The 288,358-nt window shown below is 47.6% G+C and overlaps 1 protein-coding gene and 1 non-coding gene across 2 annotated transcripts; one reads left to right on the forward strand and one right to left on the reverse strand.

Moving 5' to 3' along the window:
* Positions 1-16,350: 16,350 nt before the first annotated feature.
* Positions 16,351-189,495, reverse strand: LOC147663089 (beta-microseminoprotein-like). The gene is made up of 4 exons (XM_086950685.1): positions 189,358-189,495; positions 173,103-173,196; positions 28,930-29,032; positions 16,351-16,604 (listed from the first exon to the last, which is right to left on the reverse strand). The coding sequence occupies exons 1-4, from the start codon at positions 189,358-189,360 to the stop codon at positions 16,472-16,474; spliced, it is 333 nt and encodes a 110-aa protein (XP_086806811.1). The 5' UTR covers positions 189,361-189,495; the 3' UTR covers positions 16,351-16,471.
* On the forward strand, positions 76,722-76,820 carry LOC147663090 (small nucleolar RNA U13). The gene has a single exon (XR_015305434.1). It is a non-coding gene; the product is annotated as a small nucleolar RNA U13 (small nucleolar RNA).
* Positions 189,496-288,358: the final 98,863 nt, after the last annotated feature.

Consider the following 288,358-nt stretch of genomic DNA (forward strand, 5'->3'; position numbering starts at 1 on the left):
CCTCTAGAGGGAGAAGACATGTTACTTTGCTAAAACGCGGTTAATCCTAACCAGAGCCTCAGCATCACAAAATGGATGCTGCTGCCACAGACACAAGTCTGACCTCCTACTGCTGACCGAAACTTGGCAGGGGAGGCCTGGACAAAAGGTTTCCTGTCTCAGGGAGGTGTCACATCACCCCAGACAGGAGAGAGTGGATTATAGCAGGGAGGGTTGAAGGAAACTAGACGCTGCCTGGGGAGCACAAGGCTTCCCATGCATAAACCAGTCAAACCGGTTCTGGGGCACTCCAGCCCCAGCTATGGTGCAAAACTGGACAAAGGGAAAGGGGTGTAACCACCCCCTTCCTGGGTCCCACCCATAGGAGGGACCTAGCAGGTAATCCAGCCCACAGATTTGGAATAAAGGTGGGAGCAGTGGCAATGCACATCAGATTATCCTGACTGAACCTTATGAAACAAAACTCTGGACCCTTCGACATCCTACTCGATGTAGAAGACTGAAGAATCTCCCTTGTGGTCAAGGAGTGACCACCCTGTGCAAACAGGCACCATCCAGCGCCTCACTGTTTGCTTTGTTGCAGTTCCCGCCGGAACTCGAGCAACAGAGATCAACAAGACCCAGCTTTCCTGCCTTTCAACAGCCCGATCCACAGTCCCAGCAAATCTGAGACCCATGGAGGCGACCTGAAGCGTGGGGCTGGCCATCTTGGAAAAACCACAAAGTGCTTACTGCACAGCTACCAAGGCTACCTCCATGCTGTGCATTAGGGTTTGAGAAGCCCCAGCCCTGAGCAGCTTTTGCACCGAAGCTCACCTCTCTATACTCACCGAGTGCTGCGTGGGGCCCTTCGGCATTTTCCTGCTCAACGAGTTGGTCCGGTCGCTTGCCCATTGGCTAGTGGCCCCAGAACCGACGAACCTTTGAATTTACACTGTTAGTATGGGTGCTCCAGACTGGCCCTCGCTCCCCTGAAAAGGAGCCATTGCTCTGACCTTGCTGGTCCGAGTAAGAAGCAATCTTCGAATCCTGCGTGGTTTTCATTTGCCAAGGTTTTTTAGCTCTGATCCGGAAGCCGACACCACCGACAGCGAGAGCCTTTGTGGGACAGCTTGTGATCCACTCCTGGACATCCTCGGTGCCCCAGAGTCCACGTGGCAGCGGAGACAAGCTTCTCAAAATCCACCTGATTGCGCCCGACATTGTCTTGTTCCTTCCTGGTTCCACCCTGGTCACTGCTGAGTGACCCAGACTCTGTCCCCTCTGCTTTCAGGTACTCTACATCTTCGATCCACCCTTGGATCACACCGGACAATTCTCTACTGGCCGCCTGCAGCATCTCCATCCCAAGGCACCATCGAACTGCTCGACGAAACCCGACACATTTTGGCACCTATGCACCCGCTTCCTGTGGGTGAGGTAACTCATGAACGCCGGTGCTCCTGTAGTGGTTTACACCTCTAGTGTCTGAATCTAAATTTTGGTAGTTCTAGTCCAGTCGGAAGACTCCTAAAACAGTAACTTTGTAACTTTTACGCACCATTGACTTTGCATTGGTGCAATGCGTGTGTTTTAGCGCTGCACCCGAGTCCCGCGGGCCTCTCCCGACTTTATCACTGCTAGTCCCGAGTATCCCCAGTGATTCCCAAGGCCCTAGGCCTTACCACTGTTTGATTAGTGATACTTATACCACTTTTTTAATATATGGTTTGAGTGGCCACCGGCCTCATCCATAAACGTGCAACTTTTATATGTTAAACTGTGCTTTTGTTTAAACGCTTGTGCTTCTATGCTCATAAAGAGTATAGAGGATTATTCTGAGAATAAATACATATATTTTTATAATATATAACTTGTGTGGTGTCCTTTCATTTGATATTACAGGATTGCATATGGTAAAACAGCTGGCTTCACATGCCCTCTTGAGTTTAGCCTGAAGGCTGCTTAGTCCATGCTACCCCTAGGATCGCTTGTCTATAAGGTTGACTTACAACCACCACCATAAGGGATTGTTTGGACTGATACAAGGTGCCCACAGAATTGTGGACATCATACATCAGGCCAACTTCTCACACTGCACAACTTTCTGCTGAAATGAAACGAAATACACATATTCTGTTATTGACGAGGGCCTTTGCATCAGATGCAGAACAAATAGGAAAGAAGAGAAAAACAGGTGAAAGCGCTCGCAATTTGTCACTAAGCCCCGTCTTTTTCGGATTGGGGGCGTTTTTTTAGTTTCTTTCTCCCCTCTCATCCATTGGCTTTTTATTTTTTATTTTTTTATTTAAAACTTTTTATTAAAATATAAAAAAGTAGAATATACATGTTGGCATTCTTATATACAGTACATAATGTGGTACGCTTCGCCTTCGTGTTCTCCGAGGGGAGAGAGGAGAGAAAAAAGAAAGAAGAAAGAGAGGGGGGGCCAGAGTTGTATGTCCTTGGCTGGGCTCGTGTCAGCTTTGCGTCTAGGAGCTCCCACATCTCTGAGCGTATAGTTGATGGCCGGCATTACCATCATCTTTATTGTTTCGATCCTGCCCCACCAGCTTATGTATTTGGGTCGCAATAGGTCTAGTCTTTCCTTTATCTTCTTCAGGGTTGACTCCTCATTGTGTTCTAGTGTGGATGTTAGGTCTCTCCCTAAAAGCAGGCCTAGGTATTTGAGTGGTTTCGTCTGCCACGCCAGCCCTGAGTCTCCGAGTACCTCTCTGGTGGTGTGGATGTTCATTGGCTTACATTCTAAATTGTCTTTATTGAGCTTGTATCCCGAGGCTTCGGCGTATTCTCCTTTTGTGTCCATGAGTGCTGTTATTGACGTTGACGGATTGGTGGTTGTGATGAGGATGTCATCCGCGTATGCTGCCAGTTGGTATACAACTGTTACAACGAAGTTTTTACCACGCACTACCATTACAACACAGGCATTACCACGCATACCATTACAACGCATTGCGCTGGGGGGTGCTCTAGGATAGGGAATAAGTATAATTTTATATCCAACACCTTCCCTAGTGTCCACGGGGACTGGAGTTGGAATATAAAATTATACTTACCACTATCCAGCACCTCTAAGCGCTATGCGTTGTAACGGTATTCGTTGTAAATACCGCGTTGTAATGGTATGCGTGGTAAAAGTATGCGTTGTAACGTCATACATCCCTGCCAGTTTGACGGTTCTTTCTTTGATTTTGACGCCTGCTATTTTGTTATTGTCTCTTATTCTGGCTAGTAGTGGTTCTAGTGCTAGAAGGAAGAGGCCTGGTGAGAGGGGGCAGCCTTGCCTGGTGCCTCTACCCAGTGTGAGTCTTTCCGATGTGCTTCCATTTACTACCACTCTTGCTTTTAGTTCGTTGTACAGGGCCATTACCATAGATCTGTATTTGGTCCCTAGCCCGAACCTGCTCATACAGTTGTTTAGGAATGGCCAGGAGACTCTGTCAAATGCCGTTTCCGCGTCTAGTACTATCATCACCGCCTGCTTGCTGCTGTGTGTTGTCTGGTTGATGAGATGGCACAGTAGTCGTGTATTGTCTTGCGATAGTATGTTTTTGATGTATCCTACTTGCGAGTTGTGGATCAGGTTTGGCAGGACCTTGTTCAGTCTGTTGGCCAGTATCTTCGCGTATATCTTACAGTCCACATTTATGAGCGAGATCGGTCTGTAGTTCTGCGGGTATTGTGGGTCCTTCCCCTCCTTGGGAATTATTATGATGTTCGCTTTGCCCATGGACTCAGTCATCTTGCCTCTCTGTATGCAGTGGGTGTATGTTTCCGCCATTAGTGGTTTTAGTTGTTGGCTGAAGGTTTTGTAGAACTTTGCCGTGTACCCGTCTGGACCCGGTGCCTTGTTTGGTTTGAGCTGGTTGATGGCTGCTTCGATTTCTGTGTCTGTTATGTCCACTTCTAGTGATGTTCTTTCGTCTACAGTGAGTTCTGGCAGGGTGGTGTTGTTGAGCATGGCTGCGCCGCTGTCTGCTTTCAGATTCTTGTCCTCGGTGTATAGTTCCTGATAGAACTGCCTGAATACCTCGAGTATACCTTTGTTTGTCGTTTGGGACTTATTCTTTTTGTCTGTTATGGCTGCGATTGTGTGTTGCCTCTGTTTTGCTTTTAGGTATGATGCGAGTTGTTTCCCAGCCTTGTTGGCGGCACATACGTTTATGGATTTGAATTTGTTCAGCCACGTGCCAGCTCTTTCGCTTAGAATCTTGTTCAGATCATATTTCTTCTTCGTTAATGTGGTGAGGGTATTCTTGTCTGTTATGTTAGCGCAGTGCCCTCTCTCCAGCTGTGTTATTTCCTCTTCCAGTTCGCTGATCTTTTTGATCCTGCCACGTTCATTCTTGCTTTGATGTTGATCAGTTTCCCTCTTAGCGTAGCCTTGAGGGCATCCCAGATGGTACCTTTTCCTACCTCATCGTTGTCATTAATGTAAACAATGGGCGTGTTTTTTTACATTCCAGCAAAAGGAGAAGAATGAGAAAGAACGTTAAAAAACACGCCCCTCAATCCGAAAAAGACGGGGCTTAGATGAAAAAATGACATCACTGAAACCTCTTCTCCAATGGCTGGCCGCCGTTTAGGAAGCCAGCCAATGGAGAAGAGGGCCGGCGTTAACCCCTTCCATGCTAATGACGAACCCCAGCCGTCATGCACTACGGTGCTCGTGTGCTGATGACGGCTGGGGTTCGTCACGGCCTGCCCCTGTTCGTGTTGTTTACAGTTTACAGATTAATTATCATTCATCTCTGTTCATAACTTTTTGATTTATTTAATTTTCTGTATCTGTCTCCCCAACTATATGTTTTTTGAGTAAATATAAATTTCTCTGAATTTCCATCTCTGTGTGTTCCATTGTTCATCCTTCCATTGATTTATTTCGATTGTATTTTTTGCATGATATCCTGTGGATTCCTTTGAGTGCGTTACATCAGTACAACACCATTGTTGCCTGAATCAAATCCCTTGTAGCACATTTTGACTTTAACCATACAGTGCCCAAGCCTACAAGGGTTAATTAGGTTTCCCCTGCTTACAACTTGTTATATGCGCAGATCTTCATCTGCTGTGGGTCACTTCTTTAAGTGGTTATCCTTTAGAGAGTTTTCCTTTATCCAAAACTCTGATTCCCCCCCCCCCTTTTTTTCCCCACTCTTCAGTCATTTTAAAACTTGGGTCTATACATGTCTGAATCCGAGACCCTTTCTTACACAGATGAATACATTTTGCAAATTTCGTCTGGACCTTCCCTGTTAGGAACTAAAGGGCCTGCTGTTCCTTTGCCTTGTGAGTCTGATCTTAATCATTTGGAGAGACTACGTAAAAAACTGGTACGCACTGAACTGCATGCCAAGTTCCTTACGGACTGTTTAACGCTAATATAATTCCGACAGGTTTACAAATTAGGAACATTCCAATAATTTTTACAGAGGACGAAGACTTTAAATTACACTTTACCTTCGCCTCCAATAAATGCTCACGCACCTGGATGGTGCTGAGTATTAGACAGCCCTCAAACATATTAAAAATCTATTAAAAGATATTGAAGCTCTTGAACTGAAAATCAATTCTGATTCCAATATAGTCAATGCTAAGGCCCTATTGGACAAAATAGCCCTCACGATTAAAGACTTCGAGATTTTCAATTCCCAGAAAAAGACCAGTAAGCTTCAATTAGATATCAAGAGATATAATAAAGAAATAACGTATCCTTATCTAAATAAAGACTTTTACCAACCTCAGCGTCACCAACAAGGCCATCAACAAGGCCCCTTCCGAGGCCAGCAGAAAAGGATCACTTTCTCTGGCACCGATTCGGACTCAGACAACGAGAGAGGTCTGGATCGTCAACAAAGAACAGGACAAGAACAACCATCCACCTCTAGACAGCCTTTTTTAGGACAGGGCCAGAGGGGACAAGTCCCTCCAACTCGAGGCCAACAGAAACAGCCACGCAGAGGATGGGGTCGCAACAACTATACCCCAGGGTTCTGACGTATGAGGAACCAATACTACAAGTGGTAGAAGATAATGTAAGTCTACCTATTTTCAACCTCTCCAAACACTCCCTAACCCCTACTGAAATATCTGTCCTCTCACATGGTTTTTCCTTTGTTCCAACGCACAAAAATGACTTGTTCTCCACAAAGTTAGAACTTTATAAGTTCTTTAGGGCCATTCGCCTCAAGAATTTCTTTGCAAACAAAAATAACATTCTGTCCTTTGATGTCACTGGCTTACGCCCGAACTCTACCTTCTTTCCAACGAACAACTTGATAGCTAAAGAAATCGTTACTTTTGAAAATGCAGTAATGATTGAACTCGAACATCTATTCAGACATCCCAAATGGGTCCCTTATAATCTTAACAAAGAACAACAACAAGCATTATTCCATCTACAATCCCTCCCAGATACCATCTTCAAACCAGCTGACAAAGGTGGAGGCATAGTTCTTTGGGATGAGAAAGCTTATAATTTGGAACTACAAAAGCAATTATCTGTAGTATCCAATTACCACAGACTACCATGTAATCCTACCTCCAAATTGGAGAAAAAAAATCGAGACTTAACGCTGGAGGGAGTCAACGGAGGTTGGCTCAGCGATACAGAGGCAGCCTTTCTTATCAACAAGGCACCCACTGTCCCAGCGATTTACATACTGCCCAAAGTTCATAAACATCTAACCTCCCCCCCAGGACGCCCTATTGTGTCAGGGTGTAACTCCATCTTAAAACCCCTGGCACAATATGCAGACTTTTTTATTCGTCCTTTTGCCACAGAAAACAAAAATGACATCAGGGATACAATGGCAGTAATCAACAACGTTGAAAATATTCCATTTGATAGCGAAAATGAACTTTTGGTGTCCATGGACATCGAAAGTTTATATACCAACATTCCCCAAGAGGATGTACTAACCATTCTGCTATCACTCTTGGAAAGCAGACCAAGACCACATGTTGTTCCATCAGACTTCATTATTGACTGTTTACGCATTCCTTGATGTGAGAATTTCTTCATTTATGAGCGTACCTTTTACCAACAACTAAAAGGCGTAGCCATGGGCGCGTTTTTTGCGCCAGACATAGCGAACATCTATGTGTCGGACTTCGAAGATAAATATATCTATGATACTAATAATCCTTTTGCAGCCTATCTGCGATGTTGGCTGCGCTATATAGATTACATTTTTTTCATCTGGCATGGCAACTCTGCAGAATTAACTGACTTTCATAAATGGATTAATTCCAAAAACAACAATCTCCAGTTCACAATGGTGGTCTCTAACAATCTCAGTATTGACTTCTTAGACATTTCCATCAAGTCTAATGACGATAAAACCTTGTACACAACTCTCTTTACCAAACCTACTGCAAAAAATACCCTTCTTAAATACAACAGCTGTCATCCTCAAGCTCTACGCGATGGCCTACCTTTTGGCCAGTTTCTACGCTTGCGTAGAAATTGTTCAAAAAGAGCTGATTACTTTAAAGAAGCGCAACAACTTAAACTAAAATTACTCGCACAAGGCTACCCAAATAAGCTGTTGAAACGGTTGTTAAAGCGAGCCTGGTACAATGATCGTGAATCACTTCTCCAAGTGAAAGTGAAAACCACGGAACCCAAACTTGTATGTGTCACCACGTTTGGCACATTGAGCAATTCCATTAAAAAACTAGTTTCCAAAAATTGGTCACTTCTATCAGACCTTCCAGAATTAGTCGAAAAACCGATGATTGCCTTCAAAAGAGGCAGAAACCTCAGGGACAGACTAGTTCATGCCTATAACAACAAGGAATCTAATTTAGTTGACAATATGAGACAATTGAGTCCACTGCAAGGACACTTTAGATGCAATCACTATGCAGCCTGTTCTACTACGGCTAACATTAAACAGTTCAATTTAAATAACAAGACTTTTTTGCTACACAACTTCTCTAATTGCAATACAACTAATGTTGTCTATTGCATAGAATGTCCATGTGGTCTCAAATATTTTGGTAAGACGACACAGCCAATCAAGAAGAGAATCCAACAACACCAATCTAGAATTTGCTGCCTGACGGAAAATGCCCCACTTGTCGACCACTACTCTGCTAAAAAACACAGTGAAAAAGATCTATACTGGTGGGTTGTTGAGGTCGTTAAACCTACGATCAGACAACCTAACGTTGACCAGTTATTGACATTAAAAGAACAACGCTGGATTTGTCTGGCAGACTCAGTTAAATCTGGTCTGAATTCCTGCACTGAATGGCATGCATTGGCCTGCCTTGTTTAAATCCAGTAACCCTCTTTGATCTTTCACGTACCCAATAAAATGCCAACCTCTGTAGTTTTGTGCATGTTATTGTATTATGTTTAAACCAGCTGATATGTCATTTGAAATTGTTAACTTACTTTTTATTTCAAATTATTACAATTGTTTTGGCATCACAAAGTAGGACCATTCACACTAATACACTAAACAAACTGGTCCCAACCCAAAATGGCGAGGGTTATTGTTCTGATCGGCTCATATTTAAACTTCAGTTTACCCATGCACATTTGTTTTGTATTGAAATATTTATTTCACGTGCAATTGTTTTCTATGCATTGAAATACTTATTGCATGTGTGATTGTTTTCTATGTAATCACACTGAGATATTTCACTACGATAAAAATCGCTTTTCCTCACTCAATATGGCTACCACTGCAGTTTACTGCCTCTAGTCAATGAACCGATTATGCTATTAGTTCAAGTTCATCACCGTTCCCCGGTCATTTTGCGCCTATAGCCAATCAGCCGGCTATGCCACTACTTCCGGGTCACCGAGTTTAAATAACCACCTCCCGGTCACTCTATGTTTTTTTTTGACGACCCTGCGGACGGACTTATGATGTTATTCCCGTAATCGCCTACAAGTAAGTGAACCCAACCAACCTCTTTTCCCTGCCCAACTTAGTTAAGTAATATCTTGGGCCACGCAAAATCATTTTGCCTGCACGTTCCTCTTACAGAACGTGCCAATATCGTCTGCTTCTGGATAATATAATTTAACGCCCCACGATATTCTACTGTCTCTCGATGTATTCGAGCTTACGTATTTTATCCCTTACGATAACATCGATATAGATGCCATTTACTGTAACCGATTTTAGTGGTAATGACTGCCCTGAATTAAAAGACTGGCTACATAAACAATATGTTTAATTTCTACAGAACGAGTGCATCACGTCGCTTTCACCAAGCGCTTTTTGAGTATCGGTCAACGGAAGTGGCCCTATTTCTTTTAACTATTGGTAGGCATTAGACTCTTTACATAAACCTTTAGCCTTCGATTTCAAGTGCGGTTTACTAATTAATAATTTGCACCTTTCAGATTTCATTTCAATACTGTGCCTCATGCTAATCCATCAATCCATGTGGTCACATTTCTTCTAAACCCAAGGTAGGCACTTCTTGATAACAATATATCCAGGGTATTTATCCGATTTTAGCAATCACGCCTCAATTAAGGTTTCATATTTTTCCAAATTTTGCACTGTGATATTGTATTCAGCGCCAACCCACTTTCCAAGGCCACAACTTTAAAGCACATACATTTCAGGTGACATATCGGCTGTGTTATTTCCTGCAATTACCAAGACCTAAATTCTGAGTATTCAAGATGTTGTTTTTGCTCCGATGGGACCTAATTGTTAAGATCTTTATGTCTGTTAGCTAGGTTTTCAGAGATTAAATGTACAACATGACATAACCTAGGTCTTTCTCTCCTCTATGAAGTATGCATCCATGTCTTCTCTACTTTGAAGGTGCCCAACTGTTAAGACTTCATGCTTTGCTAGACAATCTCTCCGAGCTAAATTAAATAACAAGATACGCACTATGCTTTTTGAGGGATGTTTCCATTCCCGTTTCTAGGTCGTCAAAATGTCAATCTTTCTTGTTCAGAAACAAGATATATGATGTATGATTAATTATGCTTTGTTTATTCTTTTAATACTTTGCACATTTGTTGATTAACTTGATCAGTTTTTAAAGTAAATTGTTGGAATGAACTGTCTAATGATTTTTGCAAAACATTACCAGGAAGGGGTATTGTGTTTTGTATAGCTTAGACGTTTAATATTAATTAGACACACATGAGTTTTTAGATGTATGTTTCTATAATCTTGTACATACTATATTATTAATTTACATGCATTGTTTTAATATAGGGAGTAATTTCAGCAAAGAAATATTCTGTCCTGATGATGGTCTCCATGACAACTGCCCCTTAGACCGAAACGTCGACACTCTCATCACCTCCAGTCACGTTGCTTTGGCACTAATATACGACCATTCTTTATCAATTAATTTTGGTTGTTTATTTAATCCACCAGGAGTTGATGTTCTTAGTTGTGAATTTGCAGATTAATTATCATTCATCTCTGTTCATAACTTTTTGCTTTATTTAATTTTCTGTATCTGTCTCCCCAACTATATGTTTTTGAGTAAATATACATTTCTCTGAATTTCCATCTCTGTGTGTTCCATTGTTCATCCTTCCATTGATTTATTTCGATCGTATTTTTTGCATGATATCCTGTGGATTCCTTTGAGTGCGTTACATCAGTACAACTCAGAACTAAGTTCCATTGTTGCCTGAATCAAATCCCTAGTAGCACATTTTGACTTTAACCATACAGTGACTAATACACAGATTCCCCTAGCAAAGGGGAAGACTCCTCCGTGCGCTGCTTTGAAGACTGGTAGTCTTATACTTTTTATCCAAAGATTGATAAAATATTCACTGATTAAAGATTCAAAGTTTTTTATTCTTCTTCATTGATATTTATTTGTTGTTTTTGTTGTATGACTCATTGTTTTCATGGTTATAACCAAAGTTTATAAATCCTCATCACTTGAATAATGCCCCGGTAATTTCATTTATCCCAATGCATTTCGGGCTTTCTGGCAGCCCTTCGTCAGGGGATTACACTACGGGTAAAGAAAGTAAAAATCCATCAGTGGTGGTGTATTAAACGGTTGAGCGAAAGCGATGCAAGTTAATAAGTGGTGTTACGCTACAAAATGCCGTGATAATGCTGGTGTGCTTTATATTTAAAAAGTCGTTCACTGTGCGGGTGCCTGTGAGCGCTATAAAGTATACAATCAACCTTCGTCTGCCATATTTAGAAAAACGGGTGAAGTTAGAAATCATGTGATCACTAGTGCTCGGTCCTGTTTAAAAAAGTGAAGTGCAGGTGTCCCCAGTTTAATCTCAAGTGTGGATATGCAGTACTTACGAGGCGTATTCTTAACAGGATGAAACCTGCAATTAATATAGAAACATCAGCGTACTGGTGACAAACCGTGCCCGATTAAAAGAGTAAACGGGTCCTCGTAGGAGGTACTTACTAGGATTAAGGTGATTCTGCGACGTGTCGGGGTTTCAATCTTACTCGGATGGTGATGTAAGGTGCCCGGGTGAAACACTGTGTATAGCCGCCGCGTTGGGGGTCAAAACACTATAGAAGGACTAGGAAGCAGGAGGTGCTTGCGGGCGCCATATTGGAGTGGAGTGTAAAGCTGTAGAAGTTAGTCTGTGGTGCCGGACGTGTCTATAAATGAACTGTACAAGGGAACAAAGTACAATTGACAATTAACAAAAAACTGAATGGAGCAACTGGGCGCAACTTATATGCAAGTACTACGTGATCAACAGCATTGCAATCAACATGTGCAAGAAATGTTTTTAAAGATAGCATAGGAATTCCATCCTATCATTCAACCCGTTCGGTTGCATCGTGGCCATGTATCGGATCCAGTAGTTCTCTCGTTTTAACAAAGTATTCTTGTTGTTTCTGCTTGGTTTGATCTGTTCCAAAACTAGAAATTTCAATTGTGCCACTGTGTGATGCTTTTCAAGAAAGTGTGCTGCGACTGAAGATCTCATATTATTGGTGCGAATGTTACTCTTGTGTTCGAGTATACGTACTCGGATTTTTTCTCAGTGTGTCCTATGTAACAGGAACCACATGGGCATTTAAGCATGTAAATAACATTGGCTGAATTGCAAGTGGCATTGACTTTAGGTTTGACTTTGTAGCCTTTCGTGGGATGATTTGTATAGTTGCCAGGTATGATATTGTGACAATTGCTGCAATTGTGACATGGCAGTAGTCCCTTGTAAGTCTCTGGTTGTTGTGGTTCACATGGTCTTGTCAGGATCTCTTTGATGTTGCGTCCTCGTGTGTATGCAAAGATGGGTGACTGTGCGAATGCCCCTTGAAAATCCGGTTCGGTGCTCAAGAGTGGCCAATGTTTAGATATGATTTTCTTGAAGTGATTACTGATGGTGGAGTATTTGGATACCACCACCATGTGCGTGTTTTCTTTCTTGGGTTTGATCTGAAGTAACTCTTGGCGTGTATTCTTCTTACAGTTGGAGGCAGCCTCATTCAATATGTTTTGGGGATATCCTCGTATTTTGAATTGGTTTAGCGTGTTCTGAAGTTTTTTATCGCACTCTTTGTCTTCTGATACAATCCGTTTGATCCTCAACAATTGTGAGTATGGTAAGTTGTGTTTGAGAGCCGGACGATGGAAACTGTTGAAATGTAAAATTGAATTTCGATCTGTTGGTTTTCGAAAGATAGTGGTGTTGAATTTAGATCCCTGTTTATGTATTTCCACATCCAGAAAGTGTATGCACTCTGTGTCACAATTCCAAGTAAATTGAATTCTTTCATTGATCTCTTTCCAATTGTTCAAAAATTCAAGCAATGTATTCATATGGCCTGACCATAAGATGAATATGTCATCTATAAATCTCAAGTAGAGTTTACCATGAGTCTGCCACCTGGGGTCATTGAGTATGTGTGTGTCCTCAAATGATTTCATGAAAATGTTCGCATAGGAAGGAGCTGAGCAATTACCCATAGAAGTTCCACACAATTGCTGAAACCAATTTTGGTTGACTGTAAACTAGCTGTGATACAATGTAAATATCATGAGTTCCGTGAGTAAAACTTTTAAGTCTGTATCCAGTGTGGACCCTGCTAGTTCTTTTTCCACGGCTTCAATCCCCAGTCTGGATCTTATGGTCAGGCCATACGAATACATTGCTTGAATTTTTGAACAATTGGAACGAGATCAATGAAAGAATTCAATTTACTTGGAATTGTGACACAGAGTGCATACACTTTCTGGATGTGGAAATACATAAACAGGGATCTAAATTCAACACCACTATCTTTCGAAAACCAATGGATCGAAATTCAATTTTACATTTCAACAGTTTCAATCGACCGGCTCTCAAACACAACTTACCATACTCACAATGGTTGAGGATCAAACGGATTGTATCAGAAGACAAAGAGTGCGACAAAAAACTTCAGGACACGCTAAACCGATTCAAAATACGAGGATATACCCAAAACATATTGAATGAGGCTGCCTCCCGCTGTAAGAAGAGTACACGCCAAGAGTTACTTCAGATCAAACCCAAGAAAGAAAACACGCGCATGGTGGTGGTATCCAAATACTCCACCATCAGTAATCACTTCAAGAAAATCATATCTAAACATTGGCCACTCTTGAGCACCGAACCGGATTTTCAAGGGGCATTCGCACAGTCACCCATCTTTGCATACACACGAGGACGCAACATCAAAGAGATCCTGACAAGACCATGTGAACCACAACAACCAGAGACTTACAAGGGACTACTGCAATGTCACAATTGCAGCCATTGTCACAATATCATACCTGGCAACTATACAAATCATCCCAAGAAAGGCTACAAAGTCAAACTTAAAGTCAATGCCACTTGCAATTCAGCCAATGTTATTTACATGCTTAAATGCCCATGTGGTTCCTGTTACATAGGACACACTGAGAGAAAAATCCGAGTACGTATACTCGAACACAAGAGTAACATTCGCACCAATAATATGAGATCTTCAGTCGCAGCACACTTTCTTGAAAACATCACACAGTGGCACAATTGAAATTTCTAGTTTTGGAACAGATCAAACCAAGCAGAAACAACAAGAAAACTCTGTTAAAACGAGAGAACAACTGGATCCGATACATGGCCACGATGCAACCGAACGGGTTGAATGATAGGATGGAATTCCTATGCTATCTTTAAAAACATTTCTTGCACATGTTGATTGCAATGCTGTTGATCACGTAGTACTTGCATATAAGTTGCGCCCAGTTGCTCCATTCAGTTTTTTGTTAATTGTCAAATGTACTTTGTTCCCTTGTACAGTTCATTTATAGACACGTCCGGCACCACAGACTAACTTCTACAATTTTACACTCCACTCCAATATGGCGCCCGCAAGAACCTCCTGCTTCCTATTCCTTCTATAGTGTTTTGACCCCCAACGCGGCGGCTATACACAGCGTTTCACCCGGGCACCTTACATCACCATCCGAGTAAGATTGAAACCCCGACACGTCGCGGAATCACCTTAATCCTAGTAAGTACCTCCTACGAGGACCCGTTTACTCTTTTAATTGGGCACGGTTTTTCCCCAGTACGCTGATGTTTCTATATTAATTGCAGGTTTCCTCCTGTTAAGAATACGCCTCGTAAGTACTGCATATCCACACTTCAGATTAAACTGGGGACACCATGCACTTCACTTTTTTAAACCGGACCGAGCACTAGTGGTCACATGATTTCTAACTTCACCCGTTTTTCTAAATATGGCAGACGAAGGCTTAGTGTATACTTTATAGCGCTCACAGGCACCCGCACAGTGAACGACTTTTTAAATATATAGCACACCAGCATGATCACGGCATTTTGTAGCGTAACACCACTTATTAACTTGCATCGCGTTCGCTCAACCGTTTAATACACCACCACTGACGGATTTTCACTTTCTTTACCCGTAGTGTAATCCCCTGACGAAGGGCTGCCAGAAAGCCCGAAATGCATTGGGATAAATGAAATTACCGGGCATTATTCAAGTGATGAGGATATATAAACTTTGGTTATAACCATGAAAACAATGAGCCATACAACAAAAACAACAAATAAATATCAATGAAGAACAATAAAAAACTTTGAATCTTTAATCAGTGAATATTTTATCAATCTTTGGATAAAAAGTATAAGACTACCAGTCTTCAAAGCAGTGCACTGAGGAGTCTTCCCCTTTGCTAGGGGAAGCTGCGTATTAGTAGTTGAATATTTCAACGCTGTGAGGTTCAGACAGCGATTCCCCTGGAGCACGCAAATGAACTAACCACTTCAGAATACATTCGCAAACACCCAGCGGTGCCAGTCTCATCTACCTTGTTGTTTAACCATACAGTGCCCAAGCCTACAAGGGTTAATTGGGTTTTTCCTGCTTACAACCTGTCCTGGGATTGGGCAACTGAACCTGCCTGTTAGGTAAGGACTAGTTCAAGAATGAATAGGACTAAGAGTAATTAAAATTATCGGTAAGTAATTGTGCACTACTTACTTACCTGGCATGCCAGTATGTTCCAGCCAGAACCTGTTTATTAATGCCCCACCTGATAAAACAACACCCTTTCTAGACAACTGGTAGAAGATCCTTGTGGGTTCAGAGCCCGAAATGATCTAACATCATTTATCCCCATCTCCAAACGATGCTGGTCACTGCCTTTTCATGCACTCCTTATAACCCACTTTTTATCAGGCTTCCAAATAAGACCAATGGCTACATGGCAGGGAATGAAAAAAAAAATAAAGAACGCCAGATCTAAGTTCTTCGTAGATACTGGTTGTGCTCTAACTCTCATGTACTTTGTTCCTTACCCTGTCTGTGTTTTTTACTCTTACAGTGCAGTGCTCTGAAGTGGCCTTAGTGACCTATAGAGCAAACACAAACACCCTTAAACAAATACATGTACTGCTGTACTTGTGCAACACGATACATGCCAACATTTTTAAAAACACAAACTGTAAACATGCAGCATATTGTGATTACAGATCCTTGTGAACAAGGTAAACATTTTACATTGTATATATTACCTTATCTGTACTGTTGATTTGACTTTACTTGGATATTGTTTATTTCTCAAGTATGGGTAAACCTAAATTGTCATAAAATACCTGTGAGTACTTACACACAAACCTTACAGTAGCTATGTGCCCAATCAACCCACCAACTTTGTGCCATAACAAATACTGACCCACAGGAGGGAAACTATTTTATCGACATTAACATGTTGTGTAAAAATCCCTATCCGGTACGCAGATTAAACTATATCCATTGGAGAGAAAATAACTCTTGAGCCCTCGCCTATGGCTATCTTCCTAATCTGGCACCTCAGTGGTACGATATGCAAAAAGAGTTTGATGGAGTACAAATGAAAGAGAACAACAAAGAGGTGCAGCTATATTTTATTTTACAAATGTGTAGACATTATTGGAAAAGGATAGAATAACGAGTATTCATTTTAAACAGTCAACATTATTATTTTTTATTACTTTTGGAGGCTGTATATTTTATCTGCCGACCCCAGCGGAGACTTCGCACTCAACAGTAGGGTCATCTTTTCTGACAACTCTGGTTTCACATGCCTTGTAGTCCAAAAAAGTCCTACAGTTCTTCCTATCGTATTTCACAGGTGTGACATATCTACAATAAAAGAAGAAATGTGAGTGTACCATCATATGGTGAAAAAATACATCTTCATCATGTGGCTTGAGTGCCATCAGTTACCAAGCCATTCTGGTTTGCATGTACAAACCCGCACACAGCTACACGTTATAAAGGAAGTGCTATAAAAGTTGTAAAAAAAAAGTACTATGGATTCAAAAGGTAAAAATAATGTCCTTATATAGTGCTATTTATTTTACTATCAGCCATACTGTGCAGTAGCCACACCGTTCTGCAACATAGCTAAACGACATTGGGAAGGCAATAGCTCTATAATAAGTGAGACCTACTGGCTTTACCAAAGCTGCTTAGATATTAGATCTTGGTACGGTTGGATATGCTTTTAACCCTCGCAGTCAACGTCAAGAAAAGAAAGATGGGGTAAAATGCTTCCTGCCAGCTTAGTTGGCGGATCCCTCTTCAGTCAGGGCCAATGCCAAGTCTTATTTGCTTATGTTTAGTCAATGGAACAGAAAGAAAAATTAGAATGGGTTGGAATGGACCTCAAATAATTTTCAGTGCATAAGGTACACCCAGAGGTGGTTTGTATTGCGAATTTTGCATAGAGACGTAAGACTGAGTGGGGTTAGTGGAAGGCTTGGTCCTATGGAGGCTTGAGTGCTCAAAAAATATCCTGGCTGTTAGTGCCAAAGACAACAGTTGTTTGGCGACGACAGGATATTTATATAGCACTTGCCCACTGATCCTTTCTTTCTTACACACACCTAGGTGTCAGTGGAAAACTTAATATCCTGAGTACAGTGTCAGGCTAATGATTAGGAGCAAGACTAGGCACTTTTTTCAGAATTATACACATTGTCTAGTGCAAATAATTCTAGCACTTCTTCGTCACATTTTTGCTATTTTTAGTAATTTTGTAATATGAATATATTGTACTTTATGTATTCCATTTGAAATACCCACGTCTTTTATCCCTCCATTCATTCTTACATCTTCTGGCAAGCAAAAACATAAAATAAGCATCCATAATGTCAGTCGTTTTCCTATTGTGTAGTGATATGGCTTTTACCAATCTGCACCAACAAAACACACAGGCATGGCTTGGGCAGCCGTAGTAGTATAAACTTACTCAGAGGGAAGCACTGGACTAGGGTAGGAGGAAGAAGGGACATTGCTAGGTTCCCTCACACACATGTTACTGGTTCAAAACATGGATTTGAGGAAGATGCTTCCTCACACCCATAAAACACGGAAACTATATGCAGCAACAGTGCAGGGTTTATTAAGTATAGGTGTGTGGGGGTTGGAGGAGAAATATATGTTTCGGGGTTATATGAGCATCTCACTGTGTGGGGTTATGTGGGTAAATTTGATCGTGTTTTGATATGGGGTGAATATGATGGGGACAGATTGTTATTGCTGTGGTGTGATGATGCAGTGGAAAGAAAGTAGTTACTTGCCTGTAACAATTGTTTTGTAGATTAGATCTCTTCTTGAGCCACATGCTCTACATTTATACCATCCAGTAATCGGGTTTGGACATAGCTTTGAAATGAATATACCTTTTATTTTTGGGGACCAATCTTACCTGTAGCTAATAAGAGTCTCAAGGATATGAACAGTAGGCCCACGATGCCTGAGAAGTAGTCACCACCTCCAGATTCTTTTTGCTCAGGACTTTATTGGCCAAGCATGTACTGAGTATATTTTACTGAAGTGCAAACAATGTGCTTGCACTGACAGGCATGTAACTCTCAAACAGTTTCAAGCTACAGAACTAATTTTACTGGTAGGTAACTAGTTTTCTTTGCAGTATGAGACGACTCTAGATTGTATACAAATGAGGGAGGGGTTCCAATAGGGAAAGGCGAATTTACCACCCGGACCTGGCAGAAGAGGGGTAGCTCGAACGGTGAGGACACGGGAACAAACAAGTAAGTGCCCGCCATGATAACGGCGCCCAAGGGACTCTAGCGGTTACCTTGCATACCGCTTAACTTTATAAGAGAGATAGAGGGGTTTAGCCCGGACCACCACCACTGCTGGGCCCCTTACGATTGCCTGTCCACTAGGAGGCTTAACCAGGGCGGGCCCGTGCAGGTTACTCATTGAGTGTCACTAAGAATAGAAGATATCGACTAGTTCATGAGGTCATACAGACTTCGGTTACTCGCCAAATGCAGCAGCTCAATACAAGTTCTTTGACACCCGGTATTCTTACAGAGGCATACTGGCTTGCGTTAATACACAACGCTGTATTAACTGACAGAGATTTTTCCACTTGAATATTACAGTCAATTTTTAGACAGCCATATACAGCCTGTGGCACGTAATAAGAATGTGGAGTTGTTGTAATCCCCCACCAATTAGGTATACAGCGTGGTTAACACATTTCCTTCCGTTATGAACCTATTAGTTGATAATCCTGTCCCCAGGCAGACGCACTCTTGTGGGTTTCCCTTACATTGACTCACCATTAGCAAGCACGCAGCTAGGGTGAGAGATGTTAGCCCGATTGACCTTGCTAATTGCGCCCAGCCTGATATTACCAGTAGGAGTGCAAGATCATAAAGAGGGACACTAGGCATATAATTCACTACCACTCTCTTGTTACATCCAGCCTTGAGACTACAGAGGTCGTTACCCGATGTACTACCCGCCGGGTACTGTTGTTGTGCATATTCCTGACCATTTACGTGAGTGAGACGCTCCCTAAACACTACAAGAATGCTGCTGTTGAAGATTTTTTAAACTGTATTTTAAACTATATTTTTCCACAGGGGCACGTTCACCTCCGTGCTCACAAGGGGCCATACTTCCCCTTGTTTTTAACTCACAGGCTAGCCTACACCCACACTAGCATGCCACTTTGAGTGATTGAAGTCACCGTTGGTTTTGTGATTCTTGATATCTGTTGTGAATTGCTTTCGTTTGTCTCCCAACACAGGCAGATACAGCGCAAAACAGGTATAACATTGTTTTTACTTTATGGTTAAACATGAATACGTAACTAAGGAGAACACTTAGTGTAGACAGTTTCCCTATTAGGATAATCTTTTGACATAGGTCCTGACAAATCGCTTGTCACTGTACGTTTGCGAGAAACATGTCGACCAATTCCTGCACAAACTAGTCGAGTCTCGAATAAGGGAACATAATTTACCATCGAGTACAGGCTAGTATTTTTCTTTTATTTTGAGCAGGGGGCCCCCAGAATAAACCTGATCCTGGTACCCCTAGCCCCATTTTAAATCACTAATACGTCTACACCACACTGGCCCCACACCCACACTTCACCTAAACGGCTGTTGGATTCAAGATCTCCGCCAAAGAGCCCCTCTTTGAGGTGCCGCCCGTTGGGTATTGCACCGCTGACCCAACGAAGAGCATTGCCAATGATGGAGCATGACACCTGCAAGGGTATGTGAGGCCATTATATCCAACCAAAATGGATGCCCAACTGTAGGACTCCACTGAGACCCTACAGCTCCATAACGCCTGTGTGACCCATACACTCACTTCCACTAGGTACAGTGCAGTATCTTGTTGGTCCAACGACTCTAGATTCACATGATGTGCATTGATTATACACCTTATTTTCTCCTTTGAATGAGGGTGTGAAGTGTGAGGCCCACATAGGTTTTTGATGGGTAGTTGTGAGCACAGATTCCTCACCAAGAATATTCCCAGGTGCCACACTGGATTCAGTGTTTTTTACAAGCACTGCTCTCCACTAGTCAGTATGGCACAATATGGCACCGCACTGACTCCATACCTTCCTGGAATTAAAGGAATGCAGGTGTATATAAGTACCCTCATTCCGCAATGATATCAGTTCCTTTTTTCTGTGCCCATCAATGTAGATCTGAAGCTTGCCACCCAAATTTGTTGGTGATCCAAAGATTTCAAATTGTGCCAGGGACGTGTCTCTACTGAAAACAACTGGTGTCAAGCCATGTCTTCTCTGCACTGCTTGGCTCTGTTCACCACTTGAAGTTGTGCAATAAGTGTTCCAATCTGCAGCTGAAGGCAGCAGGCAGACGAAGGTGAAGTTTAATGTCATCGAGCATAAGAAGATGTTGTGTTTAAAACAGAAGCCCAGCTCCTGCTTCAACTCACAGGGCCATGCTCGGTTGACATCTCAGGGTTGGTTCTGCTTGTAGCCCCCTTCCTGCTCAAAGTCTTCCACTAAGTCAAAGTCAAAAATATACAAGAAATTGAAGCCAAACTCATCCCTATAGTCCGACTTGCAGTCTGGCGAGAATGCGCTTGGGTGTCACTCAAAGGATCCCGTGTCTTTCGACTCTGAACCGGTCACACATGTGGCCCGGGCATGCCTCATATTTCCCAGGCTGCAGTGGAACCTGCTGCAAATAGCAATCATCAAGGATGACATGCTACAAATTTCCATATGCTACCTGCTCCCACTGACATACCTTTGGGCCCCAAGGAGACACAAAGGTCCCCTGTTGAACTTTTCCCAACCATTTCTCACTGGACTGCTTTCTAAAGCCCCTTGCCTATGGCACAACGAGGATGTTCTAGACATTGACTCCAGCCCTACAGTCCAAGCCAGCTCCTTCTATGTCTTTGATGATGCTGACTCTGCCGGCTGTGGTCTCTGATTCGAAAAACTGACGTCAGCACTTGTCAGGCCTCTTTCACGCTATGAAATAACTGCCAGACTCTTGTCCTTAACCTCTCACCTGAAGCCAATACTAGGGCTTGCTTAATGCCTCTCACAACATTGATAATGATGCCAAGGTGGACTACATGCGCCCCCCTCATTAAACTGATGAAGGACTCCATTAAGACTTGCAAAATAACAGTGGTCTAGATACCTCACAAGAGACAAAGGAGCACTCGCCACGTGGTCCAGCAATGGGAAAAAAGCCTTTTTTTGCAGTAGAAGTGTGAAAAGCAACAGAAGTGCTAGACTACAATTACTTATTCTGAAAACCAAAGCCACTTTACTGACTAGTGACACCTGAGGACATTCACTTCATGAGAGACGGTAAACATTGTTTACAAAGATATTTACACATTTGCATGCCATTACAATGCAAGCTGTTACAACAGCACAGACTGGAGTTGGAATAGTAAATAATACTATTCCATAATCCAGCACCCCCCCCCACCCCACAGCAAGTCTTTGTAATGATTTGTGTTGTAATGGTCTGTAATGTAACAACACAGTTGTTGTAATGAACGTGTTGTAATGACATGCGTTGTAAACGCATGCGGTGTAACATGGCCTATTCATGAGAGACAGCAATTCTCAAACTCTTTCTCCCCTGTTGCAGTAGTCCCTAATTAGGGCCCTTCCTCTTTCAGGGTATGAACCTCATATGGAAATCCATCACATCAGAACGATGGGCTTACAGATTTTTCAAAAGACTATGACCTGCTTTTTATTTCTACCTTTTATTCCACCTTCAACAGAGCGATTTGTGGCAGATCATGTCCCTATTTTGATGCCAAATGTCAATCTCCTGCAGGCCAAAGGCACATTTAAGTGGTTTTCAGATTCCAAGAGGAGCAAAGGTGCTATTCACTCTACTTAACCATGCAGAAGAAGGACGCAGGCCTCAGGCCAATACTCAACTGCTGGCCATTGAATACCTTTCCTTCTAAGGACAAATTCAAAATTCTTACTCTGGCTCAGGTACTCTCTGCTCTGGATTCAAGGGCCTGGATGGTGTCCCCGGAATTGCAGGACGTGTATTTTCATACCTGCCCTACAGTCCCACAAGCTTAAATGTGGTTCATGGTGTGGTCAGAATGACAACAAACTTACTTTGCTGTCCTTTGGCCTTACCTTGTCCATCCAGGTGTTTAGTTTAGTTTGTTTTAAATTTATAGTGCTCAACAGCTACCCAAAAAGGGTTTCCCGGCGCAAAGGATGAATCTGTTCTCAGAGGAAAATAACAAAGCAACACAGTTTATCTGTTGAATAGCCTGGTTTTTAAAGACTTACGAAACTGAGTATAGTTCGTCTCATTTCCGAGTGCTGGGGCCATTGAATTTCAGAGCGAAGGACAAAGGGAAGAGAACGATCTACCCCCCATCCGGGCTAGTTTGAATTTGAATGCCGCGTGGAGAGGCGGTGGTCAGGCCGTACCGTCAGAGGTCAGGGATACATGTATTTCCATACCTGAAAGTGCTCCAGGCGGGTTCACTACAGTCGGTCATATACCACCGATGACAACAACTTGGCTGTTGATCTCCTTCGGTTGTCCATCAATGAGCTGCCGTCTCACCTGAGATCTATGCAAACAATTCCCTTCATAAGAGTTATACTGGATACAGTGGTGTGCAAGGTCTTTCCATTGCTGCAATGAGGCCAGGGCATTCAGGACATGATGTAAACATTTCCAGCTTTGTTCTGGCCCACCCCTCGCTTCGGCGAGGAGAGGAGAAGTGCGCGGGATGTAGAGCCTAGGCGGGAGCCTACCCCGCACTGGACTCGGACCGAAGGCGTCGGAGGAACCCCAGGTCCCGCAGCGGCGGAGGAAACGGGGAAGCAGGGCTCCCGCTTCTGCGGTGTGAGCCCTGCGTGTGTCTCCCCCCAGCGTGCCGCCGCCTCGAGACCGGAGTGCAGAGAGAAGATCCCTCCCCCGAAGGAAGCCGGTGAGTAGAAGCCGGCTGGGGGGAGGAGGAGTGAGGTCGCACCCTGCCTGTGCCTCTACCCCGAGCGGCCACACTTGATAGCGGGCCGCTCCGACATCAAGGGGCACAGTTCCATCCGAGCCCACAAGGCTCCAAGGCCATTATCTTTCCGAGTCCCCAGAGGGGAGACTCCAACATGTGGCCAGCATTTCCTGAGAGTCCACGAGGGACTCCAACGAAGTGGGGCATTTCTTTTGAGCCCGAGAGACTCCTATATTCCGGGGTCATTCCTGAGGGTAGAGCGGCCCCGGTTGGCAGAGGGCCGCTCCTCTATTGGGCAGCAGTTCAGTCGAGCCCACGCAGCTCCAGGGGGCATTTTGTTTAGAGCCCAAAAGGCTCCCAGGCTCTCATGTTGTTTTGGGCCTATTGCTTGCGTGAGACCCCCAGAAGAGAGCCAGGAGGCACGCTGGTGCCCGGCTCAGTTCTCCAGCTGCCTAGCACTTAGTGGTCAGCTGCTCCGTTTAGGAACCTTGTGCAATCTTCTTTGGCTGCCTGCGCAGCCCTTGCCCTGACTAGAGTGGTGGTTTCTGCCTGGCTTTGGCGCAAGCCTTAGCCAACCGGAAATCCCATTTCTAACATTGGTGGCAGCGGAAGGGATCCGGATTTGTGTTTGCACAGTACCACAGCGACAACTGGCTCCACTACACAACTCTACATTTTAGATAGTCACATAGAAGGGGATTATTGTTTATAAGTTTATGCTAATGCTTGTTTGTTGCTTGTCAGTGCTTGTTTGCTGTTTCAGGCTCTTTGCCTGACTTCAAAATGGCTGCCGACGATCCCTCGCAGGGGATTGGTCAATATTGTAACACGCCTCGTAACACGCCTGGGACGACTAGCGAAGTACTGTGACTTTGACAAATTTTCAACTGAAGATGCCCTGTGACTAAGAGTCTTAGAAGGTTGTCTCTCCGAACCACTGAGACGCAAACTACTCAAAAGGAGTTACCCGTTGGAAGAAATCATAGAGATGACGAGAGTAGACGAACAAGCTGATGAGCATGCAAAAAAAATGGAATCAGGGAAAGGTGAAAGACGGGAACAAGTATTCAGGACGCAGTCGCGACAAGTACACGGACGATCCCCACCACAGGTTCGTTCATCCAGATCAAAGAGACATCACCACAAGTCCAACAAAGGATACAAAGACACAAGTCACCCGAGGGGGCGGTCCGACAGACAACTCAAATGCTACAGATGCGGATACGACTTCCCGCATGAAGACGCATGCCCAGCACTAAGACAACAATGCCGGAAGTGTGGCAGAGACAACCAATTTGAAAGCATGTGTGGGGCAGTACCAAAGAGTGACCACAGGGGAAGGCACCGGAAACACCAGCCTTCAAACAGTCGTCATCACGTCAGAGCAGTTCAGGATAGACGAGACTCATCCACCGGGTCATCACAATCCATCTGCTACTCTTGCAGGACTTGCCAATCTCGGCGGTCGTCATCGAGAGAATCCCGATCACCATCGCCCATCCTTCAAAACCGAAGAGAATATATATATTGTGTAGCTGACCCTGATCAGCTGAAAGAATACCAGCGGCTGGACATCAAATTTGGCTCTCACCACACCAAGTTTGTGCTAGATAGTGGAGCAACGCTAAACTACTTACCAGTAAAAGAATACTGACGCATGAAGCCACCGCCAAAACTGGCTGATGCCCATGTACAAGTATACACGTGGATGTCTAAGAAGCCACTAACGTGTCTAGGGAAGTCCGCGACCGAATTGTCATACCAAGATCCCACAATATCAGCATACATCCAGGTCATTGAAGGTCCCGAAGCTGACTGCCTCCTGAGCCTAGCCACTGCAGAACGGTTAAAATTGGTGAACATCCTTTTCAGAGTCACTGACAAACCAGCGCTCATCCCGAAATTCCCCACGCTCTTTCAAGGACTGGGAAAAATGAAAAACTGCCAAATAAAATTGCATATAAACGAACAAATCACACCGGTGGCACAACATCACCGAAAAATCCCGTTCCACCTACAAGAAGCTGTGGAGAGAGAACTCCAAGACCTGCAAGAAGCCGATATCATCGAAAGAACTGATGGACCAACACCATTGGTCTCTCAAGTCGTGGTAGTCCCAAATGAAGGAGAAACCAGCCGAGTCCGTCTGTGTGTGGACATGAGAGCACCCAACACGGCGATAGAGAGAGAGAGGCATCCAGTTCCACACATCAGTGACATGATCACTTCACTCAATGGAGCAAAAATCTTCTCAAAACTAGAACTCAACAAAGGGTACCACCAGTTAGAACTCCACGAAAGGTCGAGATACATCACAACATTCTCGACACACCTCGGGTTATTCAGATACAAAAGACTAAGTTTCGGGGTGTCGTCAGCAGCCGAAATATTCCAAGAGGCCATCAGGAGAACAATACATCACATTCCATAGGTCCTAAGCTATAGCGACGACATCCTTGTATATGGAGCAACGACTTAAGAACATAACAAGGCACTAGATCAAGTCTGTCAAGCGCTGATGGAAGCCAACCTCACACTCAACCAAGACAAGTGTGAGTTTCACAAACCAACGCTAATATTTTTCGGACACGTATTCTCCGGAAGTGGAATGAAACCAGACCCAGAAAAAGTAGCAGCACTATATGACACACCAAGCCCAGAGGACGTAGGTGATGTAAGATCATTCCTAGGCATGGCCAGCTATTGCTCCAGATACATACCAGACTACGCCACGCTAAGCTACCTGCTAAGGATGCTCACTTAACAAGGACAGGCCTTTCAGTGGTCCACTCAATGTGAAGGGGCATTTTGAGAGATCAAGAAGACTGTAGAATCAGCAAAGAACCTGGCCTACTTTGATCCGAAACGAAAGATAGAAATCACGGTGGATACCAGTCCTGTAGGACTAGGAGCCATCCTCGCGCAATATGACAGAGACGAAGACAGACGACACATAGTAGCATACGCCAGCAGAAGTTTGACAGACACGGAAAGAGCCTATTCACAGCCGGAAAAAGAAAGTTTGGCTGTTGTCTGGGCGTGTGAACATTTCCACATCTTTATCTTTGGAAAGCATTTTACACTAGTAACAGACCACCAAGCCTTGACCACAATCTTTGGTAACCCGCGAGCAAAAATGCCGCCGAGAATAGAACGATGGGGCCTACGGCTCGAAGAATACATCTACAGCTTAATTCACAAGCCAGGAAAAGATGCAAACCCCGCGGACTACATGTCCCGGCACCCCACCAAATCCAGCAAACCAGAACAATCGATTGCGGATGAATACATCCACTTCATAGTAGATCAAGCGAGACCTCCGGCTGTTCCACTGGAGGCCATCTGTGAAGCGACACACACCGATGCCACCTTGAAAGAGGTAAAACGTCTGATCCAAACCAACAGCTGGAGACACTTGCAAACAAATGAACAATACGACCAAGAGATGGCTGCCTTCAAACATGTCCGCGAGGAACTATCGATAGCAGAAAATGGTCTCATCTTACGAGACACCAGAATAGTGATCCCACGACAACTCAGACAAGGGGTCATCAACTTGGCACATGAAGGACACCGGGGCATAGTAGCCACAAAAAGAGCACTCCGCGAAAGAGTATGGTTCCCAACACTAGACTTGATGGTGGAGACAACGCTCAAAGACTGCCCGCAATGCCAACTAGTGAGCCGTCCGGATCCTCCTGCACCACTGCAAATGTCTCCATTACCAGAGGGTGTCTGGCAACACATTGCCCTTGATTTCTTTGGACCAATCAAATCCAGCCAATACATCCTGGTCATAATGGACGAATATTCCTGATTCCCCATCGCACAACTGTGCACCTCTACGAGAGCATCAAGTGCCATACCGATCTTAGAGGAGGTCTTCGCCACATGGGGCATTCCCCTAGTAGTGAAGTCGGATACCGGGCCTCCATTTAACAGCCATGACTTTGCTGAGTTCGCTCAACACCTCAATTTCACACAGCGCAAAATCACACCACTATAGCCACAAGCCAACGGAATGATCGAACGATTCATGGCCACGATCAAGAAGGCCATTCAGCAAGCAGAACTCACCGGAAAGAATCTTCAGGCAGCACTCAACGAGGTACTGTGAGCCTATCGAAATACACCCCATTCCACCACAGGCAAATGTCCCGCCACTCTCATGCTGGGACGCCCAGTACGCACCAGAATACCAATGATGACCACGGCGACAAATGAACAATATCTTGACTCTGACCATGAGGAGATCACAGCCAGGGACAAAACACAAAAGGAAAAGATGAAGGAAAATGCCGATGAGCGGCGTCACCCGACTCCCCCTCAAATTCAAGAGGGAGACTGGGTGCTTGCACGACAAGAGCAACACCGGAAAACCGACTGCAGATACCATGGAATTCCACTAAAGGTGATACAACAAAAAGGAATCATGATCACTGCAGAAACCAACGGAAGAAGACTTACCAGAAACGTGACATACTTCAAAAAGTGTGAACCCAATGTTAAAGAACTACTGACCGAACCGAAGCTGGAGCCGAGAGAACTCGAGACGACGTCAGGTCACAGGCAGGCATTGATGGAGAGTGCCGATGAGAATGAGAGAGACCGTCCTGACCTCCAGTCACGCCCCAGACGTGTGATCACAAAACCGTCTCGCCTCATCCAAGAACTTTAAACAAAGACAGTGTGATGTGGTGTTTATATATATAGATTTTGTTTCTTTATTCACAGGGGGGAAGATGTAATGACGTCGATGGGACAGTGCCCAGTGACCAAACTGGTCAGGCACTAGGACCGGCCCAAGCAGGGGACGAGGGCGGGAGGAAAAGGAAAGGGAGGAGCTGGGGATGAGGAATTCAGATAGCCGTTAGCAGTTGAAGAGTAAGGACATACAATAAAGAAAGTCTGTGCTACCAACACACTGTGTCTGCCTGAGTTCTTGGGGCTGGACACTATCGCATCATCTGCCAGCTCAGGGCTAAAGATTCTCTGTTCACTGGTACTAAGTAGCAGACATCTGACTCTTCAGGTCATCTCTTCCTTTAACCATCCATTCAAGAAGAGTGATTAACTTATTACTCATTTAATTAAATGAACTCACTCCTACAGTTTCAGAAAGATATATTTTTTGGGGGAAATCTATTGTGGGAACTCTCTTTTCTGATTCCTTCGTTCCATCGATAACACGCACTTAAAAACAGTGCTCTTCAAATGTTCTAAAGAATTACCTGGTCTCCCTATAGTGTGAAAGAATCATCCACAGTGTGATCCAAAACGGGGGTGCGCCTTGCCCCTTGCCAATACCCCCCCCCCCTTGCCGCCCCTTGAAACCTACTCCTAGCCCCAGGTCATAAGATGCTACTGACGCCCGTCATAGAGTGCCTCACTGCCATTCTGATTTTTACCTAACAGCCCATCACTCCTTTTAGAATGGTGCTCCTCTTGAACAGTGCTTGGTGCCCCTCTGAGGTCAGTTCATGCCCCCAGGGGGTGCCGCCTCACCCTCCTCCGGTATAAACACTTCTGCCTTAGAGGAACACATGGAGACTCATCCACTCACCTAATGTTGCGAGCTAGAAAAATTCAACCTAGCCCTAGGAAGCAGCGACAGCATTCCTTCTGGACATCATGAAATACATGCATACATGTTTCTCTGCATTTTTTTGTTCTTGTTTTTCATAACACTTACAGGGAACAGCATTTTGTCTCTGATGAGGAACAGTAGCAACTCATGCATGTCTTCGTTCTAGTTCTTGAACCGAATGGACGCAACTTGCCTTCTATGAAGCAGCCTAGAAAACAAAGCAGGAATCAATATTCAGTCAATTCTGCCATCCAGTTAGCATATAGCCGGTCCTCTGATTTTGTCTGCTATGGTGCACTAGCATTCATAGACATTTGGATTGTTGTATGCTTTTAATGGCAATCTGTTCTTTTCTTGCATGCATGTGTTTTCGCGACGTTTGTAAAATAATTATTTATATGGAACAACATTCATAAACCAGATCAGCTTCCACTGTACATTTCAAGCAGCTGTTGCTAATGTGCACCTCAGTGAGACAAAGAAAAGATATAGAACATTTGGATGAATGCAGATACATCTAGGCAACAGGAGATAGTGGATTCTCTGTGCAAAATGTACATTACACTGAAGTAATCTTGTGTATATCAGTAAATTTGCATTACTCTTGCTACACAACAAAATCCTGAAATAATGCTATTACGCCACATCATGTAATTACGAGATGCTACTAGCAACAAGCATTGGCATAGCCAATAGGTCTCGCCTTTGGGACCTTATAAGTGTTTAGTTATCCAGCACAATATCCTTGGTGCAACAACATCAAGAGTTGCATAGCTAAACACTTATAAGGTCCCAAAGGCGAGACCTATTGGCTATGCCAATGCTTGTTTTAAGGGGGCATCGAAACGGGTCTCTATCAGGCTCTGTTTTGTGCCGTGGCACAGGCGGTCCGTTTTTTTCCAGACTGCAGTGACAGCAGGCACATCGATGTGCGCTGCTCCCACTGCTCTGTTCTCACTAGTGGAGAAGTTACAGCATGATGTCATGCAGGCGCGCAACACCCATTGGGCTCACCGGCTTCAGCCCCCCCCCCCCCCACCCGCCGCCGTCGCCTCCTCTGCCCGGGCTAAGAGGACATGCACTGAAATGATTCACTACCGCTGCGCATCCGATCCGAGAATGTGATTTTTTTCATGCTTTCTGAGAGGCCCAGCACCCCGAGCCAGACAGCCAGCCTCTGAATCTTTTCAGCGAGTGAACCCCCCTGCCCCGACCTCTTGTTTTTCTTTAGAGTGGCATGGAGGTGAAATCCTTGCCTGAAGGCAGGGATTTCACCTAAGCACTTGATGTATTGTGAGCATGGGGTGTGAAGTGCACAGCAGGAGGAAAGGGTTGGCCGGTGCAGGTGACGCTTTTCCTTTGTAAAGGAATTTCTGCTGGCGTCATAGCCCAGGGTGTGCTGTCTGTGCACTTGTATAGATGTGTATTCCATACAAGTGCGCAGACAGCAAACCCTGGGCTATGCCAGCAGAAATTAACTTACAATGGAGAAGCGTCACCTGCACTGGCCATCCCTTTGCCCCTGCTGTCTGTGCACCTCGATGGAATTCACATCCACTGCACTGCTCACTAGATGAATGGTGAACAGGGCAATGGATCTTTCTATAATTTGCATCCAAGGGCACCCACAAAGAAGCAGAGGAGGCCAAGGCAAGGAGAAACCAGGAAACATTTGACCCACACCCATCTACTCTGTGAGACCTTCGGGAGAGGCTGGATGCCAGGACACAGTGCTTCTGATCAGCCAGACTCCACAGTATAGTATCAGAAAAGAAGGCAGCATTTTTTTATGTAAGTTCCAGTAACTTTAATGCATTTTTCAGTGCAGCATTACCTACTGCCGGCGTATCTAGGTTACTGTGAATGTTGTTCTTGCCTTACATACATGGAAACGTCAAAGAGGACAGTCCCCTTCGAATATGCAAAGGTAGTGTTAATTTTTTGGGTGCTAGTGGATAACTTTAGGGTACAGGGTGGGTGTGGGTTTTAGTGTGCCAGGGAGTCATTTTAGGGTTCAGGATGGGTATGGGTTTTGGGGTGCCAGGGGGTAACTTTAGGGTTCAGGGAAATAATGGGTTTGGGGTGTCATGGGGTTAATTTTAGGGTTCATGGCGGGTATGGGTTTTAGGGTGTGAAGGGGTTAATTTTAGGGTTCGCGTGGGTATGTGTTTTGGTGAGCCAGGGGTAATTTTAGGGTTCAGGGCAGGTGTGGGTTTTGGGGTGTCAGGGGGCAATTTTAGGGTTCAGGGTTGGTATTGGTTATAGGGTGACAGGGGGGAATTTATGGTTCAGGGTGGGTATACGTTATGGGGTGCCAGGGGGAATATATGGTTCCGGTTGGGTATGGGTTATGGAGTGGCGGGAGGAATATATGGTCAGCATGGGTATGGGTTTTGAGGTGCCAGGGATCATTTAAAGGTTCAGAGTGGGTATGGGGTTTGGGGGGCAAGGGTGTAATTTTAGGGATCAGTGCAGGTATGGGTTTTGGGGTGCCAGGGGTAATTTTTAGTTTCAGGGTGGGTATGGGTTTTGGGGTGCCAGGGGTGATTTTAGAGTTCAGGGCAGATATGGGGTTTGGGGTGCCAGGGGGTTAATTTCAGAGTTCAGGCTGGTAATGGGTTTTTGGGTGCTGGGAGTAATTTTGGGGTTCCGTGTGGGTATGTGTTTTGGGTTAATTTGAGGGTTCAGGGTGGGTATGGGCTTTGGGGTGCCAATGGGGAACTTTTAGGGTTGGTATGGGTTGTAGGGTTTTAAGGAGATGTGGGTGTGTGTGTGTATGTATGAATATATATATATATATATATATATATATATATATATATATATATATATATATATATATATATATATATATATATATATTACCTACTGGCTATCACCAGTAGGTATATATAGTTAGAATTTTTTCTCTATGGGACTTTTGAAAATTCTATGTCTAATAACTTTGGCGTTTGTGGACGGAATCGGCTGAAATTTTCAGGAAAATGGCACATTTTGATTCTGAGCAGCCCCTGAAAATTTAGGGGGGTTTCGTCAAGGGGGGGCTGAGAAAAAAGGGGGGTCCCAAAACGCGTTTTTCCCATTCATTTTTCCATAGGGCGGTTGGACTCACTTTTAGCTCGAACGGCTGAATGGATTTGCACGAAACTTGGCAAAATTGTAGGGACTGTTAGCCCGATGTGCCTTTGCTAGGTCTCAATATATGTGCTCCAGTAGTTTTTGAGAAATTAACGTTCAAACCAAGATATATATCTGTAACAGCGCTCTGGGCAGCGATCCGGTCCGCTTACTTTTCGCTTATCGGAACTTTGCGCGCAGAAAGCTGATTGGCTCTCCGGTGTCTGTCAACATTCTAAACAGTCCGGAGCGGACGCCATCTTGTCTCTCGGTAGGATCGAGAGAGAAGAAGAGGTGGAAAACGAAAGGGGAATTTAATGAAAGGGGGCAAGGTATCCCCCTCTTGACCCCCTAGGAATGTTGTTGGGGTTATTAAAGGGTCCCGTGGGGAAAATAAAAAAAAAATGATTTTTCACGGTAGAAGCGCGGCCGCGAACTGGTAGCGAAACGGGAATTCGCCATTTTGTGCTTCGTTAATTAAATTACTAGTTATAAGTGGGTGCGGGAGACGTATCCTAATCCCCTATGTTTCCTGAGGGTGGCTGAGGAGGCTGATATATGTTGATACATCTCTTCCAGCGGCTGTGCGTGAGCTTTTTTTTTTTTTTGCTGCGTGACAGTCCGGAGCGGCCGCCATCTTGTCTCTCGGTAGGATCGAGAGAGAAGAAAAGGTGAAAAACTAAGGGGGAATTTAATGAAAGGGGGCAAGGTATCCCCCTCTTGACCCCCTAGGAATGTTGTTGGGGTTATTAAAGGGTCCCGTGGGGAAAATAAAAAAAAAATGATTTTTCACGGTAGAAGCGCTTCACGGGCCGCGAACTGGGCCGCAAACTGGTAGCGAAACGGGAATTCGCCATTTTGTGCTTCGTTAATTAAAGTACTAGGTATAAGGGGGTGCGGGAGACGTATCCTAATCCCCTATGTTTCCTGAGGGTGGCTGAGGAGGCTGATATATGTTGATACATCTCTTCCAGCGGCTGCGCCATCTTGCCTTTTTTCGAATGCCACAATTTTGTCGTGCACGGCAGCCATTTTAGATGCCAGGCTGGTCCCAGGCTATCACCTAACCCTGCGGATGTAGTTTATGGCCCCAGCTGTAGAGAATTCAGACATGCCAATCCTCCTGATTCAGGCGTGTGAGTACTGATTTCAGTGCTAGTCTCCCGCCTCCCGATTTCTGCAAGCAAAAACCCGGGGGCATATTACGAACAACTAGCGATAATTTTTGTCTCTAACTTGTTTAGAGACAAAAATTATCGCCGCACATCGGCGATTTTTATCGCAGATAAACCTTGCTATTATCGCAGAAAAGTCAGCGATATTCATGTATTATCGATCTAATGCTCTTAGCCATGTTATCCACCTCCCATTGGATAACATGGCTAAGAACTGCTCAGGGCAGGTGAAAAGTCAGCGATATTCATGTATTATCGATCTAATGCTCTTAGCCATGTTATCCACCTCCCATTGGATAACATGGCTAAGAACTGCTCAGGGCAGGTGTTAGATTTTGGAGATATTCGCGCTTAGCGCGAATATCTCCAAAAGTTGGTAATAGAAGGTAGCGATGTTAGGGACTGTTTCCAGTCGCTAACATCTTGGCACGCCACTTTGCATGTCATTAGTGATAAGTATCACTGACATGCAAAGCGGGGCCCAAGATGGTCGCTATCTCCTTTTAGTTGTCACTAACTGGTGTTAGCGACAGCTTGGTAATAGGGAAATAATTTTATCTCCGCTTTCATGGCTTTTAAAGCCAAAAAAGCGGAGATAAACCCCCTTGATAATATGCCCCACGATTCCTTGGGGGTTTCAGCTGACAGGGCTTGGTATTGTGTTACATGGTAATTATATTCATGTATTATCGATCTAATGCTCTTAGCCATGTTATCCACCTCCCATTGGATAACATGGCTAAGAACTGCTCAGGGCAGGTGTTAGATTTTGGAGATATTCGCGCTTAGCGCGAATATCTCCAAAAGTTGGTAATAGAAGGTAGCGATGTTAGGGACTGTTTCCAGTCGCTAACATCTTGGCACGCCACTTTGCATGTCATTAGTGATAAGTATCACTGACATGCAAAGCGGGGCCCAAGATGGTCGCTATCTCCTTTTAGCTGTCACTAACTGGTGTTAGCGACAGCTTGGTAATAGGGAAATAATTTTATCTCCGCTTTCATGGCTTTTAAAGCCAAAAAAGCGGAGATAAACCCCCTTGATAATATGCCCCACGATTCCTTGGGGGTTTCAGCTGACAGGGCTTGGTATTGTGTTACATGGTAATTTTTCCATGAAACGTCAGAGGGTCGATGCAGGGGTTCTAGAAGAGGTGATAAACCATTTAAGCCTCATGAACAAGCGCATGGTCTTTTAAAGATTTGTGAAGTACTCGGGGGGGCGGTGTGTGTGTGCCCTCTTTCAGGAGCGGGCGGGGGGGCACTGCCAGCAACTTGCCAGGTCAGGTAGTGTTCAACACGTGCATCACCCTTTCTCTGCCTGCTATTGCGCTCCATGCTTCGGAAAGGTAAGAAAAAGAACGTGCATTTGAGTTTGAAATGTCCGATCCTGCAGCAGCACACTTCCAAAGCCCACACATGACAATAACCCGATTCAAGGCCCCATTCACCCGTTTTTAAAAAAATAGATAACACTCCAACAAAGTAAGGTTATAAAACTTTATTAACTACTAACTTTAACGAACGGAACAAAAACTAAAAACATTTAAACATTTCTCAACACAAAAAGCAACAATGGTTAGAAGCTGTCTTTTGTGCGAATAGTCCCAAGGCAGCACAACGTGCAGAGTTCTGGACGGCACCCAGGTGATGTCGCCTGGGTGCCGCACTGGTTTAGGGATCCTACAATGCAGCACAGAAAAACAGCGTGGGGCATCCCGGGTGGTGCGGGGGGAGGCCTCGTCAGTAGCGGTCTGTGTCCAGTGTCACATGGCTGACACAACATGTACGACAGGCACCCAGGTGATGTCCAGTAAACTGCCGCACTGGTTTTGGTATCCTACAATGCTGCTCCGAAAATTGGCGTGCGGCGGCCCGGGGGGGGGGGGGCGTGGGGGAGCCGGCGTGAACGGGCCTCCCCAGGTGGCGGCCATCTAGCTGAGTTGCGCTCGCTCTTGCGGCCACAGCGTCTCGCTCACCATGTTATTTAGTTGCTCCCACTCTTGCAGTGCAGCGATAGGCGGCTGCCACATGGCTCTTAAAATGGCGGACAGCTCCTCGGTTTTAGGCCTGGTCCACTGAAATGGTCCTGGGACACTTTGGAACTCGGACGCTTGCCTGCTAGGGCTTGGGCTCCATTCTCGAAAAGCGTCCCCTCAGCCGTGAAGATTGTATAAAAGTCTTGGGGGCCCCCGACTCCCGCAGGCTTCCGGTGGGGAGCGGCTGCCATGATTGCTCGCGGAATGACCACGACGGAGCCACGAGATGGTGGTGCTCTCATGCTGACGACAGCTTCAGTCTGAATGATCCAGAAACAAGGTGGGGCTTTCATCGTTTGGGAAAAAAAAATGTTCTAAACCAATGAAAAGTGTTATTTTTAGGTCATATGACCAAGCCTTCCATCTTTAGGAAACCAAAAGTAAAATGAACCAATGAAAAGTTTTATAAACAAGTCACATGACCTGTTATGCGGCATAGGGCTACAAAAAGCGTAGAAAATCCGTTGGCACGTGAGGCGGCGTCAGTAGCGGACCGATGTGCGAATAGGCCGAAGGCAGCACAACGGGCCGAGATCCGGATGGTACCGAGGTGGTGTCCAGCAAATTGCCGCACTGGTGTGGCCATCCTACAATGCTGCGCCGAAAGACGGCGTGTCCAGCTGAGTTGCGCTCACTGTTGCGGTACAGTGACTCGAACGCGCCGAGATCCGGATGGCACCGAGGTGGTGTCCAGCAAATTGCCGCACTGGTGTGGCCATCCTACAATGCTGCCCCGAAAGACGGCGTGTCCAGCTGAATTGCGGTCACTGTTGCGGTACAGTGACTCGAACGCGCCGAGATCCGGATGGCACCGAGGTGGTGTCCAGCAAATTGCCGCACTGGTGTGGCCATCCTACAATGCTGCGCCGAAAGACGGCGTGTCCAGCTGAATTGCGGTCACTGTTGCGGTACAGTGACTCGAACGCGCCGAGATCCGGATGGCACCGAGGTGGTGTCCAGCAAATTGCCGCACTGGTGTGGCCATCCTACAATGCTGCGCCGAAAGACGGCGTGTCCAGCTGAGTTTCGGTCACTGTTGCGGTACAGTGAGTCGAACGCGCCGCGATCTGGATGGCCCAGATGTTGTGTCCAGCAAGTTGCCGCACTGGTGTGGCCATCCTACAATGCTGCGCCGAAAGTCGGCGTGGGGTGCCCCGTTGGCTTATGAGGTGATGTCAGTAGTGGACCGATGTGTGAATAGGTCGGAACCAGCACAAGGCGCCAAGATCCGAATGGCAAGTCCTGGATGTTGAGTGCCTCAGTTGAGAGTTCTGAGCAGTGCTTGTAAGACTGTCTGAAGCTTATTTGCACCTGCTGCAGCTTCACTAGGTCCGGCGGAACTTTTTGCCTTTTCCTTTCTGCTTCTTTTCCTACAATGCGTTTCATCTGAAGACACGACCAGGTCCCTGAATGTGTGCAGGGGGACGCTATTGATTGAATGAAAATGGCGGCTTGACACAAAGCTGACTCAAGCGTTACTGTTGGTGCTATACAGACAAAAATTGGTTTTCAGTTTGTACATTCTTCAGGTTTTTTTTTTCCATCCAAGTCTGATTGAGAGTTTGTAGAAAAATGCCTTCAGATTTTCCACATACTACTCTTCAACATTCTTCCTAAATGTAACAATGTGAAACTCACTAGGAGAACGGCTGTTTCTGTTTCCTTTCAAAATGCTGCCAACAATATTTTCTGAATGGAAGACACCATCTTGTAGCATAAAGGGCCGAAAGGGGTTCTGGTCTGGCCGATGGTTGGTGGAGACATTTTGACTATATCTTGGACCTGCCCGGCCTCGCCCAAAATGGCGCCGGTATAAATGGGACTCGTAACTCCTTGCCCGCAAATGTATATCTAGAAAATGTTATTGTAAGTGGCCCTGTCGTATTTTAATTACAAAATGTACGTCCACCGATTCCGCAACTGTTAGACACCTTTGTTCTTGTCACCTAATGGCCCGCTCGTTACGTTCTTCTACAATGTAAATGTCTCCTCATCATATACGATTTCAGTTTGCTCCGTGGCCGGCCCACGTGGTTATATGCCCGTATTTGTATACTGACATTTTCACAATAAAGGTTTTTAAAACAAAACACGGTAGTAGTATTTACATTTGTAAAGTTTTTACTTTTAGTGACTGTTTTCGAATCAGTAAAAGGCAAGTGAAATAAAGCAGTCCAATTACACGACGGATAAAAGGTATAATATGTAGGAACGCAGTAAAGATAAATGGTCAAGGGCAGTTGTGTTTTTCATGTCTGCAACATAAAGTGATCGATAAGAATCTGATAATCAGGCGTATCGGCGACTAAGACAGCAGGCCGAATCTCTTTTACTCAACGGCTCCGTCATGGAAGGAAGAAACGCCCTTTTTCTCGAAAAAGGAATATATTTTACTTGCAAGACAGTTGTAAATTTTCCGGGAAAGTACATTAGCCTGGAATATTATAACATGTGTTTGAAAAAAAAATATTGTTCGAAAATAATAAAAAGCGTAATTTTTAGGTCATATGACCAAGCTTTTCATCATTAAATTAACAAAAGTAAAATGAACCAATGAAAAGTTTTATTAACAAGTGACATGACCTGTTATGCTTTCGTTACGCGCTGCGCGCCGCGCCTCGGATCACTTCCGGGTGCGCTAACGCGGCGTGTCATAAAACGCATTACGCGACAACGTAGGTCAACAATATAGTCTAAATGTCTCCACCAACCAGCGTTCAGAACACAACCCCTTTCAGCAGTCCAAAAAGTTCTGTTAAATGACAACAGAGGGGACAGGCAACAAGAACCATCAGTCAAAGAGGGGAGGGCAAGTTCTTCTCTTCCGGGTCATGTTGGGGCGCTACCGGAACTGATCAAATTGGTAGTCTATAGTGTTTCTGGATGTTTCAGACTAAAGCTGGCGTCAGCATGAGACCACTACCATCTCGTAGCTCCGTCGTGGCCATTCCACGAGCAATCATGGCAGCCGCTCCCCACCAGAAGCCTGCGGGAGTCGGAGGCCCCCAAGACTTTTGTAGAATCTTCACGGCTGAGGGGACGCTTTTCGAGAATGGGACCCAAGCCCTAGCAGACAAGCGTCCGAGTTCCAAGGTGTCCCAGGGCCATTTTAGTGGACCAGGCCCAAAACCGAAGAGCCGGCCGCCATTTTGAGAGTCCTGTGGCAGCCGCCTATCGCTGCAGCGCAAGAGCGGGTGCATCTCAACTACATGGTGAGCGAGACGCTGTAGTCGCAAGAGCGGGCGGTAAACAGCTGAATGGCGGAAGAGGCACAGTGTAGCAAAAGCGGGCGGAATGGCAACTAAAACGATAAAGGGGCGCCCCACTACAGCTTGTCTTCAGGTCAAACGGATTGTGGGACAAGGTCCAGAATTGAAGAGTCATCAAAAGGCAAAAAGTTCCGCCGGACCCCGGGAGCCGGCCGCCTATGTCGGGGGCGATCTCAGGCTACACCAGTGCTATAAGACTTGGGGAGGGTGTCGGAGCCAAGCGTCTTCTCCGAGTCCATGGCCATCACACCGCCCCTCAGGGGCCTCCGTCAAGCTGTTTAGGAAGGTAACATATCACATTGTTTTCTAATGCAGTCAGGTCCACAAACGACACTCACTTACTTTGAGAATAGTGAAGCTGCAGTAGGTGGAAATAAGCTTCAGACAGTGTTACAAGCACTGCTCAGAACTCTTAACTATGGCACCCAACATCCAGAACTTATGCTATTTGTGAATGGTAGTGACATCGAAGCATCTCAGGGACCAAAACCATTAACGTACTTTCACGTATGAAAATCTTACTTGGGGAGGGGGCAGGAGCGAAGCGCCCCCTCCCAGTCAGCGCCACCACACCGTATGTTGAAAATCTGAAGCCATCGTTCTACAAAGTCAACCAAACTTGGATTGAAAAATCTAGAAAAATGTACAAACTGAAAACCAGTTTTGGTCTGCATAGCATCAGTAGCAACGCTTGAGTCCGCTTTGTGTCAAGCCGCCATTTTGATTCAACAAAGCACAGGCATTGAAAAAGGCTGAAATTCAGAACTCTAAACTATGGCACCCAACATCCAGGAGCTTGCCATCCGGATCTTGGAGCCTTGTGCTGTTTTCGATCTATTCACACATCGGTCCACTACTGACATCATCTTATAAACCAACGTTATGTAAATAGTTTTTTAATAAAATGTTTTACCCTGTTTCTTTGCTGGTGTGTTGTCTATATTTTTAATATTTGCATAGGGTTTGTCGTTATTTTGTGCGGGATGGGTGATGGAGCCGAGCTGTCTTGCAGCCCTCATGGTGTGGAGCTCAGTTCATCTCACTATTTTCGTATTTCTCATGAAGGGTTGTTCCTAATATTTCTATTTTAGCGAGGTCAAAAAGAGATCCAATTAGTGGCCTACTGATTTTGCTCGATTACTTTTATTTTTTTACACGATTTTTCACTATCTGCAAAGACTAAACAGAGTATTGCGACTTTGAGCTTGTTTGTAAATAGAGAATGATCCAAAGAGAACCAATTCTAAAACAGTAAATGCTTGGACAACAATCAATCAAATGGAGAGACAAGCAGGCACGACGGATTACAACGGGGGTAAAGGCCTGCGTTAACTACCCTTCAGTATCTGCAAAGAGAGAGTACTACTAAGACAAAAGAGGGGAGGGGGGGGGGGTGCAGCGTTCAAAGCACATCAGCGTGCATAAATACGAAAAGGTTTTTATCTATCACGTACTTGACATTTTAAAGCTTTTCATATTTGCTATTAAAAAACCAATGAAATTCACAGAAAAAACCATAGGTTATAGTGGATATATAGTTAGGAATTTGCATTTAGAAAACCTTGAAAATTCAATGAAAAAACCATTGGTTTTAGGCCATATATAGTTAGGAATTAGCATTTACAAAACCTTATTTTACTCGCATAAAACCATTGAAATTCCATATATAGTTAGAAGCGCTAACTATATATCGCGCACCCGCAATCCACTGCTGATGATGTCACATATTACATCATTCATGACATGGTCAGTGACATCACTGATGACATCACTGATGACATCTCAAATGACATCACTGATGACAACTCAAATGACATCACTGATGACATCTCAAATGACATCACTGATGACATCACTGATGACAACTCAAATGACATCACTGATGACATCTCATTTGTCATCACTGATCACATCACTCATGTGATAATACAATGAAACTCTTCAGACTCTAATATAACCTTACATACACTCAGTATAAACAGACACTCACAGACTGTCACTCATCCATGGAGTTACTCACACACCTAGTCAGTCATGCAAAGAATCAATCACACCTCCATTTCCTCAACTATAAAGTTATACACATCTTACTTATTCAAACATATAATAACACATATTTATTCTCTTATATAATCCCTGATACAAGCTCACAGTGATCGATACAGCCACTCACACATTCACTGGCTCTTATGTTCAGTTATTTATATATCTCAACTCTCACATGTATTGTGTTTTACATACGTACTTACTTGCACATGTAGCAATGAGAAATCCATTCACTCACCAACACACCCATGCATAGTCAACCGCCCATATAGCTATTTCCACATGCACTCTTGAACTCATACTCCTAGTGAATCAACTGCTTACACATCTATGCACAGAGTCACGCACCTCCCAGCCACCCACACACACACTCAGCCTCCCATTCAAATACTTGGGCAACCAATCAATAACCCATATGGCCACTCTTATAGCTACTGATCAACACATGCAGCAGCTTACACAACAACAAACATACTGATGCACAAATTAAGACAGTTTAGTCACTAACCCATGCACTCAGTGAGACACATTTAATCACTCACTCATACAGTCAGTCATGCACCTACTAAATTCTTCATCCAGACACTTATACATCCACTCATTCTTCAATATGTGAAACATATTTAAACTTTACAGACACATACAATCACTGGATGTTGTGATCAGTGATGTCATCAGTGATGTCATTTGAGATGTCATCAGTGATGTCATCAGTGATGTCACTGACCATGTCATGAATGATGTAATATGTGACATCATCAGCAGTGGATTGCGGGTGCGCGATATATAGTTAGCGCTTCTAACTATATATGGAATTTCAATGGTTTTATGCGAGTAAAATAAGGTTTTGTAAATGCTAATTCCTAACTATATATGGCCTAAAACCAATGGTTTTTTCATTGAATTTTCAAGGTTTTCTAAATGCAAATTCCTAACTATATATCCACTATAACCTATGGTTTTTTCTGTGAATATATATATATATATATATATATATATATATATATATATATATATATATATACACATATATACACACTTTACTAAAACAATAAGCCATATACAGGGATATATATAAACCTATATATATATATATATATATGTATATATATATATATATATATATATATATATATATATATATATATATATATATATATATATATAGTGTTTATACTTACCTGTAAAATAGTTATATTTTAAAACAAAACTTTTACCACGCATATGCCTTTGGTGTAAAGGCATATGCGTGGTATGCACTGGGTAACAGCACTTAAGTTGTTACAACCGCGTTGTAAAGTCATGCATTGTGATTGCATGTGTTGTAATGGCATACATTTGTGCGATGCTGAAGATGCTATCCTTTCATCCATCAATCTAACCATCCATCCTTTCTGATTTCAATTTACTCTGCCAACCTTACACCCATCCTTTTAGCCATCATCTCAGATATTTATTTACTCTGCCATCCCTTCACCAACGCATCCATCCTCTCACATTTACATTTACTATACTTTCACCCTTGTATCCATCCATTCTGATTTTCTTTTACGCTGCCATCATTTTACCCATTTAATTGGGATTTACCTAACCCACACAAAGGCCACTTTGTGTCGTTTTGCGTGGTTTAGAAACTCCAGAGTAATGAGAGGCAGAGCATTGAGCTGCCTTGAGTTACCTTGCGTTGGGAAGTCGTTCCATGGGTGGAGCTAGGGCATTCCCACACACCTGTCTATGGATTTCACGAGCACATTGCCCTCCTATAGAAGCAATTGTTAATGAACTGGCGAAAAAGGGTCATCGCCTTGAAATGGCATTGTGAAAATTGTTTATATTGTGTTCCTAAAGTGCTTTGTAGTAAAATATATTAAATTGGCCTTTTATTCAGTACGTTCTGTTCCTTTTTCATAAGACAATAGCATATAAATGCATCAAATTAACAAAAATGTGAGCTCTAATTGTTGTCCAGTTTCAAATGCAGAATTCACCAAATTTTTTCGGCCATTTTAGCTCCGCCCCATTGATTAACATTAGCCACGCCCCTTCATTTGCCATGTTAGGCCCCCCACCCCCCGAAATTAAGATCTAGTTGCGCCCCTGATGTCATGCCAGGCGATCGTTATAGGGGAAGGGAAATCCTTTAAGGAGAGTAATTTTCTCTCAGGATTACCCTTCTTTATTAAATTCAGTAGCAGCAACATCGTCGTGGTGTCACCAGGGGTTTCAGTGGAAGCTTTAATATTACATACAAGCCATAGTTGCTGCTTATATATCTTATGCAAATAACAACCATTGACAATCCAATGGCCGTGACTTGTTGTAGGTATGATGTTACTTGTTGTATCATATATCTGGATGCAATGACAGAAACAGCAAAATACAAGTCGGGCGGCACACTATGCTAAGCATAGATTTTTAGCCTATGTGTTTTAAGCCACGCCCTTAATTATATGGCCATGCCCCTTTGAGAGACCCCCCAGTTTTTTCATCCCACTTAAAGCCCTGGGTGGGGGTAAGTAATCAAATGACAGAGAAGACGCGGAACTTACTGTTTCTCAATAATCACGTTAAACAAGTTGGAAGAGCGCAGGGGCCTTTGTAGGCCCATGTTTGGAATTTGATCTGTGGAGGGAGCAGTGGTCCTTTCCGGTTCTGGACCCGTGTACCTTGGCAGGATAGTCTTACAGAGGGCTCTCAATAGCACTCAAGCTTGTTCTCTACCAGGGGGCCCCCGGTAGCCTCTTTCCAAGGTCACGTGATACAGGCTTTTCCTTCCTGCACCGTTGGGAAATCATGAGCTGGTGATTTAAGAGAATAGAATCAATGAGTTTATTTTACCCTTTAACTTTCACTGGAGCAGAGGAAATTTAAAACGGATAACTTTAAAAAAACAAGCTCTGGTACATGCGTCCATTGCCCAAGCTACATTCTATAGTACTGTTTAATTGCAGCACATGACGGCTCACTTGAAATTAAAGTCTGTGATGATGAATTAAACTAACATTAGGGGCACAGCTGTTCCCTCACCTGTCGCCCCCCCCCCCCCATTACAATCCCATCACGGCAGCACCACCACCAAAGATGGAAAAAACAAACATGGTGCGCTCTCCCTCACTGTCCTTAAACATAGCCTCCGATCAGTGTCACTGAGAAGCATTAATTAAATGCAATGTATTCCCCTTTTCGGTGTCCGATGCGGTGCAGAGGAATGCCGGCTAATCAGATGGTGTTAATTGGGGCCAGCCAGTGAGTGCTCATGCAGGGGGCACCAAGAAATCGGTTTGTCAAGAAATGTGAGGGATTATACATTTTAATATTTCTCATTGCAATAAATGATTGAAAGTTGAGCATGCACTAACATAAGAAAAAGCTTCACCCTCACCTTAAAAATCTCAGCAGTTAAGGGAGCACTAATATACCGCAATTTAACAAGGTAACATATGAATTCTGCCCAAAACTTCAACAGTCTATTCGGATGGAGACGGGAGACACTTTATGGAAAGCTTTGCAAGCGGAGTGAAAAGAAAAATATGGGTTAATTTGTTTATTTATTAAAATTTCAGATTCAACAGCCAGGCATATGCTACTAGATTAACGTGTCAGTCCGAAGAGGAAAGAAGCACGAGTGAAAACAGAGAATAGTGGAGAACCACATAACGAAATAGGCAGGCGGTCTCTTAAAACAGACGCTATATAGCATGACGTGTAATGAAGAATACTGGACCCACAGAGCAACCCAATATGTATTTGCCACAACAGATGTATTAATTGCTCAGTATACACCGATAGTGCTGTTCAATGGACTGCGTGTTGCATGAATCACGATGAGGCAATTCCTTTACAAATGTCGAGAATAAAGCGTGCCGAGTTACCACTGCGCAAACAAGCACTACATCTAATGCACAATACCCTTCCAAGCACTGTGTGCGTGGTGCACAGTACCCATCTTAGCAATGCACACAGAGGACCTTTCCCATCCAAGCACGATGTACAGTACACATCCAAGCACAGTACCCCTCCTAACACTATGCTAGCAAGATTTGCAGTGCACAGTACCCATCCTAGCACTGTACGCAGTGCAAAGTGCCATCTTGGCACTGTGTGCAGTGCTCATTACTCATTACCCATTCTAGGGCTGCGTGCAGTTCACAGTACCAATTCTAGCACTGTGTGCAGTGCATTGTACCCATCGCAGCACTGTACACAGCAAAGTATGTATCCATTGAGCTCTGTGTGCAGTGCACAGTACTCATGCTGGCTACGTGTGCACTGTGTGCGGTGCATAGTACTAATCATAGAAGTGTGCGTGGTGCACTGCCCATCAGTGTGCCCAGTGCACTGTAGCCATGCTAGTTCTGTGTGCAGTCAGTGCACAGTACAGTAGCTATGCTAACTTCATGTGGATTGTGTAGCGGTCTAGTGTTTCTGCCCTCGGGCAGATTGCAGGAAGCACCCACATACTATGTAGCACTCTCTGGCCAGGCGTGGCCAGAGAGCTTAAATAAATGGGCAGAGGTCGCTCGTGGCTTCGGGTCCCAAGTAGCACAGCACTGGCGTGGTTGTACATTCTTTGCTCCCGCATAATAACACCCCTCTAATTGCAGCTTGCCCCCTCGAGATCTGGCCCCCCAACACTGGCGACGAGGGTGGGATCATCCTAAACCCCCACCACACGGAGAGAGAAGCGCCGCCGAGGGAAGCACAGAAGCCGCAGGGTATCGCGGAGAAGACTCAAGCAGCGTGCATCCCCTGCGTGCGTGCCCCCCCCCTTGAGAGCCGAACAATGAGCGGACCGGAAAACAAAAGAGGTGAGCGCCGCTGCCGACAAGCGCGCGGACGCCCAAGACTCACCAACAAACCCTGCAGGCGCCCAGACAGCGTGGCAAGGCCCGCAATGAATATCAAGTGCGCGCATGCGCTCTGTTAACAGGCCCCAACGCAACGCCAGGAACACGGAAGCAGCGCACATACGCTCCCCACGTGCCTGCAAGACCGCTACCATGCAATTGCCTCATGAAATAGCCCCAAACTGCAGGCACACACGTAGGAAGCCTGTGTGCAGCCAGTCGATAGCAAACAAGCATTGGCAAACGCAAAGCCAATCCAAAAGCCTGCATTGAAACAGGCAAAGGCAAGAACTGACACCCCCCTGAAGATGCAGAGCCTCGCCACAGCAGGCTGCACACACCAGCAGCAGCCTGAGCGGAAGAACACCCAGGGTTGAAAGGCAAGGCGCACTAACCCTCAACACGCCTTGGCAAGTGCAACAAGTTCTGATCTCCAAACGGCCAGCATGTCAAACCAGCCACCAGCCGCAGTGCAGCAACCCACGGTAGTGCACCTGGCGCAACCACCCCCACCTCCAGCCCACTCCTAGATTCAGGCATTACCACTGTTCAGCGAGTTGATAGAGCCATCAATTGCGGCGCCAAGATGGGCAGTGTGGATTGGGAGACTTAACAACTATTTCATCGCCACTTGTGAAACCGACAAGGCGGTCAAAAGGTCGTTATTGCTGCACTTTGGAGGTGATGAAATCTACAAACTATTTGCACACCTGCCAGACACCGGTGCGCGAGACGATTATGACACCGCTGTGAGTGCGCTAAATGCTAATTTTGACCCCCAACTCAACCCTCACTATGAGCATTTCAAATTCCGGCAGTCAAGACAGAGGGAAGGAGAAACCATGGACGCCTTCCGGGCATGGCTCAGGGAGTTGGTGAGCACGTGCACCGAAGACGACCAAACAAAGAAAGTCACGGCACAGATCATCCAAGGCTGTAGGAACAAGCTGCTGAGAACGCTCATACTCCGGCAACCACGCATTACCCTGGAGGAAATCCTGCTACTCGCACACTCGCATGAGTTGTCCGACGTGAGGGCGACAGCAATGGAGGCCGCACTTAATCCACACGCAGAGTCGCCGGCGCACGTGAAGACTGAGCGAGTGGACACAGTCCGCACACCTACTCAAAGCGGACGCGGGAGGTGGTCTGCTAAACCCGCACAACGTGCCCCGTGTGGGTATTGTGGGAGAGAAGAGCACGCCCAGGACGGATGCCCAGCTCGGGGAAAGACGTGCTCCAAGTGCAGAATTCCAAACCACTTTGCCAGCGTATGCCGAGGAGGATTCAGAGGGAAGGCCGCAACGGGAAAAAGATCAGTAAACAGCGCTGTTAGCCACCTATCATTGGAAGAACCGACAACGTCCCGCACGACCAAGGCGCCATCTCACAACCAACAACGGTTGGATGATTCCTCGACAGACGAGGATGAAGAATGTTATTTCGTATCCTTCGCAAGTGACCTCAAGCGAAGTCGAAGGCCGCAACCAAAGTGCAGTGTCGAAATAGACGGGTCCCCAGTGACCCGGGTGATAGACACCGGAGCGACGATCAATGTAATGAGTATCCAGCAAGTCTAAACCCCAGACTGCAGCTCACTCCATCGAGAGTTCAGATTCTCACCTATGGAAGCCAGAAGCCCCTCCCTCTCCTGAAGAACCAAATATTTACAATACTCCTTCTCAGGGGTCTTACCAATAAGTAGTCCATTCAAGAGTGGCAAAGAAATCAACACAGAATCTGAAATATGAAAAGACATCTTTATTATCATTAATTGTGAGGCTCCGTCGCCCAGCCACTCTTAAAGCAACTGGATGAGAGAGTCTGCTGCATGGCCTTCGCACAGGCCTTTTATACAGAATATTTCGCCTTAAGCACACATTCCTGCTTTGAAGTGCATTATGTTGGAAATTCCCAGGACGTGCATACAAAGCATCACTTTCAAGATAAGTCCAGGCTAAAAAAGGATTGCACACATGCTTGGTTTCCTGTTCCATCAGGCCGGACAAACCCACCATAAAACCTTCAACCCAGATCGATGAACATGTTGTAAAGGAAAAGCAGCAACAGATGGGACGGAGATAGAAGCGGTGGGAATGGTGCCATAAAAGGTCGGACATGTCCTGCTCTTTGAACTTTATTGCGCCAGCTGCTGAACAAGGAACTGGCTTGGGAGGTTAGCCTCAAGCAACAGGGTCAGCTGTCGTCAGGTCATGCAGAAGTCAGCACAAACCCATGCTAAGGTTATGTCCTTTAAATGCTTGCTCTGCCATGGGGAAAGCCTACTGTAAGGGCAATGAAATAACATGGCTGCTATTTACAAGATGAAACCCAAGTGTTCAATGCAAAACCTTCAAATGCACAGTGAATCCATTGGTGTAACATGATGAAAATTCTCATGAATAACGCATTCATTATTTGCGGTTCACTGATACCAAATTCATAACAGAATCATGACATTTGAAACACAGGTTCAGAACCCCCAGAACCACAGAGCATCCTTTTGCCCTTACATAGGCAATAACCTATACTCATGCTAATTCTGAGACCATGTCTATATTTCATCACTCGCTGGTGTTGATGTAAATACTGTACCAAAGAAATTATCAGTAAACTCTGACCTAACCAGTTCATGTTCAGGTAAAATATGAAGCTCATGTGAAGAAACAGAAAGAGTATGTTGGGAAGTTGGTGCAGACGTCAATAGTGTAGGGGGAAACATACCAAAATATAGTAGCCAATAAAATACATTAAAGTATTAAAATAGATAGAACTATACCGCACTTAGAGAACAATATTCTGTAATGTCTGTTTTTCATCTCTTGCTTTTTATCGTCATTCCTCAATACAATCTCCATTTTCTAATGTCGCTCACGCAATCTTGGTAGAGTACATCAGCTGTGATTATTAGCAGGTCATAGGGACACTGCAGGTCCTGCAGGCCTACTGCCACTACTCAGGTCACAAACTGAACCGTTTGTACTCCTACGTGACCCTGCAACTGGCAAATGGTAACCAATCAAAAATTTAACAAAAAACATAATACAATTCAGCAAGAGAAAAAGAACAACAAAAGGTCAAATGCGTAATACTTGCACAGTCCTAAGCAGAAAGCAAATCATAGAATTTTCTAATAACGTTTTATATTGCTTCCTACGCATTTAAGTAATTCATTATATGTTTAAGTGAAACAATAGTGTTCCTGATCAATGCTCTCAGATGAAAAAGGGATACTGTTCCACAGAGAGTGGACTTTATTCTGCTTTTACTAAACAGAAATACTTTAAAACAATGCCAGCAAAGCAGCAAAAATTATTTTCCAAACTTCAAGTCTATATAAGCTCACAAAAAATACCCAAAGTCCATCAGATCCGCTTCCAGTGTTTTCTTCGCGTTGGGCCTCTTCAAGTCAGGCCTTTCATGAGGAGACAATACTGTTTAGTTGGAGTGCCGCTCGGGGAAAACACTCACAGCTCACTCGAAAGTCTCAGTGTTTCAAAACAATGCACCAGTGTCTCTTCTTGTGGCAGACACTACAAATGATGTGCTGTTTATTGATCAAGGGCACAAAGCATCTCGTGCAGATCCAAGCACTATTTAAAAACGACCAGCAAAATCAGCAGCGCTTTCAGGCTCCAACACTCATTATTTAGTGTCAGAGGACGCTCAAGCTGCTCTCTCCTGGGCACCAGAATGTAGTGCCTTTTTCTAAACGTGGATGCTCGGGTGCACTGCCGTTCCACTGGTGCAAAGCAAAAGCGTGAATGTGGCCAAAACTCGGGCCAATGGCTCAAGGGAATGTACACTGACAGAGGTTTACCAGCACATAACAGGTACAGAGCCCAAACAACAAATAAACGAATCAGCTCCTCCTTTCTTCTGCAACGCCTTTCGCAAATCAACTGCCTTGCTTTGGAGGTACTGCTGAGATCGCGCTGATGATCATTGTCCCGCTTCGCGACTTCCTTGTTTGCAAGAAGTGTAGAGCCAGGAAATCTGTTCATCTTAGAGCGGTCACTGATGGGGTGTGAGCTTAGTGTTGATCACAGGTCTGCAGGGAATCACTCTTCCTTTGACTCTGGAAGATTCAGCAGGACCCTAGTGATGCAGGATGTGTAACACAATTGTTAGTTTCCTTCAAATCAAGCACAAAAGCAATTCATGTGTTTTAACAAAAGGACTGGCAAGCAGGTGACCTGCAATCTGCAAGGGAGTGACAATGTGTCATGGGCATAAAATACAAGAGCAAAGGCAAAAAGGGCAAAACAGTATCTTTAGAATCTTCAGTTATGTTCTTTTCATTATTCTCTGTCATCTATAGCTACACAGGAATTCTATCAAGATGAATTTCCTCACACAGTGGCATTGTCTAATGGGGTAAATACATGTGTTCCCTCAATGACTAAGCCTAGGTGTTCCTAAATTCCTTATCTAGAACATCTCGAATAGAAAGATAACATCATTCACATTATCAAAGACATGAAGAAAAAGTCCCTTTAAAAATGTGCATTAAGTGCACTATGCAATACAAAAGGCTAATGATCAAATGTGAAGACAAAGAACAAACACTAGAAAGTCCTGGTATTTGCATGTTTAGAACACATCTAATCCCACCAAAAATTAAAGCAGCAGGAACACAAGAAAGCTGAAAAATTAAAAATAGACATTGGAACCAGCCTATCACTACCTTGACAGTCAGTCTGAAATTTTTTTTACCTGACATGGGGGGAAAAAACATTTTACATAACATGGGGGGTCCCTAGTACATAACTACGGTCTAGAAGTGTACACATAAACAATACACCCATAATGATAAATGGGCTGACTGGTGAAAGGAATATGGGAAAAGGGGAAATGGAATTAGGACACAACTAAAATGACTAATAACTAAGCATAATGCGACATTGGTCAGGGGCGAAACAGCAGAAGAAAAATCTATAGCAAGAACAAGAGTTTGCTTGGGTGCCTCAGACATGTGACACAGCACCAAGAGAACGGGGAATACACAAAAGACCAAAGTTACACAAATTCTAATTCTATGTTCCTGTTCTCTCTTCAGGGAGAGGAAAACAATTAAACCTGGCTTCCTTTCAAGGGGACAAAAGCCATATGCTATTTGAGAAACAAAACATGATTAAATAACGCAATATAACAATTAGGTCACCGTGAGTCACAGATCTATAATTCTATCCTTAGGTCCAATCAAGGATACATAACAATTTAGGGCTGCCTATTCCTTTAAGGGAATGTGCAGTACGTAACATCAGGTGATACACTTTGAACCTGTTATATTTGTTTAGTTATTTATTTTCAATACAGCCAAATGTATAGCCAAAGGTAGGCATGCACTGGTAAAAGTGCTGCCATTATTCCTCACAGTATGCAAACCATATCTGTGAAATTTATCATTATACCAAATTCATCCAATAATTGTGTAGCGGTACATATCGTCATATGGACCTCTTCAGAACACAGGAGAACTTGTGATGGTAACAACATGAACAAAACATACAAAAATGCAGCACCATGGCATGTGTATTTTATGCACTTTAAACCTGCAGCCAAAAACCCAATATTTGGGCCTGTCTAAATTGTCAGGTCCAAACTCCATACAAACTCTACACCCTCAGTTTGACATTGAGCACAACGCAGTTGTCGGTCCATTGTCAAATATAATATGTCATGACAGCTGTAAATACCTCAAACAGAAACATGTACATTTTTTTTTGTTAAAGAAATGACGCAAAAACACATCTTTTGTCAACTAGCCAAACTCACGTGTCTTCTCTTCCTTAGAATAATCCATGAATAATCTGTTGGCAAAAACAAACAAATACACAACACAAAAAAAAAACATTGCAACATACACAAAAAATAACTGTTTATTACTTAACTGTTAATGAGCAAATCTGTATTGAACGTAGGCCTGTAACCTATAACCTTCAAAATTGTGTGAAAAAGGCTGCATGTTATTTTTATCTAAAACTGGATGCATCATTTCGTTTTCTGTAAAATAAAACACAGCTAGCAAACATTGTAGCAGTCCTGCCAAGCATTTAACACGATGTTTAAAGAAACCCCTTTTCATCTCCCCATTTAAATCAAGGTCCTTCATGTTACCACGTGAAACCAGAAACCTCACTTTTAGCAGCCCGTGCAGAGAGGTCATTCTGCATTCCTTGGAAACAAAGGCCTAATTAAAAGGCTGTAAATGGCAACACATGAGGGGCCTTCTCCATAATTTATGGGGAAACACTGAAAAGAGAACATCTCAGCGAGCGCGCTGAGCCAGCTGTTGCAAAGTCTCCCAGCCCCCGGCCTCTGCCACAGTGGAGCTGACAAAGCCAGTAGGCTCTATTTAATCCTGCAAGAATGCAACCTTATTTTGTAAAATAATTTCCCTTATTTTAGGCGCCAAAATTATCTAAATTCCCATAGCATTAAACTACATTCACTATCAATATTCCTGAAAACCTACAGACACACAGACCAGTTGTTTTTAGAGTAAATGCTTGTTGCAATCCTATGGCACACACTTCATCAGTGTTAAATAAGCAAACTGTCCGTAGGCCTAGCTTGAAAGTAGAACCTCCAATCCTGATATTAAAACAAGCCTGTGTACTGGCACATTACCCACTGAATCACAAGAAAGCACAACCTTATATCAAAACCTAAATGCATGCATTTGCTTAAGGCTGAGACACTTTAAGGAAAGCAAAAATGCAGTTTAAACAGTGAATTTACCCAAAATCGACTTTCTGATTTTGGGCATTACAAAATGAATTTTTTACAATTTTCTTGCAGAATATGGATTACTAGAAAGTCTATTACATAATCCAAGAGTCAGGTATCTGAAAATAATAATTTATATGTTATAAAAATGAGCTTGCTTGCGCCTATGGCAAGCGAATTTATACAAATGAATTCTTGTCATTTAAGTGATGCAACATAACGCAAATCACATTTTAATGCTAAGAGGTCATAGCATGAGTGTTACGCTTTATGAATATTAAAAAACGATTTTGGTAGCACTAATTTCTATGAATTATTTTTCCATAATTAATAATTTTTGTCTTCTAATAAAACCCAATTATTTCTCTTTGTGATTGTTTTTACATATAAGAGCCCGCTACATCCCTTGCCTCTTATTGAGATGCATTAACTCACAAACCTGAGCGCATATGCCTAATTAAAAAAACGTCACATTCTGCGTCAATTCTAGGGCCTCTGTTATATAAAAGGGCCTTCATGCAAAATTCCACCCGTGTTGAACTACAAAAAATTGCTGGCTGAAAAAACATTCCTATTCAAATATACTGCAGCTAAAACGTTTTGCCTGTGAACATTTAATACAGTGCATGTAAGTGAAAACGCTGTAAATGTATTTATTTCTGCAAAAACATGCAATTTCGTTTTTGGCTGGGGCCTTATTTATATCCATTAAATGTGAACCACACACATTGTGCTCATCTCAGACATAAACAGAAAGTGTTGAAAACATTTAGGACACACAATGCAGCGCTCTCCAACCATTTCTTGTAAATCGCGTCGTCGCAATGTACAACAAAACTCACAAACAAAATAGACATGTAAACACACATTTTAACCACGCATTCAAACACACATTTAAACCCACAAATCAACACTCAGGACGAAAACAGGACAGTCCGGACTATACGTAGCTGTAAGTCATATTTACAAGAAACACTGCTCAACAGTGTAAAAACCAAAAATACACTCAATTCACTAGCTGCAGCTGGCCGAACACCAAAAATCGTTCTGCATATCCATTCATAAAATTATACAGAGTAAAGCATCCTTATTATGTATTATTACATATTTTAATTCCCTGCGCATACAAAATCACCAAGGAAGAAATATGTTTGTAAATCTAACCTATTTAGATAAACCTGTTAATTCAAACGTATACAAAGTTGGCCAATACAAAGCTTCAAATTCGCTAAGATCAGGCATCTTATAGCTCACTAATCCAGCATCAAACTTCAAGGGTTACGGGATTTACCAAGTCCCTGCAAAGAACAAATACCCTCGGTTTTTGGCGTCTGCAGGCGTCAAATAACACAACAACAACAAAAACGCTAGCAAAGTGTCACTGACAAAAACACTAGCAAAAGCGTCAACAACTAAGGACTATGGGAGCGACCCACATATACTTTATCAAAGCTGTACCAAACAAATAGGTGTCCCAATTCTAACTGCCAATTTCTAACTGCACTAACAGTCTCTTTAAAAAAAACTTACACAAAAAGGGTTGCTCAGTCAGGAGTGACATCTTTTGGAGAGTCTTAAGTCAGAAAAATCAAAAATATGCCAGGCCGCAAAGACAGAGAATCCCCCAGAACCTCCGTGCACAGAGTACCTCTTTTAGTAGATTCCTGTCTTGCCTTCCCCAGCATAATTCTATTCTCTGAAAAATCTCTCCTCCAGGTTGTCACTTCATGATGAAGCCCCTGTTGGTTGCGCCAACTGAAGAACCAAAGATTTACAATACTCCTTCTCAGGGGTCTTACCAATAAGTAGTCCATTCAAGAGTGGCAAAGAAATCAACACAGAATCTGAAATATGAAAAGACATCTTTATTATCATTAATTGTGAGGCTCCGTCGCCCAGCCACTCTTAAAGCAACTGGATGAGAGAGTCTGCTGCATGGCCTTCGCACAGGCCTTTTATACAGAATATTTCGCCTTAAGCACACATTCCTGCTTTGAAGTGCATTATGTTGGAAATTCCCAGGACGTGCATACAAAGCATCACTTTCAAGATAAGTCCAGGCTAAAAAAGGATTGCACACATGCTTGGTTTCCTGTTCCATCAGGCCGGACAAACCCACCATAAAACCTTCAACCCAGATCGATGAACATGTTGTAAAGGAAAGGCAGCAACAGATGGGACGGAGATAGAAGCGGTGGGAATGGTGCCATAAAAGGTCGGACATGTCCTGCTCTTTGAACTTTATTGCGCCAGCTGCTGAACAAGGAACTGGCTTGGGAGGTTAGCCTCAAGCAACAGGGTCAGCTGTCGTCAGGTCATGCAGAAGTCAGCACAAACCCATGCTAAGGTTATGTCCTTTAAATGCTTGCTCTGCCATGGGGAAAGCCTACTGTAAGGGCAATGAAATAACATGGCTGCTATTTACAAGATGAAACCCAAGTGTTCAATGCAAAACCTTCAAATGCACAGTGAATCCATTGGTGTAACATGATGAAAATGCTCATGAATAACGCATTCATTATTTGCGGTTCACTGATACCAAATTCATAACAGAATCATGACATTTGAAACACAGGTTCAGAACCCCCAGAACCACACTCCGAGGGAAAATGGTGGTTCAAGTCAAAGCTGTAGGCAAAGAAGTGACAACAACCTTCCACGTCGTGGATAAAGAGACAGACCTGCTGGTTGGCAGCCACACTGCGGAGGACCTCCAACTAATAGCGTTTGCAAACACAGTGAAGACCCTCCAGACGGAGGACATCTTGGATCTATTTCCACAGTTGTTTCAGGGACTCAGGACCATCAAGAAAGAGCCAATAAAACTCCACATTGACAAGGCGGTGCAGCCCGTGGCACTGCGACACCGGCGGATGCCATTTCATCTGAGGCCCCTAGTGGAACAGGAGCTTCAGAAATTGGAACTCCAAGGCGTCTTTGAAACGGTATCAGACACCACCCCGTGGGTGTCGCCCATGGTCATAGCCGAGAAACCGAAACAACGTGGCCAAATCAGAATTTGCATCGACATGAGGATGCCCAATCGAGCAATCAAACGGGAGAGACATCTTACACCTGTTGATGACATCCTGGCTGACCTAAACGGATCGCAATGGTTCTCTAAACTCGACCTCAACGCCGGATACCATCAACTAAGGCTAGCGGAGGAAAGCAGATACATAACAACGTTCTCCACCCATCTCGGACTCCGCCTGTACAAACGGCTCAACTTTGGAATATCGTCTGCAGCCGAGAATTTCGAGAACGCCATGAAGGAAATCTTGTCAGAACTTCAAGGCGTCCTCAATGTCAGTGATGACATTCTGATCCATTCCCGCAAAGTCGAAGAACATCATCGAAGGCTGAGGGTCACGCTACAAAGTTTGGCCGAGCACGGTGTAACCCTGCACAAAGAGAAGTGCCAATTCTTCCAGAGGTCAGTCGGGTTCTTTGGATACGTGTTCAGCTCCGAAGGGATCAAAGTGGACCCCCGAAAATCACAGGCCATCCAAGGTGCTCCCGCTCCGACAAGTGCATCTGAAGTCAGAAGCTTCTTAGGGATGGCGAAGTACTGTGCAAGATTCATCCCGAACCTGGCCACCATTGCAGAGCCGCTACGGAATTTTACCAAAAAGGAAACTATCTGGAGATGGACAGCTGCTGAAGAACAAGCCTTCACCCAAGTAAAAACAGCGCTACTGGACAGCACCACAATGGCGTATTTCGACCCCGCCAAAGCCACTGAGATACTGGTAGATGCCAGCCCCGTTGGACTAGGGGCACTGCTCACCCAGGAAACGCAGCCAGGTATATGGACCCCTCTCGCGTTTGCGAGCAAAGCTCTAACCTCCGTTGAGTCTCGCTACTCACAGATTGAAAGAGAAGCATTGGCGGTGAAGTGGGCCTGCAACCACTTTCACCTATATGTGAGTGGACACCCCTTCCGGGTGGTGACTGATCATCAACCACTACTCCCTCTGTTCAAGGGAACAGCCCTGCATCCGCCCCCGTGGATAGAACGGTGGGCTATACAAATTCAACATTATCAGATGGACCTGGTGTATCGCCCGGGAGCCAAGAACCCAGCAGACTTCCTATCCCATCATCCGGCACCCGTGAACGAACCAGACGTGGCGCATGTTGAAAAAACTGAAGAATTCATCAACATGATTGCTCAGGCGTCGTGCCCCGGGCCATGTCACTCAACGAAATCAAGGAGAACACTGACACCGATCCGGTACTCAGCAGAGAAGTCCAAGCCCTGACAAAGGGATCGTGGGAAGGATTCCTCAAGAACATTGAGGGCTGGAACGAAGAAGAAAGGGCCCGACTAGGGGCAGGTCTGGTGAGTCCACCGAGAGCTGAGCATTGCAGAAAGCGGATTCATCCTGAGAGGGTCACGGATCGTGATCCTGAAAAGCTAACAAGAACAGGCGACTTTCCTCGCCCATGAGGGACACCAAGGTACGAAGAGGATGAAGTCCCGAATGAGTGAGAAAGTGTGGTTCCCCAATCTCGAAGAAAGTGTGGATGCCCTAGTTCGCAATTGCAGATCCTGCTAGCTCACCAGCAGTTCAGAAGCCCCTGCTCCAGTCATTACTGAAGAGCCAGCGCTGTCACCATGGGCCAGCCTAGACATTGGAAGTTTTCCTGATGGCCGGATCACTGTAGTCCTGGTTGACAGCTACACCAAGTACCCCATAGTGGAGGTAGCCCCGTCGACAAGCTTCACCAACGTACAGCCAATACTGGCCAAAGTGTTCGCATTGTTTGGTTTGCCTCAGGTCGTTAAAATGGATAACGGACCGCCCTTCCAGGGTAGCGAATTCAAAGACTTTCTGAAAGAGCTCGGGATACGGCATCATCGGATTACACCGCAATGGCCGCAAGCGAACGGAGAAGTTGAGGCGCTTCATGAGAACCATTAATAAAGTGCTTGGTATAGCCACGCAGAAGGAAAGGATCCGGAAACAGCACTTCAGTATTTCTTATGAAAGTATAGAAGCACCCCACACAGCACCACGGAAAGGTCGCCATGGTCACTCATGCTAACTGGTCCCTGGCGAGACCTGCTGCCCATGGCTGACACCTTGGCTCCAGAGCCCTACGACCCTCGAGCGACCCAAGAAAGAAGGCACCTCAACAATGACCGAGCCAGACGACGACGGAGGGCTCATTCCAGAATGATGGTCCCAGGAGACTCCGTGCTAATACGGATGAGATGACCCGGAGGGAAGTTCGGCACCCCTTACGAAGAAGAACCATGGGTTGTGAAGTCTACAAAAGGCACATCAGTCACTGCGGAAAAGCAAGGAGAAGTAATCACTCACAACGTGTCGTGGTTCAAGCAAATACCACCAACCACAGATGCCGATCAACACTGGGTAGATACGGCGCCCCTGGAATCAGAGTCCACTCTGACACCCGTCGATTCCAATGTGTCACCGGCCACCGGCCTTGTATCGCCTTCACCATCAGGCAGAGCAAGGAGTGTTGATCGTGTGGAAGAAAGCCGCAAGCGGCCCTATAACCTGAGGCCGAATCATCGGCCCAGCCAAAAACTTGCCGATTTTGTGTGTGAAGAGACATTAAGTGTTTTGTTTGAAAGAACTGATTATAAATGGGATGTAGCGGTCTAGTGTTTCTGCCCTCGGGCAGATTGCAGGAAGCACCCACATACTATGTAGCACTCTCTGGCCAGGCGTGGCTAGAGAGCTTAAATAAATGGTCCGAGGTCTCTCGTGGCTTCGGGTTGCAAGTAGCACAGCACTGGCGTGGTTGTACGTTCTTTGCTCCCGCATAATAACACCCCTCTAATTGCTGCTTGCCCCCTCGAGATCTGGCCCCCCAACAGATTGGACCATAGCTATCGTGGCAGGCTGCGTAGAGCACGAGGCTAGTCCTGGCAGTGTGGGAAGTGGACAACCCCCCCTTCAAAACATGAATACTAACGTGTTACATTTAGGCTGCAAACGTTTTCAACATTTTAATGAGCAACAACTTTCCAACAACGGCTGTATGTTTATCTTACGGACCGGGTTGCGGCTGCCCGGTTAATTAGCTGTGATGTCGGAGAAGTTTACGCGTGTTCTTAGAAATGAGGCCTGCAGCCTGCTTGTGCTTTACATAATCATAACCGGCTGAGAGATACTGCCCCATTGAGTTCTTCCACAAGTAAAGTCACACAACGCAACACACACAGCGAACTGGTCATATTAAATGCCTTGCTTTGCTTCACGTAGAGTGTGGTATAAACATATGTACTTCAGAGGCATGTGTGTGAGGCACGCCCCTAAGCTCCAGAGAACGCAGATGGCCTTTACACACCTTCTTCTGCTGCCTTGAAGAACAAGTGCGTCTCCCTGATGAAGCCTCTGCGTCTCCTCCCGCTCTGCTGCTGGCGCCCTGGAAGTCACCTGCTGAGGCATCCACTCGGGTCTCCTGACGTCCGCCTGTCGAACCCTGGCTGCTTCTAGGGAAAACGTTCGGTGACCTCCATTGTCCAACGGCAAATCTCCAATTGACGGTGGGAGGCAGAGACAGCACAAGCAGAGGCTCATTATCTTCTCCCGGCATTTCCCAGCCGCTGCTTGTGCTGTCTCTGCTTCCCACAGTCAATTGGAAAAACAGCACTGATTTTCACGCATGTGTGCGATGTAAGGCATCGCGCGCATGTGAAACAAAGAGTGCAATTTAGGCCACCAATCAGAAAACAAACAAGCACTGAAAATACAACAGGACTCGAATTTACGTGAGCCCTGTTGCATTTGAAACAGAAGTGTGGGAACTAAAGAAAGCACAAATGGGAGGGGGCTGGGGGATGGTTGTGCTGAAAAAAATTACAGAATGCAGGAGGGAAGGGTTAGAGAGAGGGGAACAAAATGGTTTTAACAGTAAAAGGGCCGATAGCCTCGGAAGAATACTAATGACGATATGGCCGTCAGGAGGCGGGACCAAGAACCTAAAAAACAATCAGAATGCTCAATTTATAATGAACGCCAATGAAACTTATAGATGGAAAGTGGGCGGAGTTTCCCCCAGCTATAGTGTATACTACATGCCTCACAAAGCGATGGCAGGGCTATCGCGCTGCATCACTACGCGAGCCCTAAAAAACTAGAGCGAGTGAACAGGAAGGTGCACAACGAGAATGCAATGCTGCACTTTTGTTGCTTGATCTTTTTATTTTTAGGGCAAATCATGTCTATGCGTCCTGAATTGATACAAAGACACATATAAAGTATATCTCCGAATGCAGTTTTGACTTTAGAGTATGTGTAATTGCATATTAATTTTGCTTAATCAAGCAACAACAAAATGTGCATGAAGAACACTTTCAGAAAGTTCACCATTCTAATGCATGAATACCACTCACTGGTCTTGTTGGATTGCATTAAGCTTCGGGGCCTTTTCCACAGTGGAGTTTTATATCAACCTACTTTCACTGTTTCATTAGTGAGTGCTGGTCCTCCAAATCATATGTTTTCATTTCTGGGCAAATGTATTCAGAACAAGGACAAGGTTTATGGCCATCTTCCAGAAATGCAGGATTCAGAATTGAAGGAGCAGATACACTCTTGGATGCTGTAGATGATCTGAATGGTTCTGGCATCAAATCTTGGCTAGCAGAGGGCTATAAACACTGCTTACCTTTGGCGCTACTTGGCTCGCCAGTCCGTTGTTATTTGAACAGTGGGGGCTGGTGAGATTTAAAAGTGGTGTGGCGGAAAAAAATTATTGTACTGCACTGCAGCGAGCGAGCTTGCATAGTGTGCAAGCCCAAATAACCTACGGAAGGTTCGGGCGGGATTCTCCCCCGAGAAAAGTTTGAAAAAGAGTGGACAAATGGTGTATTTCCAAGCACATTTGAGAAAGCGGGAAGGTTAATAAAGCAATTGTAATTGCCTTGCTATTTCCCTGTCAAGCAGCATCACACCCCTGTACATCTCCGTTCTATGTTAATTGCCTTGCTATGTCCCTGTCAAACACCAGCAAAACCTTGTATGTCTCTCTTCTATGTCCATCGCCTTCCAGCTGTTTTCGTTAATTTTATAATTTGTATATGGTTTGCAGGTGTATAAAAGCGGTACAAAAGGGGGTGGTGATGGACAGAGCATCTGAATCAATCAACCACTCACACCCAGTCAAAAGATCTGGGTTTAATCCATCACCGTTCTTTAGCCCACTCTGCCACCCCAGTTCAGACATGGCTATATGCAAATCAGTCTGATCCAATGCCTCATGGGAACAGTTCAGCCCAAACTGCCAAGCCATGTCTTCCCTGGACCGGAAACAAGCTTCCGAGGAACGGTTTCTGGCATTCCAGCCGTCTTCAGCCCGGCTTGCTTGAATCCAGTGGCAAAGTGAGCAAGGGACTCACGTCTGAGTATACCCTGCCACACTTATGGCGGCCAAAAGCGGTACAAAAGGGGGTGGTGATGGACGGAGCATCTGAATCAATCAAACACTCACACCCAGTCAAAAGATCTGGGTTTAATCCATCACCGTTCTTTAGCCCACTCTGCCACCCCAGTTCAGACATGGCTATATGCAAATCAGTCTGACCCTGTGCCTCATGGGAACAGTCCGGCCCGAACTGCCAAGCCATGTCTTCCCTGGACCGGAAACAAGCTTCAGAGGACCGGTTTCTGGAATTCCAGCCATCTTCAGCCCGGCTTGCCTGAATCCAGTGGCAAAGTGAGCAAGGGACTCACGTCTGAGCATACCTTGCCACACTTATGGCGGCCAAAAGTGGTACAAAAGGGGGTGGTGATGGACGGAGCATCTGAATCAATCAAACACTCACACCCAGTCAAAAGATCTGGGTTTAATCCATCACCGTTCTTTAGCCCACTCTGCCACCCCAGTTCAGACATGGCTATATGCAAATCAGCCTGACCCTGTGCCTCATGGGAACAGTCCAGCCCGAACTGCCAAGCCATGTCTTCCCTGGACCGGAAACAAGCTTTCGAGGACCGGTTTCTGGCATTCCAGCCGTCTTCAGCCCGGCTTGCTTGAATCCAGTGGCAAAGTGAGCAAGGGACACATGTCTGAGCATACCCTGCCACACTTATGGTGGCCAAAAGCGGTACAAAAGGGGGTGGTGATGAACGGAGCATCTGAATTAATCAAACACTCACAACCTGCTAAAAGATCTGGGTTTAATCCATCACCGTTCTTTAGCCCACTCTGCCACCCCAGTTCAGACATGGCTATATGCAAATCAGTCTGACCCAATGCTCAGACGTGAGTCACAGGCTCTCCACATCACTGGAGTCAAGCTATCCAGGCTGAAGAAGGCTGATAGCCAGAAACCGGTCCTTGGATGCTTGATTCCGGTCTAGGAAAGACATGGCTTGGTAGTTCAGGCTGGACTGTTCCCATGAAGCACAGGGTCAAGGCTGATTTGCATATAGCCATTGTCTGATCTAGGGTGGTGTGGAGTGCAAAAAAACGATGGATTTAGGCCCAGATCTTTGTACTGGGGTGAATGTAAGACATTGTTCTGCATTCTGTCCATCAACTGTATTTTTTGCAATTTTCAACCCTAGTGGGCTGGGTGTGCTCAGATGTGAGTCCCAGGCTCTCCACATCACTGGAGTCAAGCTATCCAGGCTGAAGAAGGCTGATAGCCAGAAACCGGTCCTTGGATGCTTGATTCCAGTCTAGGAAAGACATGGCCTGGTAGTTCGGGCTGGACTGTTCCCATGAGGCACAGGGTCAAGGCTGATTTGCCTGTAGCCATTGTCTGACCTAGGGTGGTGTGGAGTGCAAAAGAACGATGGATTTAGGCCCAGATCTTTGTACTGGGGTGAATGTAAGACATTGTTCTGCATTCTGTCCATCAACTGTGTTTTTTGCAATTTGCAGGTGTATAAGGCTACTCAAAAACTATTCCTGTTGTATATCTATAAGGATATTCTCGTTGTAAGCTTTACTAGTAACTAAGTATGAATCTACAATAACTATTGGTTTCTTGAACATAACTTAATATTACATAAAGTATAAATCTTCCCCTGTGTATAGCTGTAAGATTACACTTTGTGTAACACTTCTTGATGCCTAAATGTGAGACTTGACTTTATGTAAGTCTTAACGGTGTATAATTATAATGCTACAGGTTGTGTAGGAGTCTCTAATTTATCACTTAAGTATTAGACTTGATGTGCAACTTCTCGATTAAAAACCGTATAGCTTAACAGTTAATAAAACAAATCTTGATTTCGTATTTGACAATATTATGAAAAGTAGGGTGCATGCTGTTGCATCAACTCTGCTTCTAAGAACTAAAGAAATGAGAACTGTAAATGTAGTGATATTAAATGCTTTGTGTTAACAAATTTAAGAAGCCAAGGGTTACTTCGTTTTTGACCCAGCACTGTGTAATAAAGGGAGGGTAATTTAAAACCTATTAATGGATTTTGAAGTTTTGACATTTGATAACTCATCCTAACAAGCATAGCACAGCAGAATAGCAAAACACATCAAAGCATATCATAACATTATTCAACGAAGCCCAACAAGATAACATACCACAATCCAGTACAGCACACTGGATCTTAAAATAACATAGGTTAATGTGACACGTCACAACACATTACCATAACAAATGACTCGGCATAGCATAACAAAGCATGGTATAGTTTAAGCAACTTAACATAGCACATCATAGCTTAGCCTAAAGTAGCATAACAAAATGTCACATAATATACCACCTCAACATACCGCACAACTCAACAGAACACAACCCAACATAAGAGAAGCAGGCATCAGATTCAGCTTACATTTCCTGCTGTTTTAATCACAAGTAACTGCGAGGACGAAATGCAGGACACATCTTGCGTTTGCCCGGCCCTAAATTAATGTTGTGAAGTCATACAGTGTCCACTATGGGACATTAGTGTTGACACAGTACACATCACCGTATATGTTGGTTATAGACAATAACGTGTTTACAGCGAGTGGGGCAGCAGCAGCTTTTAAAGGGAGTTTGGAGAGAGTTGGAATATCACCTTGTGGCATGTGTGTGTTAACAAATAATAAAATGACAGCGTCAACATTAAGCGTACACTCATACCAAGACCAACAGCAGAATTTGAACGTTAATAACCATAGAAATGTATGAATCCAATATATTTAATGTCCCCATTTTTCCCTCAACATTAGCCACCCAGTTTATACAAATACACATACTTTGCTATCAGAAACAGTGGAGAAATGTGTGCCTAAGTGCCTAACGTCCTGTTGGTGGAATTTTCTCACCTATGTCTTTCACTAAATAGTTTTGAAAAAGCCATTCATCAAGACCAAATTCTGAGAATTCCCTTCCCATTTTTATCCATCTTCCATGCTTTCTCTCACAGTCTTTCTATCCTGAGCTTGTCAATTGCTTTTGAGGCGTCTCACCCTCCGTCCCTCCCTACTGCTCTGCATGCTTCTCACTCCCTTCACCCCACCCATAATTCAACGAATACACTCAGTGGGACTGAGGCTCGAGCCCTGCTTCTTTCGCGTTCCCTCTCGCAAGCTGGCTGCCCAGGTGCCTTGATAATGCAACCTCATCATCCCGGCATGCCCTGCGACGAGCAGGGGAGTTATCATCTCTGAGGCATGTCATGAAAGAGAGACACTAATGAGACAGTTCCATCTCTCTCCGGGGAAGCCAAGTTAGTCTTGTGATCCCCTCTGCCCCAGAATAAGGAAGATAAAACACCAGAGAGATGTGTGCTGGAATATTTATTGTCCTATCCATCAGCCTTGACAGGTTATTAATTGGTACATCTGCTATCTGCCAGTGCTTCTCAACTCGGGAGTCCTGTAGTAAACAGGCACTGCTGTATAACGTGGCAGATAGGCAAACAAGAGACGCAAGAAGGAATTCTGCCCGAGGGACAGTCGCGACCAGTGGAACATGGCAGTCACATGTAGGGGACTCACGGGTAGGGGTCACATGTGGGGGTGTTTTAATTTTTTTTTAACTTACCTTACCGGGTCCTGAGTCACGCACCGCCTCAGCTCCTGGCAGTGGTGGGGTCCCAACAGGAAGCAGCCACAGGCAACCTCCCTACCCTCCCCTAAGCCAATCACAACTCTGAAATGGCAGTGTTGTGATTGGTGAGGCGCAGAGGAGAACGCCCCAGCCGGGCCATTTTCTGTATGTAGGCTGCATGCAGCAGCCTACATAGAGAACAAGCATTGGCATAGCCAATTGGTCTCGCCTTTGGGACCTTATAAGTGTTTAGCCACTCAACAGTTGCTGTTGTTGCATCAAGGATATTTTGCTGCATAACTAAACACTTATAAGGTCCCAAAGGACCTCAGGACACAAGCATTATAAAGAATTTCTACTGACTCAAACAAGTTCAAAGGTACTGAAGGGAAAGCAGCTATGGCATCTGATTCCTGGACTAGAAGGGGGCGTTTGCCCTATTAGCAGTGTTCTCAATAATTCAGATTTGTTGAGTTTCAAATGTAATCACACAGCCTTCCTTGAGGTTTTTGCTGATGCCTGCACATACCAATGAATCATTTCAAAGTAACCCTGGGTGTAGTTTGCGAAGTAGCGCTACGCGAAGCTATGCAAAGTGCACTTCGCACTACGCGAGATACAGGTAGCACTTCGCGAACTGCGTAGTACCCTGTTCACGCGGATTGCACAGTTCCGGATGCTTGTCCACACTGTGCAATCATTGAAAACGGCATCTTGCACAGTGCGAGATGTCTTTTACTGACGCTCGAGTACATTTTTAATCGAGCGGCAGCTTTCTCAACGTGGACTGGTTGTTTCTCATCACGAGCGGTCTTGAGCATAGGCGACCACTCGCAATGAGAAACCTGACCTCCCTGCATTGAGAAGCTCGCCGGGGAGTTTATTTTCCAGGCTGGCGATCAGCAACTTGATATTGCTGATTGCGAACGAGGAAAAAGTCTCACCGGGATGTCATTTTGCTTGCTGTCGCCAACTTGACTTTGAGGACCACGAGCAAGCAAAAAATGACCGCTGCACTACGCTACGCTATGTTATGCGTGTTTGCACTGTGCTACGTGCGATTCGCGAAGTGTGAAGTCACGCTAACTTGGCAAACTACGCGAGCGTAGCGTAGTGCTTTGCCCAGGGTTATTTAAAAGTAGCAGGCCGGCCGCCTCTGATGGGATGACCTCGATAACTGACCGTAAATGCGTCACTCTGCGGCTAGTAACAGTTCAATGCAAATAAAAGAACACAAAGCGCTATTTTTACAAAGAAGATGCTGGCCCTGATGCCTTTGTATGAATGGAGGGAAAAGAAACCTTAAAGGAGGATGAAATGAGCAGTGATTGTTAAACCAATATCCTCCCCTTTTGAGAGACCGATGGTCGGGTCCGGAAAAGTCATCAATGTGCCCCCCAGGGGAGGAGAGTCTGCTATCTAAGCGTGGGTAACGGGGCAGACGGGTTGAAGAGGTGCTCCGGGTAGGGAGGGGTGCTGAAGGCAAGGGGTACAGAGAGGGGGCCCGGGCGATGGGTGCACCAGGCCATTACCTACCGTGCCCCGGGGGAGCTCACGGATCCTTCTTCTTCCTCGTTGGCCTCCCCCTCTTCCATGGCAGGGCTGTGGGCCTGACAGTGGAGCATGCGGGTCTCGTCAGTGGTAAGAGTGCTGACTGCAGCCAGCGCTGTGTGTGCTGCAGAGTCGGGGACAGAGAGAGGGAGATGCCCCCACCGGCTGAAAGGGAACGTGTACTGGGAATTAAAATAGAAAGGGGGAGAGTTGTACTGAGAGTGGAAACAAGGGAACGAGGGTGAGAGACGGGTAGGGAGAGACGGAGATAGGCAGTGAGATCAAAAACAGGAGGAGGACAGAATGGAAAGTGAATGGCTAAGAAAACCCCAGAGAGTGGGAAGGAGGAAGACAGGGACACAGGCAGGGAGCAAAGATAAGGGAAAGGTAAAAAGAACAAGCGTGCACGCTCAAAGTAAAAAAATAGGTTTGACGAGAGGCAGCAGGGGGAGGGGAGAGAGGAGGGGGCCTGCGCCTGTTTCCCTTGCGTGAGCGAGCAGGAACCATCTGTTAACTACAAACAGATGGTTTGAAAGCTTGTTCCCGCAAGGGAATCACCAAACGTGCACGCGTTGCCATTCAAAGCAATGCAATGCATGCACTTTTTTGACTGCAAAACAGAATCGATTTTTAAAGGTCTTTTTCCTCTGCAGCACATGCGTAGGACAGACCTAAAAAGGGGGAGTGCGCATGGCTTAGTTGGTCGGCCCTGGGGCCGACCAAACAGTCAGTACCCACAACAGTGGGCAAGCCACTCCCCCATGCCCTTGAGGAGGACTGCCCACCCACCTGCCCCCAACCAGACACTTCTGCTTTCTCGCAGTGCGAGAAGCAGAAACATAAAAATGGTAGTTTTACCATTTAATGTTTCTGCTTCTCGCACTGCGAGAAAGCAGTGAAGCGATGCCCCCACGCCCCTATGTAGGAGCCGCCACTGCATTTGAACACCGAGACACAGGCCCAGGAGTTGAACATCAATGTGCCTGCCATTGTCTCTCCAGTCTGGGCCCATGGATGTTGTTTAGAGTTTGGTGGAGCCGGAGCACTGTTGGGAAATGTCAGTGCACCGGCCCCACGAAACGCATAGCTCACCTGCCCTAGTTGGGGGAAACACTGGTTTCCTGATGCCAGAAGAACCACATCTCGCTCGCTGTTGGAAAGTTCGGACCTGTGAGGTTGTCTACCATAGAATTGTGGCCCTGCGCTTTTTAGAGCAGTGTGACCATCACTAAATTTCCTTCCTCTAGATGTCTAAGTGCAACATGAGCGCAGGGAATCCACTCAGTGACTCCCATCCACAGGCAGAAAACTCCCTGCACATCTGGCTCAAAGGTTTTATTTTTTCTCAATAGTGAATTACTACTTTTGGGAGTTTGTTCTTGAAAAAGCAGAACAAAATCTGAGGGGGCCGGCCAACATGGCTAACAAAAAAACTACTAATGAGAAGTACATTCATTATTGTCCTCTAGTTATGACTGGAGTGTGGAGCGAATTTTGCTACCACATTGCATGGATACTGAAATAGCAAAATAAAGTTGACTAGAAGCATAATACTTCCTCTCTTTGGTCACTTATTACTTCCCCCTTTTAAAAGAGCACTGTGCTTCATAAAGAATGAAGGAGACAACTCAAAGGGAGATTCCTAAGGGTGCGCAATGGAATCTATCTATTGTGTCTATTGGCAGTTTTCTTCAGACTGTGAGCTATCCTCTGAGTGGATGGATTCTAGAATTTGTCAGCTTAACCCATCCATAGATTTTCTTGGCATAAAACATTAACAAAGCTTTACCACTTTCAATGGAGTCACCACCATAGCAACAGATCGACAGAAGAGAACAAGATCCTTGAAGCAAGGAAATCTTTAGGCTAGTCAGCTCCTTTATCAAGCCAGCGGAGCTTGAAAGCACGATACAGCAATCCCTCTCATTGTGTATAAAGCTATCAGACTTTTTTGATGGTAAAATCTTGAAAGTCAATAACACCCTCAGAACGGTGATAAAGACAGGTAAAACAGAAGGAGTGGGAATCCGAAATACCGAAGATACTTTCTTGACATTTCTCTCTATCTCCCAACAGGAATCCCTGGCAGGGATCCTGAGAAGTAATTCAGGGTCCCCGGAGGATCCGTGCCCCCCTAAATTGTGCAGGGCTCTGGCTCACCTGATGAATCCCGCTCTGAATCATATATGGAACACCTCACTATCCATGGGCATTTTCCTTGATGTTTGGAGACATGCGTTGCTATTACCCCTTATGAAAAAGCCCAATGTGGATCTGGGAGAGCTTAACAACTATTGCCCGATCTCACTATTGCCAGCACCAGCAAAGATGTCGGAAAAGATGGTACAGAGCCAGCTGGCTTATTTTATTGAAGGGCATGACATTTTGCATGACACGCAGTACGGTTTTTGGTCCGCTTTTAGTACTGAGACTGCGCTGTTGGAGGTGGCACGGTCAGTAAAAATGACTGTGGACGCAGGAGCATCAGCAATGCTTGTGCTTTTGCACCTGTCCGCAGCATTCAACACTGTGGATCACCAAATCTTGTTAGATGGACTCAAATCAATGGCTCTGGAATGAATGGTCCTCACCTGGCTAAAGTCCTATCTTAAAAATACGTATGCAGAGGGTCCCTCTCCAGCCCTTTCAGTCGGAACCTAAGCCACTGTGGTGTGGGGTACCGCAGGGTTCGGCCATGAGCCTGCTGCTCTTCAATACCTATCTGGCCCCCTGTTTTTGCTCATAGCAAATTGGGAAGTGAAGGCAATATCATACACAGACGACACCCAGCTGGTGTTTTCCTTCATTCGGCTGACTCCTTCACTAGGTTTAAGGGATTTTTGAAGGACATCTCCTGCTGGATGAACAACAATAAACTTAAGCTTAATGCAGAGAAGACAGAGGTGTTGTTCTTTGGCAAGGCATCTCCTTCGGCAGCCGGAGTTTGGTGGCCAGCAGAAATGGGCTCTCACCTGTACCAGCAATCACAGTAAAAAACGTGGGTGTAAAATGGGAAGCGGATCTTTCATTCCCAACACAAGTACGGCATGTTGCCACCTCATGCTTCGTTAAGTTGAGAAGCTTTAGGAAATTTCTACATTTACTACCGGAGGAGTGTTGTAGAGTCATTGTCCATGCCACAGTGACATCTTGGCTGGACTATGCAAATTGTCTATACTTGGGATTACCCGCCTATCTGATTAAAAGATTACAGATGGTACAAAATCCGTTTGCGATATTAATTAGGCGAGTTCCGTATAGGCACCACATCTCTCCACATATAAGACAGCTCCACTGGCTGCCAGTTGTGAAAAGGATCAAGTTCAAGGCCTTGACCATGGCCTTTTGGGCGCTGCATGGCAGATGTCCCAGCTGCCGTAAAAACAGGTTATGCCTCTACCAGAAAAAATGATCATTGAGGTCCAACTCTCAGAACTTGATCTGTGAATCTCCCTACGCTAAGTCACGCTTTATGGGCAGATCCTTCACGGCGGTGGCAGTCAGTCTGTAGAATTCCCTGCCGACTAATATGAGCCTGATCCAATCTGAACTTGTATTCCGAAACACCTTGAAGACCTGGCTTTTTAGCCATGGCTAGAACTTTTGGTTATGCACCTCTCATGTCTGCCTGTTATAGCGCCGGGACACCTCTATTTGAGGTAGCTGTCTTGCTTTATAAATGTTGTTATTATTATTATTATTGTATGCTGGGGACTATTAAATATGGTGGATGGTCCTCTTCCAGGAGAGTGGAGACAATACCCTCCATTGACCTCACCAGAGGATGGGTCATCTACCCTACTCTAAATTAGGCCTCAGGTGTGGTCTTGCATGTCACCATTGCTGTTGTGACTTCAAAAAGAAAGATACCTACCTGCCTTTTTAGGAGCTTGACTGCACCTGTCATTAGGCCAGGAGACTGTACGGATTCCCAGGATGTCAGCTTGATGGATGGAGCTTGCTCTGAAGTCAAAAGCCTGCCAGATTCCCAATATCAAGGATAAACCAAGAACATAATCTGGGTTTAAGAGCTACTCCAGCTATTTCATACATCAAGAAGGGATAGCAATCCACATTGCTCTTTGGATGAGAAACTCAAGACTTATACCACTAAACCATGAACTGGGGCAAAGAGTCTATTTAAATACTTACATGAAAGATTCCCCTCCAGCTATCTGGGTACAAATATTCTTTTCCTTGTGGCATTTATGACTCCAACTGAAACTTTGATATGTATGATGCTGCGAATGTGTATGAGTGCATAAGTTCAGTAATGCTAGTATAATATGGCATGCAGTGGTGGCTGGTGACATTTGAAAGTGGTGGGTGGAAAAGTTTGGGACGTGTGAAATGGCGCGAGCGAGCATAGTGAGCAAGCCTGCCTGTCATAAAGGGACTCTTGGGGGTTCTCCCACCGAGTAAATTTTGACAATATGGTGGGCAAATGGTGCATTTTCAAGCACATTTGAAAAAGTAAGAAGGTTAATATGGCAATTCTGAAATTGTAGTTATGATATCAATGAAGAGATTTCATATGATAATGATGTAGGTAGCTGCTTATTCAGTATAACCAGATAACTTCATAACAGACTTTGAGATAACAATGCTGAGTACCTCACAGATTATCGAACTTATATACATTCCTTTACAAATGAAATCTACTGAGGAAATACAAGTTATTGTGATTTGTCGGACTGGACGCAATGAGATAGCAAGGAATAAACATTAAAAGGCAGTGCGGAACTCTACTAGGCACTGTACGTCTAATTCAGGGGATGTACCGGAAGAGGCCAGTCGAGGTGCTGCATTGTGCTATTTAAATTCACTGGTTACTTTTATTTTATTATTTTGATTTTTAGCAGTGACATTCCTTGGCGTTTTTTAAGTATGAACTGATCCCAGCACTGTATCTGGCCATGTTTTCACACTGGCGGTTTGCTCTTGGTGCTATATTGGGGGTACCGAATTAAATCTGGGGCTGCTACTGGCGCTGAATTGAGTGCTGTTTTAACACAGTAGTTGGTCTTTGCATTATATTGGGACTGATTTAATGCATTGCCTGCTCTTGGCGCTGTGCTGTGTACTGTTTTACGACTGCAGTTACTCTACTTGCTACACAGAGCACTCTTTTGAGCCAATGGTTGTGATTTGTGCTGAGTGGGGTGCTGTATAATTCAGTGGCTGCTGTTGGCTCTTTCTCTAATACTGATTCAGCAGAAAGACCTGATCAGGTGTCACGAAATCTACACCCAGATGTTAATTGCTTGTGACTTCCTTTTGCATAGTACGCCTCTGCCGCACTCTTCAGTGTAACAGTGCTCTAGTTTTGTGCAATTTTTAAATAATACATTTATATTTTGTTTACATGATTTTAAATGGTTTGCGGGCACACGTACAAAGAAAACATTTTGTAAGTTTGTATTTGCAACTTTTTGCAATTCGTAATTAGGAACTCACAAATTGTGCTGAACAACAGTGTCTCAGACACTGTTTGCGATTCCTAATGGGGTTGCAATTGACCTGTCTCATCGATTTTCATGAGGCAGGACGCAAATTTTGCCCATTGGGAATGGCCTGTAATGGGAAGAATGGTGGGGTCAGCAGACCACCATGTCTGTGATTGCTTTTTAAATAAAGCATTTATTTTTAATTCAGCCCATTTTCATTGAAGGAAAATGGGATGCATTAAAAAAAGAAATATGGAAAGATTTCTTTTCATTTTTTTAGGAGTAGGCAGAGGTCAGTGAGACCACTTCCAGCTCTTAAACAAGCATTGGCATAGTCAATAGGTCTCGCCTTTGGGACCTTATATGTGTTTTGCCAGAGCTATTGGCTTTGTTAATGTGTTTAAGCTATGTTGTAGAGCACTTGTGACTGCCTGTTTAGTAGTAAAATATTGCAATAGTTGGTGGTAAGAGGGGCTCCTACAGCTTTGGTCCTCAGTGTCACTACACCTGCTGCACCATCTAAATAAAGCCTCTTTCAACTGCAAGGTAACTGCAATTTGACTGCCCGTTTAGTAGTAAAATATAGCAACATTAGGTGTTTAGAGGAGTTCTGACAACTAAAACTGACAAATGAAAGGTGGAGATGGCCCACCAGATTTTGAACTTGCTTTCTGAATGAGGAAGAGGGAGAAAGGGGAAGGGACATGCCATCGAAAGAGAGGGAGAGAAAAACTGGAGTATGCTTCAACAGAGAATTCTAGAATTTGCAAGAGTTAGTAATAATCAGCAGAGACAAAAGACACAGAAAATAACATTCTGAAGTATGAACTTGACAATCACTCAACTTTTCATCAATCAGGATCCCTTTCAGGGCCTGTGACTACATGCTTGCTGAAAACATATTTTAATCAAGGATGCCCCGCATTTCTACACTCATGTGAAGAATCACATTCTGTGCCCAATGATTTAGCAGTCACTGTAGGCGCATCTGAGGAATCGCATAACTGCCACTGTGTGATTGCAGTCTGCAACACACGGTGCTTAGCAGTCTACGCAGAACTTGTCTGTTTTTAACAGTGTGTGGTCAATTGTAAAAGATTTGTTATTCTTCTGCAAAACGAGAAAGGGCTGCTGCGGAGCCAACACAAAGAATGCACGCACAGCAGGCAAAGATGTCCCGATGATATTACATTGATGGATGTAGACAGGACTTTGGACTGCGCTGGCTTGTATTTTATTTTGTACTTTGTCGTCCAAATTCATTCTTTTGAGACTAATAAAAGTGGCAGCCAAATGATGTGCTACTGCAATAAAGTAACCTACCTCTGCACAGCACAAAAGTGAAAGCGACCGCAAGACAGGAAAATGTAAATAAGTGCAGCCACTCTAATTAGAAACAGATGGATCTGCGTGCCGCTGCTAACTCCCACAAGGTGGATGCATAGGAGTCAATATTTTGAGAAAAATGTGGGACATGTACCAGCTCTTGGCCAATTGCGTGCTTTCTTTTCTGAATGACAAACACAAAGGCCAATACAATTACTGCAAAAAAAGCCACATGCACATGTTTCAGAAAAGTGCAGACCGATTCCAAGAGGTCATCTCCTAGAGCAGCACATGCGCGCTGCGCTAGGCTCGACCTAAAAACTTTGGCGCTCACATACACAAAGGGGAAGGGGTTCCGTGGAGACCACTACTTGTTTGCAAATGGGTTACCACCTCCTTTACGGAGTCAGTAAAACATTAATGTTTTGCTACTGCATTCTGGTCACAAAACATTCAAATATGCCCCTGCGACTCGCAAGCGAGGGTGTTCTTGAATTGCTCGATTAAAATATGTAATATCTTATAAGTATGTTCACTTCTCTTCCTGACTCCACCAGTGGAATTCAGTAAATATGATGTCATTTAGATTGTTATGTTTGGATTCTACACAGTTGGTCTTGAGCTGAGCACCTAGCCAGGCGCTCCTGGTGGGGCTTTCATCCTCTCTGTATCAGCATGTAACTTATGCTAATAAATCTACCTGAAATCTACCTTCAGTCTGGACTTAGATTATTACATTATTTTGGCGACGTCGGACTTAAAGAACCTACCTATGATGATAATCTACACTCAAGAGTCAAGCTAAAGGATGAAAAAGCGTTTTTAAGAAGTTTAAGAGAGGTCACGCCTGTTTGCTGTTGCCCCACCAGTGTCCAGCACAACGGACAGCTCATCAACAGGCGTGCTGTGTACTGTCATCTAAGAAGCGTCTCCAGCCCACAAGAAGACAAGGTAACAGTGGCTGTGTGTGTAATTTTGGCGCAAGAAGGCATCCAATTTTCGATTTTGAGACTGTTCACTTAATAACTTCATCAAGGAACAGTTGGAAGCGTGTTAAAAAAATAAAGAAACTTAAAGTGAATTTATCTAAAGATGTGTGCTTTACTTGGCTGAAACTGCTAAAATTCATTTCAGTCAATTTCAACAGTAGCAACATTCTGAATTTATGAAACAGAAGAGCCTATCATCATTTTTAATGGAAACATTATTTCTATGTGACTAAAGGAAGACTGACGATTTTTATTAAATTACAACTCTGGAAAATAATCCCCTTGAAGTCAGTCTGTCGAGAACTTGGATATTTGCCTGCTGTGTGTTTTAAAATGACATTTTACCGATTAACTTTTTTTTTTAATGAGAAGAGTTTCAATAGTCTGCAGGAAACATTTGTGGTTTGGCAATATTTGGGATTTTTACCTTTTCTCTTCGACGTGTGCTCTGGCATTGTGGCAGTTGGTTGACAAGAGCAGAGCGATCCTTCCTGACTGCCATCTGTTGTCTTCTGATGACGTCGTGGAATCTTCGAGGGGAGTCTGTGAAGAGTGTCTCTGGCGTGTGCGCGTTCTTCTGACGCTCTGCCCGCGCTGGAATTTCACAGGTCACAGGTCACAATCTTCTAGCGCGCTTCTCCTTGTTGCCTAGTTACCAGCACCTGTAATGAGCTTTCAGCACGTCTTCACGCATGACGCCAAGCGCATGATGTATAACTTCCCCATTTCCATTACAAGCCTGCTCTGACAGGGCGAGGTCAATGAAGAGAACGAACACATTTGGGTTTCTGGACATTACATGGTGAGAGAAGCGCAAGCGCTACTAAAAGAAGTCTCAAGTATTGCCGGTTTCTGTCACACTGAGCACAGGGATTTCTTTTGAATGTGGACCTGTCGAGGTGTCGCAGGGAAGCACAGACGAGACAAAATTATGCCTGTTAATCCTTTGTTAACAGTGCCATCTTGTGGTTATTTATAGTATTCTATCTGTGATTTCTTTTCATTTCTTTAGGAATTGGGATGTCACTCTGTTGATCTGCATTTCGAAAAAGTTCAGTATTTTAGGAAAGGCTTCATGATTTGTGGACTTAGCTCAGTATCACAACAGTCTCTATTATGATTCCAGCGTTTGACAGGGAGGTGGTTTAAGACAAACGTGGAAGAGTTACTTGCAAAGTAAAAAAAAGAGATTCAGTCTTAATGTCAAAGTATATGTATATGTTTTAACGCAAAAATGTTTTCTTTCACAGGGTATTGAAGTTATGTATTTTCTTTTATAATTTGCCAATTAGTTATACTTTCCAACAAGTTGCAATTTATGTAATAGGTTTACGCAATCTTTAGACATTCTACAGTTTTTTTTGTGCACAATTAAGTTTAATCTCGTACAGTGCTGGGTTCTTAACCAAATTATCCGCGAGGTGTGTTTCGGGTTTTCCCCATTATTTGTCTTTAGTTGAGTGGAATGTTTAGTTGAGTGGAACTTTTCCCTCATTTTTGTATGTGCATTATTTGTTTGACATTTCGCCTCTAGGTAAGGTGCGTTTTCCCTCTTTATGAGGTGTGTTAGAATTATATTCTCAATTTTATGCACATTCTGTCTGACCTCCATATGAGGTGTTTGCGTGGACTTAGTCCGGTCTCATCTAGTACACTATTTTATTCTCTCCTGAGAGTTAGATTTGTTTTCAGGTACTAATTTTTGTTCTGTGCACTTTTCTCTCATGTTTATGGGTAGTGTTTGATGGGTGTTGTCCCATTAGTTCTGTGCACTATATTCTTCCATGCTGTATCGTTATGTTACTCTCACCTCCGTCTTTTTGGTTTTTGGTGTGAGTTTGTGTTGTTACTAACTTTACGCATGTTAGTTTCTCTCCGGAGGTTGCCCATGTTAGTTTTTTTTTATACCCTCTGTGGGTGCATGGTTTCCTTGTTCCATGGGTCAGTTTGCTCTGGGCGTGTTTTTCTTAATACTTGTTTGGTGTATTTCACTTTAGCCCAGCTTGAATTTTTCTTGTTTTTTTTCTTTTCTTCTTATATGTCATAGTGAGGGTTGAGTGAGTTTACTCTTTTCCTTCACTGCCTTTTCGTTTTCTCCTGATTTGTGCTGTCCTTTTCTTGCTTACCTGGCCAGTAGGTGTGATTTGTACTGCCATTGATGGTTTTCCTACCTCTTCTTCAACTTTCCTTTCTTTTCGTGTTTAGAGAGGAGGATGAGTTATATGTCTATTATGGGATTTTATATGGAATCTCTATTTTCATTTAGTTTGCCTCCTCATCTCTCTTCTATTGTCAGTTTCCCTCCTCATCTCTCTTCTATTGTCTTTACTTTTACTTCTGGTTCTGCACTCTCTTATGCTTTTCTGTGGTGTGTTATTTTCTTACCTAGGTTTCTTTCTTTGTGTTCTTTTGAGGAAAGAGGATATGTAATATCTTATAAGTATGTTCACTTCTCTTCCTGACTCCACCAGTGGAATTCAGTAAATATGATGTCATTTAGATTGTTATGTTTGGATTCTACACAGTTGGTCTTGAGCTGAGCACCTAGCCAGGCGCTCCTGGTGGGGCTTTCATCCTCTCTGTATCAGCATGTAACTTATGCTAATAAACCTACCTGAAATCTACCTTCAGTCTGGACTTAAATTATTACAAAATACAACACCCTTTACTTCTATGAAATCTGACATTTTATTTTACCGCCCATTGCATGTATAGATTTCCAGTCAGTGTCTGTCTAGTGTGCCCGTCTTTTCTTTTCATGAACGTTGGTTAAAAATCAAAAGTGCTGATAACATGATGCTGCACTTCTATTGCTGCAACGATTTTCTCATTTACAACTGTTTAGTGACAGTTAATAATCAAAGTTATAACAGATTTAAAGTTGTATATTTTGGAATTGCTTTCGATCAGAGTAGCATTTTGGCATACTCAAAGATGGGGCAGAAACAATGTCTGTTTTCATTGAATATTTAAAGTCAAGTGTTCATTTATATTCAAAGTTCATCTCATACATGCACCTTCTTCCCCTGCAACCCTTGTTTTCTTATTCATAAATGCTGCCGTTTCATGATGTCCGCAAGAGATTACAATGTAGTCCGTTCTCTATGTTGTAAAACTAAATTGAACATATGGTGGGCGATCCTTTTAAGGGATGAAACTAGAAACCGGGACACGGATTGGCTACACTGATGCATATAAATTAGTATAATAATACGCCTTTTGCTGTACTGGACTCTCTTTTCTTAAAAAACATCATTAGTTTCGAATGTGACCCGTGCAGATGTAGACACACACCACCGCCACGACATTCTCACCCTCACATTCATGAGAGAATCACATGCTCTGTGTTCCTTCAATAACCTTTACTTCTGATCCTTCTGGTTCTTGCAAGTGATGAGTGGGTTTTCACGCTTGTGCGTGACGTGTGCCATCCCATCCTTGTTACAACAGGGCACATTACCTCTCTGAGTTAGAACTAGTGGTCCTTTGGAACAGTTACATTAAAATTGTTAAAGATAGAATTTCTATTCTAAATAGTTTACTCTGGTTTTTAGGAAAGTTTTAACAACAAAGATCAAATGAAATTGCATATGTGAACACACAATTGGGTGAAGATTAACACGTTTTACATTAGCCATGCACGTTGTCACAGAAGGTATGTCATATAGGAGCTGACAATGGCATCAAGTGCATTATTTGTAATGTGGACTAAATGCATATTTATGCTCCACTGAAGGTAAAGATGTAGAGGCACATAAACTCACGGTGGTGTTAGAACAATACGTTTGTGTGGTACATAATTTTCCTGGTATAATCATATGCTGGATATGTTTTACATGGATTAAACCAAAATGAGCCTTTATAATCTGTTCGACAGTTGCACGATATTCTTTAATAAGAAATACAATCACATCATGTATCCCTAGACTGCCATAGCAGCGCACCTGAAAAATGTTTGTTATTAGAGAGAAAATGGCTAAAGTATTCGCCAGCCCTGGAGCTTGTGTTATGAACTACAGCTGATTCTGTCTTCAGAAACTGTTGCAGTATTAGAGACTCACAAGGCTCAGTGGGTTTCTCAACCCGCCTGGAAGCACAGCAGGGTAAAGGTCAGCCAGCATGCATTAAGCGTCACTGGTAACACCTTGGGCCCCAGACACCGAAGCAGCTAAGCAAAGATGGCAAAATTACAGCCGCTGAATAGTCCAGGCCGGAATGGGTTTACCAACCATAATTCAGGTTAAATCCTTATCCATAAGAACTGGACTGTGTACATCTTCACACTTCTATAATGCAAACAATACCTTTTCTGCAATGTTTGCTCCATTACGGGCGTGATATGCTTGTTGCCCAACAGGATGATGTAAACATAATTATCAGATCCAACTATTTCTGTCCCCTGTTCTCAAAACTCCTCAAAAGCAGAGGGTGGTTTTACTCAGCACCTCCAGGCAAGCACTGAACGAGGCTTGTGAGTGAGACCACCAGGTCGGCCCTCAGCCCCACCCCACGCGACTCCTGGCCAATCTAGACGCTGCTCGTTTGCATTTTATGTTAGAAAACAGCATCAGAGCAGCATGAGGATTGACAAAGGCCAGGCACTGCCAGTGCTCCAAAGGAGATTTGGGGGCTATGGCAACAATCCCTCGGATTCCCCCATCCATTATGCATGTAGGCAAGGGTTGAAGTGCGCATGTCGGATGGGTAGAGCAGGGCACCCGTCTAACCAGACATACCATTTCATCCCAAGGAGGCCCAGAAGCTGACCTGTCAGTCAGCCCCCATGTACACCAGCCTCAATCCCTTTGAAGGAAATCTTTGCCCAGGTCATGCAGGGTACACTGTGGCTAAAAAACAAAATGAAAACAGTCAGCTAACATGATTTAATATGGGGCAAACAAACGGGGACGATGCCCCCACACCCAAATAAAGAAACTGCAGCTGATAGCATGCTATTGCATTTTACAGAGAAAGTGAACAGGAGCATGGGTCAGCTTCTCTGCACATCACACACAAGTTCCAGCAAACTAGAAAACGTGTTGTTGATGAGAAACAGGTTTGCAAAAATTGAGTGGGGCTTGACCGTTACTGTTAGACTGGTCAGCCTTGGTGTCGTATTCCTAAAAACCTTTGCCTTCACTCCTCCTGTGTTGCTGATTTGTTTTGTTGGCTTTAGTTCTCTGTGCACTTTATCACTGCTAACCAGTGGAAAATGGCTGGAGCTCTTCCTTTAAACATAGTAAAATTGCCCCACACCTAATTAGCACATTTCATTTATGTTTATGACCCTATTAAACTGGTACCACATGTTCTCAGGGTCTGTAACTAAAAAGCTACTAGCAGCACTTATTGTGTCACCCAATAAAGTAGACCTTTAAACCATGTCAGAGGCCTGGACTTGGCAAAATAAACCATTTGCCAGGCCTAAACGTTCCTTTTTATGGTCTGGCTTGACAGTACTGTCACTAGTACATGCTTTGATTGGGTGGAAGTTGTGTGCTTCCACAAAAAATGCTTGCCCTCCACACAGCTGTGATCATTTTGTTTATATATCCAGCTGCCTGAGCTTGAACTTTACGAGACACTTGGGATTGTAAAGATATTACCATGTCATTTTATGGTGTTTTTTTCTGGCAGCAGAACAGATGGGAGAAGGCTAGTCATTAATCTACATGGATTTTTAGGTCTGGGTTGACAGTGCAAGTATCATTTGAAATGTTATCCTAAACCAATATTATTCTGCTGTTGTTTGGTTTAACAAAATGCATATCCTTTCCCATTCAGATAGTAGCATTTCATCTTACAGTAAAAGATTACCTTTAAGTCACTCCTAAGGTTAAGGTAGGCACAAAAGGTTCATAAAGCAGGGTGCATTGTATTTAACATGTAGGATGTGTGTTTGAGTTTTTCATGTCCTACCAGTGAAAAACTCATAAAGTCGTTATCACTGCTGCAAGGCCCATCTCTCTCCCATAGACTAACACTTGGTTACCTTATTACATTCAATAAGTGATAACTTTGGATTGGGTTATTAAGCTACAATGGGGTAACCCAGTATCCCTCAGAACCTGGGCAATACTAAAGTATGTAAACAATGGTTCTGTCGGGGTCAAACAAATTACTTCCACAAATTACTGAATTAACTCAGCACTTCATTTCTTTTCAATTGGGACAATCAAAACAAGCCAAAAGCCCAAAAAATTAATTAAATCCAAACCATGTCGGGTATATCAAAGTATTTTATATAAATTATTCGCATTCATTAATACTCTATTTGCATTTGAAAACAATTTGAATATACTGCTGAAAAACAGCGCATCAATTTGTGAAAAAGTGAGCTTCAAGTGCCCAGTGATGTATTGTGCAGTCGTACATTTGTGACTTCATATACAGTGGGGAGAGGGGAAGGGGGTGTTTGGTCAGTCAAATTCTCGTTGTTTAGTTGCTACTGTGGGCTATGTCCGTTAGCTATGCCACAGAATGCCATAAAGATGATCCAAATGTTTTTTCGTCGACGTTTCAACCCTTTTACGGCACTATTCATGGGTCACTGCAGGTCTTCATCAGGACTGTGGGGCAGGGAAAGGGTGGGGCCGAGTGAGCAGCCTGTTGAACAAGATTTATTTAAAGTCAGGTATGGATTTACGTAATTATGAAAATGTTTGGTTTGGCAAAAAAAACATTACAGGACTCACCTCTGGGTGCCCAAGGAGGGTGCTCCCAGGCAGAAGAAGTGACGGGATCACTTGTCTATAAAGAAGGTCTAGGGTCTGATTCCCACAGGTTGCCGTTCTTTGAAAAAGCAGGTAATGGCATTAGTGACCCGTCTGTGACTCATCTTGGTCACGAGTGATTTCCATTGTTGCCTACCACTCACCTGCTGTAACTTGATTAGAACAGAAAGCTTCAAAGTCAAGATTAAATCATCTGTGCCCAGTGCGGAATCATTCTGGGAAGAAGAGAAAGGACCTTTATTTGTGCGGTCTCCTCACTCTATCTAGTGGTACCTGTGAGATTTCCCACCAATAGACAAAGACAGTCACTTAATCGAAATCGCATCTGCTGTGAATGGCTAACCTCTGTGAGTAATATGATTTCTATTGTAAACTTTCTATTGAGTTTCTTTAAAATAAAATGAAACCCCCGCATAGGGAGGTCTGCTTAGTTATAGAAAAATTCGCCACTCGAGCGGGTCAGCGTTTCTGAAGAAGCAAACCCAATACTGACATCTCACATTACAGGAAATCGCTCGTTCAGTCTCTAGCATATGCCCTTAAACTATCTAGTGTGTTGATAATACACATGTGTAACAAGCAGAAGGCTACATGTAGCGCTTACCTTGGGTTAGTCAGTCGATTCACGATTCACTACTACCAACAGGATAACCAAGGGTTCTTTTCAAACAGGGGGAGGCAAGGCCCCAGAAGGTACAATACCTTCTCTGACTCCTCCGTAGGAAGCAGCTCAGACTCTGAGGCAGAAAGATCGTCAACAAGTAATCAGGAATATCAGGGGTCCCATTTTATATGGGACAGCTACACCCGGGGCAACAGAGGTGGGGGGAGGCAACAGAACTGGGAACGACCAAGGAGATGGGGCAGGGGAAGGAACACACAGGGAACATCAAGGGTCCGGTTTTATCAACCAGAGACACATGGGGAGATCTCCACGAGGAGGCAAACGTACAGATGGTAGACCCATGTTTAACACAAAGTTATTTCATTCATTATCTGACCACACCACAGGTAGATGATACCACTCTAAGTGCAAGCAGAATACAACCTGTGAGCCACACAGATACTATAATGAGGCAAGTGAACCACACAGATGAAATATCTAGTGACAGAGTTGAGACTGTGTCTACAACGACTCTAGTACACCAGACTGCAATAACAATGGATGCCCTTGACCCAATAATGAATCCATCGAATCACATTTTGACACCGGCAGAGAGGAATATTCTATCCAAGGGGTTATCCTTTGTACCAACCTCCATACCTGACTCATTTCAAGTGAATCTTGAACTACAACGTTTCTTCCGGAAGATAAGACTGAAATAAATTTTTTATAAAAACACCTTTTCACCTACCCAAGCTGCTACAACCTTTATACCTCAACCAACCTTTACACCTGCAGCATTTTTGATGTCAGACAGGATACTTGCATTTGAGAAGATTGTTTTAGAAGATACCATGCACTTGCTGGACGAGAAGAACTACATCAGATACAACACCAGTAAGACAGATAAATTGCCATTGACTACACTTGGCAATAATGAATCCATAGTGATCAAGGCGGCTGACAAGGGGGGGGGGTGATCGTGGTGCAGAATGTTGAGGACTATGTCTGTGAGATTGAGCAGCAACTACAGGTCCAGGAGAGCTACCAGAAAATTGGAAAAGACCCCACACATGAGATCAAGCAGCAGATAGAGGACACAACACAAGAGGAATGGATGAGGGTTACCTCAGCCAACATGAGCGAGACTTCCTGAACCAATGTGAGCCAAGAATCCCGACTCTTTACACCCTACCGAAAGTGCATAAACGACTGGAGGAACCACTGGGAGACCCATATTATCGGGGTGTGGATCAGTCTTGGAACCGCCTAACCACTTTATTGATTATTTCCTTCAGCCATGTGTCCCCGATACAAAGTCGTATGTGAGGGATAGCATGCATAAAATACAATTGCTAGAAGGCCAACCTTTTGATGGAAGAAACCAAATAATGGTCACCCTTGATGCGTGCTCTTTATACACATCCATCCCTCAGGATGATGCAGTGGAGGTGATCAGAAACACTTTGGAACTAAGACTTAGACTATCTAAACAACTCGTAAGAGAGGGTCCGAGGGAAATGTTTAACGACAAAACAGGCTAATACCCCCTGTAAGACTACCTAAATAACAACAGAGCCTGTAAGTCAAATGGTGCTAAGGAGTGATAATTAACACTGGTGTGATTGCACGGAAGTGAACCTAACTAAAGACTATCAACAGTAGCTGATTAAGTCCTATCAGCCCACCCAATGGCGGAGCCTCATCATGTAGGACTCCAATACCGAGGTAAGTATGCAATCGCCCAGTTGTAAATTAGCGATGCATTACTCAACCGAGGTAAGGTCACCACCGTTGTTAGACTTGAGGGGGAGACTGATATGTGCAGTGCAGGAAAGGAAAATAAAGTAGTGTGTGATTAAAATGGCTATCGAGGCAAACAAAGACCTTTATTAGCGTTTGCCTGGACGTCAGATTAAAAAATAGTGAAAAAACAGTGTGAAAAAATCACTGTTTGACTTGCTTGGTAGAAAACTAAGTAAAATATAAGAGGGCCAACATGTTTCTGCCTTAAATGTGAAGAATCACTGGCATTCGTCAGGGCCGAATTAATATCTGCTACTGCAAGACACTATAATGTGTGTGAAAACTAAGGAAATGTACAAAAAAGTAAACAAAACGGAACCATCCTACCACATCTTGTCAGTGTTGTTGTGGTGATGCGATGGATCTTTCCTGTGGAAGTACAAAAAGGACAAAAGAAGGAAGGAACAATGTAGACATTGCATTTTAACATTGCTCAAAAGTTAAATCTACACCAACCATACTATAGCGGGATGATTTATCGTGCAAAACCAGTGAAGACTCTCAAACCTAAAGCTGGACCATCACTCATTGGTAATAGTCACATGCAAGGTGCATTATGACACGTCACCCAGTGATTAAAATAATGTACACAGTTTTAACACTTACCCAGCAGTGTGTGGGAAGTGGACCTCACCTCACCCGGCAATTGCTCGGACGAATAAGGCACCGCTCTGAACATATAAAGACAATATCTCAAAAGATGCATGTCTCTGGGGTATATACTCCCTATATTCAATAAAACCCACATGCTTTATCAACTGTCTGTCACGTGTTCCCACCCGGTGTCCAGGGTGGCCACGTATAACGAATATTGCATCTATACCTCCAGTGTAATTGAGAAGATGCTCATGAATTTGTATTAAAACAACTACTATTTTATCAACTAAACTAGTAAGTAATGGTATTGATTACTACTGTTTAGAACCAGTGGGGAGATAGCCCCATTTCCTAAAGTCCATCTCAACAGCTGAGCAAAGGATTAAAGTTAAGCTGATCAAAATTTATCAAAATTTAATGGAGGGGAGTCCTTCTGTTCTTATCTATTGACTAGGTGTAGGGATCAACCACTGAACTCCCTAGGTCCATCCTGGCAACGTAACCCTGTCCCTGCTTACCTGTCCGTCGGTACCTTGAGGCTGAAAACGAGCCGAAGGGGAGGCACCGAGCGAACGATCTGGCGTCTTTATATAGCACTGATCTATCTCTAATGAGGCTCAGCTGAGTTACAATAGTGCGCGCTGCATTTGCGCGATATTGTAACTCAGCTGAGCCTCATTAGAGATAGATCAGTGCTATATATAGACGCCAGATCGTTCGCTCGGTGCCTCCCCTTCGGCTCGTTTTCAGCCTCAAGGTACCGACGGACAGGTAAGCAGGGACAGGGTTACGTTACCAGGATGGACCTAGGGAGTTCAGTGGTTGATCCCTACACCTAGTCAATAGATAAGAACAGAAGGACTCCCCTCCATTAAATTTTGATCAGCTTAACTTTAATCCTTTGCTCAGCTGTTGAGATGGACTTTAGGAAATGGGGCTATCTCCCCACTGGTTCTAAACAGTAGTAATCAATACCATTACTTACTAGCTTAGTTGATAAAATAGTAGTTGTTTTAATACAAATTCATGAGCATCTTCTCAATTACACTGGAGGTATAGATGCAATATTCGTTATACGTGGCCACCCTGGACACCGGGTGGGAACACGTGACAGACAGTTGATAAAGCATGTGCGTTTTATTGAATATAGGGAGTATATACCCCAGAGACATGCATCTTTTGAGATATTGTCTTTATATGTTCAGAGCGGTGCCTTATTCGTCCGAGCAGTTGCCGGGTGAGGTGAGGTCCACTTCCCACACACTGCTGGGTAAGTGTTAAAACTGTGTAAATTATTTTAATCACTGGGTGACGTGTCATAATGCACCTTGTATGTGACTATTACCAATGAGTGATGGTCCAGCGTTAGGTTTGAGAGTCTTCACTGGTTTTGCACGATAAATCATCCCACTATAGTATGGTTGGTGTAGATTTAACTTTTGAGCAATGTTAAAATGCAATGTCTACATTGTTCCTTCCTTCTTTAGTCCTTTTTGTACTTCCACAGGAAAGATCCATCGCATCACCACAACAACACTGACAAGATGTGGTAGGATGGTTCCGTTTTGTTTACTTTTTTGTACATTTCCTTAGTTTTCACACACATTATAGTGTCTTGCAGTAGCAGATATTAATTCGGCCCTGACGAATGCCAGTGATTCTTCACATTTAAGGCAGAAACATGTTGGCCCTCTTATATCTTACTTAGTTTTCTACCAAGCAAGTCAAACAGTGATTTTTTCACACTGTTTTTTCACTATTTTTTAATCTGACGTCCAGGCAAACGCTAATAAAGGTCTTTGTTTGCCTCGATAGCCATTTTAATCACACACTACTTTATTTTCCTTTCCTGCACTGCACATATCAGTCTCCCCCTCAAGTCTAACAACGGTGGGGACCTTACCTCGGTTGAGTAATGCATCGCTAATTTACAACTGGGCGATTGCATACTTACCTCGGTATTGGAGTCCTACATGATGAGGCTCCGCCATTGGGTGGGCTGATAGGACTTAATCAGCTACTGTTGATAGTCTTTAGTTAGGTTCACTTCCGTGCAATCACACCAGTGTTAATTATCACTCCTTAGCACCATTTGACTTACAGGCTCTGTTGTTATTTATTTACTAAGACCTAGACCCCATTGGATCCCAACTACTTTCGTGATCTCACTTCTAGAAACAGCAATGAAAAGGAACTACTGCATATTCAAGAGACAGTTCTACTACCAATGCAAGGAGGCGGCCATGGGTGCTACATATGCCCCAAGACTAGCTAATTTGTTTATGGCTAGCTATGAGGAGGAACACCTGACCAACCAACTTAACCCATACCTTAACAAAATTGAAATCTGGAAAAGATACATCGATGATGTTATAATGATATGGTCAGGGACAGAGAGTGATTTGATGGAATTCCATGCATGGTTGAACAATAAGAACAGAGATATACAATTCACAATGGCACACAACAGTGAACCTATTGATTTCCTAGATCTCACCTTCAGGGCAGAGGAAGGACAGCTGTACTGCGACCCCAATCAAAAACCTATGGAGAGAAAGACCCTGTTGATATACGGTTCACATCACTCCCGGAATTTGAGGGATAACTTGCCCTATGGGCAGTATCTGAGACTAAGAAGAAACTGCTCCCAGAGGAAAGATTTCTTTAGGGAATCAGAGGTACTGACGACACGCCTGCAAGCAAGAGGTTACCCAAAGGGCTTTCTGAAACGGCCCAAGAAGAGAGCATGGTACTGCCACAGAGACCAGCTGTTCACAACCAAACAGAAAGCCAGGGAGACAGACAAGATTGTATGTGTCACGACATTTAATACCAAGAGTAATGATATTAAGAAGATCGTACGTAAATATTGGAATCTGGTGGTAGGAGAAAGGTGAAACAAAGCATAACCAAACGTCTAAGCTGGTCGGGATTTTCTGTCACAAACAACCACCACCACTCCATGTTTTATGTTTTATGTTCTAACTAAGAACCAGCCAATGGCGACAATAAGTGTTACATGTTACTTGTGAGCCAGTCCATCCGGACGAACAAAGTTGAACCGTCAAACTCATCACAATGCCCGACGCGATGATCCTTCAAAGAACGTCAAGTCTATATGTTTTGTTAATATATGTAACCTGTAAATACCAATAAAAACATTTAAAAAAAAAAAAAAAGGGGAAAGAACGTGAAGGATGCAGTGGTGAAAGCATTCCTGGAACCTCCAAAACAACCAGACTTGAGAAACTTCCTGGGATTCCCACCAGTGATCGGACATCGCGAATGTGGAGGCTGTAAGGCCTGTGATTTTTGCCTAGAAGGAATTGACTTTACTCATAACAACATAATATTTAAGCTGACACACTTCACAAGTTGCAACAGTACATACGTAATTTACGCCATTTTCTGCCTCTGCCCACAAGTCTATATTGGACAGACAACCCAGAGAGTAAAAACGAGGATTTTACAACACATGAGCAGAATCAGGTGCAGAACAGTGGGAGCCCCCTCAGTAGAATACTACAGCACATGCAATCACACACCTGAAGACATCAGGTGGCTAGTAGTAGAAAAAATCATTCCAAATGCAAGGGGAGGATCCATTATTAAGTCTCTCAACTACAAAGAGTGCAGATGGAAACACTCTCTGAACTCAGTGCAGGATGGGCTCATGGAGAAGGAGGAAACTGCAAGACAGATGGGTCAGCTCTAGTGTACCCCTAGGCTAGTCCCTGCGTCGCCTGAGCATAGAATTGTCAAAATGCACATATATATGTCTAGATGATTTTATATTCACCTTTATGAGTAAATAGACCGTTAATATGTAAGAATGAACATTGTAATTAAGAAATGATTCACAACGATTTGGCTATGCAACAATGTCCAATTGTAAACACACCAGGGGAGCATTTGCATATGGCAGATGGGACAGCTGTAGTGTATCCCTAGGTAAGCCCCTGTGTGACTCGAGCATAGTAGTCGTAATACTAGGCTAAAATGTACATGTATATGTCTAAATGATTTTATATTCACCTTCATGTGTAAATACACTATTATCATATAATTATGAACACTGTAATTAAGAAATGGTTCTGAATGATATGGCTATGTAACCATGTTCACTTATAAATACACCAGGGGAGCGTGTGTGCATCTGATGCTTATTGAAATGTGACCTGAGTATTTACATTTGGCAAGAGGTTTTATGAATACATTAATTTTGACCAAAGCTATCCTCTGTTCCTTAACTGTGATTAAGATTTGTATATTATGGGGCGGAGCTTGCAGGCGTCGATGGTGGACGCTTGAGTGCCGAGCTCTGCGGCATCACCCGCAATGTCCTGAAATTACCCTTTAAAAACGGTGCCCGCAGACTGCTGTAGACGGTGCACAATCCCTAAGGTCCACTAGCATACTCGGAGCCTGGCTTGGGAGAAGTCTGGCGGCCGGAGCTGGGGCAGTGCGCTTTTGAAACTTCGGCGGCAGAGGCCGCAGAGCCCCGAACTAGCGTGGAGCCGACCCCGACCAGCTTCACCTGACGTGCGGCGTCCCTACGCCACTAGGACCGGTGCTGCCGCGGACCTGTGAGTTTGCTGAGACCGCAACAAGCTGGGGCACGGGCGAAGGCAGCGGTGAGTGGGGGAGGCCCTGAGTGCAGCGGACGCCTAGGGGAGCACTCTGCATTAACACTGACGGCCCAGAACACAGCGGGAAGCGGACGGCGCAGCGGAGCCCGGGAGACATTACACGGCACTGGGGGTGTCCTTGGGCAGCCGTACAGTGGACAGCATAAAACAATCAAGTCTACCTCTGACATACTGGAGGGCTGGCGAGTGCCCCCGGGGCTGGAAAGAACTCTAAGACCGGTTAGTGTGATCTGGTGATCTGGGAGAGTATTGGCGCTTGCTGAGGCCCCCTCGCCCTTCGCGCAGGCCGCGGCTGGCAGAGCTGATCGCATGCAGGCAGTGGCGCGGCCTTACAGACTCCAGTGAGAACACTCCCACAGGCTGCACGGGCTATTCTGCACAGGGCCCATACTGTAGGGCCTGAAAAGCACCAGAGAGGCCAGGCACCGCAGAGCACGTTGCGATGCTGAACTGGAACCAGCTCGGGGGTGGAAAAAATTGTTTCCTCAGCACACTTGGTGAAGCGCCCTGCAGAGGACACGGTGCCGCCATTCCGGGGCTGACGTGGTGGGGCACTCTCCATGGGCGGGGTCGCCCGGGGACGCTAGCTGACGCAGGGGGTGGCCGCCCCGCTGGCCGCCTGGACACGTCTCGCGGCGCCCCCGTCTCGACCCGGCTGGTACAACCTTCCCTCCAGGTACAGTGCAACCCCTCCTGGTAGGCTGATCGGATCAGTCCCTGGTGGCGGGAACACAGCATCGATCGGGACTCTTTCCTCCCCTGTGGAGGAAGGCGCGGAGCGGAACTGCAGAGAGCCGCCTCAGCACGATGGGGAAAGGGGATAAAACTCAATCTAAACTCCCATTCGAACAGCGTCGCTCGAAGGCCCCAGATACACAGGACCCGGAAACTGGGCAGCAAACCAGGACTCAGGAAAATTCGATATATTCAGACATTAAGGAATTACTTGTCACCATGGAGAAGGGCTTGCAGGACAGTGTGGCGTCGATAGGAACAAAGATTGATGCCCTTACTTACCGCATGGACAGGATGTCAGAAAGAGTAGACAAACATGCGGAACGTCTTGATATGTCGGAAAGACGCCTGACTGAAGTTGAGGAAGGGTAAATGGAACTAGACAAAGACCGCAACCAAGTAGCTAAGATTCTCCAGGTGATACAGGACAGTTCGGAGGATTTGGAAGCCTGCTCTAGGAGATCCAACATCCGAATCACGGGAGTCGCGGAAAGTACACAAACAGGCAAGATGGAGCTCTTTGTGGAGAAGCTACTGACCACATTGCTGGGAGCCGACGTCTTCTCTACAATGTTTATAGTGGAGAGGGTGCACCGCACATTAGGCCCTAGACCGCGCCCGGGGGCCCCCCGAGACCTATAATTGCTAAACTCTTAAACTACAGAGACAGAGACACTGCGTTGCGGGTGGCTAGGGAGAAGGGTAAGCTGCAATTTGAGGGTGCTAATATCTCCCTATACCCGGACTTCACTGCGAAAGTGCAGGAGGAGCGGCGGCACTTCGCTCCGTATAAACAACAACTCCGGGACCTTGGCTTGGACTACGCCATGCTGTACCCAGCGAAGCTAAGAATTAACCGACGGGGGCATTCCCACTTCTTCACTGATCCGAAAGACCTCCAAAAGGCACTTAAGACTTGGACGAAGGAGCAAAGGAACAGCCCTAGGAGCCAGCCGGAAGAACAGGAACCTACCAGTGCCTGGATGAGCAAGAATGACCGCACAGCACCCCCGAGTTACCCCGCTTTGTAATGACCTGCTGCAAAGCTGGGACGAGATGTAGAAACTGAGACTTGCATATCTGGCATTGCGGTCCTACAGGTAGTTGGGACATAAGAAGACATTGGTTGCCTGTGCGAGCTCTGGTGCTCCGAGACTTGGTGAGATTTTTCCATGATATGTCTTAACATTTTGTAACTGATGCTTTTATTTGGCTTGCTCTGGATCTTTACACACTTGCTCCAGAGCTAAGCTGGCAAATGAGGGGACTGATAGTCAGTGGGCGACAGAGTCGTCGTTTCCGGGAGGGATCACTAGCTGGCACATAAATCTTCCCTGAAGTGGGCCACCGTTAAGAGACATGTACTGGGTGATGCTGCTAGGAGCAGGACTGTGAAACCTGTCTTACTATAATTGTTTCTTGTTCTAATGTTGGTGGCCTCTGCCCTAGCGCTGTTAGCACTACGGGTCCCTGCGAGGACCAGTTTGGGTCATTTGGGTAGTTTTGGGGGGGGAAGTAATTTCAGACTAGGCCAAGTTGGGGACAGTCTGCTGTGGGTGGGGGGGGGGGGGGGGGAAACATGACTGGAGGGGAGACGGGGTGGGAATGTACTGTCCTAATGGTGACACACTTGATTCGGCGTATCCAAGCACACACAGCTCACAACACAGCGTAGTTTATTGTAGACGCATATACAGCACGAGGAGTGACAGCACGAGCGACCTAAACTCCAAGAGAGCTAGCGTGGCAATCCCGAAGCAATGGCAGTTGACATAGATGATACGCGCGCTAACAAACTCAGGGCGCTCACATGGAATGTGCGCGGCCTAAATGATCACAGGAAAGTGCGCAACGTGCTAGCTTATCTGCAGCGACATAATATAGACTTGGCCTTGATTCAGGAGACACACTTCCCCATAGACAGCAGGATCCTACACTTTAGAGGACTTGAAGGCGGCTGCCGGCTTTACTACACACGCCAGAGGCGTTATGACGTGGGTGAACCCTAAATCCAACCTCACACAACAAACACTAGAGGCAGACTCTGAGGGACGCTACGTCATCTCTAGATGCACTGGACTGGGAATGTCCTTACTTGTTGTCAACACCTATGGTCCCAATTTCGATTCCCCCATGTTCTACAAGGAGTTGGCGAGTAAACTTCGATACTACAACCCTGATGACCTTTGGTGGGGTGGATATGAACCTCACCCTTGACCCTACCCTTGATAGATCTGCTGGTCCGCAGCGTAAACCGGCTGCGGCAGCGGTGGAGATACAGGGCGTCATGACGCAACTGGGCCTCGGTGACGCCTGGAGATAACGCAATCCGCAACAGGGAGGTTACACCCACTACTCTGCATATCACAACATACACACCAGAATCGACTACTGGTTGATCCCGGACTCCAGATCGGGTCCGATTGCTGGCTGTAGTGTTCTCCCCCAGAACTCTCCCAGACCACTCGCCTGTGCTCCTGGAGCTAGTGGCCCGAAGCTCCAATATCCCGCCTTTCACTTGGAGGTTCCCCCCATACTCGTTGCTAGACCCAGTATTTAGGGGCGAACTGGCTGCAGCCATAGACCTGTTCTTCGAGACCAACATAGGTTCAGTAGACAGCTTCCAGACTGTCTGGGAGACATTTAAAGTTTACATCCGAGGGGTAGCGATCTCCAAGCATTCGGGCGTACTGAAGGCTATTCGTACGCGACTAGCTGACCTCGAGAAGCAGCTGGAAGTTATGGAAAAAAGGCAGGGAGAGTGAGACAGTGCGGACTGCGACGTGGGCAATTAACTTAAAGTCCTACTCAAGGAATACCACGACGAAGCAAACAGGGAAGTCACTCTACTATATGTCAGAGACCCAGACAACAACTTGACATCGGTACTGAGGGAGGTAGTCCGTTTTGGTGCATTGTCAGGCCTTCGAGTGAACTGGTCGAAATCCCTAGCAATTTCCTGACTCCAGTTACACTACCTACAACAATGGAATACCCACTCACCTGGACCATGGACACGGTTGGGTACCTTGGGATTCAGCTGCATACAGACCCGGAGACATTATTCAGAGCCAACTATGGCACGGCCTTCAGCAAATTGGAGGATGACGTGACTGCATGGTGTAAGCTCCCACTTTCCCTCATTGGGCGGATAGCAATCAAGAAGATGGTCGTGCTCCCCAGATTCCTGTTCTTATTCACGTCCATCCCGATGGTGCTCTCCAAAACTTTCTTTCAAAGACTACAACAAGAGCTGACTAGGCTAGCATGGGTGGGCGGACAGCCAAGGGCGAAATGGTCGCTCCTTACGCTAAAATACAGCATGGGAGGCCTAGGAGCCCCAGACCTAGAACTATACTATAGGGTGGCACAGGCAGCTCGCCTCCATACTTGGGTGCACGGACACAAAGACATACCTCATATGAAGATGGAGACCTTGTTTGCCAGTCCGCTCTCCCTCCCGCACACGATATTTGAAACCACTGACCGCCGCACGGTAATCCTAGATTCACTAGCGTTTACGAACCATGCGTGGAGTAACCTCCTACAGAGGCAGGGCGGTGCATTGCTATACTCCCCTAGCATGCCTATTGACTGGGCACGGTGGCTTCCCCCACTGCGTGAGAAGGGGACACTGGAAGCTATGCGGACACTTGGTATCGAGACTGTGGGAGACCTGTTTGAAGACGGGGTGGTAAAAACTTGGGACAAGGCACGGGCTGGCCGGGAGGTACCGTCTCTGCTGATGAGATTCCACTACTTCAGAATACGTCACTCTGGTTTAGAACTACTGGGAGGAGACATGGCAGAGCCGCCGGAGGTAAAAGAACTCACGTATGTCCTTAAGGCCACAACCTCGACAGAAATTACTCACTCACCCTTATGCCCTGCCACAATCGCACAGGGAAAACACATACACTAAAGCGAGACTAGCCTGGCAAGTAGATTTACAAATGACACTGGACGATGACACTTGGACATACTGCTGCACTAACACTAGGAGAATCTCCCTGAACGGGCGACACAGGCTGGTCCACTTCAAATTTCTCAACCGAATATATTATACTCCGGCCAGACTCTTCAGGTATGGTCTTAGATCCACTGCGGAGTGTGAGAGGTGCCATTCGCAAAACGCTGATTTCCTCCACCTGGCATGGACTTGCCCAGGAATAAGGGACTTTTGGGTCATAATTTTAACAGAACTGAGTACTATCACCAAGATTGTAATTCCCCCTGACCCGGCGATGGCTCTGATAGGGTATACCAAGAAGTTGCCAAAAGCAGTCCGCAGACTAGTTGACATGGGGCTCCTAATTGCATGCAGAGTAGGGGCATGCTGTTGGATGAGGGGACCGAAGCCAACTCCTAAAAGATGGGCACACGATATGATGTACTGCAGCACACAATCCGAGATATATAGCGATCTCCTACCCCCCTCCAGCAGACCTAAGAACTTTTGGGGGCTTTACCAAACCTATTTGACGGCTAGCTCAGACAAAGACCTGGATGCAGAGCCACAGGAGTCCCAGGGGGAGAGTGTGTAGTACCTGATACACACTAGATGTCGAGTGTTTTTTCAGAATCATGGGTCTGAGTCGTGGGACAGGACGATGTAACCTCCTTGCGTTTTCAGATTGGGACAGGCAAATGTAACTGTGTTCTCACAACGCCACCTGCCCTATTGACAGGGTTGTTGGCTAAATGGCTGTGTAACTCTTGGGAAAACGCGGAAGGGTGTTTGATTCCACACTAAACGGATAGTCCACTGGAGGGTGGTGGGTGGAGGGGTTGGAAGGTATGTTCGAAATGGTTGTAACTTGTCTTGAAAGACTTCTAAAATAAAAAAATTAAAAAATAAAAAAAGATTTGTATATTATAGGTTTTAATCTATACCAACATAGCACTGTAAGATTGTGAAATTAAGTCACTATGCGACCTACATAGTGTTAGTACTATAACGCCTCACACTGACCATAAACATTTTTATCCTTGCCTGTCCATGGTAATTTACACACGCAGTGACACATTTCAGGCACCCAAACTACGAACGATTTGTAAATTTGGTTGTTCCAACGTGTCTTGGCCTTTAAGAAACATCGTGGAGAAGTGTGGCTCAGGGGTTAGAGGCGGCAGACCCGGAAGCTGAGATCGGTCCTGGACCAGGGTTCAATTCCCCGCCTCGGCGGGTCTTGGGCTAAAAATTCCACGGACTCGATAATTCTCGCTCCGGTGCCTTCTCGACTCACGGGTTCACACTCTGCGACTCTGGGCAATAGCTTGCTTAATCTCCACAACGGCCCCTCGCGGCGGGATGCCTGACTTTCACCTTGTGGATACCCGCTGGGGCTATCACACAGGGGAATATCAGGACGGGTTCCCTAAGCAAGCGCCGGGACACCCACTGCGGGTAGCTGTGCGCTATATAAGCTCAACTACATTTACATTTCATTTTATCGTTGAAGATACTAGTGCCCATCACGCAGATTATGACGCCGCGAACCTTTTTACACTGAAGGTTACACTGGAGGTTGCTTAGCGAGCATTGTATACTGGAGATTGCCTAGCAACCTGAGCGCGTCAATTACAGCACGTCCTCGTGCTCGCAGAACCAGTTAATACTAGCCGGGAATGGTGCCGATTTTTCACATCTCTGAATAATTTGCCAGGACAAACAGCGCGGAGAAACTCGGCGCGTCTGTCCCCCTTACGTGAATTGACTGACTAACCCAAAGTAAGCGCTACATGTAGCCTTCTGCTTGTAACACGTGTGTATTAGCAATACACTAGATAGTCTAAGGGCATATGCTAGAGACTGAACGAGCGATTTCCTGTAAAGTGAGATGTCAGCATTGGGTTTGCTTCTTCAGAAACGCTGACCCGCTCAAATGGCGAATTTTCCTTATTTAAGCAGACCTACCCTGTTGGACTTGGCCCTTCTGGCAGGTTCACCCCTAAACTTTTTGCTTTTTAAATGTGAATTGGAGGTAGTGATTTTTGGTTTCTGCGCACTTTCACTGTGTCCCAGTGGAAAGTGCATGCGCACTCTGACTGCGTGGAGTGAGGTTGGCCTGCCCTCCCATAGGAATGCATGGGGAATGTATGTTTCCCTGGTAGTTCCTGATGCGTGGGGTGTACAGGTTCGAATTTGGTATGTGCCAACTCGTGAGAGTGAATGCTTCGCAATGATGTATATGGCATGAGTGTGTCTTGTGTACAAATGCCACTTCTAGGAGTTGGCATATTAGTGTAAAATATGCCTGGCGTGTGATTGGCTGGAGCTGGCTGGTGAGCCTGGCTCCAGGAAGGCTGGATGGGTCTGCCCGGTGGTGAGTGGAAGATTAGCATGCTGATGGCTGGGGAGGAGTGTACCTGTGTCCTGAATGGGCTGGGCTTTTCCCCAGACAATGCTGGCTCCGCCCCCTGTGGTGCGACTGCTGACCCTAGCCCTGCCAGTGAATAGAGTGAGGGCTGAGCACATAATGGGTGCTTCAAAACCAGCTGCGACTGGTTTCTCCCCCACCCTGCACTACAGACAAAGGATTTACTAGTATAAGAAGGGGCTGTGTCCCCTTAGAATTTGTTCTCTTCCAGGATCTTGCCTGAGGGGGCTGCTGCTGTTGCTGGGGCCAGGAGGACCGCCACTTGGAGTGTCTCCCTGCCTGGAGACCCAGTGAGCTGGCTCTGGGCCCAGCCTTGCCCCCCTGCCTGCCTCCAGACCCTGCTGGAGCTTTTGCTGTGCCTATAGTACTGAGAGCGCTGCTCTCTTGTCCTTCAGCGCTGGGGAGCGCTGACATTCCTTGCCTAGTGCTTGAGAGCGCTTTATTTGGCCCCTAGCGCTGTGAGCTCTTGATATTGTCCTCTAGCGCTTGAGAGCGCTTTCTCCTCGCTGCTAGCGCTTCTAGCGCTTTGTGTCCTTTGGCCGGTGCCCACCCGGCTTTTGCTGACTTTGCTGCTCTCGTGATTTATTTTCGAGTGCCCACCTCGATTCCTTAAGTGATTTAACCCAGCCCGTGCCCACCCGGCATTGGACCCGTTTCGCCGATTTCTGGCCGAGCGAGTGCCTACCTCGCCTTATATTTAAATCATGAGGGAGCCTACCCCTCGGATACGGACACCTCGCCTGCCTGCCTAAAACGGGTCGTCGCGCTGCCCGCGATGACCCGGAAGAGGTTGACCGGACGGCCAATCCCAGCGCGGCCAGGCGGAAAGTCCCACCCCCACCGAGCCGCGAGACGAAGGAAGCAGCCTGCGTGTCCTGCCCGAGGCTCCCGATCGAAGGGGGAGCCCCGGTAAAAGAGAAGAGGAGCAGCTGCAGCCACAGACAGCCGGTGAGTGTGCAGTGGGGCCCGGTGTGTGGAATCGGGGAGGAGGGCGTCGGGGCGCATTGCCGGTGCCCGCCCCTCCCCTTGGAGTGTACAGTCGGTGGAGGCTCTTTGGGGGCATGTGCATTTCTCTGAGTCCCCCGTGAGGGACTCCAACGACCGGCCCACTTGTGAGGGAACCCAGGGGCATTTCTTCATTTAGAGCCTGAGAGGCTCAGCGGCGCCGCACTTGGCAGTTCCCGAGTCCCCCGAGAGGGACTCCAACGTGCCCGCAGTTGTGTGCAGAGCCCCGAGGCTCCCGCCCCTATTTAATTCAGAGCCCCGAGAGGTTCAGCAGTGCCGCAGCTGGGTTTACGAGCCTGCGAGGCTCGAGTGCCAGTTCCTTGTTTAAGAGCCCAGAGAGGCTCACCGCCCATATTGTTCTTAGAGCCCCAGAGAGGCTCTTGAGTGCTGAGTGCTGTGTTCAGAGCCTAGAGAGGCTCCCACGTTGGCCCCATCATTTGCACCAGTTGCCCAGCAATTTGTGGGCAACTGCTACGTTTAGGCTTGTGTTCTTGGCTGCCTGCGCAGCCTGCCTGACATTGGGACTAAGGGCATTGCAGCCCTTGTGAGGCTAGTTGGCCTATGGACAGTCACAGGTGGTGACTTATGTGAGTTTGGCGCAATTGTTCTTTTGCTGCACCTCTGAATGTGTTTTTATACGTCATGTGCCTTGTTCTTACACCTCTGAATGTGTTGTTGATGCATCATCTGTTTTTCCTTCCTTGATACACCTCTGAATGTTTGTAGGCATCATGTTTTCTCCTGTGTTGCACTGCTGAATGTGTTGTTTATGCATCATGTGCCTTGTTCCTTACACCTCTGAATGTATGTTATGCATCCTGTGTTATGTGCTTATACCCCTACAGGTACTGTGATACTTAGGTGGTTGTTTTTCTTGCTAGTACAGGTGGTGCTAGCGAGGTCCTAGTTCCTTGCGTGACCTGTTCCTAAGGTGGTTAGGATTGCGTAGGTGGTACTTAACTTTTACCAGAGATTACTGGTTGTGTGCTTTATGTTCTATTTGATGCTAAAGTGATTTATACTCTATGTTCTAAGTGCTAATTCTACCAGGTGCTAAGTTCTAAAAGCGCTGATTCCTGACAGTGGTCCTGGTGGCCCTGTCTTGTACATATATCCCCTGTAAATTCTGCCCGTGCCTGTTGGCACATTGTAAAGTGTGTGTTTTATCTAATGTGTTTTGGTGTAATACAAAGGCTATTTTCATATATAACCTTGTGTGGAGTTTCCTTTGTGGTGGACCTTGGGTGTTGTTGCTGGGGTGCGTGCGCAAATACTTAACTCATATCGCCTCCAAGTTTAGCCTTGCTGCTCGCGCCACGCTACCTAGAGGGTGAGCAGGGGTTTTCTTGGCGTGTAACTCCCTTGCTCTGACTTGGGAGTGGTGGTCTCTGACTGACTTTGGCGCAAGCCCTGGCCAGCCAGCGATCCCATTTCTAACATACCCCATGCTGGAGTTTTATTTCATTTTAAAAAAACTCAATAGAAAGTTTACAATAGAAATCAGGTTAGTCATTCACAGCAGACGTGATTTCGATTAAGTGACTGTCTTTGTCTATTGGTGGGAAATCTCACAGGTACCACTAGCTAGAGTGAGGAGACCGCACTAATAAAGGTCCTTTCTCTCCTTCCCAGAATGATTCCGCACTGTGCACAGATGATTTAATCTCGACTTTGAAGCTTGCTGTTCTAATCAAGTTACAGCAGGTGAGTGGTAGGCAACAATGGGCATCACTTGTGACCAAGATGAGTCACAGACGGGTCACTAATGCCATTACCCGCTTTTTCATAGAACTGCAACTTGTGGGAATCAGATCCTTGACCTTCTTCATAGACAAGTGATCCGGTCACTTCTTCTGCCTTGAGAGCACCCTCCTTGGGCACCCAGAGGTGAGTCCTGGAATGTTTTTCTTGCCAAAACCAAACATTTTCATAATTACATAAATCCATACCTGACTTTAAATAAATCTTGTTCAACAGGCTGCTCACTCCGCCCCACCCTTTTCCCGCCCCACAGTCCTGATGAAGACCCATGAATAGGGCCGTACTAGGGTTGAAACGTCGACGAAAAACATTTGGATCATCTTTATGGCATTCTGTGGCATAGCTAACGGATGTGGCCCACAGTAGCAACTATACAACGAGAATTTGACTGACCAAACACCGCCTTCCCCTCTCTCCACTGTATATGAAGTAACGAATATACCACTGCACAATACATCACTGAGCACTTGAATCTCACTTTTTTCACAAATTGATGCACCATTTTTCAGCAGTATATTCAAATTGTTTTCAAATGCAAATATGGTATTAATGAATGTGAATAATTCATATAAAATACTTTGATATACCCGACATGGTTTGGATTTAATAAATTTTTTGGGCTTTTGGCTTGTTTTGATTGTCCCAATTGAAAAGAAATGAAGTGCTGAGTTAATTCAGTAATTTGTGGAAGTAATTTGTTTGAACCTGACAGAACCATTGTTTACAAACTTTGGATTAGGAGGAGATAGAGATATGCTGTTTAGCCTCAAATGAAGTGTGATTTTAAATACTCTTTAATGGTGAAGTTGGATTTTAAGTCACAATTTAGAAATGTGTTTTTTTCTTATTCTAACAATGTGTGCCTTGCCAGTGTCCTGGGTCACATGAGTGTTACTGGGTCTGTTGTTGTGGATTGTGTATTGCTGTCCAACAGTGATTTGATTATGGGATTTATATAGCGCACGAATGCCCAAAGGCGTCTAGTCACTGTGCAGAGGGATGTACCAGGGATTCAGATGGAGATGGTGTAGCTTAGTTTGAGAATAGCCATGTCTTAAGCAACTTTCTGAATCCAATCAACGTTGGGCAGCTTTTAATATTTAGCGGGAGCGAGTTGCAAAGTTTCACTGTACCCAGGACAAAGCTTCTTCCTCCCCAGCGGGCTTTTTTAAATGTTGTTGTCTGGAGGAGTTTGTTATGTGCTGATCATATATGTCTGGATGGAAGGTACCATGTAAGGTGTTTTTTCAAGAACTCTGGTCCATTTCCATACAATGCCTTGTACGGGAGAGATAATGATTTAAACTCAATACTTTTCTTCATGGGAAGCCAGTGGAGTTTTTTTAGACCTTCTGAGATGGACTGAGATTCGGGGATGTTCAGCAGTAATCTAGCGGCTGCGTTCTGCACCCGCTGCAATTGAAGCAGATGTTGTTTTTGAAGGCCTAAGCATAAGGCGTTTCCATAATCTAGTCTTGCCAGGGCCAGCACCATCACTAATGTTTTTAATGCTTCCGGAGGGATGAAAGTGCGTATTTTGCTGATGGATTTTAATGTTAGAAAGACCTGGGAGATGACCTTGTTGATCTGATATTGGAAGGTCTGTTTGTCAAAAAAAAATTGTGCCCAAATTCCTCACTTTATGGACTGGGGTGGGGTGATCTCCCATACTGGGAGGCCACCAGTTCTGTGACCAAAAAGAGGTATGAGATCCTGATAGGAGAACCTCTGTTATAGTCCCATTGAGTTTTAGTCACTTTGTGCCCATCCATTGATTTATGTGGGACATGCATTGACTAAAGCGGTCAGCTGTTTCCTCAGGCTGCAAGATAGGGACACCACGATTTGGGTGTCGTCTGTGTACGAACTAAGGGGCATATTATCAAGGACAGGCGATACATTATCGCCGCTTTTATCGGCCGGAAACTGCTGATAAAGCGACGATAATGGCCTTGATAATATGCTCTATGAATTCCAATCGAAGCCCATGTTAGATGTGTTCACATCTAACATGGGCTTCGATTGGAATTCATGGAGCATATTATCAAGGCCATTATCGCCGCTTTATTGGCAGTTTCCTGCCGATAAAAGCGGCGATAATGTATCGCCTGTCCTTGATAATATGCCCCTAAGTGTGAAGCCGAGCTGCCTGATGATAATGGCTAGAGGAGTCACCTATAGGTTGAATAAAGTGGGGTTTAATGAGGAGCCCTGGGGCACCCCACAACTGCTCTGAGCAGGAGTTTCTGATCTGAACATATTGATACCTGTTGTTCAGATAAGATTTGATCAGCTTAAGGGCAGAGTTCCTGACTCCTACCACTTGGAGCCTTTTGATTAGAATAACGTGATTTACGGTGTCAATGCCGTCGATAGATCCTACAGTATCAAGGCAGCCTTGGCACCGGTATCTAGAATTGCCGTTGTCTCCTCTGCTGCCATGATCAGGGCAGTTTCTGTGCCATGCCCTTGTCGAACCCCATATTGGGAAGAATCCACAACGTCTGCCGACGAAATGAAGGTCGTAAGTTGGGTGTTGAGAATTTTTTCCAGTACTTAGCTGGGAAGGGAATTCTCGCAATTGGTCTATAACTACTATTGTCGCTAGGATCTAGGTTAGGTTTTTTCAACAGAGGAAGAATTGAGACTGTCTTCCACGCATCTGGAAAGATACCTGATGTGATGATTAGTTTAAAAAGTGTACTGAGTTGTTCACTGATATCAACCGGTGCCATTTGATATATTTTTGGAGGGCAGGGGTCTAAAGGTGCTACAGATTTTAGTGAGTTGATCACCTTCGAGATCTGTTCTATATTAGGTGGCATGAAAGAATTCAAGACATTAATGGAGCATTGGGGGGTTATAACTGAGGAGACTACCGTACTATTGTACTCGTCTCAAAGGGATTCAAAAATAGTTTGCACCTGTCTCTAAAATACCCTGCGAGGTGATCACAGAATGCCACACTGTGATCATTTTGTTGTGGTTCAGGTAACTTGACTAGTTCCTTTAATATTGCGAAAAGAGTTTTGCTAGAATCACCTGCCTGATGTATTTGTTCTGAAAAATAACAACTTTTTTTATCTAATATCAACTTTTTATACAAACTCAGTTCTAGGGAGTCTGAGGTTTTATCAACTGTTAAGTAGTTGCTTCTCCAGCGCCTCTCAGCTCTTCTACAGCGTTGTTTCTGTTTACGCAAGGCGTCACAGAACCAGGGCTCCGATTTCTTTGTGCACTTGCTAGTGCATTTTTTTACCGGCGTTAGTGAGTTTTTCTCCTGATTGAACCCAATTAGTAAAACTATCTGTTGCCAAGTTTGCATCTGAATTTAGATCAGGTTTAGAGGCTGCTAGAGTAGATTTTATCTGCTGGGGGCCTATGATCCTCCAGTTGCGTACTTTGATTATCTTATATGGAATATGCCGGCTCAGCAAATGATGTGTGGTGGTTACTGTGAATAGGATAGCCCTGTGGTCTGACCAAGGAATTGGGAGACCCTCTTGTACTATTAGATGGGGATTGGATGTAAATATTCCATCCAGAGTGTGCTTAGATTCGTGTGTAGGGTGCATGACCTTCTGTTCCAATGCGGAGTTGGACATCCACTCTATAAATGATGCAGTGTTATGATCTTCCGGATTTTCCAGGTGGTAGTTAATATTACCTAGTACGCAGTAGTCTTCTGAGCCCAAACTTGATTCTATTATTAGACTGATAATTTCCTCAAATTTACTTTTTGCGCCGGGGGGGGGGGAGGGGTCTGTACAGCAAAGTGCCATCAAAAGTGTAATTAGGACTTAAGGTGATTCTAAATGAAATTAGTTCACAATCAGCGCTGCTACCTGCCGGGGACCCTTTTATGGTTAAAGAGTTATTGACTATAATCGCTATGCCTCCTCCCCGTTTGTCAGATTTGTCATTTTTAATGATTGTAAATCCTTGAGGTATAGCTAGGGACAGGTCAAGATCCATGGTACTATTTGACCAGGTTTCAGTGACAAAGGCCGTTTCTACTTTGTAAGCTGGTTCCTTAGATAGGTCGAACTGATAGCAGAGAGGTCTTGAGGTAATTCTATTGAGATTCAGAAGACTGGCTGTAGAATGAATAAATGTTTCCCCTGAATCTGGTGGCTGACAAATTGGGTTTATGGCGTGGTGTGGCGCCCCGGCCAGGGCAACTGACGCTGGACACTGGGGATCATGGTTCGATCCCCAGCTCCGGCGGCAGGGGTCTGCCAAGCATCATGCAACTCTGGGCAATAGCTCGCTTAATATTCCCAAGGCCCCCCCGTGCCGAGATACCCCTTCGGGGGTGATTCGTGCACTATACAAGTACTGGATTTACATTTTTTTATGGCCTGGGGGCAGACGGGTTTGCCGCTGCTGCATCCTGTTTATGTAGATGTGGCAGTGAATTGGCATGCAGGCGAGTGACTGCCCCCTTTGGCCCAGAAGTAGACACAAGTCTTTCCAGTTCGACCCAGCCCTCCACAACAAACGGCACATGCCGCGCTGGAATGGGGCTTAGGTCCTGGTGCAAGTTGGTAAGTGAAATTCACACTTACATCAGTTCATAAGACTTAAAACGGAGATTTCTAACAAATGCTGTATATTTTAAAAAAGAACCTGAGGAGCGTGTCCAGGTATCGATGGGTGTTAAAGTGCTAGTGCAAAATAGATTAGTAAAGCTTCAAGAGTTCAAAGCATCAAAGGTTAAAACATTAAAACATTAAAAAGCGGCATTCGCCTACTGCTGTTAATTGACAGTGACACAAAAGGGGCATAGGTGTGGACTGGATGGGCCATCATGACAGGATGGTTGGTGCAAAGCTGTTCCCTGCCTTACTTACACTTCAAAAGGCTTGCCTCCAGCATACACAAAGCAACCTGACACTAGCCTGTTGTCACCCTAGATGTCTTGGAGCTTTGATAGGGGAAGTGGAAAGCTTTCCAGAATCAGATGTGGTGGTAGTACCACCACTTCAAGGGCTGGCATCAGGTGTTACTATTGGACTTTCTGAGCGACTAATCAGAACACTACAGGCCCTGTGGGCATTACAGAAGAAGGACTGCCTTGCTCCCCAAAGGACTGATCTGCTGCTATCAGAGAACTTCCCTGCTGCTTGAGGCCTGCCTTGCATTCTGAGATGGATGACTGGACCTGTATTTTTATAGAGCAAGCAGCTGGGTTCTAAAGGACAGCACTACCAGAACTGGTCACAGTATTATTAGTCTATATTGCCCACCTCAAATGATCTGCTGCCAGTAGATCATAAAATATATGTAACACTTTGTGGATGAGAGGCAACATAAAAAGGACAAATCAAATGTACATATTTAGACTGACGAAGTTGGTCTTGTGTCGTTATCCTTCTTTTATTGTCAGATGTCTTCATGGTATACACAGGAATGAGATCAGCGAATGCATTTTGCACAGAGAAAGGGTTTCTTCATGGCAAATACTGTAGATAAGAAAAATAATTCTTTGAAGGTTTTCCAAGGTATGCGTAGATAGTAGAATCTGGTCCAAAAGTAAGAATATCCTGTGTTGGGGAGAAAGTCTTGAGGAAAGAAAAAAGACCTGCAAATCGCAGTGTGAGGGTCTTTGGATAGGAGCCGTGTCCGGTATACGGCGGTCTGCTTTCTTCATCCCAGGCTAACCTGAGTGATTCCAAGGGTCAGATAATTGACCACTTGTTATTGCAACTAGACCTTCCCTTCCTGAGCCCTGGTAGCCTATGTAGAATGAATCACTGATCCCCAAGAGCTGCCAACACCAGGTCCTAGACCCTTGGGTGGCATCAGAGTGCACTCCTCTTCAAGAAAAGGAGAAATCCTGAAGTTTCCCTTCGCAACCACAAATGGGCTTTTTCTTGCCATGACTGCTCACTGTTGAATGGGACCTATGTGCAATTCTAGGTTGATCGTGATAAAGTGGAGGTTGGATACTCTAAGAAGTGATCCCAGTAAAAATTAGAACCTTTAGGCTCAGTTCCTGAATTGGAAGTCAAAATCATACAGCAAGTAAAAGTCCAAGGATGAGGACAAGGAAGAGTCCCTCATGTCAGATCCCGCTAATTCCATTAATTTGGTGCCATTTCAGGCCGAACAGGAACGAGTGGAGGCCATTACATCAAGAGGTCATCCCAAAGTTTGACCTTCAGACTTGGTCTCTGAAAAAATGGAAAGTAAAATCTTAAATCAAGGAAAAGGACACGACTATGGCCGGTGAGGGGCACTCAAGTAGGATACTTCCACCATGAGTTCACGCCACAAGACAAACCTAGGTTTCATGGCCACAGAGTATGATTTGCTGGCCAAACTGATTTGCATTCCAGTCTAACGGTTTACCTTTAGAATGAGTCACTTTTTTGGAAATTAAAATCCTCATCAAAGCAAGGTTGGAAGCAGGGCTCTGTGTGAATAGACACTCTTACCATGAAGTCCCACTATACATGGTTTCAACACAGCAAAACTAAAATTAGGGTTAACCTGTTGTTTTTGCCTACCTAAAATGCAACTCTCATGGGCAGGTCTCAGCATCTTGTTCCAGTCTGGGGATAGATAAAAATGACAAAGTTCCACTATTCTCTAATTAGGAAAAATCCTTCTGGGCAGTGGAGTACCCCCTGCTTCTCCAGGCTGGCTGGTGTGTACTCGGCCTCTCTCCACCCAGGGCTCCTGCAATGTCCATTCTTCTATTGTCAGCTGAGCCCTCCTGTAGTTAGAAGTCGTTTTTTGGGGGTCCCTGAAGCAGGCAAACAGGAAGCCAACCACTTGACTCCTGGACAGCAGTTCCAGTCCATGGGTGACATGATAGTCATTTTCTTCCAGCAGGAGTCAGGAGCCCTCTTCCAGATGGACATTATTCTTCAGGTAGATTCTCCCAAGGTCAGGAATGTTCTGAGGAAGTTATAGTTGATGTGCCAGATTTAATACTGTGCACAAGTATGTGATTGGAGAAATTCTGCCACACAGTCTCTTTTCTTGCAGTCCACTCCTCCCTTTGCAGACCTTACTCTTTGTCTTATTGCAATGTTACCCAGAATGCCCAGTTTTAATATGGCATAGCCATGCTCCTGCCTGGGCCTAGCTGTCAAGGAAAGCTCTGGGAATGAATGGCAGAAGTTATGCCTGGTAGCTTCAAGTTAAAAGAAGATGTCCTAAGATAGTCCTTTGTTCTGCCTTCTGTTCTGGTTCACTCCCAGTCTACTAATTCATGCTAAATGGAAGGTAGTTAGCACAACTCTCTCCTTTCTGGATTCTGAGGAAGGCCGATGTCTTTCGAGCCAGGATCATTAACTCTACCTACAAAGATGTATATTCCAACTCTGGAGTTGTGCTGATTGGCACGCCTGGTTTTAAACCAACTATGGCTCAGGCAGCCCACAGTACATTTTTTGAAAGCTACTTTTCCCCTCAAGGTACCAAAACTCAGATTTTACCATTAAATCTGATTTTGAAATTCAAATAGGAAGTATCTCTGAATGGATGTGCTACAATTTTCCCAAATGGAGATATAGAATTAAATATTTAGTCACACCCACTGAAGCCTGCCCTATGGAAAATATAGGTGAACCTACATAGTGAAAAATGATTATATGTATATTTACAGAAGAAAACAGCAGCCAGCCAAAACAACAATCTAGAAACTAAAGGATATACTGAGTCAGAAAGAAATGAAATAACAAGATAGAAATGACTCAAACAGATAAATTCACCCAAAAAATACAAATATTTCTCCAATACAACGTTGCAGCTTCCGCCTTTCTCAGATAGTAAAATATAGATTGCTCAGTGCCTGTACATCTGACACTGCTGTATTTTTCAAAAAGCATCATGAGTAACAATATAATTTGGAAAGTGGAATCAATGCAGTCCTAGGGTATATTGAGATATGCAGTGATCAGGTGGTATGTCAGTTATATAAATAGGTGTTACTGCTTGAAAACCCCACCTTTCCATGCTGTCTGGCTGCAGTGCTTTTATACTGCTGCTCAGAAAGAGCACAATGGTGTTCCTTGCAGCCATATAGTTTCATCATCTATGTGGATGCTATAGATATAGAGCACACATATGGTATTTAACCCCCATGCTATTGGTGCTTTTTTGTGCCATCTAGCATGGTCTTGAAAGAAATGTAACTAGACCTATTGTATGAAAACAGTTTTACCAATAATGTTTTTGTGCCAAACAGATTCATCACGGCACTGAAAAGCAGTGTGTCACAGTGAACAGAATTATCCCAGAGGACAAATTAGTGCCCAGAAAAAGGAGACAAAATGTGGGGTAACCAAGCAGAAAAGGTGAATTTACTACAGGGTGTTTGAAGTTGTTGCTAACCCAGGAACTACTGGTGTGCCCTTGAGGGCTTGTTTTGATTCTAGCACCCATCTACACTCAATTCAAAAACTGAAATGAGTCTGTAATATTTTGGATATCTGTTGCCCTAGTTGTATGTGGGTTCCTTAACCTTGTTCACCCTTGTGTCCTTGTTTTCTGCTCCAAAGCGATCTGAACCATCTTTCTGGCCATCACTGTTCCTGAGACATTGCCAGATTGAGTTAAGTCTAACCCTAAACTGACAAGATCACTGTCGGAACAGGTGTCATCAGTGATCACAGGGGGTGCTCACAATTCTGTGAACGCCCCTGCTACCAGAAAATCTTGAGCATGATTGGTAGACTGCAACAAAATAGGCCTCTATATTTTAAGCACCCTCGGGACACTGTCGTTGGAGCTATTCTCCTATTATCTGTCCACATCAATAAGCATAGTAACTAAGTTGTTCCTAAACTGACAATTGGACTCTAATTCACTGGAAATTGACTGGTCAGTGGGTCACTAGAACATCAACAACTGGGAGCTCTGTGGCCACCTAAAGACCTTTTGTTGAGTGGGATCCTATTTGTTTGAGTGGTGAGTTGCATTTCTGGGTGTCACCTTTCATTCGGAAAAAAACTATATTTACATTTCAACGCTTCTTTGTAGCAGACTAGTGTCAATATAACAGAATCGGCTAGAGTTCTACCATTTGTGTCCCTGGTGCATATTTTAGACCCCTGAGTAAGAGTCGGATTCAGACTCCAGATCGATCCTAGAGATCCCAGGTTTCACCAAACCCAAGGTTTATGAAATATAAAATGCTGTTACATGTTTTTGTTGTAGAGCTTAGTTTTAAAAGCTTTGTTTTATTTTCCTATTAATAAAGTTATATTCTTTATATAAAACCAAGCATTTATTGTACACTGAAGCTGTTGAATGTTTTTTACTGTGTCATATTCTGAGTTTCTAACCCTCTATATCTTCTAGAATAACGATTGGATGTTTTCTCTCACTATCCTAAGAGAGTCATCGGTCTAAGGGGAGTAACATGGCTACTCACTTTCGAGAGCACTAGTATTGTATCCCTGGTTCGCCAGTGGTCCATAACAGTACTACAAGGGATAATGCACAATTACTACTGATTGTCTCTAGATTACATGCAAACCCAAGTACACTGGGCCTAATTTTGTTTGTTTTTCCTTTGTCTTGAGGAAAACAATAACCCCACATCTACAGACATTTACTACTTGAAGTGAATGGTAAATGGATGGTCGGGGGCTCTATATTTGCCTGTGAGGAGAAAGGGGCAGGGGGCTGCAGGGTTGCAGGTGCCTTTTTACTTCAGTTGGGGGTACTTCGCTGTGCAACTGGTAATGGGGCTGTATGAGTAATAAACACTGGAATGTGAAGGGTGTGATACGCAGGAGGCTGCATCAGTACCTGCGGAGAATAAGGAGAACCACCCTTGAAGAGGACAATTGTGATCATTTGTTTAATAAACAAAACAGTGTGTAAACCTGAAGGAAATGCTTCTGGTGAGTTTACTTCGAAAAGGCTTGTTTTGCTATTTTTGGGCCAAGCTGACAAACATTAGGAATACCAATTTCCTAGTTGCGATTCTCTCTGAATCACAATTAGGAAATAGATATTCCTATGGTATGAAACAGTTTTGGGTTTCACTAGCGATTCCCAGTGGTTTGAAAATAGACCTAACTCAAATATATTAATGAGGTAGGTCGCAGTTTGCAACCCATTAAGAATTGCAGCCATCACAGTGATGGTGGCCTGCTGAGGTCAGCAGGCCATGTCTGTATTGCTTTTTAATAAATCAATCAATTTGGTTAAGTGCAGCCTGATGCATTTAAAAAGAAAAAAATGAAACTTTGGAGTTTCATTTTTAAACATCCTCAAAGGCCTTCCCCTTTGCAAATGGGTTACCACCAGTTTCAAATTGGTGGTAAAGTATTACTGTTTTGTGACTGGAATTTGGTCACAAAAGATTAATACATACCATTGTGATTCCTCATTTGAGAAAGGATGCCCCTTTCAAATACCAAATCGGTATTTGGTAGCAAACACAAATTGTGATTGGGTAACATGTTTTACAGAATCGTAATTTGCCTACAGTGTAAAAGGCTTTTTTGAGGACACAAACAGCCTGATTCTTCAAATCGGGCCGTTTCCGGCTGCAAAAAAGCTTTGTACATCTGGCCCTCCGTCTTTAAAGTGAAGAGGATTAGTACACAATTTCATAACTGTTTTTGACGATTTAAAAAAAAAATTCATAACACATTTGATAGAAACCATGCAGATTTTCAGGTATATATTTTGCCATTTATCAAGTCTCTAGTTAAAAATTACAAGGTCAACTCAGTTTATGCAACCTAGCTTTTATTTTACTTTGGTGATAGGTTTGTGTTGTTTGCTCTAAATGTTTGGAAAGCAGTACACATTTGAAATGGTTGGACAAAATAAAATCTGATAATGTTCTCTTATGCTACATATAAAAATGAGCCAATTATTAAGTTTGCATTAAAGGTTATGTAAGTTGTATGAAAGCATTAACTATAATATAAACTGTTTACATAAAGAATGGTTTACAAATTCACAGTACTTCTGGCACTGCAACAGACATTTTAGCATTCTTCTCCTAAATAAGTAAATCAAAATGTATTGGGGAGAATGATGTGACAAAATATTTTTCCATGCAGCTGGCTATATTACAGAAACAATATGTGTGCTGAGGTTCCACAGACAGACATGCATGTATGCAATCTGATCTCTCTTCTAATTTTTACTGCAAACCTTTTTGGATATGCCTCGGATAACTCTTCCCATTTATGTATGTATATATCAATAACCCTAACATAACCAAAAAGCATCAGAGTGCTGAACATGGTCAAAGGCAAGCTTAAAGTCAGTATGCAATAGAAAAGGGGAATGCTGAGTTGTGGATGGGTAATACATTCTGATATCAGTATTGGTCAAAGAGGTCAGTCTTCAACTCTTTTCTAAATTTGAGCAGTGCTGGGGTGGTCCTGATGGATGAGGAGAGGTTGGAAAATTTCACAAGTTTGGGTGCCTAATATGCTCAGTGTTTGGATAACTGTTCGAGAGATCATGTACTGTATTCTATATATTGTACCTCTTCTGGACAATGTTTGCATGCATTTTGATCAATTTGCAATGGTGCTGTACAATTTTATTATGAGACAGAAGCCTTTATTATGCAGTCTTTTTGCCAGAACTTTTTAAAGTATTATATTTACAGCATACTACATTTCCCACAATCCTGCTCCCTAGCTCTTGAAGTAACAACAAAGAAGACATACACACAACACAATAAAAAGGGCCATAACATGATAGACTTTTCTTGCTGATAAGTTAAGTACTAGTCAAACTGTGCTCTGAACTACTCAAATTTATCAAACTTTGTGCAATTTGTTTATTGTGTTTGTTGAAAGGTCTGAATATTGATTTTAGCTTGCGTTGTGATTTGTTGCGGAAGGCTTTACTGTTTTTTATCGTAAATTTGCCCTTACCCACCGACGGCCTTTTGGCTGGGTACTACACTGGAAAGAATTGTAAAAGTGACATTCTTTTATTTGTATAAGTATTGTAATAGCTTGATATTTGGAAACATTGGGCCACATGTACAAAGCACTTTGCAGTAGGTAAAAGGGCAATCAGGCAGTTAAAGACCACAAAAATGATTTTATATATGCTCAAAGCACCAATTACAATCCATGAATGCATTACTGAATCACTATTTGTGTTTATGTTTTTGTATTTGGAAGCGCCGTGTTTTGGATGTCCTCGTCATATACCGAATTAGAATGGGCTGTATTAATGTTTTGCGTCCTAGTTAAGTTAAAAACAATTGCGACTTGCAAAATTGGGTTTGTACATTCCCTATGCTATTTTTTCATGTGCAAGCGGGTTCGCAAACCCGTTTACATATGCAAAAATGGTCGTACATCTGGCCCAAAGACTGTTGCATGTTTAGATTCTGTGCGGGTTATATTCCCTATCATTGATATATTGAAGTTCAGGCTAACAACAATGAAAGATGTAATGTTAACAGCAAGAACATATGTTATGTTATGTAATAAATATTTCCAAAGCGCAGCGTTTACCCAAGGGCGTCCTGGCGCTAGTTACTTGTCCTTTGAGCAATGAACGTTATGGACACAGGTTTTTAATCTCTTCCTTAATGCCAAGAGATCGGTGGCATTCCTCAAGTGGAAAGGGAGGTCGTTCCAGGCTTTTGCCGCACAGGCAACAAAGTTTCTCCCACCCCACGTTGCTTTTTTTTGTGGGTGGTACTGCCACCAATTTGGCTCCAAGCGAGTGAAGAGTTCTTTTGGGTGCATACCTTTGATACAGTCATTTCAGATGGTCAGGTCCTGTTCCTTGAAGGGCCTTGTAAACCGTGCAGAGGGATTTAAAATGGACCCAATTCCTCACAGGATCATCTTAAAACATTGGCGGATTCTTACACTAGAACCTGAGTTCAATGATATATTCAAAGATCCTCCAATATTTGCATACTCCCGTAACAATAACCTCAAAGAGATTCTCTCCAGAGAACCTAAGAATAAAAGAGAGCCTAAAGGCACCCAACCATGCTTAAACTGCAACAGTTGCAACAATGTATGAAAGGCACATCCATCAGCCACCCTATGAAGGGATACAGTATCAAACTGAATGTCAGTGCGACATGTGATTCATCCAACCTCATTTATTTGTTAAAATGCCCGTGTGGCAAAATCTACTTCGGGAAAACAGAAAGAAAAATAAAAACACGTTTGAATGAACATAAATCAAACATCCGGACTAAGTATGAAAAATCATCCATTGCAATGCATTTTCTTGAACAACAACACAACATTGCACAACTCAAATTCATGGTTCTGGAAATCGTGAAAAAGAAAGAGGGTAAAGACAATAATAAGATGTTACTCCAAAGAGAAATCAATTGGATATGTCGATTGCAAGCCATGAAGCCCTTTGGGCTTAATGAGAGGACTGAATTCAGTTGTTTTTTATAAGCCATCAAAGTGGTGGGATCTAATGCATAATACTTTTCTGCTGCCTACCGTAAAAATGTGTTACATGTAATTATTATGCTAAGTGGACCTAACTAGTAACTACTGTTCATATATAATCACATTACTACTCGAAACACACTAGTCTAAGATGGCTGCCACAGTGTATATACGCCTGCACAGCTCGTACCCTAACAACGTTTAGCACGTGATGTCACTTCCGGGTTTAGAACCTCACCATTTAACGGGCGCAAGTTTAAGCATATCACACACCGGAAGTGTTATGCCAAACCTTTGAAATCCGTTCGGATTTAACTTCTCATACCGCGAGCAAGTAAGTCAGCGGTTGAACCGCATATACTTCAGATACCATTAGTATTCGCTTATAACATTAGCCTGTAAGGCTGCTGGTCGTTAACCTTCCCTCACCATCTTTATTTCAGCCGGTGAACCGACCCAGAACCGGCTTACGTAAGCATTGTTTACGCTTAGGGCAATGCATGATACACTTTACCACATGGGAATATCGGCACACATACCTCCGATCAGGCACCTACACTCTTGTAGAATAATGTCCAGCATGTATATATACTACATCGTCAAATTTGTGTATGTAATGAATATGATGATTGTTATGTTTTGTGAACTGCCTTATGATACACATTATGGTTTATTTGCGTTTCTGCAGCTCCTTGACAAAGGGCTCAATTAGCCCGAAATGCATTGGAGAGATTATAATAAGTAAGCATGGGTGGGAAATCTGTTCCGCTCGCGGATTTTGCGGATTTTCGGTAAATTCGCAATCCGCGAACGCTCGCGAATTTACCGAAAATCCGCAAATTCGCACGCAGCGGATTTTTTTTTCTTGGTGATACAATTTTGCGGCGTGCGGTGTAAGTTCACAATTGCGAACATGTAGGTGCGGCGGGCAGCAACAATCTTGCACTCGCGAAATTACAAAAATTGCAATTCTGCACAAGAAATCTACTAGCAAGCAGCATAGACCTTCTGAAAATGATGATTTTTATCAGAATAACTCCTCAGGTTGACATTTGCCTGCACTTTTTTGGATTTGAGGCCTTTTGATTTTCTTTGGATAACTTTTGGATTAGAAATCAACTTTCTCATATAAGCTTGTTTGGGGCATTACAGTTGCTGTAATGCTGTTCTGCAGAAAAACGAGTTTTGAAAAATTGCAAGCAGGTTCAAAAGTTCAAACTCATCATTAGTAACCATTCTCTGTAGTGCTTCCTGACAAGGGCCCCTCCAGAGTTGAGTTGCTAGTTGCAACAATTGTATGACCCTGCTCTGACCCTCACAGCAGGCTCATAGAATAGCTACAAGTAGGCCACAAAGGTCCTGGAAAAAAAAATTGCACTGCAACAGAAAGCAAATTACAGATAAGGAAGCAGGTGCCAGACTGGAATTTTAAAACAGTGACACATTAAGAAATCAACCCCAAATTAATTCATGTCAGTTGAAGCAGGCAGGTGTGCTTGCTTTTTCCCCCCATAATCTACAGTGATGATGAACCAGAGGGTGGCATTGATGTAACAGAGGGTGGCATGGGTGAAACAGAGGGTGGCAGGGGTGAAACAGAGGGTGCTGGGAACCTGTGATGATGAACCAGACGTAGAAACAACATAATCGTGACCGTTGCGAGCCGACATGTAAGTTCGCAATTGCGAACTGGTACAAAACCCTCGCGAACTGTCAGAAATCCTTGCAAACTGGCAGAAATCCTTGCGAACACAAAAACAAAAAAAATCCGCAAATTCGCGAGAATTCGCGGATTTTGCGGATTGCGAGTTCACAAATTCGCAAAATTCGCTAACGCCAGATTCGCAAAATTCGCCCATGCTTAATAATAAGCTCACGGAGAATGTACAATTTAGATGAATGTCTGACAAATACATTTGATAAGAACAAACAATATTGAATGGAAGTAAAACCTTTGAAAAATTGAAAAATAAATCAATTCTAATAACGATCAAACGTTTTCATTTGGAGTCTTCGACGAAGAACTACAGGTGTGCCCAATGCAGGGATGCACTCACTCTTGATTTGTGCACTACTCAACTGAATTTCAGAGACGTATACGGAAGGATACGTTACTTGCTGGAGCACCCAAACATCCCTAAAAACTATATTCACATTTGTTCACTTTTTTTAAAGTCGTTTAATTAGCTGTGCACCTAGCCTATTTTCTGATTTAAGTAGAGAGTATTACAGTAATCCAGCTTTGACAGGCCAAGTGCTGTAACCACTGTTCTCCGGCTATCAGATGGTAGATACTGCAGTATTTCCTTGATCGTTCTGAGAACGTACGCAGTGAACAATGCCACTGCATTTACTTGGTCACCAATGTTAAGCCTATCATCCACTATTACTCCTAAGTAGTAACTTTTTTGGTGGGAGTAGGAAAAGTGCCCATAGAGTCCGGCCACCAGTTTGTGGTGCGGAAATTGTCATTGTTTCCAAATAGGATGACCTCCGTTTTGCCTGAATTAAGCTTCAGGTAGTTTTGCAAAATCCACCACTAGACTGCTTCCATACATTCTTGGAAGCATTTGCCTATTCCCACTTCCTGTCCTGGCAGCAAAGATACCACCATTTGAGTGTCATCTGCATTGGAGGTGAGACCAAAACCAAAGGAGCTAATGAGGGGGGGCCTACGACGAAACATACACATTAAAAAGTGTAGGGCTTAGAGATGACCCCTGCGGGACTCCACAGGCCAGAGAAAAAGGTTTGGGGTAGTATTCACCCAGAGACACAATTTGTGATCTGTCTGTTAGAAAGTACTTCAAAAGCTCCCATGCTTTTGCCTGGATCCCGCATGCCTTCAAACGATCCATCAACAGGTCATGATGTACTGTATCAAAGGCTGCCTACAGATCCAGCATGATTAGAGCGGCCTTGCCACCCCAATCCACGGCTTCCCTAATCTCTTCTGTGGCTTTTATGCCATGATTACAAGGTGTTCATAGTGGGGGGCGGTATTTAGTGCACACAGTAAATACCAAGACCATGGGGCAAGGTATTTAACACAGCCACTGTCTGCTCATCCTAAGGTCTCCAGACACAGTTCCCAAAACAGAAATTGTCCAAAGGGACAGTTTCCCCTTTAAGAATTAATTAAAAAGTCAGTAATTGTTAATGGTTTGCGACCCACAATTGTGATCCCAAACTATTGACACATACCATTCTGAATTGCATTTAGGAAGGCACACTCTTTACATGCCCCTTCAGATTTGTGATTCGAAATGGGTCAGTTAACCAATTTTACGTGTCGGAAATTCCTTTGCAACTGCAAAAAGTCTTTCTACATTTGGCTCTCAAGGATGGGCTTTAAGGAAGACACTTGCTAGGGAAACCTACCTCTTACCCACTTCTTCGGCTCAGACAGACTGCACATTCTGTACATTGCTCAAGCAGACATGAATTAGATCACCAACTATGATGCTGAGATCTAGTAAGCCATATAAAGAAATTAAGGAGTCTGAGGCCTGCAAAGAAAACTGTGAAATGTTTACTCCAGTTACCATAGGCAACACCAACAGGAAATCTTCAAGATGATTATGCCTATGCAACAGTAGAACTCTAATATCACAAAGGAGTGATCATATATGCGATAAAATGCAGCAGAACATGCTCATTCCACATAACTGATCCATGTTGACAGGAGTTTATCAAACGAGTCCAGAAGGACAGATGTCTTCTGAGCAAGGATTCTGGATTTACTAACCCATATTTCCCCCTGTTGAGATGGTCCCCAAGTCAAGCAGTCCATAAATCATCACCAAAAGGGAAATGTATGTTACAGAATCCCAGAGAATGGTGTGAGGTCTTGAAAGCTGTCTACAATATTCCTTTACTTGTGGTTTATGTGTTGTAAATTCAACCATACCCTGCAAGGTAGGAAAAGAAGATGGGAGGAATGTTGCCTTTGCAAACTTTAACCTGCTGTATTCCTTTGAAGGAAGGTCTCAATAGAACCAGGATTTACAGAAGAATGTTACCTCACTGGAAAATGAATTTAAACATTGCTTACATTCTTGTTTTATTGTTTGTGGTATTCTAAGAATATAAAGATCTACAATGAAATCTTGAGGACAGCCCCTCTTGGTGACTCTCCCAGCACTTTAAGTTATCTTCTATGAGACAGCTCCCAGAAAGTAAACAACAAGTAGCTGTTTTTAATAAGGCAACAGGCAACATTAAAACTGGAACATTCCAACATGTTCTCCCTCCTCCTTTCCTCATCCTTTTCTATCTTGAGCTCCTCCGTCTCTTTGCACATCTGACTTGTCCCATCATACAAAGAGAAAGCAAATGGACTCTGTCAAGAAAAACAAGTGAAAGATGCTATAGATATGAGGAGTGCAACAAAGTACTTTAATTATACTAGTGTACCAGCATGTTTAGGTTGAAAGTCCGATTAATTGTGTATCCTCGTTTGTTACACAGCTCTATCATTCCTCTTTTATAACAGTGCTGCAATCCACATGTAGCCTTTGCAAATGTACCTCATTCTTTCATTGCAGCATAGTTCACCACTTGCTGCTTTTCAAAGACTTGATCTGTCTAGAGCTATGACAACCGACCTCTGTCCAAACCAGCACCAACATATCCTATCCCACTGATAAGATTTGTGTAAACCTCTAACAGAGTACCTTATCCCTGACCTGAAAAAACATTTAATATTTCATCTGTGCTACAATCTAACTAAATTCCAAGTGATGCACCACAATTCTGGCTATTTGGCAGCACCCTTAGTTTTGTTGTTCATGAAATACATGTTCAGTCCTGCCATTGCATCTCATTCCTGACTAGCAGTGTCCTCCAATAATGAAATGCTGACACTTGAATTTAGGTCTACAAATGCACCTCATTCCAAATAAGTATAACTTAAGTTTGAACTCAGAAGACAAAAATACTGCTTTGCCTATGCATCTCACATGCCTATTTCAGACAAGCAGCATCCCCAGCCCAGTAGCACTCACGGGTATACAACAAAGCTTGCTGATATTTCTGTCCACTACTGAGATCCCAAGACAGCCTTATCCTTGTGTACCTCTGCAATGATCTACAGTAGCTTATACGAGGAGTGCAGCTATCATTGTGCTATATGGTGCAGTTGCACTTGAGCACTTGTGTATGATGGGTCTACTGCACTCAAATTATGGCTGTCTTTCACTATCCAGCTGGAGGACAGGGAGGCTTATTTCTCTTGCATGTACTAGAAACCCATGCCACCTATGTAACACCCCTGCCACTAGTTATTTGACTTTGGAATGAGCTCCTCACACAACTACTACAAGAACCTGATCTGGGTTTTGTATAACCTTGGAATTTTTGCATGGCACCTAATCGTACATAAACGCATACTCCTATTGTGCTCATCACAAACCTCATATATAATATTTGTGAAGATCACAGTAGAAATTGCATTGACTATCCTTGCCTTACTACCACTGAAATTGTCACTTACAACCTAACCCTTGTGGATCTAACAAACTGTATTCTCTTGTGAAGATCTGTGAATACACCTGCAGTGGTTGATAACATGAGCATCATTTTAAACATTTACTCAGAATCATCAACTGTGTGGTGTGTGGTACACAGATATTCAATACCACCTGGATATATCTGAGTTCTATTTACAGAGGGGATGTGATTTGATGAAAATCTTCAATTTGTGAACAGTGAGTTCTGGGGAAGTGTGGACGGCAAAGGATGAAGGCAGTATTCTTTGACACGGGAAGTACAGGTGACAATAACTGTAAGTATGGGCGGAAAATTTGCTCCGCTAGCGGAATTTACGAATTGTTGGAAATTTTGCGATCCGCGAATTGCGCGAAATTGCCCAAAAATCCGCAATTCGCAAGTTGGCAGATTTGTTTTTCTTGTTCGCACTTCAAAAATACAATCTCGCGTGCGCTGCATTGACTTACCATGATTCCGCGTTCGCTGATGAGTTTTCCTCCCTGTTTGCGAGCGCTGTGAAATTTTGGAAGCTGGTCGAGCGACGCCGCAATCGCGAACACGTCATTGCGACCTGAAACAGGAAATTGCGAACGCGAACACGTCATTGCGACCCAAAACAGGGAAAAGGCATCGCGAGCAGGCTGGTTAAGAGGAAACAACATGTTCACGACCGTTGCGACCGCATGCGCAAGTTCTCGTTCCCGAACTGGTAAAAAAACACTCACGAACCCGCAAAAAAAATAATTCGAAAGCTTGCGGAATTGGTGGATTTTTGCGAATCGCAACTACGAATTTGCGCAAATTCACGTATCGCGAATTCGCTAATTCCGCCCATGGTTAAATAACTGTCTGGTATGATAACTTGTGAAGCAAGTTATTTTCTCGCACTGTAAAATGTATAGTTTTGATGTATTTGGAGGACACATACTCGAAAACCGGGTGGACCCATTCTATGGCTTAGTACTTTTACAAGGCAATGGTCCAGTCATGTAATAATCTTCAATAACTGTTGCTCTACCATAGTGTACATGAGCTGCAATATCAAAGCCAGTGCAAGTTGTGATTTTTATAGTTGCTGTATCAGGGAATAATTTTCCTAGAAAATATTGTTATACTTTGCTATCTGATGGTTATGTTTTGTCACAGTAACTTCCAATAACAATTTATGATAGGTATTTTCCATTGATGGTATCAGCTTCAGATGTTAATTCTATGTGGAAAGTTATTTTCCTGTTTTACAGCACAGTGTTTTACTGAGGACAGACTCTTCCTCTCTCGCTTTGCTTCAAGGTGGAGTGTATTTATGTACAATGCTCAATATTGATTTGATAGCAGTGACTACAGTAGGAATGCGAAAGACTTCTCTAGAGTCTGTATCCTTCATTTGGAGAAGGTCCAAGGCTATCCCCCAATCGTGTTGCTTGAATTCGTCTTGTTGTTTGTTGTTTTTTCTATACTTGTTGGTCCAAGTCATCGGTGTAGACTAAAACTGGCAGCAGGGAGGGAAATAGGTGGGCGACAGACCTTTCTGAAGTTGGGGAAGTGGGTAATTGTGAGCTCACATATTGAAAATGTGGGAAGGGGAGCCAGTTGGGGATTTTTTGTCTAACTGTAGCAACGGTAACATCCAAGCACTAGCTAAACATCATACACATAATTGGGAAACAATAGGAGATGAACCAGTAGCCTTCACAATATGCGTGGCCTAATGCGGACACCTGACATGGATCCCACTACATGGAGAATCTTCTTCTGAGAAGTCCATCAGTAGCATGTGGTTTTGGTCAATGGAGAGAGATGGAACCTCTGAAGAGTAGCAAAGTATGGCATCTCTGGGAGTGGAAGAAAGTCAGGGTGGTAAAGGAGTTGATAGTGGTAATGAAGGGTGCAGTGGTTTCATGTTGTTGCAGGATGACCAAGTAGTGAGTGGCACAGAACCTGACTGTTTCATATTTTGTTTTGTTCTCCTTTTTTGATTTATGTGTTTAAATTGTCACCTATCACCTTGTCACACCTGTGTGTATTGTTTTGGATACAGGACTGTATCCGACTGGATATTGCAAATGTTGTCGGACAGATAACTTATTTCTTTGCATTAAAATTGTCTATCCGTCTGGGTAGACTATATAGAATCCAGTGTGTTCTATATTCATTCTCAATTTTTCTTTTAAACAAGGACCACAGTTTGGTTACCCTAGGTTCTCGCCTACCTTTTAGGGTTCCCTTGTCTCTAAATAAGCATATTGAGCGCAATCGCAGGATTGCATGGGTTGGCTAACTCCTTTCCCCTGGTTTCCAGTGGGTACCTCCTGTTACCTTTATTTCCCCCACTAAGGATTATGTCAGATCTTGCACCCCTCTACACTGATGACTACATCAAAAAAATACTTAAAGGTCCTTCACTTTTCACAGATTCAACAGAAGCCGGAGGTATAGCCACTATACCCCTTAGTGAACAATTAGAAAAAAACAAGAAAAAGATTGTAAGATTACAACTCATGATATGTATGCTCACTGATTATTTAAAAGCAAACGTGATACCTGTGGGCCTCCAGGTGCGCAACATCACAGGAGTTTTCACTGATAATCCCAAATATATTAACAGCTTCAGCTATATAGGTTCAACTTGCTCTAGACACTGGATGTTTTTAGGCATTGATACAGCCATAGAAGCTTTGAAAATCCTAGATCAAGAAATACTTGACATTGAGAAATAAGAGAGATGAGCTCAGTTACCAAGGGCAAAAAACTACTTGAACGGGTAGAAAAAACAATTAAAGAGTTCTATAGGCTGGAACAGAGTAAAAAATCAGTTAAAGTCAAGAAGGATTTTAATTCATACGTGGTAGAAAGAACTTACCCTTACTTACAGAAAGACTACTATAGCAATCGCACCTACTCAAATCCTCAAAATACCAGGCCTTGGGGTAGATTCAACAGGGGCAACAACTTAGTGGTTTTTTCCGATACCTCTGCTGAATCCTAAGAAAGTTCCGACCAGGGGAAAGCCCCTGGCCCATCGACCAGTCCTTTTAACCAAACCTTTTTAGGCAGAGGCCGAGGAGAGAATCAGAATCAGAATCGAGGTCGTGGCCAGCGACAATGGTACAATCCCCCAGGCAAACGTCAAACACGCCGGCGATTTTACCAGTGGTAAGGAATTACAACATGCCTCAAACAATTCCCATTTTCAAACTTTCTAAACATATTCTTTCCTCCTCTCAACTATCCTTACTAAGCAAGGGATTGTCCTTCGTACCCACTGTCAAACCCAATTTTCTTAAGCTCCAAACTGAACTGCTCCGTTTCTTCAGACGCATATGTCTGCATGCATTTTTCTCACAAAACCCCTCCCCCATGGTCTCCGGCAACACACCATTTTGTCCACCCTCCACCTTCTTCCCAAGTGCCAACATGATCCCGAGTGAGGTGGTCACATTTGAAAAAATTATACTTAAAGATTTATCCTCCCATGAGAATACCAGACGCTTTATTCCACACAACATCTCACTCAAGGAGAAAAAGTCACTGATACATTAAAGAACAACAACTCACTTATAATTAAGTCAGCCGACAAAGGCGGAGGAATTGCCCTACAGGAAATTGACACATACAAATGTGAAATCTTACGCCAACTCACCAACACAGATCATTATTGTAGGTTTCCCATAAATCCCACGACTGATCTCCTGCAAATACCCACGGACGGTAAAGACCAAGGTTTCCTTAGCCAAAAGGAATTTATATTTCTTAACACTGAGTCCCCCCGTACCCCAGTAATTTAAACCCTACCAAAAATCCATAAAAATGAAACCACACCTCCTTGACACCCCATAGTCTCAGGGTGCGGCTCCATTTTGGAGCCCCTCGGTCAATTTGTAAACTATTTCATAAAAGTTTATGTACCACTCATGGATTGTTACGTGAAGGACAGCATGCCCATGATCAATCTGGTGGAGCACCATCCTTTTGACACTGAATCTGACATCTTGTGTACATTAGACGTAGAATCGCTCTACACCAATATACCACAGGTGGAAGCAATGTTGGTCATTGAGAAAGTACTAGACAGCAGACCACGTCAACATAATGTCCCTACAATTTTCATACTAAAGTTACTGGAAGTATGTCTTACCAGAAATTTCTTTTCCTTCGCAACTGAATTTTATCAGCAGGTAAAGGGCACCTCAATGGGCGCAGTTTTTGCTCCAAACTTAGCGATTCTGTATATGGACCATCTGGAAACTTATAGAATTCTCACCCATACTAAGCCATTTTTTGCTGTCATTTCTTTGTGGAAGCTCTACATTGATGATATATTTTTTTTAATTTGGCATTCCACAGAAAACAGCCTTTCCCAGTTCATTCATTGGCTTAATAACAACTGCCAGGGCCTCAGTTTCACACTTACTCACAACAGATCATCCATAGCGTTCTTGGACCTCACCATTTACCATGACAACAACAAGCTTTTCACTAAGTTATACCGCAACCCCACAGAAAGAAACACATTACTAAAATACGACAGCAATCACCCCGGGCACTCTGTGACTCACTTCCTTACTCACAATTCTTACAACTGAGGAGGAATTGTTACCATAAGAAAGATTACTTTCAGGAGGCATCCATACTTTCATCTAAGCTAAATGCCCGTGGCTACCCCAAGCGACAGGTAAGGAATGTTCACAAAAGAGCGTAGGTACTGCCCACGGGAAGTAATACTCACTCTTAAATCCAAGACAGACTAGAAACGCATGGTATGTGTTACCACCTTTTCACCAGTATCAAATGCCATACGTAAATCTATCCTAAAACATTGGACTGTACTTAATGCAGGTACTCTGACCATTGACCGCCCATTGTTTGCTTTAAAAAAAACGCAATATAAAAACCATCTGGTCAGGGCAGCTCTCCCCATTACCAAATAATCACCCACTTTGACTGAACTTTGGGGTTTTGCTCCTTTGATGGGATATAAAACGTGTGGTAATAGTAGTGTGTGTCAGTTTGTCATTGAGGGACAAGATTTCAGCTTTAATGATGTAAATATTAAGTCAAATAGCTTCATAAATTGTAATTCTTGCAATGTAATTTATGTGATACAATGTCCGTTTAAGAAAATTTACATAGGTCAAACAACCCAGAAAGCACAAACCAGGATATGCAAACACCGAAGCCGTGTCCGCTGCAAAACGCCGAACGCACCCCTGGTTGAACATTTCTCATATCATGGACATGATGAGAATGACATCAAATGGACAATCATTAACCAGATCAAACCACCCCCAAGGGGAGCTGATATTGCGAGCCTGTTGAACAAAGAGGAGCTAAAGTGGATTCTGCGCACTCAGAGTATGAAATATGGCCTCAACAGGACCGAGGACTGGACTACCCTTTTGTAAAACCACGAAAAAGCGTGACTGGTGCCTTCCTGGCCAATGTTTAGTTGGTATTATTTGTCTCCATTGGGTTATGAAATCTGTTATTATGCACTAAGTTTCCTACTACTAGCAACCTCACTGTAAATATTTTGAATAATTCACTAATTGCCACTGTTGTTGTAACTGTGTAGTCTTAAATTCTCTACTGTGACGGCACCATTGCTAGCCTACGACTGGCAACAACAGGTATCACTGTGTTAACTTCATTGTCTTGTGTGCGACCCACACCCAAGATGGCCGCCTACTTGCTACATAAGATTTCCCAATTCCAATACACTTCCCGTACCAGCCATGACTCCACTGTAGAAATCCCTTTGATTTACTATCCACTAGCCATCCATGTTGCCTTGTCCCCGCATGGTAATCCACACCTTCCCTACAGCGACCCACACCCAAGATGGCCCCTGACTTGCCACTACGGAGCTTCCATTACGAGCACGCTTCTATCCTTAGCCACCGTGCACAGGCTACTATGGATAACGGTATTTACCGATCCCTGCTGCCGATTCCTTTGTTACGTGGCACCATTCAAGTGCCCCCAGATCCCCCGCCCACTGGCGCCGTCCGGCAATTGTCCAATTCAAGGTATGCGGTTGGTTCTTTATTCTGTGATACTAGGTTCGCCTCACTATGGAAGTTGCTACATTCCCGGTTTTTGCCTCCTCAGGTCACCGGCAACCCGTCAGGACCCGTAAATTCCTCATCAGGTATTATTCCTTACTCTTGCCCTCCTATTCACCGCACGTTGGTTCCGTCCACAAATTTATAATCATTTTTAATTCCCCAGAACCCGGCCAACCTCAGGGACCGCAACAGCTATTTCACTCCGATTCACGGAATACCTTGTCTGTGTGCCTCAAAATAATAGGTAAATTTGCGGTTATCAATTGTTTAATTCACTGTGACCTTGTGTCTCCTTATATTAGTTCTCGGCTTGTCCGTCCGGTCTCACTGCATTCTTCCCGTGTAATTCATTCTTAAAATGTGCATCCTTTGGTTTATGGGAGTCCAGCATGTTATGACCCCAGACACTGCATGGGTTCCTATTGTCGGGCGATCAGCAGGCTCCAGGCAGAAACCAGCTCCTCAGAAGTGTAGACAGTGACCCCCTCTGTTCCCACGACACCACACACCCTGCGGTTAGTAAACGCACACAGTGCGGGCGGTGGCGCCAGAAAAGAGAGAGACCTAAAACCCTTAGGTCTCCTAGTTTGAAGACAGGGTACACAGAAGTTTTATGCGAATAGGAAGTCGCAGTCTGCAGGGGAGAGAAGAAAACAAACATAAAACAGGTTACTAGTAATCTACAAAAAAGGGAACAAGAAATAACTAACCTATGTGTTCTGTACTGAGTGTGCTGCAAGGCTCTTACCTGCCCAAAGTTTGTATCGCACCCAAAAGGTATCCACAACGTAAAAATAAAATACGAACCAAAAATAAGAAGGGTAGATACTTAGGTCTCTCTTGCCAAAGGAAAGATTCCACGGAAGAAAAGAAAGTTCAAAACACAGTCTCGAACACTTCTCAACTCGAAGAGTTCAAAGGAAAATGTATTGCAGGATCGTGATGCTTCTCACCAAGCCAGCAAGGCAAACAAAACAAAGTTCACTCTATTAAATCCGTTCCCAGGCGTTTCCCACCAAGGAGCAGCAGCTGGACGATTACACTCGACGTCCTTTGAATCAAATAACGGAAGAGAAAACTCCATCGGCCATTGTCTCGTCAGTTAACCGACACGCCGAGAAACCACCGCAGTTTACCACAGTATCCGGTAAGCGGGAGCAGGGGCACAGCGAATATCCACAGGACAGGGTAACGTCACTCCTGTGATCCGCTATCAACGGGAAATGAAGAGCGGGTCCGATTCCGGTGTTCACCGCGGTGAGGGGTTCTTGCACAAAGCCGCTTGGAGAGAGGATGACAGAGTAGGTCTCAAGAGCCCGCGCGGCCGCGCTAGGCTCTGAAGCAGTGAGGAGGAAAAAACACGAACCAGTTCACGGGAGCAAGGATTGTATCAGAGATACTAGGGCCGGGACCCAGGCAGGAATCCACAAAAGAAAACCAAGCACCGCCGGTAGGAGGAAGGAGGCATAAGAACCACCCAGACGGCCTCTGATTGGTGCACGAGGAACATGGTCTTCTGCAGAACGCCTCAAGGCATTCTGGGACTTGTAGTCCTTGTTAGGCAAAATTCACTATACAACACACTCAGAACATGCCCTAAGAGCTCCGGGTCCTAACACCTATGTACTACTGGTAGTGCCCAATGCCCCCCGTGGCTAGATCACACACTGTAATTCCCCCCTTGCACATAGTGCATTCTCCCCATACTGGGCTGCTGCTCCCTGGCTCACTCACTTGCAAATAGCCACACTCGGTTCTGACTCCCTCTCGCCCCCCTCACAAGTGTGTACATGAGTCAGTAATTAATTTCGGATTTTTTTGGGAATTTTTCCAATTCTCTCAGTTGAGTGTGGATATGAAAAGTATGACTAAAAACGTGCAACAATAATTCTCAAGTGTTAATTCTTCCATGTTTCTTCTCTTCTTCCCTTCTTTCCCCTTTATTTTTTCCCCCAGTTCTTCAATAATGTTGGTTTGCATGCAATAGTGATATCTCAGACCTACAGTAATTCATGTCCTGATGATGATCCCAGTTATCTATAGATAGGGATCGAAACGTCATTGACCTCTAAAAACAGCGTACACACGAATAATTGCATCCTCAATGTGTTACGTCTGTGGTTACTTATTTAGCTTGTCGCATTATGTATACCTATGAGCAAGCCTCCTTTCTGTTTCGCCTGACTGTTTTATATTTTGTTTTGTTCTCCTTTTTTGATTTATGTGTTTAAATTGTCACCTATCACATTGTCACACCTTTGTGTATTGTTTTGGATACAGGACTGTATTCAACTTGATATTGCAACTGTCCTCGGACAGATGACTTATTTATGTGCATTAAAATTGTCTATCCGGCTGGGTAGACTATATAGAATCCAGTGTGTTCTATATTCATTCTCAACATTTTTTGTGGTTTCCCCGATATATCGACCATATTGAACAGCGAGCTTGACATCCTGGTGAAACTCAGGGCAACCTAGTAGAGAGACTTGTGCCTCACGGAAGATGTGGGAGGTGGACCTCATGCAACCCGAGAAGTAGTGATTGAGCCGAAGCTCAGACTATTCCAGCTAAAAATCCTATAAAGGAACTACTACAATGGAAGCAATTCATACGAAATGGGCATGATTTCATGCCCATATTGCTTGTGATGTGAGGTGGGGGATGGCACATTTCTACATACCCTTTGGGAATGTCTTGTGGTTGCTTGGTACTGGGCTGCCATTTTCAGGGCACAAGAAACAATCCTAGATGCGGACTCCCTCAACGCTGATCTGTAAATTAGGCCTCATGCTGGCGAAGAAGGACATTGCTATGCATTAGGGCAGGCAAGAGCTGCCAACAAAACAACAATGGATTCTAGGCATGGGCTCATATATGGAAGCAGAAAGGGCAGTTTACAGCTGTACGGGCTGCCTTAAGGAGTTTGATATGATATGGGGCGGTTGGCGGTAATCTGGGGGTCTTGGATAGGAAACATGGATACGCAGCCGTGAAACCCTGAAACCCTTCATCAGTGAAGACAAACGCGATCCTATTTGTTGTCAGTCTGGATGCACAATGCTCTTCTTTAGAGAAGTCTTACACAAAGAGATAAAAGTCCTGAAATGGCATAATATCTTCTATGATCCTTTTACACAAACATAATGATTCCCATATAAGTGTGTGTACATAACACACCCACAAGCCAACGCACAAAAAGCAACCTAGAGGTACAAATTTTATAGACAATAGACTGGTAAAAACCTTGGCTGGCAACAAGATGTTAATCTGCAACCTTCAAGCTCCCCATGTTACATTATGAACTTGATGGTAATGCAGAACTCATAGTGAGTGGGGACTGGGTGGATTAAGATTCCAACAGCTACTAGTTATATGGAACCAGACTGTGGCCAAGCCCCAGAGAATGATCCCCTCAGTGTCCTTGTGCAGTGTGCCGACATAGCGACAGATGCAGCGGTGCTTGCACATGCAGGTTTGTTTGAATGTTGGGAGGAGGAGCAGCATGCAAGGGCTATATGGGGCTCTGTTTTCCCTCTCCAGCGAATGGTGTGGGAGCCGATGTCTGTCAAAATTCTATTTTTTTGAGTAATTTCTAGTCTGGTACTAAGTGTTGGGGGCAAAACAGAGCTTATTTGGATCCTCACAATTTATCTTTTGGTAGAACTGTCCACCAGATGACTATAGGCAGAACTTTTTACTTCATAAATTGCTAAGAGATAAACCAAGACTTCAAACTGTTTGCTGACTTTCTCAAGCTCTTTCTTTGAGATATGTAGATCTTTGTGTGTTGTGTGGGAATGTGAGGTATGGCATTTTATGTGTCTAATTGCATGAATAATGCCTAACTCTATAGGCCACAATACCTTTTTATATAGTGCTTCAGACCACAATTCTCTTGATTCTAGGCTCTGTAAATAACAGGTGCTACTATTATCCCATGTAATGGGTTGATAGTAACCACTTTAATTTGGGTAATAGTAATGGCTGATCTCTGTTAATACTGCTTAATTTATTTAGCCCAGAAGAACTCGATTTGGAATTTGTGACTTGTAGATCACTGCATGTTTCACCACTGAAGATACAGGTCATCTTACAAACTGCATTTTTAACACACTTTATAATTGTTAGTAATACCAAAGTCCATTTTAACAACCTTAGAATTATGAAATATTGAGTTCCAATGCGAATGGGGAATCGAACACTTTGCTGTTGGGGCCAATTGCACTCTGCCTACCTGCCCAGGAGACTGGAACAACGCTGCCTGCACCAGGGACCCCACGCTGTCGGTCTCCCTTGCCGCCGCTGCCTGCTTCATCGTGCGGCTGCCGAGGGGGGAGACTACAGCTCCCAGGTAGCAGGGCGGTAGCAACGCCCACTTCCGCCCACCATCGGGCCCGGAGGAGCTGAAAAGGAAGGGGCAAATCCCGCGTCGCGGGACGCGCGCGGGCGGAGCCCGGGCAGAGGGCGGGCCGTCTTAGGCCGTCAGTGGCCGGTGGAGGCTGGGCTGGGCCACCCCCCTTGGCCGTTGGTCTGAGTAAGTGCCCCGATTTACATAAACCATATACTGCGGTTAGCGAGAAGGCTATCGAGTGGTTGTTATTTTCCCACACTTCTTCTGTTACTACCCGTGCTTATTATTTTCCGAATCACAACTCATAATGTCGATACAAACCACCCTAACGGATAATTATCTGCTCAAAGTTGTTAGTAGGATCAACAGTGACAGAAGAAAATCTTTGGGGAAAGGTAATTTTCCTGAGCCACAACTTGACTTAAACCTGGAACCCACCAACGAAATTAACACTTCCCCTACTGTTATAGTCGAGTCTAACGATACTAGTTGCAACATCGGAACAACTTCTGTAGAAATGTTAGATGACTCTATCCCTGTGGAAAACCAACTGGAAAGTACTGATGGTACCCCGCAACCATGCACAAGGGCTACACGTTCTATGAGAGCCTGTAAAAAACTAATTACCAAGCGGGGAGGCCACATGTCCAGGAAGAAAAAGGAACCTACACCCAATAAAATTGTCTGCGACAAAGGGACATTAACCAAGGACAATTGTGTTAATATTAATACTGATCAATTTGACTTGTTGGTGGGTTGCATCGACGGTAAATTGAAGCTGATTATTGAACCATTACTTGCAAAAATTGATGCCTTATCAGCTGAAGTACTAAGATTGGGATCCCAGCTAGATGTGCACGCAGCCAAGTCAGTTCACACTGGACCGGCTAGTAAGGATGCCCTTAGTATTCATTCTGCCCCTAAGCCAATTAATGGGAGGTCTTGTTCTACGAAAAATGCGACTTCTGGCTCCAATATGACTAGTCTGACTCCGCAGGTTCCATCTGCCGTGCCAAGTACAAGTATGTTACCAGTATGTAATCCAGGAAGGGTAATGCAGGCACCACCAGTGATGGCTATGGCTGATGGGTCTGTTGTAGGACCTGCTAGTATAACACCAGCTCCTAAGACAGGCGGGGCAGCCCAGTTACCGGCAATGCCAGTTTCGTCAGCAGCTACTGGGTTTGCAGGGGCCTCTGCTGGCTACAATCGCCCGGCAGACCTCCCACCCGAGTGTGTGCCTTACGTTGTGGTTCTAACTAACGACCCACCCCTAGCACCCAGTCAAGCTACACCTCCTCATGAGCCGCGGGACTCGTTAAAGAATAAAACGGTTGCCTGGCTACATAGACACTGTGGGTTCCCCATCAATTTCTCGGACCAAATTCTATCTACTAGAAGGGTTACATGGGTTGGTAACACCAGAAAGAATTGTGGGGGAGACTGTGTGATTGTTAACTTCAAACACCCCCAGCATGTGGCGACGGTCCTATTAAGAGCTGCTGCAATAACTCAGTACGAGACCGATGTAACCGCACGTCCCTTGGGCTATTTCTATAATTATCTTAATAAGATACCACCTACCACTAGTAGAGATAGGACTTTTACCCCCAATATTGCCTCCAATGGCGAGAGATTCCTTCAACCTAACCCTAATTTTGTTCCCACTGGCGATAGATTTTTTCTGCCCACACCAAACCCTACACCTACTGTGGATAGTTTTTTTCCGTCTAACCCCTTTTTTTCCAACTAATGATGTTAGCTTTTTTCCACAAACCCAGGGGATGGTCTACGAAGTCCCTGTCCAGAACAGGTATCAACCCCTGAGTTCCCTGGATCAGAATGATTGACTTCTTAAGAGGCGGGACCCTGAAGGGGATGCCAACAGGGGTGTCAGTCTGACTAATCCTTGTGAGGTAAATGTGGACATTGAGAGTCAGCAGTCTAATGATATCATGGTCAATAAGTGTAGAGGGGCAAGTGGGTCTTATGTCGCTGAGATCTTTGAGGACCTAGTGAATGATGCTGTTACCAAAAATGGGAGGTCTACAAATGAACATTGTAGCAAAGGCAAGAATTCTAATAATGCACACGGTAGTCCCAATAATGACCTTACCATGGGGATTTCAATCGTTAGTTGGAATATTGCCGGCTGGGCTTCTAAGGCACATAAAATGGAGTGGGAGGGCATTATAAGGTCTTATGACATTTTATGCCTACAGGAGACATGGTGTGTTGCCAAACCTAGTTTTGAAGGGTACACATGCTATAGCCTAGAAGCTACTGAATCAAGGCATTGGAGGGCAAAGGGAGGTTTGCTTTTCCTAATTTCTGTGGATTTACAGCTGACAATTATTAAACATCTGGTAGTCGAACCCCACTCGCAAATTCTTTGGGTCCGCACAATGGACGGCACTGATGTGCTTTTAATAAATTTTTATAACAATATATTTAACAATTTACGGCACAAAGTAATTGAGGAGTTAGATTGTGCCCTCATGAAGCTGATATCTGAGGCAAGATGCACTTTTATTTATATTTGGTTAGGGGATTTTAATTTAACAGTTTGTAGTCTGTCCTCCTCTAGGGCATGTGGGATTCAAACCAATAGTGGGGATTGCATGGCGCATTTCCCACATCATGCCTATGGGGAAGCTATTAATAACGTGATGGCCTCATACGACCTAGAGCTAGTAAGTGCTGACCTAGGGGGTAGTGTTAGTCCCATCCCAACCTTTACTGGGCGGAATAGTGGATCCATAATTGACCATATTATGGTTTCATCTAATTTGGTACCTCACTGCCTGACCATGGTAAGGGATGCTTCATCCCTGAGTGATCATAACTACATCACTATGCAAATTACCATATGGGAATGCCGAGTAGATCGGCCAATAAAAACTTTGGTAGATGTTGAACCACATAGGGCTAATGGGACCAGGCTAAGGTGGAAAGGGGAAAAAGCATCTATAGTGGAACCCATTATTGTAAATAAATGCCTGGCGGATATTGTTATCATCCTGACTCCAGGATGTCCGCCTGCCTCTGTTATGACTCATTTTCTTAACATTAACAGTGTCATCAATAACATCTTTACGGGGACCAGTTCGGGTAGAAGCGGAAAAGGGATAGGTTGGTTTGACCATACAGGTACTGCCCTCCTTTCGCAACTTAAACACGCTCTAGCCCTTACTCCGAGAGATAAGAATAGAGTCAGACTTTTAAGAATTGAATATAAAAAGGCATTATCTAAAAGGAAGAAGGAACTTCAGCAGGAGGCCTGGGATCTTCTAACCAAGTCGGCAGAAACTGCTGACAGTCGCTTATTTTGGTCCACCATTAACTCCCCTTTCCTCCAAGATGATAACAATCCACAGCTCTCCTCCAATGTTGGGAGTGAGGAATGGGTGAAACACTTTTCGGCAATCTTTCAGGAAGATATCATTATGCCCGAGGACCAAAGGCCTTGGCCTGTGGTGCCTTTAGATATCACCCTGAAGGAAGTGGAAAATAGTATCAAATCCAGTAAGGGTGGAAAGGCCCAGGGGCCAGATGGAGTCCCAATTGATGTGTTCCGGGCACAGCCGTTGCTATGGGGACCAATACTTACTTTGGTACTCAATGCTGCGGTTACCACTCTGACTCCACCTTCTTGGGGTGATTCCATCATTGTCCCCATTTATAAAAAGGGGGACAAGGCTCTACCTTGTAATTACCGGCCTATTAGCCTGCTTGACTCCTCGGTTAAAATTATGAGTCGAGTGTTGTTACTTAGATTAGAAGAGTGGGCTGATGAGAACGGGATTCTTGCCGATTCACAATATGGATTCAGGAGGGGGCGAGGGACGCTAGACCAGTGCCGGAATCTAGAATTGTTGATAGGCAAGTATACTAGAGCCAAGCCCGGTAATTTATATCTCTGCTTTGCTGACCTAAGCAGTGCTTTCGACCTGGTAAATCATTCCCTCCTGTGGTCAGTTCTGCTAGATATGGGCGCCCCCAAAGAAATCATTTTCTTCCTTGCAAGATTGTACAGTAAGATGCAAACATGTGTTCGTTTTGGGGTTGGTGGAGAGTGTACTCCAAATTTTAATGTTAAACGAGGAATCAGACAGGGTTGTGTCCTCGCCCCCTTGCTGTTTAGTCTTTTTATCAATGGGGTTGATTCTGCCCTGAAATCTGTTAAAGCTGATGCCCCACAGGTTGCTGGTAATAGTGTCCCTGTTCTGCTTTACGCAGATGACGCGGTTCTTCTGTCCCGAACACCTGTTGGCTTGCAGCGCCTGATGGACAGGTTTACACTTTTTATTGGGAGTAGGAGGATGCTGATTAATAAAAATAAAACTCATACTATGACCTGTGGGACAAAGACGGGAAATAATTGTGCCTTTTTTATAGAGGGGGTAAAGGTGCAGCATGTTAACAGCTTTTGCTACCTGGGGGTTACCTTTTCCAGCGATGGTAGCTGGGGGCAAGAATTAACCAATGTTAGGACGAAAATGAGAAAAAGCTCCTTTGGTATCTTCAAATTTGCCTCTAAATTGGGAGATAGGCGAATTAAGGATATGATGGAGATCTATAAGGCGCGCAGTGTATCCATCGCCCTCTATAGGGCGGGACTTTGGGGTTATTGTAATGTTGAGTACCTGCAGAGGGAAGAGAATAACTTTATAAAGAAATTACTGTGCCTCCCTAAATCTGCCCCAACAGAGTTGATACACAAAGAGGTAGGGGTCGCATATCTGGGGGACCTAGCCTTACTCAGGCCTCTACTACTCTATCGAGCGATTTGGCTCAAGGAAGAGACTGAATTTAATCAACTCGTCATTACGGATTGCCTTGGTTTAGACAACTGGCTGATGATACCATGGCTTAAATATGTTGTGGACAGTTACCTGAGTATTTATGATATTAACTTGTTGTTAGATCAGTGTCCCCCACAAGGTCTTGTTAAACAAGACATGAAAAACTCTCTTAAGTCCTACAGAGCTCTGAAACGCTCAGCCGTGACCAATTCCCTCGTTACTGTTAATCTTTACAATAAATATATTGCTATCGAGGGATTCCAGAATTACCTGAGTGTGGTAACTAGGCCGGCGCATCGATTTGTGCTAACTAGATTGAGAGCTGGTATTGCTCATGCTTTGGTGGCTTTTCCTCATCAAAAAAAGCACCCGGTTGGCCCTTGTCCCTGCGATGGGCATTCTAAACAAAGCACCATGCACTTTATGCTGATCTGTTCGTTGTTTCAACATGTAAGGAATGCATACTTGAAACCAATATTTATTAGGTATGGTATTCGTACTGTGGAGGATGCAATGTGTATATTATACAATATGGACTGCCCTTTTATATGTTTTTATGCTGCAAGTTTTATCTGTAAATCTATGGCTTTTAGGAAAAGTATGATTTTTTAAACATTACTGCTACTTATGCATTTTACCTTGTTGCATTTTGCTATGTGCTTTTATGGTCATCAATTGTTATGAACCGAATAAAGCTTCATGAAATGAAATGAGTTCCAATGCAGACTATGGATAGTTGTTTGCATGGGGCAATTAAAGTCACTTTGTTACTTTATCGGAATTATAGCTTGTCAGCTATGGTTAGAAACAGATCTCTTCAATAGCCACAATAAACAGCTGGGCTATTTTATATGAAATAAAAATTCTGTCACCTATATTATACAAGCAACGCTCTTCTTTATGCACATTAACACTCCAAGCGTTTTTATGATTTAAAACTAGCACCAGACATTACTCAATTATCTCTCAAGTATGTGCAGTGAGTGACTGCACCCACCTGCAAGGGGATTTCTGGGGGTCCATAGGAATCCCTTTCCCCTAGGGAGGCCTTCTATCAGGGGGTGCACTGACAGTGGCCACACCCTCATGCAAATGAGGGAACAGCTTGGATGATGCTAATTGCTAAACAAAAATACCAAATGCAGATTATTATTCTCAGCAAAAATTGATCAATATTTAACTGTTAAAATAAAAATGACAAAATAAAAAATAAAAGGACAGCATTATCAGAATGTTTTGGGCCTTCTTTAAGGTATCCTTACTGAAGGCCTACAACTGAGATAGGTTCTGTCATGCTTTTTCTGGGTGCTAAGTCCATCTTTGTTGTCACTTACTGAAGTGGATAAGTAGCAGTGTACTTTACCATTTAGACCTGCTCTACAGTATTAGGAGTCTTTATCAATGTTTAGCTTCTCTGAAGAGCTTTCATGAAAGAAAACTTCATAATATCAGGAGATCGTCTCAATAAAAATAGAACCATAGTAACTTCCTGAATAAAAAGATATTCCCTCACTAAAAAGTTATCCGTTTTTATTATATAAATGAAAAAGAAATGAAAACTGAAAGTCCACAATTACTGCAATGCTGTGTGGCTGACAGAAGGTAACCTTCCCAAAGGCACACCTGTGATAACGTATGTGATGCTTTAAGTAAGTGTTACCACTATGTGAATACCTATAGGAACAAACATTTGCAATGCAATTGGTCTCGAATTCACGCGAGTTTGAGCTATTGGCATTGTAAATGACAATGCCTTTTACTTATGTTTTGGGTTTTAAAACGTAAATAAAAGGCATTGTCATTTGCAATACTAATAGCTTAAACTCTCGCAAATGCTAGACCTATAGCATTGCAATAAAGGGCCTTCTTGACTGCTTGTTAGATTGTAAACATCAGAGGAAGAGACCGGCCTGTGACGTCTTCAAAGTTGTGATAAATGGTGCAGTGAAGAAGATGGGTAGGTGTTGTGAATTACACAGACACAAAGTGTGAAGTGAGAGTTACATATGATCCGAGCAAAAACACTAACAAGGCGCTCCAACACCTTTCGCTCTGTGATTACACTGTTCCGGCTCAGGAGGAAGAGCGGAAGGTTGGGTGGACTAGTTCCTGTCAGCTCCATGATTTGAGTGTGCAGTGTGACATTGCGTAATGTCATTGCTATCTTTGGCCTAATAAAAAACACTCCATCTGTAGGAGGACCCTAGCTTCACCTCCTGGTGCACGGCAGACTGTGCATTATGGCAGGCATGGAGGGAGGGAGGGAGAGATGGTTTAGGTTGCAACTCGGGCCTCGTACAGTGCCCCTTCTATTACTAGCGAGCGAGAGGTGCCGAGGTGGTGATATTGGTATTGGTGGTGGTGGTACTGGTGGTAGTGGTGGTGGAAGCATTGGTGGTATTGGTGGGGGTGGTATTCAGCAAGTGGGTCCTCCTTACTCTAAATCTATTCTTCTGGCCCGCAGTATGACTATCTGATGGAATACTTCTTTTCTCTATATATGCCCTCACAGTCCAGCCTCAGTCCAAGCCAACACACCATCCTGAACCAACCCATTACTGTCCAATGTTAATCGACAGTCCTAGCATAAACTTAATGAATATGCCCCCCACAGTCACAACTGTTCCTGTTCAGCCTAGACGTGCCTGTCTAGACAAGTTTGTATTCAGAACACCCAAGATTCAAGCCCGAATGGACCTCATCTCTACATCAGCGATAACGTACACATCCATCTGCCCTCCATTTGTCCTCTCTATTCAACTATTCAAACAGTCCAGTCAACTGTTGATATCCACAACATCCAGCATAAATCTGCAATACTTCAGTCTAACTTGCTAACCGCATCCTAAGATAATCAACCCCACCCTGTCATCTGCTCCCCCCACCAATACACCCTGAACAAGCCACTCAAACACAAAACCACCCAAAATGTATTTCAGGATCCATCCTTTTTTTTGGACAGTTAAAATCTGTAACTCCTCATCCAACATAAATATGCCCTCAGTCTAATTGTAATCTACTGTATGTCAGGCCAAAATCTATCCCGAGTCAAGCAACAATTTCCTCTCAAACCATCAAGAATCAAACTCTTCCAGATGAGAATTCGTCTTTCATCTCCCCAACAGCTCTAAATCTATTTCTTATCAAAACCAGGACTTTACAGGGGATATGTACTAGACAGGGCCACATGGACCACTGTCAGGAATATGCACTTTCAGACTTAGTACTTGGTAGAATTAGCACTTGTAGGAATAATAATTAGCACATAGCACATATAGTAATAATAAAATAGAACATAAAGCACACAACCGGTAACCACTGGTTAGAGATAAGTACCACCTACGCAACCCTAACCACCTTAGGAGACTGTCACGTAGGGAACCAGGACCTCACTAGCACCACCTGTACTAGCAAGAACAACCACCTAGGTATCACAATACCTGTAGGGGTATAAGCACATTACACATGATGCATCACAACACATTCAGAGGTGTAGGGAAGGAAAACACATGATGCAGAACCTACATTCAGCGGTGTAAAAACAAGGCACATGACGCATAAAAACACATTCAGAGGTGCAGGAAACACAATTGCAAACAGAAGGAGTCAGGTCCTAGGCGGGACTGAGGGGGGCTGGACCGTAATATAATGCAGAAAAATAGAGACTGCCCACACCTCATAGAATGGAATTGATTCAAAAAGAGGGTACAAGTGTAACTCAATGACACATGTATAGGTACTTTTATTTATACCCACTACTCATAATTTTTATGTTTTTTGAAAATTTTAAGAACAAGAATAAGATATACCAATACAATCAACACAATAATTATACAAATGTAAACAATTATGAAAAACAACAATTCATGAAATACGTAAATACACAGGACAGAAATATTAACACATTTAGTGATATATGGTTACAAATAAATTCCTAAATGCGAACGCGACACGAAGACGTTCAAAATTGAACAGGTATATCCTTTCTTGAAAGAAGATTACTATTCCCTTGTTGATTCACGTCGAGCGCTGTACGACTACCAAGGTAGATCACGCAACCGATTTACTACTTTCTCAGAAACCTCTTCATCAGGGTCTTCAGATTCAGATAACAGAAGTAACAATCCCAGGAAACAAGTTGCTTTTTTAGACAGGGGCCAGCCACAAAAAACCAGATTCAAACCAGCATGGGAAATGCGAACCAGAAACAGGTTTTACAAATCATAGAGAAGCCTGACGTGATTGTGAATTTATCTGACAGAGTCCTAACACAACATGAGAAGTCCGTATTAAACCTCGGACTGAAGTTTGTTCCCAGTCAAAGGACTGATTTTACCAAATTGAAGATTGAGACTCTCGAGTTTTGCTGGAAGTTGAGGCTTCGGGCCTTCTTCTTTCATCAACCTACACCAGTTGACAAGGAAACAACGGGCTTAAGGAACAAATCGAGTTTCGTCCCCCATCAGAATATCCCTAAACACGTCCTGGCTTTTGAACAAGTACTATTAGCATCCATCAACCAAATGGAGAGAACCAAAAAATATGTACCCCAGAATATCAGTCCGTGCCAACGTAAAGCAATACAGAGCCTTAAAGAAGATTCCTCTTTAATAATCAAGCAGGCCGACAAGGGGGGCGCAGTCGTCCTGTGGCCCAGGGACCAATACATAAGTGAAGGCATGAAACAAGTCAATAATTCCACATGGTACCGCAAATTGCAAGAAGACCCCACAAAATACATTCAAGGCCTCATTTCACAGTCACTCACTGAGGGCCAGGAACAAGGATTTCTTGGTCCCAAGGAATTTGACTTCCTAAACAAAAAGTTCCCACGCATCCCAATTCTATATCTTTTACCAAAGATCCACAAGAGCTTGGCTGACCCCCCCGGGAGGCCCATAGTATCTGGTGTTGACTTCTGTCTGGAACCTATATCTAAATATGTAGATTTTTTCTTGAAACCTTTCATTAAGAATGTGAAGTCATTTTTGAGAGATACCACTGACTTTCTGACTAAGGTAGAAGGTACACTTTTTGACCCCTGTACACAAATGATGGTGACAATGGACGTCACGTCCTTGTACACACAGATCCCTCAAGAAGAGGCACTTGAAGTCATCGAGCTGTATCTTGAGATGCGAGAGCGTCCGCACAGGGTTCCTACATGCTTCATCTTGAAGCTGGCAGAAATTGCCCTCAAGAAGAACTACTTTGTATTTGACGATCAATTCTTTATGCAAGTGAAGGGCACTGCCATGGGGTGTCCTTATGCCCCAGAAATGGCAGTGCTCTACATGGCGCAATATGAAATGAAGTTCGTTGACAACAATAACCCATTCAGTGGCAACATCATTCAATGGTGGCGTTATATTGATGACGTCTGGCTCCTGTGGCAGGGGAGCCAGACCGAACTCAGTAGCTTCCACGAATGGATTAACACGAGACACAGCGACATAAAATTCTCCATGGAAGCCAGTAAAACCAAAATGACTTTCCTGGACGTAGAAGTCACATGCCTTGATGGATCCCTGAAGGCCTCACTTTACAGGAAGGCCACTGATAAAAATACCATTTTGCATCACAGTAGCCACCACCCGAGAAATTTAAAAACTAATCTCCCCTACGGTCAACTACTGCGAATACGCAGGAATTGCACGGAGACCAGCGATTTTGACCATCATTCAAAAACCTTCTGTGAAGAAATGATACACAGAGGTTATCCAAAGAAACTACTCAGGCATTCCTACAAACGAGCACGCTTCACGCCGAGAGAGTGCTTGCTGCAAACAAAAGAAAAGAAAGAACTGGACCGTTTGGTATGCGTGACCACATTTGGTCCTGATACGCATAAAATGAGACAAACAATTCTCAAAAATTGGCATCTTTTAGACGGCCTGGAATGCCCCTTTCCCCGTCCCATTTTTGCTTATAAGAAAAACAAAAGCATTGGACAACAAATTGTCAGAGCAGACGTGGCATTGCCAAAATCTAAACATGATATCTTGTCTTGCTGGAATATGAAACCAATCGATGGCCATCATAGATGTGGCAATTGTGTAGCGTGCTCCAGCACAATTGAAGGCAACGAATTTGAACACCAGGGGGTTAAATGGAAGCATTCCGGTTTTTCCAATTGCAAAACTAAAAATGTCATTTATGTCATCCAGTGTCCATGCCCAAAGATTTATATTGGGAAAACAAACCAGCAAGTCAATCTCCGCATAAGCCAGCACAGGTCCAGGATTAGAAAAAAAGTACTCACGGCTCCCATGGTTGATCATTTCATTGATAAATCTCACACAGAATTGGAATTCAAATGGTCAGTACTTTTTACAATTGGTACAGCACAGCGCCCGGCTGACATCGACAAGGTGCTACTCCAAAAGGAAGCATACCTGATTCTCAAATTTAATAGCACACTGACAGGTCTTAACAGCATGTCTGAATTATCAAGAATCTGACTGATGTTTCCGACAATAGCTCATTTCTGAATAGTCATTTACCCCTGATTCGCCTTGCGTTGATCTTCTTTCTACATATAAATAAGGTGGACCCCCTCCTTTCCAGTAATATTGAGCCCCAAAACAATGGCTCACCTCATTTTTGCCTTCTCATTGGGTGTGATTTATATTTTTGAAAACTCCCCTGCAATTGCAAATAGGCTTTATTTTAACTTGGCGCACTGAGCATCGGACATGGGACTACAGATCCCAAAATGCAATGGGACGCTGACCATCCTCGACTTAAAACCCATCCAAGATGGCCCCACGTAACGCCAGGCATTCGTCTAGAAGCCTCGCACTGTGGACATCAACTGTCCTCGGACAGGTAAGAAGCAGCTCCCTTTCTTGGCTTGCACGCATCTAAAACCAACCGTTCCCGGTCCCGGAATTTATTTCCTTTTTCGTTCCCTTATACAGGGCGCCTTGCATACGGAGCTCAATTCAAGCACTCCCTTTACGATACCTGGGCCGCAACGACACCCGCCGCCAACCCAGGTAGGCTTCTGTCCACCCAAATTAAATCATGTACATAAGTTCTGGCAACTCTGAGCCTATGTGACACTCATTCTAATTTTATAGGTCGGAGAACTTCTTCGCAAATCATTTCAGACGGGAAACCCTTTTTCTCCCACAAATACAAGACGCAAGGTACGGGGCTTTTTCCGAAATAATGTGACATATTTTTTTCGGTGAGGTTTATATGACCATACTAACCTCTGTTTTCATCTAACAGGACTTAAAGATGCACAACCTCGATCTCCACCCTCTAAGAGGCGCCGGACGGTGCACATAGAGGTAGGCTTTCACTTATAACATGCCTCCCCATTCTTTTGAGAAAACGAGAATGTATTTTTCTGAAACTCTTAAAACAACACATGCTTTATCCATTTTAGAATCAAACCTTTGAGGTGCCGCCCCCTGTCCACCGATCAGTTCTTAGGAGCCTGATAATTACAGGTGCCCCCCCCCTTTTTTTCACAACCTCATGAATCACACCTATTCATGTGAGTCTTGGCTTTCAATATTGTTCCATTCTTTCTCTTACACAGACAACTCACAAAGCCCTGATGAGGGTTCGAACACGTTTGATTTGAACCTGAAACGCGTCGGCACTCCGCAAGAGCGCATCAAAACATTAAATGTGCCTATGCTAATGAATGAACGTTGCATAAGCTCTTGCTCTTTCACTTCGCTTTGGTTGTCTCAAAACAGGAATTTATTTGTAACCATATATCACTAAATGTGTTAATATTTCTGTCCTGTGTATTTACGTATTTCATGAATTGTTGTTTTTCATAATTGTTTACATTTGTATAATTATTGTGTTGATTGTATTGGTATATCTTTTTCTTGTTCTTAAAATTTTCAAAAAACATAAAAATTATGAGTAGTGGGTATAAATAAAAGTACCTATACATGTGTCATTGAGTTACACTTGTACCCTCTTTTTGAATCAATTCCATTCTATGAGGTGTGGGCAGTCTCTATTTTTCTGGAAACACAATTGCGGCAAACTCACATGAGCCACCACCTGTGGCAGTCCTTAGGCCAACTGGCCTTTGTTGGACGGGACCTGGAGGGTCGGCCGAGGACAAGGGGAGAGGTCTCCGGTCGTACAGACCAGTAACTCCCCCCCCCACAGATGGACACCACACAAGGATAAAGTTTAACGTTCTTTATAAGCAATCTTGAAGTACGGTAGAATGGTACAAGGAGGTCAGGACTCAGGGGTCCCCTCGATTCTAGTCTCTCGGTTGGGAAAAGAGGGTAGCGGGACAGTCTTGTTACCAATCTGGTAGTTATGATGAGATGATGGGTAGCTCACAATCCTCGAGCTTGGTGTTCTAGGAGGACGGGCCGCGGCAGCGCCAGCAGGTCCCGAGAAGATCGTAGGTGGCAACGGTCCACGGCAGCGCCAGCAGGTCCCAACGAAGATGGTAGTTACAACGGGCCGCGGCAGCGCCAGCAGGTCCCGACGAGGATGAAGGTTGCAGAGGGCCGCGGCAGCGCCAGCGGGCAGGACGACAGTTCACAAGGCAGGGCTGCGGCAGCGCCAGCAGTCCGTCAAGGATGAGTTCTTCACGGTGTCTCTCGACTCCAGGATACAACTGCCTTCCTGCTCTGGAGCTGCCCCAGTTATAGGTCTGGCGCCCTTTGATGTCCGGACCCTCGCACTTGGAGGTCGGGAGGTCCGGGATGAGGGAGTCCAGACACCCAGCAGGGGGGTGGAGCCAGCGCCCGGGGAGGCTGGGGGCGATCGGCACCTGGCGGGGGAGAGCCATCGACACCTCTCTCTCCCATTGACCTGCCAAGTGGTCCGTTCACCTCCTGGGTGGATGGTCGTGCCGGGATGTCGGGGCCTGGCCAGGCCCAGGGTTAGGGTCGAGTTGAGGCCACGCGGCCTCGTGGCACAGTGTCCAAGATGGTGGCTGGGCCCGGGCGATGGTGCCGGTGGAGGCCCAGGCCGGTGTTACGGAGATGTTCGGGGTTAGGCGTCCCGCAAGGAACGGGTTACGGGTCACTTCTGGGAGTGGCTTCTGGAGAGTCGGGGTCCTGGCTCTGTCATGCGGGGAGGGAGCGAGCCCCCTTCTGGGGCCTGTCCAACATGCGTCCCCCCCAGCTGAAGGCGGGGAGAGTCACCCCTCCTCTTGGGGGCTCTCTCCGTCGAGGCGGAAAAAGCGGGACAGGCCATCCGCATTTGCGTGATCTTGACCAGGGCGATGCTCCACAGTGAAGTCCATCCCTTGCAGGGAGATGAACCATCGCAGCAGTTTGGGATTCTCCCCCCGCATCTGCATTAACCATTGCAGGGGCCGATGGTCTGTTTGTACCCTGAAGTGGGTACCGAAGAGGTAGGGCCGGAGTTTCTTGAGGGCCCACACCACTGCGAAGGCCTCCCGCTCGATGGTACTCCAGCGTTGTTCTCGGGCCAGTAGGCGTCGGCTGATGAAGGCTACTGGCTGATCGACCCCCTCGGAGTTGAGTTGCGAGAGGAAGGCCCCAATACCATGGTCCGAGGCATCGGTCTGGACTATGAACTCTCGGCTGTAGTCGGGGGCCTGGAGCACAGGGGCGGTGCACATGGCGGCCTTCAGTTTCTCGAAGGCCGCTTGACAGTCTGGAGTCCAGTTGACCGTTTTGGGATGCTTTTTGGATGTGAGTTCCATGAGGGGCCCCACAATGCTGCCATAGTCCTTCACGAACCTCCGATAGTATCCAGTGAGCCCCAGGAAGGCTCGTACCTCGGTTTGGGTGACGGGGGGCTGCCAGGACTGGATGGCAGCGGTCTTGAGCTGGAGAGGTGCCACCAGACCGCTCCCCACTTGGTGTCCAAGGTAGGTCACGGACCCTTGGCCGATTTGGCATTTGCTGGCCTTGATGGTGAGGCCAGCTCGCTGAAGGGCCTGCAGGACCTCTCGGAGGTGGCGGAGGTGGTCTGACCAGTGGCGGCTGTATACTGCAATATCGTCCAGGTAGGCGGCGCTGAAGTCTTCGAGGCCCGCCAATACCTGGTTCACAAGTCTCTGAAAAGTGGCTGGAGCGTTTTTCATACCGAAGGGCATCACAGTGAACTGGTAGTGCCCATCCGGGGTGGAGAAAGTGGATCGTTCTTGAGCCCTGGGGGTGAGGCCGATCTGCCAGTAGCCCGCTGTCAGGTCGAAGATGCTTAGGTAGCGGGCAGCCCCCATGCGGTCAACCAGCTCATCTGCTCGTGGGATAGGATGAGCGTCGGTTCTGGTGACGGCGTTCAGACCTCGATAGTCGACGCAGAACCGGAGCTCGGGGGTGGTGCCCGGGGCGACCGCTTTGGGTACCAGTACGACTGGGCTGGCCCAGGGGCTGTCTGAGGGCTCGATGAACCCGAGTGCGAGCATCTTGGTGACCTCTTCTTGGATGCAAGCGCGCACCCGATCCGGGACTCGGTAGGCTCGGTGTCGGATAGGGGGACTGTCCCCAGTGTTCACGTCGTGAAGGCACCAGGGGGTGACCCCGGGGGTGAGGGAAAACAGGTCTGCAAATTGCAACAGGAGGGTCCGACAGTCTTGGCGTTGCTCCGGGGTCAGGGCACCGGAGAGGCGGACCCCATCCACGGAACCATCTCTCTTACGGGTTCTCAGCAGGTCCGGAAGTGGCTCGGAGTCTTCTTCTGCTCCACTGTCTGTAGCCATCAGGAGGCTAAGCTCTGAGCGCACAAAGTGTGGTTTGAGTCTGTTGGCGTGGAGGACCCGGAGGGGGTTTCGGGGGGACTCCATGTCGATGAGATAGGTGACAGGGCCCTTGCGTTCGACCACCTTGAAGGGTCCTGTCCATTTGTCTTGCAAGGCACAAGGTTCGGTGGGGGACATCACCCACACTTGCTGACCAGGTTCAAACTCAATGGAGGAGGCATGTTGGTCGTACCATTTCTTCATGTCCTCCTAACTGGCCTCAAGGTTGGCTTTAGCGATTTCCCTGAATCGCCTGGTCTGGTTGCGGAGGGTCAGGAGGTACTTGTAGACATCCGGAGGGGTTTTCAGGGGGGCCATCTCCCATTCTTCCTTCACTAGGCTGAGGGGCCCTCGGACAGGGTGCCCATACAGGAGCTCGAAAGGGCTGAAGCCGAGGGATTTCTGGGGGACTTCTCGGTAGGCGAAGAGGAGGCACGGTAGTAGCACGTCCCACTGGCGGCGTAGGGGCTCCTCCAGCCCCATAATCATTCCCTTGAGGGTGCGGTTGAACCGCTCGACTAGTCCGTTTCCTTGCGGGTGATAGGGGGTTGTGAAACGGTAGGTGACCCCGCACTGCTGCCAGAGGGATTTCATATACTTCGAAATAAAGTTCGTGCCCCGGTCACTGACGACCTCCCGGGGGAAGCCCACTCGCGAGAAGATCCCCATCAAGGCTCGGCCTACCACTGGTGCTGTCACTGTTCGAAGGGGGATGGCCTCTGGGTAACGGGTGGCGTGATCCACCAGGACCAGGATGAATCGGTGCCCTTGTGCTGTTCGGGGGTCCAGGGGCCCCACAATGTCTATTCCCACTCGTTCGAACGGGGTGGTGACAACAGGGAATGGTTGTAGGGGCGCCTTGAGTTTTCGGCCGCTCTTGCCGCTGGCTTGGCAGGTGGGGCAGGCCCGGCAGTGGTTGGAAAGGTCATTTCGCATCTTGGGCCAGTAAAAGTGTATCACCAGGCGGTTGTAGGTTTTATCTTGCCCCAAGTGCCCGGCCAGGGGGGCATCGTGGGCGAAGTTTAAAAGGAAGTCTCTGAAACGGAGGGGTACCACCAGCACCCTACTGGCCCCCAATTCTGCGATTCTTTGCTCACTGTATAGTAAATCGTTGTCCCAGTAGATCCAGTGCGCCCCTGCGGTGTCTCCCGCGCTCTGGGCGAGGGCTTGCTGTCGGAGTCCCTCGAGGGAGGGACAGGTCTTTTGCTCCTGCCGAAATTGTTCTTGAGTAGGCCCCCCCTCTTGACGCCACTGAGCCAGGTCTGGAAGGTCCTGAGGCTGAGCGGGCTCTTCCGGGGCTTGTTCCGGGGGGTCAGGGCGGCCGGCGTCTTCCTCTGGAGTGATCGAGGGAGGAGGTGCTGGCCATTCGGGCTCTTCGGGTCTGGGGACGGCACGGGCGGCCATAGACCGGGTTGTTACGCACGCCCCGTCTGGGAGGCCCAGCATCCCCAGGTGTTCTCTTCTCTCAACGGCCGCCCACGGGGAACTCTCGAGATCGTTTCCCAGGAGGCAGTCCACGGGGGCATCATCGCGGACAGTCACCTTCAGCATGCCGGACACTCCTTCCCATTCAAAGGGGACACAGGCCATTCGACATAGGCTCTCAGAATTGTCAGCTGAACGGACAGGGCAAAGGACGTTTGGCAAGATTTGTTCCGGGGTCACCAGGTGACAGCGGACGGCCGTCACACTGGCTCCGGTGTCACGCAGGGCTTCGGCCTTGCGTCCGTTGATGTTCACCCACTGGCTGTATTTTCGGGTGTTTGCGGGTAGGGGGACCCGCTGGACCATGTCTCTTCCCCCTAGGCACGCCAGGACCATGGCGGCAGGTTCCCACTCGGGCTATTCCTGTTCATATTCTTCATGCTCTTCGTACGTTTGTTCTTCTCCTAGGGCGGCGGCTGCGACCTGGCGGGGCCCGGGAGTCTGGTTCTTGGGACAGTTCGGGTCGTTGGCATAGTGTCCGACCCGCTGGCACCGATGGCACGTGACATTGGCTCGGAACCCTGGGCGCATCGGAGGGTTCCCCCGCCCCGCCGGGGGTGGGGTGTTGTTGACTGGAGCTGCCGGGGCGGCATCTCGGCCCCGGCCCTGGCCTCCTCCTCCTCCTCGGGGACGATGAGGGCCTTGGTTGTGTCGGTTCGGCTCGGTTGGCCCACTCCGGGCCACTCGGGTGCTCTCCCATCGGTCAGCCTCAGCGGCGAGCTGCCGAGGGTCAGTCAATTTGCTGTCGAGGAGGTGCTGCCTGAGCTCGACAAAGCAGTTGTTGGAGAGGTGCTCCCATACAATGAGATTGAAGAGTTGCTCGTAGGTGGTGACTCGGCTACCCTTGATCCACCCTTCGAAGGCTCGGCTAAAATAGTTCACATATTCCACCCAAGTTGTACCCGGGATCCGGGTGCAGTCGCGGAACCTCTGTTGGTACATCTCGGGTGTAAGTCCATATCGAGTGAGGAGGGCGGCCTTCATGTGATCATAGGACGTCATCTGATGGTCCGGGAGCTGTAGCAGGGCATCGCGGCCTTCGTTGACGAACCTACCCCAGAGACCGGCTCCCCAGTCACTTCGATCGATCCGGTGGGAGGTCATGGCGATCTCATAGGCCTTGAACCACTGTTGCATGTCGTCGTTCCGATAGTATTCTCGGACGACGTCTTTGGGGATGTGGACTTTTTGTTCCGTAGCGCCTGGGGTGCACGGTTGCTCGGGCACCCCTAGTTCTTTGTTTTGTTTTTGTAGTTCTATTTCAGCTAGCTTGCGCTCGTGTTCGTATGCCAGTCTCTTTTCTTCGAGTTCTCTTTGTCTTTGCTTTTCTTCCCGCTCTTCTCGGAGCCGTAGGTGTTCTAAGTTCAGTTTTTGTTCCGCTAGTTTTAGCTCACCGTCCATCTTGAGCCGGGCCATCTCTAATTCGTGTAGTCTGTTCCTTTCTCTTTCTTGGATCTCTTCCTGTGAGAGACCCGTTCTCCGTTCTTCGGGAGAAGCGGTGTTGATCTCGGATGCTGCAACGTTTTGGTCCGGGGGTCTGTTGGCCCCGGTTTCCGCCCAAGACTCGATGGCGTGCTTGAAATCGTCTTTCGTACTTAGACCGGTGGTAGCAATGCCTAGTTCGATGCAAAATTGTTTTAACTCACGATGGCTGTACTCTTCCAATTTCTCCATCTGGAATTTTTCTGTGGATCCGCTCTCTTTGGTTGGCATTGTGGTTTAGTCGTGGGGTGAGTTACTCTCTGTACGTACGCGTTGATTCGGATCGGACCTGGAGGGTCGGCCGAGGACAAGGGGAGAGGTCTCCGGGGAGAGCCGTCTCCAGCGATCGTACAGACCAGTAACTTCCCCCCCCACAGATGGACACCACACAAGGATAAAGTTTAACGTTCTTTATAAGCAATCTTGAAGTACGGTAGAATGGTACAAGGAGGTCAGGACTCAGGGGTCCCCTCGATTCTAGTCTCTCGGTTGGGAAAAGAGGGTAGCTGGACAGTCTTGTTACCAATCTGGTAGTTATGATGAGATGATGGGTAGCTCACAATCCTCGAGCTTGGTGTTCTAGGAGGACGGGCCGCGGCAGCGCCAGCAGGTCCCGAGAAGATCGTAGGTGGCAACGGTCCACGGCAGCGCCAGCAGGTCCCAACGAAGATGGTAGTTACAACGGGCCGCGGCAGCGCCAGCAGGTCCCGACGAGGATGAAGGTTGCAGGGGGCCGCGGCAGCGCCAGCGGGCAAGACGACAGTTCACAAGGCAGGGCTGCGGCAGCGCCAGCAGTCCGTCAAGGATGAGTTCTTCACGGTGTCTCTCGACTCCAGGATACAACTGCCTTCCTGCTCTGGAGCTGCCCCAGTTATAGGTCTGGCGCCCTTTGATGTCCGGACCCTCGCACTTGGAGGTCGGGAGGTCCGGGATGAGGGAGTCCAGACACCCAGCAGGGGGGTGGAGCCAGCGCCCGGGGAGGCTGGGGGCGATCGGCACCTGGTGGGGGAGAGCCATCGACACCTCTCTCTCCCATTGACCTGCCAAGTGGTCCGTTCACCTCCTGGGTGGATGGTGGTGCCGGGATGTCGGGGCCTGGCCAGGCCCAGGGTTAGGGTCGAGTTGAGGCCACGCGGCCTCGTGGCACAGTGTCCAAGATGGTGGCTGGGCCCGGGCGATGGTGCCGGTGGAGGCCCAGGCCGGTGTTACGGAGATGTTCGGGGTTAGGCGTCCCGCAAGGGACGGGTTACGGGTCACTTCTGGGAGTGGCTTCTGGAGAGTCGGGGTCCTGGCTCTGTCATGCGGGGAGGGAGCGAGCCCCCTTCTGGGGCCTGTCCAACAGCCTTGTTGGGGCTAGGACGCCCTGTGTCCCAGAGTCAGGGGCCTAAACGTGGCAGCTGCCCACTAAGTGCTGGGCAGCTGTAAGGAATGATGTGGCCAACACGGTGGAGCCTCGCAGGCTCTGGCCAAAGGAAATGCCCCCTAGAGCCTCTCTGGGCTCTCAAAACAAAGATACAGCCTCACTGGGCGGTGGGGTCCCTCACGGGGGACCTGGGAACACTTGGGGTGCCGTGGGCCTCTCTTGGGCTCTCAAACCAAATGTGGTGCTTCTGAGCCTCTTGGGGCTCTGAAACAACTAGAGCACGTTTTGCCTCTTCTGGGCTCTTAGGAATGAAATGCCCTGGAGCCTCTCAGGGCTCAACCGCAAAGCAATGCCCCAAGAGCCTCGTAGGCTCTAAATACAGCTGGCACCTTCTGTGGAATCCCCCCTCTGGGGACTCGACACAAACAATGGGGCGAGAATCGACGTGGGACCCTCCTGCGCACAAGAAAGGAACCAATGCCCCCCAGGTCGTAGGAGTCCCGCTCGGGGACTCAAGATGCACCAATGGCCCCTGAGCTTCTCCGGGCTCGAGATGCAGCAATGCGGGCTCTAAACAGAAGGTGCCCAGAAATGCTACACACACTGTGGGAGCGGCCCTCTACCCGCTGGGGCCGCTCTACTAGCAACAGAAATGCCCTCGGGTATCTTGGCAGGCTCTACGCAAAGGTCCTCGTGCTGGAGGGGAGGGGCGGGCACCGGCAATGTGCCCCAACGCCCTCCTCTTCAAGAATGGACCCCGGGCCCCACTCACTGGATCTGCGGGCTCCTTCGGACTCCTCTGGTCGGACTCTGATGCGGAGAGAAGCGCGTCTCCTCTCAGTGCGGTGGAGTCTCTGCTGCATGCGGGCTGCCTTCTACGCTGATCACCTCGGGGCTCTCTCTCACTCTCGGGAGCCCCGTGGGAGACACCAACCACCGGCTTATGGCTCCTTCTTGCCCGCGGCTGCGGGGGCGGGACTTCCGGTCCTTCTCCCGGGGACGTGATTGGCCGGCCAGCAAGCTGTTTCTGGGTCGCCGTGGGCATAGCGGCGGTCCGAGGGAAGGCTTCACGGCAGGAATCTGGGGCAAATGCCAGGTGGGCACCGGCTCCTTTTTAAATAAAGAATAGATTGAGGTGGGCACTCGATCAGGGCCACAACACGGCACCAGGACCAAGTGCCAACAAAGCTCTCCCAGCTCCCCAGCACTGAAGGACCAGACAAAGCACTCGCAAGCGCTATAAGTGAAATAAAGCGCTATGAGGCGCTAGGGACAAACTAAAGCGCTCCAGCAAAGTTCCTAGGCAGGCAGGGGGGCAAGGCTGGGCCAGGGGCAAGCTCACTGGGCCCTCCAGGCAGGAAGGCAGTTCCAAGTGGTGGTTCCTCCTGGCGCCAGCAGCAGCCCCCCTCAGTAAGATCAGGAAAGAACAAATTGTAAGGGGACACAGCCCCTTTTTATACATAGTAAACCTTTGTCTGAAGGTAAGGTGGGGGAAGAACCAGTCGCAGCTGGTCTAGGAGCACCCTTGATGTGCTCAGCTCCTCACTCTATTCACTGGCAGGGCTAGGGTCGTTAGACGCACCACAGGGGGCGGAGCCAGCATTGTGTGGGGAAAGCCCAGCCCTATTCAGGAACCAGGTGCACTCCTCCCCAGCCATCAGCATGCTGATCTCAACACCACCACTGGGCAGACCAATCCAGACATCCTGGAGCCAAGATCCAGCCAATCACGCCCCAGCACCTTTACAGCACACGCACAGCCATGTCTAGAAGTGGCACTTCCACACTAGACACATACACGCCGCATACATCATTTCGCAGCATTCAATCACACGAGTCCGCACATACCAGACTCGAGCCTGTACTCCCCACGCATCAGGAACTACCAGGGACGCATACATTCCCCATGCATTTCTACGGGAGGGCAGGTCAACCTTACTCCACGCACTCAGAGTGCGCACGCACTTTCCACTGGGACACAGTGAAAGTGCCCAGAACCCAAAAATCACTACCTCCAATTCATATTCACAAAGCAAAATGTTTAGGGGTGAACCTGCCAGAAGGGCCAAGTCCAACAAGAATCTACATAGTGCAACATTAGTCTGACTAAATTCACCTGCATTCAAGTGAAAACCGAACGTTTAAGTCCCTCTTCCCTCCCTGAACATACCCGATACAAAGTCTAAAATAACTCACACCTCAGTCCAACCAGACTCTAACTCAAGGAATCCGACTGAATCCAAATTAAAAATAAATACACAACTTCTGATCACTCTTAATTGACCCAGACACTCATGTTTTAATAAATTCATTTACCAGTCTCAATCTGCCACCCTTAGTCCAGCTTCAGTTTACCCTCCCTCCTCTCCACTCTGAAAATACTACCTCAGCAGAACCTTCATGCTACCAAAGTCCATTGTGAATTCAACCACCCATTGGGGCCTAATCTACCCAACATTGGAAGACGGTATGATAACCCCTAGAACAGTCAATACAAACTCCTACCCTTACCCTTCAGCTCAATGTGATTCCTCAACTTCATAACCAGCATGGATTACTCCAGCTACAGTCCAGCCTGAATCTAGTAGTGAAAGGTAAAGCTTGAATCTTCTCCACTTAAGAATCTTCTCTACCTCTCCCCTTAGAGAGAAGGAAAAAAAGGACTGCAAAACTAGTCAGCCACTACGCCCCCGCCTCAGACCAGCATGCATCCACATCTGCCTATTAATCAAACGAATAGTTCCCTCCCTCCAGAACCCCTAACTAAACTACATTTACACTTTTGAGATACGTTTCAAGAGGCCACTTGATTTTCCACTAGTTTAGTGGAGTCATGTAATGCTTGAAATTATCCTCCTCTAGAAAAAAATTGACACCCACTGCCCACCATGAATCTACCTCAACAATTTTCATCACTATGTCTTTCCGACACACAAATTCATCCCACCACAGTCCACCATCCCTCCGTTATCAGTCTGAACAAGGCATCACTTACCCACAGACTAGCCAGAATATGCCCACGATAGTGCAGGCTCCATCAGCCCTAAAGGCTAGTGTGAATCAAAAGTCAATGTAGAATACCCTACTACTGAGCACTGTTTCACAATCTATTTTGACTTGAATGAAACCCCGAAAAAGCAAGCCTTTACCCCCATATGCCCTGACGTACCTTGAACCGCAAGTGACCCCATCCCACCTAAAACTTAAAGGCAGTCAGATATACACAAATATTATAAATGGCCAACAATTCCATGCTCCGAAATGTATCTTCAGTGCAGCAGAAACCAAACTGCCCAGAGGAAGGCTTGAACCTATCTCCTCCTAACCTTCTGTGGCTATACCATCCACCACAGGCAAACTACAACCCAGAGAAACATCTCAAATGTGTCAGTGGCCTGATTACGCATCTATTGACACAGCTAGCAACAATGGCCCTGTAAAGTTATGGACCCCACACAAGACATTTCTTAACTTGGGATTACGGTTAAATTAAATGTCTCATGCCCGCTAGCGGGTGGAGATCAATCTGGAGCAATTAAGGTCCATGACTTAATCATTCTTGAAGTTTTTTTCTTCTGCCTAATATTCAGACTTATTTTAGATTACTCAAAGTAACGTTTAGATTACTCAAGTTAAAACTATCTAAAAGTTTTAAAACATGAATTATCCTTAGGTTAGCACAAACATACACCCAGTTGTATTTCAATTCACAGACTCCCTCAACAGAATGACTTAACCCGTGTATAAACGAACTGTTCTCCACAAGGTTGACTGATAGTGCAGTATAATTCTTGCTGATAGATTCCATTTTACTGATGACTGAAACAAATACATCAACGAAGTGCAAACAAAACAGGCCACTGGCCTGAATCAACTCTGTCCTGTCGTACCTAATCCCACCAGTTCAGCTGAACATCAGCCCTCACTACCCAAACTAAACATATACCCAGAACAGGCTGAGTCTGATGCCTCAAACAGACCGTCAGGAGCATGCATGACACAAGGCCTAATAGTCCTCCCTGACAGCTCCGCAGGCCTCTGCGTTGTCCCCTCGGTGGTCAACGCCGCCAGACATAATTCTATCCAGTAGCGTCACTATGATTGGTGTCACCCAGTGCAGGTAACTCATGGTGTCACCCTCTCACGACTTACATCATGAATCCATGATGCCCCCCAGATACCCTTACATGGCTTTACACAGGGACTAAAATGCACGCGAGTCATGTGCAGTTACACACATGTCCAGGACAGTACAGCACACACACACTACGCATGGCACCAGTCTATCCATGCAAAGTTAGACACAGGTTTACTGGCAGGACAAGAACCCTACATGCCCGTTCAAGGCTACACTGTTTCCGGGCATAGCACGTTACGTCTGCACGGACTCAGATGCGCACACTAACTTATGGAAACATGACACCCACGTGCAACTCATAGTCAGTGGGCAGTACGTTACACTTGCACACAATAGCGCAACTACAGACCAAAGCAGTTTACTGGGTATATCGCACGCTCAGACACAAGGAGCACAGGTTGTAATCGCCAAAGGGCATACTTTCAAACACAGTGAAGGAAAGAATGGGGGTGCCACTTACCAGCTGCAGAGGAAGACAAGCGTACACCTGGTGCAGCAAAACCCTGGTTCACTTCCCCTGGTCGGTTTGCCAGAGTTCAGTCTGCAGGGACTTCTTTATCCTTTGGTTTTCTTGAAATGATTCCTCTTGCCTGCATTGCATGAATCTCAGGGGCAGAATCAATCCACCTCTTTCTTGGTGTTACGTTGGGTAAGGAGTGTTTAGCATGCCACTTTTCTCTTGTAACACACTGTTTGCTACCTTTCACATTTTGTTTGCTTTAGATACTTGCACAAGTGCCACCACTGCCTCTGTAACGTTTGTTCTTGTGCTTGAGTGTCTGCCATATTCTGCAGTATTATACCTCTAATTGTACTTTGTTTTCTCTTGTAATCTGCACACATGTAACTTTTTCTTCCTGTATTGCACCATTTGCTACCTCATGTATTTTGTTTGCTCACAATTGTCACTTTTGCCACATGTAACTTAACGTTTGCTTTTGTAATTTGTTCACTTGTTATTTTCTCCTCATGTATCGTTACAGTTCCTATTGTGAAGCGCTCTGATGCCTTCGGGTACAGTCCGCGCTATATAAAAACGCATAAATAAACTGTTGGGGCTCGAGGACGGCTACTGCAGGAAGGGCTGGGGAAAGGCCCTCTGAATGTCTCCCCTGGAGCGTTAGGAGAGGCAGGAGAAAGCCATCCATCACTGTGGAGACAGGCATGGGCAGCGCTGCCTCTGATTCCGCATTCCGCCTCCCAGAACAATATGCTGCTGTGTGCTCCGATAGTTGCTAATGTTCACATGGGGTGGTTTTATAATTGGATTTCACTTGTTATCGAGGGTGGCTAGTAACTAGTTTCCAGATATTTTGGATGAATTGTTTTTCTCTTTCCCAGATCTGTGCAGATTACGTCCAAACATGTTGCATGCTGCTCGGAGCAGTTAATGTAAATTGCAGTCAATAAATTCTAAGATCGAATCAGATTATGCTTAATATAACGAATGCCGTACTAAGCAGGAATGTGATATGCAGTTAATTCAGATACGTTTAAATTGATGCATGCAGTTCAGAGCAGGAATGACAATTGCAGTTGATTTTCTTAAAAAATGAACTTCAAGATTAGAGTAGATATCAATCTCACTATATCAGTGGGAGGAGTTGGTCACTTTCTTTTCGAAGAAGGTGGCAGATATTCAGGTCTCCTTTTCTCCCACACTGAAACATTTCTCTCAAACTGGAATAGGTTCTTTGTGCACATTTCAGCTCTCATCTCTTAGATCTTGGAACCTTTGTATCCCTCCTCACCACTACTCAGCAAGGCTTTACCCTTGACCATGTCCCCCTTGGTGCTGGGTAAACTGAAAGTCAAATTTATGAACCTGCGCACCCTCCGACTGCCAAGGGCAGGAAACAGGAGCCCTCGTTGCCTGGCACGATGAGCCAGGAGGCCAGGCTTCTGGAGAGCATTAGCAGCCCGCGCTGCTTACACCTCTAAAGAAGCAGATGGATTTTTAAAACGTCAGGTCCGGGAGCCACGTCACGACGTGAGTGACGTTTCGAACGTCATTGATGTCCGGATGCCTAAATCGTAGCCTAATTGGGACAATAATCTTGGCCGGCGGCCGGGTAAGGTTCGACAGACAGAAATATTATTTTGCATTTTGTCCGTGACACCAAAATGCAAAATAATATTACTGTCTGTCGAACCTTACCCGGCCGCCGGCCAAGATTATTGTTGACACAGACCATGGTGTCACCCCTTTTAATGGTGTCACCCGGTGTGGTACGCACCCCCCGCACCCCCCTAGTGACACCACTTCTATCCCCTGGCTTCGCTGTGCCCTTCCCAGTCTATCTGCTGAGACCCTGCCCAGTCCAGACAGTGGCTAAGGGCTACAGCCCAGTGTGTGATGCCTTTCTGCACCTCAACATTGCTCCAGCTTGAAGCTATCCACCACCAGATTGACAAGCACAATTTCTTAGCGTCTAGATACCCTCCCGGGTGATTAGCCATGCTTTAAAATTCCTGTTAGAGGAGGTGATCCTGTAGTGTCCTGCTTGTAATCACAACAGACACTTACTTTGGATTCATGGAGCTTTATTGGTATACTCCTTACTCAACCCTGTCCCTACTCTAACTGCCCCTTTCCTGTCCACACTCCTCCTCTTCCTTCCACCCCCTAGCTCCACCCACACCCAACTACTAGACTGCTCACATCATTACATCTCCCCCTTTGTTAACAAAAGAAAATAACTGACTTGATTAAAGTTCTTCGATTAGCCTCTTGGGCTTTTGAATGTTCCTTCTAGGACGGATATACACTTCAGAGTTTTCAGACGCGGCTTCCGTCTGACGTTCAGGTCTCTGTACTGCATCCACTTTACCAGGTCCCTCTGACTCTCGTTGGTCTGGTATTCTGTCAAGAGCCTCTCTCATGGCAGGTGTACACTTTTGGAAATGTGAGACATTTCTTGTAATCCGTCTTTTCTCTGACTCCGCAGTAATCATTGTACCTTTCTGCTGAGTGATTACCAGCTTGTTTCCGGTCCAGGGAAGACATGGCTTGGCAGTTCGGGCTGGACTGTTCCCATGAGGCACATGGTCAGACTGATTTGCATATAGCCATATCTGAACTGGGGTGGCAGAGTGGGCTAAAGAACGGTGATGGATTAAACCCAGATCTTTTGACTGGGTGTGAGTGTTTGATTGATTCAGATGCTCCGTCCATCACCACCCCCTTGTGTACCGCGAGTGATTACCAAAGGCCCATCTTTGAATTTACAGTCCGTTTTCTTTAGCTGATCTTGTTTAACCACCACACAGTCTCCTTCATGAAACGAAGGAGATTTGGCTCTCCTCCTAGTATCTGCATAGACTTTCATTTTACTTTTACCAGCGTGATCTGCCAGTACCACCTCTTGATGGGCACGTGCTGGAGACACGGGTTGCAGCCCTTCTTCCTATGTCGGGATCCGCGTTCGAATGGGTCGCCCCCAACATGTGCGTGGCAGGACATTTTCCTGTGGTGGCATGTGGGGTAGTCCGATACGCTCTCAGCAACTCATTGAGAGCCGCCTGTAAGTCTCTTTTGTCCATAGTGGCTTGTTGAAAGGTCTTTTTCAGAGTCGCCATGAATCTCTCAATGGTGCCATTGGCCTGTGGCCACAGGGGCGTGATCTTGCGGTGCCTGAAGTTGAGGTGCTTCGCTAATTCACTGAAGTCATGTCCATTGAAGGGAGGACCATTATCCATTTTGAGTTCCTTAGGAACGCCCCAGGCAGCGAATACTTCATCTAGCACAGCAATCGTGCTGGAGGCATTGGCATAGGATAGACAAATTGTGCAATGGGAAACCTCGAGTATTCGTCCATTATTGCCAGAACATATTTGCCTGACTGAAGGGGTCCATAAAAGTTCATGGCAAGCTCTTGCCATACCCCACTGGGCAGCTTCGTCATTTGGAGAGGAGCGGGTGGATCTCTGTGGCTTACCAGTTGACACTGCGGACAGTCCGTTAAGGTGAGCTCCACCATTTGATCCAGCAGTGGAAACCACACCCTTTCTCGGAGAGCTCTTTTCGTCGCGACCACTCCACGGTGGCCCTCGTGGGCTAGGTTGATAACGCCTTGTCGTAACTGCCTCGGGATGACAAACCGATGGTCTCTCAGCAGGAGCCCCTCTGAGGTGGCAGATAATTCTTCGCTGATGTGCCTGAACGCTTGCATCTCTTGACGAACCTGAGGGTCATTCTTTTCTTCCTCACTGTCATGTCTCCAGCGGTGTGTCCGCAGTCGACGGACCACCTTCTGTAGGATGTTGTCCTGTGCTGTGGCTTCCTGTATCGCTTCCAGAGAAACCGCCGGTGGCCGGGCTACTCCTACCACGAAGTGTATGTACCCTTCCGCAATTGAGGGAGGCGAGGCCTGGGATGCTTGAGGATGTCGGGACATGTAGTCCGCAGGATTCGCTGATTTCCCCGGTTGGTGTATTATTGTGTAGGTGTATTCCTGTAGGCGCAAACCCCACCGTTCGATGCGAGGTGGCATCTTGGCTCTGGAGTTCCCAAAGATGATGACAAGCGCCTGATGATCAGTCACCATCGTAAAATGTTTGCCGTAGATAAATACACGAAAATGTTCACAGGCCCAGACAACCGCAAGGCTTTCTTTTTCAGGTTGAGAATAAGCCTTCTCGGTATCTGATAGGCTGCGACTGGCATAGGCCACAATGTGTCGTTGGTCAGAGTCATTGTCATACTGAGCCAGTATTGCACCCAGTCCCACTGGACTGGCATCCACCGTTATCTCCGTCTTCCTCTTGGGAATGAAATAAGCTAAATTGTCCGCTGATTCCACAGCTTGTTTAATCTCTTGAAATGCTCGCTCACACTGTGGGGTCCACACAAACGGTTGTCCTTGCTTGGTGAGGGCTCGTAGTGGGTGGCTGATGGTGGCGTAATCTTTTATATATCAGGCACAATAGTTGGCCATGCCCAGAAAGGATCGGATGTCACTCACATCCTGGGGGCTCTTGGTGTCGTTGAGCACTGTCACTTTCCCTGGGTCGGGCTTCATCCCGGCTCAAGAGAACACATATCTGAAGAACTTGAGAGTGGATTGATGGAACTCACACTTGTCCTTATTGAGGGTAAGATTGGCTTCCAGGAGAGCATGGCATACCCGATCTAGTGCTTTGTCATGTTCCTGGGTGTTTGACCCATACACCAAGATGTCATCACTGTAGTTCTGTGTGTTGGGTATGTGCCTGATGGTCTGGTGAATAGTTTCTTGAAATATCTCCGCCGCAGAAGAGACACCAAAAATCAGCCGTTTGTAGCGAAACAAGCCCAAATGAGTGGCGAACGTTGTTATGTACAGCAACTTTTCATGTAGTTCCAGCTGGTGGTACCCCTTGTTTAAGTCAAGTTTGGAGAAGACTCTGGCTCCATTCAGTGCAGATATCATGTCGCTCAAGTGTGGTCCTGGGTGACGCTCTCTCTCTATAGCGGTGTTGGGGAGTCTCATGTCCACACATAGACGCACCTTCTCAGGATTGCCCCTCTTTGGCACAATGACAACAGGTGATACCCAGGGTGTGGGGCCGTCAGTTCTTTCAATGATGTCTGCTTTTAACAACTCCTGGAATTCATCCTCTACCGCTTGCTGAAGATGAAAAGGCACTCGCCTGGGGTGTTGTGCCACAGGACGCACTTGGTCATTGATGTGTAGTCGAATCAAGCATTTGTTCATTTTCCCAAGCCCTGTAAACAACTTGGGGAACTTGTGGATAATGTCCGGATCATCACTGACTCTGTATAGTATCTCGACCAACCGTAAACGTTCTGCCGTAGGCAGACTGAGGAGGCAGTCAGCTTCCGGACCTTCAATGTCAATGACATGGAAGAGGCTTTTTAGACATCCAGGTAAACACTCTGGCATGTGCCGGACTCAAGGGGGGCGACGGCTTCATTTTATTATACTCAGTTACGGGGATGTAGTTTAGTGCGCCCCACTGTCCAACACAAATTTAGTTGCATGTGTTCCCACGCTTATGTCCAATGGGGGGTACTTCTTTAGTTGATATGGGTCTGCTACCATGCAGACATACTCATCTGTGTATTCTGATTCCAGAGATGCTGATCTCGACTCTCTCGACGGCGACCTTCTCGGTGACCTTCTCATCCATTGGGATTTGTGGGACTCCCTGCTGGAGTGAGACGAGCCAGAGGATGACTTGACTCGATCCTGTACTGCTTGCGCATGATGTCGCCTTGTGTCCGGGCGAGACGATCTTGTAGCTTCTCTCATTCGTTCTTTGCTATATACTCCACACATCACCTCAAAGCGATTCTTCTGTCCACACTTTCGGCATTGTTGACCCATCGCTGGGCACGCATCTATATGCTGGAAATCTTAACCACATCGATAGCATTTTCTTGAGCGTTCGGGTTTCTTCTCTCTCGACTCTTAACGTCTGTGTCTTGTGTACTGATGTCGTGATACTGGTCGGGACTTTCTCTGTCATTCTCTTGATCTTCTGCGAGTGTTGTGGTCTTGCACCCTATGTGCTTGTTCTCTTCTTTCGCTACGCCCCGTCTCCATACTTTTGGCATGTTCCTCCGCTTGATCATGCACTCTGGTCATCTCCTCTATTTCATTGAGATTGTGGCTTTTCCTTAACAGCCGCCTTGCAGTGTCTCTGAAGGACAACCCTCAAGACTCTCAGTCGGATGGCATCCTCCGTTGAGAATGCGTCAAAGTTGCAATACTGACACAGTCGGCGCAGCCTAGATATGAATGTGCTCATCATTTCCTCCTTGTCTTGACGGGCTTGGTGGAATACATATCTCTCATAATCCACATTTCTTTTGTGTACGAACTTTCTGTTTAACGCATCTCGCACTTTGTCATATGTACCTTTATCGTCCGTTGGCAACTCTTTAATCACCTTGCAGACTTCTTTTCCCACTGGATTGCGTAGTGCAATCAGTTTATCTCTGTCCCCCGTGACTTTTGATCCTTCGATGTAATCCTCAAAGTCCTCGAGCCATTCCTGCCATCTGGGGCCCATGCTCCCGCCAGCTATCAGAGCCAGAGGTTCCGGGGGTGCAGATGTGATGCCCCAGTCGCAGCTGGCGCATCTCTGTTTGTTGGAGGATTCGACATGTCCGTGCAGGTGTATCAATGAGACTCACTTGCTGCTCTTTTCCACTGCTTGTGTGCTTGTTTCTGGCCAATGCTTATTGTTTTTGTTCGTTTATTGCTTTCGCCAAGGCTTATTTTTGCATGTACCAATGTTTGTTCGCTTGCTTCTGGCCTTTGCCAATGCTTGTTTGGTCATTGCCAATGCTTGTTTGTTTGCTTCTTGCTTTTGCCAGTGCTTGTTTTTCATTTATCAATGCTTGTTTGCTTGCTTATTGCCTTTGCCAGTGCTTGTTTTGCATGTATTATTGCTTGTTTGCTTGCCTTTTGTCTTCGCCAATACTTGTTTTGCATGTACCAATGTTTATTTCTTAATGTCTTACACTGCCTGGCCTTAAAATGGCCGCTTGCAATCCGCACATAGGGGATGTCCTGATAGCTGCCTGATTCCAAGATGGCCGACGTTACTAAACTCTCAGATCACACAAGACTTCCTCCACTCATTCTCTTGAGGCTGATTCCTTTCCGAGGACTCACCGGCAGCCGGTCTTAGAGGCGGCAGGGCTTTTTCACTGCCTCTCACCTTCTTGAGTTGCTGCAGCTTCCAGGTAAGATCAGGGTGGGCTCCCGACTTTCTTTCTTCAGTCGCGATCTACTTCGGCGGCCGCGTGCCAAGTCTCACGCATCCGGGGTGAGCTCCCGATTTTGGCGCGAAGTAGCGCTCGGCTTCGGTTGTCTTTGGTGCTCGATAGCTCTCGTCATGCAGGGTTCCACGCGATCGATGAATCGTGGAGCTGGGCCAATTACCGCTGGCTTGAGTCTTTAGGCGGCGATCTCTTTGGGGGCACACATGTCGCGACGGAGACCATGTTTCTCGGGCTGCCCGGGACAGGGACGTTTTCCTTTCTTATTCAGGGATGGCACTAACTTTGCTACTACTAAATTGAGAAAAATCGTAATTTTAGGACTTTCGGTATTCACAGAAGGCATTTAGGAGTCCTAAAGTTAGGAGTCCTAACTTTACAACCACTAAATTGAGAAAAATCGTAATTTTAGGACTTTTGGTATTCACAGAAGGCATTTAGGAGTCCTAAAGTTAGGAGTCCTAACTTTACTACTACTAAATTGAGAAAAATCCTAATTTTAAGACTTTCGGTATTCATAGAAGGCATTTAGAAGTCCTAAAGTTAGTAGTCCTAACTTTACTACTACTAAATTGAGAAAAATCGTAATTTTAGGACTTTCGATATTCACAGAAGGCATTTAGGAGTCCTGTTGGACAGGCCTCGTGAAGGGGGCCGCTCCCTCCCTGCATAACAAGTACCGAACACCGGCTCTCCCGGTGTCACCAGAAGAACCACCCCGGCAACCCACAGAAGCAACCCGCAACCCGTCCCCAACGGAACGCCTGCTCCCGAACACCCCGACATCGGCCGGCCCGGGCCACCATCAGCAGCATTGCCCCGGCCCAGCCGCCATCTTGGACACTGCACCACGAGGCTGCGTGGCATCAGCTCGACCCCAACCCTGGGCCTGGCCAGGCCCCGACATCGAGGCACCACCATCCACCCAGGAGGTGAAGAGACCACTTGGCAGGTCAATGGGAGAAAGGAGTGTCGATGGCTCTCCCCCGCCAGGTGCCGATCGCCCCCAGCCTCCCCGGGCGCTGGCTCCACCCCCCTGCTGGGTGTCTGGACTCCCTCATCCCGGACCTCCCGCCCTCCAAGCGCGAGGGTCCGGACATCAAAGGAGGCCAGACCTATAACTGGGGCAGCTCCAGAGCAGGAAGGCAGTTGTATCCTGGAGTCGAGAGACACTTTGAAGAACTCATCCTTGACGGACTGCTGGCGCTGCCACAGCCCTGCCTTGTGAATCATCGTCCCTGCCTGCTGGCGCTGCCGTGGCCCTTTGCAACCTACACCTTCGTCTGGACCTGCTGGCGCTGCCGCGGCCCATCCTTGTGAACCATCGTTCCTGCCTGCTGGCGCTGCCGCGGCCCTCTGCAACCTACACCTTCGTCGGGACCTGCTGGCGCTGCCGTGGCCCATCCTTGTGAACCATCGCTCCTGCCTGCTGGCGCTGCCGCGGCCCTCTGCAACCTACACCTTCGTCGGGACCTGCTAGCGCTGCCGTGGCCCATCCTTGTGAACCATCGCTCCTGCCTGCTGGCGCTGCCGCGGCCCTTCTCAAACGAGACTTGCCATCCTAGCCTGCCGGCGCTGCCGCGGCCCGACCTTCCAGAACTCCGAGCTCGAGGATTGCAAGCTAACCATCTTGCCACCCCCGTACCGGACCGGTACCAAGACTGTCCCGCTACCTTTTCCCCCTCAGAGACTAGAATTGAGAGGACCCTCGTGTCCCGACCTCCCTGTACCGTTGATAACCTTGCTTCAAGAATCGTATATAAAGAGTGTTGTCCTCATCCTTGTGTGGTGTCCATCTGTGGGGGGGAAGTTACTTGTCTGTACGATCGCTGGAGACGGCCCTCACCTGAGGCCTCTCCCCCTGTCCTCGGCCGACCCTTCGGGTCCCCGTCTAACTTTGGTGGCCAGCGGCGCGATCCGAACCAACGCGTAATCGTACAGAGAGTAACTCACCCCACGACTCAACCACAATGACAACAAAAGAGAGCGGATCCACAGAAAAATTCCAGATGGAGAAACTAGAAGAGTACAACCACAGAGAGCTAAAACAATTTTGCATGGAACTAGGCATTGCTACCACAGGACTAAGCACGAAAGAAGACTTTAAGAAGGCCCTAGAATCTTGGGCAGAGACGGGTACGACCGTACCCCAAAACCAAAACCTCGAGGCGCCAGAAACAAGCACCACTCCGACAGAAGGAAGGAGATCGGGTCTCTCCCCGGAGGAGATCCGAGAATGAGAGAAAAGCAGACTCCATGAATTAGAGCTGGCACAACTTCGGTTGGACGGAGAACTGAAATTGGCGGAACAGAAGATAACATTGGAACACTTGCGGCTCCAAGAGGAGCGGGAAGAGAAGCAAAGACAGAGGGAGTTAGAAGAGAAAAAACTGGCCTACGAACATGAGCGCAATCTAGCAGAAATAGAGCTTCGGAAACAAAATAAAGATCTCGGGGTGCCCGAGCGCCCGAACACTCCTGGCACTACAGACCCTAAGGTCCACATCCCCAAGGATGTCGTCAGAGAATATTTTCGGAACGACGATATCCAACAATGGTTCAAAGCCTACGAGATAGCCATGACCTCCCACCGGATTGCTCGAAGTGACTGGGGAGCCGGGTTATGGGGGAGGTTCGTCAACGAAGGGCGCGACGCCCTGCTACAACTCCCGGACCATCAGATGACCTCCTACGACCACATGAAGGCCGCCCTCCTCACTCGATACGGACTCACGCCCGAGATGTACCGTCAGCGGTTCCGCGACTGCAAACGGATCCCGGGTACAACTTGGGTGGAGTACGTGAACTTTTTCAGCAGAGCATTCGAGGGGTGGATCAGGGGCAGCCAAGTAACCACCTACGAACAACTCTTTAACCTCATTGTGTGGGAGCACCTCTCCAACAATTGCTTCGTCGAGCTCAGGCAGCACCTCCTCGACAGTAAACTGACTGAACCTCGGCAACTCGCCGCCGAAGCTGACCGATGGGAAAGCACGCGAGTTGCCAAAAGCGGGACCAGCGAGCCAAACAGAACCAACCAAGGTCCCCATCGCCCCCGAGGAGGAGGAGGCCAGGGTCGGGGCAGAGACGCCGTCCCGGCGGCTCCCGCCAGCATCACCCCGCCCCCGGCCGGCAGGGGAAACCCCCCGATGCGTCCAGGGTTCCGAGCCAACGTTACTTGCCACCGGTGCCAGCGGACCGGCCACTATGCCAACGACCCTAATTGCCCGAAGAACCAGAACCCTATTGTTAGACGGACCGGGAGGGTCGGCCGAGGATAAGGGGAGAGGTCTCCGGGGAGAGCCGTCTCCAGCGATCGTACAGACAAGTAACTTCCCCCCCACAGACGGACACCACACAAGGGTAAAGCTCAACGAGACTTTATAGGCAATTCTTTAAGTACGATGGAATGGTACAAGGAGGTCTGGACTCAGGGGTCCCCTCGATTCTGGTCTCTGGTTTGGGAAAAGGGTAGCGGGACAGTCTTGTTACCAAAAGGTGGAAATAGCTCTCAATCCTCGAGCTCGGCGTTCTAGATGATCGGGCCGCGGCGGAGCCAGCAGGTCCCGAGATGGACGAAGGAAACGACGGTCCGCGGCGGAGCCAGCAGGTCCCGATGAGATGATGGTTGCAAACGGTCCGCGGCCACGCCAGCAGGTCCCGACGACGATGAAGGATCGGAAGGTTACGAAGGTTGCGGCAGCGCCAGCAGGCAAGACGAAGGTGCACAAGGCAGAGCTACGGCAGCGCCAGTAGTCCGTCAAGGATGAGTTCTTCTTTGCGTCTCTCGACTCCAAGATACAACTGCCTTCCTGCTCTGGAGCTGCCCCAGTTATAGGGCTGATGTTCTTTGATGTCCGGACCCTCGCACCTGGAGGTCGGGAGGTCCGGGATGAGGGTGTCCCGACACCCAGCAGGGGGGTGGAGCCAGCGCCCGGGGAGGCGATGGCCGAGCGGCACTTGGCGGGGGAGAGCCATCGACACCTCTTTCTCCCATTGACTTGCCAAGTAGCCCGCTCACCTCCTGGGTGGATGGTGGTGCCGGGATGTCTGAGGCCTGGCTAGGCCCAGGGTTGAGGTCGATCGGGGGCCAGGCGGCCTCGTGGTGGAGTGTCCAAGATGGCGTCCCGGATGGGCGCGCGGGCCAGCAGTGGGTCGGGCCCACGAGGTCGATATGTTCGAAGGCAGGGGTCCCTGAGGGGACGGAGGACGTGCAATGGTGGTGTGTGGTACTTGCGTGACCGGGCTCGGGCCTGGTCGGGCCGGGGGAGAGCGGCCCTTCATGTGGCCTGTCCAACATGCGTCCCCCCCAGCTGAAGGCGGGGAGAGTTACCCATCCTCTTGGGGACTCTCCTCGTCGAGGCGGAAAAACCGGGACAGGCCATCTGCGTTGGCGTGATCTGGCCCAGGCCGGTGTTCAACAGTGAAGTCCATCCCTTGTAGGGAGATGGACCAACGTAGTAACTTCGGGTTTTCCCCCCGCATCTGCATCAGCCACTGCAGGGGTCGGTGGTCGGTCTGCACCCGAAAGTGTGTGCCAAAGAGGTAGGGCCGGAGCTTCTTGAGGGCCCATACCACAGCGAAGGCCTCCCTCTCTATGGTGCTCCAGCGTTGTTCTCGTGGTAGGAGTCGTCTGCTGATGAAGGCCACTGGCTGGTCAAGGCCTTCGGTGTTCACTTGAGACAGGACTGCCCCAATGCCATGGTCGGAGGCATCCGTCTGGACGACGAACTCCCTGCTGTAGTCGGGGGCCTGGAGCACAGGGGCGGAACACATGGCGGCTTTCAATTGTTCGAATGCTGTTTGACAATCTGCGGTCCAGTTGACTTTCTTGGGTTGATTTTTGGACGTAAGTTCTGTGAGGGGCCCCACTATAGTACCATAGTCTTTCACAAACCTTCGGTAATAGCCCGTGAGGCCCAGGAAGGCTCGTACCTCGGTCTGGGTGATGGGGGGCTGCCAGGACTGGATGGCGGCAATTTTGAGCTGCAGAGGGGCCACCAGGCCGCTTCCCACCTGGTGTCCGAGGTAGGTTACAGACCCTTGACCAATTTGACATTTGCTGGCCTTGATCGTGAGGCCAGCCTGCTGAAGGGCTTGTAGCACTGCTCGGAGGTGGTGGAGGTGCTCGGGCCAATGGTGGCTGTATACAGCGATGTCGTCTAGGTAGGCGGCGCTGAACCCTTCGAGCCCCGCCAGGACCTGATTGACGAGCCGCTGAAATGTTGCGGGGGCATTCTTCATGCCGAAGGGCATGACCTTGAAATGGTAATGGCCATCGGGGGTGGAAAAGGCAGAACGTTCTTGGGCCCGGGGTGTGAGGCCGATTTGCCAGTAGCCCGCCGTCAGGTCGAAAATACTGAGGTAGCGGGCAGCTCCCATGCGGTCAATTAGTTCATCTGCCCGGGGGATGGGATGTGCGTCTGTTCGGGTGACCGCATTCAAGCCCCGGTAGTCAACGCAGAACCGGAGTTCCGGTGTGGTGCCTGGGGCGGCCGCTTTGGGGACCAGTACTACAGGGCTGGCCCAGGGGCTGTCTGAGGGCTCGATGACCCCGAGCGTGAGCATTTTTGCTACCTCTTCCTGGACGCAGGCCCGTACCCGATCTGGCACGCGGTAGGCCCGGTGGCGGATAGGGGGGCTGTCCCCCGTGTCCACATCGTGCACACACCAGGAAGTGACACCTGGGGTGAGGGAGAACAGGCTGGCGAACTGTGATAGGAGGACTCGACACTCCTGGCGTTGCTCTTGGGTGAGGGCCTCTGAGAGTCGGACCCCATCCACGGAGCCGTCTTTCTCCCGAGTCCGTAGGAGGTCAGGGAGGGGCTCGGAGTCTTCTTCAGCCCCATTGTCTGTGGCCATCAGGAGGCTGAGTTCTGAACGCACAAAGTGGGGCTTCAGTCTGTTAGCGTGGAGGACCCGGAGGGGGTTCCGGGAAGATTCCATGTCGATGAGATAGGTGGCAGGACCCTTGCGCTCGACTACTTTGAAGGGCCCCGTCCACTTGTCTTGCAGGGCGCAGGGTTCGGTGGGGGACATCACCCATACCTGTTGCCCAGGTTCAAATTCGATGGAGGAGGCATTCCGGTCATACCACTTTTTCATGTCCTCTTGACTGGCCTCTAGGTTGGCTTTTGCCAGCTCTCTGAACCGCCGGGTCTGGTTGCGGAGGGTTAGGAGGTACCGGAAGACATCTGGTGGGTTCTTGAGAGGGGGCATCTCCCAGCCTTCCTTGACTAGGCTGAGCGGCCCCCGTACTGGGTGTCCATACAGCAGTTCAAACGGGCTGAAGCCCAGGGACTTCTGGGGGACCTCTCGATATGCGAAGAGGAGGCACGGCAGCAGCACATCCCACTGGCGACGGAGGGGCTCTTCCAACCCCCCGATCATCCCTTTGAGCGTGCGGTTGAACCGCTCAACGAGTCCGTTTCCTTGAGGGTGATAGGGGGTCGTGAATCGGTAGGTAACCCCGCACTGTTGCCAGAGGGACTTCATATATTTAGAAATAAAGTTCGTGCCTCTGTCGCTGACGACTTCTCGGGGGAAGCCCACACGGGAGAAGATCCCCATTAGGGCCCGGCCGACTACCGGGGCTGTCACAGTTCGCAGGGGAACAGCCTCGGGGTAGCGGGTGGCGTGGTCCACTAGCACCAGGATGAATCGATGGCCTTGTTTTGTACGCGGGTCCAGGGGCCCCACGATGTCGATCCCGACCCTCTCGAACGGGGTGGTGACCACGGGAAAAGGTTGCAGGGGGGCTTTTAGTTTGCGGCCGCTCTTTCCACTGGCTTGGCACGTGGGGCAAGATCGGCAATGCTGGTGTACATCGTTCCTCATTTTGGGCCAGAAGAAGTGGGTCACCAAACGACTGTAGGTTTTATCTTGACCCAGGTGTCCCGCCAGGGGGACATCGTGGGCCAGGTTTAGCAGAAAGTCTCTAAAACGGAGGGGCACCACTAGTACTCGGCTGGCCCCCAGCTCCGCGATTCTTTGCTCACTGTACAGCAGATCATTGTCCCAGTAGATCCAGTGTGTTCCGGAGGTATCCCCTGCGCTTTGGGCGAGCGCTTGCTGGCGGAGTCCCTCGAGGGAGGGACAGGTCTTCTGTTCTTGGCGAAATTGTTCTTGCGTGGGCCCCCCCTCTTGAGGCCACTGGTCGAGGTTAGCGAGGTCTGGAGGTTGAGCTGGTTCTGGGGGGACGTCACGGTCGGTGGTTTCGGCCGGGGCGACCGGAGGCGGCGGCGCCGGCCATTCGGGTTCCTCTGGGCGGGGGTTGGTACGGGCGGCCATGGACCGGGTGGTGACACACGCCCAGTCCGGGACGCCTAACATCCCCAGGTGTTCTCTTCGTTCTACGGCTGCCCACGGAGAGCTTTCAAGGTCATTCCCCAGGAGGCAGTCTACGGGGGCATCGTCTCGGACCGTTACCTTCAACATGCCGGTGACCCCTCCCCATTCGAAGGGGACGCAGGCCATCCGGCACAGACTTTCCGAGTTATCGGCGGAACGTACAGGGCAGAGAATGTTTGGTAGATACTGTTCTGGGGTCACCAGGTGACAGCGGACGGCTGTTATACTGGCCCCGGTGTCACGAAGGGCTTCGGCCCGGCGTCCATTGATGCTCACCCATTGGCTGTACTTCCGGGTGTTAGCGGGTAGGGGGACCCGCGGGACCATGTCTTTCCCCCCTAAGCAGGCTAGAGCCATGGCGGCTGGCTCCCATTCTTGATGTTCCTGTTCATATTCCTCTTGTTCCTCTGAGATCTGTTCCTCCCCCAGAGCAGCAGCTGCTACTTGGCGGGGTCTTGGGTTCTGGTACTGGGGGCAGTTTGGGTCGTTTGCATAGTGGCCGACTCGTTGGCATCGATGGCACGTAACATTGGCTCGGTATCCCGGTCGCGCCGGGGTGCTGCCCCGGTTGGCCGGGGGGGTGGTGCTGGTAGCGGGGGCGACCGGGGCGTTGTCTCTTCCTCGTCCTTGGCCCCCTCCTCCTCCTCGGGGACGGTGCTGACCGTTGTTGTTCCGGTTCTGTTCGTAGGACCCATTCCGGCCCACTCTGGTGATTTCCCACCGGTCGGGCCCACGAGGTCGATATGTTCGAAGGCAGGGGTCCCTGAGGGGACGGAGGACGTGCAATGGTGGTGTGTGGTACTTGCGTGACCGGGCTCGGGCCTGGTCGGGCCGGGGGAGAGCGGCCCTTCATGTGGCCTGTCCAACACCTATACCCCGCCAGGTCGCTGCCGCCGCCCTGGGAGAAGAGCAAGCCCCAGAGGATTATGAAGAATACGAACAGGAACAGCCTGAGTGGGAACCAGCCGCCATGACCCTGGTCTGCCTGGGGGAAAGAGACATGATTCCGCGGGCTCCCCTTCCCGCCAATACGAGAAAATACAGCCAGTGGGTAACCATAAATGGGCGCAAGGCCGAAGCCCTACGCGACACCGGGGCCAGGGTGACGGCAGTCCGCTGTCACCTGGTCACCCCGGAACAGATCTTGCCAAACGTCCTTTGCCCCGTCCGATCTGCCGACAATTCAGAGAGCCTGTGTCGGATGGCCTGCGTCCCCTTCGAGTGGGGAGGAGTGTCCGGTATGCTGAAGGTGACTGTCCGCGATGATGCCCCGGTGGACTGCCTCCTGGGAAACGACCTCGAAAGTTCCCCCTGGGCAGCCGTTGAAAGAAGAGAGCACCTGGGGATGTTGGGACTCCCTGAGTGGGCCTGCGTAACGACCCCGTCCATGGCCGCCCGCGCCATCTCCAGTCCCGAAGAACCCGAGTGGCCAGAACCTCCTCCCCTGATCGTCCCGGAGGGAGATGCCCTAAGCACCAATCCCCCAGAACAAAACGACGAAGGGCCCGTTCAACTCCAGGACCTTCCCGAACTGGCCCAGTGGCGTCAAGAGGGTGGTCCCACCCAGGAACAATTCCGACAAGAACAGAAGACCTGTCCCTCCCTCGAGGGACTCCGGCAGCAAGCCCTCGCCCAGAGCGCAGGAGACACCGCAGGGGCCCACTGGATTTATTGGGACAATGACCTGCTCTACAGCGAACAAAGAATTGCTGAGCTGGGGGCCAGTCGGGTGCTGGTGGTGCCCCTCCGCTTCAGAGACTTCCTTTTGAACTTAGCGCACGATGTCCCCCTTGCTGGACACTTGGGACAAGACAAAACATACAACCGCCTGGTAACACACTTTTACTGGCCCAAAATGCGAAATGATGTCTCCAACCACTGCCGGGCCTGCCCCACCTGCCAGGCCAGCGGGAAGAGCGGCCGAAAGATCAAAGCACCCTTGCAACCCTTTCCCGTCATCACCACCCCGTTCGAACGGGTGGGGATAGACATTGTGGGGCCCTTAGACCCCCGAACGGCCCAGGGGCACCGGTTCATCCTAGTCCTGGTGGACCACGCCACCCGGTATCCCGAGGCCATTCCTCTTCGGACAGTGACAGCACCCGTGGTAGGCCGAGCCCTAATGGGGATCTTCTCTCGAGTGGGCTTCCCCCGGGAGGTCGTCAGCGACAGGGGCACGAACTTTATCTCAAAGTACATGAGGTCTCTCTGGCAGCAGTGCGGGGTCACCTACCGGTTCACGACCCCTTATCACCCGCAAGGAAACGGACTGGTCGAGCGGTTTAACCGCACTCTCAAAGGAATGATCATGGGCCTGAAAGAGCCCTTACGTCGACAATGGGACGTGCTGCTCCCGTGCCTCCTATTCGCCTATCGAGAAGTCCCCCAGAAATCCCTCGGCTTGAGCCCCTTCGAGCTCCTATACGGACACCCCGTCCGGGGCCCCCTCAGCCTGGTCAAGGAAGGATGGGAGATGGCCCCCCAGAAGACCCCTCCAGACGTGTATAAGTATCTCCTGACCCTCCGCAACCAGACCCGGCGATTCAGGGAACTCGCCAAAGCCAACCTTGAGGCCAGTTAGGAGGACATGAAGAAATGGTACGATCAACATGCCTCCTCCATCGAGTTTGAACCAGGCCAGCAAGTATGGGTGATGTCTCCGGTCGAACCTTGTGCCCTGCAGGACAAATGGACAGGACCCTTCAAAGTGATAGAGCGCAAGGGCCCTGTCACCTACCTAATAGACATGGAATCCCCCCGGAACCCACTCCGAGTCCTCCACGCCAACAGACTCAAACCCCACTTTGTGCGGTCGGAGCTCAGCCTACTAATGGCAACAGATAGTGGGACGGAAGAAGACTCCGAGCCCCTCCCTGACCTACTGAGGACCCGTGAAAAAGATGGCTCAGTGGAAGGGGTCAAACTCTCCGAGGCCTTGTCCCCGGAACAACGCCAAGACTGTCGGGCTCTCCTACTACAATTTGCGAGCCTGTTCTCCCTCACCCCAGGGGTCACCCCCTGGTACCTTCACGACGTGGACACTGGGGATAGTCCACCTATTCGACACAGGGCGTACCGAGTGCCAGATCGGGTGCGCACCTGCATCCAGGACGAAGTCTCTAAAATGCTGGCACTAGGAGTGATAGAGCCATCCGACAGCCCCTGGGCCAGCCCAGTCGTACTGGTCCCCAAGGCTGCCGCCCCGGGCGTTGCCCCCGAGCTCCGGTTCTGTGTGGACTATCGGGGCCTGAACGCCGTTACCAGAACCGACGCTCACCCTATCCCCCGGGCGGATGAGCTAGTTGACCGCATGGGGGCCGCCCGCTACCTGAGCATCTTCGATCTAACAGCCGGCTACTGGCAGATCGGCCTCACCCCCAGGGCCGAAGAACGATCCGCTTTCTCTACCCCGAATGGCCACTACCACTTCAAAGTGATGCCATTCGGCATGAAAAACGCTCCAGCTGCCTTCCAGCGACTCGTGAACCAGGTATTGGCGGGCCTCGAAGAATTCAGCGCCGCCTACCTGGACGATATCGCTGTGTACAGTCGTCACTGGACAGACCACCTTCACCATCTCCGAGAAGTCCTGCACGCCCTCCAGCAGGCTGGCCTCACCATCAAAGCCAGCAAATGTCAGGTTGGCCAGGGGTCCGTGACCTATTTCGGACACCAAGTAGGGAGCGGTCTGGTGGCCCCCCTTCAGCTCAAGATCGCTGCCATCCAGTCCTGGCAATCTCCGGTCACCCAAACCGAGGTCCGAGCCTTCCTAGGGCTCACCGGATACTACCGGCGGTTTGTAAAGGACTATGGCAGCATTGTGGGGCCCCTCACAGAACTCATATCCAAGAAAAACCCCAAAACTGTCAAATGGACTCCGGACTGTCAAGCGGCCTTCGAGAAGTTGAAGGCCGCCATGTGCACCGCCCCCGTGCTCCAGGCCCCCGACTACAGCCGGGAATTCATCGTCCAGACGGACGCCTCAGATCATGGCGTTGGGGCAGTACTCTCTCAACTAAATGCTGAGGGAGTCGATCAACCAGTGGCCTTCATCAGCCGGCGCCTGCTGGCCCGAGAGCAGCGCTGGAGCACCATCGAGCGGGAAACCTTCGCAGTGGTATGGGCCCTCAAGAAACTCCGGCCCTACCTCTTCGGTACCCATTTCAGGATACAAACAGACCATAGGCCCCTGCTGATGCAGATGCGGGGGGAGAACCCAAAACTGTTGCGATGGTCCATCTCCTTGCAGGGGATGGACTTCACTGTGGAGCATCGCCCTGGCCAAGACCACGCCAACGCGGACGGCCTGTCTCGCTTTTTCCGCCTCGGCGAAGAGAGTACCCAAGAAGATGGGTGACTCTCCCTGCCTTCAGCTGGGGGGGACGCATGTTGGACAGGCCTCGTGAAGGGGGCCGCTCCCTCCCTGCATAACAAGGACCGAACACCGGCTCTCCCGGTGTCACCAGAAGAACCAGCCCGGCAACCCACAGAAGCAACCCGCAACCCGTCCCCAACGGGACGCCTGCTCCCGAACACCCCGACAACGGCCGGCCCGGGCCACCATCAGCAGCATTGCCCTGGCCCAGCCGCCATCTTGGACACTGCACCACGAGGCCGCGTGGCCTCAGCTCGACCCCAACCCTGGGCCTGGCCAGGCCCTGACATCGAGGCACCACCATCCACCCGGGAGGTGAAGAGACCACTTGGCAGATCAATGGGAGAAAGGAGTGTCGATGGCTCTACCCCGCCAGGTGAAGATCGCCCCCAGCCTCCCCGGGCGCTGGCTCCACCCCCCTGCTGGGTGTCTGGACTCCCTCATCCCGGACCTCCCGGCCTCCAAGCGCGAGGGTCCGGACATCAAAGGAGGCCAGACCTATAACTGGGGCAGCTCCAGAGCAGGAAGGCAGTTGTATCCTGGAGTCGAGAGACACCTTGAAGAACTCATCCTTGACGGACTGCTGGCGCTGCCACAGCCCTGCCTTGTGAATCATCGTCCCTGCCTGCTGGCGCTGCCGCGGCCCTTTGCAACCTACACCTTCGTCGGGACCTGCTGGCGCTGCCGCAGCCCATCCTTGTGAACCATCGTTCCTGCCTGCTGGCGCTGCCGCGGCCCTCTGCAACCTACACCTTCGTCGGGACCTGCTGGCCCTGCCGCGGCCCATCCTTGTGAACCATCGCTCCTGCCTGCTGGCGCTGCCGCGGCCCTCTGCGACCTACACCTTCGTCGGGACCTGCTGGCGCTGCCGTGGCCCATCCTTGTGAACCATCGCTCCTGCCTGCTGGCGCTGCCACGGCCCTTCTCAAACGAGACTTGCCATCCTAGCCTGCCGGCGCTACCGCGGCCCGACCTTCCAGAACTCCGAGCTCGAGGATTGTGAGTTAACCATCTTGCCACCCCCGTACCGGACCGGTACCAAGACTGTCCCGCTACCTTTTCCCCTCAGAGACTAGAATTGAGAGGACCCTCGTGTCCCGACCTCCCTGTACCGTTGATAACCTTGCTTCAAGAATCGTATATAAAGAGTGTTGTCCTCATCCTTGTGTGGTGTCCATCTGTGGGGGGGAAGTTACTTGTCTGTACGATCACTGGAGACGGCCTTCACCTGAGGCCTCTCCCCCTGTCCTCGGCCGACCCTTCGGGTCCCCGTCTAACAAGTCCTAAAGTTAGGAGTCCTAACTTCTGTGAATACCGAAATGAGTAAGTTCATTCTGTGAATACCAAAAGTAGTAAGTGCATTCTGTGAATGTCAAAAGTAGTAAGTTCATTCTGTGATTACCAAAAGTAGTAAGTGCAATCTGTGAATACCAAAACAGTAGTAAGTTTAGGATTGAGTCTTAAGTTCATTCTGTGAATCGGTCCCTCTGTTGTTATCTTAGCGAGGGAGGCTCAATGAAAAAGGGTGCTGCGGCTCCCAATCTTGCTACTGGTCATAGCTGTGAAGGAGCACTCTCCCGCTTGCCACTGTACCAGTTTTATAAAGCACGCACTCGACCCCCAAGCAGGCATTGCAGCGCTTTACATATGCAGCAGTTGTATTAAACAAGGGGAGAGGATGGGGAGTAGTCACTAGAAAGATATATATTCTAACAAGCATTTGCAATGCAATAGGACTCGCATTTACGCAAGACCTTTTGCATTACAAATTGTAGTCATCATGGACAACGGGAGGAAGGTCGTGGAGGTATGAACAACGGAAGTGAGGCGGGAGAAGGCACAGACAATAGGAGAGTGGGAGGGTGAGGGGAGGAGGTACAGACAAGGGGAATGCAGGTGGGGAAGAAGAGGGCGAGAAGGCATGGACAGGGGGAGTACAGGCAGGGGAGGGGGTGAAGAGGCACAGACAACGGGAGGGAGGGGAAAGTACAGAGGGCAGTACGATAACCTCATTAAAGAAAATAGTGCTCATAGTCTAAATAACATATACCATGTAACACTCAAAGTAAAGGGGCCAGTAGCCATGGGAGGATACAAATGATGACATGGCTGTGATAAGGAGGGACTAACAAGCCTATAAACGAATGTGACGGCAGCATTTACGAAAGACAAAGACACAAGCCAATGAAAAATATGGGCGGGGCTTTCCGCACCCCCTGACCTACAGCAGATCTTCACCAGAGCAGAGCTTGTGCGCTGACTCTAGGCTCGACCTAAAAATAAGACCACCTATGCCATTCACAGCTCGTTTTCCTGCAGCGCCTGACCAACAGATTGACTGCTCTCCATCAGCCTTGATACGCAGTGTGTTAATCAGTGCTGCTGGAAATGAAGAATCCATAAAATGGCATTGATCACAACTGACATCCACTACTCTCAATGTCTTATGGGGTTGACCCAAACCCTTCTTTATGTTAAGCTGTCTTAAGCCAGCCTTAAAAAGCGACAACATTTGGCAGTCAAGCAAATATTTTATCTTACAACTGCAATATGTAATTTCCAAGAAAGTAAACACCCAAAAGGTAAAATGAGGTTCTGAAAGCTGGCAGCATCTACTTAAGGGTGTCCAGGTAGGATATTGCAAGATTGTGCAAAAGGGACATCTTACCACGTTTGATTAATGTTTATGTTGGAAGTCCACCATTTTAAAACAAATATATATGTTAATTAGTAAGATAAGGTGTTTAGTTCCTACCTTTAGCACCAGGCTGCACATACTCTCCATAGCAAGCCGCATCACATCCCAAATCTGAGATAATTAAAAGAAGAGAAAATCCCAAAAGGTATTTCTGAAAATGAAAAGTTAGATATTTATCAAAAATGTTAGGAAGAGGGGAATGATTGTTATACGTGGCTCTTTCACTGCAGCTCCTGCATGAACACTCGCACCATGCTACACCCTACTGTACAGCTCACTAACATCCTGAGTCTGTGCCCCTAAAAAGACTACAAATAAATATAATGCAAGAGCTTTGTTGGGATGAAAAAGTCCTTTGCATGATAATGGACGTGCAACGATCCCCCGAGTGCCCCAATTGTGCTGATGTCTGGATCCCTAATGCTGATTTTTGTTGCCATAGGAAAACATGGATTATGCACATGCGCCATGACATAAGCCTGTCTCACATTTTTGTGCTGTCTTTTTGGACCGAGAGAGGCACCCAAAGCACTACCCTTATAGTGGTGGAAGGTCACTGCTTCACCAGTAGTTAAGCAGCACAAATGCAGTGGGGGCAGCACAGTATTTAGTCATCTGTAGGAGTAAGCAGGTGTTTTTTAACCTGTCACTGAAGTGAGGCCTGCAGGCTCACTCATTCTAAAGTTCAGCTGCTGTGTGCTCAACTCATCCTTGACCTACATCGGTTTGGTGTTAAGTGCTGCACAGCCCCTGCTGCCCTGCACACATCAAGGAAAGCAGGTTGTCTGATGACAAAAGGAGAACGTTTCATATTGTAACCTGCTCTCTTTGGCATCAGACATCCTCTGATTCAATGTGGTGTGCTGCTGGAGACTCTGAAAGGTTACAGTTTGTGACACAGCACAGTCTCCAGCAACAGTTGCGGGCCGTGAAGATAAACAGGATGGGGCAAGGAGGGGGTGGACATGACAAACAACAGAATAGGGAAAATAAAATATATAAATAAAACAACTTACCTTGCGCTTGCCGCATCGCCGGCACAGCAGTGAGTGCAAGGTAAGTGGTTGTATTTAATTATTTATTTTCCATATTCTGTTGTCTGTCACTTACACCCCTCACCCCCGCCCGCCCCGCCCCGCCCCGCCCCACCCCACCGCGCTTACCTGCATGGGCTGCCACTGTGCAGTAATGACAGGGAAAGGCCTTGCAGTATTTCTGTGGCAGGCACATTTTTTGGCCACTGCAAACACACCATGCATTTTGGGTTTTTTTGTTGCAAATTTAGCTTGCTTCGGCCTCAAAATTTGGCACCCAAACCTGCAAAATCCTGGGGGGCATACAATACAGGGATGATGCAGTACTGTGCAGTGCTGCATGATAAATGTAAGTGCTGGGTGTATGTGTGCCTATGAGTGGTACAGTACATGAAGGATACAGAGCTGTGCAGTCTGTGTATGGTGTATACATGCGCCCGGAGTATGTGTGCCTGTGAATGGTACAATACATAGAAGATTCTGGGTTCCATTTTTGGAGACACTGGCCTCAATGATGAAAAACTAGGAGAGGAGGTAGAGGAATCCCCCCACACATATTTGTATATTGCTGCATTCGTGTAAGCTGGGTGGCACACACACTGGAGAGGGAAGAGACAGACTTCCCATGTAAACTTCAAAGGGTGCTCTTTAATTCAGTGACATTTCACCAGGAAGGTGCCTGTGCTCGTCTCAAGAAGGAAATGGGGATGACCTTTGATACACACATCACTGTGGCTGGCATCCAGGTGTGAACTGTAGTCACTCCTGTAACCTGTAAGAGTGGGCTCTCAACTTTGGAGTCACAACAAGACATGCGACCTGATCAACACTGCCCGCTAGAGAATGAGGTCCCACTGTGGGGCGGGCCAGACACTTACCCTCCAAGTAGGAGCCGCAAGGAACCTCCAGTCACTTCGGTCACTCAGCTGTGTGTGAGGAACTCTGCACCTGCTGAGGACAGCCCCCCTAAGCCCCTTGCAGTGAATTCACCTTATTCAGCTGCTAATGCACCAGGTGCCCATGGATGGGGCACGCTCAGATACTCTGGATGTGGACGTGTATGTGCGGGGGAGACTGATTTTAGGCAAGTCGGTCCATGGGAACTTGCTTGCTAGTTAGTGCTGCAGTGATTACTTTAAAATAGAGTCAGAGTGGTTTCTTGAGACTCAAACAACTAGTGGATCTTACCCTGGTTGCTGCCTATAGTCAATTAGGCATAACCGTGGCTTTGGAGCAAGAATGGCTTGGAGCGACGAGGGAGTGGGACCCAGGGAACTGCCGAAAGAGACATTAGAGCACCGACCTCAGAGGGGACTGTGTAATTGATTATGAATGTTGTTAGGGTATATAAAACACTTCTTTTATCACAAAAGTAAGTATTTAGACAGACAATAATAATTTATTGCTGATGCTGCCCACATGTTGAGTTGTTAGCCCATGTCCCCCCTTTCAACCCCCCCCCCCACGGTCCCACGAGGGAGCATTGAACTTCTTGGACTACGCTGTTCCTCAGATTCAAGTTATGCCATCGAATATCCAAGCTTTTTATTTGATTTGATGCTTTTAACTTGACTGTGTTTTTGCTGAAATTGTAACAGTTTATAATTTACTTAAGTGCTGAAAGGGACGTGGCATAGTTGCTTGTGATCCGTAGTAAGTTGGGGCACGGGACATCAGGAGTAAAAATCCTCAACCCCCACATGCCCTGTGGACCTATAAATGGGTTCTAGCATTGTATCACTGGCCAGATTTATGGAATTAAGGTTTTTGAATATAGAGAGTTTCGCGGAAGAGTTACTACATATATCAATGTGTCATTTAAATGCTCATATTAGACTTTTTATGACACAACAATGTCAAACACACAAGGCCATATTTATCAAAATGTAATGCTGCACCTTGCTGTGCTGCGTTACATGGAAAGGGCAGGAATGCACTCCATTTCTCACAATACAGCGCATTCCTTCCTTTTCCCAGCACTTATCAATGTGCTGCCTAGAGTCAGCACAGGAACTCTATATTGCACTATGAAGCAAGGGTGCCTGCATTGCAGGTAGGATTGCTTTTGTGCAAGAAAGAAAACTTTTCTGTACAAAAACAATACCCTGAGGCCCTTTACTCTATGTGTGCTTCAAAATGCATCACTCATAGAAAGAGGAACCAGCATTGGAAATGCAATAGGGCTCGGATTTATTTGAGTTAGAGCTAATGGCATTGTAAATGGCAATGTCTTTTAGCCATGTGTTATGGAGTGTATGCATGTGGTGTGTAATGCAATTATGTGGTTTGGATTGGAATTGTTCACCCTGCACACTCACACACTGTTCACCCTGCACACTCACACTGTTCACCCTGCACACTCACACACTGTTAACCCTGCACACTCACACTGCTCACCCTACACGCTCACACACTGCTCACCCTGCACACTCACACACTGCTCACCCTACACACTCACACACTGCTCACCCTACACACTCACACACTGCTCACCCTACACGCTCACACACTGCTCACCCTACACGCTCACACAATTTTCACCCTGCATGCTCACATACTGTTCACCCTGCACGCTCACACACTGCTCACCCTGCACGCTCACACACTGCTCACCCTACACACTCACACACTGCTCACCCTGCGTAATGCGAAAAGACCTAGCTCTGCCCTTTGGCCTGTATTGTAATCGTACAGTAGGTTGTGAGTAGCAGCGCTTGATTGGTTGAGGCATCCCCTCCTTGCTGCTCCCTTCACAGAGGGCCTGCTGGCTCAATGAAGCTCCCACATGTTCAGCTGTTCTTTGTTTTAGCTCCTGTGTGTCAGTGCACAGTGTAAGCGCACAAGAATACCCTGCTCTCTCTGGAACAGGCACGCGGCACTCACCACTCTGCACTCACCACTCTGCACTCACAACTCTGCACTCTGCACACTCACTCTACACTCTGCACTCTGCACTCACAACTCTTCACTCTGCACTCTGCACACTCACTCTACACTCTGCACTCTGCACACTCACTCTGCACTCTTCACACTCACTCTACACTCAGCACTCTGCACACTCACTCTACACTCTGCACTCTCACTCTGCACTCTGCACACTCACTCAACACTCTGCCCTCTGCACACTCACTCAACACTCTGCCCTCTGCACACTCACTCTGCACTCTGCACTCTGACTCTGCACTCTGCACACTCACTCTGCACTCTGCACTATGCACACCCACTCTACACTCTGCACACTCACTCTACACTCTGCACTCTGCACTCACAACTCTGCACTCTGCACACTCACTCTGCACTTAAAACTCTGCACTCTGCACACTCACTCTGCACTCACACTCTGCACTCACACTCTGCACTTACACTCTGCACTCACACTCTGCACTTACACTCTGCACTCACACTCTGCACTCACACTCTGCACTCTGCACTCAAACTCTGCACTCTGCACTCTGCACTCACATGCTGCACTCTGCACTCAAACTCTGCACTCTGCACTCACACTCTGCACTCTGCACACTCACTCTACACTCTGCACTCTGCACACTTACTCTGCACTCTGCACACTCACTCTACACTCTGCACTCTGCACACTCACTCTACACTCTGCACCCTGCACACTCACTCTGTACTCTGCACACTCACTTTACACTCTGCACTCTGCACACTCACTCTGCACTCTGCACACTCACTCTACACTCTACACTCTGCACACTCACTCTACACTCTGCAATCTGCACTCTGCACACTCACTCAGCACTCAGTACTCTGCACTCTGCACACTCACTCTGCACTCACAACTCTGCACTCTGCACACTCACTCTGCACTCACACTCTGCACTCACAACTCTGCACTCTGCACACTCACTCTGCACTCACACTCTGCACTCACACTTTGCACTCACACTCTGGACTCACACTCTGCACTCACACTCTGCACTCTGCACTCTGCACTCACACTCTGCACTTACACTCTGCACTCTGCACTCAAACTCTGCACTCTGCACTCACATGCTGCACTCTGCACTCAAACTCTGCACTCTGCACTCACACTCTGCACTCTGCACTCACACTCTGCACTCTGCCACCTGCACTCACAACTCTTCACTCTGCACTCTGCACACTCACTCTACACTCTGCACTCTGCACACTTACTCTGCACTCTGCACACTCACTCTACACTCTGCACTCTGCACACTCACTCTACACTCTGCACACTCACTCTGTACTCTGCACACTCATTTTACACTCTGCACACTCACTCTGCACTCTGCACACTCACTCTACACTCTGCACACTCACTCTACACTCTGCAATCTGCACTCTGCACACTCACTCAGCACTCACAACTCTGCACTCTGCACACTCACTCTGCACTCACAACTCTGCACACTCACTCTGCACTCACACTCTGCACTGTTGGACAGGCCACGTGAAGGGCCGCTCTCCCCCGGCTCGACCAGGCCCGAGCCCGGTCACGCAAGTACCACACACCACCATTGCACGTCTTCCGTCCCCTCAGGGACCCCTGCCTTCAAACATATCGACCTCGTGGGCCCGATCCACTGCCGGCCCACGCGCCCAGCCTGGGCCGCCATCTTGGACACTTCATCACGAGGCCGCCTGGCCCCCGATCGACCTCAACCCTGGGCCTAGCCCGGCCTCAGACATTCCGGCACCACCCTCCACCCAGGAGGTGAGCGGGCTACTTGGCAAGTCAATGGGAGGAAGAGGTGCCGATGGCTCTCCCCCGCCAAGTGCCGCTCGCCCATCACCTCCCCGGGCGCTGGCTCCACCCCCCTGCTGGGTGTCTGGACTCCCTCATCCCGGACCTCCCGACCTCCAAGTGCGAGGGTCCGGACATCAAAGCACGCCAGCCCTATAACTGGGGCAGCTCCAGAGCAGGAAGGCAGTTGTATCTTGGAGTCGAGAGACGTAAAGAGGAACTCATCCTGGACGGACTACTGGCGCTGCCGTAGCTCTGCCCTGTGCACCATCATCCTGCCTGTTGGCGCTGCCACAGCCGTCGTAACCTACAGTCTTCATCGTCGTCGGGACCTGCTGGCGTGGCCGCGGACCGTTGTAACCGTCACCTTTCCTTCATCCATCTCGGGACCTGCTTGGCTCCTCCACGGCCCGATCATCTCAACGCCGAGCTCGAGGATTGAGAGCTACTTCGTACTCATTGGTAATTAAGACTGTCCCGCTACCCCTTTCCTCAGCCAAAGACTTGAATCGAGGGGACCCCTGAGTCCAGACCTCCTTGTATATTACCATCGTAACCTAAGAATTGCATATAAAGTCTCGTTAACCTTCAGTCTTGTGTGGTGTCCGTCTGTGGGGGGGAAGTTACTTGTCTGTACAGTCGTTGGAGGCGGCTCTCCCCGGAGACCTCTCCCCGTAACCTCGGCCGACCTTCCCGGTCCGTCTAACATTGGTGGCCAGCGACGGGATCCGAATCACCGCATAACGTACAGAGAGTAGCTCACCCCACAACGAACCACAATGACAACTAAAGAAAGCGGATCAACTGAGAAGTTCCAAAGGGAAAAACTAGAGGAATACAGTCATCGTGAACTAAAGCAGTTCTGCATCGAACTAGGTATCGCTACCACCGGACTAAGCACCAAGGACGATTTTAAGCATGCCCTAGAGTCTTGGGCAGAGACCAGGGATGCCGAAGCCCCTGAGCAAAGCACCGCAAACAAAACCAGCACGGCCCCTGAAGGGCAAAGAACCGGTCTCTCGCAAGACGAAATCCAAGAAAGAGAAAAAAACCGACTACACGAGCTAGAAATGGCCCGACTCAAGATGGACGTAGAACTCAAATTGGCCGAACAAAAAATCAACTTAGAGCACCTACGTCTCCGAGAAGAAAGAGAGGAGAAACAGAGACAAAGGGAGCTCGAGGAAAAGAAACTGGCGTACGAGCACGAACGGAACCTAGCCGAGATCAACCTGCGCAAACAGAACAAAGAGTTAGGGGTGCCCGAGAGACCCCCCACCCCAGGGACCACGGAGAAAAAGGTACACATCCCCAAGGATGTGGTCCGAGAATATTTCCGAGAAGACGACATCCAGCAATGGTTTAAGGCCTATGAAATCGCTATGACGGCACACCGGATCGATAGAAGCGATTGGGGAGCCGGCCTATGGGGCAGATTCCTCAATGAGGGCCGCGATACCCTGTTACAGCTCCCAGATCACCAGATGTCCTCCTACGACCATATGAAAGCGGCCCTCCTCACCCGCTATGGCCTCACGCCCGAGATGTACCGTCAGAGGTTCCGAGACTGCACACGCATCCCGGGTACAACTTGGGTGGACTATGTCACGTACTTTAGCCGAGCTTTCGAAGGCTGGATCAAAGGAAACAACGTCACGACCTACGAGCAGCTGTTCAATCTGATGGTATGGGAGCATCTGTCCAACAATTGCTTCATTGAACTACGCCAACACCTCCTCGACAGCAAGTTAACCGATCCCCGGCAGCTCGCAGCCGAAGCTGACCGGTGGGAGATCACCAGAGTGGGCCGGAATGGGTCCTACGAGCAGAGCAGGAACAACAATAGTCACTACCGACCCAGAGGAGGAGGAGGGGGCCAAGGACGAGGAAGAGACAACACTCCGGCCGCCCCCGCTACCAGCACCACCCCCCCGGCCAACCGGGGCAGCACCCCGGCGCGACCTGGGTACAGAGCCAATGTCACGTGCCACCGATGCCAACGAGTCGGCCACTATGCAAACGACCCAAGCTGCCCGCAGTATCAGAGTCCAAAACCCCGCCAAGTGGCCGCCGCGGCACTAGGGGAAGAACAGATCTCCGAGGAACAAGAAACAGGCGAGCAAGAGTATCAGGAGTGGGAGCCAGCCGCCATGACTCTCGCGTGCTTAGGGGGAAGAGACATGGTCCCGCGGGTCCCCCTACCCGCTAACACCCGGAAGTACAGCCAATGGGTGAGCATCAATGGACAACGGGCCGAAGCCCTTCGGGACACCGGGGCCAGTGTGACAGCCGTCCGCTGTCACCTGGTGACCCCAGAACAATATCTACCGAACATTCTCTGCCCTGTGCGATCAGCCGACAACTCGGAAAGTCTGTGTCGGATGGCCTGCGTCCCCTTTGAGTGGGGAGGGGTCTCCGGCATGTTGAAGGTGACGGTCCGAGACGACGCCCCCGTGGACTGCCTCCTCGGAAATGACCTAGAGAGCTCCCCGTGGGCAGCCGTGGAGCGAAAAGAACACTTGGGGATGTTAGGCGTCCCGGACTGGGCGTGCGTCACCACCCGGTCCATGGCCACCCGTGCCAACCATCACCCGGAAGAACCAGAATGGCCGGCGCCACCGCCTCCGGTCGCCCCAGCCGAGACCTCCGACCATGACACCCCCCTCGAACCTGCTCAACCTTCCGACCTCGCTAACCTTGACCAGTGGGCCCAAGAGGGGGGGCCCACCCAAGAACAATTTCGCCAGGAACAGAAGACCTGCCCCTCCCTAGAGGGACTTCGCCAACAAGCGCTCGCCCAAAGCGCAGGGGATACCTCCGGAACTCATTGGGTCTACTGGGACAGTGATCTGTTGTACAGCGAGCAAAGAATCGCCGAGCTGGGGGCCAACCGAGTACTTGTAGTGCCCCTCCGCTTTAGAGACTTTCTGCTAAACCTGGCCCACGATGTCCCCCTGGCAGGGCACCTGGGACAAGATAAAACCTACAGTCGCCTAGTGACCCACTTCTTCTGGCCCAAAATGAGAAACGATGTGCACCAGCATTGCCGATCCTGCCCCACGTGCCAAGCCAGTGGGAAGAGCGGCCGCAAACTAAAGGCCCCCTTGCAACCTTTTCCAGTAGTCACGACCCCATTTGAGAGGGTCGGGATAGACATTGTGGGACCCCTGGACCCGCGTACAGAACAAGGCCATCGCTTCATCCTGGTGCTAGTGGACCACGCCACCCGCTACCCTGAGGCTGTTCCTCTCCGGACCGTGACAGCCCCAGTGGTCGGCCGGGCCCTGATGGGGATCTTCTCCCGTGTAGGGTTCCCCCGAGAAGTCGTCAGCGACAGAGGCACGAACTTTATCTCTAAATACATGAAATCCCTCTGGCAACAGTGTGGGGTCACCTACCGATTCACGACCCCTTATCACCCCCAAGGGAACGGACTTGTTGAGCGGTTCAACCGCACGCTAAAAGGGATGATCGGGGGATTGGAAGAGCCCCTCCGTCGCCAGTGGGATGTGCTGCTACCGTGCCTCCTCTTCGCCTACCGAGAGGTCCCACAGAAATCCCTAGGCTTCAGCCCATTTGAACTGCTATACGGGCACCCAGTGCGGGGGCCGCTCAGCCTGATTAAGGAAGGCTGGGAGATGCCTCCGGCCAAGAACCCTCCGGATGTCTTCCGGTACCTCCTCGCCCTCCGCAACCAGTCCCGGCGGTTCAGAGATCTAGCAAAAGCCAACCTAGAGGCCAGTCAAGAGGACATGAAAAAATGGTATGACCAGAACGCCTCATCCATTGAATTCGAAACGGGACAACAGGTATGGGTAATGTCCCCCACGGAGCCATGCGCTCTCCAAGACAAATGGACGGGGCCCTTCAAGGTAATCGAGCGCAAGGGCCCTGCCACCTATCTGATCGATATGGAGTCCTCCCGGAACCCACTCCGAGTTCTCCACACCAACAGACTGAAACCCCACTTTGCCCGAACAGAACTCAGCCTACTGATGGCCACAGACAATGGGGTTGAAGACGACTCCGAGCCTCTCCCTGACCTCCTGCGGACCCAGGAGCAGGACGGTTCCGTGGATGGGGTCCGACTCTCGGAGACCCTCACCAGAGAACAACGCCAAGAGTGCCAAGCCCTCCTGTCACAGTTCGCCAGTCTGTTCTCCCTCACCCCAGGTGTCACTTCCTGGTGTGTGCACGATGTGGACACCGGCGACAGCTCTCCTATCCGCCACCGGGCCTACCGCGTACCTGATCGGGTACGGGCCTGCATCCAGGCGGAAGTGGCCAAGATGCTCACGCTCGGGGTCATCGAGCCCTCAGACAGTCCATGGGCCAGCCCGGTCGTACTGGTCCCCAAAGCAGCCGCCCCCGGAGCCACACCAGAACTCCGGTTCTGCGTCGACTACCGGGGCCTGAATGAAGTCACCAAAACAGACGCACACCCCATCCCCCGGGCGGATGAACTGGTCGACCGAATGGGAGCTGCCCGCTTCCTCAGCATCTTCGACCTGACAGCAGGTTATTGGCAGATCGGCCTCACCCCCCGAGCACAAGAACGTTCTGCCTTCTCCACCCCCGATGGCCACTACCATTTTACGGTCATGCCCTTCGGCATGAAGAATGCCCCAGCGACTTTCCAACGGCTCGTCAATCAGGTCCTGGCGGGGCTCGAAGGGTTCAGCGCCGCCTACCTCGACGACATCGCTGTGTACAGCCACCATTGGACCGAGCACCTTCACCACCTCCGAGCAGTGCTGCAAGCCCTTCAGCGAGCTGGCCTCACGATCAAGGCCAGCAAGTGTCAAATTGGACAAGGGTCTGTGACCTACCTCGGACACCAGGTGGGAAGCGGCCTAGTGGCCCCTCTACAACTGAAAATTGCCGCCATCCAGAACTGGCAGCCCCCTATCACCCAAACCGAGGTACGAGCCTTCCTGGGCCTCACGGGCTATTACCGAAGGTTCGTAAAAGACTATGGTACCATAGTGGGGCCCCTCACAGAACTCACGTCAAAGAATCAGCCCAAGAAAGTGAACTGGACCTCAGAGTGTCAAACGGCATTCGAACAGTTGAAGGCCGCCATGTGTTCCGCCCCTGTGCTCCAGGCCCCCGATTACAGCCGGGAGTTCATCGTCCAGACGGACGCCTCCGACCAGGGCATTGGGGCGGTCCTGTCTCAAGTGAACACCGAAGGCCTCGATCAACCGGTGGCCTTCATCAGCCGGAGACTCCTACCACGGGAGCAACGCTGGAGCACCATAGAGAGGGAAGCCTTCGCGGTGGTATGGGCCCTCAAGAAGCTCCGGCCCTACCTTTTTGGCACCCACTTTCGGGTGCAGACCGACCACCGACCCCTGCAGTGGCTGATGCATATGCGGGGGGAAAACCCAAAGTTGCTACGCTGGTCCATCTCCCTGCAAGGTATGGACTTCACAGTCGAACACCGGCCCGGGCCAGATCACGCCAACGCGGATGGCCTGTCCCGGTTTTTCCGCCTCGACGAGGAGAGTCCCCAAGAGGATGGGTAGCTCTCCCCGCCTTCAGCTGGGGGGGACGCATGTTGGACAGGCCACGTGAAGGGCCGCTCTCCCCCGGCTCGACCAGGCCCGAGCCCGGTCACGCAAGTACCACACACCACCATTGCACGTCTTCCGTCCCCTCAGGGACCCCTGCCTTCAAACATATCGACCTCGTGGGCCCGATCCACTGCCGGCCCACGCGCCCAGCCTGGGCCGCCATCTTGGACACTTCATCACGAGGCCGCCTGGCCCCCGATCGACCTCAACCCTGGGCCTAGCCCGGCCTCAGACATTCCGGCACCACCCTCCACCCAGGAGGTGAGCGGGCTACTTGGCAAGTCAATGGGAGGAAGAGGTGCCGATGGCTCTCCCCCGCCAAGTGCCGCTCGCCCATCACCTCCCCGGGCGCTGGCTCCACCCCCCTGCTGGGTGTCTGGACTCCCTCATCCCGGACCTCCCGACCTCCAAGTGCGAGGGTCCGGACATCAAAGCACGCCAGCCCTATAACTGGGGCAGCTCCAGAGCAGGAAGGCAGTTGTATCTTGGAGTCGAGAGACGTAAAGAGGAACTCATCCTGGACGGACTACTGGCGCTGCCGTAGCTCTGCCCTGTGCACCATCATCCTGCCTGTTGGCGCTGCCACAGCCGTCGTAACCTACAGTCTTCATCGTCGTCGGGACCTGCTGGCGTGGCCGCGGACCGTTGTAACCGTCACCTTTCCTTCATCCATCTCGGGACCTGCTTGGCTCCTCCACGGCCCGATCATCTCAACGCCGAGCTCGAGGATTGAGAGCTACTTCGTACTCATTGGTAATTAAGACTGTCCCGCTACCCCTTTCCTCAGCCAAAGACTTGAATCGAGGGGACCCCTGAGTCCAGACCTCCTTGTATATTACCATCGTAACCTAAGAATTGCATATAAAGTCTCGTTAACCTTCAGTCTTGTGTGGTGTCCGTCTGTGGGGGGGAAGTTACTTGTCTGTACAGTCGTTGGAGGCGGCTCTCCCCGGAGACCTCTCCCCGTAACCTCGGCCGACCTTCCCGGTCCGTCTAACATGCACTCACACTCTGCACTCACACTCTGGACTCTGCACTCACACTCTGCACTCACACTCTGCACTCTGCACTCACACTCTGCACTCTGCACACTCACTCACAACTCTGCACTCTGCACACTCACTCTGCACTCACACTCTGCACTCACACTCTGCACTCACACTCTGCACTCACAACTCTGCACTCACAACTCTGCACACTCACTCTGCACTCACACTCTGCACTCACACTCTGCACTCACACTCTGCACTCTGCACTCACACTCTGCACTCACACTCTGCACTCTGCACTCACACTCTGCACTCTGCACACTCACTCTGCACTCACAACTCTGCACTCTGCACACTCACTCTGCACTCACACTCTGCACTCACACTCTGCACTCACACTCTGCACTCACACTCCGCACTCTGCACTCACACTCTTCACTCACACTCTGCACTCTGCACTCACACTCTGCCCTCTGCACTCACACTCTGCACTGTGCACTCACACTCTGCACTCTGCAATCAAACTCTGCACTCACACTCTGCACTATGCACACTGCACTCACTTCTCTGCACTCACTACTCTGCACTCACTACTCTGCAATCACTACTCTGCACTCACACTCTGCACTCACTACTCTGCACACTCACTCTGCACTCACACACTGCACTCACTAGTCTGAACACTCACTACTCTACACTTAACTACTCTGCACTCTGCACTCACTACTCTGCACTCACTACTCTGCAGTCACTACTCTGCACTCACTACTCTGCACTCACTACTCTGCACTCACTACTCACAACTCTGCGCTCTGCACTCACAACTCTGCATTCAATACTCTGCACTCACTACTCTGCACTCACTACTCTGCACTCACTACTCTGCACTCACTACTCTGCACTCTGCACTCACTACTCTGCACTCTGCACTCACTACTCTGCACTCACTACTCTGCACACTCTCTCTGCACTCACTACTCTGCACACTCACTTTGCAAGCACTACTCTGCACACTCACTCTGCACTCGCTACTGTGCACACTACACTCTGCAATCACACTCTGCACTCACTACTCTGCACTCACTACTCTGCACTCTGCACTCACTACTCTGCACTTTGCACTCACTACTCTGCACTCACTACTCTGCACACTCATTACTCTGCACACTCACTCTGCACTCACTACTCTGCACACTCACTCTGCACTCACTACTCTGCACACTGCACACTGCACTCTGCACTCTGCACTCACTACTCTGCACTCACTACTCTGCACTCACTACTCTGCACTCACTACTCTGCACTCACTACTCTGCACTTTGCACTCACTACTCTGCACTCACTACTCTGCACACTCACTCTGCACTCACTACTCTGCACACTCACTCTGCACTCACTACTTTGCACACTCACTCTGCACCCACTACTCTGCACACTGCACTCTGCACTCACACTCTGCACTCTGCACTCACACTCTGCACTCACTAGTCTGCACACTCACTACTCTGCACTCACTACTCTGCACACTCGCTACTATGCACTCTGCACTCACTACTCTGCACTCACACTCTGCACTCACACTCTGCCCTCACTAGTCTGCACACTCACTACTCTGCACTCACTACTCTGCACTCTACACTCACTACTCTGCACTCACTACTCTGCACTCACTACTCTACACTCACTATGTCTGCACTCGGCACTCACTACTCTACACTTTGCACTCACTACTCTGCACTCACTACTCTGCACACTCACTCTGCACTCACTACTCTGCACACTCACTCTGCACTCACTACTCTGCACACTCACTCTGCACTACCCTACTCTCTGCACACTGCACTCTGCACTCTGCACTCACACTCTGCACTCACACTCTGCACTCACTAGTCTGCACACTCACTACTCTGCACTCACTACTCTGCACTCACACTGTGCACTCACTACTCTGCACTCACTACTCTGCACACTCACTCTGCACTCTGCAGTCACACTCTGCACTCACTAGTCTGCACACTCACTACTCTGCACTCACTACTCTGCACACTCACTACTATGCACGCTGCACTCACTACTCTGTAGTCACTACACTGTGCACTCACTACTCTGCACTCACTACTCTGCACTCACACTCTGCACTCACTACTCACAACTCTGCACTCTGCACTCACAACTCTGCACTCACAACTCTGCACTCCCTACTCTGCACTCACAACTCTGCACTCACAACTCTGCACTCTGCACTCACTACTCTGCACTCACTACTCTGCACACTCACTCTGCACTCACTACTCTGCACTCACTACTCTGCACACTGCACTCTGCACTCTGCAGACTGCACTATGCACTCTGAACTCACACTCTGCACTCACTAATCTGCACACTCACTACTCTGCACTCACCACTCTGCACGCTGCACTCACTACTCTGCACTCACTACTCTGCACTCACTACTCTGCACACTCACTCTGCACTCTGCAGTCACACTCTGCACTCTGCACTCACACTCTGCACTCACTAGTCTGCACACTCACTACTCTGCACTCACTACTCTGCACACTCACTACTATGCACTCTGCACTCACTACTCAGCACTCACACTGTGCACTCACTACTCTGCACTCACTACTCTGCACTCACTACTCTGCACTCGCTAATCTCACTCTGCACTCACTACTCTGCACTCTGCACTCACTACTCTGCACACTCACTCTGCACTCTGCAGTCATAGTGGTGGTGGTGTGGCAATGGTGGTAGTGGTTGTGCAATGGAAGTAGTGGTGGTAAGGGTAATCATGATAATGGTGATGTTTGGTTGTAAGAGTAGTACTACTGGAGGTGCAGGTAATGATGAGGAAGGTATTACTTATGTACTGGCGATTGTGAGATAGTAGTTGTTCCTAGACCAATGTGAGCTGAGGTGAAATGATAACAAAGACGTGTGGACAGAGAAGAAGCCTGAATTACAAACAAAAGACACAGGCCAGCTCATGGTGGGACAGCACCAGTCATTGCAGTAAACATGTCCCTCAGCAATGGGGCCCAGAGTTGGGTGGGCAACAAGCATCACATTAGAGCATTCGTTTGCCTCTTGGTGCCTGTCTCTTCTCCGGGTGAAAGCTGACACTAAGCATGCAAAACCCCATGTCTCTCGCTTGCTGACAACCTAGACAAATAATGGCTGGGTTAATGAGAAAATGCAACTGACTGTGAAGAAAACAGTAATAATGAAGGTGGCTGACCCAGTCCCCTCCTCTCTGTGTGCTGTGAGCTGAAATACATTATGAATGGCATGCAAACTTAAGCCAGTTAGCTAAATCCGTCTAGACCTAGAAAAGGGCGTGTTTTGTAACCTACAAGTTTCATAACAAGGAATATTTTTGCTTCTCCTTCCAGCTAGTAGTAGCCTACTTTAAATGCCACTGAAATGGCTTATGAGTTTGTGACTGAGTCATCTCATTCTGGTTGTCTTTCTTATTTTTCTTAAATGGCTTTTCTCACTGCGCTGTTTTAAAAAAATACTCATGTATTCATTATATTCTACCACAGCTTATTAAGGCTATTAAAGAGAGGGCCTTTCCTATCAGATATCTGCATACACAAAACATTCCCAAGCAAAGTCATTGAAACGTAAGTACATTACAGAACACTTATGCCGAATGTGCAAACTGGGATGTTGTAAAAATGTGCACTAATGTGCTTCTTACTCCTTATTACCTAACTTAAGGATGCCTTATTTTGCTCTTTAATTGCAGCTGGAAATCCTATTTTGTCAATGCTTGAATTCTGCCTCTGTAGACAGAGAATAACCAATGATTTTCGCTGCCGCATTTAGGGGCACAAAAACAAAAACGAGTAACATAACATGCTGGTACTATATTTAACATGGTTTATATTTAACATGGTACTAATAGAGCCTTAGTAAAATCTCATTAAGGTCACAGATCTACTTTTAATTAGCGAGAAAAAAGATTTAAATGTGACTCACCATGATCGAGACAAACAGTTTCTTCCAGAGTTAGAACTGTTTTAGCCGAAGTGCTCCTCTGTTGCTTATGGGCAGTGATTTATACAGGCTCGGCGTTTTTTTTAGCAATCCCTTGAGTTATGTAGCTAAAACAACACAAGATTGATGAGTGTTTGCGGGGAAAGCAGAAACTATGTGTTATTTGAGCTTTGCCAGCACTAATCTTTCCCCGTGGGATTTGTGGGTCTGCACACATGGACACGATCAACTGACGTAGTCTGGGGTTGTGAAACCAAATATGTGCTACAAGAGAAAAACTGAGATGAAGTGCTCTGGAAATGTAACAGAAGTATGTATGTGTTGTGCAAGTCTTGTTCTCAGTTAAGTTCCCGAGAAACTGGTCTCTTGCTGCTCATACCAGAAGTGGAGGGGGATGAGGGGGCGATCGGTGGAGGGGAGCATTTGAGTGCCAGGGCAGCTCATAATAATCCCCCCCACCCCACCTCCCAAAAAAGACCGAGGCAGCTGGAACAGTATAGTGGTACTGGAATTCAGAGGGTGAATGCCAATAACAAGCATTGGTAAACGCATTAGGTTTCGTCTATGTGAATAATAACACTTTTTTGTGCTGCAAGTTTTAGCAGTTTGACTCATATGTGAGTGTGTAAGGGCACATTTTTGAAGTTTTCTATAACGACAACACAATCTGAGGCATTTAAGTGCATTATATGAGAAGCACAAGTTCTATATGAAAGAATACTCTTTTGTTTTTATGGCATGGGGAGGTCTAATCCCAGCGTTGGCACAACAACCTATGATTCTCGGCAAATCACTAGTCCGTCGATAACTTTATTTCGGTCACAGCGGACCATAAAAGTACAGGGTAAGATGCATGCAAGCAGACAGTAAAATTAATAAATAACATTAGACAATACAAAGACATTCATATATGTACATTATAAGCAAAGGTAAAACTATACATTACTAAACCCATCATAAAATCAAGTTCAAATATAATAAAGTTATCAATAATGCTAGTTACGTTTTGTGCTAATACACCAGCTAACCAATTGTTATGCCACTCATTACTTTCCCTTTAGCTGGAAATATAGAAACAGAAATCAATTTCACCACAGTAGGCGATTATTTTTTTTAAAACTCCTCCGTTTATGCCAAAACAAGAAACAGCAAAAACAATAGGGGGGTTGGTGTCGTACTTCAGGACTCTAAGAGCTTGGGAGCAATGTCTAAAACCTAGGTTTCTACAAACAGGTAATACCCAATGTTTGTGAGCAGCACAATAGCCCGGACAGATAAAGAAGACATGAGTTTCATTTTCAAAATTGTGTTTACATGCTGGACACTCAGTGTTATTTTTACTGTCCCATTAGCTAGTAAACGACATGGGAGGAAGACTGCCCATCCTGAATTGCATGTATAATTTCCTCGCTGTTGCAGGGTAAATCAAGTCTAAGAATTCTTACTTTCTGTAGTCTTCTTTGACTCTGAGAAAATCAATTGTCAATCTTTCAACTGTGGGATTCTCATGAAGAGACAATAGATTGTGATGCCTATAGAGGCGAACCATGTCGACCCTAGTTATTACTGGGCATGCAACATCTGGTGTTTCCCAGAGCTCGGGCAGTCCAATCCTGCTGCTGATTACCTTAATATGTTTTAACCACAGTATTTTCTTACATCTGATAGTAGGCCAAACCTCCCTAAATTCGTTTCTATAGGACGCTAGTTCAGGGACTGACCATAATCTTCTCCAGTACATAAGTGGACGTAAGTGGACCTAATGCCACTTCCTTCTCAATTGGCAAAAGCCCTAGATCCATACTGAGTGGCACTAGTGGGGTACTAACTGGAAGTCCCAACATGTTCCTCATGAATGTATGCTCTACCTTCATGAGGTTAATAGACTTTTTGTGCCCCCAAAGTTCCGCCCCATACATCGTGGCCGCCCTAGCCTGTAGTTTATAAATTTCAATGACAGGGGCAGCTGGCTTAAACTCACACACTCTGTGCATTTTCTGTATCCCCCCTGCCACTTGGGTTAACTTTAGCGCTGCCTTTGCTAACTGGGTATCCCATTCCAGATGTTCTGATAGGGTAATGCCTATTCTAAAGTCTTCACTCTCTCCAAGGGAGTACCGCCCAAAAGCGGGTTTTGGCCGTTCATCCTAGGAGGGTTGAAGATCATAAATTTAGTTTTCGTTAAATTTATCTCCAGGCCTCTCAGTGCACAAAAGACAGCAAAGCCGACCAGGATGTGTTTGATACCCGTTGATGTCTTGGACAACAACAAAGTGTCATCCGCGAACATCAACGCGGGCACCCTACCTGTTACTAGCCTCGGGGCGTCGATGTCCTTAACTCCAAGTAGGTGGTCTATAAGCCCATTAATAAATAGGCAAAATAATGTGGGGGCCAGCATACAGCCCTGGCGCACCCCCTGTTTGACCGGAAAGCGAGCTGACAATTCTCCATGCTTCCCGCACCTAACTTGTGCATACGTCTCCGTGTGGAGCCTCTTTAGCACTGCCAAGAGATATGGTGGAATACCAAGATCAAAACAATGGTATCTTCGTGCACACCTGTTGATTATAACCATTTCAAAAATATTCGTGTTGGCGCTATCCTTGTCACACTGAGTCTGCAGTGCCTTAATAATACTGGTATCGAGTGTGGTTTGACAAGCCACGAAGAATGCGCTCCTTTTTTAATGAAACTACTAGGTTTCTTCACTCACTTATTTATGTATATCATCGATTTTCATGCCAATCCTTTAAATGATCACATTACTACTGTCTAGTTCTTCGATTTCATAGTTGTATTTAATTGTTCATTTTTAAATGTTTTCACTTCATACGAGAAAGTTCATTGTATTCATGAAAATTCACTATTTTACAATATGCCCAATGCATTTCGGGTTAAAGGGAAATAACCCTTCGTCAGGGGCCTGTTAAAGAAAATAATGAGAAAACATTCAGGACCTTAGCATTCAGTGACAAAGCGAAATTACTCAAATAAAACAACTGTGCTATGCTAGAATCGAATTCTTACAGAAGGAATTATAAACTGTCAGTGTTCTGTTTAAACCAAATGCATGCCTCTTTACTCGCTTCATGAGAAACAGTTTTAGCGTGTAACAACATCATTCTGAGTATTATGATAATCACAAAATGCAATCCTAATGCTAAATGCATTCAATGAGCTGAGATTATATACAATTTTAGTCGAATAACGAGCCCGAGGATACAACTTACGTTTTTCTTCAACCTATGTGTTCACATCCGTGTTCCGGGTCACATGAGTGTGGTGTGAGCCTATGAGAAGAGTATTAATCGAAAGGTATGGGTCCCCTGTTGACTAAAATGGGATGGTCGAGATCGGCCAAATCTAAGCATGGTGATTACCCAAGTAATTTATGCCGTCGAGTTGAAATGGACAAAGTATATTGAGGTAAGGATACAAATGAAAAAAAATGATAAAAACAAAATCAGAGATGTGTTGTAATTGAACGAATACTCTCACGTAGCAGCTGTACTGCAATAGTATAGCTGTCACCCTGAGCACAAGTCTGTGCTGGTCCCCCAGCAAGTTTTCCGAGAATACGTTTTCAAAAAATCTTAAATTGATTTGTAAGTGTCTTTATTAGCACTTCTCCATGATTAATGTCCAAATAATAACAATTCTCAATTTATGACATCCAATGCATTTCGGCAGGGTCTCCCGCCTTCATCAGGGAAATGATTCTGAAAATCCAAAAAACTTTCAATGAGTTTCAAAGCCCACTTAAATCAGATAGCTAAATCAAACTAGTTAAACACATGATTGAATAAACATAACCATCAATTTAAACATGGTGCAAGCTTATTACAGCAAATGTTTTTAACAATCTGTCGATGACCATTACTTAAATTCGAGACGAATCAGTAATTGTGTAATACATGTAACTCACATTTACAACCTGATCTGGTTTTTAAATCACTGTCGCTTGTTGCGCTATGTATAACGTGTCTCTAAACACATGGAAATACAATACTATGCCGCCCCCCCCTCCTGAAGGTAGCTGGTTGCACTGCTGTTAAAACCTGCAAATTCAATGCCTCTAACTTTGCCTGTTAATTTTAACTCCTACCTCGGTTCAGTTTCTGACGAGTCACTCTCGGTAGAGTACAACGTGTGTAGACCATACAGGCTTCTACTTCCGTGTTTGTATGGACGCACTGTGCCGCGCATGCGCTGATATGCCCTTTCTACGCGGGTTTTTTTAAAGGCACACTTACCATTTGAATAACTTTATGTCGACAATGTGCTGACATTGTCGGTTCGATCCCCAGCGGGGGTGAATGCTTAACTATGCAACTGTGCGCTGTGCATAATTTATAAATCTAAATGACCAGCTGAAAAATGAACATTTAGACATGTGCTAATGCATATTATCGTGACGGACGATAAAACAATCAACATTACTTATAAGTAACACAAAAATTCTGTGCGTTCATTTAGCCCTTTGCCTTAAGGCTGTTCAGATAGTATATCCAATGGTTCTCCTGTAACAAATTGTTTTTGTTGATGGACCCTTCTTTTTTCTCCAACATTTCCAACACACAAACTCTCAGTTGACTTATGTGATGTTGCTTAGCATTAAAATGTTCTGCTACTGACGATTTCAAGGGCTTCGTGCGTATGTTGCTTTTATGTTCATTAACACAAATTTTCAATTTTCTCTCGGTGTGTCCCTCATATACATCTCCACACGGACATTTGAGCATGTAGATCAAGTTCCTTGGGTGTGTTATAGTAGTTCCCTTCATGATATTATGACAAGTGTTACAATTGAGGCAAGGCACTGTGCCCCTAGGGGCCTACGCATATCGCTGAGACCCTCTCATTGTAAAAATTCAGAACCCTTCACGGAAAAGTGGTTCGCCAGATTAAACCAAGGATGAACTAAGAAAAATGATCACAGCAGAAGAACTGACATCTACCATAAAAGACATCAACAACCAGCTAATAAAACACACTCAAGAAATAAACGAACGTAAATTGCGAAAATACAGACGCAACACTCTTGATTACAAGCTACAAGAGGTTTATACCTGGGCGGAAGTGTACGCTAAGAAAAGACAAACTAAGGGATATACATCCCACACAGATACCTCATCTACAGATAGCGAGAGAACAGGACCTCCAAAAAATAAAACGCCACAACAACAACAGGAACAAGCAGGTACATCTACTGCGGTCCCTTTTTTAGAGGGAGGCCACCAAGAAACAGAAGACTCAGGAGGGGACTCAGGAAAAACAAAAGAAAAGAGTCAGCCACTGACACGAACAGCAACCACCAAAAAAGACAAAACAAAAAAACATTAAGTGAAGAAAGAAACTTGGTACTTAATATATCTGATGTAGAACTGAATTCAACCCAAGTCTCAACCTTACAAAAGGGCTTATTTTTCGTACCCACTGCCCATACCAATTTGTTAGAACTGGAAGTGAGCTTATTTAAACTCACTAGGAAACTACGACTTTGGCATTTCTTTGACAATGTGGTAGAAAAAAGAACGGAAGAAACTGATGAACTGAAAGGACTCAAAGTACACAGCACATACATGCCTCCGATGAGCCACAAAACTATCGATCTGTATGAACAACTGTGCAGGAAGGACCTGCACCAATTGAATACACAGAAAAAGACTAAAAGAATGAACATGTCTAAAAAGGAATTCAGGACTCTCAAAAACATAGCAACCAATGAAGGGATAATCTGCCAAAAGGCAGACAAAGGAGGAGCATTGGTAATAATGAATCGATCTTTTTATCAGGAAGCAGTCATGGAACATCTCAATGACACACAAACCTATATGGAAGTGGAAAGCAAATTCCGTTGTGGTTCACTAATGATGGGATCAGGTTGGGCAGAGCTAATATTTAATATGCTTTCCCCGCTACTGCTTTCTATTGTAACACTGGATTGAGATCCACTCTCAATAGAATTCAAGAACGATCTCTCCATATCTGGATGAACATCTACCAACACAGTGTCTAAAGACTGGGTAGGAATCGTGGAGGGTGGCTCTGGGCTAGCTACTGTTGCAAGTCGGCCAATAGAGGAGCGCTTCCCGGTAATAAGATCTAACGATAAGCGTTTCTCAACTAGGGCTATCTCCTTTTCCAAGATACCAGTTGCCCTAGTTATGAAAGCATCAAGGGGACCAGTTACCACCCCACTGCCCGTCTGTACTTGCACAACTCTTTCTTTCCCCGAGCGTAAAGGCATGATTCCCAACAGAAATGTACAACAGCCAATAAAATAAAGGGGACTAGATGTAAACAGCAGTGTCACCCTGGATACACACGAACAACTTAAACAATGCAAATCAAACATACAAAAAATAAGAAAGGAGGGTGACCCAACCCAACCTCAGCCGACCTCGGACGGCCTCAGACGTCCCGCCCTTTGCCCGGGCTTAGCCCCGTGCTTGGTCCCGCGCGCGTCCCGCGTGCGCGTTGTAGTTGCTCCTTTTGAGGGAGGAGACACAGGAGGGGGCGGGAAGAGGACCAGCTGCGGCCGATCAGCGTCGCTGAGCAGGCTGGTCCTCGCAGTCCCGCCTCTGTCCGTGTGTGGGGCAGGTAGGTCCAAACGAATCCTCAGGGTCCTGGGCTGAAGGCAGAAAGCAAGAAAGTTCCTAAGCCGACGAGCGGCCCCCGCGAAGGGCCGCGAGAAGTGGCAAAGTGGGCTGACAGGCTGTCAAATCAGCAAGGTCCGTGGCGGCAGCAAGAGATTGAAGCTTCTCTATAGTTCGAAGAAACTACTACAATCGCCAGAATACCCAGCGCCAATATGATGTCATATATTATACACGGGCAAACGAGGATCCCAGAGTGCGACGGCGGACTGAGAGACGCCGCGCAAGGAAGAGGAGACCCGTCTCTGAATAAGGTATGCCCACAACACCGGCGACAGTCTGAGACACCGTGTAAGCAAGAAAAGGAGTTTTGTAGACCAGCTCATGATTCCGCGATTGCGGGTGAAGGACGATAGCTACTACATGGGCAATAAGATGAGTAGGGAAGGCACGATATAGCTTTTAGATCGAACGCGACCTCTTTCATCATTGGAGGCACTCATTGATACGCTCTTTTTTCCCCCTCCCATTGTTCCATGCAGGAATCGGGTTTTAAAGGAGACCAGCGAGCCAGCGCTTGTCCTATGTGGGAATCAGCGATTGATTTGAGAAGGTAATCGCCTTACCATTCCCATTTTTAGTGCTTTCTACGTGCATTAGCTTGCAGAAGACTACATGGTTTCATTCTTTTAACAGCACATGATGGGTGCCATACTCCGGATGAAGTTGTGACATGTGATCCTTGATATTGGAAATAGGATTTTTGCAGGATTACTAAGAAGACAAGGTAACAATGCTGGTTATGCTTGTCCATTTTAAAGTTGAAGGTCTCACTCAGGAGAGAGGATAGTAAGGATTGTCGCTTTATCTTTTACAGGACTGAACCCTCAAGGTCCTGAGGAGAACCCCCACCACTAAGGGGCTTCGAAACGTGTCAACCCTCTTTTATTTCAAGGCCAATCTTGAGACAGTGTTGTTGTAAAACACCCAGATTTGAGAACGGTTCTGATGGCCTTATAGATGACTATGGTGTTGTCATTAGAAACAATTTAAAAACAAAAGTAGTGCCCCACCATTTATAATAATAATAGGTTCCTATGAACCCTGGTGAGGCTATTCACGCTCTCTTTTTCTACTAAACTTTTTTCACCTTTGTCTTATTATTTTTTGTGTGTATTTACCCCTTATCCAAATTGCTTTGATTGCAAGATGTATGTGCATGACAGTTTCACAGAATAAATGGTAGATGGCGAATGGGCTGTGTGACTGAAGTCCATTTTTCTTTAAAAAAAAAATTTTGTGTGTGTTTTTGTCTTCAGCTTTTCACACATCATGGATTAACTTTAGTATAGCTTTCAATACAACTCCCTCTTCTCTCCCCCCTTTTTTTGTCAAATCAAAAAACTTTTTAAAATAATGTGATATGAAATATTTGTGAATATAAAACATTAAAAAGATTAAGACAGTCACAATCTGTTTTGTGTTTATGCGACAATTGTTTAATATCATTGTTCATTTAAAAAGTGTTGAATCAAAAGGCAGTACTGGCATTCTGTTTTGTTGAGAAGGGTGTAGCGTTGCGGCGGCCCCCGGTGCCAGGAGAGGGCCACCGGAGTCAAGAGAAGGCTGCATTGTCGCCGTGTCTGGGGCCTGGCGCAACCTCATTCGTCCTGAGGCCGCGCCCGCTTGAAGCCGCCACCCCCACCACGTGGCTGGGGCACCGGTGCCGTCACCGACCATGCCCCCCAGCCACCACGCACGGATAGGCCCGAGCGGCCACGCCCACCAAAGACCGCGCAAGATTGGCTGTCGGTCGGGCAGCCGGGGGTAAGGCCTCCAAAGCCCTGTTGAACCCCGAGGGCGCCTAAGAGAGCCCCGGGACCCCGGAGGGAACCCGGGTGAAGCCCCAGAAGGTGCAGAGGGAGCCCCGGGAAGACAAAGAGAGCCAGGCGGGAGCCTACCCTGAGCTGGCCCAGAGCCCTGGAAGACGCCCGCAGTCCCTGGGAAGCAGGGAGAAGCCAGAAGAGGCCCGGGGGAGAGCCCCGCCGGTGTGGAAGCGGGTCATGTAGCCGCCGGAAAGGTCAGTGCGACGTCTGCAGGGCCCCAAATCTCGAGGAGCCCCGCGTGTCACCTGGGATGACCGGAGCCTCGTAGGCTCCAGGCGGAAGCCCCGCAGCACCACACAGGAAGCCCAGAGTCCAGCGACATCACAAGGAGCCCGGTGAGTGGGGGCTCAAATAAGCTGTGAGAGGGTTGGGGGTGTGCCCAGTTGGCCCCAAATAACACAGTGGTGGCCCGGATTAACCCCGTGGTGGGTCTAATTAGGGCTGCAAAGGCCTGGGAGAAAGGAACTGAGGCCCCCTGAACTGGGTGATCCCATGACTGACTTCCTATATTGTGGTGCCCCATGTTCATGACAAGTTATGCTAATGTAGTTGGCCCCAGTTATAGCGATAAGGACACTGTCCCTCCTTGTTAGACCTGTCAGCCCTAGGGTGGTCTTTCCCTGTTTTTTTCGCCCTTGCCTTATTTTTTCCACCTTCTTTTTCGTTGGCCTTAGTTCTCTGAGCACCTTCCCATTGCTAATCATTGCTAAGGTGCAGGTGCTCTCTTCTTCCAACATGGCTGCCACAGGCCCCTGCTACTGCAGAGTGGTCTTTTTAGTAGCACCCTAGTTGCCAGGAGCTGGCTGGGACCCTAGATACTGTTGCAACACCAGCCCGCCGTTTTCCCCCATAGCTAGCCTAGGGAAGCTCCTGGAACCTTCCAGAACAGAGGAGGGGTCTGCTTTTGCCGCCTTAGAGTGTGGTCACCTGACCTGGGCATATATAAGGAAAGGAGGGAAACTTTTTAGTCAGTTGGGGCATCGCTGACCTGGGGGAACCTACGCAGGAAACATAGGCGGTAGGGCCTAGACAGGGACCTATACCACTGGGGGTGACAAGGTTTAGGCGCTGCCTACCAAGCTGAGTGAGGAACCCTGATCTAGCACACTGATCTGGCCTGGCGGGAGGGGAACCCAGGGACCACCTGCAGTGACCTGCTGAGACTATCCTACCACCAGCCTCCAACTCAACCCCCGTTCAGGAACTGCCTACCAAGGGCGCAAGAACCACCAAGCCCCAAGAAGACCACTTTCTTGTGCCACCAGGACCACTGGGGATTAACCAGGTACTGGGCTGTGTCAAATCTGCGCCCCTTTGTCCTAACTGGGCCCCTGCGCTGTCCTGCCTAACCCCCTTTGCTGTCCTGCCTTGCCTGAACTGTTAAACAGCCTAAAACTGAAGTGAGCGGAGCTGCCTTTCAAGCGCTCACCCTTTCATCTTAATGAAATGCTGGCTTTGTCTAATGAGATGTTGCCTGACCTTCAATGAAATGTTTTACTCCTGCATAGGGAAGTGTTTTCTACTCCTGCCTAATGTAGCGTTTCCTGAATGCCTTCAGTTACGCAATGAAATGTTTATTGCTAAGTAATGAAATGGTTATTCCTCTAATGAATGGGTTTTTGAGACATGCTACGTTGACTATTGAACTTCTCCCTTTGCTCCCCTGATGAAATGCTTTGATGAGATATTGATACCTTGATTATTGAATACCCTGATTCTGATTCTAGATAAAGCTTATTGATTTTAATCAACCTAACTGGTGTGGTGCCAGTCATTGTGTGCGTTTCCCGGCTCAGTGGATGTGTGTGCTGTATGGTCACTTTACACCTAAGCTTTCGGGTGCCTATCTGCTCACGCCAAGCTACCCACGGTGGGATTGGAGACCCCAGTTCCTACATTGGTGGCAGCGGTGGGATAAGGACCTGTGGCAATAGGGCACCCTCTAGTGAGTCAGTGTGCGCCGCAATTGGACGCCTATTGTGTATGCGAGCTGCATCAATTGACCCCCCACTGTCTAAGTTGAGTGTGCGGAGTTCTGTTTTAACCCGATACTGTTACCTACATCCTAGTGCCTTTCCTTTGATTTATCTGGGTCCCCACCGGTCACAATGGAGTTCCAGCTATCCAACCTTGAAGAGTATACAGTGGTGCAGCTGAGGTAATTCTGTCAGGGGATAGGGTTGCCTGTTGGGCAGAGAGCCAAAAGAGAGGAGCTCCGTACAGCCTTGAGGGCATGGGTAAGGGCCCACCCAGAGGGGAGAGGGGATGGGGGACAGGAGGGGCAGGGCACACAACAGGAGCCGGGCACACAGGAAGAGCTAGACCTACTGCGTATGGATGTTACTGAAAATTTGCTACCAGGGAGACGTTCTGGGGCAGGCAGTAGTGTAGTGTCTAGGAGGAGCACGTTTCCAGAAGAATATGAGGACAGGAGGGAGGAGAGGCAATTGAGATGGGAGATTTCCAAGCTGGGCCACGAGAGGGAGAGAGAAAGGAAAGATAGAAGGTTTGCAATGGAGGAGAAGAAGCTTGCGCACAAGCTTCAGCTTAAAGCTTAAAGAAGAAGAAAGAGGTAAACCCCCGGGGAGGAGGGCGGAAGGCCGGAGGAGGCCCCGAGTTCGCCCCTCCCCTGGGGAAAACTGTAGTTGGGCCCCGTTGGCCCGCAATCCCTGTGCAAGGCCCCCCTGGTTCAGGGACTGCCTTCCACGGCCGGCCTTTACGCAGGAAGCCAAGTACTGGGCATAACAGCAGGGTCAGTCTTGATTATTGAAACATTCATCCCTGCTCAATGAGTCTGCATACTGACATGGTCACTCCTGACAAATGAAATCATTATGCCTGCTTAGTGTACTTATGGAACTGTTTATTCTGGTTACTGACCTGTTGAAGATATGCCCGCAGTACCCTCTTGAGTTGCTATCTTAATGAAATGCTGTCTTTGCCTAATGAGATGTTGCCTGACCATCAATGAAATGTTTTACTCCTGCATAGGGAAGTGTTTTCTACTCCTGCCTAATGCCGCGTTTTCTGAATGCCTTCAGTTACGCAATGAAATGTTTATTGCCGAGTAATGAAACGGTTATTCCTCTAATGAACAGGTTATTGAGACATGCTACGTTGACTATTGAACTGCTCCCTTTGCTCTCCTGATGAAATGCTTTGATGAGATATTGAGGCCTTGATTATTGATTACCCTGATTCAGATTCTAGATAAAGATTATTGATTTTAATCAACCTAACTGGTGTGGTGTCAGTCATTGTGTGCGTTTCCTGGCTCAGTGGATGTGTGTGCTGTGTAGTCACTTTACACCTAAGCTTTCGAGCGCCTACCTGCTCGCGCCAAGCTACCCCCTGTGGGATTGGAGACCCCAGTACCTACACTCCTGTGTTAGCCTATACCAAAGGGAACGTAGGCTCCTGTCTTGCTAAGGTGATTCCGCTATGGTGATGCTAATGATCATTCCCCCATGGTGGATGTGATTATGCCTGCCTAGGCATGATATTAAAGTTGCATGCCTATGCCAGATATTGATGCTAGGTGTTTAAGGTTCCATTTTGCAGGAGATGCTAATGCCCGGCCAGCTGTGTTTACGCCTAATGTTTTATTTTATGCTTACAGCCTACTACTAAGGTGATGCTAAGGATTAATACCGGTGTTGGCCCTGCAATACTGACCCTGTGTTTCATGCATTTGATCACGTTCTTTTTATTTCAGCTGCACACTAATGGATTTACTTACCTTTTTCTTGCCTCTCCCATTTTCCCTTGTAAATAATCCCCATGGTGTACATTGCCCTGGCGCCCGTTGGCGCCCTATTGTGATTACTGTGCTAGACGATGTTTTACCTTTGCAGGTTGGAGACAATACATAAGTTATTCTTTTACTTCCAACCCAGTGTCGTGTATCTTTTAAAGTGTGCCTGGTGTGTCGTCTGTGGGTACTGCGTGGATGCTTCACACATGTCCTCAGGAGTTTGGCCTGCCCGCTCTGCTCCATGCTACCCCCCGTAGAATTGGCAACCCCATTTCTAACATCAGCATACAATAAACATTAGGCGCAAGAGCGCATCATGCCGGAACAGGTAACATGAAAACACTAGGCCCGGGACCTGCATGGGCATGAACACACCACAGACAGACCTTACGGCATCCCCTATACAGAACCACCATGGCACGCATCAGAGTAGGCATACTGGTGCAGGGGCAACATTACCATGAGTGGTCACAGCTAACAAACTGGAGCCTCAGCAAAATCAGTAGAACAGTATACCATTAACCTCCCCCCAGCTTCCTGCTAAGGGCGACCCACCAAGGACAATCCCCTAACCAGGGGTTACTCTACTACCCCAACCAGTCATCCAACTCTCACCGGGGCTCTTGCCTAGTCCGGGGGTTTTCTGTAGGCAACCAGGGCCCAATGACAGTGTCTAATCGAGGGGGCGAGCACCGACAGTGTGCCCCATTGCCCTCTCCACCCCCTAGCTGAGCCCCACTCACTGGGGCTTTTCCGCTCACTTCTGGTGGGTCCTCTGGGGCTTTGAGCAGTGGGGAAGGCTCCTGGTGTCCTGGTGGGCAGGAAGGGCACCAGCAATGTGCCCCGGCTGTCCCTGCCCGCTCCTCTCCTCACACGGGGGCTCGGCAGGGCTTGTGACAAAGTCCTCTTGCTTCACCCGGGCCCCTCCTCTCTCTCACGGGGACCCGGGGCTTCTGTCGGCCTCCTCGGGTTGCCCGGGCAGCAGCCAATCAATGCGCCGCGGGCTGGGGGCGCCGCTGGTGACGTCACCGGCGCACCAGCCACGTGACAATGCCCTTCCCGGCTTAACCAGGCCAGCGCGGCCCTCCTCAACTTCGCGGTGACCCTCCCCAGGATCCAGGGGCCGCCGCTATGATGCCACCAGCAGCGGGGGACTCCTCAATGTAGCGCCGGGCCGTGGCAGTAAGTTTTAGCTGCAATCTGCGGGGTGGGCACCCGCTTAGTTTTAAATATGCATCAAGGCACCCAAAATCACGGCACTCTCCTTTTTCTGGGCCCGGGCGGCGGCGGTGATACCCCAATAGCGCTTTGAAGCCACGGCGTTTCCCTAGGTACCGGGCTGCAGCAGTGAGTTGGGCAGCACTTCCTCAGTACAGCGCTTAGATAACACAGCGTTCTGGGCACAGAAGCAGTTCTGGCAGCCGCGCTTTGGAAGCCCAGAGCCTTGGGGGCAGCAACAATCTCTGGAGCCACACAGCGCTTCTGCAGCACAGCGCTTCCAAGGGGCACACAGCGCTTTAGGATTGTGGCGCTTAGGGGCCAGACAGCTTCTTGCAGTCCCAGGCAGTATAGCGCTTGACAGGAGCACAGCACTTCCAGCAAAACAGCTCTTTCAGGCCAGGCAGCGCTTCGCAGGCACAATTCCTGATATAGTACAGAGCCATACCTCCAAGCCAATCACCAATCCCCAGGACATGGTCCCCTTTAGCGATCCAGATCACGGCCCTAACTGTAAACCATTCTATTAGGGCCTGTAACGGCCGCACTCCCTCTGATATTCCATCAAGGTGTACCTTCAATAAAACGGGACAGGAGTCGCGCCTTGACTATATTATGGTCGAGACGCGGTTGTGGTCTAAGGTTATTGATTTTAAGGTAATCACCAGGGTTGACAGCGACCACAACACTTTAAGCCTGGAGATAAACTCCCGGGAGACCATTTTAAACACCAACCTAGGATTTGGGGCCCCTACCTTTGTATCATCTTCAATGCAGTTCTGAGGGGCATGGAGGTTCCCCGTACTTGGCTGGGAGCAGAGATAGTCCCAATTTTTAAGAAGGGCTCTCCTCTGCTCCCGGTCAACTACAGGCCAATTAGCCTCATCGATGTCCCGCGAAAAATGTTTGCGCGCCTTATCTTAGATCGCCTACAGGACTGGTTGGAGGAGCACGCAGTCCTCAACCCGTATTAAGCGGGGTTCAGGAGGAACACTTCCACCATGGACCAAATCTTCCGCCTAATATTACTATTCTGGAAAACGGCGAAGATAGAGGGTGGCAGCTTCTACATGGTGTTTGTGGACCTTCGCTCCTCTTTTGACTTAGTGCCCCGTGGGAATCTGTTGTCCGTGCTCCAAAAATTGGGTGTCCCACAACAACTCCTGAACGTGTTGATGAGGCTGCATGAGGGGAACTTCGCGCAGGTCAGATGCGGGAGGAATGGGGCGCTGTCAGCCAGGTTCCCCGTAGGCAGGGGGGTGAGGCAGGGGTGCGTACTGGCACCTACCCTGTTCTACCTCTATGTACATGGCGTTATTGCACATCTGGATGGTGTTACTAATAATGATGCGCCAAGGTTGGCAGGTAGCAGGGTGCCGGTGATTATGTTCGCAGACGACACCCTGCTGCTTTCCAAGTCTCCGATGGGGATACAGCGTGTGTTGGATGGCTTGGAGGATTTCTGCAATGCCGTGGTCTGGAGATTAATTCTGATAAAACAAAATTCATGATCTACAACCCTCTGGCTTCCACCCGTCCGAATCCTAGCTTGGGCAAAGTGAGACTAGAAAGGGTAACGACCTTTGAGTACTTGGGGGTAACCTTAAATGAAAATCTGTCATGGGGCCCCCAACAAGTAAAATCACAAATGGCCCAGCTTGCGGGGGGAATCCTCAAGCTCACCAACGCATCTACATTTAAACCCATCAAACCCCTGTTGGAGATCTATAAGACCCAGGCGAGGGCTGCAATTCTGTATGGGGGGTAGTTGTGGGGGCATTCCCTTAGGCCTGAAATCGCCAAAACGGAAAATAAATTTATTAGACAGCTATTGGCACTCCTACAAAGTACCCCGCTTCTACCTCTAAGGTTGGACCTGGGGTTGAGACCTATTGAAGTCGAACTAGCACTCAAACCCCTTAGGTTTTGGCATAGGCTCTGGGCAACGCCAGAGTTGCTGAACTATAGGCTAGAACTGAAGGAAATATTACATTGTCATAGTGCAGCAAAAATACTGTGGCTTATGTTTTTAAAACAAGAATTTTAGGACTGGGATTGCCTGCCCTGTGGTATGATCCGGAAAGGAGCTGCCATGAGGTCTCGCGCAAGTCGCTCACTAGGATTTTTGTGGATGAAAAACTCTCTCTTGCCCTGTCCGTCCCTCATGCTGGCACCCTGATCAATTCCTTTTTAACATTCAAAGATTTGTATTCCTTTGAGGACTTTTTGGATGTCATTTATCCCATTGCATCGAGGAAACTTTATTTACAATGGAGATAAGGTACTCTACCCTTAAGAGCTTTCATATGCAAATGGTCAGCCTCGACCAACAAGACTTGTCCAGGGTGTAGCTGTGACCTAGAAGATGAACTTCATGTACTCTTCTTTTGTCCAGCTTACAGCAAACCCAGGAAGTATTGGCTAAGAACCTTTATGCAAAAATCTGGGTTTTGCACAGTGTACATATGCTTTTAGAATTTTAAAAACTGATACGTCTAGGCACATCGTATTTGCAGTCTCCCAGTTCTTGCGAGCTATGTGGATTAAGCGCAGGCGCATGACTGCTAATGAATGTTAAGGTTCATTTGTTGACGAGATTATGATATTGAAATCATGTGCCACTCTAGCATGAACGATTTTATCAATACTGTGTCTAATTCACTGAATTGTACTATCATCCTTGTATATTGTTTTATTTGCACTCTTTTATGGCAAAATGCCAAAATAAAGATTCCATGATGATGATATAGCACAGCGCAGGGGTGCGGACAGTCCTAGCAGCAAGCCCCAGGGTAACACTCCTCGCCTCCTGGGTGGGGGGGGGCAAGATGCTCCGTCCCTTCTAAGCGCTTCTTTGCGGAGCGCTTGCATGGCGCAAGGTCCCGGCAGCTCCAGGGACCTAGGGGGGCCCTCCTTCTTAAGGGGCCCGGGGGACAGAGCAGTAGGCACTACTGGGCCAGGTCAGCAGTTAGTGGGGGCATCATCAAAACAGGGTGGTAGGGTCCAGCACAGAGGCCCAAGTGGCAGTATCCCCTGGCAGCAGGTCCCCTCACATTCCTGTCCCAGCTCTGTCCCTCCACATAGTGCCACATCCCCTTTATTTATATCCCCCTCCCAGACAGTGCCAGCAGCTTCTGGAATTCTCTAGCGAACTGGTTTAAACTGGCTCAGGGGGAAGAATGGAGCATCCTGGGTGCCAGGCTTTCCCTCCAAATGCCGGGGTGGCTGGGTACCCAACATCTAGACCGCTAACCTACTGCAGTCAGGTGGCACAGCGCACAGCCATGGCATCCATTTTAAAAATAGCATTTCATCAGGGTACATTTACACAATGGGGGGAATTGACAAGTGCTCACATCATTGTATGACATTAAACATTAACATGGCGTCTCACACCACACATGGCCTATACAACTTTATTTACCATGGGGGAGACATCCTACAATAGGGGGGTAAAAAGCGAAACATTTTGGGGGAAAAGGGCCAAGTCCAACAAACACACAGAGACAGTGATGCACACACAAAGACAGAGACCCACATACAGAGTCAGTTATGCACACACAGAGACAGAGACGCACATACAAAGACAATGATGTACCCACAGAGACAGTGATGCACACACACAGAGACAGGGATACACACAGAGACAGGGATGCACACACAGAGACAGTGATGCACACACAGAGACAGAGACGCACATACAGAGTCAGTATTGCACACCCAGAGGCAGTGATGCACACACAAGGACAGAAACGTGCACACAGAGATAGTGATGTACTCAAAAAACAGAAATGCACATACAGAGACATAAATGCATGCATAGAGTCAGTAATGCACATACATAGACAGAGACTAACACAGGCAGTAATGCACATATACAGACAGTGATGCACATATAAAGAAATACACATACCCACAGAGACAGGGAGGCACACATAGATACAGTGATGTACACACAGAGACAGTGGTGAACCCACAGAGAAAGTGATGTACACACAGAGACAGTGATGTACCCGCAGAGACAGTGATGCACCCACAGAGACAGTGATGTACACACAGAGACAGTGATGTACCCACAGACACAGTCATGCACACACAGAGACAGTGATGTACCCACAGAGATAGTGATGCACTCACAGAGACCGTGACGTTTCCACAGAGACAGTGATGCACCTACAGGGACAGTGATGCACACACAGAGACAGAGACACACATACAAACACAATGATGTACCTACAGAAACAGTGATGCACACACAGAGACAGTGATACAAACACAGAGACAGTGATGCACACACAGAGACAGAGACGCACATACAGTCAGTAATGCGCACACAAAGACAGTGATGCACACACAGAGACATAAACATACACACAGAGATAGTGATGTACACACAAAAACATAAATGCTCATACGGAGACATAAATGCACGCATAGAGTCTGTAATGCACATACAGAGACAGAGACTAACAGACGGTAATGCGCATATACAGACAATGATGCACATATAAAGACATACACACACACACAGAGACAGGGATGCACACATAGAGTCAGTGATGTACACGCAGAGGCAGTGATGCACACACAGAGACTGACACACACCTTCAATGTACACACAGGGACAAAGATGTACACACAGAGACAAGGATGCACATATAGAGACAGTGATACACATACAGAGACAATAATTCCCACACAGAGACAATGGTGCACACATAGAGACAGTGATACACATACAGAGACAATGATGCACACACAGAGCCAGTGATGTGCCACCGACACAGTGATGCACATACAGAAACAGAGACATACACAGAAGCAGTGATGCACACACAGAGATAAAGACACACACACAGAGACAAGAATGCACACACAGAGATAGAGATGCACACACAGAAATAGTGCTGCACACACTGAGGCGGAGATGCACACACAGAGACAATGATGCACATACAGTTATAGTGACGCCGACACAGAATCAGAAGCATACACACAGATACAGTGATGCACACACACAGATAGTGATGCACACACAGAGAAAGTGATGCACACACAGAGACAGTGACGCACCAGAGATGCACACACAGAGACAGTGAGGCACACATAGAGACAGTGACGCACCAGCGATACACATACAGAAACAGTGATATACATACAGAAACAAACACACAAATACAGTGATGCACATACAGAGACAGTCTGTACACACAGAGACAGTGCTAGACACACAGATACAGTGATGCTTGCTCAGAGACAATCATGCACACACAGAGACAGAGACACACACACAAAGGCGGTAATGCACACACAAAAACAATTATATACACTCAGGGAAAAAAATGCACACACAGAGACAATGCTGCCACACTGAGAGAAAGACGCACAAACAGACACAATGGCGCACATACAATGACAGAGATGCACACACAGGGACAATAATGCACACACAGACAGTGATGTACAACCAGAGAAAATGTATCTTTAAAGCTGAAAAGAAATTATGTAAGGCTGATTCCTAAAGTAATGGATAAATTTGCTGGGTGCGAAGTAACGATTTTATTGTTTTTAGGGAGAATGTGGGCAATTTTAAGGTACTTTTAAATTATTCTAAAACCTTGCGATATTTTATTGTTGTTTGGTAACTTTTGTAGCTATGATCGACCCAATGATTTTCAAGATTTGAGTATGGTGCTATAATGTACAGATCAGTTTTAAAATGTATTAGTAACTATGTTATTGTCAGCACGCGGCACTTTAGTTTTGTCAGTGGAAAATGTATTGTATTCTATAGTTGCTGCTGAAAGCACAGGCCACCTTAGTATTGATGTTGGGATACTATTGTATCGCTGTTGCCTATAGTTATAGTCATTTTAGAAATCTAGTCATATTGGTTGCTTGTATTTAGCAATTTAATTTTAATTTTTATCATGTGAGCTCATTGCACTTTAACTGGAAATTATAAGCTGCTATCACATGTACTTATGCACTTTACCTCCAAAACTGGAAAACGGTTAATCTGATGTCGGGCATGTTATATTTTAACTGGAAATTATAAGCTGCTATCACATGTACTAATGCACGTTACCTCCAAAACTGGAAAACGGTTCATCCGATGTCGGGCATGTTATATTTTGGCATTGTATTCATATTTATTCAATCAGTCTTTGTGCTTGTTATGTATTTTTGTTTTTGTAATGATTTTAATTAATCAACAAATAAAGCATTTACTTACATACTTACAACCAGAGACAGAGACACACCCAAAGACAGGGATGCACAGACAGACATGCAGACACAGAAACAGAAGCGCACATGCAGAAACAGAGATGCACAGATAGAACACACACACACAAACAGAGATGTACACACAGAAACAAAGGTGCACAGAGACACATACAGAAATGCACACACAAAAACATAGATGCACAAAGCGATAGTGATGCTGATACAGAGACAGAAACGCACATACAGAGACGAATACAGAGAGACAGAGATATAGAGTGTAGATGCACACACACAGACAGTGATGCACACACAGAGACAGAGATGCACGTCAGATGTACACACAAAGAGAAAGATGCACACACAGAGACAGTGCCACACCAGAGATGCACACACAGAGTCAGTGACACACTAGAGATGTACTCAAAAAAACAGTGATGCACATACCGAGACGCACACACAAACACAGTTATGTACATACAGAGACATGATGCACACACAGAGACAGTGATGTATACACAAAGACAGAAATACACACATGTTAGAAATGGGATCCCCGACTGGCTAGGGTTTGCGCCAAAACCAGTCAGAGACCACCACTCTAAGTCAGGGCAAGGGAGGTACACGCCAAGATAACCCCTGCTCACCCCCTTGGTAATGTGACACGAGCAGTAAGGCTAAACTCGGAGGCTAAGTAGATTAAGCGTTTGCGCGCGCACCCCCAGCAACAACACCCAAGGCCCACCACAACGGAAACTCCACACAAAGGTATATATAAAAATAGCCTTTGTATTATAGCAAACACATTAGATAAAAACACACACGTTACAATGTGCCAACAGGCACGGGCAGAATTTACAGGGGATATATGTACAGGACAGGGCCACTTGGACCACTGCCAGGAATAAGCACTTTTAGAACTAGGAAACTTGTAGGAATTAGCACTTTGTAGGAATAATAATTACTGTAGCACAAAATAGGAACTAGAGCACACAACCAGTAATCACTGGTTACAGGTAAGTACGACCTACGCAACCCTAACCACCTTAGGGAAATATTACGCAGGGAACCAGGACCTCACTAGCACCACCTGTACTAGGAAGAACACCCACCTAAGTATCATAATACATTTAGGGGTATAGGCATGAGAACATTACACATGATGCATCACAACATTCAGAGGTGTAGGGAAGAAAACACATGATGCATAAACATACATTCAGCGGTGTAGGGAAAAGCACATGACGCATAAACATACATTCAGAGGTGCAGGAAGAAAGATTTCGCAGAAATCACATAAGCCATGTTGGACAGGCCACGTGACGGGCCGCTCTCCCCCGGCTCGACCAAGCCCGAGCCAGTCATACAAGCACCACACACCACCATTGCACGTCCTACGTCCCCTCAGGGACACCTGCCCCCGAGCATGATAACCTCGTGGGTCCGATCCACGGCCGACCCACGCGCCCAGCCCGGGCCGCCATCTTGGACACTTCGCCACGAGGCCGCCTGGCCCCCGATCGACCTCAACCCTGGGCCTAGCCCGGCCTCAGACATTCCGGCACCACCCTCCACCCAGGAGGTGAGCGAGCTACTTGGCCAGTCAATGGGAGAAAGAGGTGTCGATGGTTCTCCCCCGGCCAGTGCCGCTCGCCCATCGCCTCCCCGGGCGCTGGCTCCACCCCCCTGCTGGGTGTCTGGACTCCCTCATCCCGGACCTCCCGACCTCCAAGTGCGAGGGTCCGGACATCAAAGCACGCCAGCCCTATAACTGGGGCAGCTCCAGAACAGGAAGGCAGTTGTATCTTGGAGTCGAGAGACGAAAGAAGAACTCATCCTGGACGGACTACTGGCGCTGCCGTAGCTCTGTCCTGTGCACCATCATCCTGCCTGGTGGCGCTGCCACAGCCGTCGTAACCTTCATCCTTCACCGTCGTCCGGATCTGCTGGCGAGGCCGCGGACCGTTGTAACTGTCATCTGCATCGGGACCTGCTTGGCTTCTCCACGGCCCGTCGACCATCCTTCATCCATCTCGGGACCTGCTTGGCTTCTCCACGGCCCGTCGACCACCCTTCATCCATCTCGGGACCTGCTTGGCTCCTCCACGGCCCGATCAGCAACCACGCCGAGCTCGAGGATTGAGAGCTATTGAACTCATTGGTAACTAAGACTGTCCCGCTACCCTTTTCCTCAACCAGAGATCAGAACCGAGGGGACCCCTGAGTCCAGACCTCCTTGTATTATATCAACGTAACCTAAGAAGTGCATATAAAGTCTCGTTAACCTTCAATCTTGTGTGGTGTCCGTCTGTGGGGGGGAAGTTACTTATCTGTACAGTCGTTGGAGACGGCTCTCCCTGGAGACCTCTCCCCGTAATCTCGGCCGACCCTCCCGGTCCGTCTAACATTGGTGGCCAGCGGCGCGATCCGAATCACCGCATAACGTACAGAGAGTAGCTCACCCCACAACGAACAACAATGTCGACTAAAGAGAGCGGATCAACTGAGAAGTTCCAAATGGAAAAGCTAGAGGAATACAGCCATCGTGAACTAAAGCAGTTCTGCATCGAACTAGGTATCGCTACCACCGGACTAAGTACCAAGGACGATTTTAAGCATGCCCTAGAATCTTGGGCAGAGACCGGGGATGTCGAAGCCCCGGAGCAAAGCACCGCGAAAAAGACCAACACGGCCCCTGAAGAGCAAAGAACGGGTCTCTCGCAAGACGAGATCCAAGAAAGAGAAAAAGCCCGACTACACGAACTTGAAATGGCCCGACTCAAGATGGACATAGAACTCAAATTGGCCGAGCAAAAAATAAACTTAGAGCACCTTCGCCTCCGAGAAGAAAGAGAGGAGAAACAGAGGCAAAGGGAGCTCGAGGAAAAAAGACTAACGTACGAGCACGAGCGGAACCTAGCCGAGATCAACCTGCGCAAACAGAATAAAGAATTAGGGGTGCCCGACAGACCGTCCACCCCCGGGACCACGGACAAAAAAGTGCACATCCCCAAGGATGTGGTCCGAGAATATTTTCGAGAAGACGACATCCAGCAATGGTTTAAAGCATATGAAATCGCGATGACTGCGCACCGGATCGATAGAGCCGACTGGGGAGCCGGCCTATGGGGCAAATTCCTCAATGAGGGCCGCGATACTCTGTTACAGCTCCCAGACCACCAGATGACCTCCTACGACCATATGAAAGCGGCCCTCCTCACTCGCTATGGCCTCACGCCCGAGATGTACCGTCAGAGGTTCCGAGACTGCACACGCATTCCAGGTACAACTTGGGTGGACTATGTAACGTACTTTAGCCGAGCCTTCGAAGGCTGGATCAGAGGGAACAACGTCACGACCTACGAGCAGTTGTTCAATCTGATGGTATGGGAGCATCTGTCCAACAACTGCTTCATTGAACTACGCCAACACCTCCTCGACAGCAAGTTAACCGATCCCCGGCAGCTCGCAGCCGAAGCTGACCGGTGGGAGATCACCCGAGTGGGCCGGAATGGGTCCTACGAGCAGAACAGGAACAACAATGGTCACCACCGATCCAGAGGAGGAGGAGGGGGCCAAGGACGAGGAAGAGACAACACTCCGGCCGCCCCCACTACCAGCACCACCCCCCCGGCCAACCGGGGCAGCACCCCGGCGCGACCGGGATACAGAGCCAATGTTACATGTCACCGATGCCAACGAGTCGGCCACTATGCAAATGACCCAAGCTGCCCGCAGTATCAGAGCCCAAGACCCCGCCAGGTGGCCGCCGCGGCACTAGGGGAAGAACAGATCTCCGAGGAACAAGAAACAGACGAGCAAGAGTATCAAGGGTGGGAGCCAGCCGCCATGACTCTCGCGTGCTTAGGAGGAAGAGACATGGTCCCGCGGGTCCCCCTACCCGCTAACACCCAAAAGTACGGCCAATGGGTGAGCATCAATGGACAACGGGCCGAAGCCCTTCGAGACACCGGGGCCAGTGTGACAGCCGTCCGCTGTCATCTGGTGACCCCAGAGCAATATCTACCGAACATTCTCTGCCCTGTACGATCAGCCGACAACTCGGAGAGTCTGTGTCGGATGGCCTGCGTCCCCTTTGAGTGGGGAGGGGTCTCCGGCATGTTGAAAGTAACGGTCCGAGACGACGCCCCCGTGGACTGCCTCCTCGGAAATGACCTGGAAAGCTCCCCGTGGGCAGCCGTGGAGCGAAAAGAACACTTGGGGATGTTGGGCGTCCCAGACTGGGCGTGCGTCACCACCCGGTCTATGGCCGCCCGTGCCAACCATCACCCGGAAGAACCAGAATGGCCGGCGCCTCCGCCTCCGGTCGCCCCCGCCGAGACCCCCGACCAGGGCATCCCCCTCGAACCTGCTCAACCTTCCGACCTTGCTAATCTCGACCAGTGGGCTCAAGAAGGGGGGCCCACACAAGAACAATTTCGTCAGGAGCAGAAGACCTGTCCCTCCCTTGAGGGACTCCGACAACAAGCGCTCGCCCAAAGCGCAGGGGATACCTCCGGAACTCATTGGGTCTACTGGGACAATGACCTACTGTACAGCGAGCAACGAATCGCCGGGCTGGGGGCCAACCGAGTACTAGTGGTGCCACTCCGCTTTAGAGACTTCCTGCTAAATCTGGCCCACGATGTCCCCCTGGCAGGGCACCTGGGACAAGATAAAACCTACAGCCGCCTAGTGACCCACTTCTTCTGGCCAAAAATGAGAAACGATGTGCACCAGCATTGCCGATCTTGCCCCACGTGCCAAGCCAGTGGGAAGAGCGGCCGCAAATTAAAGGCCCCCCTGCAACCCTTTCCCGTAGTCACGACCCCATTTGAGAGGGTCGGAATAGACATTGTGGGACCCCTAGACCCACGTACAAGACAAGGCCATCGCTTCATCCTAGTACTAGTGGACCACGCCACCCGCTACCCTGAGGCTATTCCTCTCCGGACCGTCACAGCCCCAGTGGTCGGCAGGGCCCTGATGGGGATCTTCTCCCGTGTGGGGTTCCCCCGAGAAGTCGTCAGTGACAGAGGCACGAACTTTATTTCCAAATACATGAAGTCCCTCTGGCAACAGTGTGGGGTCACCTACCGCTTCACGACCCCCTATCACCCCCAAGGAAACGGACTTGTTGAGCGGTTCAATCGCACACTAAAAGGGATGATCGGGGGATTGGAAGAACCCCTCCGTCGCCAGTGGGACGTGCTGCTGCCGTGCCTCCTCTTCGCCTACCGGGAGGTCCCACAGAAGTCCCTAGGCTTCAGCCCATTCGAGCTGCTCTATGGGCACCCAGTACGGGGGCCACTCAGCCTGATCAAAGAAGGCTGGGAGTTGCCTCCGGCCAAGAGTCCTCCAGATGTCTTCCGGTACCTCCTCACCCTCCGCAACCAGTCCCAGCGGTTCAGAGACCTAGCGAAAGCCAACCTAGAGGCCAGTCAAGAGGACATGAAGAGATGGTATGACCAGAACGCCTCATCTATTGAATTCGAGCCGGGGCAACAGGTCTGGGTAATGTCCCCCACAGAACCGTGCGCTCTCCAAGACAAATGGACGGGACCCTTCAAGGTAATCGAGCGCAAGGGACCCGCCACCTATCTGATCGATATGGAGTCCGCCCGGAATCCGCTCCGAGTCCTCCACACCAACAGACTGAAACCCCACTTTGCACGAACAGAACTCAGCCTCTTGATGGCCACAGACAACGGGGTTGAGGACGACTCCGAGCCTCTCCCTGACCTCTTGCGGACCCAGGAGCAAGACGGCTCCGTGGATGGGGTCCGACTCTCGGAGACCCTCACCCAGGAACAACGCCAAGAGTGCCAAGCCCTCCTATCACGATTTGCCAGCCTGTTCTCCCTCACCCCAGGTGTCACTTCCTGGTGTGTGCACGATGTGGACACCGGAGACAGCCCTCCTATCCGCCACCGGGCCTACCGCGTACCTGATCGGGTACGGGCCTGCATCCAGGCGGAAGTAACTAAGATGCTCACGCTCGGGGTCATCGAGCCCTCCGACAGTCCATGGGCCAGCCCGGTCGTACTGGTCCCCAAAGCAGCCGCCCCCGGAACCACACCCGAACTCCGGTTCTGTGTCGACTACCGGGGCCTGAATGAAGTCACCAGAACGGACGCACACCCCATCCCCCGGGCAGATGAACTGGTCGACCGAATGGGCGCTGCCCGCTACCTCAGCATCTTCGATCTAACGGCAGGCTATTGGCAGATCGGCCTCACACCCCGAGCACAAGAACGTTCTGCCTTCTCCACCCCCGATGGCCACTATCACTTCACGGTCATGCCCTTCGGCATGAAAAATGCCCCAGCGACTTTCCAACGGCTCGTCAATCAGGTCCTGGCGGGGCTCGAAGAGTTCAGCGCCGCCTACCTGGATGACATCGCTGTGTACAGCCACCACTGGACCGAGCACCTCCACCACCTCCAAGCAGTGTTGCAAGCCCTTCAGCGAGCTGGCCTCACGATCAAGGCCAGCAAATGTCAAATTGGACAAGGGTCAGTGACCTACCTCGGACACCAAGTGGGAAGCGGTCTAGTGGCCCCTCTTCAACTGAAAATTGCCGCCATCCAGAACTGGCAACCCCCTAACACTCAAACTGAGGTGCGAGCCTTCCTGGGCCTCACGGGCTACTACCGAAGGTTCGTGAAAGACTATGGTACCATCGTGGGGCCTCTCACCGAACTCACGTCGAAAAATCAGCCCAAGAAGGTGAACTGGACCCCAGAGTGTCAAGCGGCCTTCGAACAGCTAAAGGCCGCCATGTGTTCCGCTCCTGTACTCCAGGCCCCAGACTACAGCCGGGAGTTCGTCGTCCAGACGGACGCCTCCGACCAGGGCATTGGGGCGGTCCTGTCCCAGGTGAACACCGAAGGCCTTGATCAACCGGTGGCCTTCATCAGCCGGAGACTCCTACCACGGGAGCAACGCTGGAGCACCATAGAGAGGGAAGCCTTCGCTGTGGTATGGGCCCTCAAGAAGCTCCGACCCTACCTTTTTGGCACCCACTTCCGGGTGCAGACTGACCACCGACCCCTGCAGTGGTTGATGCATATGCGGGGGGAAAACCCAAAACTGCTACGCTGGTCCATCTCCTTGCAAGGTATGGACTTTACCGTTGAACACCGGCCTGGGTCTGACCACGCCAACGCGGATGGCCTGTCCCGGTTTTTCCGCCTCGACGAAGAGAGTCCCCAAGAGGATGGGTAACTCTCCCCGCCTTCAGCTGGGGGGGACGCATGTTGGACAGGCCACGTGACGGGCCGCTCTCCCCCGGCTCGACCAAGCCCGAGCCAGTCATACAAGCACCACACACCACCATTGCACGTCCTACGTCCCCTCAGGGACACCTGCCCCCGAGCATGATAACCTCGTGGGTCCGATCCACGGCCGACCCACGCGCCCAGCCCGGGCCGCCATCTTGGACACTTCGCCACGAGGCCGCCTGGCCCCCGATCGACCTCAACCCTGGGCCTAGCCCGGCCTCAGACATTCCGGCACCACCCTCCACCCAGGAGGTGAGCGAGCTACTTGGCCAGTCAATGGGAGAAAGAGGTGTCGATGGTTCTCCCCCGGCCAGTGCCGCTCGCCCATCGCCTCCCCGGGCGCTGGCTCCACCCCCCTGCTGGGTGTCTGGACTCCCTCATCCCGGACCTCCCGACCTCCAAGTGCGAGGGTCCGGACATCAAAGCACGCCAGCCCTATAACTGGGGCAGCTCCAGAACAGGAAGGCAGTTGTATCTTGGAGTCGAGAGACGAAAGAAGAACTCATCCTGGACGGACTACTGGCGCTGCCGTAGCTCTGTCCTGTGCACCATCATCCTGCCTGGTGGCGCTGCCACAGCCGTCGTAACCTTCATCCTTCACCGTCGTCCGGATCTGCTGGCGAGGCCGCGGACCGTTGTAACTGTCATCTGCATCGGGACCTGCTTGGCTTCTCCACGGCCCGTCGACCATCCTTCATCCATCTCGGGACCTGCTTGGCTTCTCCACGGCCCGTCGACCACCCTTCATCCATCTCGGGACCTGCTTGGCTCCTCCACGGCCCGATCAGCAACCACGCCGAGCTCGAGGATTGAGAGCTATTGAACTCATTGGTAACTAAGACTGTCCCGCTACCCTTTTCCTCAACCAGAGATCAGAACCGAGGGGACCCCTGAGTCCAGACCTCCTTGTATTATATCAACGTAACCTAAGAAGTGCATATAAAGTCTCGTTAACCTTCAATCTTGTGTGGTGTCCGTCTGTGGGGGGGAAGTTACTTATCTGTACAGTCGTTGGAGACGGCTCTCCCTGGAGACCTCTCCCCGTAATCTCGGCCGACCCTCCCGGTCCGTCTAACAAGCCACAACCTGTGACTGTCCCCAGGCCAACTGACCTCTCTGTGGCTACGACGCCCTGTGTCCCAATTGTCAGGGTAGGCTGCAGGCAGCGAAAGAGGAAATGCGCCAGGCCTAAACATAGCAGCTGCCCACTAAGTGCTGGGCAACTGTAGAGATGATGTGGCCCACACGGTGGAGCCTCGCCACCAAGACACTCGTGTCCCTATGAGCCTCATAGGTTCGAGAACCAACTGTGGGGCAAGTTGGAGCGTCCCGCTGCCTTCCGGGGCCGCTCTACCACAAAAGAACAATGCCCCCTTTGACGTTGCAGTTCCTCTTGGGGGACTCGAGAACAAGTGCGGCCTTCAGAGCCTCGGGGGCCCTAGAACAAATATGCCCCCACGAGCCTCTCGGGGCTTGTCAACAAATGGGCTGCCTGGGTGAAGCCTCTCAGGGCTAAAAAATCAAAGCAATGCCCCTGAGACTCTCTGGGCTCTTCAACAAATATGCCTGGTCGTTGGAGTCCCTCCCTGGGGGACTCGAAATCAAGTAAGATCCCACGGACCTCCCAACACTACGACCCTCACACTGGAGGGCCGGGGAGGGTACCGGCAATGTGCCCCGTCACCCCCCTCTCCTCCGCGGGCACTCACCGGGTCTTGCAGCGGCTGGGGTTGGAGAGCTCCCACTCCTCGGTGCTCTCCTACATCGCGGTCTCCTCTCGCTCCTCGGGGCTCTCCCTCGCTCTTGGGAGCCCTGGGGGGGGGATGGCGGCGTTCACACGGGCAGTGCAGGAGCGCAGGGTAGGCTCCCACCGCTTCCTGCTTCTTCTCTTAGTGGGGGCAGCCAATCACCGCTCAGGTCGCCCGGCGAGCCTCCCGCAGCCTCAACCAATGGCAGCGCGGCTCCCGGGTGCCGTCAGCGGCTGCTCCCTCAGATTTTCCTCAGCCCCGGTGCTGCGGCGGTGATCTCGGGGGCCAAGACGAGGGGTGGGCTCCCTTGCTCAAATATCAATAAATGCCGGCAATGTCCCAGGCGGGGTGGGCACCCGTCAGGGGTCAAATTAAATGTAGAAACCCGGCAACATGTGGCGTGGACATCCGCAAAAGTGGAAATAAAGCGCTCTGAGCGCTAGGGGCAAGTCCAGCGCTCCCAGGTGCTGGAGGCTCCAGAAAAGTAAAAGTAAAGCGCTTCTCAGGCGCTTGTGCCCCCAAAGTCCAGCACAAAGTCCTTCAGGGGGTGGGGGGCAAGGCTGGGCCCAGGGCCAGCTCACCAGGTCCTCCTAGGCAGGGAGGCAATCCCCAGTGGCGGTCCTCCTGGCGACCAGCAGCAGCAGCAGGCCCCCCTCAGCTTGGATCAGGCAGAACATTTTGTAAGAGGTCACAGCCTCTTTTTATACAGTAAATCCCTTTGTCTCAGGGTGCAGGGTGGGGGAAAAACCAGTCGCAGCTGGTTTTGGAGCACTTTGTTTTCCTCAGCCACCCTTTCCATTCACTAGGCAGGCTAGGGTCATTAGACGCACCACAGGGGGCGGAGCCAGCATTGTGTGGGGAAAGCCCAGCCCTATTCAGGTCCCAGGTGCACTCCTCCCTAGCCATCAGCATGCTAATCTCAACACTCACCACCGGGGCAGACCCATCCTGACTCCTGGAGCCAGGCTCACCAGCCAGATCCAGCCAATCAGAAGCCAGACAGCCAATTCACATAATTTACACAAACATGCCCACCTCTAGAAGTGGCACTTCCACTGTAGACACAATCATGCTGCACACATCATCGCGCAGCATTCACTCACATGAGTCAGCTCATACCAAACTCGCACCTGCACTCCCCACGCATCAGGAACTACCAGGGACACATACATTCCCCATGCATTCCTATGGGAGGGCAGGCCAACCTCACCACACGCACGCACTTTACCCTGGGACACAGTGGTAAAGTGTGCAGAAACCAAAAGTCACTATCACCAGGTCACATACCAAAAGCAAAAAGTTCAGGGGTGAACCTGCCAGAAGGGTCAAGTCCAACACAACCCCCTTCTAGCCAAAACGCAGGGCAGACCAATGACCACCGTGATGGGCTTCCCTGCTGGGGGCGATAGAACACGGACGCGGGCCCGCAACTGCAGGGACACCCTCCTGTTCTATGCCACGGTGAACCCATGGGGTTCCTTCTAAAACCACTGTCTGGAACAACTGGGCTCTCCCACTGGTACTCCCAAGCTGTCCGAGTCCAGGACCATGTCCTAGGCCACCCAGGTGCAACTGGTCCTTGCCCCTGGTACATAGTAGCCACTCTCCACTCTTCCCGTTTGTAGAAAAGGGCTAGACTGCCACTGGTTCTCCAGCCTAGGGTCTACACCATCAGGCGGACCAGGAGTCTCAGGGGAGGCTCTCCTCCCCCTACCTCTCCATCTAGGGTTCCTCCTCCTCCTGCGAGGAGTACCCCTAGAACGCCATTCTCCCAACCTAGGGTTTAACCCCTCAGGTTGCACCGGAGTCAGAGGCGGGCTCTCCCACCCTCTGCACCCCCTTCCAGAGTTCTGCACCCTCCAAACTGGAGCGGTACCCCTGGAAGATGAACCGGCCAGGACGCTGGTTACAGAGGTCCTACCCTTCAGTTCAGGCAGATCCTGAGCTGGGCCTTCCAACCTCTGGTCTAGAACCTTTGGAGGAATAACTGCCTGGCCCTCCAGGACTTCTGGGGATTTACACACCATCCCCCTGAGGCTGACACATGACCCATATGTCGTGTGACTGTCTGGCGCAGATTTCTCGTCCCCTGTCCCTCTGACAGTGCGCGAAGATCCCCCAGAACAGAAGTGGTGTCACCCTGGTCACTACGCGGGAACTTAGCCCAACTGGGTAGTCCCTGACCCACTGGTTCTTCCACTGGGGAACTCATCCACCAATCACTCCTCACTTCGGACTCCTGTGCCCTCCCAACTGGAGTAGAACTGCCGGACACTGGAACCCCTGGAGCTCTAGTTACAGATGCTCCAGGTTCCCTAGACACTAGGAGATCGTCCTCAAGTAGACTAACAGGACAGCCTAGGTCCCCAACCTGGTGTTCCCTCATGAAACCACCCAGGTTCTGAGATAGGGCTTCGGGCATCTGGGGACTCTCAGCCACCCACTAACTCCGGCTCCACTGAGACAGGTAGTCAGCCTCTACACCCCCCTCGCTATACTGGGACCTAGCTGGGCTACACTGAGCCTCTTCCACCACGCTGGGCTGGAAGATACCTGAACCACTACTTTTGGAATCACTCACCAATGACTCTAAAGAACCTCTGGCCCTTTCCCAGCGGTCTGCTTCCTTTGCCAAATTCCAAGGACGAAAGTATCCAAAGCTCAACAGGTGCTGGCGCAGCCCTGGACAACAAATATTGAGCAACTGCTCCTTGAGAAACATGTTCACTATTCCGTCCACTTCCTGGTCCGGGCTAGTCGCCAGCCAAACATCCAGTGCATCTGAACAGTCATCCACAAAATTTCCCCAATCCTGGTGAGACAGTTTCCTACTGCCCCTGAATTTCAACCTTAACTCCTCCTCTTGGGAAACAGGTACCATACTTTGGGAACTGGGACTGGGACTTCCTGCACTGGGGTCTATATTGCTGCCACCACTGGACTCAACCCTCCCTGGGGAGTCCAGAAAATTATAACTGTGTGCAGGGGATAGTCTACCCTCCAGAGCTACTTTCTCTCTGGTGAAGGCCCTCTCAGCCTCATCCATCCTCTCCTGCGTTAAGACCCTCTCAGTCTCTAGCTGTTGCTTCTTAACACCTGTGAGAAGTTGGCCTGATATATGATGCTCACTAGTTCTAGTGATCACCTTGTATCAGTCCAAACAACCCTTATGGTGATTGGTTGTAAGTCAACCTTATAGACCAGCTATCCTAATGGTAGCATGGACAAAGCAGTCTTAGGCTAAACACTTTTGGCATGTGAAGCCAGCTGTTTTACCACATATAACCCCTTGAATACCAAATGAAAGGACACCACACAGGTAGTTATGAAAATAAACAAGATATTTATCAACTAACAAACACCTCTGAACTCTTTATGAGATCAGAGGGCTAAGCACATGACAAGACTCTTAAGAAAAATACCTTAAGTTGCACGAGTTACATTGTTGCCCTAGGGGCGCAACAAACCATATACTAAGTAAATGGTATAAGGAAGTTGATTAAAGGAATGGAGCTGTCCAGAGGCTGTAGGATCGCTGGAACTACATTTCCCTAACTTCAGGTAAGTAATAGGAGGCCCACGGAACGCGTGTGCAGAGTGTGAACTCACACGCGAGATGCGTAACAACGTCTATGGACAGTACAGTTCAAGAAAAAGGTGAGTACGGACAATCCTGACTAATTAGGACTAAAACGACTGTGAAACTGGACACTAGGAGAGTCAATCTACCCTTGAGCACCAAAATGCACATGTTACCTCACCAACGGGCTGCAGGTGCATAGGTGCGAAGTCGTGTTGGGTTTCTGCGTTGAAGTCTATGGAGCCTGAAAGAAAAGATGCTGCAGGCGACCAGGAGGAAGATGTCCGGTGTGATCCAAGGGTGGATCGAGGAAGAAGAGGACCTGAAAGCAGAGGGGACAGTGTTCAAAGTCACTAGCCAGTGACTGGAGTGGAACCAGGAAGGAACCAGAGGCTGTAGTCGTGATCAGGTAAAGAGTGGGCGCTTGACTCTGCAGCCACGTGGACCAGGTGGTGTCTTTGACCACCAGGATGAAGGCACGAGCTGTCCCACGCAGGCTCTCGCTGTCGGCGGTGTCGGATCCAGATTCAGAGTCAACAGGCCTTGGCAAAGGCAACCCACGTGGTGAGTGGAAAAGACGTCTGGTGCGGACCAGGAGGGTCCGGGATGCCTCTCTTTTGGAAGGAAGCAAGGGCCAGTCTGGAGCAACCAGACCATCGGTGTTGATGTCGTGGATCTTCGTCTAGGAGGTCACTGGCCAGCCGGCAAGTGACCAGACAACGCATCGAGCAGCAGACAGGTAGAAGGGCCCCACGCAGATCTCGTGGATGCTGGAGGGCTGGTCTTCGGTGCAGGAGCTGCTCGGGGCTGGGGCTTCTCAGTCCCCAAAGCACTTGGTCGAGGATACCTCAGAAGTCGTGCTGGAAGCGAAGTGCAGTTTCTCCAAGATGGCCGGTCCCACGTGTCTCGTCGCACCCACGGATCTCAGCTGTGCTGCAGATGTAGGTAGAGGTCGGAGAGGTCTGGGAATCCGGGTCTCGTTGGGCTCTGAAGTCTGGATCCTAGAGGGAAGACGACAAAGTGAAGCCGCTGGACGCTGATGGTGCCTGCTTGTGCAGGGTGGACACTCCTTGCCCACAAGGGAGATTTCTTCAGTCTTCTGTTTAGAAAGTCGAAGTCCAGAGTTTCTTCTTGCAGAATTTCAGTTCAGGATTAATCTGATTTGGAATAGGACCAGCTCCTACCTTTATCCTGCTAAAGGGGGCTGCGCTATCACTAGGTCGCTCCCATGGGTGGGACCAGGAAGGGGGGTGGTTACACCCCCTATCCTTTGTCCGGTCTTGCACCAGAGCTGGGGTTGGAGTGCCCCAGCAACTGGTTTGAACCGGTGTATGCCCAGGGCACCTTGTGTGCCCCAGGCATGTCTCATTCCTTTCAGCCCTGTCCTACCTAATACACAAAATCCTGTCTGGGGTGGTGCTAGCACCTCCCAAGGCAGGAAACCCTTTGTCCAAGCCTCCCTCGCTGGAAGGACTCCCAGCAGCAGGAGGTCAGACTTTTGTCTGTGGTGGCACCATCCATTTTGTGATGCTGAGGCTTGAGTTAACTATAACTGGGGTTCACAATTACATACTTGTCGTGTCCCTCTAAAAGGGTGGAATGCTACCCTCGTCACCAGAATTGGCGAGGGGTAGTATTCCAATTCGTATGACACCTTACTCGACATGTCTTGATAATGCTATGCCAAAGTTATCAATAACCGTGAGGTTATAATGCACTTAAGAGTATATGGTATAGCGTTATCATGGAAACAGCTAAAGGACTTGGTTCCGAAAGCTGTAGATAGGCTCAGCTCATGCCAGAGCACTATCTCACATAATTCCAAGCACTCTGCCTCCAGGATTGTTAAGGCCTGCCATAGGAGTGACTTATAGGAGTATATGTGTCCATTCTAGGTTTAGATATAGGTATACTACATCTAAAGCAAAGGGTGATTACACCACCTTGCCCCAGCTGATTGATCAGCCAGTTGTGTCAGATTTGGATGGCCAGCCAGGGGTGGCATAATACATGCTGCAGCCCCTGGTAGGCCTTGGGTTCACTTATGCCCTGGATACCTGTGGTACACTGTACAAGGACTTACAAGAGTGACCCAATACCAATTGGTAAATGCATCTAAAGTACATGGATGTCAATTTAGAGAGAGAACAGCTAGGCTGTGGGTCTGATTAGCAGGCCCACAGCCAGGGAAAGTCGTAAACCAGTGAAGCAAAAGAAGCCAAAATCTGGGGTGACCATAGGATTGCAGACCCTACTCTCTTACAACACCCAGCTGCGCCATCGCCTGGGCATGCTCTAACCAGAGCTGTTCCAAAGCCAGCTGTTGCTCCCTTTCTTTCTTCCTATCTTCCCACTCTTCTGGGGACAGGGAAAGTGATGAGGCGCTGCCTCCTACACTGGACCCAGCAAGGGACTCCCTATCTATGGGGTCTTCACTATCTGCTGGCGCCCATGCAGTGTCATCTTCTCTCTCCTCACTGCGCTCAAGATCCCATTGACCCTTTTGCCATAGGATCAGGCTGTTCCTAAGTTCAGACTGAGTGTCTAACTCATCCACCCCTATGTCTCTCTCTTCACAGAACCTTACCAACTCCAACATACTATAACCAAACAGATCACAGAAATCAAAAGCAGGCTCCATTTTGGCGGACGTTCTTGAGAAAATTTTAACACAGGGAACCTAGGGGTCTGAGATAAAACAGGCGTACAAAATTCACAAAGATTCAGCAAGCTCCCTATCCCAGAGAACTCACACTCACTTGTCTAGTGCCACACATCATTCATCCACACACAACCCCCTCCTCGGACTGGTAAGGCAGTTTCTACCACCCCTGATTTCTCAACCTGACCACACGTGGCACAGGTACCAAACTCTGGGAGCGGGGCGGGGAACAAATGTACTGGACACTATTTGAAAATGACACTCTTAGGAGAAGAAATAATGGAACTTCAAAAACAATATTTCCCGCAAATGTGGTCATCTAAAATGCAGAGTTTTGTAGTGCGGCCAGTTGCCACTGCGGTACAGCACAAACGCAAATCCTTATCTTTTCCGCTGCCACCAATGTTAGAAATGGGATCCCCGGCTGGCTAGGGCTTGCGCCAAAACCAGTCAGAGACCACCACTCTAAGTCAGGGCAAGGGAGTTACTCACCAAGATAACCCCTGCTCACCCCAGTGGTAACGTGACACCAGCAGTAAGGCTAAACTCGGAGGCTATGTAAGTTAAGCGTTTGCATGCGCACCCCCAGCAACAACACCCAAGGCCCACCACAAAGGAAACTCCACACAAGGGTATATATAAAAATAGCCTTTGTATTATAGCAAACACATTAGATAAAAACACAATGTGCCTACAGGCACGGGCAGAATTTACAGGGAATATATGTACAGGACAGGGCCACTTGGACCACTGCCAGGAATAAGCACTTTTAGAACTAGGATACTTGTAGGAATTAGCACTTTGTAGGAATAATAATTACTGTAGCACAAAATAGGAAATAGAGCACACAACCAGTAATCACTGGTAACAGGTAAGTACCACCTACGCAACCCTAACCACCTTACGAAAATATTACGCAGGGAACCAGGACCTCACTAGCACCACCTGTACTAGGAAGAACACCCACTTAAGTATCACAATACATTTAGGGGTATAGGCATGAGAACATTACACATGATACATCACAACATTCAGAGGTGTAGGGAAGAAAACACATGATGCATAAGCATACAATCAGCGGTGTAGGGAAAAGCACATGATGCATAAACATACCTTCAGAGGTGCAGGAAGAACAATTGCGCAGAAATCACATAAGCCTCAACTTGTGACTGTCCCCAGGCCAACTGACCTCTCTGGGGCTAGGCCGCCCTGTGTCCCAATTGTCAGGGTAGGCTGCAGGCAGCCAAAGAGGAAATGCGCCAGGCCGTAACGTAGCAGCTGCCCACTAAGTGCTGGGCAGCTGTAGAGATGATGTGGCCCACACGGTGGAGCCTCGCAGGCTCTGGCCACCAAGATACTCGTGTCCCTATGAGCCTCGTGGGCTCGAGAACCAACTGTGGGGCAAGTGGGAACAGCCCGCTGCCTTCCGGGGCCGCTCTACCACGAAAGAACAATGCCCCCTTTCACGTTGGAGTCCCTCTCGGGGGACTCGAGAACAAGTGCGGCCTTCAAGAGCCCCAGGGGCCCTAGAACAAATATGCCCCCACGAGCCTCTCGGGCTCGTCAACAAATGGGCCACCTGGGTGGAGCAAAAAACAAAGCAATGCCCCTGAGCCTCTCTGGGCTCTTCAACAAACATGCCCGGTCGTTGGAGTCCCTCCCTGGGGGACTCAAAATCAAGTAAGGCCCCACGGGCCTCCCAACACTACGGCCCTCACACTGGAGCTGGAGGGGCAGCACGGGCACCGGCAATGTGCCCCGACGCCCCCCTCTCCTCCGTGGGCACTCACCGGGTCTTGCGGCGACTGGGGTTGGAGAGCTCCCGCTCCACGGGGCTCTACTACGTCGCGGTTTCCTCTCGCTTCTCGGGGCTCTCCCTCGCTCTTGGGAGCCCCGGACGGGGACGGCGGCATTCACACGGGCAGTGCAGGAGCGCGGGGTAGGCTCCCGGCACTTCCTGCTTCTTCTCTCACTGGGGGCAGCCAATCACCGCTCAGGTCGCCCGGCGAGCCTCCCTCAGCCTCAACCAATGGCAGTGCGGCTCCCGGGTGATGTCAGCAGCTGCTCCCTTGGCTTCTCCTCTGCCAGGTGCTGTGGCGGTGATCTCGAGGGCCAAAAAGAGGGGTGGGCTCCCTCGCTCAAATATCAATAAATGCTGGCAATGTCCCTGGCGGGGTGGGCACCCGTCAGGGCTCAAATTAAACGTAGGAACCCGGCAACATGTGGCGTGGGCAGCCGTAAAAGTGGAAATAAAGCGCTGTGAGCGCTAGGGGCAAGTCTAGGGCTCCCAGGCTCTGGCGGCTCCAGAAAAGTAAAACTATAGCGCTTCTCAGGCGCTAGTGCTCCAAAAGTTCAGCACAAAGTCCTTCAGGGGGTGGGGGGCAAGGCTGGGCCCAGGGCTAGCTCACCAGGTCCTCCTAGGGAGGGAGGCAATCCCCAGTGGCGGTCCTCCTGGCGCCCAGCAGCAGCAGCAGGCCCCCCGCAGCTTGGATCAGGCAGAACATTTTGTAAGAGGTCACAGCCTCTTTTTATACAGTAAATCCCTTTGTCTCAGGTTGCAGGGTGGGGGAAAAACCAGTCGCAGCTGGTTTTGGAGCACTTTGTTTTCCTCAGCCACCCTTTCCATTCACTAGGCAGGCTAGGGTCATTAGATGCACCACAGGGGGTGGAGCCAGCATTGTGTGGGGAAAACCCAGCCCTATTCAGGTCCCAGGTGCACTCCTCCCCAGCCATCAGCATGCTAATCTCAACACTCACCACCGGGGCAGACCCATCCTGACACCTGGAGCCAGGCTCACCAGCCAGCTCCAGCCCATCAGAAGCCAGACAGCCAATTCACATAATTTACACAAACATGCCCACTCCTAGAAGTGGCACTTCCACACTAGACACAATCATGCAGCACACATCATCGCGCAGCATTCACTCACACGAGTCCGCACATACCAAACTTGCACCTGCACTCCCCACGCATCAGGAACTACCAGGGACACGTACATTCCCCATGCATTCTCATGGGAGGTCAGGCCAACCTCACCACACACACGCACTTTACCCTGGGACACAGTGGTAAAGTGCGCAAAAACCAAAAATCACTATCACCAGGTCACATACCAAAAGCAAAAAGTTCAGGGGTGAACCTGCCAGAAGGGCCAAGTCCAACAACACACACATATAGTAATGCACACACAGAGACCGTGATGCACATACAGAGACAGAGACACACACACAGACAATAATGCACACACAGAGACAATTATATACAAACAGAGACAAAGATGCACACACAGAAAGAATGCTGCACACACAGAGACAGAGACACACACACACACACACAGAGACAATGATGAACATACAAAGACAGAGATGCACACACAGAAACAGGAATGCACATACATGACAGTGATGTACAAACTGAGACAGAGACACATACAAAGACAGTGATACACAGACAGACAGATACACAGAGAAATATAGCCACACATGCAGAGACAGAGACGCACAGACAGAACACACACACAAAGACAGTGGTGTACACACAGAGACAAAGGGGCACACACAGAGACAGAGACACACACAGAGGTGCACACACAAAAAAGAAAGACGCTAGACAAAAACAAAACAAAAAAAGCGTGTTAATTTTTGTTTGTTATTAATAACACTTAGTAAAGTACTTTTTTGATTAAATGTAGACCCCGTAGTGTATTTTTTTACTTCTAACCAGTGTATAGAGGCAATGCTTGTATGTATTTAGTTAGATATTTTCTATGTTATACGTTAGTATTCATCTCCTGCAGTGTAATTTGTAGCTTGTAGGGCGAGTGGCAGCAGTGAACGTCTACTATTGCTATACAGCCGCTCATTTGTTTCCTATAAACAAGTTCTGTAAGTGCTAAAAAAGCCCCAGGCCTTGTGTAAAGTATGTAGATAACAACTAATAGTAGGAGGGGGGTGGAAGGATGGTAATGGGAAACATCTGGAGCACAGAGGAGATAAGAAAAGTGAGAAAGAACAAAACCGATAGTTCAACTACTTTTACAATGAGTATGCTAGGCCCTCTTACACATGTTTTGTTTGTCCACTTTTGCCAATTTTTTCCCTACTTTTTGTTTACTATTAATGCCTATCTTGTATGCATTTGCACCGTAAGTAATGTATTTCTTTGTGTGCTGAACACTTGTGGAAAACTCCAAACAAAACACTGTGAAAGCTATGTAAATGCTGGTGCATACAAAAATGTTCATTGGAGCAGATTGACTGTAAATCGTAGGCAGGTGTAATGTGTCTTTTATGTATTTCCTGTGGGTTTGCACCGTAGGGAATATGTGTATTTGTGTGCACAACTTTTTTCTGGATGGGACTAAGCAAGAACTCTAAAACTCTAAAACTTTAAAAGTGTACTAAAAATACGAGGGATTACATTTTTGAAAACAGCAAGATTTAAAGGAGCCTGTTACAATAGTATATCCTGTCCGCTCATATGTTAAATTTCACCATCTACATTAAGCAACAACATTATATACTTTCCACAATTTCTTTTTTTTTTAAATGACAGCACTGTTTCTATTCAGCCTACAATTACCACAACTACAGGACACATAGTGTTTCACATAGAAAGTGCTCCCACAACTCTGTAGGTTGCAGCACGCCCCGTTCTGTAGCAAGAACGGGAAGACCCCAATGATGAAGCATGACATCAAATGAGCATTTGGTGTGTGAGAGGTATTTTACAAACACACAGTGTTGGACTTGGCCCTTCTGGCAGGCTCACCCCTGAACTTTTTGCCTTTGTAATGTTACATCAATATAGTGATTTCTGGTTTTTGCGCACTTTAGCATTGTGGCGCAGTGTAAAGTGCGTGTGCTCTCTGAGTGCATGTGTGAGAGTGGCCTGCCCTCCCATAGGAATGCATGGGGAATATGTGTGTCCATGTTAGTTCCTGATGCGTGGGGAGTGCAAGGTCGAGTTTGGTATGTGCGAACTCGTGAGATTAAATGCTGCACGATGATTCGTGCGGCGTCAATGTGTCTAGTGTGGAAGTGCCACTTCCTGAAGTTGGTATGTCTGTGTAATAAAGGTGAAATGACTGTCTGGCTTGTGAATGGCTGGAGCTGGCTGGTGTGCCTGGCTCCAGGAGTCAGGATGGGTCTGCCCCGGTGGTGAATGGAGAGATCTGCATGTTGATGTGAGGGAGGGGTGCACCTGGGACCTAAATAGGGCTGGGCTTTCCCTACACAATGATGGCTCCACCCCCTGTGGTGCGACTGATGTCCCTGGCCTGTCCTGTGAATAGGGAGAGGGGCTGAGAAAAACAAAGTACTCAGGAACCAGTTGCATCTGGTTCGCCCCTTGCCTGTACCTTTGGAGACAAAGGAAATGTCTGTATAAAAGAGGGGCTGTGACCCCATGAAAATGTTCTTGTTTCCTGACTTGAATCTACCAGGGGCGTGCTGCTGCTGGGGCCCAGGGTGAGGTTCTGTGACGATTCGAACCTGTGTTTTCGACTTCGTCGTAAACTCATAATTTTGGTACCGGTGAATCGCAAATGGTCCATTTAGTATATCCTGGTGTTTTCGCTATGCTACGAGCAAGAGCACTCCTGTTATAACCACATTTCCGATACACCCATGGCATCCATTTTAGATTATGGCATCCATCTTGTATTCTTGCCCTCACATAGTCAATGGACACACAGTGACCTCTGAGCAATCCATTCACTTAAGGACACGTAGGCTTTAGCCGGCGATTCACCTTGCTAGTGACACGTGCACCTTAGGACAGAAACGCTGTGGCCGCATGACTCGGCAAAAGCTGCCTCCTATGCCTGAGGCCAGTCCTGCTATACTGGTTCTCGTGTTCGTTGGCCTGATCATGATTAGGCGGCCGAAGCTGGTAGCCTTGCCCATTTACGACCCACAAACATCTCTTATCCTGTTTTTCTATCTTCTGCACCTGGCTCTGCTCCTTTCCTTCTGGGCCTTTATTAGGGGGAGGTAACGAAATTTACGATGAGGCGGTCCGGCTCTTGAATGAAAAGATGACATGGGATTATGATCGAACAGTGGGAACCTCTCATTCGTAATGTTTTGACATCAGATATTGTTGACGATTCCAGTGTAACGCCAAATATTTATTGTTTAAGACATAAAGGTTAAAGAAACGTACTAGTATGTGGAGAATGTTGCCCCAGCTAAATAATTTGTATTTAAGGAGCAACCCACTTAGTGCAAATCGAACAGGCTCCTAGAATCTGCCCGTGTGTAGTTTCTGTGACTTCTGTGTCCCTGCAGTAATAAACCTTTGGTCTTTGACGCCACCATCGAGAAGCCCGTGTTTCTGTTTATTTGTGCACCGAGACAAGTAGAACTCAGGGGTCTTCGGGTGTTGTCCCTGACACCTCTGGACCTTAATAAAAGTCCAGAACTCCAATTGGCGCCCAACGTGGGGCGACGTCATTCGGTACCGGTCCAAAAGCCTGAAGAGTTCGAGAAGCTTCGTGTGAAGATTCCAGAGGGAGGCGCCCCACTTCATCGATCCCGGCATATCGCAAAAGTGGCCCGACGTTCTCTTCCACGAGGGTTCCCGTTCGGACGGCTGCAGTGGTCCGTTGCCTTGACTGTCGCCCTGTCTTGGACCCGAGGTGCAGACCTTAGTACGGCGAGACGTGACGGGTTTCTCCTTGGTGACGTCTTCAGTGCCTCAGTTAAGTATTAAGTGGTTGCTAGTGGTTGCTAGTTATTTGGTTGCTTCGCAAGAGTTTGCTCCTGTTTTGGATAAACCTTTTAGTTCTTTGGTTTGGTTTGGTTTCGTAAGATTATCACTGGTTGTTCTAGTTACGATAACCTTTTGGTTTAGTTTGGGTATCGATACATCAGTTCACTTTGGTAGGCCTAAGTTCTTAGTTCGAGTGCGCACCTTTGTTTGTGTTTGTTTTGTGTTCCGGTTTGTAAAATGGTGAGTCGGAAAAACTGTATGTTTTCATGTTTTGGTTGCAACAGGGATTCCCGGTTGGAGGACTTTTGTCTGGTTCCTCCGATTGGAACTCCTCTTTATGAGCTTTACTGCAAGCCCGGTGTGGGTCCTATATCTTATAATGAGGTATGGATCCGTTACACGGAGAAAGATGGTGTCCTTAGTTGGCCACTACATGGTAGTTTTGAACCCGAAATTCTTGATAATTTAGAAATGAAGCTGTTTAAGAAGAAAGCCCAGCCGGCAATGTTTGATTCTTTCCGTTATTGGCGAAAAGAATCCAAACAGAGAGAGACTAAAAAGTTGAAGTAAGAGCAAAAAGAGCAAGAGTTGACTTTAGAACAGTCTGCCAAGCAGCTGCAACTCAATGAATCGATAGAGATAGCCAATAGAGAACGTAACTTAGCGATAGACAAGTGCTACCCTGCTTTGCCATCGAGTACAGCTAAGACAGAAGAGGACCCTGAAAAGGATCCCCTGTTGTCTTACTTGTTGAGGTCACCTCAACCGTATGCACAGGGAGCTACAGCTCCACCTCTGCCGAATGTTGTGTTACCGGCTGCTGGACAGCCTGGTGTACCTGCTCCTGTTCCCCTGAATCAAGCTCCAGTACTTCCTGTGGTTAACAATATTCCTCCGGCACCTCCTCTTCCAGGGTTGCCAGCTCTTCTGCCCATGCCTGTACCGCTTACACCTGTTGTTTCGCAAGCTACTTTGCATGCTACCCCTACTGTTTCTTCTGTCCCAACTACTACTCTACTCCAAACTTCTGCAAGCTACGTGACTCCGCTTTCTGTTCGTCGGAGAATCACTGAATCTGTCTCTAATATTATATCTCCCTTTTACAAAACTCTGATTAGAAGTCCCGCTTCTGAATCTACTCAGAGACGTAGTCAGCTTCCTAGTGTCGAAGAACGTGGAATATTAGATTCCACTGCCCTTAGGTGGATTTCGAAAGTTGGAAGGTATGATGTACGAGATATACTAGATACCTTTATGCAATGGAATGAACCGACACAGCGCTATGTGTTCGATGTAATGTGTTCTCTTTTGCGGGAGGAAGGAGAGGAGGATGACTCTGATTTAGCTCTGGATGACTTAATTCATGTTCAACAAAAATTTGCTGCAGGTATGATAGTAGGCAAGGATATAAAAGAAGCAATGGAACTGATCTTAAGTTATAGGGTTGATCCCTCCATCAGTTCACCAAGAGATTTAGAGAAACGTAGCACGAAACAAGGTTGTCAATATCCTATGAGGGAGGTTCCGCCGATATGGCGCGAAGCCGTTCAAGCTGATGCAGTGAATGGTATTGCGGCCGCTCCATTACAGTTCCAGAGAGTGTGGATACACATTCTGTGGAAACGAGCTGAAGTGTTAGCAGTGAAACAGGCCTTGCCAGATCCGCGTAAAAATCCCGCTGGATATTACAAAGAGCTGGCCCAGACGGTTGAAGCTTGTGTAATGAATTTAGCGGACATTGATATGCTATTTGGCAATGTAGTACCGCAACCAATTTGGGCTAAAATTCGTAAAGAAAATCATCCAGTTGCCCTAGGTGGTGATTGGGCAGCTATAATAGCGGCAGATGGTCAACAAATTGGTGGTTCTAAACCCGAACCTCTAATTGCTAATTTGCCCGGTAGAATAATCGATTTGATGAAAACTCTGATGCCAGCATTGCGTGTTAACTGGGACAAATTGTCCGCATGCAGGCAGAAGAAGGACGAAAGTGTCTCAGACTTTTTCACTAGATTTGAAGAAACTTTCGTAGATCACAGTGGTCAGGATATGAGCACGGAAGGAGGCCAGAGATTATTTGTTGATAAATTTGTGCACAATCTGTTACCAGAGCTCAGTAATAAATTAAAGGATTCTGAAAGTGCGTGGGCTGTCTCTACGACTGCGCAAATACTTGCAACTGCCCAGTACTATGAAAATAGGGATAAAGAAGAGAAAGAAAAATCAGAAAAGAAAACAAAAGATTTAAAAACTAAAGTTCTTCTGCAGCAAGCATATCCGCCTCGCACGAATCAGACAAACACACAGCAAGGGCCATATCAGAGGACCGACTATGGTTCCCAGAGACCGCAATACCAATGGAATCAGTGTGCTTATTGCAAAAAGGAAGGTCATTACAAGAATGAGTGTCCAGTATTAGCACAGAATAATGCTGCTGCAGCTCAGAGAGGTCGTGGTGGTTCTACGCAAAATTCTAGAGGTCGAGGACGAGGTGCTATGCCTCCACAAACGAATGATCGCCCTTCTAATTATTTTGATCAGCGAAATGGACAATCTGTACAACCAACTAGATCTCAACAGTACCACGTTGAGGATTACTGTGAAGTTAGTGGGGAATTTCAGCAAAGTGAGTACTAGGACAGCCATGGACAAAGAGAGGGAGTAGTATCAGTTCCAGTAGATCAGAGTGGGCCTTATGTCGCAGTAGCCACATCAGGCGTAGTCGAACCGTTTCTGTTGGATACTGGTGCAGCAAAAAGTTCTATCATACATGCGAAACTCCCTGGCGCACCTTTGTCTGGCTTAACAAATCTTTCAGTAGGTTTTTCAGGCGCCCCTGTTCACAACCCCGTATCTGGTCCTTTGTCTATTTCTATTGGGCCTCGTCAATTGAAAGCACCCCTGATTTTGACGACCGGTTGTAATGAAAATCTGCTTGGTTTAGACTTGTTAAAACGCCTATATGCGACTTTGTACTGTTCTCCGTCAGGAGTTCAGCTTACACTGGGTAAGAGAATCATCTCCCCGATGTACTTATCAATGGATGCGCTCCCACTGGAGCTGCGTTCTCTCCCTGATACTCTTTGGGCGACTGGTCCTAACGATGTAGGTCTCTTGGAAATTCCACCATATGTAGTAACTTTGAAAGCAAATGTCAAATTTCCACGAATCCCACAATACAAGATCTCTGGTGAAGGTGAACGTGCACTCTTATTGATAGTGCAAGATTTGATCAAGAAAGACGTAATAGAGGAAACTAGAGGAAATGTCTGTAACAGTCCTGTACTGCCTATTCTAAAACGCACTGATCCTTCAAAACCTCCAGTCTATAGATTTGTAATCGACCTTAGAGAGGTCAACAAAATTGTGATCCCACAGTTTCCTGTGGTTCCAGACATTACTGCATTATTAACGTTGATTCCTGCTACAGCCACATGGTTCTCAGTGATCGACTTAAAGAATGCCTTTTTCAGCATTCCGATAGCAGAAGAAAGCAGGGATATTTTCGGCTTCTCTCTAGGAGGCCGAAGCTTCAGGTTTAAACGTGCTCCACAAGGCTATTGTGAAAGCCCATCCATTTACAGCCAGGCATTAAAAAGTCAGTTAGATTCTTTTGTACTTCCTCCTGGTTCTGCTTTGGTGCAATATGTCGATGATCTTCTCGTGGCTGCCGATGACAAGGAAACTTGCAAAGCAGCTACAATTTCCCTATTGCATCATTTGTCTGATTTAAATCACAAGGTGTCACCTTCCAAAATGCAATATTGTTGTCAAGAAGTGACCTACCTAGGTCATCTCTTGTCAAAGGAGGGAAGAAGGTTGACCCCAGAGAGAATAAAAGCAATTACGCAGATGAATGTTCCTAGCACACAGAGAGAAGTGCGTGCCTTTTTAGGTATTACCTCATACTGCAGGCAATGGATCCCAAATTTTTCTCTTTTGGCAAAACCATTGGTGGCTTTGACTGGGAAAGGTGTTCCGAGTCCGGTACCATGGTCTGCTGAATGTCAGCAAAGTTTCTCTGAGTTACGAAATGCGCTGTGTTCAGCTCCTGTGTTGGGTACACCTGACTACAGTAAGCCATTTACACTCTATGTTCACGAGAGAGAAGGTTGTGCGTTGAGTGTCTTGACGCAACGATTTGGTGATAAACAACGCCCTTGTGCGTATTTTTCATCAACATTAGATCCGGTAGCTAGAGCATTGCCTAGTTGCTTGAGAGCTACAGCGGCAGCTGCAGTGTCCATCCGACAATCTGCTGGTTTGGTCATGAACAACATGCTAGTGGTCATGGTTCCACATGCCGTGGATACGCTCATGAACCGAACCTAGACACAGCACCTTACCAGTGCTAGATTATCAGGCTATGAGCTGACACTGTTAGCAAGTCATATTCAGATCAAAAGATGCAATGTATTGAATCCAGCAACATTGTTGCCGACTAGTCAGGAGTCGAGTGATTCTGAACCACATGACTGTTGTTTCAGAACTGAAGAGGAGACAAAAGGACGAATTGATCTTAAAGACACTCCGTTATCAGATCCAGATGGCACGTTGTATGTTGATGGGTCTTGTTTTAAATTGGAGAATGGTGATGTAACAGCTGCCTACGCAGTAACGACTTTGAGTACGATTGTGGAGACTGCAAAAGTGAGTCAGAATTCTGCCCAAGCTGCAGAATTAATTGCATTGACTAGAGCGTGTGTTTTAGCTAAGGGAAAGAGAGTGAATGTGTTCACAGATAGTCAGTACGCGTTCGGCGTAGCGTATAGTTTTGGTCGATTGTGGAAGGAAAGAGGTTTTATTACGTCCCATGGGACTAAGATCCAGCATGGTCAGCTAGTCAATGACTTGTTGGAATCTCTAACCTTACCAATGGAAGTTGCGATTGTGAAGTGCAGTGCTCATCGAGCAATCACGGATGATGTTGGTCGTGGAAATGCTTTTGCTGATGAGACAGCTAAACAGACAGCTAGGAATACGATGAGTGGGATGTATGTTGCAACGTCTGCAAGATGGATTACTGAATCGGGAATGTGTGAGGACACAGTGGAAAGTGTGAAAGCAATTCAGGAAGAAGCGACTGAAGAGGAAAAGCTTGCATGGAAAGAGGAAACGGGTAAATTAGACTCGAGTGGATGTTGGATTGATTTGTCGGAACAGCAGCGTTGGATGTTGCCTGATGCGTATGTGCTTGCGGTGGTAACGATGGCGCATGGAGCAGCGCACATCAGTTCTAAAGGGATTTGTAAGATGTTGGCTCCAGTCTGGAAGAATGATGGAATTGGTAAATGTGCGGAAAGAGTGGTGAGAAATTGCATGATATGCCTGATGCATAATCCTGGCAAGGGAATCCCCACACCCGCTGGTCACTTCGCTCCTCCTTCTTGCCCCTTCGAAGTGATTCAGCTGGATTTCATTCACATGGATCGATGTAACAACCTTAAATACGTCCTAGTGGTAGTCTGTGCTTTTTCAAGGTGGATCGAAGCATATCCACTAAAAGATAATACTGCCCTGTCCACTGCCAAAATCCTCCTAAAAGAATACTTCCCTAGGTATGGTATGCCACGGATTGTATGGTCAGATAACGGGAGTGAATTCGTAGGGAAAGTTATGCAGAGTGTGTGTGCAGGCTTGAATATCAAGCAAAAGTTTCACAGTGCGAACCACCCCCAGTCAGCAGGTTAAGTTGAAGGTTACAATGGCACCCTCAAGCTGAAACTGGCCAAGATACAAGCCTCCACGGGCTTGTCCTGGCCAGACGCATTACCTTTGGCCCTGTTATCCACGAGAGCGACTGTGCATTCCTGAGTAGGGCTCAGCCCCTACGAGATTGTGTTCGGTCGACCTGCTAATGTTTGGGGGGTACCAAGACCTAGGGAGTTCAAACAACTGGAATACCCAATGCTAATTGATTACCTTTTTGACTTGACTGCTAAATTGAGTCTCATTCACCAACAGGTTTTCGATGCATTGCCAAAGCCTCCGGAAAGTCCAGGTCATCAGCTGAAACCCGGCGACTACGTTGTCATCAGGAATTTTGGACGGACCAGAAATCTCCAACCCAAGTTCGTCGGCCCGTTCCAAGTACTGTTGGTAACAAGGACTGCTGTACGTGTGGCTGGAAGAAAAAACTGGGTCCACGCGACCCATACTAAGCGTGTACCCCTTCCACTCCCTTATGATAATTGGGTGAGAAGAGGAATTGGTGCCTCTGACACCGAACCGGTTCCTAAATATGTTCCTTTCAGTGATGCAGAACTGATAACTGATTCACCGAACTCTGACTCCCCTTCTGAAGCTGCTCCTTTGATCACTGAACAGAATACTGCATCAAACGAACATTTGCCCTCTGCGAACTCGAACATTGCTACTCCTGCTGAAAATAGACTATTTCCGGATCAAACCACTCCAGGAAAACTGAGATACAACCTACGTTCTCATTCTAAGGACTAATAAAGCAGGAAACTGCCTATTTTTCATATTTTGATCTGATACATTGTCTCCAGCCAGGAAGCTTGCTAATATTTTGTACTTCTCTGTGTATATTTTGTTGTTCTAATTACCTTGCCGTCTGGGTAGCCGTAGGGTCGTGGCTTTGTGCCTAGTTCAATTCAATTCAATTCAAAAAGCTTTTATTCGATTTGTGCATACAAATCATACAAGCAAAAGTACATAGTTAAAATATTAAAATCACCATATGAGCTCTCACAGAAAAGGGTAATAGGACAAAAAAAAAAGTTAAAGTGCAGCAATTAGTAGGTGAACATGTCTCTATAAGTCAACATAATGTAAAAAAAATACAAAACATTCTTAAATGAGCAAACTGAGGATCAGTAGGGATTACTCAATAGGCCTTCCTGGCAGCTGTACATCAGAATTTTTAAGTAATCATAATATACTGTGGACAAACATGAGTAATACCTTAATTACAGAACTTGATATAAAAATTAAAAAGCGTATATATACAGACAGGAGTGTTAATGGTAATAGCATCATAAAACATTTCCTGGCAGCTGTATAACATAAGTACAGACAGGTAAGTATAAAAATATTATTATAATACAATACTTTTCCTGGCAGCTGTACATTTCAAAATAAAAGTAGCCAGAAAAAAGCAAATCTCCTCGTTCTCTAATGAGGATAAAAATATTAATGCTGTTTGTGTTGTGCGAATATTATATTTAATAAAGATTGGCTTAAGGTATTTTAACCTGAAAAAATGAAAAAATTTACAAAAAAGTAAGAAATGGCAACTACTCTGCCGGGAAATACTGTCACACGGACATGGTATGTCCGAACTGGTTCTTGTGTTTGGAAAAGCAACCAGGTGATGAACAATGCCCAATCTGACACGTGTTAAAACATACTGATGAGAGGGACGAGTCACATACACAAGATAAGATTGGAGTCCCGAAGTTAAATTTAAATCTTTATAAAATTTCACGGAGACAAGCTTGCCAGACATTTTATCGCGCTCTGCCTTTCGGAAGTTTAGAAACATTGTCTTAATCTCTTTTCTTGAAATAGAAACAACCTCTTCAGGCTCACGGAATACATCAATATTAAAAAGAAGGAGATACCAGCGGCAAATGTATCTTAGCCATGATATACGTGAAGAGTGGTCCAAACCTATACAATCAAGAATAATATCCTGAGTGAATCGAGTCTCTGACTTAGCCCAAATAGAACGCCACAATAAGAGTGGCCGGACTGCTGCTAAGTCAGAAATGAACTCGATCCCAACTTCATCATGGATCAGCTGGATGGAGGCAGAAGGGGGAACACATAACAACCTCCTTAAAAACTTGTTTTCCTCCTTCTGCAGGGCTATACCCTCGCTATGTCCCCACCCCCCTGCCCCATACAGAGCAGAGGAGACACAGCATACATTGTATATATTCATCATGTCTAAAATGCTTCGTGAGCCAAGTTTAGAGGCAAAACGGAAAATACTGCTTGTAGACCGCAGCATTTTTATTCTGATAGAATCAAATTCCGCGGTCCAGGACCCACTATTGTTGTATGTGATTCCTAGATAACAAAAGGACTTAACGGAAGTCAACTTTTCCTTATCCAGAAAAAAAGTATGCTTTACCTGCTTGGCTGCCTGACCGCATGACATTACATAAGTCTTGGTTTTATTCACACGGAGCCGCCTAGCTTGAATGAACTGCATAAAACTATCGATCAGGCGCTGAAGGCCCATCTGTGTTCGGGATAAAAGAACAGCGTCATCCGCGTAAAGTAACAGCGGGACAGGTTTACCACCAATCAGGGGGGCATCTGCTGGGATGTCTACCAAAGAATGGTCGACATCATTAATAAAAAGGGAAAATAAAAGTGGGGCCAAAACACATCCCTGGCGTATGCCTCGAGACACTTTAAAAAACGGGGTACATTCACCAAGGGTGCCATAGCGGACTTTACAGGAGAGTTTTTCGTAGAGTCTGGCCAAAAAATGAACTATTTCCCTTGGGGCCCCTGCATCAAGCAAAACCTCCCAAAGAATGTTATGGTTAACCAAATCAAAAGCGCTGCTCAAATCAGCAAAACCTAAAAAGAGGTTGCCATTTTTAGCCACAGTATATTTATTGATTAAAAGGTCCAGATTTACACATTGGTCCAATGTGCCCAGGCCTTTCCGGAAGCCGTATTGGACTCTAGTTAAAATGTTAAAATCAGTTGCCCAGTCTTCCAGCCTCTTGAGCAAAATCCTACTCATCACCTTTACAGAGGCGTCCAATAATGAAATTGGACGATAGTTAGAGGCCTCTGATTTATCACCTTTCTTATGTAAAGGAATAATGACCGATTGGCCCCAAGTAGATGGGAAATTGGTTTCTGCCGCACAATTAAATATCCTCGCCAAGATGGGAGCCCATAAGGCCGCTTCATCTTTATATAGATCCAGCGGGACCCCATCGGGGCCAGGGGCCTTACCTCCTTTACTTAAAGAAATTGCTTCATGGCTTTCTTCTAATGTTATTCCCAACGGAAGGGGCAGCCATGGAGTAGGCTCTGATGATGGTGACTCAGAAGATAACCCTTCTGGATTGAATATCTTTGAAAAGTAACTAACCCAATCACTACATGCCACATAGGAGGTTAATTCTGGGACATTATCTTTATTGAGAAACGGGCTATTAATTGTTTCCCAATACAATTTACTATTTTTAGTCTCAGCAGCCTCCTTCAACTTATCCCACGCCTCGGACTGTAATACCCTTTTCCTTTTGTTAATAACTAATTTATATCTAGCCCTAAAGTGCTGTATATCCGTCTTGACACGTGGTTTGGTGCCTAAGGCATTCTTTAGATCACGGAGGGCGACTATACAGGTCTTGTCAAACCACCCCTGCTTCGGACCACTATTGGCTGACGGGGCCTTAGTAAAAATACCATCAATGATACTATTCATGGAAACAAAATTAGCTATTAAGCAGCCAGAATCACAATCCTCATCCAAACAGGAACTAATTTGATTCCTGCACTGGGTGAGAACCTCTTTCTGCTTAGCTTTAGAATTTAAACCAGTCCATTTGATCCTTAGACCCTTTGGTCTGATGGGTACTAGGTCAGTTGAACATTTCCCACCTGAAACTAATGAAGTACCATGCCCCAAGAGGGTAACACGAAGGCTGTTGTGGTCACTGAGACTTTCTTCATTTACATACAGATTAGTAAAGTCTCCACTGCTAGACAACAAAATGTGATCTATAAATGATCCTGCATCTCTGCCTATAAATGTAGGGCATGTTATTGCCTGGTTGTTAGTGTTGCAGTTTAACAGGGTCATATCTAGCGTGACCAGCATATTATTTAATGTGGAACCATAGCTGCAATGTTGGAAGTGAGGAGAATCCTCCCTCGCCCCCAAACCCCCCCAATGGCTACTCGTTGCTGCCCCAAAGCCGCAGATGTTCCCGTTAGACAAATGGCAGGGCTGCAAGTTAAAATCACCTGCCCAGACAACCACGGCCTTTCTTTTTGAGATACCAAGGGCCTTGACAATTTCCCTTTCTAGAGGCGGTAAAATATCCCCTCTAGTAGCGTCAAAAATATTGTTGTAAAAATTTACAACAACTAAATCAGTATTCTTCCTGCACTCCACCCTTATAACTTGGCTATGAGTCCCCACCGTCGTACTGTATTTGACCGTACAGTCACACAGCTTGGTGGATAAGAGCAACAAAAGGCCTCCCTTGGCCCTACCCGAGCTAGATTTAGTTGCTCTAAGGCAGTAAGATGCATAGCCTTCGATAATAATGGAGTCTGGACACCAGGTTTCCTGCAATAAAATTAGGTCCAATCCCTCCCCCAAAAAGCTGGTCCAGAAGGGTGTGCCTAATTTGCTGGCAAGGCCGGCAATGTTCCAGGAGACAAGAGAGAGTCCTGCTGGTTTACCGGGGTCACTACCAACAGATGACTCTGGCTGAATTGTTGGTAATAAGGCTGGACCATCTTCCCGAGAGATGGTGTCTGGACTTAGTCTGGGGCTGACAGTAGCTGTACATGCATCAAGGCTACCCCTATTTTCTATACGTAAGAGGGGTGTTGACGATGGCACCATTAAGGGTTCGAGAAGTGCGGCTATAGGCCTGACAGGAGAAGAACTCGCCATATCTAGATGGGGCGTAGAGATGTTTGAATCCAGGGCATTAGTGGGGCTGAGTCAATCTACCTGGTCTAGCACAGCATATCTATTTGGATGGGCGAATTTTGAAGACAGGGGGTTTTGGGAATGGGGCAAGTCCTGCCATGTTTGTTGCCACTGGTGTTTATCTTGTTGGAAAGGCTGAAAGGGTTGCTGCCACTGATGGGCAGGCTGAGGTAAAGGTGGTGGGAAATGGAGGGGATGTTGCCAATGAGAATTAACGTGGTGCATAGGGAAGGATGGGGCATTTAATGAATGCTGCTGAAAATTAACATAATGTGGAAGAAAAGGAGACGGGTGTAGGGGGTGCTGCCAAGGTTTGGCAGCATGTTGTCGAGGGTACACAAGTCCACTGTTACTTTGAAATGTGGGGCAAGGAGGGTTTGGTCTTGAGGACATCGGTAAAAAATAAGACAAAGGAAGTGGGTTAATTTGAGTCGCAGGTCCACTATTGGGTGCATTACATATGTAACTGGCAGCCCCTATATCCCTAAAATTAACTGTGATTACGTCCCCTACTATTGTTTTCTTGCTTCTGCCCACCCAGTCCCCTCTACGCACGGTAAGAATTTCGCCGTTCATGTTGTTAGGTAGAGGTTTATGTAAGTGGAGCCATTGAGCACATTTGTTTCTAAGCTCAGTGAAAGTTTCTTTTACACCCTCCTTCAGCGGGGGGACTGCTGTCAACACAACGACAAAAGGGGAAACCTCTGGTGGTAGATTAATTGACCTAAAACGTACCTGCTTTGACTTAGGACCTTCAGGTTTGTTCGTAGGAAGAGACACTGAGGGTGTATTAGATTTCCCTGCAGCATCTTTTACTTGGATAGTGGTGGTATTATTATCAACAACAGGGTGTTGATAAGTCAAATTAGGAGCCTTCACCTTTGAAGTGGGTGTAGTTTTAGATTGGACGGGCTTGTTCCCTGTTTGCGACAGATGGGATATAACTGGGTTCCCAGGGGCTACAGTAGCTTGAGCAGTGTTTAATACATCTTTAGGGGGCTGGATACTTGATGAACATTTGGGGGCTAATTCTGTAATCCCTTGTAACTGATCAGGCCCTTGCCCATGCATTTTGTGTGGCCATTTAGAATGTATTAAAGATGTAAGCCTGTCTACTTTAGAAATTAAAGGCTTAATTTGTGCTGCTAAAGTGGCCTCAAGGTCTAATTTTAAATCTGTTACCATGTTTTGCACCCAGCAAGGGATACCTGGTGTCACTTCCGGGGTAGGAGAAATCAGATTATGATTCCTACCTGATGCTTTTACTTTATTTTTACCCTTAGATGTAGCCTTTGGGAGATTGGGAGCCCTTCCCCGAGGAACTTTAGGTGCAGGAGCTGTTTCCACATCATTAATACCACTCGGACTCGACACCGCTTTGCCAGATGACTGACAGGCTTCTAGATCTGGTGTAACCTCCAGATCAACAAAAGACGGGTCTGAGTCTGATGGTGCTACCGATAAATCAACAGTATTTGGTACAGTCGGAGCACTATTAGTAGGCATGGTTAGGGGTAGGGAGCAATTATTCAAAGACTGCAAAGCGGGTGATTTAACATTTGCCAGAGAACCCAAGGACGAGCGCTTAGCATTTGCAAGGTCCAGGGAGACTCTCTTTTCCAATAAAACGATGCTTTGGTCAATAGTCTCATGCACACGGGAAATAAATAGATCTATGGGTCCAGTCACCTGTGCTACCGCCGTAGCTTTTTTCGCGCAACTTCTGGTTCTGTTGCGCATGGTCGGCATCTTAAACGTTTTGATGGTTAAGGGCAAAGAAGCAGGGGTTCAGGGCCAGGGCCGTCCTCTGCCGTCCTTGAACGGCCTTAAACGGCCCGCTCTTTGCCCGGTCTTCGCCCCGGTGGTCGCCCCGCGCGCGTCCCGCGTGCGCGTTACCCACGCAAATTATGAAGGCTGGGCAGGATAAGGGGGCGGGAAGAGGACCAGCTGCGGACGATCCCCGCCGCTCGGAACGCTGGTCCTCGCAGTCCCGCCTCTACCCTGTCAGCAGGCTGTTTGAATCCACAGGGCGCGTTGGTGCACAAAGCACAAGTAGTGGCTTGGAAAGGATGATTCTCCCAAAGTAAGTCTCGCCTACGAGCGGCACCCGCGAAGCGGGGGCCGCGAGGCGTTGCAGGAAGGTCAGGCAGCAATCAGGGACAGCGCTTCCTTTTGCGAGGGCTCACAGGGCAAGACTCACTCCCCAGAGATTTTGAAGAGAGGAGGAGGGGGCGGGAAGAGGACCAGCTGCGGCCGATCCCCGCCGCTCGGAACGCTGGTCCTCGCAGTCCCGCCTCTACCCTGTCAGCAGGCTGTTTGAATCCACAGGGCGCGTTGGTGCACAAAGCACAAGTAGTGGCTTGGAAAGGATGATTCTCCCAAAGTAAGTCTCGCCTACGAGCGGCCCCCGCGAAGCGGGGGCCGCGAGGCGTTGCAGGAAGGTCAGGCAGCAATCAGGGACAGCGCTTCCTTTTGCGAGGGCTCACAGGGCAAGACTCACTCCCCAGAGATTTTGAAGAGAGGAGGAGGGGGCGGGAAGAGGACCAGCTGCGGCCGATCCCCGCCGCTCGGAACGCTGGTCCTCGCAGTCCCGCCTCTACCCTGTCAGCAGGCTGTTTGAATCCACAGGGCGCGTTGGTGCACAAAGCACAAGTAGTGGCTTGGAAAGGATGATTCTCCCAAAGTAAGTCTCGCCTACGAGCGGCTCCCGCGAAGCGGGGGCCGCGAGGCGTTGCAGGAAGGTCAGGCAGCAATCAGGGACAGCGCTTCCTTTTGCGAGGGCTCACAGGGCAAGACTCACTCCCCAGAGATTTTGAAGAGAGGAGGAGGGGGCGGGAAGAGGACCAGCTGCGGCCGATCCCCGCCGCTCGGAACGCTGGTCCTCGCAGTCCCGCCTCTACCCTGTCAGCAGGCTGTTTGAATCCACAGGGCGCGTTGGTGCACAAAGCACAAGGAGTGGCTTGGAAAGGATGATTCTCCCAAAGTAAGTCTCGCCTACGAGCGGCCCCCGCGAAGCGGGGGCCGCGAGGCGTTGCAGGAAGGTCAGGCAGCAATCAGGGACAGCGCTTCCTTTTGCGAGGGCTCACCCTGCCTAGTTGAATTTGCGGGGGCCAGACACAAGGTCGGTCTTTCTGTTAGTTTTGGGAACTCCCAGGGCTGATAGAGGCATTTTCAACTACGTACATATCATCAGTGGTCGCGAGCGGTTGTAGAAGATGGAGCTTCCTGGGTTGCACCGAGAGAATGTAATTTATGTTCGCAGAAATAGACTGTACAAGATTCTTCATAACAAATGTTTTCTGATGCAATGTGCAATTACGTTTTTGATTGTTTTAATAACGTTGGTGGGTGGAATCGTCTTTGGTATTCATCTAATTTTTGCACCGATAACAACTACAGTACCTCCCCTTGATCTTGTTTCTTCTACTGTTGCTTCTTTTCATTCTTTTCATCCGTTCCCTGAGCATGAGCAAGCTCGACGCTCAGAATTTATAAATAACACTTTTGTACAGCTCTTGCATCAACATCAACTGGTAGTTAACACAACAGACTGTTGGGTATGTGGTTTGATACCACACACTATGGATAAAGGTATTCCCTATCTGGTCTTGCCTTTTAGCTATAATGGATCATGTCGGGCCTTCCAAACTGTATTTGTCTATGCTCTCGAGACCTATCCCCCGCGTCCTCCACGTTCCGCTAAGTATAACTCCGTTAATAAAGCCTTGATAAAGGGAATAACTGACATGATTAAAGACGTCAATAACTCCCCATCTGTCCCTAGAGATGAACTACGAGTTTATCTGAGTTGGAATTCTACGGAGTACAGCATTAGTTTGGGTGAAAGCAAGCGTAAAAGCTCCACTCCAGTCTGGGTCGTACCTCACCGAGGTCAATTCTGCTTGCAAGGTAATGGGAGAAATCCAAGAGCTCGGCTAGGGAAGAGTGACTGTATTGAGACTTACGTGTATCCGTCTAACTCTTCCCCTGCCTTCTTAACTGCTAAGGGTACCTACTTCATCTGTCAGGATAGGGCATATACATGGTTGCCTGCTGACTTTTCAGGTTCATGCTATATTGCTCGACTGTTGCCTCCGACATACACTGCTTCCCCAGATTATCACAAAACCAGAGCAGCAAGAGGTGTTTTCAGCAAAGAAGATACCGCTGGACAGGAAGCCGGAGACTTTTTCGAAGGTTTCCTTCCGTTCTGGGGGCCTATGGCCAATAGTAGAAATCTATGTCAGCTAACATGGGTAGTTGAATCTACTATCACAGAAACTGTGGGTGCCCTTAGTAACTTAACAGCTGAGCTCCAGGCGGATCGTCTCATGACGTTACAGAACCGTATGGTTCTTGACGTAATACTTGCAGATCGAGGTGGGGTATGCAGAATGATCCAATCGAGCTGCTGTGTTTTTATCCCCAATAATGCTCCGACAGTATACGAAGCGATCTCTAAGCTACATAAGATTTCCGACTCTATTCACGTAGACAAGGGAAATTGGTCCTTAATGGAATGGCTTTGGACTTTACTATCAGCGTGGGGATGGAAGGTTCTGATGGTCGTTGGTATTATCCTAGTATTCCTATTCTCGTGCTGCCTTATTATCCAATGTGGTCCCGCTTTGTGTAGCCTCTGTGCTGCAACCTGTTTTAGAAAACAGTCTGTGTTTGGAGACAAGGTACGAGAAAAGATGATGATGCAACAACATATCACTGACCTAATGAACATTGAGATAGACTCTGACATAGACTGAGTAATTGCCTATGTAAGGGCAAAAGGAGGGTCTGAGGTTCCCTGACGATTCGAACCCGTGTTTTCGACTTCGTCGTAAACTCATAATTTTGGTACCGGTGAACCGCAAATGGTCCATTTAGCATATCCTGGTGTTTTCGCTATGCTACGAGCAAGAGCACTCCTGTTATAACCACATTTCCGATACACCCATGGCATCCATTTTAGATTATGGAATCCATCTTGTATTCTTGCCCTCACATAGTCAATGGACACACAGTGACCTCTGAGCAATCCATTCACTTAAGGACACGTAGGCTTTAGCCGGGGATTCACCTTGCTAGTGACACGTGCACCTTAGGACAGAAACGCTGTGGCCACATGACTCGTCAAAAGCTGCCTCCTATGCCTGAGGCCAGTCCTGCTATACTGGTTCTCGTGTTCGTTGGCCTGATCATGATTAGGCGGCCGAAGCTGGTAGCCTTGCCCATTTACGACCCACAAACATCTCTTATCCTGTTTTTCTATCTTCTGCACCTGGCTCTGCTCCTTTCCTTCTTGGCCTTTATTAGGGGGAGGTAACGAAATTTACGATGAGGCGGTCCGGCGCTTGAATGAAAAGATGACATGGGATTATGATCGAACAGTGGGAACCTCTCATTCGTAATGTTTTGACATCAGATATTGTTGACGATTCCTGTGTAACGCCAAATAATTATTGTTTAAGACATAAAGGTTAAAGAAACGTACTAGTATGTGGAGAATGTTGCCCCCAGCTAAATAATTTGTATTTAAGGAGCAACCCACTTAGTGCAAATCGAACAGGCTCCTAGAATCTGCCCGTGTGTAGTTTCTGTGACTTCTGTGTCCCTGCAGTAATAAACCTTTGGTCTTTGACGCCACCATCGAGAAGCCCGTGTTTCTGTTTATTTGTGCACCGAGACAGGTAGAACTCAGGGGTCTTCGGGTGTTGTCCCTGACACCTCTGGACCTTAATAAAAGTCCAGAACTCCAAGGGGAAGGCTTGCCTCCGTGGGCCCTGCCCAGCCCCTGGATGTCCTGGACACTGGAGGACTTCTTTTGGACCCTTCTGCCTTGCTGGAGTATTTCCAGGACCTTGAAGAGACTCTGGGGGCTGCCCCAGCACCTTGGGTGTGCTGGCTTTGATTTTCCATGCCCCTAGCTCTCCCTGCGCTTTGTCCCCCTCTGGGAGCGCTTTATTTGAGCTTTGCAGCGTGGAGCTGCTCTCTGTCCTGCTCGTGTTTATAGCAGGTGCCTACCCTGCATTATGCCCGTGGTGGTGTGGGGTTAATTACGGGTGCCCACCCCGTTTTTATGTTAGACTCCAATTTCGGGTGCCCACCCCGCTGATGGCCGCCACCTGATAGTTATTTTTTAAAACCGACGGTGCCCAACCCTCATTTGGCCCCTGTTAAGTCACCGCCGCGACCGGCCCGAAAACCGGAAGTCAGGCGGCCGGGTGCCTGGAGCGGGGCAGGACGTCCGCTTGCTTCCAGGAAGTCCTGCCCGCCGCCGCACCCTGATTGGGGGAGCCCCGAGGTGAGGGAGTTGCCCCGGAGCCATGAAGGCTACACACACTAAGTCCCGGTCCCGAGATGGGGGACCGGGTGAAGACCGGGTGAAGCGGGCGCATTCTGAAGGCGGGGCTCTCATGTGGAGAGAGAGCCCCGCAAAGTGCTACCGCCACCCGAGGAAGAGAGCCTCTCCCGCGCTGAGCCGGTAAGTGAAGCCAGCAGGGGGAGGGCAATAGGGAAGCACCACGCGGTGCCTCCCTTGAGGACATATCTGTTCTGTTCCCACGAGGAGCCCAGAGTTAGGGCATCCCCGGATGGCAGTGGGCCGCCCCACTGTGTACCGAGCCATGCATGGCTCCAGCAATGGCGAGGATGTTCAAGAAGACCCCAGTGGGGGTCCTGAGTGCCAGAGGGCCGTGTTATCGCCCCAGAGGGCCTCAGTGATTTCCAGAGCCTAGATGGCTCTTAGGGGGCACAGTTCCTTTGAAAGCCCCAGTGCGTGGGGACACGTGTTGTTTCAGAGCGCTAGTGCGCTCCACAATGGGCATAGCTGACTTCAGAGCCAGAGGGCTCCAACTGTCAGACTCCACGCTGCCGGATCCGATTGTTGCACATATAACTCCACCTCCCGATCTCACCAACACGCTAGTACTAACAACGCAGCGTGTTCGAGTGATAGGGCGAGGGAAACAAGGAAACAAAACAAGGAGGGGACGGAAAGGGACTGCAGGGAAGGGATAGCTGAAAGACATGAGAACAAGTATACAGGTTATAAATGCTCACAGGGAAAATCCTACTCTCATTTCATTCTCACTACGTATGATTAGAGATTCACCTTCACAGAAGAAGTGCGCTCCACCTCCTCCCTGTATCTTGAATATAGGTAACTGCCACACTAGTCCCTAAGGAACACAAACACCGGTTACTCTCAGATATCTCATAGAACCAAGATTCAATACTCTCTAGTGGTTTTGTACATACCCTGCCTTGTGTTAGAACTGTGCTCAAAATATAAACGTGTATATCCCACAACCTTTGTGAATCTAAAACAAAATCCGTCTCTTGAGAGACTCGTTCTCCTTTTAGGAAAGTACCAGTTCAATCCTTTATGGAAACGGCAAGACGTAGCTTCCTACTACAGTCTTCCGCTCTCAAATCCACAATACCCGTGTCCTTTATTAATTCCGCTCCAAACACGGCAAGGTGTAGGCTTCCCCCACTACCTTCCGCTTTGGCAATTGATTCGGAAGACACTAGTGTCTAACTTCGTAACGGCAGTCAGCAGGAGGGTTACACCCGCTATACTCCGCTCTCACAGTATTTCAGAAAACAATCAGTCCAATGCAAAACTCAGATGCGCACAAATTACTCTTTGCCGGTTAACAGATTGCCGCCTGTGAAGAACGCTTCACTTCTGTTCTAGCAACGCGTTAAAAGTCACGCGCTGCTCGAAAACTCACTGTGCTTGATCCGTGTAGTCCCGGTCCGTTCTTCCTCTGCTCGAATCTTCCTCCAGCCACCTAAAAGGTGCTGACAGCAGGAACGCCAGGAAAAGAAAGCCAGACAGAAAGCGCCATCCACGCGCTACCTGATAGAACCCAGAAACTTTAGTCCAAAGCGCGTTTCCTAATCCCTACGCGCTGGAAACGATTGGAAAACAGGAACTAAACTCTCCCTGCAATTTCAGAGAGTAGACTAACACAGCACACCTCTCCAGTAACCAAAAAAAACACTGCTGTTTAACAAAATCACGAACAGAGTGTAGAGGGTCCGCCCTGCTTATATAGTACCACGCCCCCTCTCCGGAATTCTGGGAGATGTAGTTCAGTAATTAGGTAGGCGCATTTGGTAGATCCTGACAGTATGTCCCCGTCCCTAGCGCCTTCTAGGGCCAGGTTTAGCAGGGAACCTCCTGTGGAATGAACGCACCGCAGCTGGAGCATGCACATCCGAGCTAAGCACCCAGGAATCATCTTCTGCGGTATACCCCTTCCATGACACCAGGTATTTTAGAACACCCCTGCACCACTTGGAGTCCCTAATACTCCTCACCTCGTACTCCATACCCCCATCACATAACACCGGTGGAGGGGCCGCTCTGCGTGATGTAAGCGCAGGTTTTAGCAACTGTACATGGAACACTGGGTGTATGCGCATTGACCCTGGCAATTTCAGCTTGTAAGTTACGGGGTTCACTTGTTTCACAATGGGGTAAGGGCCGATGTATCTCGGGTGGAACACACTGCGCAACTTAAACTTGATGTTCTTCGTAGACAGCCAAACCTTATCACCCACCACGTACTGACGGCTCTCCATCCTGTGGCGGTCCTCCCACTTTTTGTATACCTCCTTTGCCTTGTTCAAATGTACCTGCACCCCCTTGTGTACCTTCCTCAACATCAAGACCCTTTCTTTAACCGAAGGCTGGTCACAGAGATCAGCGGGTATGTCAACCGGCAAGATTTTAGCATCAAAACCGAAATTAGCTTTGAAGGGTGACATCCCCGTTGAACTATGCCATGCGTTATTGTAGGCCAGTTCCGCCATCCACAACAGATCCACCCAGGACTCGTGAGCTTCTTTAGAGAAGCATCTCAAGTATTTCTTTAACGTTTGGTTCAAACGTTCTGTCTGCCCATCTGTTTGGGGGTGGAAACTGGTGGACAGATTGGACTCGATATTCAGGGCACGACACCACATGCGCCAGAAACGTGCAATAAACTGCGGTCCTCTGTCTGACACAATCACCCTGGGGATACCGTGCAACCTGGCCACATTGCTGGCTAACAGTTGTGCAGTCTGGCTGGCATTCGGAAGGCTCTTACAAGGGATAAAGTGTCCCATTTTGGTGAGGCTATCTACCACTACCAACACTGCCGAAGAACCCTTATCCACCGGAAGACCCGACACAAAATCCAGACTAATATGCTGCCAGGGTTGACTGGGGGTAGGCATGGGAATAAGTTTCCCGGCTTTCTTAGTGGTTATTCCCTTGGCTCTAGCACAAACATCACAACGAGCCACCCACTCAGACACATCCTTGTTCAGGGTAGCCCACCAGAAATGCCGTTGGACGGTATTGAGGGTTTTACGTATACCAGGATGGCCCACCAGTTCCCCCTCATGACACCAGCCAAAAGCCTTCTTCTGCAAAGGAATCGAGGGCAAGAACAACTTCCCCTGAAAGAAGGGCAACCCGTCTCTCACTTTTCTCTCCACTATGCCATGAGCCCATGACCCCCATCCACCCGGATACTGATGTCTTCTCACATCATCCAAAAAGGTCTCAGCTCTTACCACACACAGAACCTTCCCTGTAGGAATGATAGCCTGTTTCTCTTCCACGCATTCCGCTGGCATGGTTTGTCTAGATAAGGCATCAGCCTTCCTATTCTCAGACCCCGGGCGGAATGTGACCACAAAGTTGTACTCTGCAAAAAAGAGTGTCCATCTCATTTGCCTTTGTGTTAAGTGTCTAGCAGATGACATAAATTGCAAATTCCTATGGTCAGTGTACACTGTGATGGTATGTAGGGCCCCCCATAGATATTGTCTCCATTCCTGAAAGGCACGCTTTATTGAAAGCAATTCTTTTTCCGCTATCGTATAATTGAGTTCAGCCGAACTCAGCTTCTTTGACAGAAAGGCCACTGGGTGCAACTGCCCTGTACCTATATCCCTCTGAGATAACACCGCCCCGATAGCTTCATCCGAAGCATCCGCCTCTACCACAAAGGGATGTTCTAAATTGGGATGTGACAGCACAGGGGCAGTAGTGAAAGAAGACTTAAGATTCTGGAAAGCCTCCCCTGCAGCAGATGTCCACTCAAAAGGCACTCCCTTTCTCAAAAGCTTTGTAATGGGCACCGCCAGCAAGGAGAAATGCAAAATAAAGCGCCGATAGTAATTCGCGAAGCCCAGAAAACTCTGGACTTCCCTCACATTCTTCGGTACTGGCCAACCTCTCACTGCCTCCACCTTGCGCTCGGACATCTGCAACCCCAAAGGACTAATCATCACCCCCAGGAATTCCACACTGTACACACCAAACTCACATTTACTGAGTTTCACGAAGAGACTATGTTCTCTCAGCTTAGTCAGTACCTTGCATACCTGCTCCACGTGACTGCTTTCATCCATAGAATACACCAAGATGTCATCGATGTAAACGCATTTGGTAGATCCTGACACCAACGATGGGGCACATGTGTGTTCAGAGCCAGAGGGCTCCACCGTATGCGCAACCTGTGTTTCTAGAGTCAGAGGGCTCAAACAGTTGGCGCAATTTTGCTCCTAGGGGGCAGTGAGGGCCCCTGTCGCAGTTTGCTTCACAGCTGCCCAGCAAGTAGTGGGCAGCTGCACCGTGTAGGTTTCCTTCCTAGGGACATGTCCTTGGACTCAGGAGTGAGTCGCACTCCTTCGCCCTACTTTGGCCTTCCCCAGCTGCGCAGCACTTAGTTCCAGCTGCATCGTTTAGGCCCTGTTCTTGTCCTCAGCTGCCCAGCAAGTAGTGGGCAGCTGCTACGTTTAGGTTTTGGCGCAGTGGCGCAACCTGGACCCTAATGTGATTTATGTGCTATGGTGATGAATGTGCTAATGCTTTGGGTGTTAGGAAATGTACTGTGTGTAGTATGTTTTGCGCACCCTGAGTTCTGATACCTCTAGACATATGTTTATGCTTAGGAGGTTGTTTTATCTAGTATAGGTTATGCTAGTGTGTTCATGGTTCCCTGCGTGACATATGCCTAAGGTGGTTGGGTTTGCGTAGGAGGTACTTACCTGTTACCAGTGGTTACTGGTTGTGTGCTACATTTGCTATTTTATGCTACAAATGATCCTATGTTCTAAGTGCTAAGTTCTACCAAGTGCTTATTCCAGACAGTGGTCCATGTGGCCCTGTCCTATTTACATAATCCCTTGTAAATTCCGCCCGTGCCAGTGGCACAGTGTAAATTGTGTGGTTATTATCTAATGTGTTTGGTGAAATACAAAGGCTAATTTTATATATATCCTTGTGTGGAGTTTCCTTTGTGGTGGGCCTTGGGTGTTGTTGCTGGGTGCGCGCGCAAACGCTTTACACATTGCCTCAGGGATAAGCCTGACTGCTCGTGCCAAGCTACCAAGGGGGTGAGCAGGGGTTATCTTGGCGGGTGACTTCCTTGCCCTGACTAGAGTGGTGGTTTCTGCCTGGCTTTGGCGCAAGCCTTAGCCAACCAGAAATCCCATTTCTAACACACAGGGCCAGATGTAGGTAGGCTATTACCGGTCGGTAACGGCCGAAATCGGCCATTCCCGACCGGTAATAGGCCTTTCCAATGTAGATGGTATATTTACCGATTCCGTAAATAACGAATCGGTATTTACCGATTCAGTATTTACCGAATCATCATTTACTGATTCGGTATTTACCGAATCGGTAAATGAGATGTAGGAAGCACTTTAAAGAGTGCTTTTGTGCTTTAAGGATTCGTTATTTACCACCAACTATTGGTTGGTGGTAAATATGGAATTCCTGTGTAAATGCAAATCTGTGCATTTACACCCGTGCCATGTGACAGGCATACATGCCCTTAGGGCATGTATGTATGCCACATGTGCACACCAGCACTATTCAGGGGTGCAAATGGGTGTCAAAGTGCCACTGTTAGAAAGGTGATCTCAGGGGGGGAGGCAGAGTCTATCTGGCCGACCACCCCGAGACCCACCTCTCCTATGAGACTGGGCGAGCTCTGCCGAGAGACCTCCGGGCGAGGTTCCTCTCCTAAGATTGTACAGGCGAGTAATCACACTACTACAGAGGGACACCATACAAGGATAGATTCTTAACGTTTTTATCAGTAATCAAGCAACTATCTCGGTAGAATATGTACAAGAGGGATCCTTAAAGTCTTAGTAACGGAGGGAAGGGGGTAGCGGGACAGTCTTGGTACCAGCCTGGTACAGGGATACCCTGCGCTCAGCTCTCAATCCTCGAGCTGGGGGTTTCCTCTGAGTTGGGCCGCGGCAGCGCCAGCAGGCTTCTTAGGTGGTCTCAGCAAGGTCGGGCCGCGGCAGCGCCAGCAGGGCTCCGAAGATGGTTTCAGCGAGGTCAAGCCGCGGCAGCGCCAGCAGGGCTCCGAAGATGGTTTCAGCGAGGTCGAGCCGCGGCAGCGCCAGCAGGGCTCCGTAGATGGTTTCAGCGAGGTCGGGCCGCGGCAGCGCCAGCAGGGCTCCGAAGATGGTTTCAGCGATCGAAGTAGGTGAGTTCGTCACAGGGTCTCTCGACTCCAGGATACAACTACTGTCCCATTCCAGAGCTGCCCCAGTTATAGGTCTGGAGTCCTTTGATGTTCGGACCCTCACGCCTGAGGGTCAGAGGGGACGGGATGAGAGGGTCCAGACACCCAGCAGGGGGGTGGAGCCAGCACCCAGGGAGGCCGGAGGGCCATCGAAACCAGGCGTCCGAGGACGGCTGGAGGGCCATCAAAACTCCCTTCTTCCTTGATCGGACAAGTGGCCACTTTACCACCTGGTCGGATCTTGGTGCCTCGATGTCGGGGCTTGGCTGGGGCCGCGGCTGAGGTCGGGCCGAGGCCACGGGGCCTGGACATGGAAGGCCCAAGATGGAGTCGGGGCCGGAGAGGGTGGTCCGGGACGAGGGTCGGACCCGTAGCGTGGGGCGAGTAGGGGTCGCCATGTTCTGGAGGGGGAGAGCCGGTGGTTGCCAGGGGTGGCGGCTCTCATGAACGTTGGTGGGGGTAGCTTCAGGCCGGAGGGCAGGGGACGATGTCGTCCGGGGCTAGCCATGCGGGAGGAGTGGGACCACGCCACGAGGCCGTGTCCAACACGCGTCCCCCCCAGCTGAAGGCAGGGAGAGTCACCCATCTTCTTGGGGGTCCTCCTCGCCGAGGCGGAAGAAGCGGGATAGGCCGTCAGCGTTGGCGTGGTACCGCCGGGGCGATGCTCCACAGTGAAGTCCATCCCCTGGAGGGAGATGGACCAGCGTAGCAACTTCGGGTTCTCCCCTCGCATCTGCATCAACCACCGCAGGGGTCGGTGATCCGTTTGCACCCGGAAGTGGGTGCCAAAGAGATAGGGTCGGAGTTTCTTTAGGGCCCACATCACGGCGAAGGCCTCTCGTTCAATGGTGCTCCAGCGTTGCTCTCGGGCCAATAGACGTCGGCTGATGAAGGCCACCGGCTGGTCAACTCCTTCGGCGTTGATTTGGGACAGGACCGCCCCGACACCGTGCTCGGAGGCATCCGTTTGGACCACGAATTCCCGGCTGTAGTCGGGGGCTTGGAGCACGGGGGCGGTACACATCGCTGTCTTTAGGGTTTCAAAGGCGGCCTGACACTCGGGTGTCCAGTGCACCTTCTGTGGCTGCTTCTTGGAAGTGATTTCAGTGAGGGGGCCCACAATGCAGCCATAGTTCTTCACAAAGCGTCGGTAGTACCCAGTGAGTCCCAGGAAGGCTCGAACCGCTGTCTGGGTGACCGGGGGTTCCCAGGCCAAGATGGCGTTGATCTTGGGTTGGAGAGGGGCCACCCGGCCGCTCCCCACTTGGTGTCCCAGATAGGTCACGGAACCTTGGCCGATCTGACATTTGCTTGCTTTTATGGTCGATCCGGCCCGGCGGAGGGCCGCTAAGACCTCCCGGAGGTGCTGAAGGTGTTCGGTCCATTGGAGGCTGTACACTGCGATATCGTCCAGGTATGCGGTGATGAACTCTTCGAGTCCCGCCAGCACCTTATTTACCAGCCTCTGGAACGTTGCGGGGGCGTTTTTCATCCCGAAGGGCATCACCCTGAAGTGGTAGTGGCCATCGAGGGTTGAGAAAGCGGAGCGCTCTTGGGCGCCTGGTGTGAGTCTGATTTGCCAGTACCCGGAGGTTAGATCGAATGTGCTCAGGTAGTGGGCCGCCCCCAGGCGGTCGATCAGTTCATCAGCCCGGGGAATGGGGTGTGCGTCGGTCCGAGTGACGGCGTTCAATCCCCGGTAGTCTACACAAAACCTCAGTTCGGGAGGAGCACCAGGGGTGGCGGCTTTGGGGACCAGGACGACAGGGCTGGCCCATGGACTTTCAGAGGGTTCGACCATCCCAGAGCCAGCATCTTGGAGACCTCCGATTGAATGCAGGTCCGGACTCGATCGTGAGCTCGGTAGGCCCAGTGTCGCACCGGTGGACTGTCCCCAGTGTCGACATCGTGGACGCACCACGGGGTGACTCCGGGGGTGAGAGAAAACAAGTCTGCAAATTGTCCCAACAGCTCTTGGCAGTCTCTGCGTTGTTCTGGGGTCAGGGCGGAGGAGAGGTTGACTCCCTCCACGGAGCTGTCTTTCTCGGAGGCGCTCAAGAGGTCCGGTAGGGGCTCGGAGTCGTCTTCGGCCCCGCTGTCAGTGGCCATCAGGAGGCTAAGTTCTGTCCGGACAAAGTGGGGCTTGAGCCGGTTGGCGTGGAGGATCCGGAGGGGGTTCCTGGGGGACTCCAAGTCCACCAGGTAGGTGACAGGGCCCTTGCGCTCCACCACCTTGAAGGGCACAGTCCATTTGTCCAGAAGGGCGCAGGGTTCGACCGGTGACATGACCCAGACCTGCTGGCCCGGCTCGAACTCAATGGAAGAGGCGTTTTGATCATACCAGCGTTTCATCTCCTCTTGGCTGGCTTCGAGGTTGTTCTTGGCAAGTTCTCGGAACCGCTGGGTCTGGTTGCGGAGGGTCAAGAGGTACCTGTATACGTCTGGGGGAGTATCCGAGGTGGCCACCTCCCAGCCTTCCTTGACCAGGCTTAGGGGACCCCGGACGGGGTGCCCGTACAACAGTTCGAAGGGGCTGAACCCCTGGGATTTCTGGGGGACCTCTCGATAGGCGAAGAGGAGGCAGGGCAGCAGCACATCCCATTGGCGTCGTAGGGGCTCTTCCAGGCCCATGATCATCCCTTTTAGTGTTCGATTAAAGCGCTCCACCAGCCCGTTCCCTTGGGGGTGGTAGGGGGTCGTAAATTTGTACGTGACCCCACATTGTTGCCACAGGGGCTTCATGTAGCGAGAAATAAAGTTCGTACCCCGGTCACTGATGACTTCCCGGGGGAAACCTACTCGGGAGAAGATCCCCATTAGTGCTCGGCCCACCACGGGATCCGTTACGGTCCGGAGGGGGATGGCTTCGGGATAACGGGTGGTGTGGTCCACCAGGACGAGAATAAAACGGTGACCTTGGGATGTTCGGGGCTCCAGCGGTCCCATGATGTTGATCCCCACCCGTTCGAAGGGGGTGTTGACGACTGGGAATGGTTGCAGGGGGACCTTGTGCTTTCCGCCGCTTTTCCCGCTGGCTTGGCAGGTGGGGCAAGCCCGGCAGTGATTGCTTACATCCTTCCTCATCTTGGGCCAGAAGAAATGGGTCACCAGGCGGCTGTATGTCTTGTCCTGCCCCAGGTGCCCGGCGAGGGGCACATCGTGTGTCAGATTCAGGAGGAAGTCTCTGAACCGGAGGGGGACTACCAGCACGCGGCTGGTCCCCAACTCGGCAATCTTTTGTTCACTGTAGAGGAGATCGTGGTCCTAATAGACCCAGTGGGACCCCGAGGTGTCTCCGGTGGCTTGAGCGGCGGCTTGCTGCCATATCCCCTCGAGGGAGGGACAAGTTTCCTGTTCTTGTCGGAACTGTTCTTGCGTGGGGCCACCGTCTTGGCGCCATTGGGCCAGTTCCGGAAGGTCGCTGAGCAGGGTAATCTCTTCATGGTTGGGCCCCCAGGGGGCCGGGCTCCGGGTCGGAGTCTTCGGAGACGGCGGGCGGCGGAGGCTCGGGCCACTCTGGTTCTTCGGTTGGGGTGGTAGCCCGGGCGGCCATGGATCGGGTGGTCGCACAGACCCACTCAGGGAGGCCTAGCATCCCCAGATGCTCCCTGCGCTCGACGTCGGCCCAGGGGGAACTTTCCAGGTCGTTCCCGAGGAGGCAGTCTACGGGGGCATCGTCCCGGACGGTCACTCTGAGCATGCTCGACACTCCCCCCCACTCAAAGGGGACTCAGGCCATCTGGCACAGGCTCTCTGAATTGTCCGCTGACCGCACTGGGCACAGTACATTGGGCAGGATCTGGTCAGGGGTCACCAGGTGGCAACGGACGGCTGTCACGCTGGCTCCCGTGTCGTGGAGGGCTTCGGCCCGGTGTCCGTTGATGGTGACCCACTGGCTGTACTTCTGAGTGTTGGCCGGGATCGGTGCCCGGGGGACCATGTCTCTCTCTCCCAGACATACCAGGGAGATGGCGGCGGCCGCCCACTTGGTCTGGTCCTGGTCATAGCTCTCTTCTTCGCCCCTCTCCTCTCCCAGAGAGGCAGCGGTGATCTGGCGGTTGGGCTGACCGGTGATGCTGGCTCGCTGGTTCATTGGGCAATTGTGGTCATTGGCATAGTGACCGGGTCGCTGACATTTGTGGCAAATAACGTTCGAGCTGGGCCCCGGCCGTGCTGGGGGGGCTCCTCTTCTGGCCAAGGAGGGCGAGTTGTTGGTCGGGGGAGGCACCGCGGGGCCGTCCCGGTTCCGGTTCTGACCTCCTCCGCCGCCTCGCGGATGCTGGGGCCCTTGGGTAGCTCGGCCGGAGTCTCCCATTGAGTTCCGGGGGACCCGGGTGCTCTCCCATCGATCGGCTTCGATGGCGAGTTTACGTGGTTCCGTCAGTTTACTGTCGAGGAGATGTGGCCTGAGTTCAACAAAGCAGTTGTTGGAGAGGTGCTCCCATACAATAAGGTTGAACAGCTGCTCGTAGGTGGTGACTTGGCTGCCCTTGATCCACCCCTCCAAGGCTCTACTGTAGTAGTTCACATATTCCACCCAGGTAGTACCGGGAATTCTCTTACAGTCTCTGAATCGCTGCCGGTACATCTCGGGGGTGAGTCCATAGCGGGCAAGGAGGGCGGCTTTCATGTGTTCATAAGAGGTCATCTCGGCGTCTGGGAGCTGTAGTAGGGCGCCTCTCCCCTCGTTGACAAACTTTCCCCACAAGCCGGCACCCCAGTCTTTTTGCGGCACCCGGTGCGAGGTCATGGCTACCTCGTAGGCCTTAAACCATTGTTGGATGTCGTCGTTTTTATAATATTCTTTGACGACATCTTTGGGGATGTGGACCTTTGTGTCTGCAGGAGGAGGGGGGTTCCGGTCCCCGGGGGCGCAGCCCCCCCCCCCGTTTTTAGCCTTGATCTCAAGTTCTTTTAAACCACTCTCGTACGTGAGCTTCTTTTCCTCTAAGTCCCTCTGCCTTTGTTTCTCCTCCAGGTCCCCTTGCAGCCGTAGTTGCTCGAGGGCTATCTTTTTCTCGGCCAGCTGTAGTTCTCCATCCAGACGGAGTCGGGCCAGCTCCAATTCCTGGAGCCGGCTTCTTTCTCGCTCTTGGGCGTCTTCGTGGGAGAGGCCCGTGTTGACGTTGTTATTTCTTTCCTCTGCTTTGGTCGTGAGGGTTCCCGGTTGCCTATCTGGGAATGTGATATCTTCGTTCTGGGGTGACGTCGCTCCGGTCTCTACCCATGTTTGTAGGGCCTGCTTACAATCGTCCTTGGTGCTTAGTCCAGTGGCAGCGATGCCCAGGTCCTTGCAGAATTGTTTCAATTCTTTGTGGTTATAGTCTTCTAACCGTTCCTTCTGGAACTCCGTGGTCGGTCTGGTTTCCTTGGTAGTCATGGTCGTAGTGTGTTTCTGTCAGTAGTGGGTGAGTCACTCTCTGTACGATTTGCGTTGGCTCGGATCGCACCGCCTGCCACCAATGTTAGAAAGGCGATCTCAGGGGGGGAGGCAGAGTCGATCTGGCCGACCACCCCGAGACCCATCTCTCCTATGAGACTGGCCGAGCTCTGCCGAGAGACCTCCGGGCGAGGCTCCTCTCCTAAGATTGTACAGGCGAGTAATCACACTACTACAGAGGGACACCACACAAGGATACATTCTTAACGTTTTTATCAGTAATCAAGCAAGTATCTCGGTAGAATATGTACAAGAGGGATCGAGGGATCCTTAAAGTCTTAGTAACGGAGGGAAGGGGGTAGCGGGACAGTCTTGGTACCAGCCTGGTACAGGGATACCCTGCGCTCAGCTCTCAATCCTCGAGCTGGGGGGTTCCTCGGAGTTGGGCCGTGGCAGCGCCAGCAGGCTTCTTAGGTGGTCTCAGCAAGGTCAGGCCGCGGCAGCGCCAGCAGGGCTCCGAAGATGGTTTCAGCGAGGTTGAGCCGCGGCAGCGCCAGCAGGGCTCCGAAGATGGTTTCAGCGAGGTCGAGCCGCGGCAGCGCCAGCAGGGCTCCGAAGATGGTTTCAGCGAGGTCGGGCCGCGGCAGCGCCAGCAGGGCTCCGAAGATGGTTTCAGCGATCGAAGTAGGTGAGTTCGTCTCAGGGTCTCTCGACTCCATGATACAACTACTGTCCCATTCCAGAGCTGCCCCAGTTATAGGTCTGGAGTCCTTTGATGTTCGGACCCTCATGCCTGGGGGTCAGAGGGGACGGGATGAGAGGGTCCAGACACCCAGCAGGGGGGTGGAGCCAGCGCCCAGGGAGGCCGGAGGGCCATCGAAACCAGGCGTCCGAGGACGGCTGGAGGGCCATCGAAACTCCCTTCTTCCTTGATCGGACAAGTGGCCACTTCACCACCTGGTCGGATCTTGGTGCCTCGATGTCGGGGCTTGGCTGGGGCCGCGGCTGAGGTCGAGCCGAGGCCACGGGGCCTGGACATGGAAGGCCCAAGATGGAGTCGGGGCCGGAGAGGGTGGTCCGGGATGAGTGTCGGCCCCATAGCGTGGGGCAAGTAGTGGTCGCCATGTTCTGGAGGGGGAGAGCCGGTGGTTGCCAGGGGTGGCGGCTCTCGTGAAGGTTGGTGGGGGTAGCTTCAGGCCGGAGGACAGGGGAAGATGTCGTCCGGGGCTTGCCATGCGGGAGGAGTGGGACCACGCCACGAGTCCGTGTCCAACAGCCACCCTGCCACCCTTGATTATTTCCCTATTTTACTGAATCGGTATTTACCAATTCGGTAATTGACATTCATTCCTATGGGCCTCCAGGCCCCTAGGAATGAATGGCAATTACCGAATCGGTAAACACCGATTCGGTAATTACCGAATCTTAACGATTCAGTAATTTTTACCGAATTATTACCTACATAGGATTTACCAATTCTAAAATACCGACTCGGTAAAATTCGGTATTTTAGAATCGGTAAATCATATTTACCTACATCTAGGTCACAGTGTTTTACTTCACATCAATAGCTTTCACTGGTGTAAAAACAAATATACAAAACTACACACAGAGACAGAGAACACATAAAGAGACAGAAAACACATAAAGACAGAGAGTACACACAGAGAGACACCACACACAGAGACAGACACGCACACACAGAAAGAGAGACATGCACACATACAGACACAGATACATAGAAGCAGATGCACACACAGAAACACATGCACACACAGAGAGAGACGCACATACAAAGACAGATGCACACACAGACACAGATGCCAAACAGAAACAAATGCACACACAAAGACAGAAACTCACTCACCAAGACAAAGACACACATACCAAGACAGAGGGACACACACAGAGACAGTGATGCATGCACAAAAAAGCAAACACACAGACACAGTGAGGCAAACAAAGCAACAGTGACATACACACCTAGACAGTGATGCACACACACGCTCAATAATGTACACACAGAGACAAAGATGCACACAGAGACAGTGCTGCACACACAGAGATAGTGATATACACACAGACACAGTGATGCACACACAGACACAATGCTGTACACACAGAGACACTGTACACACAAAAACATACATGCACATACAGAGACAGTAATGCACACTCAAAGACAGTGATGCACACTCAGAGACAGTGTTAGACCTGGCACCTTGGCGTGAGTCTCCCTTCCACTTTTTTGCTGCTGTGCCTCATGTGTTTTGCTGGTGTTAGCTGCTTCAGAGCACTGTGCCACTGCCAATCAGTGCCACAGTGCAAGTGCTCCCTGTATGAAGTGTATACATTGATTGGTTTCCATGATTGGCTTATTTGGATTACTGTCAGACCCCAGTAAAGTGCACCAGGAGTCCCAGGGCTTATAAATACAAATGCTGCTGGTGGGCTTGCAGCACTGGTTGTGCCACCCACAGAAGCAGCCTGGTAAAATATGTCTAAGGTCTGCCATTGCAGAACCTGCATGCAGTCTGGTATTGTCATGCTGACTGGACAAGGACCCCCCCTTGCCAGTCCCTAAACCTTCCCTTAACTTCATATTAGTCACCCCTATGGTAAGCCCAAGGACAAGGTGCATTATAAGTATAAAGTAGGACAAGCCCTGATGTGTGTTGCATGTCCTAATAGTGAATTACAGCCATTTTTGTTTTTCACTATTGTAAGGCTACCTGTTCTCATATCCAGAATGGGCTGTTGGAATTGTTACACTCTATGATCCCAACAGAGTCAGGGAACATGGTAGAAATTCAAGTTTAGTATGCCTGAACTCAGAATAATAAAATACATATTTTAGTAAGGTTTATTTTAAAACTCTGTGTTTGCAAATACCACTTTTAGAAAGATGGTATTTGCTTGCTGTGCTGACCGGGTTTCTGGGTCTATTTCTGAGTGATGGTGACTTTAAGCTTGCTACCATCCTGGATCCCTATTCTTAGCTTGTTCTGGTCCTATTCAGGCCTTTTTCCAGACCTAGAAGCATAAACTAGAGGATAGCCGCTTTATATGATGATAGATCCCTTATTCCTGACTCTAATCCATCTATTGCCTATTGGCTTTGACATAATTATGTGTCCTTTCATCATCCTACCTATAGTAGAGGGTGGATCCTGTAGTCCTGACTTTATATTACATATTGGTATGGTTTGTGTATGTACTCTGATAAAGCTGAGTGTCTATTTCATCCTTTTCGGGCCTACAAGGCCCAGAACCAGAGAGACTCCATTTTGCTTTCTGTCTCTGCAGACTGAGATGCATGTAGGTCAAGTGTGATGTTTTAGTTATGAGGTGTTGTTCGCTCTTTGCAAACTGGAGAGAACTGGCCGGAGCTGAATCTTATCAGGAAATGTCCCTGGGCTCAAGTCTCTAGACGAAACAAGCAGTTGATCACTGTGGGGGCGTCTGGAGCAGGGAGCCTGGTGCATGGATTCGGTGGGAGGAGGCTACTGGCTGGAACTTTCCATGAGGAGAGAGCATTCTATATTAGCGAAGTGCAGAAGAGGCGGAGCGGTCAGTTGGAGCTCGAGAGAGTGGTCAGTCGGTTTTTGGGATGGTTCAAGTCAGTTGGTTGCTGGAGTAGTTAGAGTGCAGATGGTGTTTGGAGCTGAGGAAAGCAATCAGAAGCAGTTACTTATCAGAAGGAGTTGTGATCAGCTGGAGCAGGCAGTTAACTGCTGGAGTCTGGAGTGATGCCTTTTGGAAGAGACTGAAGTTATATCGTGGATTAGTCTGTGAGAGCAGCTGGAGTGAGTTGGACATTGAAGCTGGAGCAATCAGACAGAGTGAAGAAGCTAGTGGAGCGAACAGTTATCAGAGCGGCAGAAACTATATCATTAGACTGAAGTTGGAAGGTGAAGACAGTTCGTGGGGGAGAGGAATCCAGTGCAGAGCGATCAACGCAGATGTGTGTCCAAGAGTGCAGGGGAGAATATGAGATGAGCCAAGGCACAGACGAGAGAGGAACCCAGATGACAGCTAGAACAAGACTTCATACTAATCAGGTGATATCTGTCCTGTTATATTAGTGCCCATATTCATTAATCTTGTCTTTTATTTCCTAGGCTAGATTCCCTACTGTATTGCTAATCCTTTTTCTTTCAGTGGTGTGCAGTCTGTTATAATCCAGTTCCCTTTTTAGCTATTTACAGTTATGTGTTAGTAATAAAGCTTTCCATTATAATAAAGAGACCCCACAGATCTGTGTATGTGTCTATTCCCCTTTACTTTTCAGGCTATGTCTAGATTGCTAGTTATTGTGATGTTATAATTTGATATTGTGTAATAAAGGAACCCCAGTTCTTAGTGAACAGATGTGCAAGCATTACTATTCATAATAAAGTTAACCTTTCTTCTAGTCAGATGCTGTTATGTGAACTGATGCATCTCCTGTCCAGGTAAATGGTAACTGAGCAAGGGAGTAGAGGAGCACTTGTATTTGATAATAACCTTTGCATATTGTGATTTGGCCATTCTTGTGTACCACATAAAATATAACAATTGTATATGAGACATCCCCAGTAGATATTAGATGTATGAGAGAAACTTCCTAACAGAGAGAGAGAGAGCTGAAGGTATTCATAGGAAAGTGATCAACATTGTGTAGCGGCGTTAGAGAGAGCATTGACCGTGGTCGATGTGTATACCCACAGGATTGTGGCTTGCGAGAGCACCGGGGGGACACGGTGTGTAACGAGAGCACTGATTGTGGTCAGTGTGTATACCCACAGGATTGTGGCTTGTGTATGTAGGAAATAGTGAGAGCACTGATTGTGGTCAGTGTGTATACTCACAGGATTGTGGCTTGCGTGAGCACTGATTGTGGTCAGTGTGTAATGGTAAGTTATCGGAACTGCCCCCTTCACTATGAGTAGGAGGGTAGCATAGTCTGGGTCTGAGTTGCCGCGAGACTATAAGGTATGAGTGTGGTGTAGAGCAAAGACGTCCTTAGTAATCAGTGAGTATTCCTAGTAATCCTATAGATTTAGTGGTGTTTTTGATGATATGAGCTTGTATATTGCTAATTCCCCATCCTCAGGTAGGTACCCAGGTGCCTGGATAAATGGGTCCTGAGGAGGGAGATGGTTACGTTTCGGCTGGATTGATGGTGTTTTGTGAGCTGATTCTATCTGGTCCGAAAATCCGGTCGTCACGTTTGGCGTAGTCGGGCAGTTTCGAATAAAGCGCAGGGGGGGGGGGGCCTTGACATGTATTTGGACTTAAAACCCTTTAAAATTTGACATCTGGTAACAGTCTGTGATTTGTATGGTGAGGTGTGGTCCCTGACCTATGGGCTTGAACAGTTGGAGTGTAAGGAGATTGCAGTACATCATGGCATCTGACTTATGCAGTGTAGAAGAAATGCTTTTCATCTTGGTGTTTGAACTGACAGGCTTGAAGGGTAACAGTACGTGATGGAGCCAATTACATCTTGGTGATGATGCAGTTGTGAATATGTGTATGAAACAGGCTTGTAAATTGCCTATTAAATGGCTTGCTGCATTTGCTTATGCTGTGAACTGTGAAATGTATTCAGTGTAATATGATTTGTTGAGTTCCTTGTGAATAGCTCCTTGTAAATATGGCTTGTAAATAGCGTGTTCGTTGTGAATAGTGCCTTGTGAATATGGCTTGTAAATAGCATTTTATCATTGAGTTCCTTGTGAATAGCGCCTTGTGAATATGGCTTGTAGCGCCTTGCGAATATGGCTTGTAAATAGCATGTACTCATTGAGTTCCTTGTGAATAGCGCCTTGTGAATATGGCTTGTAGCACTTTGTGAATATGGCGTGTGCACAGCATGTTATCATTACGTTAGGCAGGAGAGAGCTGGATCTCTTTCAAGTGATTAGAGAAACTATTTAGTAGCTGTGCACAAGTGTTATGTGAAAACGTGAGAGATAAGTTCTTGAATTCCCCATGTATCTGCAGACATAGGGGAACGATTGTGTTTGAGCTGCCAAAGGGTTAATATCTTGAATTTAGATGGCAGTGTTTATTTCAACATGCTGTTTAACATGCATGGTTACATGAGCTGACAATAAAAGTCAGTGACTATTTGGATTAAGGATGGTTTGATTTGACGTTTTCATTAGTTGCAGGGTTCGCCTATGTACTTTTACAAGTAGCTGACGGAAGGGTAACATCTTGTACAGAAAGAAAAAAGCTGTGTTCATTTAACATACTGTTTGATATGCGTCCACGAGTTTGTGTGGGTTTGCCTTTGAACACATGGTTAAATGTGTCTGACTCGGAGGTCGGAGTGTTATAAATCAACCAGTCAGACTGCGAGGGGGTGTTTTAGAATGAGCATTAGGAGAGGGTTTTCAGCTGAGCACAGACGGTGCAGAGAGATAAACAAACCAGTATTTTAGAATTAGTGATCACCGGTTGTGGAAATAAAACAGATCCAATGTAGAATGTGCTTAAAAAAAAAAGTGAAATGCAACCGTGTGCTTTTAAAAAATGCTCTGTAGTGTATATTGCAAATGAAGACAAAAATGATTGATTATTTTCCCTAAAGCAAGCTGCCCCTTTTGTTTAAAGTTCAAATGCAAATGTTTCTGTATTTTGCGCTGATATGAAGCAGAACAGCGTGAGACTGTAAAATGGATGAAATGTTCCCACTCAGATAGGAAAAAAGACTATCTGCAAAAATAAATCTGACCCTTTTAATAATTAGAACAGAAATGCTTGCACGCGAATTTATGAAATCTTGGTTATGCAGTGCAAAATTACATGTATAACTTTTTTTTTCCCCTTGTTTGAATTGATGGTGTCCCACATGTTATTTTAAGAAATGTGTCGTGATTTTCTATGTCGTTACCAATGCATTTGATTTTAATGCTGCTTAATGTCTTTCCCTTTCAGCCAGTAACAGTACATTATGGTATATAGTTTGTCTCAGATTACTTTTTCATGAGGCTACAGAAATATTTTGCTTCTTATTTGAGAATGCTAGCATGTGTCTAGGTTACAAAAATGTCTTTATTAATTCATGTTTTTAGGATGCTTTTCACCATGTCTAATTTGCTTAAATTAGTTAGAAATAACTGTGCAGTGTTTCAAATTAAATGCAGGGTTTCTCTGAAGCCTGAGAACGGGTATGTTTGTAGTTAGAAGGAATTTGCTTTTTGACCTTGGCTGATATGATAGCTCAGCCAGGCTCTCAGGAGCGTTTTGGAAGGAGGGGCCCTTTTTGGAGCGAGGCAGACTTGCCCTTGCCTTGTTATTTTTGGCAAATATTCAGCAGTTCTTCGCTCACAGAGTTTTGAAAGGGTGGAGGACGTGCCCCGTGGGTGACATCACGATGAGGGGAAGGCAGTGTAGAGAAAAAACTTGGCAGGAGCTTCACTCCTGCAATGAGATCAGCATTTGGCAGTGATTCAATTTTAGATCGCAGTGTAGCCCGTCTCCTGCTTGTTATGGTTGGAGCTGATTCAAAACTCTGAGCGCGGACATCTTTCTGAAGGGGAGGGCTGTTTCTCAAAGGAGTGAGAGGAAGTTAGCCGTCTCAGCCCTTCTGGCTGTGTATGAAAAAATTCGATTTTGCCCAAACAAATTTAAAGAATATGGTATATGTAGAATGTTTAAATCATTCCTTGAATTTAGAACAGTTCTTTTATGAATTAGGAGGTTTCTTACAGAAATGAAAAGCAATTGGGGTGCTTTTGAATGGAAAATTAGTTTTTTGCAAGATTGATGATGCTTGTTTTTCGTTTCAGATGGCTGATATGTGGGGGCCCTGTATGAGTGTTGTATTTTCTTATTTTGGAGTGGTGTGTTTTTCTTATTTTCGGAGTGAGTGCCCCTCCCCAAAAAACTCCAAGCCTGGATCCAGACCGGAAGCTGACGTGCCTGGAGCTGATGACTGGAGGGTGTGCTACCTTGGCAAAGGATACAGATGAAGATGGAGGGTCGTGGCCTACACGAATGAACTGTTTTCCTAAGGAGAAACCAACAATGGATTTCTATAGAAGAGAACTTTTTCACTTAAATATGTTGACTGAACTTTTGAAATTGGCATTACAATCTAGAGTTGGCTGCCTCAGCAGTCAGGTTAAAACTCCATATAACATTCATGGATTTCCTAAAACATTTTTTTTTGACAAAGCCAATAGTTATATTTTTGAAAAAAAATTTATTAATTGACTTTTGCAAGTGATGATCTAAAAGAACCCATTTTTATTTGGTTATAATGATGTTTCCAACAAAAGGAGTCTACAATGTAATTCCTTGGCCTGCATTCTTGAGTCTTGCATTTTTCCCATGTTTCTATTTCAGATGGACATTATGCCACTTTTGCAGTTACCACTAACAGGCCCCATTGCCAAGTAAATTTTCCAGTCCTGTTCATGGTTTTGATTTTCCAGTTTAAAAAATGCAGTGCCACATTAATGATTTGGCCTTTGGTTCAATGATTCCTTTTGACATATGCAAATGATATTGTTTGAAAGTCATAGGGTGCAGTATATAATTAGTGAGCTGCTTTAATAATCTGATGCCCTGTGATGCATGATATTTTGATTTTAGTATGCTACGCTATTTTATTATTGATACAGATTGACTTTGCACTTGTCTATCTTTCACTTATTTTATAGTTTTCCTGTTTTCTGTAAAACAGTTTTGCCAATGAAGGGAAAGCAGTGTTCTGAATGATGGTGCACACATGTGTTCCACATATTGATACAGAGGGATTAGGTGCAAACTGTTTCCTGAGTTAGATGACTTATGACCTTTGCCTATTGACTTTGGCATGGTCTCCTATTACTCAATTTCCTAAGTTTAAGTCTATGATTTAGCTATTTTAGCTATAGGGATTTCTGGATAGACTATTTATGTCTGAATTATCTTTTAGAAGAATATATGCACCACACTTAGATAACCTTCTTTGATTTTCTTGCTTGATATGGATAGTGCTACACCAGCTATTTTGTAGAAATGGGGTTGTCCTTGTTTTCCTAATATTAGACTTTCACTTTGATCCATCAACTCTTAATTAGAACAGTGGGATTAGTTCCAAGGGTGGTCACCTTAGACTTTAAGTTGTCCTGGGAGGTGTGTCTTTTAGTCAGGTTATGCCCTAGATCTATTAGTAATAGTCGCCCAGACATTGAGGACCCTTTGTTATGTTTATTTGTCAGATTTTTCCAAATCCTTTCTTAAGTTGACCGAAGTAGGTAGGCCTCATTTAGGCCCTTTGTTGTTTTCCTTTCACAGACATGTCCCCACATCATTAGATTTCATGAGTTATCACTAGAAGTTGAGGCACATTTAGTTCAAGGGTGCTTTGGTTAGTTTCTGTTGTTATCAGATCAATCTTGGTTACATTTCAACATTTAGGTCAAGGGTGCTTTGATTAGTTTTCAATTGGTTGTTAGATTTACATTCCCTACATCAAGTATTAGGTGGTATTTTCCTTAGTTGTCATTCACTTTAGGGATTCATTTTGTTTTTGATTTTGTTGATAGATTATGTTGATGTTTGTTTATTTGTTTGTTGTTGTTTACGGATGATAGCAAGTTAAAGTGAAGGGTGCAGTGTGCTGACCGGGTTTTTGGCTCTATTTCAGAGTGATGGTGTCTTTGAGCTTGCTACCATCCTGGATCCCTATTCTTAGCTTGTTCTGGTCCTTTTCAGGCCTTTTTCCAGACCTAGAAGCATAAACTAGAGGATAGCCGCTTTATATGATGATAGATCCCTTATTCCAGACTCTAATCCATCTATTGCCTATTGGCTTTGGCATAATTATGTGTCCTTTCATCATCCTACCTATAGTAGAGGGTGGATCCTGTAGTCCTGACTTTATATTACATATTGGTATGGTTTGTGTATGTACTCTGATAGAGCTGAGTGTCTATTTCATCCTTTTCGGGCCTACAAGGCCCAGAACCAGAGAGACTCAATTTTGCTTTCTGTCTCTGCAGACTGAGATGCATGTAGGTCAAGTGTGATGTTTTAGTTATGAGGTGTTGTTCGCTCTTTGCAAACTGGAGAGAACTGGCCGGAGCTGAATCTTATCAGGAAATGTCCCTGGGCTCAAGTCCCTAGATGAAACAAGCAGTTGATCACTGTGGGGGCGTCTGGAGCAGGGAGCCTGGTGCATGGATTAGGTGGGAGGAGGCTACTGGCTGGAACTTTCCATGAGGAGAGAGCATTCTATATTAGCGAAGTGCAGAAGAGGCGGAGCGGTCAGTTGGAGCTCGAGAGAGTGGTCAGTCGGTTTTTGGGATGGTTCAAGTCAGTTGGTTGCTGGAGTAGTTAGAGTACAGATGGTGTTTGGAGCTGAGGAAAGCAATCAGAAGCAGTTACTTATCAGAAGGAGTTGTGATCAGCTGGAGCAGGCAGTTAACTGCTGGAGTCTGGAGTAATGCCTTTTGGAAGAGACTGGAGTTATATCGTGGATTAGTCTGTGAGAGCAGCTGGAGTGAGTTGGACTTTGGAGCTGGAGCAATCAGACAGAGTGAAGAAGCTAGTGGAGCGAACGGATATCAGAGCGGCAGAAACTATATCATTAGACTGAAGTTGGAAGGTTAAGACAGTTCGTGGGGGAGAGGAATCCAGTGCAGAGCGATCAGCGCAGATGTGTGTCCAAGAGTGCAGGGGAGAATCTGAGATGAGCCAAGGCACAGACGAGAGAGGAACCCAGATGACAGCTAGAACAAGACTTCATACTAATCAGGTGATATCTGTCCTGTTATATTAGTGCCCATATACATTAATCTTGTCTTTTATTTCCTATGCTCGATTCCCTACTGTATTGCTAATCCTTTTTCTTTCAGCTGTGTGCAGTCTGTTATAATTCAGTTCCCTTTTTAGCTATTTACAGTTATGTGTTAGTAATAAAGCTTTCCATTATAATAAAGAGACCCCGCAGATCTGTGTATGTGTCTATTCCCCTTTACTTTTCAGGCTATGTCTAGATTGCTAGTTATTGTGATGTTATAATTTGATATTGTGTAATAAAGGAACCCCAGTTCTTAGTGAACAGTTGTGCAAGCATTATTATTCATAATAAAGTTAACCTTTCTTCTAGTCAGATACTGGTATGTGAACGGATGCATCTCCCGTCCAGGTAAATGGTAACTGAGCAAGGGAGTAGAGGAGCACTTGTATTTGATAATAACCTTTGCATATTGTGATTTGGCCATTCTTGTGTACCACATAAAATATAACAATTGTATATGAGACATCCCCAGTAGATATTAGATGTATGAGAGAAACTTCCCAACAGAGAGAGATAGAGCTGAAGGTATTCATACGAAAGTGATTGTCATTGTGTAGCGGCGTTAGAGAGAGCATTGACCGTGGTCGATGGGTATACCCACAGGATTGTGGCTTGCGAGAGCACCGGGGGGACACGGTGTGTAACGAGAGCACTGATTGTGGTCAGTGTGTATACCCACAGGATTGTGGCTTGTGTATGTAGGAAATAGTGAGAGCACTGATTGTGGTCAGTGTGTATACCCACAGGATTGTGGCTTGCGTGAGCACTGATTGTGGTCAGTGTGTAATGGCAAGTTATCGGAACTGCCCCCTTCACTATGAGTAGGAGGGTAGCATAGTCTGGGTCTGAGTTGCCGCGAGACTATAAGGTATGAGTGTGGTGTAGAGCATGGACGTCCTTAGTAATCAGTGAGTATTCCTAGTAATCCTATAGATTTAGTGGTGTTTTTGATGATATGAGCTTGTATATTGCTAATTCCCCATCCTCAGGTAGGTACCCAGGTGCCTGGATAAATGGGTCCTGAGGAGGGAGATGGTTACGTTTCGGCTGGATTGGTGGTGTTTTGTGAGCTGATTCTATCTGGTCCGAAAATCCGGTCGTCACACTTGCCTAACCATTTCAGCCCGCCTCTGCTCTGATGTGTATCTGCTGTCTGTTTTCTGTGTGTGACAGGGCTGGGGAATTCCAGGAGACAGGCTGGGGCTGACAGGTGGTGAATAGAGAGATTGCCTTAGGATAGGTGGGGGGAGTGCCCCTTGACTCCGAATAGGGCTGTGCTCTGCCACCTCAATGCTGGCTCCGCCCCCTGAGAGCATCTGATGTCTCTGCCCTGCACCTTGTGAAGAGAGAGGGGAAGACTGTCAACAGAGTACTCCTGGACTGTACTTGTTAGCACAATGCTGGCTCCACCTCCTGCGGAGCGTCCGATGTCCCTGCCCTGCACACTGAAAGAAGAAGCCAGAGTCTGCAAAACAAAGTGCTCAAGGACTGAACTGGATTAGGCAAAGGCCCCCCGGCCTGAAAGAACAAAGGATTTGGGGTATAAAAGTAGAAGCCCTGCTCCTAAGAAATCAGATCCTGCTTTGAACCAAGAAGAAACCTCTGCCTGAGGAGAAGGAACCGGGAAAGCTGAAGGAGGAAGACTGTCCCTATCCTGGGGGACTGGTCTGCAGTGGTTGCCTTGCTGCCAAAGGAGAGGAAGAACCTACCAAGACTTGCTTTTTTCCAAAAAGACTTGTGCTTCAAAACGATCTCCAAGGGCCTGAAAGCGAGCTGGCCCCCTGACCTGAATCCCAGGAATATTGGACTCTGCCTGCCTGTACCTGAGCTGCTGGAAATTGCCCAATCTTACCCTACTGCTGGAGCCGCCAGCCAAGTGTGTCCCATACCCCTGGACAGCCATGAAGCCGTACCTGTGACCGCCCGCCCCGCGTGAACCGCTCCGCCTGTGGGCCACACTCACACCGTCCCGCTGGGCCGCCCACACCCTCTTCACCTTCCTCTGAAAAGACGCACTGCTCGCAGCGTCCCCGCTGTGGGAAAAACCTGGAAGGGAGTGCATCGCAAGTTCGGCCCGTACGAAGCGTACCGGCTCCCCTTTTCAGCGTGCACCAGAGGACAGCAGCCATGCACGAAAGGCGACGACTCGTATGCCGGGGCGTAACAAACGCCCCCGCAGGCCCCGTGGTGCCGGGGGCCCCCACTCTCCTCAGTTACTGAAGGGGGCCCCAGTCCCCCCCCCCTCAGCTCTTCTGAGAGCTGTGAGAGAGGCCTGCGCTGAAGCAAGCCTCTCTCCCTCGAAAGCAGGTGCATGCTGCAGCCTGCTCTGAGCCCCTCGCCCCCCCCTCTGACTAAAGAGAAACAAAGTATCAACATTGTTTTTCTTCAGTCAGAGCCAGAGGCAGGACCTGGACAAGGGTGGGGGCCCCAGAGACAGCAGTCTTCACTGCTCCTCTGAGGCAGCGCAGAGCAGGGACCCTGAATAGGAGAGGGGGGGGCTGGGGGCCCCAGGGAACAGGAGGCAGCACAGAGCAGGGACCCAAACTTGGAGAGGGGGAGGGGGCTGGGGGCCCCAGAGAGGAGGAGGCAGCACAGAGCAGGGACCCTAACTAGAAGAGGGGGAGGGGGCTGGGGGCCCAGAGAGCAGGAGGCAGCACAGTGCAGGAACCCTAACTAGGAGAGGGGGAGGGGGCTGGGGGCCCCAGAGAGCAGGAGGCAGCACAGACCAGGGACCCTAACTAGGAGGGGGGGGGGATCCAGGCCCCAGAGAGCAGAAGGCAGCACAGAGCAGGGAACCTGACAAGGAGAGGGGGGCTGGGGGCCCCAGGGAGCAGGAGGCAGCAGAGAGCAGGGACCCTGACAAGGAGAGAGGGGGCTGGGGACCCCAGAGAGCAGGAGGCAGCACAGAGCATGGACCCTGACAAGGAGAGGGGGGGGCTGGGGGCCCCAGAGAGCAGGAGGCAGCAGAGAGCAGGGACCCTGACAAGGAGAGGGCGGGGCTGGGGGTCCCATAGAGCAGGAGGCAGCACTGAGCACTGCTCAGGACCCTGACAAGGAGAGGGGGGGCTGGGGGCCCCAGAGAGCAGGAGGCAGCACAGAGCACTGCTCGGGACCCTGACAAGGACAGGGGCTGGGGGCCCCAGAGAGATGAGGCAGCACAGAGCACTGCTCAGGACCATGACAAGGATAGGGGGGGCTGGGGGCCCCAGAGAGAGAGGAGGCAGCACAGAGCACTGCTCAAGACCCTGACAAGGATGGGGTGGGGCCCCAGAGAGAGAGCAGGAGGCAGCACAGAGCACTGCTCGGGACCCTGACAAGGGTGGGAGTGGGAGCCCCCAGAGAGAGCATTCTCCAGGGCAAAGCTCATATGAGAAGGGACGAGGCAGCAAAATGGTGCCCTCAGGTAAGCACTCTTGTAAGAAGCACCATGTGGGCGTCTGCAGGGGGTGGTGCAAGGCAGAGAGGAGAAGGGTGCAAGGCAGAGGGGAGAAGGGTGCAAGGCAGAGGGGAGAAGGGTGCAAGGCAGAGAGGAGAAGGGTGCAAGGCAGAGGGGAGAAGGGTGCAAGGCAGAGGGGAGAAGGGTGCAAGGTAGAAAAGGGTGCAAGGCAGAGGGGGAGAAGGGTGCAAGGGAGAGGGCGAGAAGGGTTCAAGGCAGAGGGGAGAAGAGTGCAAGGGGGATGGTGATGAAGTAAAAAATGTGCCCCCCCCCCGGAAACATTTCTGCGGACGCCCATGGCAACGTACACTACTTTGTTGTGAGAGAGAGTGGAGAGAGAGGGGAGTGAGATTTAGAGTGGAGTGAGAGAGAGTGGAGTGAGAGAGAGTGGAGCAAGAGAGAGAGTGGAGCAAGAGAGAGAGTGGAGCAAGAGAGTGAGTGGAGAGAGAGAGAGTGGAGCGAGAGAGAGTGGAGAGAGACAGTGGAGAGAGACAATGGAGAGAGAGAGAGTAGAGAGAGAGGGTAGAGAGAGAGGGTGGAGAGAGAGTGGAGAGAGAGACAGTGGAGAGAGTAGAGAGCGAGAGTGAAGAGCGAGAGGGGAGAGCGAGTGGGGAGAGCGAGAGTGGAGAGAGAGAGTGGAGAGAGAGTAGAGAGAGAGAGTGGAGAGAGACAGTGGAGAGAGACAGTGGAGAGAGACAGTGGAGCGAGAGAGAGTGGAGAGAGAGAGTGGAGAGAGAGTAGAGAGAGACAGTGGAGAGAGACAGTGAAGAGAGAGAGAGGGGGAGTGGAGAGAGAGTGTGGAGAGAGAGTGGAGGGAGTGTAGAGAGAGTAGAGAGAGTAGAGAGAGAGTAGATAGAGAGTGGAGAGAGACAGTGGAGAGAGACAGTGGAGAGAGAGAGTGGAGAGAGAGAGTGGAAAGAGAGTGGAGAGTGGAGAGAGAGAGGGTGGAGAGAGAGTGGACATAGTGGAGAGAGAGTGGAGAGAGTGTTGAGAGAGTGGAGAGAGAGAGTGGAGAGAGTGTGGAGAGAGAGAGTGGAGAGAGTGAGAGTGGGGAGAGAGTAGAGACAGTGGAGAGACAGTGGAGAGAGAGTGGAGAGAGAGAGTGGAGAGAGAGAGTGGAGAGAGAGAGAGAGGAGAGAGTGGCGAGAGAGAGTGGAGAGAGTGGAGAGAGAGAGAGTGAGAGAGTCGAGAGAGAACAGAGAGAGTGGAGAGAGAGTGGAGACTGACAGACTCAGAGTCTGAATACTGACTGACGGAGAGACTGACTGGCTGAGAAACTGACAGAGAGAGAGAGATAGAGAGACTGACAGAGAGAGAGACCAAATGACTGACTGACTGACAGAGAGAGAGAGAGAGAGAGAGAGAGAGAGACTGACAGACTGAGAGAGAGAGAGACTGACTGACTGACTGAGCGAGAGAGACTGACTCATTGAGAGAGAGAGAGAGAGAGAGAGAGAGAGAGAGAGAGAGAGAGAGAGAGAGACTGTGATGGAATTGGGGTCACAGTATGTATGAAGCTATGCAATGCCTCTTAAGATTGCTATTGTCTACTAATAAAAATATATTATCAGAATGTGCTCTTTGTAGTTACATCTACTTTTGAAATACTGCATTGTTTTAAAATGGAAACCAGAAGGAGCAGTGGATGCACTTTTGTCAAAACTGAACGATGAGTGGGCCTGATGTTGTATATCATGACAGGAGTCTGCATCGGGAAACCCACCTAAAATTGGGTTAACTTCCCCGGAGTACTGATGGCAGGGACCCTGTAATGAATGGACCACCAACTATGATAACCTGCGGGCAGATTAAGCCCAACCTTTAACTCCACCATCCAGAGTTACTTATAACGGCTGCATTGGTGACAGTGGCGTAACAATCGCCCCGCATCCCCTGCAATATGGCGGGTCGCTGAGCTGAGAGCTCTAGACTGGCACGGAGGATGGGAGGGGGGCCCCCTCCATGTAGTTTGCAGGGGGCCCCTTCAAGTTTTGTTACGCCACTGCTCGTATGCCAAAGCGTACCAGCTCACAGACGTCGCACTGCTGACAACAAGGAAAGGCATTCCCCGCTCGGAAGGCACCACACGAACAAACGTCGCGTACGCCGAAGGCTCCATGCCTAGGATCACCCGCTTCACTCCCCGGGGGCATCCCGCTCGTACGTCTCAGTCGGAGACGCCTGCATGAGCCGGACACCTACCATTGGGAGAGGGGCCGCCAGATTGCCCCTAGGACGCCTCGCCTACGCACGCCTCATCCTCGTCCGCAATTCCACATAACAAAGGTACTTTGAGAATCATATTCTGACTCATGCACACCAGACCCAAGAGCCCGCCCGTTGCTTAACCCTTTGTATTTATGGTACGGTCCATCTCGCAACGTCCCGCACAGTCAGCACGACGCGCATGAGCCTAAAAGAGACGCTTTTCTTTTAAATAATTATATCCTTGCATAAAAAGTATTGTGGCCTCATTAGAAGCGTTATTTGAGTCTTGTCTTAAGTCCTCTTGATCTATACATATAAAACAAGCTATTTCTTTATTCAAGCACTAGACTGGTGTCCATTTGTGGTGGGTCATCTGATTACTGTGTACTGTCATAAATGCTTAACCTATAACGCTAGGGAATTAGCCTTGTCTGCTCGCGCCACGCAACCTAGAGGGTGAGCAGGGGTTATTTTCTAGAGTAAGTCCCTTGCCCTGACTAGAGGAGAGGGTCCCTGCTTGTCACAAGTACTTACCTGTGCCAACCAGAGACCCCCAAATCTAACATTGGAGGCAGCGGTGAGGATTTCGAATTTGCATTTATGATTTATGTACAGTAATTGTTGATCACCACGTAGTGAGTTCAGACCAATAGTTCAGACCAATAACGCCGCAACATACTTGTTGATTTTTGTTTTGCTGAAGAAAATCTAAATTTTTGAAAAGTCATGCCTGGCCCAAAGTCTGTAGAGACGGCAGCATCCATAGTCTCTGGTGGAATTGACATGGAGGAAGTAGATTGGGAAGAAGAGAGGCTAGACAGCTACACCAAGGCCCAACTGAGGGGCTTCTGCATTAAATACAAAGTTCCCATATCTGGATGTAGAAACAAGCCAGACATCTACAAGGCGCTGAGGGCCTGGATTGAGTCAAGGGCACCTGGGAATAGAGTGGAAATTGAACCACTAGGAAGCATCCATGATTTTGGCAGAGTCCTGTCGCCAGAGGAGTTGGCAGACAGGACCGCAACCAGGGCACATGAAATGGAGATGGCAAAACTTAATGGACAAATGGCAATGGAAAGCCAAAGGTTGGCATTGGAAGAGAAAAAGATCCAATTGGAACATGAGATGAAATTGAGGGAGCTGGAGCTGAAAGCTAAAAGTTTGGAAACTAGTCCCTCTGGTGATAGCGCATCGCCAGTGCAGGTAGAGTCGCGGGTGTACATGCCAAAGGATGTGGTGAAATAATATTTCAAAAATGATGACATAGGGCAGTGATTCAAGGCCTATGATGTAGCCATGTCTTCCCACCGGGTCCCTGAGAGATTGGGGAGCGGGGTTGTGGGAGCAATTCCTTAGTGAGGGACGGGACACACTGCTAGATTTACCTTCTGAAGTCTATAATTCTTACCCACACATGAAGGAAGCTTTGATGACCAGGTATGGGTTAACTCCTGAATTGTACAGACAGAGGTTATGGGGTTGTACAAAGAATCCTGGGAGTACCTATGTTGAATATGTGACCTTTTTCTGCATAGCACTGGATGGTTGGGTGAAGGGTAGCAAAGTGCATGATTTCCAAGGTCTCTTTGATTTAATTGCATGGGAGCACTTGTCCAGTAATTGTTTTCCTGAGCTATGCCAGCACCTGACTGATAGCAAGCTGACTAACCATAGGAAGCTTGCTGAGGAGGCGGACTGCCGGGTCAGCACCAGGGTCCACAAGGGTCAAGTGGGAGACTTCGCCAAAGGTGGGCAGGGTCCCCAGCAGAAGAGTGGGGGGGACAAGGGTAAACAGAGGGAGTTTCAGAAGAGGCCCCAAAGTAGTCCCCAAGGGAACCAAGCAAAAGGTTCTCAGCCTCCCCCTCCCCAGAAACAGACCTGGGCCCCGACAGGTACCCCTGTTCAAAGAGGGCCCCCAAAGTCTTACACGTGTGGTGAAATGGGTCATTTTGCCAATGATCTCAAGTGTTGCCTGTTTTGTAAACCAGCACCCACTGGTGCTCTGCCCGGGCTAATAGCTAGTGTAACCTTTGGGGAGGAGGTAGAAGTCCAAGGTGGGTGGGATCCAGTTCAGATGACCCTAGTCTCTTTAGGAGACAGTGGGATGGTCCCTGAGAACCAACTGCTCCCAATACTCAGACGTATGGGCAGTGGGTGACCATCAATGGCCAAAGGGTGGAGGCTCTTAGAGATACAGGAGCCAGTGTGACTGCTGTCAAGTAGCACCTGGTGTCTCAAGATCAGGTGATCCCCCATGCATTCTGCTGTGATGTCAATGCTGACAACACAGAAAGTCGTCCTATGGCTCAGGTTCCCTTTGAGTGGGAGGGGGTCTCTGGTACTCTTCAAGTAGCTGTGAGAACTGCCATGCCTGTAGACTGTTTGCTAGGGAACGACTTGGAAACTTCACCTTGGGAGAAAGTGGAGAAAAACACTCACCTCCGGATGGTGGGTCTAGCTGACTGGGCGTGCGTGACCACCCGGTCGATGGCACCCAGTAGGGGTGTTCAAGAGGTCCTGGAGCCTGAGGGAGAGGCCAAGGGTCCGGCCTTGGAGAGAAGGCGCAGGGGCCGCGGGATACCGGCCCGAAGTTCCCACGGCCCAGGAGGAAGAAGGCCTTGAGGGGGATGCCCTGGAACCTCCGGGGAACAGATAGCTGAACTGGGGGACCTGCCTGAGCTGACCCATTGGCAGCAGGAAGGAGGCCCCTCCAGGGAGGAATTCTGCAGGGAGCATAAAGAATGCCCTTCTCTCGTGGATGTGCGGCAGCAGGCTGCAGACCAGGCCAATGGTGATCAGTCCGGAACACATTTAATTTATTGGGAGAATGACCTCCTGTATTCAGAGCCTAAGGTTGCTGAGCCTGGCTCAGCCCATGCGCTGGTGGTACCCAGAGATTCAGTGCCTTCCTACTGGGGCTGGCTCACGATGTGCCATTGGCAGGACATTTGGGGCAGGACAAGACCTTTAAAGGCTTGTCACCCACTTTTATTGGCCCCAAATGTGCAAGAGCTCAGCTATTCATTGCAGGACCTGTCAGACTTGCCAGGCAAATGGAAAGAGTGGGAGGAAGCAGAAAGCTCCTCTCCAGCCATTCCCTGTGGTCAGTACCCCATTCTAGCAAGTGGGGATTGACATTGTGGGGCCACTGCACCCCAGGATAGCCTTGGGCAACAGGTTTATCCTGGTCCTGGTGGACCATGCCACCCGGTACCCTGAAGCCATCCCTCTGAGGACAGGGATGGCCCCCGTGGTGGAACGGGCACTGATGGGAATTTTCTCCAGAGTGGGATTCCCTCTAGAGGTGGTGTCTGACAGGGGCACCAATTTAATATCCAAGTATATGAAATCCCTTTGGCAAGAGTGTGGTATAACCTAACAAATTCACCACACCTTACCACCCCCAAGGAAATGGATTGGTTGAGAGATTCAAACGAACTCTAAAAGGCATGAATATGGGTCTGGAAGAACCCATGAGGCGTAAGTGGGACGTCCTATTGCCATGCCTTCTCTTTGCTTACCACGAGGTACCACAGAGATCCCTAGGGATCAGCCCCTTTGAACTCCTGTATGGCCACCCCGTGAGAGGACCTCTAAGTCTGGTCAAAGAAGGCTGGGAGCAATCTCCCAGGAAACCTCCCCAGAGAACAGCAGCCCTGCACCAAAGGCGACGACTCGTACGCCGAAGCGTACCAGCTCCCAGATGTCACGCTGCTGACAACAAGGAAAGCTTCCTCCGCTCGGAAGGCACCACACAAACAAACGTCGCGTACGCCGAAGGCTCCATGCCTAGGATCACCCGCTTCACTCTCCGGGGGCATCCCGCTTGTACGTCTCAGTCAGAGACACCTGCACGAGCCGGACACGCACCATTGGGAGAGGGGCCGCCAGATTGCCCCTAGGAAGCCCCACCTACGCATGCCTCATCCGCGTCCACAATTCTACACTACAAAGGTACTGTGGGAATCATATTCTGACTCGTGCGGACCGGACCCGAGAGTCCGCCTGTTGCTTTACCCTTTGTGTTTATGGTACGATCGATCCCGCAATGTCCCGCACCGTCAGCACGACGCGCATGAGCCTAAAAGAGATGCTTGTCTTTTAAATAATCATATCCTTGCATAAAAAGTATTGTGGCCTCATTAGTAACAATATTTGAGTCTTGTCTTAAGTCCTCTTGATCTATACATACAAAACAAGCTATTTTTTTATACAAGCACTAGACTGGTGTCCATTTGTGGTGGGTCATCTGATTACTGTGTACTGTCATAAATGCTTAACCTATAACGCTCGGGGATTAGCCTTGTCTGCTCGCGCCACGCAACCTAGAGGGTGAGCACAGGTTATTTTCTAGAGTAAGTCCCTTGCCCTGACTAGAGGAGATGGTCCCTGCTTGTCACAAGTACTTACCTGTGCCAACCAGAGACCCCCAAATCTAACATTGGAGGCAGCGGTGAGGATTTCGAATTTGCATTTATGATTTCTGTACAGTAATTGTTGATCACCACGTAGTGAGTTCAGACCAATAATGCCGCAACATACTTGTTGATTTTTGTTTTGCTGAAGAAAATCTCAATTTCTGAAAAGTCATGCCTGGCCCAAAGTCTGTAGAGAAGGCAGCATCCATAGTCTCTGGTGGAAGTGACATGGAGGAAATAGATTGGGAAGAAGAAATGCTAGACAGCTACACCAAGGCCCAACTGAGGGGCTTCTGCATCAAATTCAAAGTTCCCATATCTGGATGTAGGAACAAGCCAGACTTCTACAAGGCGCTGAGGGCCTGGTTCGAGTCAAGGGCACCTGAAAATAGAGTGGAAATTGAACCACCAGGAAGCATCCATGATTTTGGCAGAGTCCTGTCGCCAGAGGAGTTGGCAGACAGGACGGCAACCAGGGCACATGAAATGGAGATGGCAAAACTTAATGGACAAATGGCAATGGAAAGCCAAAGGTTGGCATTGGAAGAGAAAAAGATCCAATTGGAACATGAGATGAAATTGAGGGAGCTGGAGCTGAAAGCTAAAAGTTTGGAAACTAGTCCCTCTGGTGGCAGCGCATCGCCAGTGCAGGTAGAGTCAAGGGTGTACATGCCAAAGGATGTGGTGAAATAATATTTTAAAAATGATGACATAGGGCAGTGATTCAAGGCCTATGAGGTAGCCATGTATTCCCACCGGGTCCCTGAGAGATTGGGGAGCGGGGTTGTGGGGGCGGTTCCTTAGTGAGGGGCGGGACACACTGCTAGATTTACCTTCTGAAGTCTATAATTCTTACCCACACATAAAGGAAGCTTTGATGACCAGGTATGGGTTAACTCCTGAATTCTACAGACAGAGGTTATGGGGTTGTACAAAGAATCCTGGGAGTACCTATGTTAAATATGTGACCTTTTTCTGCAGAGCACTGGATGGTTGGGTGAAGGGTAGCAAAGTGAATGATTTCCAAGGTCTCCTTGATTTAATTGCATGGGAGCATGTGTCCAGTAATTGTTTTCCTGAGCTATGCCAGCACCTGACTGATAGCAAGCTGACTAACCCTAGGAAGCTTGCTGAGGAGGCAGACTGCTGGGTCAGCACCAGGGTCCACACGGGTCAAGTGGGAGACTTCGCCAAAGGTGGACAGGGTCCCCAGCAGAAGAGTGGGGGGGACAAGGGTAAATAGAGGGAGTTTAGTAAGAGGCCGCATAGTAGTCCCCAAGGGAACCAAGGGAAAGTTTCTCAGCCTCCCCCTCCCCAGAAACAGACCTTGGCCCCGACAGGTACCCCTGTTCAAAGATGGTCCCCGAAGTGTTACAAATGGGGTCCCTTGCCCTGGCTAGAGGAGAGGCTCCCTGCTTGTCACAAGTACTTACCTGTGCCAACCAGAAACCCCCAAATCTAACAGACAGTGACACGCCAGAGATGTACAAACAGAGACAATGATGCACACAGAGAAACAGTGATGCACATAGAGAGAACCACACACAAACAAAACCATGCACATACAGATACAGTGATGCACACAGAGCAGTGATGCACATTCAGAGACAGAGACATACACACTGAGACAGAATCGCACACCCAGAGACAGTGATGCACACACAGTGACAGTGATGTACACACAGAGATAGAGACGCACACTCAGAGACAGTGACACACCAGAGATGCACAGACAGAAACAATGATGCACACACAGAGACAGTGATGCACAAGAGACGTACACACAGAAACAGTGATGCACATACAGAGACACACACACAAACACAATCATGCACTTACAGACACTGTGATGCACACAGAGGAGTGACGCATGTACAAAAACAATGATGCACAGACAGAGACAGTAATGCACATACAGAGACAATGATGCACAGGCATAGATAGTAATGCAGATACAGAGACAGTGATGCACACAGAACAATGATGCACATACAGAGACAATGATACACAGACAGAGATAATAATGTACATACAGAGACGGTGATGCACAGACAGAGAGTGATGCACAGACAGAGAAAGTAAAGCACATACAGAGACAGTGATGCACAGACAGAAATAGTAATGCACAATTAGAAACAGTGATGCACACAGAGCAGTGATTCACATACAGAGAAAGAGATGTACACACTGAGACAGAGATGCATACACAGAGACAGTGATGCACACAGAGACAATGATGTACACACAGAGGCAGAGCGCATATACAGAGACAATTACGTACCCACAGAGATAGTGATGCACATATAGAGACAGTGATGCACACACAGAGACAGAGACGCACTAGAGAGGCACAGAAAGAGACAATGAGGCACACATAGAGACAGTGATGCACTAGAGCTGCACACACAGAAACACTGATGCACATATATAGATGCACACACAAACACAGTGATGTACATACAGAGACAATGATGCACACACAGAGACAGTGATGTACACACAGAGACAGTGATACACACACAGACACAGTGTATATAAGCAATGCTTGTATGCGTTTCATTAGATATTTTGTAGTTTAGACATTATTATTCATCTCCTGCAGTGTATTTTGTAACTTGTAAGGAAAATAGCACCAGTGTACCTGTTTGCATACTATTGCTATAAAGCCGCTCGTTTGTTTCCTGTAAACAAGTTCTGTAAGTGCTAAAAAAGCCCCAGGCTTTGTTTAACCCTTTCCGTGCTGATGATGGAACCGCTCCATCATCAGCCGCGGTAGCGCTGTGCTGTTGACGGAGCGGTTTCTTCATGGCCCGCCCGACGTGCCTGCGCGGCGCTGTTTTCACGCCTGCGCGGCGCGTTCTATTAAGCGGGCGGGGCCATGACGGAACAGCTCTGTCATGAGCACAGCTCAACCGCGGCTGGTGACAGAGCGGTTCCGTCACCAGCATGTGCTAGCCGCGCGGCCCCCCCGCCCTCTTAGCGCTGCGGCGGAATAGCCGCCGCAACGAAGGTGTTAAAGTATGTAAATAACAACTAATAGTAGGAGGGTGGGTGGGAGGATGGTAATAGGAGACATCTGGAGCAGAGAGGAGATAAGAAAAGTGAAAACAATGAAACCAATAGTACAACTACTTTTACCATGAACAAGCTGGGCCCTCTTACATGTGTTTTGTCCACTTTTGACGATTTTCTCCCTACTTTTAGTTTACTTTTAGTGTCTATCATGTATGCATTTGCACCGTAACTAGTAAGTGTCTTTGTGTGCTGAACACTTGTGGAAGGCTTCAAACAAAAAAACAGTAAAAGCTATGTAAATGCTGTTGCATACAAAAATGTTCATTGGAGCAGATTGACTGTAAATCGTAGTGTTGCTTGTTTTTTTGTAAGAAGGCAGGTGTAATGTGTCTTTTATGTATTTCTTATGGGTTTGCAGCGTAGGGAGTATGTATATTTGTGTGCACAACTTTTTTCTGGATGGAAGTAAGCAAAAACTCGAAAACTCGAAAATTTTAAAAGTGTACTATAAATATGAGGGATAGAAAACAGCAACTTTTAAAGAAGCCTGTTACAATAGTATATTCTGTACGCTCATATGTTAAATGTCACCATTTACATTAAGCAAGAATATTATATATTTCCCACAAAAAATATATATTTTTAAAATGACGGCACTATTTCTATTCACCCTACAATTACCACAACTACAGGACACTAACCCCCAGATGCATCAAGAACCCATTTTGCTATTCCTTAATAGCGAAAAATAACGATTTGCTATGAAGGAATAGCAAAATGCAATGCATGAAGAAATCGATAAAAAAATAGCGATTTCCTAAAATTCCTTAATTGCGACTTGCAAATTGCGAGTCGCAATTAAGGAATAACTCCCCATTCATTCCTATGGCCTAGAGGCCTATAGGAATGAATGGAAAGACATTCTCAATTTGTGAATCGCAATTAGCGAATCGCAAATTGAGAATGCGATTTCAAGGGTGCAGGGGTGTCCAAATGACACCCTGTTGAACCCCTGAAATTCATCTGTGCACATATGTTGCGCACACACATGCCCTTAGGGCATGTGTGTGCGCAACATGAAACTTTGAAAAATGCACTTTAGTGCATTTTTCAAGGTTTTTGCAAATTACCATGAAGTTCAACTTCCTGGTAATTTGCGATCCCTATTAGCAAAATCGCTATTTTTTAAACTTTAATGCATTGCATTTAAGGAATCTCAATTTGAGATTCCTTAAATGCAAGTAATGGCAATTTTGCGATTTCTTAATTTGCGATTTTTGCATTTGGGCTGATGCATCCCAAATGTAAAAATATCGGTCGCAAAGGGGCAGATTCTGAGAATCTGCCCCTTTGCGAGCGGATTTTACCTTGATGCATCTATGCCATAGTGTTTCACATAAAAAGTGCTCCCACGTCTCTGTAGGTTGCAGCATGCCCCATTCTGTAGCAAGAATGGGAAGACCCCAATGATGAAGCATGACATCAAATGAGCATTTGGTGTGTAAGGGGTATTTTAATAATACACTTTATTCAGTGAAACCCGGAAGGGTATGTTATACGTTGTAACCAGTATATGTAAGCAATAATTTCATGTCTTTAATTAGTTTGTGTTTATACATTATCATGAAGCACCTGCAGTGTACTTTGTAACTTGTAAGGCCACCGCCAGCGGTGCACGTGTTTGCAGACTGTTATTCTAGAGCCACTAGTCTGCTTTATTCTCATAGCTTTCGCAAGTACGAAAACAAAACACAGGCCTTTATAAAGTATCTAAATAACAACTAATAGTAGGAGGGCGGGATAGGATTATAGGAACAGAAAGGTCTCGGACACACATGCGAGAAGGAAAGAGAGAAAGACGAGACATGAAAGGGTGAGAGAGAGAAGTTTTTGCAGCAAGGCTCATTGCCCTAATATTGCTTTGGTTTTAGCCTGTTAAAAATGTTTAGTGCTGTAGGAATTATTCAATTGTTTGTATTCTCGTATTAAACAAGATGCCACTAACAGCGTATAGTTGAGTAAATGTATATTATGTAAATACACCTATTACATAGAACTATGAGGAAAGGAATAAAATAAGCGGAGAAGGGTAAGGTGCATGTCTATTCTCTAGCTTATAAACTTTATATATAAGGAATACTTTAATGCATTCTAGTACGTATTTTGCATTACATACCTTATTATGCAGCCACTGCACTTTCGAAAGTATCTAAATAAATACTAATAATAAAAAGGCGGAATAGGAGTATGGCCACAGAAAGGTCTGGAACACACACTCAAGAAAGAAAGAGAGAAAAACAAGACACAAATGGACAAGAGAGAGAAGTTTTTGCAGCAAGGCTAATTGCACTGTTTTTGCTTTCCTTTTACACTGTTAACAATGTTTAGTGCTGTGGAAATTAGTGAATTGTTTTTATTCCCGTATTAAATATGATGCCACTAACAGCGTATAGCTGAGTAAATAGATACTTTGTAAATAGACCTATTACATAGTACTATGGAGAAAGGAATAGAATAGAGGGAGAAAATTAAGTCGCATTTCTATGCTCTAGCCTACAAACTGTTCAAATAAAGTAGCCACTATAGCTGCACTGGCTTAATGAAATCATGTTTATTAGCATACTTTAGAAATTAGGGTTTCAAGCATTCCTCCGAACAAACTGCAATATTGTTGCGCAGTGTGGCTGTCGTCATGCAACCTGAACAATGAACAACAGAAAGCACAGAATAGATACCAATAAAGCGTGCGCACCACATAGGAGCGGGGGTGAGGGGGTGCGGCAGTGAGGTGAACGCGCACTCCTGCGCGTAATAGACACTGATGGGAATGGGCGAGGCAAACGGCAGGACATGCGCCCGCCTTTGCCCAATTGTGTGCCTCATTTTTTTTTAAATTGCAAAAATCATTTTTTTTTAAAGCATGCTAAAGCCAACGGCAGCCAGCAAAAGCAAAACCACATGCACAAGCGTTTGGTCAGCTTTCAGAACCCCGTACAAGAGGTCTTGCATTGCCCCTAAAAATGGGGTAATTATTCTAGTTCTTAAACGTTTGAAATGTTCTGTTATTTCTAAGGCAACTGATTCAGAAGGTAGATGGTTATCAGTTAAGTTGCTCATTAAGAATATTTCTCTTACAGTTTTTAATATTTGTGATCCAACTCAACCGGATTCTTCCTTTTGGCCTAATATCACAAAAAAATGCATTCAACATAAAGACGAAATTTGGGTGGTGATTGTAAGCAAGTTATGGACCTTTTTAGTGAGTGACAATCCCAAGTCTGTTTCATCCCCCAAAAGACCCACAAACAATAATATACACGTCTAGAGCATCATTTCTATACATCCTCATCGGATTCTTCCTTACAGGAGCTTGTTTGTGCTAAACTCGACTTTAATAAAACAACTACTGATAGCGCCTCATCTGTTCCAATCCGATCGATCGCTCAGTATTATGGCGGACGTAATAAAGTTGGCAATCTCCTGGCGAATTATCTTAAATCTCGGAAAGAACATGTTTTGATAGATTCTATTCATTTAATTGATGGGAAAACCCTTTCAAAGTCCAAGAGATCTTAAATGAATTCATGGAATTTTACAAAACGTCATATACTCCAGAATCCTCCTCACCTCCCTCTTCTATTGACTCATATCTTAATCATGTTCCACCTTCATCTCATGTGGACATTGACATTAGCTCTCTAGATTCTGATCTGTATATCTAAGAAATATCTCAATCCTTAAATCTTCTTAAGAAAAATAAAACCCAGGTCCTAATGGTTTTACAGTAGAATTGTTTCTACATTTCTCACATCTCTTTCCAAAACTTCTACAACTTTTTCATTTTTTCCACACTAATGGTAAGTCACAGGGTACTTTCTTAGATGCTACAAACTGTTTAATCTATAAAGATGGCCCTAATCCCAAACAGTGTAAAAATTAGCGTCATATTTCCCTTGTAAATCTTTTCCAAACTGCTCGCTCTATATCTTGAGCCTCTTTTACTGAAACTAATTAGTTTAGAGCTATGTGGTTTCGTTAAAGGTAGATTAATTGGTCTTTTTTATTTAAAGCCCTCCATTGGCATGGTTTTGGTCCTAAATTAATTTCTTTGATATCTTTGTTATTTTCAGCTCCTAAAGCTTCCGCTGCAGTAAATCTTTTAACTTACACTGTGGTGTACATCAAGGTTGCCCTCTTTTGCCCCCCCTTTTTATTTTATTACTTGAAACCTTTTTATTGCATATTCGCCAGAACTAGTCTATTCCGGGTTTTATATATGCTGATCAACATTTGAAATTATCTGCCTCTGCGGATGATATCTTACTCTTCATATCTCATCCGCAAACTTCTATCCCTCCTCTTTTGCTAGAAATTTCAGATTTCTCCCTTTTTTTTAATAAAAATGTTTACGGAGTTTTATACAGTGCGATCTTTACCCGAATTGGGTATCAGAGCACTTTACATAGCACAAGTTGCATTACATGAGGACACATTAATTTTTAGGCACTGGGAGATTAAGTGATTTGCCCAGAATCACAGGATGTTCAGCGTCGTTGCCGAGACTTGAACCCAGTTTCCCAGATTTGAGCGCAACCGCCCTAGCCAACTCCTCTTCCCTTGTTTCAGGTTATAAAATTAACTCTGACAAGACAGGAATTCTCCCCATCACCAAATTTTGTTTTAAACAGCACTTTGTTGCCACTGGTTTCCATTGGAACAGCTCTAAAATCAAATATGTAGGCCTTTGGTTTAACAACTCCATATTAGATTCAGTTAAAATTAACATTAAGGGTGTGCTAGATCATATCTCTAAACTTCTCTCCTCCTGCAACCCTCCCTTTCTTTCTTGG

The sequence above is a fragment of the Lissotriton vulgaris genome, unplaced genomic scaffold (assembly GCF_964263255.1).
Source record: "Lissotriton vulgaris unplaced genomic scaffold, aLisVul1.2 SCAFFOLD_783, whole genome shotgun sequence".
NCBI classification, from domain to species: domain Eukaryota; kingdom Metazoa; phylum Chordata; class Amphibia; order Caudata; family Salamandridae; genus Lissotriton; species Lissotriton vulgaris.

Coding starts and splice junctions, on each gene's coding strand:
- LOC147663089 (XM_086950685.1), bottom strand. Junction 29,033..173,102: donor TGTGCAGCCTGGTGCTAAAG/GTAGGAACTAAA, acceptor TTTGTTTTCTAG/GCTGCTTCATAGAAGGCAAG. Junction 16,605..28,929: donor GAGACAAAATGCTGTTCCCT/GTAAGTGTTATG, acceptor CTTTTATTGTAG/ATATGTCACACCTGTGAAAT.